The sequence below is a fragment of the Enhydra lutris genome, unplaced genomic scaffold (genome assembly GCF_002288905.1).
Source record: "Enhydra lutris kenyoni isolate GAN:26980312 unplaced genomic scaffold, ASM228890v2 scaffoldscaffold15, whole genome shotgun sequence".
In the NCBI taxonomy this organism is placed as follows: Eukaryota; Metazoa; Chordata; class Mammalia; order Carnivora; family Mustelidae; genus Enhydra; species Enhydra lutris.
Genome location: NW_019154099.1, coordinates 38,194,602 through 38,482,959, shown reverse-complemented (window position 1 = coordinate 38,482,959; position 288,358 = coordinate 38,194,602). Strand labels below are relative to the sequence as shown.

General features: G+C 34.5%; 1 protein-coding gene and 1 pseudogene across 1 annotated transcript; one reads left to right on the top strand and one right to left on the bottom strand.

Moving 5' to 3' along the window:
• Positions 1-116,740: 116,740 nt before the first annotated feature.
• LOC111146878 lies at positions 116,741-116,979 on the bottom strand (annotated as a pseudogene).
• Positions 116,980-240,805: 123,826 nt separating this feature from the next.
• On the top strand, positions 240,806-244,899 carry LOC111147122 (SLIT and NTRK like family member 1). Its single transcript, XM_022503025.1, has one exon. It carries the CDS (start codon positions 241,629-241,631, stop codon positions 243,717-243,719), a length of 2,091 nt encoding a protein of 696 aa, XP_022358733.1. The 5' UTR covers positions 240,806-241,628; the 3' UTR covers positions 243,720-244,899.
• Positions 244,900-288,358: the final 43,459 nt, after the last annotated feature.

Genomic DNA, 288,358 nt, shown 5'->3' with positions numbered 1-288,358 from the left:
TTGGTCACCCCACCAGACTTACGTATAAGAATAATATTAAAATCAACATTTTAACAGATGAAGAAATGGAAGTTAAGTAACTTACCTCAAAATTACATTGGAATAAGTACAAGTCATGGGAAATATACCCAAATAGTTGTATCCTAGAATATCTGTCTTTAACCACTATCCAGCTTCCAGAGGATGCTTTGACATCCGCCTGTGATTATAGTACATGTGAACAACCTGTTAGTTCATTCCTGGAACTCATTGTCCAATGTGAGTTCTACATTTGGATTAAAAAAACCCTTTATGTCAGTTCTAGTTAAAAAAAAAAAAAAATACAGCCAAAACAAACGAACAAACAAACAACAAAACAACTGCCTTAAATGTTCTAAAAGCTGGACAATTCCTAACAGTTAATGTCTTCCTGGATATGCAATCATGGGCTTTTCACTGACTAACCTATTTGACAACCAACTGAACTTCTATCATGGCCCAGGGGATGTTAGCAATCTAATTTTCACTCTGAAAGGAAAACAGATTCCACCAAAGACAATAGGAAATGAACCATAATGATCCTGCCTATATGAGAATTTCCCTATGATTAGTATGCACATATTTTAGGAAAATATCACTAGATGGAATAGGTTTTCTGAACAATAGAAACATACTATTTCTCCAGGAGTAAATTGTATCCATGAAGATTATATTTCTATAATAAGAATAGGGTACATAAAGACTGGAATATCAGTTTATCTGAGTGCTATCTATACCAAGGTTTCCAGAGTGCCTGGAGGCCCAGTTTTGCCATGTATCAAACTTGAGAAGATAATCTAATGCACTTTGGGTAGAAAGCTTTACTAAAAGATGGTCAGAATTCTCAGAAGGCATAGACCCGGGCATGCAGGGCACACTCTTGTAAGCAATAAAGACTCATTGCCAATGAAACCAGATGTCCCAGCATCTGTGTGTGCTTCCACTGAATGACAAAGATGAGGAAATGACAGTGTTGAACTCTCAGATTCCATGATTCTGCAGCAAACAATGCTAGAATTATGACATTAGGCCTCTTCCCTTTGAATCCTGCTTTTTAATGCCTATTACCAGAGAGCTCAGGGAAGACGGGGATGTTTAGGAAATTCTTTAAATTCCCTGTGACCCAATTTATGAGACTTTTCCTACAGTAGGAGAGGTGGTCTAAAGCCTAGAATAGACTAATTTAATCCTTTTTGTATCAATCTACCTATCTATCCTTCCTATCTATCTATCTATCTATCTATCTATCTATCTATCTATGTATCTATTTATCACAGAAATGCTCAATCCAATTAATGCATCACAGTTCTAATCTTCTGGTTCACCAGGCCTGGAGAGATCCAGGGGCTCTACAGAAGAACCCTTGAATAAGTCCTCAGTGCTCAGAAGCATAGCAGAATACCAGGGAAACTCTGAAAACTCTGTCTTTAACCAGCCTCCCGTGTTGTTCTTGCCCAATGCACAGGCTGTCTCAAAATAAGCAAAGTCAATGGAGATCATAGAGTTTCCCACTTGAAATCAGTGATCAATGATGAGTCGTTCTTGACAGTCCAGAAATTCATACCATAGCATTCTGGTATCGTTCACAAAATAGGATATGGCCTTTGGAATGGGGTTCAGAGGCTGGGATCTGGAGCTTAGAATTTCAGGTTAGAACAAAATGTTGACTAGAACACAAAAGAATGGCAAACATTCATTTGAAGGAATAAGGTAATTAATTTAGAATTAGACTAGCAAAAAGATTATTTTATGCTAAAACCTAGTGAAATTCATAGAACTTCTAAATAGCTTCCCCACTGAGGCTAGAATCTAGTATGTCCTAGTAAGCCAAGATATGACTAAATTTTTTTTTTAAGATTTTATTTATTTATTTGACAGAGAGAGATCACAAATAGAGAAGCAGGCAGAGAGAGAGGGAAGCAGGCTCCCCGCTGAGCAGAGAGTCTGATGCGGGACTCGATCCCAGGACCGTGAGATCATGACCTGAGCCGAAGGCAGCGGTTTAACCCACTGAGCCACCCAGGCGCCCCCTAAATTTGTTTTTTTATCATCAGTTGGCACCGTCTTAGAAGAAATAGAATGTAGAAATCAGACAAAAATAACCCAAAACAAAAGTAACAGGACTTGGCAAAGTCCTAACCCATTTTGCACTTTCTCCTCAGTACTCATTTGAAGAGTCCCATCTTTTCATTGCTTTTATTTCCTTAAAACCAGTCTTACAGATTCTAAATGAAGTCCTTGAGATAAGTTATAAAAATATATCTGACCTAGCAACATTCATAGGGTCAGTGGTTTTCAACAGCCATTATTCCAGGTAGTGACTTTGGCCCTGGACTGTGGGGCAGATGAGGATGACGAACAGTCACAGTGGTGGCAAAACACTAAAACCCCAGATCCTTGAGAAAAAGATGGAAAGCCCCACTTCATTCAGATAACCCACAATGGCATAATTTGTTTGTGCAGTAATTATTGTGTTAATTTTTAGTTGGGTTGTGTTGGAAAGGTCTGTTTTAACATTGACATAACAGTTAACAGCCATTCAATAAACATGCATTGAGCCCAAGTTTTTCAGTAGAAGACAAGTGAGACAACAAAGTAGTAGGAGGTATAATTAGTGCGCATATTTTATACTCCTCTGCATTTTTTTTCGTTTGTTTTATCTTCTCTGCATCAGGCTAAAATGTCATTGAGTTAGTATGACATTCAATTTTGCATCCTTCAAATGGTAGGACAGTATTTTTGTCTATGGTCTATGTATTTGTGTGGATAAATGCATGAATAGTTGTACAGATGATTAGAAAAATGGATGGATGGCTAGATATATGATAGATAGATAGATACCACAAGTAAAAATAATAACTTGTGTCACTGGAAAAAAACTTAATTAAAACAAGATGATTAATACAGACACTACCTAAAAACCATATGTTAAAGAACTTGGCCAAGATAACAGCTGCATTTATTTCTCAAGAGTTTTTCACAGTTACCAGGATTACACTAATATTCTATTAAGAACAATGTTTCATTTCTCTTAAGCCACCTGGAATGTTATTAAAAATTAGATGTATGGATTAGTGCTCCATGGACACTATGTTGTCATGTAATTATTCTACTCACATAACAACAATGTGTCAGTTTATATCAGTCTAGATTTTCATTATACATACACACACACATACACACTTAAAAAAATCAGTGTACTTACTACTGGGACTTAAAAAATATCTCCAGTTTTACAAATGCTCATTTAAATTGTCAATTAATGTCATGTTACTACATTTTTCAAAACCATCCATGCAGAGTAGCTTCCTGATTTTTGTTGGTACTCCCGAATGATTTAGCTATTAAAGTAAATTATGAATGATTTATTTATTTTCTACCCAAAACTGGTACTATCCATTTTGAAAGAAAAGCATAAGAAAATCACTAACTTTTTCAGTGAAAGATTTTTAGGGGCAACCTGGGTAGCTCAGTTAGTTAAGCGTCCAGCTCTTGTTTTCAGTTCAAGTCATGATCTCAGGGTCATGAGAGGAAGCCCCAGGTGGGGCTTAGGGCAGAGTCCTTCCTCCTCTTCTCCTTCTGTCCCTCCTTGTGCTTATGCACTCTCTCTGTCTCTCAGACTAGTGCTTACTTGTCATTTAATAAATTTTGAATTATATAGGAAGAGAACTACTTAAGAATCTTTGATACATTAATACTATGGTTGCTTTTGTAGATCAATAAAATTATTTTATTATTCTTTATTACTGATTTTATTATATTTATTATTGATATATTAATATATTTATATGTTTTATATATTATATTTTATATATTTATATATACTAAAATATATCAATATATTTTTAAGTTAAATATTATTTTAAAAAGTAAGTCTGTTAGGAACTGATATAATGGGATTTTATTTCTCAAGTCAGGCATATTAAAGGTGAAACACAATGATAATCATTAAAGCAAGAACTCTGGAGATTATCTATCTGACTTAAAGTCCTAGATGGATCACTTTCTAGCCATGTGACATTGAATAGAGCACTTATCATCTTAGTGCCTCAGTTTTCATATCTGTAAAATCTGAATACTAGTTAGGTTGTTTTGAGGATTAGAGGAATTAATATGTATGTAGCATGGCATTAGGAAGTTTTGGATTATTCTGACTGTTATAGGACAGAAGGACTCTAAACTCTTCTTAGATAAGCATTCGTTTAAGTAACACAAAATCTCATACTAGTGTCATTAAATGTAGTAAGTGCATAGTTGGTGCTCAGTATATGTCAGACTTGACACATATTCAGATTATTTTCTTTTCCATAAATGTTGGTTTAAAGTGTCAAAAAGGAAAATAAAATAAAATGCTAATAAAGAAGATTTTTTAAAATAAAAAGCCAACTTCAATATTAGTATACGCTGTATTACTTTGATTTTCTTAACCATTCTAAGTCTTGATTTCTTTACCTGTGAACAGGAATAATAATGCACCTTCCCATGTAGGACTTCTGTGGGAAGTAAATAATAGACTTAAAGACCTGAGCAGAGAGCCTGATACATGTAAAGTTTCCAAATAAAACCTGTTTTTATTATAAGCATAACATTGCATAACATGCTACTTTCCTAAACACAGCATAAAACTATTATGAGATATCAGTTATGTGACTTTTGAGAGCTCAGAATAATCTCAAAGTACTAATACCCTGATTATTGCTCTTAGCTCTAAATGAGGTATGTTTTTCCCTGTGACTATTACAGATGTTCAGCCAAAGGCCTTGATTATCCACAAGGCCAGCATATTGGTATACCTACAGTCTTTAGGGAAAGAGAGTGAGTTTCTATTGGTAATGTAAAGAATGCCTCTGTGGCAAAATCTGTTCAGTACAAGAATATATACGCTTATGTACATTAGCACACATGTATGTTTCTATTTACTAAATGTGCATATCTATTTTTATATTGACTATTTAAAACACAAGGAACATTATATACTTTATATAATTATATTGTAGCTTTATATGTGTCTTTATGATTTAAATAGTTAATATAAGAATAAAAATGATTTACCCCTACTTCCTCTTCTTAAAATAAGACCATGTTAAAAGAGAAAATTTCGGGGCGCCTGGGTGGCTCAGTGGGTTAAAGCCTCTGCCTTCAGCTCAGGTCATGATCTCAGGGTCCTGGGATCGAGCCCCGCATCAGGCTCTCTGCTCAGCAAGGAGCCTGCTTCTCTCTCTCCTGCCTACTTGTGATCTCTGTCTGTCAAATAAATAAATAAAATCTTAAAAAAAAAAGAGAGAAAATTTCAATTAAAGGTATTGAATATTGTGCATGTATTTGGCAACATTTAGATATCTGATTATTTCTATTCCATATTATTTCCATTCCATATTTTTTATACTCTTATGTAACCTTTTTATTTTTCCCCTAGAGAAATTTGCATCATAAAATGAAGGAAAATCAAATATGTCACTTTTAACTGAATAATGAAGGAGAGATGCAGCATACAGAAATTTGTTTTTGTCATTAAATGATTTGTACAATAATATTCTGCTTGTTTTTCTGTAATTGGCAATCAGGATCATACACTTTTTCATCACACATGACCAAAACACGGGAATTTATTCAGCTTTCCATTCTAAATACAGATCTTTATAATTAATAAAATAAATTTTAATGTAATAAGCTATACTATAATATTTAACACTTTATATTTTTTAAAGATTTTATTTATTTGAGAGAGAGCATGAGAGAGAGAGAATGAGTGGGGTTGGTGAGGGAGAAGCTGACTCCCCATGGAGTGGGGAGCTTGGAGTGGGGCTCAATCCCATGACCTGAGCTGAAGGCAGATGCCTAACTGACTGAGCCAGCCAGGCACCCCAGTATTTGACACTTTTTAAAGATAACACAAAGTTCTTCTAATGCTCTAGCCTTTTTACATGTAGCTTGTTTAAGGTATTAGTCAAAGTGACTAATATATATTTAGATCATGCTCAAAAAACCTTCTGCCAAAGGACACAGAATATACCATTCTTATTCTTGAGAAGATATTAATAATATTTCAATCTGTCTCCGTATTCTTATAAGATTTTACTGATCCTCTTAGCTTCTTCATAAGGTGGATAGAATATAGACTAAACCAATAAAGACATTGTTGATCAAAGAGATAAAATAACATAGGTGCCCAAGTTCACACAGGAGTCAGGAAGCAGTCTAAAGATATGAACTTATTTGGGTCCACAATCCCAGAACTCTGTTCATTATAGCAAATGCTATCTGTTTATTGGTGATAAACTGACTGGATTGTGGAGGCCTGTACTGATAGCCAAAGTTCATGTATAATAACTTATAATGTAATTTATTTCCTAAATATTTTACTCATTTAAAGAAAAAACATCTTGCTAAGAATATGACAGTTGTGCTAATAGTGAGGAATCCTACCATTTCAACCAAATGTGTTCTGTAAACAAAAACAAAAAAAGAAATGATTTAAAGTTGGTTAAGAGATTTAGATTAAGAGAAATAACATTTTAAACATAAAGGAAATTCTAAAATGTTTTATTAAACAAGGCTGGGGGAATGAAAAAGAGTTTTGGTTGAGTTCTCTTGTACTAGAGACAAAGACTCCAGAGAAACTTCATTCTGTTTTTTAAAATCTTTCATGTTGCTCTTGGGTATACAAATAGTCTTGTGTGAAACGAATGTGTTTCTTCTGCATAGAAAGAAATGAGTAGGGTAAGATAATTACTTTTTCATTTGGATATAAATTCAGTAGTGGTATCACTTACCAGGTAAAAGAAAATAAAGCTACAGGTGTTTGCCCAAAAATCTGATCTCTGGGCCTAAGCAATGAAATCATAAGAACACAAGAATATAGTGAAACCAAACCAAAGCAGCCTTCCTCATAAAGCAGAGTGGTAACTCAGAAAGGAAGTATAAACCTTTAGAAGCTCAAATATGAAGCAAAGCATGATGGGGAAGCTCTGAGACCTGTGCTCAACATTCACATAAACCATATTTGCAAGCTTGGATATTCAAGTACAATCACAAGTATATCAGATAGGATTCTTTATGTGGCCATTTAACTTTTTTTTTAATTTAATGGGGAAGTCTGACATTCCAGGGAAAGGCCAGCCACAGCCAGAGTACCTGAGAAGTCACTGAAGCCAGAACATAAAGTAGATTGGAAAGACTACTTTCCATTACAATGACTTAGTCAGAAAGCCAACAGTGATTTTATTCTGCACACAGCCTCTTTTCTACTCTGTAGGCTGCTGGGTCATTAAATATTGTTTCAAAAGTATAACAAACAACATGCAAGAAAGAGAAAATTTCCGTTTTCTTCTATATTAAAAATAAAGGAATGAAGCAAAACTATTTTCTAAAAACTAAAATATCAGTCTTAATCATTTATTTTAAAATGTTAAGTATGAATCTATAAAAATTTTACATAATAAAGAATAGTATGGAGAGAGGTTTTATTTTTGAATGTAAGGGAAAACAAAGCAATATTTAGCTAGAATTTTAAAGAACAAAATAAACATAAACCAAAAAATTTTATAAAGCAAACTTGAACAGTTCAATACCTTCCAAGGAAAGACCATGAGGACACACACAAAGTCATACAAATTTAGGGCATTTACTTATTGAATAAGGAGAGACAACACAACATGGAGAACCCTGGAGTAAGAAAGTGTTAGGAGGGAATTGTAGTTTGATTTGGCTTGCATAGGTGATTTGGAAGAGGATTCAAGGAAGCAGGGATTTGGTCTTGTCTGTGTGGAAATAATTCAGTGATTAAATATGTTATTTTTTTTTTTTAATTTAGGAGGCAGGAAAATTTGAACATGTTAATCTGTAAGTGGTAGAGAAGCAGCAGTCACATTTCCTGGCAAAAAGGAGGGAATTTGGTCCTTTTTGTGATGTGCACAATGTTCTTATTTTAGTAGGTTTATAGCTATGGTTATGGAGTGCCCTTCTCATGTACTTGATCTTGGGCACATAATGACCTTACAGAGAAACAACAGACCCTAGCTGTGAGCGCCATGCCAACTCCTCCCAGGGGAAAGCTGCATGGGCTGCTTTTTTTCTGTCTTAAGAACTACTCCAGAATGTGAAACTACAGAGAAAAAGTACAAAAAAGATGAAAACAATGAGAAGGAATTATGACTATTGAGGGCTCAGAACAGAGATTTATCTTCTAGTAAAGAAAACTGGAGTGAAAACAATTATCAAACTTATATTAAGGCAAAATTTATGAAAGAATAATAAAATCAGAATAATAAAATCAGCATTAAAACGGTTATACTTAAAAACAAAAATTGTTTGAAAGATACAACATGAAGTTTTACTTAAGTAGGTATTAGAATTGCAGAAACAAAAACCTCTTTATAGCTACAAAAGAAAAGATATAAATAGCTTTCATTATCTGCTCTGCAAAATAGCAATCAGAAAAATGAACCTCATCACAGAAGATTAGGAACATGGTCAATATATGGCTCAAAAAGTGAAAAATATTGATAGAATATTTGAAATGTCATATTAACTAGGTCAGTACATATTTATGCCAACATTGCCAGATTAATGGAATAAAATAGGAAGACTACCTTCAAAATTGAGAATAAATTTTATTTACCATACAAATTTACCATAGAATATAGGTGACCTTTTAATGAATGGTAACAGGAGAAATATATAATAATGACAGATTAGTTAAATATTTGGGGAAATTGTAATGCATATGGTTCCTGTATATTATTTACGACAAAGTAAAATTCAGTTGAATTAAAAAGTTAAATGTGAAGAAATAAATTGAGAAAAAGTAAGTATTAGTAAATGTATATCTGATTATGGTACACAGATCTTTTTAAGCATTAAAAAGCATTAAATGAATAGTGGGAACTAGGAAAACATAAAAAACTTGATTAAAATATTTGTGTAAAACTTTTATACATCTGCTTCTTTTTTTATTTAAATTTAAGTAGCCAACATACAGTACATTATTAATTTCATATGTAATGTTCAATAATTAATCAGTTGCATATAACACTCAGTGCTCATTACATCACAAGCCCTCCTAATGCCCATCATCCAGTTACCCCATCCCTCTGCCCATCTCCCCTCTAGCAAGCCTCAGTTTGTTTCCTATAATTAAGAGTCTCTCATGGTAGTTTTGTCTCCCTCTCTGGTTTCTTTCCATTCAGTTTTCCCTCCCATCCTCTGTGATACTCTATGCTGTTTCTTATACTCCACATATGAGTGAACCCATATAATTGTCTTTCTCTAATTGATTTACTTTGTTCAGCATAATACCTTCCAGTTCCATCCATATCAGTATAAACGGTAAGTATTCATCCTTTCTGATTATACATCTGTGTTTCAAAGAGCATAGTCAAGGAAATATTTTAAAAGTCAATATAATTTGATAAACATTCACAAAATATAAAAAAACAAAAGATATTAACTTTTACATTTAATGTAAATGATTTTTTAAATTATTTGTACTATAAAATTATAAAAAGACAAAACAAGTAGTACTCTCTAGCAGTAATACAAATATCATCTAAACCCATAAAAAAAGTCAACATCATTAGATGTAAAAAACACAAATTAAATCATCATGAAGAGATAATCTAGGATCAGGGTGCTTGACTGGCTCAGTTGGTAAAGTATGTGATCCCTAATCTCTCAGGGTCATGAGTTCAAGCTCTGTGCTGTGTGTAGAGCTTACTTTAAAAAAAAAATTAAAAAAATATATCCAGGATATATTTGGTTGTAGTTAAATAGGCACTCACAAATAGATTAAATGTACTTGGGAATAAACTTCTAGATGAGTATAGCAACAAGTATCAAATCATTAAACATAGTCTTCCTCTTTCATCCCATATTTCCATTTCTCAAGATTTAGTCTCAGGAAATAATCAGATGTGTCTACAGACATAAATGTAGAAGAAACTGGATAGCAGAACTGTGTATAGTAGCCAAATGATATAAATTACTGAAATTGCCAAAAATAGGTGATTATGGAAATAAACCAGCACACATTGGCATGATACAAAAAATTTAAATTATGTCATACAAAAATATAATGAAATCAGAGACAAAAGTATTATAGTTAAGTTTTTTTAGAAATAGCAAGGTGCAGGGGCACCTGCACGGGTGGCTTAGTCGATAAAGCAACCAACTCTTCGTTTCTGCTCGGGTGATGATCTCAGTGTCATGAGATCAAGCCCTGTGTTGGGCTCCATGCTCAGTATGGAGTCTACTTGGGATACTCTCTCTTGCTCTCCATCTGCCCCTCCCCCTGCTCATGTTCTCTCCCAGCTCCTCTGAATAAATAGATAAAATCTTTTTTAAAAATTGCAAGGTGCAAAAGAATGTAATGTTAATGTACAGAAACAACCCATGCATAATATATTTGAATTACAGATATACTTACCCAGTCATAGAAAAATACTTGAGATCAAATGAAATGTTCTTAGTAGTTTTCACCATGGCAGAATTTTAGATCATTTAAATTATTTTTGTTAATTAAATGTGCTTTCTTCATTTTAAACATTTGAATTATAACAAGTATTTTTGTAATTAGAAAAGACTCAGGCTGCTACAACAAAATAACAGACAGAGTAGCTTATAAAAGACAAAAATTTATTTCTTAAGTGTTCTGGAGGCTGGAAATCTGAGATCAGCATGACTGAATAATCATATTCTATGTCCAGTGACGACCTGTTCCTGGTTCATAAATAGTGGTCTTCTTGCTGTTACTTCATGGGGCCATAGTAGCTCGGGAGCTTTTTGGGACTACTTCTTTTAAGGGCACTGATCCCATTCATGAGGGATCCACCCTCATGACCTAATCACCTCCTAAAGGCCGCAACTCCTAATACCACCACACTGGGCAAGAGAATTCAAACATAGAATTTTGAGAGGACATGAATATTGAGCCCATAGCAAGCTGCTACTCATTTTTCGAGGCTGGTTGGGGAAAAGAGCTGTCGATTGTCTCTTAGGACTGAAGATAATATAAGCAGTGCTTTTCTCTATATTTTTATGTATGGTAATAGGGATTTAACACATAATACCATTTCAGTAGGGAATATCACAGGCAGTAGTGTTTATCCCTGCGTTACCCATGTTTATTTGAGAAGAAATGTGTATATTCTATATCAGTTATTTTGTGGACATTAGCAAATTAGTTATCATAAAACAGAAAAACTAAAAAGGCTTTTGTGTTAACTCTATGATAATAAATTCTCATTATTTTCTAAATTTTTTTTTTTCAAACACTGGTCAGAATCAAAGAGTTGGCCTCCAGGTAGTCATTTAAGACTCTCACCACAGACACCACCTCTCCTTTATTCAATAGCATACAAATCCAAGTGGGCAGCCTGTGGGGTGTTTCTTGTATTGGGCTGGTTGGTTATTGGTTTGCTTTTGTTTTTGTTTTGTCATCTGCGTGCTGTTTCTTTACTTACTACACCACTTCTTATTTATCTGCATCTCTCTGGGTTAAAGGAAGGATCTTAATACAGGTTATGGAATGAAGTTCTCTCTCCCCCATCCCACCATCATGCTTCCTCTGGTGCTCTTTCAAAGGAAGGGGCTTTTGTTTAGTGTGGCTGGACGGTTATTCCTTATCTTGCTGCTCTACTACACATTTCTAAAGAGACCACTTGCTATCTACAATACAATTAGGCTTTCTCTGATGTAATCTTTCATTCCCTGCCTATTTTGTGTCTTAGCTTCTGCTAAGTGCTTTATTAACTTCCTGCTGTAAATCTTCTGAAGGCAGAATGAAGATAATCTAAAATCCTCTTATATGGTGGTACAATGGGGAAGGAGGGAGTACAAAATTGTCTATCTACGGTAGCTCTATAGATTTTTTCACCCACTCTCTTTCTCCACAGTAGTCTCCTAACATCTAATTTTCTGGTTTTCTCTGAGGCACTATTGAGCTTTAAAAAAATACATATAATAAAGTAAAATAAATGTAAAATCAATAAAAAGTGCTATATAAAATTTTAAAATACAGCTGAATATAGGTCTGTCCTAGAATTTTGCAAGCCAGATTCCAAGAATTTCTCTTTTGTGTATTTTCACTTTAATCACTCATTATCAAAACAATATAATATGTGCAAATCCACAATAGAATATATAACAATACTATATTAAAAATAAAGAGATTTAATTTCTTTTTCTGGCTCTGTTATAAATTGTTTTGAAGATTTGGCATATATCCTAATGCTATTTGTTTCCTCTTCTCATATACAGATGGGGTTGATGACACACACCTTCAGGAAAGAATAATGTGTATCCTTTGATTTATGAATGATTTTTACTTTTATTTTTGCTTTTTTTCTGCCATGTTCCAATTTTTCCATCTGTTGTTGGAGACAACAAAACCACATTTAGGATATGACAATTTTGTAGAGAAGAAATAAGGTGATAAAAAGCAGTAAATATGAGTACAGAGATCTTAACAACCTAACTTTTGAGCTATGTTTTAAAAGATGATTAGGAGTTTTCTATGTGAAGTAGGTAGGGTATTCCAGACAGAGGAGAGAAAACATACAAAAATAGAGATAACAAAGGGCATGGTATGTTAAGGGAATAATGAGAAGTTCACTGTGGTAGAAGTTTAGAGACAGGTTAAGAGAATCATAAGGTAGAAGTGGATCATTTTGTGACAGCCTCACCTAAAGAATGTTGATTTTATACTGCCAGCAATCCATGTCACGGGAATGAGACTATCAGAAATTTTTTAGAATGTAATTCTGGAAGCAATATTCAAAACACACTGAAATCTTTGGCATGGAATCCAGCAGAAGATTGTTGTAATATCTCAAGCAAAAGATAATGGGGTCTTGAACTGAAGCATTAAAGTAGCTATCAGGAGGCTAAACCAGACTATGTAAATAATTTATTAGATGTGATTAGATTTTTTTTACCAACTCATAAAAGGAAAGAATGATAAGACATTAAGGAACAATACCTTGAAATTTGCTTTTTTAAGACACAAGTTGATGTTAATGAAAGTTAAGAACAGAAGTAGAGTATCTGGCATGATCACTTGCCCTGTGATTGGGCGAACTATGTTACATTAGAGGAACCTAATGAGATTTCCACTGGGATATGTCTAAAGCTAGGGGAGAAGTGTGGTGGAAATTGAAGTGTCAGTGTCATAGTGGAACTGAGGTTGAACCCTGAAAGAAAGTTTTGAGAGAGTGATTATTATGAGATAAAAGAGAGCCAAAGACAGTCTCTTAAGGACCATTAGCAATTAAAGAGGGTAGATGGAAAAGAAGGAAAAAGAAAAAATATATGAAAAATTAAGGAAAGAAAACAGAAAAATATTTTTGTGATTAGAACTAAGAGAGAATGTTTGAGATTTTATTTAAATTCAAATTAGTTAGCATATAGTGTATCATTAGTTTCAGGGGTAGAATTTAGTGATTCATCCATTGCATGGAACACCCATGCTCATTACATCAAAACAAACTATCTGGGGTAACTGGGTTGCTCAGTCAGTTAAGTGTCTGCCTTCAGCTCAAGTCATGATCCCAGAGTCCTGGGATCAAGCCCCACATCGGGCTCCCTGCTCAGTGGAGAGCCTGCTTCTCCCTCTGCCCCCTCTATGACTCCCCCTCTTCATGCCTTCTCTCTAAAATAAATAAAATCTTTAAAAATGAAAAAAAAATACACTGTCTGTGATGGTTGTGAGCAGAAGAGTTACTCAATCATAAGAATATTTTTGAAGGATCCTTCTGACTAGTCTGTGGTTACCTGATGATGAGAAGGAAATTTAAAGACCATCTAAGAAGGTACTTTAATAAAATAATGAGGAGAGATAATGGGAGCTTAGTGCAGATGAAGGTTTCCTAACCTAAGCACTATTGACATTTTGATGGGATACTCTGTTAAGGAGAGCTGCCCTCTGTGTTGTAGGATGTTTAGCAGCATCCTTGACCTTTTCTCGGTAGATGCTAGTACTGCTCTCATTGCTTATGACAACCAAAAATATCTCTAGACAAAAATATCTCCATAATCTTGAGGAGCAGAATCTCCCCCCGTTGAAAACCATTTGTTTCCATAGACACACAGGCCAAGATTGAATGAGTAAATAAGTGTATTTCAGAAATAAAGCTGAATGGATTTTCTTTTGACTTAGATGTGGACTGGGAGAGAAATGATGCCAAGGTCTCTGACTTGAACAGCTGTACTTTCAAATTGACATTCCTGAGATCTGGAAGACTAAAGGTACAGTGGGAATCAGTTTATCAGTTTTGGCCTTATTAAATCTGAAAAGCAGTTGGATATAAAACTGAAGTTCAGGGAGAGCTCAGGTTGGGTATATAAATTTGCTTGCCATATGTCTATATGAAGTATTTAAAACCAGAGGAATGGATAACCTTGCCTAAGGAAATGAGTAAAGACAGCAAAGAAGAGATCCAGAGCTAATTCTGGGGCCTCCAGAGTCAAGAGTTGGGAAACAATAGGAGAATGGGCAATGGACACTGAGAGGTCTGACGTGTGCGTATGTGTCTGTACTGTGTTTCCCCCTCTTCTCATCCTCCTTTCATGAGTACAAGAGAATGAAGGTAGAAAACACATTCACTCTATAGCTGTTGGCATAAGAACACTGTTATTTTACACAAATTTTTAGTGACACAATACCAAATCAATTATGTCTACAGAACATTTTTCTTCCCATAATAGCAGCTCTTTTCTTTGGGGCATTGCCATTCCCATCTCACCAAACCATGTAATTTGGTGCTGGCAGCAAGCTCTAGTTCCCCATTCTGGCTATAACAAGGAGAAGGTGACCCAAAGCTTTCTGTGTTCTGGAGTTGCTGACAGCCATAATAACAGACTTGTGGCAAAATTCAGTGCATTAAAAACTAAAACCAATATTCATAGAAAAGAAAAGAAACACGGTAAAGCTCTTAATGGCACCTGATGCCCTGATCTAGGAACCCTGGTGCCAAATGTACCTTTGACCTTCACAAATTTTATTCTTTGACTAAATATTTATTCCCTCCTTCCTAAACTGATTGAAGCTAAAATTCTGTCACTTGCAGCCAAAGTAGTGCAAAAATGAGTAAGGGTGCTAAATACCAATCAGATATACTTTTTAGTATTATATTTCATGGACAAAGAAAAGACAAAACTTTCATTGAATTGTTATGGCATGATGATTACATAGGAATTATTTGCCTGTTTTTATTCCTGACTCCAGGTTGAGGTTATCCCAGAAAACTCTTAAATTAACAAAGGCAAATTTCCTTAAAATCACTTGAAGTAGTCCCCAGATGTTGAGGCTACAAATGCTTAGGTAGGAGGTGACTAGAATTACTGTTCTCGTTTCATAAATTCATATGCAAACACATTACATAACATATGTGGATATTTAAAATGTCTTTATACTAACAAGGGATCCTACCATTTGAAAATTGGGAAACCTTTATATTTGCCTTCACTTTAAAATGAGTGCTAGGCTCTGTTGCTACTTTTCAGCATTATAGTATAGAGTTGGTCATTAACTGAATTTAGGGAGAAAAGTGAATTTTCCAAAAAGGAACAAATGTACTGTGATTTTTACACTACAGAGAAAGGAATCCCTATTTTGAATGCAGCCAATTTTGTATTTATATTACTGGTTGCTTTTCTGCCTGACCTCTTTCCATTATTGGTTACAATATATAACTCATCAAAATAATTCTCTGATTACTGCTTTCATATTGAGTTCTTTGGTGATATTTACTAAATGATAGTTCATAATTATTACTTTTCATAAACTTATAGTATTAGTATTCTTTACTAATGCTAGCATTTCCTTTCCTACTCATCGTTTTTTATTCTTCTGTTGAAATTGCAGCATATATAGCAAACTGATTAATTCTACCTCTAACGCTTATTTAAACTTCCAGTACCATAGTCTGTCATCTCTACAGTAAGGATGGATAATAACACCAGATTTACACCTAACAATCTATAAGGATTAAGTGAGTTCTTACTTGTAAAGCACTAAACTCAGGCCAGCTAGGGAAATGTTAGGCCTCTAAAAGTGGCTCAGGACATAGGAGGTATTCAGTAAATATTTGCTCTTATATAAAACACTGGTTTTACTCCAGAAATATAGCTATGTTTTACATAGTCAATAATTCCTAGATAATACATGCTATTTTTGAAGACTGAATCTTAGTCCTTTTGTCTATTGCTGTTTGACAAAGTATCTTAGATATAACGTATGTTGGAAGTCACTACACACACTTGGTTCAGTTTTTTCATCCCAGGATGCACCTTTGGAGATGTTATGGTGAGATTGTGACTGTGGAATTTATTGAGAAAATTAAATGTGACCTAAATAAATGTGACTTTTTAAATTAAACTTTTTAACTTTTAAACAATTACAACTCCATGTGCAGTTGTTAGAAATAATAGAACTCTTGCATACTGTTAACATTTCCCACAGAAGTAATGTCTTACAAATTTATAGTACAATATTAAAATCAGGATATTGGCATTGATACAATCTACCAATCTTACAAGTACTTACAAGTTACAAGTAGTGTGTGTGTGTGTGTGTGTGTGTGTGTGTGTGTGTGGTTTAGTTCTTTGCAATTTTATCACCTGTATAGGTTAGATAAATGGAAGTTTTACAGATGTCTGTGGTCATTGGTATGCCTTTCTGTGTGCCACTTTTATTCATTGTTTTCTTTAGCGGTTATGTTTATCATTCAGGAAACACTTTGAATTGATAAATGATAAATTTGATAAATTATTTGATACTTAGCTAAAGAGAAATTCTGAATGGCTCGAGGTAAGAACTTTATGGTAAAGGTGGAGAGTGTTCAACATGTGCAGATAAGAAAATGGGACAAGAGACAGAAAATAAAACAATGCATAGACTTAAATTTGCCAAAGAAGAAATTATTAGAAATTAAATAGTAAACTTTATCATTATATGAGAAAAAATGAAATCACAGATATATTTTTTAAAAGGTGAGTAAAGCAATACTATTACAAAAATGTACTAAATGGATATATATTAAATGAAATGTACGTGTCTGTTATTGTATAATAATGATGTAATTCAATTAATTCCAATATATACCTAGTGTCTATTATATAAATCCATTATAGACAATGCAAATATGTAAAATCCAGTATTATTTTCAAGGTGCTTATAGTGTAAAAGGAAAAAAAGAAATGCTTATGTGGGGACAAGAATCAGAATGAATAATCTAGATAATATGTAGACAAGAAATCTAGAGGCATCAGAGAGCAATAAAGGTAAATGATATTCCACAAAAGAGATAGGAATTAACTATACTTTGGTGGTGGCAGATTGCTGGAGAAAAAGTAAAAGACAAGATGAAAACAATGAATGCCAGGTATGGAGGAGAGAAAGAAGCTGACACGGGACTTTGGAGTGACCATGAGGTTTTATATTATAGAATATGATGAGATAATATCCAACTGATAAGTCAGGGGCCATATTATAGTAAGCCTTGGAAACAAGTGTAAGATGCTGATAGGGAAACACAGTCCCAAGATCAACACATCAAACTGAGTGAAATGGCAGGCATACGCTTATTTTATTTCTTCCATTTTATAAGACACTATGAAGTTGATAAGCACCAGCCATAAATGAGTCTGTTTTTAATCTACAAAATATTTTATCAAAATTTAACTAGAGATTTTTTTTTTCATTTTTACAGTTTTGTTTGAACCAGTATCCCAAACAATCTCTGAAGACAGGGAATATGGGTGTAACGGATAAAACCACTTGCACAGATACTGCTAAATTGATGTGTAATCAAGGTCTGATTGGTTCTGATTATGAAAGCTCTCTTTAATGAATACAAATGCTTGCTAGACTGTTAAAATTCCTTCTTGTATTCTTATGTATTCACTATAAAATATTCCTTTGTGAGGCACTGAAGAACTTGATCTGTTCTCTTTTGAGCTTCCTATACATGAAGTTTTAGTTAAAAAAGGTTAAAAATAAATTATATTAGTGGAATTTTAAAGTTAATTTTAAAAATAATTAACCAGTAAGCTGGGGTATCAGTATACAAACAATTGATCATAATTATGTAGTATCAAGTGTCCTCTTACCAAATAGCTTATGCAGTTTATTTATGCATAAGTAGGTCAAATAATGCCCCACAAACAAATGGTGGGAGTTAATGATGCTGATGAGTTTCCTCTTCATTTGGAGAGGAGTATATTAGCTAGTATCATCTTTCTAGCCCATGAACTATGTTTTATGACACAGAGTGTATAGTAGTAAATCAAATAAGATACGTATGTGTCTATGGTCATTAGGGTTATAATCCTGGGGGTTCAACTTGGTATTGCTCTAAAGAAAAAAAAAAGCTCAAAAAGCTAGACTCTTTTTAAAAAGCATAAAGAAAGGTAATTCATAATAGACCTTTACTCTTCCTGACCTCAAATTTACCAATTTAATGTACTGACTTTTCTGTAAAGCTTACCCATTCCATTACTCTAGGATTCCCATCTCCTCTGGCCTTTTGAAGAATTTTGTCTCTGATTTTATACTCTCATTTAATAGAAACTCCTCTCTAGGGTAGATCATCCTTGCATTCAAATGTGCAAACATCTCCCACGTCTTGATTCTACAACCAGAATTGATCCTGATTTGTAATCTGTGCCCTAATGCTTATCTTCCACAGTGCGGTGAACCACTGCTCTGAATTAGAGCTGTTTTTCTAAAATTGGAGATGAATTTCCTCCTTTCTAAAACCCCATTTCCTTCACTTCCACATTACAACACTCTTCTATTCTACTTTTTACTTCCTTGAACCCTGGCTTCAGTCTCCATTTCTAGCTTCTTCTCTTGTATGAAACCATTTAATGTCAGAACTTCTTGGAGCTCTGTACCCTTCCTCTATTGGGTTCTGTCATTCACTCCTGTGGCTTTAGTCATCATCTGTATTTCAGTGCCTTTTATTTTTTTTATTTATTTATTTTTTTTTTTTTAAGATTTTATTTATTTATTTGACAGACAGAGATCACAAGCAGCAGAGAGGCAGGCAGAGAGAGAGGAGGAAGCAGGCTCCCCGCTGAGCAGAGAGCCCGATGTGGGGCTCGATCCCAGGACCCTGAGATCATGACCTGAGCTGAAGGCAGCGGCTTAACCCACTGAGCCACCCAGGCGCCCCTGCCTTTTATTTTTTTTAAGAGATTACAAATTCTATATCCAACTTCCTGCTCCACTGAATGTTTTATAAGTAACACAAATTAAACAGTCTTAAATTTTAACTTTTTATCTCCTTTTCCCCCAAATACTTCAACATTCTCTGTCTCCTTTCTTAGGAAACATGATTATGTTTCATCCTGCTTCCTAAATCTGAACCTAGATGATAATTCTTCATATTTTCATCCCTCCTTCTCTCATTTAGCATGTTCTGTCCATTCTAAATGGTTTCAAACTCATCATCTTCTGTCAGTCTCAGTGTGCCATGCCAGAATAAAGGTGTTAACCTGATGATGTCTTTTAAAAAATTCATATCCAAGCCACTGAATTCCTATCCAGTTGTTACTTATTCTCTGTCCTCATCTTGGGACAGCTTTTCCCTCATTTACCTGGGCTGGTTTTGTTGTTACTCAAGAAATCATTATTTCTATTTACCAGTCCATTCTTGTGTGCTGTTTTCTCTGATTATAACCAGTCATCCTCCTATTTCAACCCATGCCTGAACCTCACCCTCATCTTACATATTCCCTTGCAACAGGATACCCAGTTAAATTTGAATTTCAGAGAGACAGTGAAGAATTTTTAATAAAATATGTCCCTGATGTTTCATGAAACGTATTTAAACTAAGCAACTTCTTATTGTGTATTTGAAATTAAAATTTAGGTTTAACTGTATCTTCTTTTCCTTCCCTCCAAATCTGGCATCCCTACATCACAATACATCTCTTATTTTCTAGTAGAGTTTATACTCTCTGAAGACAGGGACTGTGCATGATTTTGTTTGAGCTGCTATTCCAGTCTCTACCAAATAGGTGAACAACCAGAAAGCATTTAATGTACATTGGCTGAAGTTACTATTTATATGATGCTCAAGTTCTCTGAAAATTTATGCTAATTTGCCTGCACAAACTTCCCCCTTGCTATTATTACATTTTTGCTACTCACCTTAGGCATTCTTACTCAGATGAATTCATTCAAACCTATGAACTTTACTCCACTGCTGCCTCTTGGAAAATCCCACAATTCCTCATAGTACAAATTTAAGACATAAAGTTCTGCTAAAGTCACAAATGAGACCCATCTTTTCTATGAAACCTTTTTTTAAAAACTTTTGATCTTCAAGATTATTATATCCAGCTATTATATTCAACAAAACTTAAAATTCACAGAAAAACTGTTTCACTTTTTAGGAAAAACCACTGTTTAGAAATTGAAAACATGAATTCCTGTTTTAAGTTACTGCCAGGGTAACTATGAGCCTCTATGGAGTCTGCATTTCTTTACTGTAGGTCCAAATTTGTTCTGGGCTGGTGTGTGTGTATGTGTGTGTGTATGTGTGTGTGTATGTGTGTGTTGTGTTTTGGAAGGAGAGAAAGTGGACTGATAATAGAAAACATTGGTTCTCAGTTGGACATTTTACTGGATACCAGACATTATGTGGTCAGAATATAACTTGATATTTCATGTATGTCCCCATAACTTGGGGAGACAACTTTAACTTTTCAGTGTGGTGCTGTGTTCAGATCACTGTATTCCACATTTGTATATCTCTCCTTCTGAAGTTTTTCTGAGGTTATTTGCCTGATTTCCTCATGACAATAAGCATTTCTTCTATAACCCCAGTATGTCTACAAATAAAGTATAACAGTGCATAACAAACTCTTTAACTCTTACCTTTGCCATCTTTAAATATCAGAAGAGTATCCAAGACAGAATAAGTCAGCAGTCTGGCATTTGTCATGCTGGATTGGTTGCCTGAGTATTCCATTGAGGGCAGGACCTTGAAGAACAGCCCCTGCCATTTGCCAATATTAGAGATTTACATATATGAGATTGAGAACATCACTTAATCATTCAGTTATACATATATAAATCCCAGACACCATTTACTAGTTAATACTCTTTGGTTGAATATTTTGTATTTATATTTGATAATTTTGTAACTTCTCCTGGAGATAGTGTGTATCCTAGCATATAATCATATATGTAGCATATAGTTACAAATACCAAATTTATATAACTTACCATATTCTAAAACACTTACATTGTGAAACCATTAAGTTAAAGTTCTAAGTACATAGAGTCCTCCACAATTACTAGTTTAATGTATTTCCCTAAAACACTGCTCTTTTATTTTTCTCCAACTGATCTCTAAAATCAGTCTTCATTATAAAAATATGTATTATATAAGAAGTGGTGTGTATGAATGTGTATATGTGTATGTATACATACACACACATATATGTATGATGGAATATATATATGATGGAATATTACTTAGCTCTAAAAAAGATCTTGCCATTTGCAGCAACATAGATGGATCTAGAGGGTACAATGCTAAGTGAAATAAATCAGTGGGATTTAAGAAACAAAAAAAATGAACAAACAATGAAAAAAGAAACAGAAAACAGACTTTCAAATAGAACAAACTGGTGGTTGCCAGAGGGGAGGTAGGTGGGGGATGAGTGAAATACATAAGGGGGATTAGGAGTACACTTATCTTGATGAGTATGGAGCAATGTATATAATTGTAGAATTATTTTACTGTATACCTGAAACTAATACAACACTGTATATTATTTATACTTCAATAAAAATGTATTATATAGTTGTATGTTAGTCAAATCTTATCAATTTGGCAGTGTTTTAATTTCCATAAAATCAGTAATGATATTTGACTGTGTATTCAAATTACAGTCAGAATATTAAAGAAATTTATTTTCCCTCTGGTAAGACCATCTATTAAATTATATTAAGATTGGGAAAAAAATGGAGTGTGTTTTTCTTACCTAGCTAATTAGAACAACAGTTAATGATTGCACTTTATTTTTTTCATCCATTTAATTTATTTTTTAATTTACATTAAAATTTATTAACATATAGTGTATCATTAGTTTCAGGGGTAGAATTTAGTGGTTCATCAGTTGCATATAACACCCAGTGCTCATTACATCAAGTGCCCTCTTTAATACCCATCACCCAATTACCCTATCCCCCCACCACCTCCCCTCCAGCAGCCCTCAGTTTGTTCCCTACAGTTAAGAGTCTCTTATGGTTTCCCTCCCTCTCTGTTTGTATCTTATTTTATTTTTCCTTCCTGTCCCTGATGTTCAGTTTTGTTTCTTAAATTCCACATTTGAGTGAAATCTTATAGTATTTGTCTCTCTCTGGCTGACTTATTTCACTTGGCATAATACCCTCTAGTTCCACCCATGTCATTACAAATGGCAAAATTTCATTCTTTTTGATGCCTGGGTAATAATCCATTGTATATATGTATATATATACGACATCTTTTTTAACCGTTCATCAGTTGATGGACATCTGTTCTCTTTCCACAGTTTGACTGTTGTGGACATTGCTGCTGTAAACATTGGGGTGCATGTACCCTTTCAAATCACTGTTTTTGTATCCCTTGCATAAATACCTAGTAGTGCAATTGCTGGGTTGAAGGGTAGTTCTATTTTTTACTTTTTGAGGAATCTCCATACTGTTTTCCGAGTGGCTGTACCAGTTTGCATTCCCATCAATAGTGTAAAAGGGTTCCTCTTTCTCCCAACACCAATATATACTGTTGAAGAGACTTTTTTTTCAGTTGGATATTCTTTCCTGCCGTGTTAAAGATTGGTTGACCATAGAGTTTAGAGTCCATTTTTGGGCTCTATTCTGCTCCATTGATTTTTGTGCCAGTACCTTACTGCTTTGATGATTATAGCTTTGTAATACAACTTCAAGTATTGGAATTGTGATGCCTCCAGCTTTGGTTTTCTTTTTCAACATCACTTTGGCTCTTTGGGGTCTTTCCTGGTTCCAGAATTTTTTCTTTGTTTGTTTGTTTGTTTCAATTCAGTGAAAAATGCTGGTGTTATTTTAATAGAGATTACACTGAATGTGTAGATTGCTTTGGATAGTATAGACAATGTAACAATATTTGTTTTGCCGGTTCTTGACCTTGGACTTTCAAAGACCAGTCTATTTATGTGGGTATATTTCTTAAAAACAAATCTTTATGTAAGTTTTTTATTGTGTGAATTTTAGGAAATCAATAAATAAAAGTTGAACTGGTAAGATTATCCTATGGATTATATGTTGCTGCAAATAATCTTCAAATTTTATGATTTAAATGGATTTAGATCATCTGTTTCAATTACCTTATAAATTATTTCATCAAATATGTATTTCAGAACATTTTTTATATACATGAGAACTGGAGTCCTGAGTAGAAATGTGTTTTGTTATCCAAGGTCAAAGAATAAGTCTATCACAGAACCAGCAGAGCAAACTAGTAATAGTGAAAAATTGCTATGTACTAGGACCTGTACTGATAGCCATCCTATTCTTTAATCTTTTCAACAAACCAATGAAGTAATTAAGATTATCCCCATTTTACAAATGTAATTACACCAGTACTGAGGAGATGAGGAACTTGAATCCAGCTTGTCTGGATTATACAATGGAATTTGGTATTCAGCTATGTCTGAATGCAAAGCCTGTGATCATATACACTATGACACAACACATAGGTGATATACCTTAAAAGAATTTGATTAGGAAACAAAAGGAAAGAGCAGAAAAGTCACATGTATGTGCTTTACTTTTAACTTATATTCACTTCTAGTACCTAAGGGAATTCCCAATACAGAAGAGCCAATGAACATCATGTCATCGTCCCTCACCTCCTCCTCCTCCTGTTACTGCTGCTGCTAGTAATACTACTACCACTGCTGTTGAAATAATACTATTTAAATAGTTTAAATATAATAATAGTAGTTTAAAAATGTTGAGCAAAATATTTTTCAGACAGGTTTCTAAGTTTTCAACTAAAACTTACAAGCATCATATGGTTGTTATCTCTCTTTTTATGGACAAGTCAAGAAGCACCTAGAGGTTAAATAAATGCTTGAGTATATTGTAGATGGCTATAATAGGCACAGGGCAAATACAGGCAGAATGACTGTAGAGTGTGCAGTAAAAATGACTATAATGTCAAAATTATCCTCAGGCACATATATATGGAAATATAGCATTATTTCCTTGGGTTAAATTGGACTTTTGCTGTGCATTAATTCTGTGGATTTAGTCAAATTGTACTTGAACTTTTTCAGGATTCTTTGTCTTGTTTATAATAAACTAGAGATAATACTGATTTCAAAGAATTACGCTTAAGATTAAATTAAATTGGATATTAAGATTTTAAATCATACTTTGTCTATGGCACACATTAAGAAACACTTTGTATGACAAAAATCAAAATTTATAAGAATGTGAAGATTGGTAACACAAGTAGGATGTGTGTGGGGGGGGTATAATAACCCTAGCTTATATGTATAAGAAATCAATACTTCTAGGAAAACTTTGGAATAGTATCTTGTTATATTCATTTTATATTTTAGAGAGGTATACTAGGATCTGACAAAAGAAATGGAATGAGAATGAATAACATAAATAAATGCAATAAATTATCATTACCGTAATAATACATCAGGGAAAAAAAATATCTGTGCCAGGCACTACAGGGCATGCCACCCAGACTGCTGCCTCTAAAATGAGGTCTGTAAGTTCTGAGTACAGTTCAAAGACCAGATTACAGACACAAATGAACAGCTTTCCTATCATGAAACCAGGCCTCTTTGGAACTGTAAAATTATTCATGAGAAATTTTTAAATCCTTTTAGATATACTTCCCAAAACTTCATGTCATTTCAAGAAAGTTATAAAAAAAAAAAAAAGTCAACCAGCTGCTTCATCCTACCATATTTTTGTTTAGCAAATTTTTTTTTTACTTGAAGTGCCTTGTGTAGAATAACCAGATACATAGCAATTTATAAGTCAATTTATTGTAACAGCCAGGAAACCAAGATGATTAATGTGTATCTCTTAATATATTCAAAGTGCTGTGTCTACATGCAAAATATTCTTTCTCAATTCTACATATAATACATGCCACAACACCTTGCCAAGCACAAAGACTGAATCCTAATAAAGTACAGAATTTATCAGAGTAATATAAAGCAGCACAGCTTTTCATAACAAGGACCTTCAAAAAGATAGGAACTTTAACCATGAAATATTGTTTCTTTTCTTACATTCAAACAGATGTCACAAAAGCTTGTAGAACAGTGTGATTTTTTCTTATTAAATATAATTTTTCAGAACTGAAGTATAATTTCTTTAGAGTTTATGTATACTTGCTGTAGATGCCTTATTTTCTAATATTTTATACATTTCCTTTTTTTTGCAGATTTTATTTATTTATTTGACAGAGACACAGTGAGAGAGGGAGCATAAGGGGGGAGTGGGAGAGAGAGAAGCAGGCTTCCCGCTGAGCAGGCAGCCCGATGTGGGGCTCGATCCCAGGACTCTGGGATTATGACCTGAGCCGAAGGCAGACGCTTAACTGACTGAGCCACCCAGGCACCCCATTCTATACAATTTCAATAAAATATTATAAAAGGCCCTAAATTTGAAGAAAAAAAAAGGGAAACAGGAAGGCACATTTAATGACCACCATCCAATATAGAGAAAAAGTTTCAGTTCGTGTTTATGTGTATCAGAATCCCTTCATGGAACTCAAGTGAAAATAATTACAGTAAGTTTAATAAATAAATTATTATTATAGTATAAATCAATAGTATGTTGATACATCAATTATGTGTAGAATTTTTATTAAATGCAAAACATACTCTCTTATTATTGCTATCCAGTACTGTTCTTTTTCCCATAGCATACACTAAAGCCCAATTTATTACCAAATTTGGGGTAGGGAGAGGAACTAAAAAACTAATTGAATACTTGTGAAAAATTTAAATGTTCAGATTCAAAGAAACTACAACTTCTTCCCTAGGTTCTTCTAAAAATGTGGCCTAATTCTTTATTCTTTTTGCTTCTGAGGGTGTAAATTAAGATTATAGATTATAGTTCAATTAGTCAATAGACATATATCCTTGATGTAAAGCAGAGATAAGTAGATTCTGTTTGAATAAAGTTAATTTTTGTTTAACAGAAATCAGACCAGTTATTGCCTTGGGCAGTGGGTGGGGAATACTGACTAGGAAGGGGCATAATGTTTTTGGGGTGATGAAACCATTCTTTATTTCAATTGGAGTGGAGAGTATACATGCATATAAATTTCTTAAAACTCCTCAAACTGTACACATAAAATGTGTACAGTTTGCATTTTATTGTATGCAAATTACACATCCAAAAAATGGTAATTTAAGAAACTCCACAACTATCTGAGCATATGCTATGTGCCAAACTGGCTAATAGCTCCTGAGTTCTAAATTAGATATAGTTTGGAAAATGGCTTAAAAGAAGCAATTGTTTCTCTGTACTTTAGAGTATTTCAGAGCATGTGCCTCTTTCTTCATAAGAGCATCACTTCAGTGTAAAGCTGACTCTGTCCCAGGCTACCTTCATTTGGTTCTTCAGTGCTCATATGAGCAGAACACTACTAAGTTTTGAGAGGGCATAAAAGAAATAAGATCCAGGGCACCTGGGTGGCTCAGTGGGTTAAGCCGCTGCCTTCGGCTCAGATCATGATCTCGGGTCCTGGGATCGAGTCCCGCATCGGGTTCTCTGCTCAGCAGGGAGCCTGCTTCCCTCTCTCTCTCTGCCTGCCTCTCTGCCTCCTTGTGATCTCTGCCTTTCAAATAAATAAATAAATAAATAAAATCTTTTAAAAAAAAAGAAAGAAAGAAAGAAGATCCATGGTACCTGCCTTCAAAGAGTTGACAGTTTAGTGGGAGATTAAAAAGATTTAACAAGCTTTAAAAAACAGCAAATAAATGAGAGCAAATTAACATAGCACAACCAACACGCAAGTTGTGAAGTGAAGTAAACACAACAAGCAATCAGAGTGAGTCGGGGTTAATCAGGAGTGGGGCCACAGTGATTCATGTCCTCAGCACCGTCATAAAGAAGAGAGACAGATTGGGGGAGAAAAGGAGGAAGGTTGTTTTTGGACAGATGAGCATATTGAGAAACAGTTTCCAGCGTAGTAAAGAAAGAGCTGCCCTTGCATTATGCATTTTGGCTCCATCAAGGACCTTCACTTCAGTATCCTCTCCAGCCCCATTAGGATTCCACCCACACAGGACAGAAGGAGGTTTGTGGCCTGGAGGGGGTTCTGCCTCCTCTTGCTACTCCGAAGCAAAGCACTTCCATTCTTGTTACAGATGGATACAATGACGTTTAGCAAAACTGGTTAATTATTATTACTATTACTATTATTATTATTATTATTATTATTATTGTAATCCATGGGAAATAAAGTAACAGTGAAAATTCCAAAAGAAAAAGTTTTTTTCTGGGTAAGATTATCTCAATCTAATTATAGGACCGTTTATTGGTATAATGCTTTAAATAATCATTTAATAATGATTATTTAAATAATATTGCCTTGTTTTCTTCCTCATCCTGTCTGGAAAACTGCCAACCTGAATTCATTTCAGATTTGCCTGGCAATTCAGATGAATTCACTAGGATTCATAATTCTTCTAAATATTAAGAGCCTAGTCCTCCCCCTGGTTACAATCTGCAGGTGTGTCCTGCAGTCTATGGCTGCTTTCTTCCCAGTATTGCTTTTCTCCTTATCCTTTTAGCTAGATCTTGTTGGGTGCAAGAAATAGAGAGCTATTCATGCTTTCCAGGGAGAGGGGTGTTTATTGTACTGATTTGTAAGGATACAAAAGGTGTGTTTTAACTATTCTGCACACCGAACACATGCATTTGTGTATATGTATGAATTTATTATACATACACATAAGTAACATTTCATCAGTAATCTGAAATCAGGAAAATGGTTCTGCTTCTCAGCTAAATGCTGTGCTAGAGGGAACTCAAAAAGGGGTATACTGGATTGTGTTAGATGTCAGAGAATCCACAGTGAGCAAGATAGACATGGTCTTTGAATTCACTCGATGCCATGTTCAAAAGGAAAGCTAGACATTATCCAGAGAAGTGCAAGTAACATAAAAGTGTGTGACAGCAAATCTTATGAGGTTAAAAAAGGCTTTCTGTGGGAAATCAAGTTTAAACTGTAGACTAAATGAATGATAGTTAGCTAGTTTAAAAGTGATTGGGGAGAGCACCTAGGTGGCTCAGTCAGTAGGAAGTCCACCTCTTGATTTCTGCTCAGGTAATGATCTCAGGGTCATGAGATAAAGCCCCACATGGAGCTCTGGATAGGCACGGAGTCTGCTTAAGATTCTCTCTCTGTCTCTCTCTCTCTGGTTACCACCTGCCTCTCCACACGCTTAGGCTTACACATGTGCTCTCCCCACCCCCGCCCCTCCAGAAAAGAGTAAGTGATTAGGGATTGTTTTAATGGCACTGCAACTAGGTTAATGTATTTCCATAAAATGCTGTTTTTTAATTTTTCTCCCACTGATCCCTAAAATGAGTCTTCATCATATATATATATATATATATATATATATATATATATATATAATGATGTGTGTATATATATGTGTGTGTGTGTGTGTAGTATGATGTAGCTAAGAAAGAATTATGGGAGGCAGATGTTTTCTTTAAAAAGTTACTTGATCCCTAATCTAGACTATGAAATCAAAATCTTTAGAGAAGGGACCTGGGAATATCTCTTTTTAACAAGTTTTCAAATGATTCTCATTGTACAAGTTTGGGAAACACTGGGGTAGAGAAAATAAATGTTTCAGGCACAGTTTTTTAAAATTGTTGTTTGTTTGTTTATTTTAAGATTTTATTTATTTATTTATTTGTCAGTAAGAGAGAGAAGAGCGAGGACGAGCAGGGGGAGCAGCAGGCAGAGGGAGAAGCAGTCTCCCCACTGAGCAAGGAGCCTGATTCAGGCCTCGATTCCAGGGCCCTGGGATCATTACCTGAGCTGAAGGCAGATGCTTAACCTACTGAGCCACCCAGCCATCCCTTTACTTTTTTATAGCAGTTTTATTAAGGTATAATTCACATGCCATATTTCAGGTACAATTTTAAGCTTAAATTTAGCTACCTTGTTGTTGAGTTGTTTTCCTTTATTTTCAGTTTTCCTGATTTGGGGCCCAAAATAATTCTGTACATCTATCTGAAAACAGATGTAATGTTCTTTTTAAACATGCTTTTCTAAAAAATAAGTATTCTAGTCTCTTTAGCCTTTCATCATAGATTAGTCTCCAACCCTAAACCACCATTTCAGTTAAAAAAATTTTTTTTCATTTATATACTTCAAATTCACTCTTGTTGGTGTACACATCTATGAGTTTTGACAGATGGAAAGAATCATGTTATCACCACTGCAGTCAAAATACAGAACAGTACCATCACCCAAAAACCTTCCTTCATTTTGCCCTTTTGCAGTCATACCTTTCCTCCATCCCTAACCTCTGGCAACCACAGATCTCTTCTCTGTCCCAATAGTTTTCCCTTTTCAGAACATCATATAAATGGAATCATGTAGCCTTTGGGGTCTGGCTGCTTTTGCTTATTAGCATAATGCATATGAGAACCATCCTATTGTTCTGTGTATCGCTGGTTTATATCTTTTTTTATTTCTGAGTCACATTCCATTGCTTGGGTGAACCATAGTTTATTCCTTCACCAGTTTAAAGACGTATTGGTTATTTCTAGTTTGAGCGATTATGAATAAAGTCACTATAAACATTTCATACAAAAAAAAAGAGAGAATTTTCAAACATCCGAAACAAAAGTTAACACCAAAAATGTAGCTCCATTCTCCATTGTTATAAACTTAATAAACTGTTTAAGAATAATTCTTGAATTTGAAGTTAAGTAAGGTGAACTCATGGGTTCATTCATTCATTCAATAGTTATTAAGCATCCACTCTGTGTCTATCATTATTCCAGGTGAAAGGAAAGTAAGAGTAAACAACTAAGGTGATCAAACATCCTTGTTTTCCAGGAACCTTGTGGGAGACATTATAGCACTGAAAGTCCTACATCCTAAGAAACCCTTAGTCTCTCACAAACCAGAATATTTGGTCACCCTATCAGAGACAACCCACTTTCTTGCCTTCATAGAACTTAAATTCCAGCTGAAGAGACAGAACATCGACATATGCTTTCCATGTGTGGGAGGCGTTAATAAATGCAGTGCAGGAATGTAAAGCCAGGCAGTGGAAAAGAAAATTAACAGGGACTGGAATTTTTGATATATTATTCAGAAAAGGCCTCTCTAAGGAAGTGATATTTAAGCAGAAACTCAAATAAAATTCGGAATCTAGCCAAGAAAACATCTGAGGAAATTTCAGAAAAAGAACAGAAAGGGCAAACTTTCTAAAGAAACAGAAGGCTCACTAAGCTTGAGAGTTCAATGAGGTTAAGAGTCAGAGGGTGACCAGCCTAGGCCAGGCCTTGATTGGATATTGATTATACCCCCGTGTCATAGGAAACCACTGAAAGAGCTGAACATGGACTCAGTTATGACCTAATAATATGCTACCTTTAAAAGCTTTTTTTTTTTCCCCAAAAATAATGCATGGGAGTCTAATGACTTATTTTGGCTCATCTTTATAATTATAAAATTCTTATTGTGATATTTACAGCTTCTAGTTGGAGTTTTTAATCTTTTATTTTTGGCATAATAGAGTAAGTTTCTTATTGTCTGCCCTTGTGATAAATATGCCATATATATTAGAAAAAGTACCCATTCTAAAAAGTGTACGTCAAAAAACCATCTGTGTGCTTACATATAGTGAATAAGTTATAAAAAATCAATATTAAGCAATAAGTAGTGATTTCTCAAAGTAAGAAGAGTGAAGATAATAGTGACTATTATAATAAGATAATATTGATTTTGTAAAACTAAGGATATAATTTTATATTCTACATATTAATGTTTTATTCGTATTTCTCTTTTTTTTGATACAAAACATTTTAAATGTGTTATCATGATTTTTCTCCCCATTTTACCTTCTCATATCATAACAGATATCCAAGACAAAAAACAAAATGAAAAACCAAAAAGAAGAATTTTTTAAAAATCTATAGCTGCCCAGGACAAAAATCACTTAATAAAATTCATGTTTTAAAAATTGCCCATTACAGATAGTCAGTTTCTATATAATTAGAAATGTGACATTCTATGTTTTTATTTCATGTTATAATATGCATTTTTCAAACCTTATATATGATTTTAAAATATATATGTTATTGTTATGAGCAACACTGATTTTGGGAGTGATTTGGGTTTTTTTGTTGTTTTTGTTTTGTTTTGTTTTGTTTTTAAGATTTTATTTATTTATCTGACAGAGAGAGAAAGATCACAAGTAGGCAGAGCAGCAGGCAGAGAGAGAGGGGGGAAGCAGGCTTCCTGCCGAGCAGAGAGCCTGATGCAGGGCTGGATCACAGGACTCTGGGATCATGACCTGAGCCGAAGGCAGAGGCTTAACCCACTGAGCCACCCAGGTACCCGGTGATTTTGTTTTGAATACCGTTATTTTGCAATAATCAGAAAAACTTTGAACAGTGGGTTTTTTTCTCTTGAGACATAATGTGAATAAATAAATGTCAACTTTATATTTAATATAACATTCTTACATTCATCTTTATGAGTAGTGTCTGAGCCAGTATCAGCATCATCTGTCTGAAAATGTGTCTCCCCAATTATTTGTTGAATGAATCAGTGAATGAAGAGTTTACTTATGTACATTTTTCAGTAAAATGCCGTTTGAATCATCTCTTGACAACTAAACAATTTCTTTTATCTGTGATGTTCTCACCTAGGAAGTCAGCTTTATGGAGCATTGTCTTAAGAATATTGCAATATATAATTATTTTGATACTTTATGCTTCTATGTCAATATTACTCAATGGCAGTATCTATAATTGTATTATTATTTCATTGATGATAGCATGAGAATTGTTTGTCAGCAAATCTTAAAAAATATTTATTACATAATATCACTAGCCTGTGATAAAGAAAATAATTTAATAAAATATGTCTTCTTGGGACCTTTTCCATGCAGAAATAGAATACTTTAATTTGCAATGCAAGAAATGCCTTTGATTGGATTATAATTTGTATTCAGTAGTTCCAGTAAAGACTTGGGTGATAAGCATGGCAGTTCCTAAAGGGTTTGGTGGTTACAGAAATAAGTTCAATAAGGGAAAGCTTATGAAAGTACATTTTTCTATCATTGTTTTAACAATGTTAAACAATGTTAACAACTAGAAGCCCAAGGTAAACTTATTATAGCCTTCAATATATATTGAAGAATGTTTTCCTTATGAAAGTGAATAGCTTTATCCTTAAAAAAAAAAAAAAAGCAGAATACAAAAAAAGTGTGTATTTAGATTACAGAATGATGAATTCAGGTTTTCCATTAATTCTGAGTTGTGGAACATTTGATTTTGTTGAGCCCCCCCAACCTTGGAAAATTTTAATATGAAAGGGTAAATCCCAAAATAGTTTTTATCTCCAGTGAATTAAGTATAAACAAAAAGGTGAATAAAATTGATTATAAGGTCCTCTTCCATTTCAATATTCTGTGTTCCCTAAGCAGATTAAAATATCATGGTTATAAATATGTTCCTTTCCTAAAGATTTTAAGAGATTCTTTCATTACTTTTCTAAAATGTCACAAGCACCAAATCAAACCCCTTTGTGTATGCAATAGCATAGCATGTTAGCAGGTACTTATATTTATTTGTGATGCTGCATTCTTTAATTTTAAGGAATATCCAAAAGCTACCTTTGAATAAGTATTTTTCACACACATACATAGACACACACATTTAAATATTATGTGGTCTTCATTACGAACGTATATTGTCTTAGACAGAAATGACCTCCAGAAATCAGTAATAAGAAATAACTGTCCGTTTTTATACAATAAGAAAGCCCCATATAATATAGAATTTTATTTTTCCTTTTAATGTATCCTAAAAAAATTAAATGCTTCGACACAGCAAATGAAATCATCTACAAAATGACAAAGCAACCTATTGAATGCAAGAAAATATTTGCAAATTATATATTTGAAAAGGGGCTAATTCCAAAATACCTAAAGAACTTACACAACTCGATAGCAAAAAACAAATCAAATGGACAAAGGAACTGAATAGACATTTTTTCCCAAAAAGATATTTAAATGCCCAAACAGGTAGATAAAAATGGGTTCAACATCATTGTTTGTCAAAGAAATGAAAATCAAAACCACAATGGGATATTCACACCTGTTAGGGTGGCTACCATCAAAAAGACCAGGACAAGTGTTGGCAAGGATGTGGAACAAAGGGAACCCTTTAACGCTGATGGGAAGAATGTAAATTGGAGCATGCTTTAAGGAAAACAGCATGCAGGTCAAAAATTAAAAATAGAACAAACATATAATCTAGCAATCCCTTTTCTAGGTTTGTATCCAAAGAAAATAAAATAGGATATCAATGAGATATTTGCACTCTCATGTTTATTGCAGCATTATTCACAGTAGGCAAAATATGGAAACAACCTAAGTGTCAATCAGTGGTTGAATGGATAAAGGTGTGGTATATATACCTACAGTGGGATATTATTCAGCCATGATATAGAAGGACATCCTTCTGTTTGCCATACATAGGTGAAACTTGAGGACATTTTGCTAAGTCAGGTTATCAGAGAAGACAAATGCTGCATGATATCACTTATATGTGGAATGTAAAAAAGCCAAACACGTAGAAACATATAGTAAAATGGTAGTTACCAGGGGCTAAAAGCTGACAGTAAAGAGGAAATGGTCAAAAAGTAAAAATTTCCAGTTATGAGTAAGTTCTGGGGATTTAATGTACAATGCAGTGATTATAGCTAATAATACTATATTATAGACTCAAAAGTTACCAAGAGAATAAATCTTAAATGCTCTCACAGAAAAAGAAAGAAAGAAAGGGTAATTATGTGACCTAATGGAGGTGTTAGCTAAGTCTATATTGGTAATCATTTTGCAGTATATAAGTATATCAAATCAACAAGTTATAGACCTTTAACTTACATAATGTTGGTTATATCTCTATAAAAGTGGAAAAAAACCCCACTTTAAGTGATTATGTTGAAGATTAAATGAATTAATACATGAAAATATGCTTCATAAAATATAAAGTGATACAGACATAAAAATATCTTAATATCATAATGGCTCTCAAGTTCCCATGAAACTTTCACAGTTCTCTAAAAACAGTATTTGGACTGCTTTTCGTGGAAACAAAATACCTATTAATAGACATTAGAAATAGCCTGTTGCTCTCATTATGAAGAAAGTTAGATTTATGTAGTTTCAAAAAGGAGAAATGAATAACAAACTAGCTGCCAAATATTTGGCATGTATTTGAAAATTGTAGTTGTGGGTCTGAGTAAAATAAACAAACCCCATTTTCAATTTCATTGACTATGAGGAAGGATGCTGGGTATAGTTTATTAGAAGTCTAAAAGTAAATGGATTCCTTTGCTGAAGGAGCCATAGGCCCTATAAAAATAAAAGCCAGAGTGAACCAGGTTTTAAACCCCCTGTATATGCTGTTCTTTCTCCAGCTCCTTTAGGTGTAGGGTTAGGCTGTATATTTGAGACCTTTCTTGTTTCTTGAAAAAGGCTTGTGTTGCTATATACTTTCCTCTCAGGATTAACTTTGCTGTATCCCAAATATTTTGAACAGTTGTGTTTTCATTTTCATTTGTTTCCATGAATTTTTAAAATTCTTGTTTAATTTCCTGGTTGACACGTTCATTCTTTAGTAGGATGCTCTTTAGCCTCCATGTATTTGAGTTCTTTCCAACTTTCCTCTTGTGGTTGAGTTCTAGTTTTGAAGCACTGTGGTCTCAAAATATTCAGGGAATGATCCCAGTCTTTTGGTACCAGTTGAGACCTGATTTGTAACCCAGGATGTGATCTGTTCTGGAGAATGTTCCATGTGCACTAGAGAAGAATGTGTGTTCTGTTGCTTTGGGATGGAATGTTCTGAACATATCTGTGATGTTCATCTGGTCCAGTGTGTCATTTAAAGCCTTTATTTCCCTGTTGATCTTTTGTTTAGATGATCTGTCCATTTCAGGGGGGGGGTGGTTAAAGTCCTCTACTATTATTGTTAATGTGTTTCTTTGATTTTGTTATTAATTAGTTTATGTAATTGGCTGCTCCCATGTTAGGGGCATAGATACTTAAAATTGTTGGATCTTCTTGTTGGACAGACACTTTAAGTATGATGTAGTGTCCTTCCTCATCTCTTATTATAGTGTTCGGCTTAAAATCTAATTTATCTGATATAAGGATTGCCACCCCAGCTTTCTTTTGATGTCCATTAGCATGGTAAATTGTTTCCCACCTCCTCACTTCAGGAGAAGAGAAATAATAAAGAATAGAGCAGAAATCAATGAGACAGAAACAAAAAGAACAGTAGAACTGATCAATGAAACTAGGAGCTGGTTCTTTTTTTTTTTAATATTTTATTTATTTATGTGACAGAGAGAGAGAAATCACAAGTAGGCAGAGAGGCAGGCAGAGAGAGGGAGGGAAGCAGGCTCCCTGCTGAACAGAGAGCCCGACGCGAGGCTCAATCCCAGGACCCTGAGATCATGACCCAAGCTGAAGGCAGAGGCTTTAACCCACTGAGCCACCCAGGCGCCCCTGGTTCTTTGAAATAAGATTGATAAGATTGAAATAAGATAGTTCTTATTTCAAAGATGGTTCTTTGAAATAAGGTTAATAAGATTGATAAACCCCTGACCAGGCTTATCAAAAGAGAGAGAGAGAGAGAGAGAGAGAGAGAAAGGATCCAAATTAATAAAATCATGAATGAAAGAGGAGAGATAACAACCAACAGCAAAGAAATGCAATTATAAGATCATATTATGAGCAACTATACACCAGCAAATTTGACAATCTGGAAGAAATGGATGCATTCCTAGAGGCGTATAAACTACCAAAACTGATCTAGGAAGAAATAGAAAACCTGAACAGACCCATAACCAGCAAGGAAATTGAAAGAGTAACCAAAAATCTCCCAACAAGCAAGAGCCCAGGGCCAGATGGCTTCCCAGGGGAATTCTACCAAACCTTTAAAGAAGAATTGATACCTATTCTCCAGAAAACAGAAATGAAAGGAAAACTTCCAAACTCATTTTATGAGACCAACATTACCTTGATTCCAATACCAGACAAAGACCCCATCAAAAAGGAGAATTACAGACCAATATCCTTGATGAACACAGATGCAAAAATTCTCACCAAAATACTAGCCAGTAGGATCCAACAGTACATTAAAAGGATCATTCACCACGACCAAGTGGGATTTATTCCAGGGCTGCAAGTTTGATTCAATATCCATGAATCAATCAATGTGATACAATACATTAATAAAGAACCATATGATACTCTCAATAGATGCTGGAAAAGCATTTGACAAAGTACAGCATCCTTTCCTGATCAAAACTCTTCATAGTGTAGGGATAGAGGGTATGTACCTCAATATCATAAAAGCAAACTATGGAAAACCCACAGGGAATATCATTCTCACTGGGGGAAAACTGAGAGCTTTTCCCCTAAGGTCAGGAACACGGCAGGGCTGTCAACTATCACCACTGTTATTCAGCATAGTACTAGAAGTCCTAGCCTCAGCAATCAGACAACAAGAAGAAATAAAAAGCATCTCAATTGGCAAAGAAGAAGTCAAACTCTTACTCTTTGCGGAAGATATGATACTGTATGTGGAAAACCCAAAAGACTCCACCCCAAAGCTACTATATCTCATATAGGAATTCAGTAAAGTGTCAGGATATAAAATCAGTGCACAGAAATCAGTTGCATTTCTATACACCAACAACAAGACAGAGAAAGAGAAATTAAGGAGTTGATCCCATTTACAATGGGATACCTAGTAATAAACCTAACCAAAGAGGCAAAGAATCTGTACTCCAAAAACTATAAAGTACTCATGAAAGAAATTGAGGAAGACACAAAGAAATGGAAAAATTTTGTTCCATCCTCATGGATTGGAAGAAAAAATATTGTGAAAATTTCTATGCTGCCTAGAGCAATCTACATATTTATTGCAATCCCTATCAAAATACCATCCACTTTTTTCAAAGAAATGGAACATATAATCCTAAAATTTATCTGGATCCAAAAAAGACCCTGAGTATCCAGAGGAATGTTGAAAAAGAAAACCAAAGTTGGCGGCATCACAATTCCAGACCTCAAGCTCTATTACAAAGCTGTCATCATCAAGACGGTATGGTACTGGCACAAAAACAGACACATAGATCAGTGGAACAGAATAGAGAGCCCAGAAATGGACCCTCAACTCTATGGTCAACTAATCTTCTACAAAGCAGGAAAGAATGCCCAATGGAAAAGAAGACAACAAATGGTGTTGGCAGAATTGGACAGACACATGCAGAAGAATGAAACTGGACAATTTCCTTATACCACACACAAAAATAGACTCAAAGACCTCAAAAGACAAAGACCTCAGTGTGAGTCAGGAATCCCTGCAAGTCCGTGAGGAGAATACAGGCAGCAACCTCTTTGACCTCAGCTGCTGCAATTCCTTCCTAGAAACATCATCAAAGGTAAGGGAAGCAAGAGAAAAATGAACTGTTGGGACTTCATCAAGATCAAAAGTTTTTGCACAGCAAAGGAAACAGTCAACAAAAGCAAAAGACAACTGACAGAATGGGAGAAAATATTTGTAAATGACATATCAGATAAAGGGCTAGTATCCAAAATCTACAGAGAACTTATCAAACTCAATACCTGAAGGACAAATATTGTAATTAAGAAATGGGCAGAAGACAGGAACAGATATTTCTGCAAAGAAGACATCCAAATGGCCAACAGACACATGAAAATGTGTTCAACATCACTTGGCATCAAGGAAGTACAAATCAAAACCACAGTGAGACAGCACCTCACACCAGTAAGAATGGCTAAAATCAACCAGTCAGGAAATGACAGGTGTTAGTGAGGATGCAGAGAAAGGGGAACTCTCCTACATTGTTGGTGGGAATGCAAGCTGGTGCATCCACTCTGGAAAACAGTATGGAGGTTCCTCAAAAAGTTGGAAATAGGGGTGCCTGGGTGGTTCAGTGGGTTAAAGCCTCTGCCTTTGGCTCAGGTCATGATCCCAGGATCCTGGGATTGAGCCCAACATCATGCTCTCTGCTCAGCGGGGAGCCTGCTTCCTCTCTCTGCCTGTCTCTCTACCTACTTGTAATCTCTGTCTGTCAAATAAATAAATAAAATCTTTACAAAAAAAAAATTGAAAATAGAGCTACCCTACGACCCAGCAATTGCACTACTGGGTATTTACCCTAAAGATAAAAATATAGTGATCCAAACGGGCATGTGCACCCAAATATTTATAGAAACAATGTCCGCAATGGACAAATAGCCAAACTATGGAAAGAACCTAGATGTCCATCAACAGATGAATGGATAAAGAAGAAGTGGTATATATATGCAATGGAATACTGTGCAGCCATCAAAAAACAAAATCTTGCCATTTGCAATGACATGGACAGAACTAGAGGGTACTATGCTAAGCAAAATAAGTCAATCAGAGAAAGACAATTATCATATGATTTCTCTGATATGAGGAATTTGAGAGGCAGGGTGGAGGGTCACTGGGGGGAGGGAGGGAAAAGTGAAACCAGATGGGACCAGCGAGGGAGACAAGCCATAAAAGACTCTTAATCTCAGGAAACAATCTGAGGGGTTGCTGGAGGGGAAGGGTGTTCAAGGGATAGGGTGGCCAGGTGATGGACATTGGGGAAGGTATGTGCTATGGTGAGTGCTGAGAATTGTGTAACCCTGATGATTCACAGACCTGTACCCCTGAAACAAGTAAAACGTTTTATGTATAACAAATGTTTGATTATAGCAAGATATATAAAACACATATGCATGCAACCTAAAAGGTAGTTGATGGATATTAATTTTTAGAGTGATATTTCTGTTCAGTAACAGGAAAAAATTCTGTTTGGAAGAAGATCCTACAAGGATAAATTTAGCTCATTAGACTCAAATACAAGGCATTTAAAAATCTGATCCTAATTTGCTCCTTCAAGCCTGTCTCCCATGTCTGAATCCTATATATGAGTGAAAATTCTACCTTTCTATAATTTTAAATGTATTTTTGTGAGTTATTCTATTTAGAAAATAATTCCTTTTTTTAAGTTAACGTCTCTGCATCAGACACAAAACCTAGGATGGCTTTTTTTTTTTTTTCCCGTAAAATAGTTGAAAATATAGAACACATTTTAGGAGAAGAAACATTGAAAGATCCCTAGTCAAATGAATTAATAGAAAGTTACTTAACTTTTCTATAAACATAGGGAAATGAAAGATATGAGCAAAAAGCATTTTTAGTGTGAAAATTATGCCAGACATGTCATATTTATATTTTTATTTTCACAGTTCTTGTGAAGTATATATTTTATTGGAAACAAATTATTTCCTTATTGATAGATGAAATCTGCAAAGAACTCCGACATCTTGCAAACAGTATATATACTTCTAAGTTGGCTGAAATTGGTTAGTTTGACACAAATTGAGCTCTAATTTGGTGTTATTAACTATGGGACCTAGGTTCAAAATCAGAGCCTCTTTCTAAACAAAAATATTCTAACATCTTATATCTTAGTTCACCTAAGAATTCACAAAAGGCAAGAAAGAGAAGGAAGGAAGGAAAGGGAAGGAAAGAAGGAAGGAAGGAAGGGGAAAAGTCCTCAGCAATGGAAAATAACTTCACATAAAGCCTTATGGTTTTTGCTAGTGAGAGTCACAGTGCAAAAAAATGCATTCCTTTTCAACTGATGGCAACCTTCAGGCCTTCATAGGCAGAAAATCAGGACCAGACACAAGTGGGTATGGATGAATACTTTTGGAATATTTTGGAATAACAGCATTGTGGATCTCTCCATTCCACTCTTGTAATTCAGTAATGTAATTGAACAGGTAATATTGGATTACTCAGCTACCTCAGGTCTTCCTGAATAGAACTTGACTCCAGTCCTCATATAGAATTATTCTATGAATATGCAACTTAGAAAAACATCCACTTATATAAATTTGACAAGGTACAATTTTAATGGAACCTCCTTAGCCTAATGTGTTCACAAGTGGTTGGATTTATGCCAGGCACAATGACTACAAAGCATATAACAACAACAAATACCAGGTTTCATCTCTTGGGTCCTGAGAACTTACTGCTGACTTGAGCAGTAAGTGGTAGTGGACTTAGAGCTTTCAGTTATTAGTACCTGGTGAATACAGGTATGTGTGTTATTCATTTAGAACTGTTTTTGGTATAATGACACCACATTCTGAATGTTTATGAAATGAGTAATTGAAAGTATGTTTGAATAAATAAATGGATCTTTGAATGAATGAAATGGACAAAGCGAAGTACTTCTAATTAGTACTTTGTTTTTGAGAATGAGCAAATGTCCTGTCGATCCTATAAAAAAAGAGAGAGAGAATGCTATAGGATAAAAAAAAAGGAAAGAAAAAAAGGAAACAAATGATTGTGTTTTATGTGAATGGTGACACTTCTGAAGAGCATACTAGAGGGGTTTAATAATGTAAAACAGTTGAGATAGGAACCATAATGCTAAATAATGAAATTGAAATTTCTGATAACTTTTAGGCATATCTCCCTATTTTTCAAAGTCTAAGCTAGCTTCCAACTGTACTAGTTAGTGAATGAACAAATGATTATATAATATTAAATATCTTGTTTTAGTAGAACAGTTTGGTTACAGATCGATGAATTAAAGTCTTGAGTTCTTACTTTAATATACAAGTTAAAAAAATTAAATTACTGACCATTTAGATTTTAGTTGAGGTAGTGATTTGGTTATTGTACAGAATTCACTTGCCATATCAGTCTATTTAATTAAAAATATCTTTAACTTATTCTTTGTTATCTTAAAGAGTCTAAATGAACTTCAAGGTAGTCAATGTATTTGTATTTGAACAAATAAAATATTATTTGGATTTTTTTAAATCAGCAGTTTCTTAACCATAATGTCTGTTAGCTATTTTAGATACACACATACACACATATCTGGATTTATATCATTTGGGCAGCAGCTTAGGAGAGGAGAAAATCATTTATATTTTGCAAATTATTTATTTTGATATTTCCTGGAGAAAACAGCAACAGCAGAAATCCTAAACTGACTTAAGAAGCACAGATGGGATTTTCTGAGAATTCTAGGTTCATATATAAAACAAATCCTTTTCTTTCACTCATTACTATCATCAAACATTTTCAATATAGACAAATACACTAATTGTTTTCAGAGGGGACATATGTTTTAAATGCAATGAATGTTTTTTAGGATGCTGTTAACTGTTACGAATATAAGAGTATTTCAGATATAATGCCAGATTGAGTCCACATCATTGCAATAAAATGAATATCTCAATAAAGTGAGCCAAATGAATTTCTTGGTTTCCCAGTGCATATGAAAGTTATCTTTATATGATATTGTGATCTATTAAATGTGCAATAGTATTATATCTAAAAAATGTACATACCTTAATTAAAAAGTACTTTGTTGCTGAAAAATGCTAACCATCATCTGAGCTTTCAGCTGATTGTAATCTCTTTGCTGTGGAGGGCCTTGCCTCAGTCTTCATGGCTGCTGCCTGATCAGGATGGTGTTTGCTGAAAGCTGGGTTGGTCGTGGCAATTTCTTAAAATAAGACAACAGTGACATTTGCTGCATCAGTTGAGTCCTCTTTCACCAGCAATTTCTCTGTAGCACGTGGTGCTGTTTAATAACATTGTACCCACAGTAGGATATCTTTTAAAATTGGAGTAAATCCTCTCAAACCCTGCCACTACTGTATCAATTAAGTTATATAATATTCCAAATCCCTTTTTTTTTTTTTCGTTTCAACAATCCTCAAAAGCATCTTCATCAGGAGTAGATTCTATCTCATAAAGCCACTTTCTATACTGATCTGTAAAAAGCAACTCTTCAATCAAGTTTTATAATTGAAGCAATTTAGTCACAGGCTCAGGTTTCACTTCTAGTTCTCTTACTATTTCCACCACATCTGCAGCTACTTTCTCCATTGAAGTCTTGAGTCCCTCAAAGTCCTCCATGAGGGCTGAAATCAATTTTTTCCAAATTCTTGTGAATGCTGATATTTTTACCTCTTCCCATGAATCACAACTGTTCTTCCTGGCAACTAGAATGGTGAGTCCTTTCCACAAGGTTTTCAGTTTGCTTTGCCCAGATGCATCAGACAAATCCCTATCTATGGTAGCTATCCCATTACAAAATTTATTTCTTCAAAAAGAAGACTTGAAAGTCAAAATTATTCCTTCCTTAATCTATGGGCAACAGACTGGATGTTGTGTTAGCAGGCATGAAAACAACATTAATTCATTGTACCTCTCCATCAGAGCTCTCAAATGACCAGGTACATTGCTGATGAGCAGTAGTATTTTACAAGGAATCTTTTTTTCTGAGTGGTAAGTCTCAACAGTGGGATTCAAAATTCTGTAAACCATGTTGTAAACAGATGGGCTGTTATCTGGGCTTTATTGTTGAGTGTATTTAGCATAATTCTTAAGGGCCCTAGTAGTTTCACCATTGTCAAAGAGCATTGGGTTCAACTTAAAGGCACCGGCTGTTTTAAACCCTAACAAGAGAATCAGCCTTTCCTTAGAGGCTGTCATTGACTCAAGGCAAGCATTGACTTTTCGTCTTTACCTATGAAAGTGGTCATCTTCTTCTAACACAACGCTGTTCTTTTGCATTGCAAATCTGCTGTTTAGTGTAGCCACTTTCAGTAATTATCTTAGATCATCTGGATAACTTGCCACAGCGTCTGTATCCGCACTTGCTGCTTCACCTTGAACTTCTATTACAGAAATGGCTTCTTTCCTTAAACCTCATAAACCTACTTCTCCTAGCCTCGACTTTTCTTCTGCAGCTTCTTCACCCCTCTGCTTTCATAGAATTGAAGAGACTTGGGTCCTTGCTTTGGTTTAGGCTTTAGTTTGAGGGAATGTTATGGTTGGATTGATCTTCTACCCAGATCACTAAAACTTTCTCTATACCAGCAATTGGGCTGTTTTATCTTCTTATCTCTTTTGTGTTCACTACACTAACACTTTCAGTTTCCCTCAAGAACTTTGCGTTCACAACTTGGCTTACTCTTTGGTGCAGGAGGCCTAGCTTTCAGCCTGTCTTCCTCACTAAATTTAATCATTTCTAGCTTTTGATTTAAAATAAGAGTTATATGACTCTTCCTTTCATTTGAACACTTATAGCCCATGGTAGATTTATTAACTGGCCTAGTTTCAATATTGTTGTATCTCAAGGAATAGGGAAGCCCAAGGAGAGGGAGAGATGGGAGACTGGCTGGCTGTTGAAACAGTCAAAACAGATAAAATATTTATTGAATTAGTTGAGAGTCTTATATGGGTGTGGTTTGTGGCATCCCAAAATAATGAAGTGGTAACATCAAAGCTCACAGATCACCACAAGTATAAAAATAATGAAAAAGTTTGAAACATTGAGAGAATTACTAAAATGTGACAGAGAAATGCAAAATGGGCAAATGTTGAAAAAAATGGTACACATAGACTTGATCAATGCAGGTTGCCACAAACCTTCAGTTTGCAATGCGTGTGAAGTGCAATGAAGCCAAGTGCAATTAAATGAAGTATATCTGTATCTTAAGAGGGAGTAAATTTTTCACATCATATAATTGTTGGTTGGTTCAATAACTATTAGAGTTGAAAGCTATACTGAACAATTGATTTAGTTTTATTAGGAAATTAAAGCCAAAAATTTTATACAGATAAACAGTGCCTACAGTGGGATGAGGGCCTATTTTCTGATTCCTGACCTAAGCAAATACTAACCTGCTATAATCATTCCTGATTATTCAGTTGAATGTTATGACAATGTATTAGTTATTGCCTTCTTGAAACAAAAAGAAGTGAATTATGAATGTCTTTTGGAGTAGGAAAATGGATAAAAAGGGAATTCAATAGGACAAAGATGATAAGAGCCACATTAATTAGCTCTTTTTTACTTGGTAAAGAAATATAGAAGTCTCCAAGAGAGGTATAATAATGGGAAATTGCTGCAGATCTTGATAAGAGTGAAGCCCCATGGACCCAAGGAAAGAAACTTAAGCCTTCTTCAGATTCACAACAGTGATGTCAGAAAACACAAAGACCTAATTCTGAACATGAATTTTAGGTGCAATGAAGTAATAAAGCGATTTGTATTTGGCCGAGAGCAATAGACAGTATTATTCTCTCCCACTTGTAAGAAAATAAAGTTTGAAACTCCATATCTGAACATTTTCTGGATTTCAGAATCCAGAAATAATTGTAGGTACATCATACGATTCTGAGATCCACTCTATAAGAATCTTAAAATTTCAGATTCTTTAATACAAAATGATTTTCTGGATCTTTTAAAAATAACTTTATATCCTGAAACATAAACGAACTACATGAAAATAGAAAACTGGTAAGTGCAATCCTATCACTTTACCACTTGTATGCCACCCATATTGAGGCTAAAGGAGCTAAAACTACTTTTGTTCCTTCCTGTTAGAATACTTCTTAATATAAACATCTTTCAAAAGTTAAAAAAAATTTTTGTGTCTTAGTAAAAGTGTATACTTATCTTGAATAGCTGTATTAATAGTTATTCCATCCTCTATATGTAACTCTAAATGACTGCATGAATTGCATTTGATGTGAATATTATGCATATGTATATATCCATAAGAATATATGGACATGTGGGGCATGAAGAAGATGGAGTGATCAAATAATCAGATTTTTTTAGGACCTGAGTAAAATCGCTAAAGTAGCAGATACAACGGATTTGGAAAATTCAAGATTCTGACCTTCAAAATAGCCAGTTTGAGGGGGGTTCTTGAACCATATAGAATTAAGATTAAGAGTAAAGTTAGGTGTGGAATATGGTAAGATGTGAGATACCCCCCCGAGAAGTGTATTTGAAAAACACTGTGGTTGCTATTTTCTCATAAAGAAGTGTTGTTTCTTTAGAAATCTTCTTTGTAGGTATTTTGACTTTTATTCCTAGTAGGGCTGTTTTTCTCAGAATGCTAGTGAAATTATAAACCCTTAGTCATTTAGAAATATTTTGATATCCTATAGGAAAACATAAAGGTATTTCTCTTTCATTGCAAATTTATAATCCGCTTTCTAAAACTTATTAATATTTTTTCTTGGAGATTTCATATATATCCACTTAATAATAGAGCATTGTATAGCTTCTAACTTTTATAAAGGTGAGTCCAGTGAGGTAGGTTTTAAAATCAACAGTTTGTCTATAGCTTAAAAATAAATTGGTTCATTGAGTTGATCTCTGTGACAACTACTTGGCTTTAAGCTTTGTCAGCATTGTGCTAGCTATTGAGTTAATGATAACTAGCTAATGTAATGGATTAGTTAATGAGATTCTTAGTCACCCTTATCTGACTTATGGATATATGACTTTGTTATTTGGAATTACAGTTAAGCATCTGATATAATTAACCTTTGACATACAAAATAAACACAATAAAATATATTATGTGCAAATATATATATATATATTTTTTTCAATGACACTATTCAGCCTTGGTAGGCATGTTATCATCATTTATTTTATGAAATACATTTCCTTTGGCACCAAATCACGAAGCATGGAGAAAAGAAAAGCATTTTAGCACACATATTAATGCACTTAGCAACAAAGAGAATGTATGCAAATCAACTATATATTGCCACATTTTCTATGAGGCACCTTTCTTCAGTAATTTAAGCCCATTAAGGATACCCTAAATATAAGACTTTCATCTGATGTCTCTGGCTTATGACAGTTAAAATATATGACAAAGATATATTTTGTACATTCAAATATTTTTGACAAATCTGTTAAAAAAGAAAAATTGTTTCCTACTACAGTCACAGATATTGTTGAACATTAGATATGTATGGAAATATGACCTAATTTACAAATACAGGAGAATTTTCTGTAATATAATCTATATGACATTGATAAATCTTCATATTACAGGTCTTAGTGAGTTAAATACATATTACTAGACGTGTAAGGTTAGGATAAGTGTCAATCTGAGTGATATGATAAAAACTCTTGTAAAATATTAAGTTAACAAACTATTAATGAAAAGGCTATCCTCAGGGAGACTGCTTCTCCCTCTGCCTCCGCCCCTCCTCTGCTTGTATGTGCTCACTCTCTGTCAAATGAATAAGTAAAATGTTTTTTAAAGAGGCTAAATTATTATTATTATTTTCATCTTTAAGTCTTTCTCCATGTGCTATTCAGAAGGAAAATGTAATGGTTTCATCAGAGTCAAATGCTTATTGTTCCTATTACTTACACAGATCATATTCCTGCACATCTTTCCCAGTCTCCCAAGGGCTCAGTCTTGTCTGCTCTAGCACTTGGGGCCTTCAGTTCCATATTTTGAATCTCCTATATTCCTCATGTCCTCTTTGCCTTGAAAGAAAGGGAAAAAAGGAAGGAAGTAGGGAGGGAGGAAGGAGGTCTGCTTCTCTGTATTGAGCTTAACCACTCTCTTGAGACGTTCCTTAGTTGTAGCCAATAGGCACTCTCATCTTGTACCAGCCTCAAACATCCAGTGTGGTCAGTCTAGCTCCATATAACCTCCCCACTAAATAGATAATATGAGGGAAAATAGATAAAAATCTAAAAGGAGATATTATTATATTTTTAGTAAGAAAGGGGAAAAGAAAGAGAAGAGTCAGATAAAAGAAAAGGAATACCCTAGGGGAGATAACGTATGTAATAGGGGAAAGAAAAACTGTCAAGCCATAGCTGGGCAACTCTTCAAAGATTGTACTTCAGTCTCCTCATATCATTATAAACAGGAAGAAGTATCCAGTATTCTTCAGGAGACAATACTGTGTTTGGACACAATCCCACTGCAGTTTACCAATGCCTAGTGACTATTTGGACACATTTGTAAATGTTATCTATGTGGACCACATTAGTCTGGGAATAAAAATGAATAAAAATGATTTATTTGTAATAAGCTTTTCTCTAGTAGTTATCCATTTGCTGTAGAAGAACTCCAGATAAATTTAAAATATGTTCCAATTTTTCCTGTGATCCCCCAGGGGATATTTTTCATTTGCTCATATATGTCTTCTTAGCTGTATTGCCTTCCATTAATTCTACTGATATTACACTTAACTTTTCTTTAGTGATGCTTCATTTTGGTATTGTCTGTTGATTAGTGTATTAGGCTTATTCATCTACATGGGGTTGTGGGTTCTGTTACTACCAAGGCTCCTTTCCTATCCTAAACACTGGCAAGGAGTAAGCACTTCCGTTTGAAGGTCTTGCTGTGCCAATACCGAACTGTTTCAGGATCCTTCTTTACAGGAAAGTCTCTGTAGTTTCAGGAAGTGTTATCTTTTCCATTTTTTGTTGCTTTCCATTAGGAAAGTACCAAACCATGCTCCTTTGTGTCCCAGTGTCTTCAGACAGAGTAAAATTATTAAACATGCTAAGGGAAGTATAACCTAATGATGACAGACATGAGCTTGCATTTTTCCTCTGGAACTCCTCATACTTCCAAGATTAGTATATAAACTTACAAGAAGGAAGGTCAAAGAGGCTATAATTAGATTTTGAGCCTGTATCTTGGTCTTTTTTTTTCATTGTATGACATTGAAAACAACTGAGTAAAAGATACATATTTATAAATTATAGATTTTAATTAGATTACATAGATTATATAGAGAGATAGATTATATAGATTATAGGGGTTTTGGGGTAATTTTCAAAGTGAAAGAGAAATCGTTCTACTATAGGAAGATGTGATAATTAGAAGGAAAACATAAATATGTGAAGTGTGCCTAAGTTTAACAAGTGAATAATACCAATAGAAGTAATCCAAGAAATTACATTTTGAATTTACTAAAGGCAAATGGATCAATGCATTTAATTCCTTTAACTTTGTGTAACTTAAAACAATTTTTCAGCTTAGATAAGCTATACAAACTTCACAGAGAAGAAGGAAGAAAAGCATAATGATGTTCATCTTTTTAAACACCTTTTAAAAAACAATTCATTATACTATGGCTTCTCTTTGTGCAAAAGATCTTAAAGTTTAGCAAACATCAGAATTACCTGTCAGGCTTGTTAAACCGCAAAGTCCTGAGTCCCTTCCCCAGAATTTCTGATTCATTAGGTTTGGTGTGGTACTTGAAGATTTGTCTGAACAAGGTCCTAGGTGCTAGTGATATTACCAGTTCAAAAACAATGCATCTCCACCCCATGCAACATCACAAGCAGCATTCAAAGGAAAGTCTTTTAAAAGATGAATGTCCTGAAAAATCTCTTTTGCACACAGAGTTCAGGATTTCCTAGAAATCATTCCAAAAATATATAGCAAAAGATTTATATCCAGTATAACTTAGTGAATGCTTCCCCTCAAAATACTGTATGGAAGTCTATAAAAAGTAATTACTAACTTTATAGAAAAAGATTTCAGGAATGAACTTGTCAAAGAAAGCTGAGGTCCATTTGAAAGATACAATGATCAATGTTGCTATTATTAGTAAGGAAACCAGCACATTTTTCCTTGTTGCTCTGGTAGATTGGAGATAGGGGAATGACAAAGATTAAAAGTCTATTTCACTCTTTTATGAGGAAAAAATATATTACTAATGAGGCATTCACATCAATAAATTTATATAAAATAATATGCAGATAGAGATTTCTTTATATAAACCAAATTATAAAGAAGTTTTACTTATTTTTCAATTTAAAAGCAATAGCAACCCAACTGTGATAAAATACATGAAATCCATTTACATATATAAATTTCATTGCATTTTTCTCTTAATATACCTAATAAATCCACCTTAAGTTTGCAGCCTCCTTTACTTACTTCCTAAGAATATTTTTTCTAGAATAGAAAACTATAAAAATAATACAAAAAATATTTTACCATACCTCATAATCATAAGGAAATTCTTAACACCTCAAAGGATTATGCAACATGTGCAATAATGCAATTTGTTGTGATCCTGTATTTGAATGATTTATAATAAAATTTCAAATATACTGTATTGTTCAAACTTTTATGATTAGTTGCTTTTCTTCATTTTCTACATTGTCTGCCAAATAATTAAAGGTAACTAAAAATTATAGAGGGTCAACAAAGCAAAGCTCCAAATCAAGATCTTGAAAAACTAATCTCTCTTTATGTGACATTAGTATGAATGATACAAATAATCTTGCATATATACAAAATTCCCTGAAAACAGAATTTTTATTATTTTCATTTTTATGTTTGCTATAGTTATGTGCTATAGCATCTAACAATTTTTAAGAAATTGTCAAAAGTCTTGACCTTATCTAATACTTCAATTATCTTTTCATTTCTCTTGAATCTTTACTGTAAAGCTAAGTGAAAGAATTTTCTATAATTTTCTCCACTTCCTTGTCTTTTTTCATTCCTTCATTTACAATAATCAGCCTTTCATCTCTACTCCTCCATTGAAACTGTTTTACCAAGTTCATAACAATTCCACTAAGCCAAATTCAGTGGCTAATTCTAAGCCACAATTCACTGGCTTTTAATTCTATTTGATTATTCCTTGTCACTTTCATCCTATAATATTTACTTGGCATTTGGGACACCATTATACCCTTGCTTCCATATGCCTTCCCCTGTGCAGGCCCCTTTTCTTCCCTACCTGTAAGTGTAGAAGCTCCAGAGCTTCTTTGGTTCTTATTCTGCAGACCTAGCCATTTCCCTGAACTCAAAACTCATTTATCAAACTGTCTTACTTCCCTCGTGACTTTAATATGTGTTGATATAAAAAAAAAATGGACTTTGTCCAAAATGGAACTTTAGATTTCTCCTTTAAAATTCTAAAAGGTAGATTTTCTTAGAACAGGGTCTTGTTAAATGTCACATATAAAGGACTGACAATGAAATCCACAAGATGATATTCAAGGAATAAGCACATAAAACAAATTTAAAAAATTAAAAATAAATAACAGGGACATGACATTTAATGCAGTAATGGGTGGGATTTGAAATAGTATGAGGTTTCAGTGGGTAACATCATTTGATGCAAAACTAGGATTCAAAAAAAGAAAATGATTGATACAGTCTCAGAGACCTTTTCCAAAGTTAAGTTATACTTGACTGAGTTTCAGGAATTCTGTATGTAGAAACTGACAGAGTATTTAGTGAATCCTTAGTGGAAAAAAAAATCTAAAGAATTTATACATGTATCTATATATAGTAATATGTGTGTACAAATATACATATGCATATTTCTGTATGTAAATTCCAGCATATGATTTCACTCAAACATTTTTAAAGTTTGTAAGGTTTTTGTGGTAGAAAACTTTCAGATATTAAGAATAACTATGGACAGTATGGATCCCATTACAAGTAAAATTATGGTACCCACTTTGGGCACACCAGGAAAGTAGCATCTCTTGCCAGGCTTTGAGAAGATCTAGTTCTGTCTTTTTACACTACACAATAATGAGCAGATGAGTGATGTTAACACAAGCTCACAATAAGCATTCATGTGGGATATTTCTAACTCACATAACAGATCTCTGCATGTAAGAGCCTGCCATTGCTATCTCCTTACATCTTCTAGACTAAATCATAGTAGAAAAAAATGGAAAGCACACAAACATATACCTATACAAACACATAGTATCATGAAACTATAAACAATAAGTAAGATGCGCTTTAATCTAGACTTGATATTGGATCTTCTCCAATTTCAGTTCATCAGAGATTTAATCAGACAGAGGTGTGTTATTGTGAATATTCCGAAGAGTGTTTTAATTTGCTGAGCTATTAAATGGGATGGATGAATGCAGCATAATTTTTTTTAAAAAGATAAAGAATTTCCTTCTATCTTTACTCACCTGTCTTACAAACAAGAAATCATTACTCAATTTGAAACATTGCTCTTTAATAGCATTTTACACTATTCGCCCTTGTTACATTTATAGAAAAAATAATGATATCAAGTCCTGGGCTTGTGGATAAGAAGCAACAGCCATTCCTAACTTCAATTCAGGAAGAAGCAGCTGCCTCCACTCCCTTTAGAATATACAGAGTGCCCTGGAATCCATGGTGGCAGCTGTGCATTGTTATTCTGGCTATTGCATTTTTTATGCTATTACATGGAGCTTAGGATACTAATTTCAGAATATAGAATATTTAGCTCCTGCAGGTTTGAGGACATTAGCCCTCAAGCTGATAGAAATGTATTCTTGGAGTTTGAATATGTCTTTATGCATCAGAATCTCTGGTAAATAATTTCTTGCTATCTATTTTCCAACGACTGTGTGCATTTGATAGAGTAAGTGAGGCTACGGATTATTGCAGTGACACACTGCACATCTTTGTCATTTTCTTGGCAGTTTTCCATTCAGAAATATCAAGCATATTTTGGGTTTATTCTCCCAAACCATTTCAGTTTTGTAATTTTTGTCATCCTCAGCAAATTAATCCCACACATGCCTTTGTCTGTCATTTGAGCCATGCAGAAATTGTGAATTATGTCACCTCTATAAATGGGAATCTTGGAAGAAGGATTAAATGCTAAGGGTGATCAGTCAGAGAAAGTGGCAACTCGTCTGCTTCAATGATTAAAGTCTGGACCTGAAAATAAGAATTACTAGATTCTATTTGTGGCTTTGCTATCAATTTGCTGTATGACTTTTAGTAAGACTTTTCATGAGGAATTAGTTTCCAGATATGGGCTAAAGCAAAAAATTACAGACCTTCAAAACCTAAGGGAAGAAATAATTTTATTTCTTAGAAATATTAGCCTGTTTATTAGGGGGACCTTTTAGAGAGTTTAAGCAAGTATCTACAAAATAAATGTTATATGCCAGTTCACCTGATAATCAAAATATTAGCTGAAGAAATTTTACCCAGTATGTTGAACTCTCTGATACAAACAGTTCAAGCATGCATTCTGTCAGTTTCAGTTTAGATATCATTGTATAAAGTAAGAATCTCTAAAGAACTTTTGTAAATCATTCACAAAATCAAATGATATCTGGAAACCAAGAGAAGACTCAGGGAAAAAGTGATAATTTCAGTATTACATTGGTTTTTCCACTAATTCTCCACTTTCTTGTTTGGGTTTGGACCATGACACCACTTCATCCTTCTTCTTGGTAGCATTTCACTGTCAGGTATGACCCAACTGAAAGTAACCTTGCCTCTAATCTGACATAACAGATTCATCCCAGATGCTCTGTTTATGATTGTTGATTTTGGCTTTCCTGGTTTTTCAATCTTCTTTTTTTTTTAAGATTAAATATTCGATATGGGGAGGGTATGTGTTGTGATGAGAGTTGGATGTTGTGTAAGACTGATGAATCACAGACCTATACCCCTGAACAAATAATTCATTATATGTTAATTTTTAAAAAGATTAAGAATAAATAAATAAAATATTTGATATACATTTTCTTTCAAACTACAAAAACCATGTTTTATGAACCACAGTAGGCCACACAGATGTCTACAAAATAGAAAGTCTGAACCTATGTCTCCTTTACTCAATCCCATATGCATTTTCTACATTTTTCTCTAAAGGAGATAGGTATGTACATAAATATAAACTTTATTATTTAGAAAATGGGATTGTAAAATATTATTTTTGGCAATTTATCTTTCTTTTTAATAATGAAAGCAAACTTTATTAGGGTGTATTATTCTGGGTTCTCCAAAGAAACAACCAATAAGGTGTCTGCATGTAGGTGGGTAGAGAGCGAGAGAGACAGAGAGAGAGGACAAGGAACTTATTTTAAGAAGTGGGCTCACACCCACCTCTATAATGGGAATGAAGCCTGGCAAGTCCAAATTTTACAAGGTTGGCCAGCAGGCTAAAGACCCAGAGAAGGGTCTTTGAGTTCAAAGGCAGTCTGCTGGCAGAATCTCCTCTTTTTCAAGGGACATCAGTCTTCCTTTTATACAGGCCTTCCCCTGATTAGATGAGGCTCACTCACATTATGAATGATAATAGAGTAATCTGCTTTACTCAAATCGTACTGATTTAAATGTTGATATCATCTTTAAAAATACCCTCAGAAAAACATCTAGAATAGTATTTGATGAAATATGTGGAGAATGCGGCCTAGTCAAATTGACACACAAAATTAACGATTACTTGTGGTCCACTATATTACAGTTTGTGCTAACCACTTTACTCAAGCTATTTCTTTCTTTCTTCCTTTTTTTTTTTTAAAGATTTATTTATTTATTTAACAGAGAGCTAGAGAGAGAGCACAAGCAGGCAGAGCGGCAGGCAGAGGGAGAGAGGGAAGCAGGCTCTCCACTGAGCAGGGAGCCCAATGAGGGGCTCAATACCAATGACCCGAGCCAACTTAACCAACTTAACCAACTGAGCCACTCAAGTGCCCCTCAAGCTATTTCACTTAATAATAAAACTAATATATAAAAATAATAAACTAATATATAAAATAATGTTTATAATTATATATAATACATAATATAATAAAATGTAAAATAACTAATATATAAAAATAATTAAAATTCCTACAACTTAGGAATTATTATCCCCATTTCATTGACTAAGAAGGAAACTGAGGAACAGGGAAGTTAATATTTTGCCCATAGATTGAGCCAACATATGTCAGATCTGGATGTAATCTGTGGCTCTGTGGCTCCTGAACACATGATTTTAATTACAAAACTCTACTGCTTCCCAGAATATTAGTCTAAACATCCCTGTATAACAAGACATGCAGAACCCACTTACTCTGCTTAACAGGACTTCATTTTCCAAACGGTGGTTGTAGATTGAGATAATGAATGCAAACAACCACTTTAGGCATGTCACTATCTTTCATGCCTTTGTTTCTTTTTCTAATAGAATGAGAAAATCAATATCTACCAAAGGCACTATATGCCGAGTGCTTAACCAAAACCTAGTATAGAGTAAGCACACTAGCAGTTTTATTATTATTATTTAGAAAATATTCAGGAAGTCTCTTCTAATTTTTTCTTACACTGTTATCAACTGCTTGGCATGACAAGTATCCTGAATTAACCATTTTTATATATTTGTTAATATTTCTAATTCTACAGAATATGTTCATAGACAAAGGTAATTCACCTTCTTAAAATGTTCAATTCAGAAATTATTAACATATTCACAAGATTGTACAGTCATCACCACTATCTAACTCTGGAATTTTTTATCACTTTAAAAATAAGCCCTATATCCATAAGCAGTCACTCTCAATTCTTCCCCACAGGACCTGGCAACCACTAATCTATTTTCTGTCTGTATTCATTTGAGATTTGCCTTCAGAGGACATTTTATAAAAATGAAATCATACAATATGTGGCCTTTGTGTCTGGCTCCTTTCACTTGGCATGAGGTCTCACAGTTCATCCCTGGTGTAGCATGTATCAGCATTTCCATCTTTTATATGGCTGAATAATATTCCACTGTGTAGATGCAGTACTTTCAGTTATCTCTCCATCACCTAATGGGCATTTGAGTTGCTTGCACTTACTATGCATACTACTCTTATGAACATTTATGTGCAAGATTTTGTGTGAATATGTTTTAAATTCTCTTGAGTTTGTGCAAAGAAATGAAATTATCATATTGTTTCCCCATTATTCAAAAAATAATGCTCCCTTGGAGTCCCTGGATGGCTCAGTTGGTTAAACAGCTGCCTTCAGCTCAGGTCATGATCTCAGGGTCCTAGGAATGAGCCCCCTGTATCAGGTTCCCTGCTCAGCACGGAGCCTGCTTCTCTCTCTCCCTCTACTGCTCCCCCACTTGTGCTCTCTCTCTCTGTCAAAAAAATAAATAAAATCTTTTTTCAAAAGTCATGTTCCCATCAACAATATGCAAGAATACTTGTTTTTTGTTTTGTTTTATGACATCATCATCACAAAGGAGCAATTTAATATTTTCTGAAACTTTTTCCTCTTGGATATCTTCAAAATAGCTATGAAGGGGAAGTTCTGAAATAATACAGTTTAAATGTAGTAATTTAATTTCAACAGCATTTAAACTATTGAACATAATGGTCTTAGTTATCATATGCTCTATAGTTTAAGCTGGAATGTGGTATTTTCTTCTGAAGTGGTTGAAAACATTACTGAACCACAGTTCTGTTTCAATTGTTAAAAAAAAAAAAAGCAGAAACGATTGACATTTTCCTATGTTTTATTTGTGTGTTTATTTTTAATTAAAATAGAAAGCCATGAAAAATCTGATTTGCCATTCCTAGTTCTAAAGACAATGTCAACATCCATCTTTTTCCTTATACCCAGTGCTTCCTGTGGGGTAAAGAGTAATTGGCCAGTTCTCTGGATGCAATACCTATTGGACCACAGTCCCACTTAATTTGGGGGCAAAAGTACTGACTCACAAAGTAGTCAGCAGTCTCCATTCAGACTCTCAGCTCCCTGCAGGCCTTCTGTGGATGAACATATGTAGATGTAGGCATGGTAAATGAAACTTAGGTGGGGGTGACCTTCTGAGGGTCTGTTCAGTTCTGTGCCCTTTGCCCATATTTTCCATTTGTAGTTGGGACTGATGGAGAGGTAAGGCTAGTCCCTATTTGTCCACATTCAAGGAGAAAGATTTGAATCTCATGATGGTCTGAAGTTCCTGTTTCACTCTCTCAAATTCATTTTAGCAGGGAATTCTACATAATATGGAATGAAACCCTATCTCTTATAAACTCCCTAGTAAATCTACTTTGACCACTAATCCATGAAAATTAGGAGAGAAATAAACAAAAATTGGGAATTTTTAATTATTCATGTTTCTGCTTTCTTTTACTGTGCTAAATAATCACATCAGTATTAAGCTAGATAAACCACAATGTAGTTTTCTTGTTCAATATTATTTTACTTAAGCAATATCCAAAAAATTAGCAATACAAAACTGTGTCCAAGAAATTAACATTACTAATTAAAAAATGTGTATCTAAGGAAACTAGAATTTGGGCAAGAATCTAATACAAATCTGTGCCAGCATCTTTAATTGACATTTTGGATGTATCTTTTTCAAAAACTAAATATGAAGTAGCTCATCCCAGAGCAAAATTTTAATTCCAGTTTAATAAAGAAAGTAATGAATTGCATTTTATTAGATATGTTTAAGTAAGGAATTGCTGTTTACTGTTTCCTATGTTAAAGCATTATTCCAAGAAGAAAATCTTGAGAGGTCAGTTGGTAGAGCATGCAGCCCTTGATCTCAGGTTCAAGAGTTTTAGCTCCATGTTAGTGTAGAATTTACTTAAAAAAAAGAAGGAAGTCTTGAGAACTTGTTAGCTGCTTAGCTTGCCATTCTCCCTCCTCAGAGACTTGATTTGCAATCAACAGTTATGTAAATTTTTTATCAGATTAGACTTTCAGAACTAAATTTTCTATAATATATGCAACCGTTACCTCAGTAAAACTGACAAAATGTCAGAGAAAGGGACAAGGTACAGTAATTAGCAAAATGGTAGGGATCTGAAGGAAATTTAAATTGAGAAATCTTTTTTTTTTTTTTGGAAGGTTGTAATATCCTAGAGGGTAAGCAGAAAAGAAAGTTCCTATGGACCATTTGATGACTCTAGTTAAAATGGAGAGAATGCTGTATGCAATTTACATATCACCTAATTTAAAGTGCCCGATAACTTAAAATTTGTGTTTTATTATATAATAATGATAATTTTAGCTCTACTTTTTTATTAAAATGAAGTCAATACCATTTCTGTGGTATGGTAATTTCCTATAGGTATGGTAATTATATGAAGTTTCTAATCATTTTTTAAAATAAATCATTTATGAGTTTAGAAATGTGAACTTCATTTCATCATGTGTGTTCTAGTGAGGTGACAACATACTGCCACTGATGTTATAATTTACTTACTATGCTAAATCCCTAATACATTATATTTACTAACTCAGAAGCAAAGCTACCAGAACCTGGAATGTATACATTCTATTATAAAATTTTTATCAATTTTAGAGTTCTGTAAATAAGGGTGCCATGTGTGTAAGTATTGTAATCATGCCTACATTTTAACTGTAAAATGTGTGCACAAAATAGTGACTGACTACATGTACTATTTAAGTAAACCCTTTTCCCATATTAAGGATTTTTTTCATATTTGAGAGGATATTACCTAGATCAAATTCATATGCACCACAAAGTGCAGATTCTTAAAAATAGCCATTTCTTCATTTTTTCCCCTTTTGGAAAATTTGAAACTTTTTAGATATAGTTTTTCATGATTTCTGTCATTTTCAGCCTCCTCCTACCTATCCAATAACAGTACATTGCCAGCATTTTCTAAAATACCACATTGCAATTTGCACTGCTTTATTTCGTAAGTTTCTCAACCTTCTAAACTCCAAAATCAAAACATGATCTTCATTATCTTCAATTGGGAAAGCTTTTATGTAAACCTTTCTTACCAAAGTTACAGTGAAGTTGATATCCTGTATTTCCAAGTAGTATTTTTAAAAAGTGATTTAACAAAAAGGAACTAGTTACCCGATGTCATAATTTCCGTCGTCTGCAGATTTGTGGAAAAAAAGAAAGATATTTTGGACAGTAAAACCTCTGCTCAAGTTACATCCTATAATTGTGCACAGTGATATTTAATAATAACTTATTTTAATTAGGCACTTAGTACGGCCTTTATTCTTTGTAAGCATTTACATGAATTATTGCAAATACTCTTCACAACAGTCCTATGAAGTAGATGTTATTATTAGTCCCAACTTACTGATGAGAAACTAGAACACTGAACAGCCATATTAATAGAATATCAGGTATAAAGAGGCCATAGTTTCTGGCACTTTCTGGACCAAATAGTTATAACTCTTCTCCTTTCCCATTTATCTTTACCACATTGTTGTGTCATGATGTTCTACATAAGAAAATGTGAATTTGTCCTAATTACTCACATGGCTAAAAAGTTTTCACTCTAAATAATGTTTAGTATGGTCTAGATCACATTCCAACGGGTTTAGAGTAGATTCTTTATATTCTTGCTCCATATTAACAAACCAGGGTAGTTAATATCTCCCAGCATGTTGGAGTTACTGTAACATAGAACACGTTGGTCTAATAGCATAAAAATTAAATATGTTTCAAAGAGTACAGATAAGCAGTGCTCTCAAAACTTTGACCTTTTGCATCTTTACTTTCCCAGATTATATATCATGAAATAAAAACTCTTTCACGTGCTTTACTGTTACATAATTTTTACAGTCTGGCTTTGCTTGCAAAATAGCAATCCAGTTGATCTGCTGCCATGACCCCAATAATTCTGATCACTTTATTTAAAATTTCTTCTCAGGGTGCTTCTGGGCCATTAGAGAATGAGTATTTTACACACTTAATTTACATTAACTGTTTTTACAGAGAAGACAAAAATACAATGTATTTTTATGGAGTGATAGTCATTCCTTTTTTGTTATTGTATTTAAGCAAAAAGATACAATTATCTTCAAGGTCTTTGATAATATAGATAACATCCATCATAAACTTATTTTTGCGGTCAAGTTATTCACATAACACTGCTAAAAGTTTAAAGAGTTTACCATTGCATAAATACAGATACATAGAAAAACAACACATACAACAACAAATAAGTCAGATCTCCTTAATGTCGACCTTAATAAAAATTAGTAGGACAGAACAAATCAGAATGTGAGAAAGATAAGATAAATTGTATCTAATAGAAGATAGTACCAACCCCACATTAAGTCCAACCCACGCACAAAGACGTGCACCTTTTTCGTCTTGACCATCCATTCACTAATTAATTTTAAAATATTCATTGTGTTTCCATAATGTACTACTATAAATTATCTCCTATAACTGATCCTCTGTTCACTTGCCTATATGGCAATATTAATATCTGTGAAATTAATGAAACAGGCTGAGGTCTTCATTACTAAGCACATTTGTCAATTTGGAGTTTTTGTTTTCCATTTTATAATATGTACAAATTAATTCACCAGCTTTTACACAAGTTAAAACAATTTTCTACAATGTTAATTTACTTAGGGGAAACAGTTTCTAATATGTCTCAGTTCTATAGTAGATTTTCTTGTAAGTAAGTTATCTTTGATGAATAAATAGTGTGTAAAACAAACTGTACAGATTGTCACAAGATTATGAGACATGAACCCTAGAAGTGTAGACACACTGAGGACACAAGGCATGGAAACAATTGTAAAATAACAATTGGCAGTATGTAACCCAGTGTGAAAGGGAAAGAGAAGTTGGGAATGGGGTTAAGAATGTTAAACCTCCTGCAGTGTGTGATAAAATCCCTCAAAATGAAGAAATACCCCAACTAACATGCAGAAAGTGCATGTTAGAAACACCAGTATGGGAGGACTTAATATTAGTGATGAATCATTATGGATAGGTCAGTGACAGTTGGGAATCAGTTTTTGTTGTTTTGATTTCTTTTTTTTTTTTTTAAAGATTTTATTTATTTATTTGACAGACAGAGATCACAAGTTGGCAGAGAGGCAGGCAGAGAGAGAGGAGGAAGCAGGCTCCCCGCTGAGCAGAGAACCTGATGTGGGGCTCGATCCCAGGACCCTGAGATCATGACCTGAGCCGAAGGCAGAGGATTTAACCCACTGAGCCACCCAGGCGCCCCTATTGTTTTGATTTCTTAATAGTTTCCTCATATTAAGTCTGAAATGATATTCAGAACCATTTGAAAGGCTGGACACTTGTGAAGTCTTTTGAATACAAAAGACCAAACAGGTAAGTTAGAAAAAAAAAAAAAAAAAACTATAATAATTTTCCACTTCCTTAAGTGTATCGTAAAACAAAGTGCATCATCTCCAAAAGTCCTTCCAAATAAGACTTGTTCCAAGGGATGTTGCTGGGTCTTGTGAAAAAGAAAATTCAAAGACCAACTAAATTTCTGATGTTCTGTAGTTCATAAAAATGAACAGTTTTAATATATTAATGTTTTTTGTAATTCTCAAAATAGGAATTATACAAATAATTACATAGCATTTCTCAATATTGTGGAAATAATTTTCTGCAAAATGCAGTTTCAGAAATGGGCTATAGAGGGTGTTTGTACAAATTTATGAAAGTCACATCTGCAAACCATTGGTTAGAAAAATCAAGCTTGATATGATTTTCCTTTTAATTTTTGCTCTATAACCTTTGCTGGCAAAGAGTGTATTTGATTATCTATATGCAATTAAGCACTTAAGGGACTAATTAATTAGTTGGCATTTGTAACACTCTTAAAGATGAAAATCACTGTTTAAGAATTATCATTATTAATATGAACAGATGCAAAGGATGAAAGCATCATTTATGCATGCATATGGCACACCCATCAACTCTTAGCTTATTCAGAGACATAATTGCTCTTTGAGCCAGCATAAGCACCAATTTCCAAATATTAATCCAGTGCATCTTCAAATATATTATGCCAAGTCATATTCAGTAATATTTATTCTCAATTATAAAAAGAAAGACATATTTAAGTGATGTGAGTAAATTATGAACACTGTTTTCAAAAAAATGTTTAGTTGTCTGCTAATACTGAGCAAAATTAGAACTATAAAATTAACTCTCAAACAATAAGTAATGTTAAGCAAAAGAAGTAAGAATGTAACTTCAGTCATTCTTTTATACAACATCTAATAGTACACGATATACCATATACCATAATGCAAAGTCAACACTTAATTTAAACCTTGTAATGTTAAATGTGGGTATTCACTATCAATCTTATGATACCTTTATCCACTTTATTTTTTAAGTTAAAAGATGTTTATTTAATGGAAGGGAAAATTATATGAAAGTTTATTTTCATCTTTAGCATGTTGATTTAATAAAATACAGATTTTTTTTTACTATATTGATGTAAAGGCAAAACTCACTGATGGCAATAAAATCCATATAAGCTTTTGACTAAGGCTTTCATTTTAACCTGAGATAACACACTGAAACTTACAATTTGATAAATGATGTACCCACACAATATCATACCAAGTAATAAAGGAATAATATAGAGTTTACAGAGCCATTTATATCAACTTCTTAAATGACAGAAGCCTGTTATCTTAGCTCTGCAGGCTATCAATTCAAATATAGAATACTAAGATGTGTTTTTGTTTAGAGCATTTTTGATGCTTGGTAAAGCTTTATACTGGCATTTGTCATTAAAACAATATGTAGGATGCCATAGTTATAAGGAAATGGTATTTCAATTTAAAACCCCTTTTTATGAACTTATAATATGAGAATGAACACTGTTCAGAATAAAGCTTTTGGTACTTATTTTCATGAGAGCACTTAATTGTGTTTCTAAATTCAATGCATAAATGTTAAGTTAATACAAAAGTGAAAGCTTAAGCATGCAAAGAATAATGTAAAGGAGCTGAAAATTTTTTATAATCTAAAATGGAAAAATTTTCTTAATACACTCAGGGTCTCAATAAAACAGATTTTCTCAAAACAATTCTATCAAGATTTATATATTTAAATTCTAGTTCTCCTAAGATTTATAGTTAGAGATGATAGATAGATCCCTTTGTAAAAACAACAAAAAAGTCTTATTTCTCTTTCTTGGAGTTTTTAAAAATTATTACAATCTTATAATTTGTTGAAGTATATCATGATTTATTTTCTTTTTTATAATTTTTATTATAAATTTTTATAATTTTTAATAAGATTAATTTTTCATTTCAACCTACAATAGCAGTGATGATCCTTTCTCTAAACTACAGCATATCTACTTGATGTTTTCTTAGAAAACACAGTCATTAAATGAAAAGGTTTTTATGCATTAAACTAAACAAAATCTATGCTAAAAAATATCTAGAGTTTAAAAAATCTACATTTTTGTTGTTATAAATCACTCATCTAAGTATCTTTCCAAAATTGTGCTTAAGAAATCTCATTTAAGATTTAAAGATTAGTTATTATATTTTGGGAAAGAACACTTCACATAATTGAAAACAGGTTTAAAATCAGCCTTCAGTTTTCTTTTTATCCCAAGTGTTGTGTGTTGAAATCTGGGCTGTAGAAGTGGAACAGTTATTAACAGTGACAAGGATGAGGGATATGGTCATGGCTCAAGTGGCATGGAAGGCAAGACCACTGAAAATATGGAGGACAGAGATATTTAAACCAAGGATGATAATAAGAAGTTTAAAGGTTGGGCGCCTGGGTGGCTCAGTTGGTTGAGCGACTGCCTTCGGCTCTGGTCATGATCCCTGACTTCCAGGATCGAGTCCCGCATCGGGCTCCCAGCTCCTTGGGGAGTCTGCTTCTCCCTCTGACCTTCTTCTCTCTCATGCTCTCTCTCACTCATTCTCCCTCAAATAAATAAATAAAATCTTAAAAAAAAAAGTTTAAAGGTTAAAAAATAGTGAGCCCGCTGTTAAAATATTTAATTGACTTGGAATATTGGCCGGGAAGGTGCAAGTCAAGGAGAAGGAACTGGAGTAATAATGTGTGTCAAAGTTTCTGGATTTTTCAGAGAGAAGGGTGAAACAATGACATACCAATTGGTAATGAAAAAATTAGTTAAGGGTACAGTCTCCCTTCTCTTTAGTACACATATGGTAGGAGAGAGAAAATAGTACCTTCATCTGACATCCAGGCTTTAGTTTTCTCAGAAAGCTTAGAACAGTTCTGAAAAGAAGATGAGTGTTTAATAGATTTTGGTGATGACAGATTTTTATTTCAGCCAAACATCAAAGCAAAGTTTGTGTTGACAGGGTTAGGAAGTGTTAGAAACTGGATTCATATTAAGAGACATACTGAACAGAATGTAGATGAGACTAAATGCTGGCAGATTACCTGGGAAGCTGGGCATTGTCTTGCATATCAAGTAAACAAGGAAAGGGACACAGTTGGGATTATTTGGATAGCTTCGAAGAAAGAACTAACCCTCCTTCCTGGGACTGCTCTCTTACGCAGTTTATGTTGTTAAGGTCCAAACTGCTGAAGAAATGGTGGTAGGGAGTGTTTTGGGGGCCCTTCAGTCCTGCTATGGGCCATGTCTTAAGCAAGGGAGAACATTTTAAATTGAGTCACTTTGTTAATCCCAGTGGTTTAGAAATTCTAAATGTGCTTCCTGTGGGTTAATTCTCACTAAAAGTCATAAAAATTAGATCCTCTATTTGAATGAAAAAATAAAAACCTTCCCCTTTCATCCTGGGAATCAACTTGTACATTTTCCCCGATAACTAACTCCCATTCTCCCTTTCCTAGTTTTCTATATCTACAAATTTGGGGGATTAAATCTAGACTGATTGCATAAATTTCTCATATCGTTCATCTTTTATTTTTGTCTTTTCATTCCACTCACTGGAGAACTCATCATCTTTATCTTCAAATGAATGTCCTATGGTTATTATATTTTTTTACTTCCAAATGCATTTCTTATTTATAGAATATCCCTGTTATAAAGCATCTTCTACTTATTTTATGGATTTAATAAACTTTCCAATATTTCTGAGGATATTAACCATATTGATTGGTTTTTATCTGGTCTTTCTTTATTGCCTATTTTTCCTAAGTTCCTTTTTAAAGTTTCTTGGTTTTGGTTTCTCTCATTCATGCAAAAATCTTTCCTCAAAGCTGCCTGAGCACAGTTGTCCATTCATAATTAAGAATGAGGCATTAAAAACAGCTGGAATCTTGAAGGTCTTACTGTTCAGCATTTTAAGTTTCTGTAATGGCTTTTGTTTTCAGAATGAGGCCTCTGTCTGTTGGTCTGAAAGCCTTTTATTTTTTTTTCCTCACAGAATAAATTTTCTACTTACTCCTTAGGGAGATGTAACTACTTGATTACCTTGGTTCTTTAGTATAAGGATGGTATATGGGTTCTAACCTTTTCTTACTCATATTTTTAATGTTCTTGTGTTTTTGGTCCCTCTGGCCAGTTATGGACCTGTCCGCGGTGCTGAAAATTAATCACCTCCTTACTCAATAGGCAGATTCAGCTTTCTTCAAAAAAAAAAAAAAAATTATTTGAGAGAGAGAGAGAGAGAACACAAGCAGGGGGAGTGGCAGAAGGAGAGTGAGAAGCAGGCTTCCTGCTAAGCAGGGGAGCCCAAAGCAGGGCTCGATCCCAAGACACCGGGATCATGACCTGAACAGAAGGCAGACACTTAATTAACCTCCTGGGCCACCCAGGCACCCTAGATTTCAGCTTTCTATTAGAATTATCTCCGAACAGGGGCACCTGGGTGGCTCAGTGGGTTGGAGCCTCTGCCTTCGGCTCAGGTCATGGTCCCAGGTCCTGGGATCAAGCCCCGCATCAGGCTTTCTGCTCGGCAGGGAGTCTGCTTCCCTCTCTCTCTCTCTCTGCCTGCCTTTCTGCCTACTTGTGATCTCTGTCTGTCAAATAAATAAATAAGCTCTTTAAAAAAAAAAATTATCTCCAAACATCTGACTATCCACTTTCCACACTCCATAAACTTGTTTATAGTGCTCATCTCTCCTCTCTTTGATATTCTTTTTCTTTTATGACCAATTTAATATTGTCAGAAATAGCAAAAATAAATATCTTCATGCAATATACTATGTTTAGTTTATAAGTCTTATATTTTATTCTTCTGATCGTCTTCACTAATGTGATTTTTTATTTTTTGAAATTTTTTGAATTTTTTTGAAAATGTTGAAATTTTTTAAAATTTTAAGCTAAAAATCTAGTAATATGTTTTAGTCAAAAATTCTTTTAAGTAAACTGAATTCAAGTAAAATCAGAATTGAAATATAACATCCATATGGCATATTATTTATGCATCATTATTTCAATGCAAAGATCTGTATAATGGGCCAATTACAAATACGTAATATGTCTTCCCTGTGTATCATAGTTGAAATTTTCTTAGTTATTGACATTTAGGGTTAACACTGATATGGAAAATATACAGTGAGATCTCTGTTATAGAAAACAATCTTATGCCAAACATTTATCTTTTCCATAAATATAGCTATAAATTTTTATCACACATAGATTTTTTAAAAATCATTTGAAATATAAAATAATTTCATTTTCAATTTCTTATGTGCAGATGGAGGATCACATTTAACAAATTTAACAAATAATGAGCAAAAGTGGCATCTAAACATTTTTAGATTTTTTTTTAGATCCTTTGTTATAACTTATATCAGCTTCTGTATTATAGTAAGAGAATGCTCTCATGTGAAAGTATTGTGGCTTTGTTAAAGCCCCTTTGGTTCATCTTAAACCACCATCAAACCACCATTACAGTAAATTTGCAAGACCTAGTAAAAATCTTAGGCAATGAATGCTGAGTAGAAGTTATGATTTTATAGTATATTGATACAATATTCTGTGGCCTTGTAAAAGTGAGCTGTAAACATCTAAAAAGCTAGCCATTCTTACCGCAATACATTTGAGAAATTAGGCAATATTCTGCTATATAATAGCCAGACAATAAGAATTGGTTGCTCAAAAAACATGAACAATGCAAAAGTGATATTGCTCCTAAGAAAACATTGCAAATAGAATTATCCAATAAAATTCATTTGCTTAGGATATAAATAATAAGAGAATGAAGTTTTCTACAAATATATTTAAAATAGTTGACAAGTCATGATACACATATAAAGAACAACTTGTGTGGTCCAATTGTTGTCCTAATATAGGTAGGACAGTATTGTTACTTAGAGTTTTAAAAATAGAGGAACTTCATTACAAAAAGATTTTAAGACACTATTTTCATTTCTCTTTAAATTAGTGTATTTTTTCCTATGGAACATTTATTCGAAAGATGCAAAATATAGAAAGACCATTGAAATTTAAAAGAAAAATACAAGTAAAGGTATGTTTTCCTTTTAGGGAAAGTCTTCTAGAATAATAACACATTTAAGACAACTTAGAAAACTCATAATTCATAAAGAAAGCTTTTCATTGGGGCATGTGGGTGGCTCAGTGGGTTAAGCGTCTGCCTTTGGCTCAGGTCATGATCTCAGGGTCCTAGGATCAAGCCCCACATCGGGCTCTCTGCTCAACAGGGAGCCTGCTTCCCCCTCAGTCTCTGCCTGCTGCTCTGCCTACTTGTGATCACTCTCTGTCAAATAAATAAATAAAATCTTTAAAAAAAAAAAGAAAAGGAAGAAAGCCTTTCACTCAGAGGTCTCCAGTTTGAAGATTTGATTGTATATCTTACATATTTATCTTTTTTTAAATTGTGTTATGTTAGTGACCAATAAAATACATCATTAGTTTTTGATGCAGTATTCCAAGATTCATTGTTTATGTACAAAACCAAGTGCTCCATGCAATATGTGCCCTCCCTAATACCTACTAACAGGCTTACCCATTCCCCGGCACCCCTCCCCTCTAAAACCCTCAGTCTGTTTCTCAGAGTCCACAGTCTCTCATGCTTCGTCTCCCCCTCCGATTTCCCCCAGTTCACTTTTCCTTTCCTTCTCATAATGTCCTCCATGTTATTCCTTATGCTCCGTGAGTGATACCATATGATAATTGACTTTCTTTCCTTGACTTATTTCACTCAGCATAATCTTCTCCAGTCCCATCCATGTTGATTGGAAAATAGTATGGAGATTCCTCAAAAAATTAAAAATAGAGCTACCCTATGGCCTGGCAATTGTATCTTGATGGCTGCTTTACTTGGGAGATTTTAATTAAGGTGCTAGGAAATCTATACTTAATTCACTCAAAAAACTTTTACTAAGCATCTACATTGCCAAGCACTGACCTAGATTTTGTGGGTTCTACTGAATGACTTAGAGATTACATCCTCCAGAGTTTTACAATGAAGATGAGAGTGTCAGTTACATACCTTAGGAGCAAATAAACAAGGAAATTGGATAAAAAAATAATGAGAGGCGTCTGATGATACATATGTCTCTGACTTGGGGTTCCATATCAATACACTGGAGCTATGTTAAAATAGTTCATAAAGTACTGCTCCAGATGCATATTTAATGCCAAAACACTTAGGCAGAGAGCAAATCAGTAAAGAATTCATTTAAAAAGTTCCATCCGAGCATTATTATCCGTGTGAAGGTGTTTACCTTTTATATGATTTATTTTATAGAAGTATTATTAATTTAGAAAGTAAGTATAAGGTGTTGCCTCAAAAAAATTTATCATTTGAGAGCCAAGGAATACATTCAGAATTCTGTTATAACTAGACTTACTGTGGTGAGCATTTAGCAATGTATACAAATATGGAAACATTACATTGTATATCTGAAACTAATATAAAGTTATATGTCAGTTTACCTCAATAAAAAAGAAAATGATAATAAAAAGAAAAATAAATTAGTTTTATGCCAAAAAAAACAAAACAAAACAAAAAAGAAGGTTAGGCTACCCTTTCTCCTACCAAATGTTTTTTTTTTTTTTTTTTCATGTCTTTGGTTTGAATGATAGAGCAGATCTATCTTATTTTTATAGGGTTACATTGACAGTTTTTCTAATATTTAAAAATATATTTAGGGGCACCTGGGTGGCTCAGTGGGTTAAAGCCTCTGCCTTCGGCTCAGGTCATGATCCTGGGATCCTGGGATCAAGCCCCACATCAGGTTCTCTGCTTGGCGGGGAGCCTGCTTCCTCCTCTCTCTCTCTCTCTGCCTGCCTGTCTGCCTACTTGTGATCTCTGTCTGTCAAATAAATAAATAAAATCTTTTATATATATATATATGTATATATATATATATATTTATTTAAAGTGTATGCTCTTTGTTGCAAAAACAATTATATGCATAACCTCCTACCATCTTACAAATCAAGAGCTCCAAAAAACTTATTTTCCTTGCCTATTCTTTTATATTTTGTTAAACGTGTATCAAATTCTAACTCCCTTTGAGTAATTTTATTGCCTATTCTTCCGCACATATTTGAGGAATTCATTCTTAATGATCCTTTTAAATTTCATAGCTATATTATCAGAACTATCTAATTTTAATTAGAAGTTTTACTGGATATATCTCTTAGCATTGCTCCTTACATCCAATGTCTTCCCCTTGATTCATTTTTTTTGTTTTGTTGGAGCATTACCATAAATAACATTTTTTTTCAGCTACCTGCTGCCTATGTAACATATTGGTTTTATTTTGTAGTTATATATTGGTATAGAATTCTGTGATTAAATCCTTTTATTAAATTGTAGACATTGCTCCATACTCCTTTATCATCCAGTTTCACAACTAAGAATTCATTTCTAAGGATCCTCTTTTTTCTCTTGGATTTTATTTGCAGTTTGGAATTTGGGAGGAAATTTAATTAATATTATGACTATTACCAAAATAAAAGTGGATAAAAGTAATAATAGCAAGTACTTAATGGGTAATACTAAAACTTCTGTCAGTCACTGTTTTACAAGTTTTATATTGCATTAATTCAAGTAATCTTGATAATAACATAATGAAGTAAGTTCTATCTTTATTAACATTTTCAAATAAAGAAGCTGAGCAAAAGAACTTCTTACTTGTTTAAGGGTACATGCCAGATAGTGGGGAAGGATATCAACATTCAATTCCCTAATCATATGTGATATTAATTCAGTAATGTCCTTTTTAGAAATTCATTGTAAGTATGTGTCTGTGGTGACTAGAATGTCCAGGTAAGATTGAATGAGGAGATGGTTCTTAATATGAAGGTATAAGTAGGGATGGATTTAAGAGTATATTATATAAATCAATAAAGATAAATTCACTGATACAGTGGAATGGTTTTTATACTTGAGTGTACTAAAATCACCTGGAATTACTGTTTTAAAAAATACAGATTTCTCTTGAAATTTTGTTTTGCTTTGTTTCAAGATCTTAGGTATAATAGGGAATTCTCTTTTTTAACAAGTTTTCTAAATTTTTTTGATACCTATAGTCCATGGAGGACACTATGAGAAATAATATGCTAGTATTTGAACTCTGATTGAATTCTTAGTCCAAGGAAATGAGGTAGAGGGGATCAAACAAACATAATTTATCTTACTGGCAGATCACATCTACATAGAAAAGAATGATAAACACAGTAGAAATAGGTTCTCATTTCATACATTTTGCATTTACTTGAATGTGAGCTCACAGTAATATTTATGGCATTGCCATACACTTAGTATCTAATATTATCTTACCAGATTTTTTTTTCCCATTTCTTTTTTTTCTTAAGATTTTATTTATTTATTTGACAGAGAGAGAGAAAGATAGCCAGAGAAGGAACAAAAACTGGGGGAGTGAGAGGAGGGAAGAAGCAGACTTCCCACAGAGCAGGTAGCCTGATGCAAGGCTCAATCCCAGAACCCTGGGATTATGACCTGAGCCAAAGGCAGATGCTTAACAACTGATCCACCCAGGAGCCCTGATTTTTCCCATTTCTAACCCATGATTTACCTATTTATTCCAACTTTCTAAAAACAGTCTCAGTTCTTATCATAGACCTATATTCCAGCATTATAGTCAAGGGTTTTTTTTGTTTGTTTGTTTTGTTTTGTTTTTCCCTAAGTGCAAGGATACAGTTTTGTGAATAATGCTGATTCTCTTTTGTTATGGAAAGAGCATTTATTCTCTCTTACTGTTTTCAGAGTTCTCTTAGTAACACCCTGAATCATTCAGTGAGATCACATGGGCCAATGAAATCCTGAACCGATTATTTCTACTTTATAATATAATTTAAGAGTTTGATTTAAGTATAATTTTCAAGGAAGAATATAGTCAGGTCAAAAAAGGCAACAGTGTGATATTGCTTTCAAAATTTAAGATCATTTTTTGATTAACAATGGTAATATGTGCAGACTGAAAGAAAAGAAGTTCCAGTTTGTTGAAGTCATTGTGTTCTGCCCTGATTCCCTTGGCAGGATTAGTTTTGATCTTCTGCCTGGGAACTTGGTAATTATGTCTGTGATGGCAGTTATCTTATTGCACTATGATATTTTTGCTTAGTGACTGTTCTATACTAGACTATATGCTTCCTCAGGGCAAGGCACATGTCTTATTCATTTATTTATTCATTCATTCATTTGTTCAGTCAGTCACTCATTCACTCATCCATTCAATTAAAATGTGTTTGAGAATATTCACCAGAAACATACAAAATATATAATAAAATCGTGACACAAAATGAGGGCACATTTTTTAAAAAGTAATGTTGCATGCTCTAAATATGTAAACTGTAGGAATTAGAAGAGCTAATCTTTTCTTCCATTTGCTGTGATGATTAGCACTTTGGTACCTACTAAAATCTCAATAAATATTTGTTTAATTAATTAGGTATTCTACTATATCCCCAGAATAAATAATTTTTAAAACACACCTTTCAAGAATATTCTTCAAATTAATACAAATATAAAGTTACATCTGTGGTATGAAATTAAAAATATTACCTAAAATATATTCCATATTTTATTTGTGGTTTTGGATACAAAAAAAAGAGGTGGTCATTTCCAAACCTGACTTTGCATAAAACCTGACTTTGCATAAAATAAACTAGAGAATGTTTTAATAATGCCCCAACTATAAACACTGCATCAGATTCTCAGGTCATATAACAGACAATACAGGAAACAACAGCAGCTCCAGATGAATAAGCAATTATCTACATTACAAAATTTTTTTCAGATATTTTCCTCAAAGCATGGAATATTTTGGTTGCTTAATATTTCAAATTGTGAAATAGATTGCAATAAATTGCTATAGATTCAATGTAGTATAGATTTCAAGACTCTGGTTTTTGAAAACAGGCTAATGATAAAGTTTATTCTTAAAAGTTTACATTCTCAAAGACCCACAAAATATAGTGTAAATAAACAAATTTGCATAAGGAATGCCAATTGGCAAAAAGCAGTCAGTAGCATTTTTATATTATCTTCACTTACTCTTCAGCTATCCCTACCTACATTCAGAAATGAGTTTCCAGGACACTTATATTATAAATGTCCTATGGTCTCAAGTTATGCACTCTTATTTACTTTGTTCTTCTCTGTCTTCTCATGGTAAAGTTCAAATAGAAATTCACCTGAAGCTATGAATTGTCAGAATAAAGCACCTCACAGTTGTGATGCATTCTTCATTTTTACATCATAGAATTTAGAACATAATTTGTGTTAAAAAGAAAAAAACTACAATATCAGTACAGATAGATCAAGTTAATCTGCTATAACAAACAATCCTAACATTTCAGCAGCTTTAGAATAAAACATTTGTTTCTTCATATTCTAAACCCATGGAATATGGACAACCAGGGACTCAGCTCTTAGTCATCCTCATGGTTATACCAGGCAAAGGCTACTAGAGCAGCCACAATGTGGAAACTGGCCAGACACTCTGCTGGTGGGAAAAGAAAACATGAAAAAAAGCACATTTATCCTCAGAACGTCTGCCTTAAAGTGACAGTTATCACACTTGAGTTCAGTTGGGATCAGGGAACTATGTATTCCTACCATCCACTGGAAGAAGAAACAAAATAATTGTGAACAATCAAAAATGACCACTGCAGGTAGATTTCAACATTTATCATGATTTAGTTAGAGTTGACTATTCTCAGAAACCCTTTGCTTTAATTTAACTCACATTATTTTTAGCTGGTGAAACCTGTCTTAAAACCATTTAAAGAAATCTTTACAGCTGTAAAATAAACTTCTTTAAAAATCTACACTTTAACTGAATTCTATGTCCAATTTGTATTCAGAAAGTAAAGGGTCCAAACTGATGGAACCACATGGAGCTCATATTTTATCGTAAGAATAAGTCACATCGATAACTTATGTGTAAATAATACTGAACATTTTTTACTTATATTTATTACATGTTATTATTCCTTACTTATAAGTGGTAAACTGAGTGAGGGGCACCTTCCTTGAAAATTATCCTTCTAAGAACAATACATCAATTTTAAACATTCCTGAAGAAGAGCATTAGAGGAGATCGGTCGCGTTCAGGGTGGTATGGCCGTAGACAAGAGCATTAGAATAAGAAAAAAAATACTTTGTGCCTTTTAAATGTGTAAGACGTAGACAAACAAGAAGGTAACAAGAAGGTTGTCATTATTGGTCTTGTAATTAAAGAACTATTTATTGTGACCTTCTATAGTCCAGTGGGTCTAATTTATAACATTCTGAATCAGAAATTTCAAAAAAAAAAAATTGCACTCTTCCTAATCTTAGGAATGAAATATTATATCTGAAGAGAAAAAGTGTATTATTAGGAATTATAATGCCTGTGACTGTCATTTGAATATTAGTTCATTTGTCCATGAAATAATTTCCTTTAGGTATCTGATAGGGTGATCACAAATTCAATTTCCACAGGACAATATAATTGTTTAATTTTAAGAGTTTATTTCATTAATTTTTAAATATTCTTTGTATGCTTGTTTCTTAATGGGAAATTAGAAATAACATTTTGTAAGATAACATCCATTCTCAGACATACAGGATTATGAACTCTCTTTTATTAAATAATATCTTTTTGAAAAAATTGACATAATTTGATGTACCTTTGTATCACAGACTGATGTGTTTGTTTGGTTATAAATATTCAGAAACTAAAATTGGGTTAATGAGACTTAATAAAGGACTATATCCATTAGAGTCCTAATTTCAGTTCCTTATAAGTAGAATCATTTAATAACCTTAAGGAGGGTCTTGAGTATATTTTATATTTAAATATTTGTGATAAGAATATCTGATAAAAATATGTGCAAATAATCCATGTGTTTGTAGAAAGTAAAGACATTATTTATTTATAAAGGACTGTCAGTACTGGCTGCATTAAAAAAAAGGAGATCCTACTACAAACAGCAATAGCTTAAAAATGGCAGTTGGTAATAGACATTCTACTGTATTTGTCAAAGGGTTGTATCTAGTTTAAAGATACCATCCTTTCTCTCTATCTTTCATTTAAACAAAAGCACATAGAGGTTTTAGACATAAAATTTATTTTAGAGTACTGGAAAACTAGGGGAGAAGGGGGTCATTTTGTTTTATATTAGAAAATATTAACTTTCCTATAATAATTTATGTAAAAAAAATTCTGTGGAATACTTTTAATACCTGGCAAAATGCATCAACCCCTAGAAGTAAAACAGAAAATGCCTTTATAATTGAATGGAACAAAGGCTCCTATAAATGACTTTTACCAGGAACAACCTAAAGCTATGCATCAATTTGCACTAAATTAATTCAGTCCAGATGAGAAATCATGTAAAAACTTTCGCATTTACTTCATGGCCCATTACATCTCAGAGGTGAAGATGGATCTGTATTATTGTGTAACAGTATGAAATATCTGAAACTCCAAAACCTGCATTTTATTTCAATTTTGATGAACTGATAATAATATTTACAGGTATAAATTGATAGAGTCTATTTTCTTCTCATTTTCATTTGATAAAACAGTATTTCCCAGGTTAACTTTAAAATGCACAGTCTCTCTTCAGTGTTCCAGCTTATGTGTCAACCAAGGCAGATACATCAGTATTAATTTTTTTTTCAGTGTTAAATGTTATCTGTAGGCAGCGCACTAAGAAGAGATGGAAGGCACATTTCCTGAGCACTCAGTGTGCTCTGTCTATGTTGGACACTTGGCATATTCCATTTTCAGACTGATCTTTGGTGGTAGGTGTGATTATTGCAGTTTTACCGATGAGAAAACAAACTCTAGACTGTTAAATAATTTACTCAGGATAACATGACTGATTAAGTGCCAAGGATGCTTTGAATATGTGTGTGATTCTGTGTAAGTCCCTATAGACTGAAACAAAATGAGAATTTTAGTTTAGTTTATTTTTATTGTTTAGAAGAAACGCCATGTCTTCTTGGATGGTGCCTTATTGTTCTTATTTCATATGGTTTACCTTTTCCCTAACCCCCATTAAACTCTTCTTTCATGGCGATCCCATAGTTTATGTAGATTACACATATTGACACTTGAGTGTACTTAAGGGCTTTTTTATGCCCTTGTGTCAGTTCCTCATCTTTTCATATGAGTAACTTTTGGCCCTCCAGCAAACTGTAAACACCTCAAGGGCAGATGCAGAGAGTATTTTTTTTTTAAGATTTTATTTATTTCTTTAACAGAGAGAGATTGGGAGAGAGAGAGCACAAGTAGGGGGAGTGACAGGCAGACGGAAAAGCAGACTCTCCCCTGAGCAGGGAAAGTAAAGGATCCAAATTGATGGAGCCACATGGAGCTCATATTGCATTGTAAGAATGAGTCACATAGATAACTTATGTGTAAATAATCTTGAACATTTTAAATTTATGTTTATTATATGTTATTGTTTATTTAAAAGTGATAAACTGCAGTATACATGTGGTTGACTGATGTATTCCGATTAATTCTTAGTTCTCATATTCACAAAAAGGTGTGGCCTCAAGTTGTGTAATATATTGACAAATATGTTGAATGTGCATTCAGAAATGATTGTCATATCCAAAATTATCTTCTTTCAGTCCCTAACATAATATTATCAGTCCCACTTCAGAAACCATAATGACATTGTTTCCTATCATTATATTACTAGCAAAAAAAAAAAAAAAATCCTCTTTTAGGCAAATATTCTTTGGTAAAGCATGTCAGAAGAAAATTACACTGTGCTTCCATCTCTAATTTCATATACGTGAGCATTGTGACCTATAGAAAATATGTAATGATATTGGAATTAGCCTATCTCTCTGGAAAGTTCAAGCAAAAAGTACAGATTTAGCTTAATCATAGAAGCGGCTTTAAAGATTAACAGTTGAATTCATGGGAATGGCATCCACTAGCTTTGAATATAACTATCAGTTGATAGAGACTTTAGTGGATTTTATTTTTCAAAATCATACTAAAAGAATTTCAACAGAGTTACTCATTTTCAAAGCGATTTTTTACATCCAGTTTATCTGCTCTCCGATTCCAAGTCATACTCCTTAGTTCTTACCTTTATAATAGAGAGGAGGGCTGTGCACAGAGTAGTTTGAAGTTAGGAGTTTAGAATTAAGCAGACTTAGATTGAATCCTAATTTCAATGGAATGCTTAGATTTTTGTAAAAATTGAATTCTCTTTTCTATACATGAGGATATTAATAGTTACCTCATAGGGTTGCTGGCACTATCAAAGGAAATGATTGATGTAAAGCACTGAGCAGTACTTGGTGCGTGGTAAAATTTTTTAAAAATAACTTTATTTTTTCCCCCTGCTTTAAGATATATATATTCTAGGTCCAATTTTTTCCATAAGGAGATAGCATCTCCCTTAAAGCTTTTCCTATATGTCTGGTAAAAATGTCATTTTCAAAGAGTTCTCTCAATACTGGATTTTAAGTTTTCTCTCTGAATGACCTCTCTGAATTGTAGTTTGCTCTTTGTATAATCAGGATATCAACAACACCCTCATATGGTTATTGTGGAAATTAGAGGGAATAAGGAATGCAAAATGTATTATAATATTTGCCAAATATAAAGTACATAGAGACATTTTTATTTTATATTATTAAGACAGCAACAACCTATGGTCTCTTCTTTTTTCCATCTGTGCTCCTTCCTCCCCCGCCCTCCCTCTACATATACAGCTTACTAATGAGGAGACAGAAGGCAGGCTGAGGATAAAGCAGAAGCTGACACCCCACAACCCACCCCGCATGGGATATATATGACATTCCTCATGCACTCCTGGCTTCCCTAAAGCTAAGGAAAGGGGGGCACCTGGGTGGCTCAGTGGGTTAAGCCTCTGCCTTCGGCTCAGGTCATGATCTCAGGGTCCTGCGATCGAGCCCCGCAACGGGCTCTCTGCTCAGCGGTGAGCCTGCTTCCCTCTCTCTCTGCCTGCCTCTCTGCCTACCTGTGATCTCTCTCTCTCTCTCTGTCAAATGAATAAAAATTAAAAAAAAAAAAAAAAAAAAAGCTAAGGAAAGGAAAAACAAATAGTTAAACTTACAGAGATCACAATCCTGCAAGACCAGAGTCTCCCACAGTTTACATATGTTTTAGCAATCCACAAGAACAAAGCATTTCTGTCAATAACCTTAGCTTCCAGAAGGAAATGTAGATACAGTTAAATATCCTTATAACCAACAGCCCATTGACAGATAAATGAAGACAGCAGAGTGTAATATTCCTCTAGGAAGTTCCCAACTATCGTAATGTTAATGCCTTACTAGAGTGGTAAACAACCTTAACTTGACATTGGCAAGGCCTTGGGTATCTAGTAGGTCCTCTTTAGCATGTGAAAGTTCTTTCAAAACTCCTCCTTTCAAAAACTCTCCCCCAACCCCGTAGTACATAATCAGCCACCCCTCACAACCCTGTTGCAGCCACTCTTCATGGCCATGGGTCCTGTCCCCTTGCTTTAATAAACCACCATTTCACCATTTTGCACCAAAGACGTCTCAAGAATTCTTTCTTGGCTGTCAGCTCTGGACTCCACCCCACTGAACCTCACTTATATTCCAAAACCACATCATTACCAGCCCAGCTTTCCTGACAAAGGGTCACAAATACTGCTGTGTATTTTGTTTCAGGTTTGAAGGTGAGTGTGAACATACCTGTATTTTTTTTTTTTCAGTTCCTAAAAATTGTTTCTCTTAAGCAAAAAATACCTTTTGCTACTAATATATAAATTTTCCACCATATCTGAATTTGGCCAACTCATTTTGTCTGATGGGGTAAAGATGATGAACTTTTGGATATAGGTGAGGTCTGGAGCTGACAACCAAGGAAGAATTCTTGAGATGTCTCTGGTGCAAAAAGGTGATTTTATTAAAGGGTGGGGACAGGACCCATGGGCAGTAAGAGTGGCTGCCGGGGGGTTGTGAGGAATGGTCCATTATATATTTGCAAGTTGGGAGGGGGTCAGGGATAGCAGGTAAGTCTGTAAGGAATTTTGGAAGCAAGGTTTCCTGGGGCTAGCTGTTGTTGGGAAAAGGTCATTTATTACCGTCTAATAAAACCTTAGTTATGAGACCCTTCAGATGTATATCAGTGAACCATGTGCTTGGGGATGACTGCCAGCACGTATATTGGAAGGTTTAGAAATAAAGGAAGTTTCCAAGGAATTTTTATATGTTAAAGTAGACTTACAGAATTCTGTTGGGGTGGGAGGCAGTCAGTCTAGGATTGCCTTTTGCCATTGGCAAAGTATTAAGGTGGAGGCAGTTGAGTCCCTGGAGGAATGTCACTCTGCCTTTCCAAGGACTTGTCAGTGGGCTCTAGATAATAAGGACATTTAATGACTTTTCTTCTGCCTGTTTCCCACATCAAAGAGGACATAACACTTGATCATCCTAATTCCTTTGGTAAATCATTTATACCTCAAACATGTGTTTAAATCACAACATACGTTTTTTGCAAGTCAAATGTGATTGACTTTAACTCTCACGTTTAATGACATATATTGAGTTCAGGGCCTACACTAGATTTCTAATAATTTCTGCGGTGGTTGGGATACATTTACTGTCTTGTCTTGATTAATACATCTATAAGTTTGTACTACCCTGAATTAACTTAGGGTGTGAATCATCTCATGATCCTGCGCATGAAGCTGACCCAGTCATGAAACTACACAGCTTCCCCTGATTATCTACATATCTGCCAACTTTCCAGTTGCCAAACTTGATCCTGTTTCCAGCTACCCTGAAGGGTGAGAAGACAGGAAGACGAGGTGGGGAAAAGATAGGAGTAGAGCTGTGATACTGCTAAATCACTTAGCAAATAACTTTACAAAGTGAATGTTCAGCAACTTACCATTTTAATGTTGTTGTTTTTCTTTGTCTCTCTGGAACTGGATTCTCATTCTGGAGTGCAGGGGAATTTAGCTCTCTGCTACTCTGCTCCCAATTGCAGCTTCAGGCCCATTTCTGTGTGAATTAAATTAAGGGGCTTAGTTAACAAAATCCACATTTATTTTTTCAGAGATCCTGCTTGCATAGAAGGCTGCTTTGCTTTTAAATAGAACTCTCTTTTATTTATTATTTCATTGAGTAGTGTCATTATTCTTGTTGTTTTCCCTTATTTTGAATCCCACTGTTAGGTACCCTATATTTTAATAATAACGTATGGAATATGTTATAGTGGTATATATTATCACAAAGACCTTTATTTTGGATGAAAGGGTTTCTTTTAAATTAGAATACATTAATAAATTGGTCTCTCAAAGAGTGAACACAGAGTAATTCCCTCACTGATCCCTTCCTTTAATTTGTTTCTAAGGGTTTGAAAGATAGTTCAGAATGATAAATGGTGATAAAGCGGAGTCTGAGCAAACTGATGAAGAAAATATAAAAAATTTCAGTCTTGGCAATAGGCATTAAAATAAGATACAGACCTTTTATGTTGAATTGAGTTAAAGCCAAAATCTTTTTATAAGTCTACAGGATGCTAGGTATTGAATGAAGACAGGAAGTCAAAGTACATCACATTATAGTTATAAGCTAAAACAAACAAACAGAATTTTTATTCTTTTCTGAATAGGAAATATATACTCTAGTGTGTGTTACCAGTTATCATATTTTGTCATGAGAATTTGAGATGTATATTTGGATATAGAAAGGACTTAATTGCTCTAAGTATGAGGATCTCTCACTCAATAAGCTTTTATATTTCTTTTTATATATTTTTCTATATTCTATAAGGTCTTGCTAGTAACTTCAGAGACAAGTCAATGTGTATGAGTGTATGAGAAAAGAGAAACGTCAATAAGGACTCCATAAATTTTTGTCCTCCACAACTGAAATTTTGGAATTCCAATTAACTGACATGGAAAAAACTGGAGAGGGATTAATTTCAGGAGGAATTTCAGTTTCATTTGAAATTTGGTTTTGGCAGCATTCATTTAACATTTATGAGACATTTAGGTGGCAATAACTAATAGCTGACTGTAAGTAACTATATTTTGATTCCACAAGATGTATAAATTCAAATTTGGGGTGTTGATCAATTATCTTAAAAGACAGGAAACTAAGATCATCAAGGGAGCGAGTGTAACTAGAGAAGAGGAAGAACTGCATCTGATAAGGAAGAACTAGTTAATCTGGGTAAAATTTATGGCTGTGGGCAACTAAAAAATCTGGTCAAATTATTTAAGAAATCTGCTTGAAAGTTCTAAAAAGGAAACAGTGTAGTGAAATATTGCCAGACAAACATATCAGGGATAATAGGAACCTAGAAAGGTAAGACTGAAAACAATCTTCTTTTAGGGCTATCTACCAATTCAGAAAGATATACTAAAAAGCAAAGAAAGTAGCAGCATTTTGGACAACCTTTCAGGATTAGAGAAACAAGGTCCAAGTTCTGCCATGGAGAAACAGCTACTAATTCCCTACATTTTGAGTTAAGATCCAAAAACTATATCTTATCTTCAGGCAATTAGGGTAAATGAGCAGTAAATCTCCCCTCATAGAGTCTGAAGCCCAATTTTCAGGATTACTCATCTCAAAGGACAATGAGATGCCAGATTGTGGGCACCCCTCTTTTATTTCCGGAAGCCAGAGTAAATCTCTTTGGAAGAAAATAACCTTATCTCAGACCTCAAATACCATTGAATGTCATTTACAACTCCTGTCACTCAATACAAAATAACTACACACTCAAACAAGCTAAAAGACAATAGAAAAACAAAAGAAAAAATATATAATAAAAATAAGCCAAAGTAATACTGAATAAGCGATCCAACAAAGATTTTGAAATTACTTTGGTTGGTATATATACTGAGATGTAAAAATATGTTCGAATTTTTGAAAGGGAAATTAAAATTATATAAAGGAACCAAATGGTAATTTTAGAACTGAAAAATAAAATAGCCTAAATTAAGAAGTCAACAGAAAAGTTTTACAGATGATTGACTCATCTAATTATGTACTTCAGCAAATGAAGACTAAAGGAAACAAAACAAATTTTTTAAGTAGCAAGAAAAGGAAGTGACCCAGAGTTACTTCTTTCTTTTAAAACAGTAACATAGAGGGGCACCTGGATGGCTCAGTGGGTTAAGCCTCTGCCTTCAGCTCAGGTCATGAACTCAGGGTCCTGGGATTGAGTCCCACATCGGGCTCTTTGCTTGGCAGGGAGACTGCTTCCTTCTCTCTCTCGCTCTCTCTGCTTGCCTCTCTGCCTACTTGTGATCTCTCTCTGTCAAATAAATAAAATCTTAAAAAAAAAAAAAGTAACATAGAGATTTATGTCTGTTTTCTCAACCACTATGAAACCCAAAAAAGCAATGGTAATATCTTTAAAATACTGAAAGACAATACCTCAACCTAGAGTCTTCTCACCAGCAAGAATATTTTTTAAGATAGAGAAATCAATATATTTTCAGAAAGCCAAACCTGAGAGAATTTATTACTAACATTTTTTAATAGGATATAATTAGGTGGTTTTCAGGCCAAAAGAAAATTAACCTAAAGGAACCTAGGAGATGCAGGAAAACAAAAACAAAAACAAAAACCAATGGAATGGTAAATATGAAGGTAAGTATAAACACATAGTGGTTGCATAAAACAATTCTGGCAGTATTATATTTAACATATATCTAATGTATATTTATCTATATCCATATGTCTATATATGCAAATATATGTTACATTATAAAACTAGCATATAACTAAGGAGGCAGGAGTTTTCCAAGATTCTTGCACTGCACACAAAGAGGTAAAATATCAGTTGCTTCTTGTAACCTAATCATTTAAGAATGCTAAAAGATTGCATTAAAAGACTTTAGGCTTACAAAAGGGAATTTTTTTTTTTTAATAATAAAGATTAATTAAAAGGGAAGTAGAAAAGAGGAGAAAAAGGAACTTGCTAGGCAGGAAAAATAGAAAACAAATGTTTTAAGGGTAGAATTAATCCCTGATATATTAGTACTTACATTCAATATAACTGAACTAAATGGTGCAATTACTGGACCAAACATGTCAAGTTGGATAAAAAGCCCATTGTGTACTCCTTATAAATGGGAGATTTAAGAAGGATCTAGAAGGTAAATAATATTAAAGATAGAGCACACCAAAGAGGAATTGCCTGTGGCCAAGTTCTAGTTAAAATCTTTACTGTTGCAACTATATCTTAATGTCACTCAGCATGGAAATCAAAGTGCTTGAAAGGCTTCTGGTTAATCTTAATCACCACTAGAAAGAGTTACAACACTGTACAAGGGGACATGAGCTTTGCTTGGATTTGAAGATCATTGACTAACAGTACATGTTATTTGTTCTCATCTCCTTCCTCAGGGTGGGTAACATTGCATTTCAGCTTTGATGCCGTCCGTTTTCACAGGATTTTATGGTCTCGCAATTATAACAATCCTGCCTGAAGTTTTAAAATGTTCGTATTACATTATTTTTAGTCTCAGTTTTTTGTTGTTGTTGTTGTTGTTGTTTTTGTAGAAAGAGTTTAATGTGAAAAGAGGGAGTAAAGGACAAAGACAAAGTAAGGGATGGAGCATTCAGTGAGAAAAGCAGAAGGAGAAGGAAGCAGAACAAGTAGGAAAGAAGTACAAGGAAATTGAGTAAAATTATTCAGTTGTAAAGAATATATGTTTTTAAATAAAAGTAAAGTGGGTTGTATATGGGTTTACTTTAATGAGGGAATTATTTCTTGACATAATGGGTAAATATATGTTCTTTTGGTTTTTTGAATACCTAATTTCAAGAAAAATTAGGAGACCAAGAATAATTATAATTTTTCTGGTATAATAAAGTCATTTGTGATTCAGAAAAATTCAATAACTTCAAGTGAGGAGCAAGATCAGGAAATGCTGACATGTAATAGCAAAGGGCTAGGTTGACATTTCTATGACCCAGGACAGGAGAATCTGGATGAGAAAGTGCCCTTCATTTACTACAACTGTAGCCAGGTGTGTTTGGGACTAGAGCAGCACTTTCTTGAAAATAAAATAAATATTACTAAGCTATCATATGTGATATACTTCATACAGATCCTGTAAGTGGTGTCCCTTGATGCTTTGCAAAATTTAGTACCCAAATAAAGTCCTTAACTTGGCAAATCTGACTGATGTAGCTATGAGTACCATTAATCTGACTAGGAGATACAAATGCTACATATATAAATACTGTCCAATAATGTTTGCTGGCATTTTCCACCATAAGAATATTCATAATAGGCTATAGTTCTTTGTCAATATTATCAAACTTAATATTTTATGTTTAATTTTAAAGGTATTCATAATGAATATGAAGATTGACTCAAGCATTTAAGAAAAAACTTATGAATTAAGGAATTACACTTTTGTGTGCGTGTGAATCCTGAAGATTCCTTTCTGTCAGGATTTTGAAAACATTCAATGTAGTATCAAAAACTCCTGTAGGAAAAGAAAACAAGGGAGTAGGGTGAAATGTACCAAAACAAGCCTATCTGTATTGCCTAGGTTTTGAAGTGACAAAAATAAAAGAGAGGTAAATATTTATTATCTAACATGGATATATTGGATTTAAGATGCCCAGTGAGCATGAAAGTATTCTGAGAAAAGTATAGGAATGTAAGAACCCAGAGTATGAAATGAAACATAAACATCAATTGCATATATTTTCAGTCAACCAAACAAGCCAATTGTTCATCTTTATAGCAAAATAAAAAGGTACAAACACACTTTATTGAGCTCTTATTCTTATTTTCAATAAGGACAGTGATAGAAAATTAGAACAATAAATCACTGATGTTAGAGAGTGCAATATGTGTGTTTTGTGCCAAATAGGAGGAACCACTGTGGGGATGATATATTCTCACTTGTCTGCAATAACTGTCTGAGTCAGGGTAATGTGACTAACTCCCCCTCCCTTTCCTTGATGGTGCTCTGGTCATCCTCAGGAGTACATTTTGGACATTACTGATTCTTTCAAGGTGATAATTTATTCTAGTCTGAAGTGATCTTAAAGAACCAGGTTCTTGGGGGACTTTTTTTCTTGTACAACAGAAGATTTGGCATTCTTCTAGAACAATGGAGAGAATTCTGAGATCTGCACCAAGTATTCCAGACATGAGAAGTTAATATATTTCCCTTTCCTAGGGAACAGTTGTACAGAATGGTAAATTTGACCATCTATCATTTTTTACCTGATTCCACATTTTTTAAATCATTCAACAAGCATTAATTGTGCATCCATAATACAGCAGGCATTGCACAAGATAATTAAAATATAATCCTAGCCTCCAAGAAATTCAGTCAGTGAACTTCCAACAAATGTTTCACTCAAGTCATCATTAACATTTTCATCACCTGTTGTTGGCTACTATCTAATATTTATTGAGCAGTGCATATGTGTTAAATATTCAGGTAAATATATCACATTGTTATCTCAACTAAAACCTCTGCAGCAACTACTGTAGCATATCTTGGAGCTAAAAGTATTGAACTTGGAGTAATTAGGCAATTTTCTCACATTGATGAATCAAAGGCTTAGTACAGAGCTAACTAGTTACATTGTCTGAACTGTTAAGTATATATGGTAGACCCACTATATACCTAAGTGATCTAATAGCTGTTTGGGAAACAATTAGAGTAATATACTATGCATAAAATAGGAGGACCTAGAAAGGCAATATAAAGTTATATGATGTTTAATCTTGACGAAAATATAGCACATAGGAATTCCCCCAGTGAACAAGTTGGGGTCATACAATCAAAACATACGGATCTATTCAACCAAAAAAATCAGGCCTCATTATTTCTTATGGTAAATTTCCAATATGAGAACATGTATTAACCTGATTACCTAGGAAAAATTTTATAGCTCATGGGATATGAAGAATGTGTGCTGTATCGTGAAATTTATTGGCTAAGTTGAGTCTTACACATTTCATTTTACCTCAGTGGTGATTAACAAATATTAGTTTACTTGTTTGATTTTATAATATTGCAGTGGTGTTTATCATTCCATCCAAAATAATCTCATACATTTATTGCTTTTTTAGAAAGAATTATTATTATAGATCAACACATTTTGGTTAATAGCACTGATATTGCAGATGAAGTTATTTTATTACAGGAACCAGACACGTAAGAACAAGCCAAATAAATTCTGAGTAGCCGTCAGTGTAATCAAACTAATGGCAATTCTCATCTTCTTTGATCTATTTTAGTACCAACTCCTTTAACATTGATGGACAATAACACAGAGTAATGATGACAAGACAGTTAATAAGTTGCCGACTCTTATTTTACTGCATTTTTTCTATTAACTTCCTTTGATCTTAGATGGGAAGACTATTTTAAAACTGTCATATCTACTGTAGATTAACCTATGTATTTAATGCAAATTCAATGAACATCTCAATGTGATTTTTTCTGTATGAGAAGAAATTGATTTTGAATTTTATCTAGAGAAAATATGCAATAGGTAATAAAATATGATTTGTAAAAGAAAAGCAGTGAGGAAGAACGAGGTTGCTTTGCCATATGTATAAATATACCATAAATGCTAATAATTTAAAAAATACCCTACTGTGGAGCCATAGATAAAAAAAGAAGTAAAATAGAATAAAATTTCCAAAATTAGATAGGAATATATGGAGACTAAGAATACTTCTAATTGGGCGCTTGGGTGGCTCAGTGGGTTAAGCCTCTGCCTTTGGCTCAGGTCATGATCCTGGGGTCCTGGGATCGAGCCCCACATCGGGCTCTCTGCTCAGCAGGGAGCCTGCTTCCCCCTCTCTCTCTGCCTGCCTCTCTGCCTACTTGTAATCTCTGTCTGTCAAATAAATAAATAAAATCTTTAAAAAAAATACTTCTAATTAGTTGCACTACTATTTATTATCTACTATGTTTCCATCATTTTCAGGATTACTAAGTGGGGAGCAAAACAAGTCAATGACCTATATGGTAATATTAGAAATTCAAATTAGTAGGGAGGTTGATTATTATTAATGAAAAAGTTGTAGGAAAAATAAACTTAGATCATCATGGAACGTACACATATACAAACTCAATTCAGCTGTATTATATAATCTACAAGACATAGTCTTAAAAATCACATCATTCCTACCATATTTTGTTGGTCAGTGAAGACAGAAGGTCTCACTCAGATTTAAGGGTAGAAAATATGAGATCTACCTCTTAATGGGAGGAGTTGAGCCACATGGAAAGAAGAATATCTGGAAAATACATTTCTTCCACAAGAGTAACTTATAAGTGATGAAAAAAATATGCAAAAATGTGCATGCAGTAATCCCATACTTAATGTTCTAGAATATTTGTTGCATTAATGATTGTCATTTAAAAATAGGAAATAGGGGCACCTGAGTGGCCCTAGTGGCTAGGTGTCCAATTCATGACTTTGGTTCAGGTCATGATCTCAGGGTCTTGAGATAGAGCCCTGCCTCCGGCTTCAGGGTTGGTGGAGAATTTGCTTGAGATTCTATACCTCCTTCTCCCTCGGCTCCTCCCCCTGTTCGCTCGCTCACTCTGTCTCTCTCTCTCTCTCTAAAATAAATATTTTTAAAAGTAGGAAATAACATTTTTTATTTGTTATTAGGAGATGGACTAATCAATTAGAGTATATCCATATTGAATATCATAGAATCTCATAGAATCTCATGCTATTAAAATACAGTATAAATTACTATTTAGAACAATAGAGAATACATGATCTGTTGGTGGAAGAAATGTAGGTTACAAAACAGAATTACGGTAAGTAGTCTCTCTACACAAACATTTCTGTAAGTGAACACCCCAACAGATTAATATAAACTGTTGTATTTTTTTAACTTTGTATTTACATTTTGAGGGGAAAAGCATTACTATAAAAAGGCAATGATCAAAATAATGATTCACATTTTATTTAGTAATAATTTAGGGAATGCGGAGGGGAAAGTTAACATTGATAATGATAGTGCCAAATTCTAAAGAATGTTTGGTGTTTTCTCTCTTAATGAAAAATAAGAAAATTGAATTGCAAAATATTTGTTAAGTGTACAGTTCTGAGATTCACAACTAAACCTACCTAGTTTTATTTAGCGTTCCATTGTTGTATTGGACTCTGAAATTGGATTCCAGTTCAGAAATCGAAATTTTCTGTTTATTTGCAAACACTGAGAAGTTTCATGTAAAGACATGCAGTGTCTTCTCTCTGGCCCAGACTGATTGGGAATATGTTAAGAGAAACGTTATTTCTAAAACTGTGTTTTTGCGCATGAATGTATGGCATTTCAGTTCTTGCTAGGGAACATGTTCAATGACAATAAATCTTGTTTTTTCTCAGAAAATTGAAAGATAAATGTGTTATATCTCACACAATGAGTGAAGAGACCACTGCGCAAAGTGACCCATATGCTATCCTGCTTCTCTTAACTGTATATTGTCGAGCATGTTATAACATCACTTGGACCAGTCACCTCATCTAAGAAACAAATATTTCACATAATGTGTAGTCTTTTTGGTTCTAAAACAATTCCATTTTCCCCTATCTACTTTATAATGGATTTATTAATTAGTCCATGCCATGTGATGTTGCTTTAAAGCTTTTTATTTATTGTTTTTGGTATACTTTCTAATGTTACTATCATACATTCACATTGAACCTTGTCAATGAAAAACTGATTTACTAATGAAAATGAAAAAATGAGTGAAATACTGAAGCTTAAATTTTGGAACACATGCAGTGTTATTATCTAAGAAAATTATAAGAATTTATAGAAATTTAGTCCTATATGCATTTGATGTGTGGTAAAATCTGCAAATGGAGGTAAAGGTTCCCTCAGTCAGGTGCACAGTTAGATCTTCCTGCTCTGGAACAAAGCGATAGCATAAAGAGATTTAGAGTTTAGAGGGTGGAAGAAAATACGAGGGCAGATGAAATTTGGGTAGAGGCTTCCACACCCCTTATCCCATCCATTATCCTGTGACGTTGTTAACAAAAATTGAACAAAAATAGTCACGAGGCAGAAGGAGAGACTTAAAGTCTCCTCAGGATATTACCTCTCCATTCCAGTTGCTCTGGCAGGAATCCTCAAATTTCTTGAATCCTAGAATGTCAAGTGATACATTCACATGGATACATTTAGTAATGAAGGGCTGTATAACTAGGGTTGAATGTATTCCATGGCCATAAACAGTTCAGGCTGCTATAACAAAGTGCTATAGACTGAGTGGTTTATAAAAAACAGATACATATTTCTCACAGTTCTGCAGTCTGGGAAGTCCAAAATCAGGGTGCCAGCACAGTCAGGTTCTGGTGAGAAACCTTTTCTGGGTTGCAGATTGCCCAGCTACTGGTTATATCTGGCTATATCTTTACATGGTAGAAGGCAAGCAAGAGAACACTCTGGAGTTCTTCTGTAGGGCATGAATCCTGTTCCGGAGGGCTCTCCTGCAATGGCCTAATTACCTCCTAAAAGCTCCACCTCCTAATACCATCACATTGGGGGTTAGGATTTCAATGTGCACATTTTGGATAGACACAAACATTCAGTCCATTAACTGCATAAAAGAAGTAATGGAACTGTGACCCTTCATCATTTTTTTTCTTTATTATACATGGAGACAGAGGATCTCAGATGTAAAAACATATCAAAGTGCAATTCATTTATAGAAAACACCCAAGACCAGGAAGAACTAGATGTGTGACAGTCTTGGAAGTTTCCCCATGGATACTCAAAAAATCAGATTCCTCATCTGTGGCACTAATTTTTCAGTAGCCAGAATTGTCTAGAAAAAATGACAGCCTTTAAAGCAATAATGACACATCTAAGTTACCTAGCAGAGTTCCTCTGCAACATAGAGATTTCTGCATAAGTGGATACAATTTTTAGTTTATATTGCATCAACTTGTAATTATTTGGAAAAAGACTGAAGATTTCCAATAATGGTAAAAAGAGTGATTTAAGAATAAAAGTCACTCACTTAGAAAAACAAACTTTTGAGACACTTTGGTGGTATACATTTCTATGCAATTTGCATTACACCGGTATAATTAAACTGAATGTGGAAGTAGTAAAAAGCTAGAATTAAAAGCAAAAAAAAAAATCATTGAGTCAAAATGTAATGAAACAACTGATATTGATTATGTATTTAGAAACTGAGGGGTAGGAGAAAATATGCCTCTTTGTCATAAGGATTATTTTGAGCTGATTATTTTGAGGTAGACACAGAAAAAGATCTAGAAACAGAAGTCGCCATTTTGCAAGGAAAATTTACATTTCTAGAATAAATCTCCATTGTAAGGGTGCCTCCCTCTATGTATCTTGACCTATTTTAAGTTCTGTGCCTAAGTTCTCACAAGAGAATCTTACCAAAGAAGGTGGCCCTGGCTTAAATAAAGGGTCACAAATCTGACCCTAGTTTACCATGCTTTTCCTGGTAACCACCTCAAAACTGGCCCTCCCCTGCCTTCTTTTTTCTTCAGCTGAAGATGGTTCTTAGTGTTCTAAATCACCTCAAAGAGAGACTTATTCTTCCCTTCACTCTTCCATGTGTACATAAGGTACATGTTAATAAAGTTGGCTTTTTTCATCCTAATCTGACTTTTACTACAGAGGCCTCAGCCTAGAACTCAAAAGGGTAGAGGGGAAATTCTTATTTCTCCCCCTATAAAGCCATACATGGATTAATAATAATGCACCTTTTTTCTAACTTCTCATGTTGTCCTGTTGATTTCATCTTTTCTCATTCATTATTTTCCTGAGATTCCTCTTATGAAGTTACTAAATGCATCCAGTCATCAAATACTACTATTGGTTCCCCTCCTATTTTTTTAATTATTTATATTTCTTCCTTTGCTTTCCAAGTCACTGGTCTGCTACCTTCTGTGGTAATGATAATTCTTACATTTTAGTAATTTTCATGATGCTCATTCTTAGAAATATGTGCAGTGTGCATTATGGTTGGTATTAATTAAATGAATGAAAGTTTGTGCTGAGGAGGAAGGAATATGTTTAACAGGAAATGTTATGGCATCTTAATTTTATTTCTGTTTTCATCTTATATGCCAATTGGAAAATTACTGTTCTTTTGTTAAAAAAAAGCGAAATCAAATGTTCCATGATCACACCATAGGAAGAACATGAAGTAAAACTCTAATTCATGTGTAACAGAAAAAGTGGAGAGGGTGAACAAAAAATACAGAAAATGCTTTAGGGGACAAGAAATGAGGCAGAAGCTATTCATAGGTATTAAGTAACTAGTAGCTGACATTTTATAGATATTACTGGAAGTAATGAAAATATCTTAGGGATACTATTAATAAGAAAAAGTCCCTGCTACTTAATACTTAGCATATGTAAACACACAAAGTCTGAGAATTTTTTCTTTTTTTTCCAAAATAGTCTACTTCAGGACAAACATGTCAGAAAATATCAGCAAAATTTTGTCAAGGAGAACTCAGAATAGAAGAAGTTCTCTTTATTATATCTTCTTAAAAGCATTCACCATTATATTTATGAGTAAAATACTAATTATTAATTCAAGAATCTCCCTTTATATATAATTTGTGGTTTGCTATTTGTGCGATTATATGGTATCTAAATTTAGGTTGACTGTACACTTGTATTTGTTTTTTTCATCCTGCAATGTGAGGTTAAGTCATTCTCATCAAAAGTCTTGTCTACATAAACCCTAAGATAAAGAATTTTTTTAAAGTGCATAATATCTGACAATATCGAGTGGTCATCACCAAGCAAGCCAGCTGTCTTCCAAAGCAATGGTCTAAAGAGGCTTATTTCATTCAGTTTTGTGTTTTGTTTTGTTTTTACATTGTAGATTGTCATTCAAAATTCATTTATCCTTAGACACCTCTGTATATTTCTTTTTTGAAAAGTCTATCCAATTCCAGAACTTTACATTTACTATGCAAATGCTTTCCAAATGTCTAGTTGAAACCTGCCTAACAAACTTTAGATTTCATACTTTGGGTTACTTGATCAGCATCATCACCTGGATTTCCTGCTGGTACTTCAAATTCCATAAACATAGAACATCATCTTTCCCAGGAGATCTGTCACTTTACTATTCTGAATTTCTCTTGATAGAAAACTATTCTCACAGTTACATGAGTGCAGTCATCAAGACCTAGCACAGAAGGCATATTTTCCCTGTAGACTTCTCTGGTACCTACAGTCAAAAACAAACAAATAAAAGCTCTTCCTCATCTTATGGAAATGTTTCTGGCAGTTACCATAACCTTTTAATTTTTTAATTTTTTAAAAAAAATGTATGCATTAGAGGTATTTGTGTATTTGTCTCATGACTGAAGTTAAAGGCTTGTTTTTTTATAGTATTATGAAACTCAAGGGATTTTACATTTGAAATTTATTCTGAATATATTCTGAATATATTTAATGAGTAGTAAGTGAACGAACTGCATGTTGTACAAAAAAATATTGCTGATATTCGTAAGTCAGTTTTATATTTTGTATTCATACATATTTTAAACCCTTTCTAGTCCATGTATATTTCTAATTTTTTATGTCTTAAAGTACTTAAGTCTTGACCGATTTTAAGTTCTGTGCCTAGAATTTAGGATTGGGTGCGGATACACTTATTTAGCCAATGTATGTCTCCACAATTTTAGAGATTCTGGTCACGTCATATTGCTTCTATCTTTCTAGATCAGAGTGCCAGTTTTTAAAGTATCCTGATACAGACAGAATGTCTCCAAGGACCCAGAGGAGGGTCCTGCAGGACCAGCCAAGAGGTCCTTGGCTTCTTGCAGAATAGAAATCAAATGTGAAGTAAACGCAGAGTTTATTGAGTAGCATAATTGACAGAGTATAGCAGATAGAGTGTCTGGGAGACTTGGAAAAGAGAAGAGGATGAGTCCCTTCCTTGCTTGGGGTTAGACATTTATATTGGAAAGGGGTCCAGGGTAGGGTTCAAAGGCGAGTGACAGGTGAATAATAGGTGTTATTTTATAAGTCACTGAAGATAGGGGGTATTGATGTCAGTGTCAGCTGGGGTTTGTTCAAATTAATGTCCTGGAACAGGTTTGGGATCTGGCCCTTGTTAGACATCATCAGGTGTTTGGGGGCCCAGGAAAAACTCAGAGAACAATTAACTTTCTTGTTTCCTGCCCCTCCCTCACCCTGGAAGGGAAAGATAGCTTCTTGGTTTTATTCAGTTGCAAAATAAAGAGCAGGAGTAAATAGGGCCAAGCAGAAAAGCAGCCAAGATGGAGCCTTTCTAAAGTTGGAGACCCTTCAGCCTCCCTATCCCCATACTTTACACATATTTATGCCACTTTTTTATTTTTAATTGTTTAGTGTGTCTTCCTGAGATCTTTTCTAATTACCTAATCTATTTAAATAATTTGATATAATGATTTGCACTGAACTAAGCATTATCATTTTACTCACAGTGATTTTATATATAGCAAAATTTGTGTGATTTTCCTTCCAAAGATTTTCATATGATAGCCAAGATAACATTGATTTATTAGAATATAATTACAGTTTAGGATTATGTCTTCAAAGAAGAGAATACAGTGTCTTTAAACTCCCACCATGGATCAGATATATTCATACATATCTACTGAAATATGTATACATCGTACATAAATGTGTGCATGTGTCAAATAGGAATAATAATATGATATTACTATTGTAAATAAATACAAAGCATTTGGAACAGTGGCTGAAACATAATTACATATTAAATCTCAACTTTGATTATTATATATAAATCTTCTAGTCTTTTATGGTGACAGACAATAAGTATTGAATTGAACTTTCATATCTATGAAAATCATTCTTCTGAGTTATGAAATAGAATCTCTCAAACGTTTAAAACTGTGTGGAAATTTAGATATGAACTAATTCAGCCCTCTGGTACATGTTATAATTAGATAGTAGAATAAGAAATACGTAGTGACTTGCCCAAGATGTCACACTTAGTTTGATTTGCAAAATTGGTACCAGAGTATGAATCTTATGAGTCTCTTCACCTTCTAACTCATCATGTTACTAGCAGTTCTAATGTGTTGTAACTTTTATTTGTGGAATTGCATCAAATAAATTTTTAAAATAAAAATGTGTTTACTTTTAGTTCCCTTTGCCACATAATTTATCATAAAATCTTAAGACTATGATTAGTTCTTATAAAACCCACAGTGCTTATACTGTCACAACTCCAGGCATTTATGATCACATATGGTCTATTCAAAGCCTTTGTTACACATACCTGTGGCAGGAAGAACTGTCAAGAGAGAAGTTTTGGAGACCAGTGGTTCACCAAAACTTGTGCTTTGCTTTCCATAGTGTAGTACTTTCTCTCTGACTGGGAGGTCAGGGCCCAGCCAGGAACAACATTTCCCAGAGACAACACTCCACGTGGCCTCCAGCTTTGGCCATATGCCTAGTGTCACCAACAGCATGTGAGTAGGAACAGGGATGGCACTTTCTACTGTAATAGTGTGTGTCTTTCCATTTTTTCTCTTCCTTTCTCCAGTTACAAAACTTTCAAATACTAGGGGATAACAACACCTCAGATCAAAGAGTCTGTAACCCTGATTCAACCTATTGAACAAAATTGTCTTGCAACCAGGAACACCAGTTTGGACCGCTTCAGGAGTGAATAATAAATGTCTATTGTCTTATACCACTTAGATTTTGAATTTCTTTTGTTTCAGCCACAAATTACAGCACAATTCAAAAGAGTGGTCATCTCCTTAGGGTTTCTGAAAAGAACTCAATATTTGAAATTAATAAAATTATCCTCTTATAAAATAAAAATTTTAAAATATTGTGAACTTTCTACCAATTCAGAGAGGCACCTCACAAAAACAGTCTGATTTAATATCATTAACATATTCATCTCATCTATGTGTAGCAAATGAGCTTATGGAGATTTACAAACTATCTAATAACATTTGAAGCACCAAGATTCACTTTTACTTCCACATCGATCACTCTAAATATTCTCTTAGAAAGGGTCTAAATATTATCAGGTGCATTAAAAAGTAGAGAGTGGGGAATACACATTTGAATGAGAAATAAATAAATAACATAAAATAGTTTTTCTCAGCATGAATACAACAGTGGAAAAATGAAAGCAGGTTATTTGTGAGTTTTGTCACTTAAAGGTAATGTAGATAAAGTTTTTGACAATAATACAGATCAATCATTCTTTTATATTTGTTGAAAGATTTTCTGAGACTGAGTTTTTGTCTGATCTTGATTTTTCCCCCTTTTGTTTCTACTTCCTGCAGCTGTAGCTTCCCTGTGACATAGTTAAGCGGTATCCTGCCCACCTTCTTTAAAAATGTCTCTTCTGTGACTTACTGGAAATAGGCTCCCAGTCGTTTTTTAATTGCCGTGCATGGGAAATGTTTTTCAACAGCACAGCTGGCTCCAGGATATATATCTGGTGTTGGAGTAACTATTTTCTAATTGCTTCCCTACCTTTCCAATTAAATTGCAAAGAACCCGGCTGGGGGCATACTCTTCAAATGGATAACCAGCCCTACTATGTCAGCCTCTAGTTGCTCTGATGTGATAATCAGGGAAAAGAAAGTGTTCTTTTTGATAACTGAACATCAGTAGTATTGTGAACAAAAGGGCTTCAGTAGGAAGGAAGTAGGAGTTTATCTAGTTCCAGTATTTTAGCCTCATGGGAAAAATCAAACACAGATTCTGCCTGTTATTCAATAGATGCCTGAATCCCCTGCACTCTCTGTACTAATTCTTGGTTACATACTTCTCATCCATCTTAGTGAAAAATCTCTTCTTAGAGGCTTGATGTCATATATATCTATATGAACATATAGATATATATGTAAACCTAGGGGCAGGAATATACAAAATATATTCCTGCCCCTAGGTTTACTGTATCCTAATAATGAAAATTCATTTTATTTTTTTAAGTAGTGTCAGAGAAAATTGTATATGACCATGGAATCTCAGAAGTTATATTTTTCTCACTAGGTGGGCCGACATTATTTTCTAATTCTAACTAAAAGATACTGTATCCATTCTAATAAGAACTCCTTTAGGCTCCATTCTTTAAGCTTTCTTACTGAAAAATATGTAGAAGGCAATACTTAGGCACTCTTGCTGCTTTCATTTTGGTCTGGTAGAGTAGATTTTGATGGAAACTCAGGCGATCTCCAAAATGATAAATTATGCACAAGCAGCATCTCAAACTTAGATGATGAAAAATTTTGAATATATATTTAATATTGGTTTTATTCAAATAATTTTAAAGATGATTTTGTTATAACATAGTACATGGTACTGTGTAAACCAACCTAGACAGTGTGTAGGAGACATCACTCCAACACCACAACCAAGAAAAGGCAAATTTGGGGGAAGTTGATGACTTCCTCACTGTAAAATAAAGAGGTTGAGCCCCACGATCAGCATTTTGTGATTAGTTGAGTATTTAGTAATAAGAGCTTTGGTTTGTCTTTGTAGTTTCCAAAGTATTATTTCAGTTAACAACAAAGATATTTTATTATAGCTATGGTTTTAAACAAATTTTTGCTTCAAAGCTTCCTCAAGGCCACAAGTTCTTTAATATCCTTTTATAGGAAAACCAAACCAATTAAACCAACAACCCCACAATTATTTAAAGGGTTGAAATCAAAGTGTAGATCAGAGTCTCAGGAGAGGTTGCCTTAAAATGATATCTTCACATGTATGAGTGCTAGAGAGGTAAAAGGTATGCCTTATGATTTTGATTCAGTTCTTCAGTGCTTTGATGAGAATATTCTGATTGATCTGTATTTCTTTAAACTTTATAGAATTATTAAATAGCAGTGATATTTCATTTTGGGGATAATGATTATAAGTATATATCCCTTAAGGGGAAAAGTAAGTATAACAATGGTAGCTTAGAGTAGTCCACCGTCCAAATTTAGTAAATGCTGATTTCATTACTGGAAGAACAATTATCAAAAAAAAAAAAAAAAAAAAAGAAAAAAAAAAACTTGTTTTATAATTAAAAAAAAAAAAAAAAAAAAAAAAAAAAAAAAAAAAGGAAAAGCAATACCTGTTTTAATATTAAGAGTATAAGAACAAATTCAGTAAATTCTCCTGCAAAAATTATAGTCTGAGTCACAGTTTCTTAAAGAATTCATTTCACAATAATGCACACAAACACAAATATATGTATTATAATGCCTAAATTATATGTTAACATCTTATTCCCTTTTAATTTTTTTTACCTCATAAATATGCAGGCAATGAACTTGTCTAATTATGCTTATATGAAAGCATATTGGTGCATTAATTTTATTTTTTTTTACTTAAATGTAGCAATAAACACAAACAATGTTGAACTCATAAGTAAATTTTAAAAATATGTAGAAACCAATTAAGAACATCAAATAAATTAGTATTTTGAAGAAACATAATTATGCTTACATAATTATTTTTATAAAATATTACTACTTGAAGACTGTACTCTCAGAAAACCATTTTCAATTGTCGCTTTCTTAAGCACAGATTTTAAATATATAGTTTTTTTCCAAAATAAGCTATTGCTTGAAGATATTTTTCATATCTCTTCATAATATATCATAAATTGCTGTGACACATAGTTATAAAATTATATACCAAAAGAAATCAAAAGAGTTTTAAAGTAGGAAGTGTTTGATTTAATTTTTTCTTAAGTTGAATTTGACAAATTTATCATTATGAGCATCATTAAAATATTAATGATAGTGTGTAATCCTTTTTTAGATTAATTGTTATGAAATAACACAGCATGTTTTACAGATGTAAATAATATCTTAGGAGAACTATATTCACTCTTAGATAAATTCAGCTGCCCTAGTTTTTTGTCACAGCATGCACAATATTTAAGTCCATAGAACTAACTATCTTTACTTAACTATTTCATTATTAGTAAACCATATATCATATGAAATGAAAAAGGAAATATACCTATTAAACCTTCAAGAGAATTTCACCTGGTTAAGAAAAAAAAAAGAAAGATAATAAAATTTAAGATTCAGTTAAAACACAAAATACAAGATTTTGCCCAGTAAGGGTGAAGTATATTTATGAGGCTATGGGGCAGGAAAAATAAGTTTCGCTCTACCCTACGTTTTTGGCTGAGACACCCTTGCAATAAGAGAAATTAACAGGAGAAAAACAAATCTGATTACATACTTACATGACACCCCTAAGACATGAGAGGCTTTTGGGCAACTGAGATTTATATGCTATCCTGAGCTAAGGAAAAGGCTTAGGAGTCCTAGGACATCAAAGGAGAGAAAGAAAAGTCACAGGAAGAAAGGAAGAGCAGATGTTTGATAAACAAATGTTGCCATGCCTATTTTTGGTAAAGGCTATTTCCTGGTATAGGCCCCATTTGAAATTCTTTTAGACAATTAAAGGAGAGGTTAAAAAAAAAAAAAATCCCTGAGTCTATTGGACCTTGATAGTTCTCCATTCAAAATAACTTGCATGCCAAAGTGGCACTTTCTGGGGCAGCCTGCCCTGAACCATTGTAATTAGCTGGGATGGGCCGGTTATCTCTGGTTCCTGCTATGGTGTCATCTCATAGTGTGCTTTGATGCACTTAACACCTGCTAAAACCTGTTTCTCTGTCCTCCATCCTTCTAAAGCACTGTTATTAACACTTTCCTTTCAAGAATAAAATGTGAGTTCTCTCCTTAAAAGTGTGGTTTAGTATAGGAGTTTGTTTCTTTTCTTTCTTTCTTTCTTTCTTTTCTTTTTTTTTTTTTTTTTTTTGGATTTTATTTATTTATTTGACAGAGGGAGGGAGAGAGAGAGAGAGCACAAGCAGGGGAGCAGCCGGCTCTCTGGGGAGCAGAAAGCCCAATGTGGGGCTCGAACTCAGGATCCTGGGATCATGACCTAAGCCAAAGGCAGATGCTTAACCGACCAAGCTACCCAAGTGCTCCAGTATGGGAGTTTCTAAGGACATTATTGCTTGCTGGCTGCCAGCCAGTTGTACCATGATTTGTGCTAAAGACTTTGAAGTATAAGCTATCAGTTGAGGAGGTCAGTAGGAAGCATGGGAAACATGTTTAAATATATGTAAAGTTTATGTAGAAAATAGAGGCAGAACAGAACTGCCTTGGAGAGTTTACAAAGTAATACAAATTCTTTTATCATAGTATTTTGTCATTTTTTAAATGATTTGAACCTATTTACATTTTGTTGGAAAATGTTTTTATAATTTTATAATGAGTCCTTTTAACAATGATAGCTTTAAAAAATAACACAAAAAGAATGCTAAGTTAAAAAAGAAAGAAAGAAAGAAAGAAAAGGTAATAAAAAATTCATCAGGGGCGCCTGGGTGGCTCAGTGGGTTGAGCCTCTGCTTTTGGCTCAGGTCATGATCTCAGGGTCCTGGGATCGGGCCCTGCATCGGGCTCTCACTTGGCAAGGAGCTTGTTTCCCCCTCTTTCTCTGCCTGCCTCTCTGCCTACGTGTGATGTCTCTCTCTCTCTCTCTCTCTCTCTCTGTCAAATAAATAAAATGTTAAAAAAAATTAAAATTCATCAACTAGGTTGCTTTATTTACTTATTTGGACTTGTTCTCTTTACTTGCCGTGCACTGTGGAAGTTGTGTTTCAATAACCTAGAATTGAATACATTTATCTTTATCAATATTAGGTGATATTAATTTACCCACAATACAGAGGAATGTTAAGAATGACCCAAAGTCACATAAATTCTTAGAGATAAGAATTACACAATCAGATATATCTTCTTTTTGAACCTAACACTTTTAATCTTTACTACTCTAGACAAGGTAATAGGAAAGACCTGCAGAGAGAATTAGAAAAACACAGGCTGAATAAAATGCTAAGTACCACTCAACTAGATCTAACTGTGTCTTGAAGTAAGTTACTCTAAGACTCTTTCCCACTGCTGCACACAGTTACTTCAGTGTGCTATGCTAAGAAAACCACAAGTCCCTGAGAAGCCAGGATATTGTCTGACCTTGTGATTTTGCCTGTGCTCTGTCCAATTACTAGTACACTGGATCCTCACAACCTCACCTTGAAATCTCATACAAGTCTTTTAAGGCCCTGTTCAAAGCCTCCTCATCAGTAGCACTTTCCCTGGCAGAGTTCACTGCACCTATCCTTAGCACACCAACTTCAAGTACTCTTTAACATAGGATAATCTGCAGGCAACAGAAAATGTTAGTTGAGAATGGTTAAACCCACAAGAGGAACAATGAATCTCTAATCATAGGGTCAGAAATTAGAGGGCTTCTGGAATGAAATTTTACAAAAGAATAAAAAATGCTAATGAAAACATTGCATATAGTTAGTACCGCAGTGGATCTGTGGAGATAACGGGCTGGGTTAGAATCCCATCTCTACAACTCCGTGTCTATGGGTAGACTATACCACTTCAATATATTTCAGTATCTTTCTCCGAAGAAAAGAAAAAAGAAAGGACAACCTCAAGGTTATTGTGAGAAATAAATAGGTTAATACATTGCAAGAACTGGAAACAGTCTTGCATATAATAAGTGCTCTGCAGTGACAAAAGATGAGAAAAATAAGTAAATGGCTATAAGAATTCTGATGAAAATCTTGGAGAAAATAAAAGTGTCCTTAACAATGCAATCAATACATGCTCTCCACCTAAGATGAATGTTAGTTAGAACAAAAGCAGAAGAGCCAGGATAGACTCCTTCCGATTTAGAATCACTTGGATATGGTCTCATTGGAAGTTAGATTAGCAGAATGAAAAGAAGAAGGAGAAGAAGAAAAGAAAGAAAGAAATATGGATAAGACCAGAAAAGAGTCCAAATAATTCCCCAGCAACTTAGGAAAATATGTATATAAATTATTAGAAACTGAGATTTTATAGATATTTTGTACTAGCTATTAATTTTTAAATAATGGTATGCCTTTAGCTCTCTCCGTGACTTGCTTCAAAACAATCTGATGGATTGTACAGGGAGACATGTTGAGGGCATAAATATAACACATTTTCTTTTGGTATGATAATTCTAGAAGCTGGGTAGCAACAACACTGTTCTCTTTTATTTGTAAGATAAGTTTTGGGTTATGAACCTTTATAGATTTGGTCTGAGACCAGGTGACATTTTTTCATATCTTTTCTGGCAGCAGCATCTCAGCACTGTTACTGTGAACATTTGTGTTAATAAATGAGCTAAAATAGCATTTATATGCTGCCCTTAGCCCAGAATTTCGCAGACTTCAGTGTACATCAGAATCATTCACAGGGCTTACTAAAATACAGATTGTTGGCTTCCTCCCCACAAGAGTTTGTGATTCAGGAGTTCCAGAGAGGGGGCCCCTAAACATAAATCTTTCTTTTTTTTTAAGATGTTTATTTATTTATTTGAGAGAGAGAGAAAGTGAGCGGGAGAGCAAGTGGGGGTGGGGGAAGGGCAAACAGACTCTCGAGGGTCTCGATCTCATGATCCTGAGTTCACAACCTGAGCCAAAATCAAGTCAGATGCTTAACTGACTGAGCCACCTGGGGCCCCCGAATATGGATTTCTAACAAGGTGCTAGTGGATCCTGCTGATCACGAGACTGCACTTTGAGAACCTTTAACCTAGCTTGTATATTCACCACAGTTTCTCCCACATTATTCATCAGTGAACATCATGAAGTTGGAGCTATAATATTGTCTTTGGATTAGCAGGGTATTGAATCATACCTGACAAATTATGTAAGATTAATAATTGAACATAAATGTACATAATATCTCTGAATTTCTCTCTTTGCTCATATTCAAATGAGGTATCAGTTTAAATTATACCCCTCAGAATCTTTTCATTAGATTGAAATGAGAATGTGAGAACAATGGGTACCATTTTAAATTTTACTCAGTCTGATTTTAACTGGGATAGTAACATCTAATCATTCATTCAAAAATAATGAATGGGCAAGTGCATTTTTTGGTGGCAGGCACTATCTTGGGGGAAGGGGCACAGACTTGTAGAAATCCTCAAGGCCCCCGATTTCATTGATTAGGAAGATTAATATTGTAAAAGCATGCAAGAAGAATTAGAGTGATACCCAGGCAGAGAAGTAATTTTCATGGCTCCTACAAAAACACAGATGTAAGATCATACATATCATAGTGCAGGTTATGAATGCAAAAATGTGGGGGGAAGTGGATGTAAACTATATTATAAAAAAAGAGATAGCATGGGCTCAGTGGGTTAAGCCTCTGCTGTTGGCTCAGGTCATGTCAGGGTCCTGTGATTGAGCCCTGCATCGCATCGGGCTCTCTGCTCAGCGGGAAGCCTGCTTCCCCCTCTCTTCCTGCCTGCCTCTCTGCCTACGTGGGATCTCTCTCTCTCTCTGTCGAATAAATAAATAAAGTCCTAAAAAAAAAAAGATAACAAACTATCTTTTTAAATCAAGGAATAGAAAGCTAGATCATGCTTATTGTTTCTACCATAAAAGTGTATTTCTTGCAATGGGTAAAAAATTATATCAACACTATATAAATTAGATATAAACATATAATTGTAAACTAAATATAAATACAATCTTTAAGTTAGGCAAGAACATAATTTTCTATTTTCAAACATTGAAAAAAAACACTTATAATCACAGGGGTTATGACTCAGAATATTGTGATTATCATATAGGTAAAGTTTATACTTCTCAATATTCATGCATCAAAGAATAAACTGAGCCTTAAAGATGTCATTTTTGTTCATGCTATGTTTTTATGATTCCACTTTTTGTTGGTTTTTATTTTGTTTTGTTTCCTCAAGGGCTAACCATTGCTTTTCCCAGCAGGGAGAAGAAAGCCCACCCACCAGTTCCCCTCCAACTTTCACTGATGAGATCTTGAGGCTGTTTACATTAGCCATGCAAATTTGAAAACCCAAACTGTCTCCTGGTGTTTAATCTCACAACCCAGTTTGTTTCTGAGGCTGGCATGCTTAGCAGCTGTGTAGCAATGCTTCGCCTTGTCCCACAGACAAAAGATCAGAAATAAAAAGTAAAAGAATAGGCAAAATCCCCTAATACCTGAGACAGATCACTGCTCTGAAGAAGGTAATTAATGACCCTGAACAGTCACAACCTATTTTCAGTTATAATTGAGAAGAAAATATATGTGTCAGGTATTTTTCTGGAACTGGACCATATGTGTAACAGTCACTCACAAGCACACTTAGAAAGGTTGGTAATGACAAAATGTATGTGAGTAAGCAATTTCCCCCACCACATCAACAATAGCTCTTCCTTACAGTTTATTTTAAAACATCTGTTTCTGGCAGATTTAAGAAAATATGAGTTTGGATTTTTAAAAAGTCCTGCTGCTATTAAAAGAAAAAAAGAAGTATGTATTTGTGTATCTGGGCTGAAAATGTCCCTCAGTGGAGCTGTTTCTGAAGAAATGTGCCTTTAACACAGGTCTCTCAGACTGGGGTGTAAATAAAAACCTCAGAAAATGAGTATTTCTGAGCTTTAAATCTGGAAGTGAGTTGGATCTGACACTGCTATTGTAAGGAAATAAAGGACTTCTGACTTTGGATTCTTATACTCCATTATGCATTTAACACAATATTTTTTTGTATATAGAAAGATTTACTAGCTTAACTATGCAAACACCTTAATATTGTCTGTTAGACCCTTTATAATTTGGCATTGATCTACTTCTCCCTTTCCCAACCAGCTTTTTTAACGGCAACATTTCTCAGTGTTTCCTAAAAAACATACACCCCTTTGTGTTCCTATGCCATTATTCAGGATGATAATGTTGCTTTGACTGCCTTCCTTATTGTTTACCTCTTAATATCCTACTTATAATTCAAGATCCTTCTCCAATTTCATCAACTCTCCAAGCCTTCTTTCACCCTAATAGGCAATATTTATGTCTACCTCTTTGCTGCTTTAGCAATAACACTAATATTAAATTTACCTATTATGATTATTTATATAATAATATATCTACTCGGAACTAAATACTCCAAAAGTCACCCTGTATAAGGAAATCAACAGATTAGTAATCCAAAGGTTTCAGATAGTCTACTTAATAAAGGAGTACCATCAAGAATTATTTGTCAATCATTTGTCTATTTCAAGTTTATAGCGCTGCACTTGAAATTCTTTTAAATAATTTTAAATGAATTTTTTTGGTCATATGAATCATGCAAATCCTTTGTGAGGCTTAAGATGGAAGTAAGTTTCTTTTCCAATGTGGATGACAGTCTTCCATTTCTGGTCCCCTCTTTTCTGTTTTAGGAAATGGTCAATGTTTTCATGATTTCCGGAATGGTGCTTAGTTAGCATAGGGTTGCTTTTGAGAGATAAAGTATGCCTTCAATGGCCTAATTAATTATGTACTTTGCAGCAAGGTTCTCCTAACAATTGTCTCCTACATCATGGCACTTCAGTACTAACTGAAAATTTAATGAGGCAGGAGCAATGTAGTTTAAGCAAGGTAATGTTTTAGATAAGAGTAAATAGAACTTAAAAAGAAGATAAACACATCTTTCTAATTGAAAAATAAGGTGTCTTTATATAGCTAGACGAAAATAAGAAAGTACTCCAGTGAGTTAATGTAGCATTCCTGCACTTTAAGATGAGAAAAAATAAATAAATAAAAGATAAGGTTTAAGAAAGCCTTTTCACATGAGAGTCTCCTCTTACACTTTAAGCATTATCTGTCATGAAATGCTGTGAGGACAAGCTCCTAGAACAACCTCAAATCAACCTCACATGTATTGTTGCTTCCTGAAGATAGATTTTATATGAAGCCCTAGGAAAAAATTGCAAAAGGAGTCATGACTTGCTTTTCCCTCTTGATAAATTATTTAACTTTTTTGAATATGTCCTTTCATTCACAACTGATAAATACTCAGGTAAGCCTAGTTTCACATTACAGTAAGATTTTTTTTATTAGCCACAAAAGGAGGATAATGAGCTCATAAAACTTAGCACAGTTGTAGGTATTAAACTTAGCGTTTAACCTGATGAGTCCCTTAAGTGAAAGGATACACATCTAGGTCTGTGCACCTCTGATCCATCTCCTCAGAAGAGAATGACCCCATAAAATCAATCATATTTGATATATTCCAGCAAAGACCATGAACAAAATTTCACTTATTATTCAAATATATTTATTTATGTCTGTTATAATTTTTCTGTTTAATTTCTATCTATCTACATTCTTTCTGTACTTCATCAGTGTAGCCTTTCCAAGATATAAATTACATTATCTACCTAGCATTTGCATTAAAATCTTAGAAGTAAAAGTCCATTGCTTTTTATGGAATTAGCTCATTATCGTTGAAACACTATTCCTGAAAACTGGAAAATGTATGGTTAATCCATCTCTAAAGGTTTCTATGATATTCTAAATATAGTACCTCTAGAGAACAGCTTCAGGGATCATCCCTAAACTACCCTGGAAAACTAACCTCTAACTCTGGAAACAGTTTATTTGATGAAACTCATCTGGGTTTCCATTAAGTAGCTGAAGACATTAATGAGCCAATATTTTCTCTCCCTCGTAAAAATTCTGCCCCATATCAAGGGTAACAATGGTTCAAAATACTCATTTATTTGGATAAGTGGAGACAAAATTCTGAGGCAAAGGTAAGAGTTCAATCTAGAATCCTCTACTTATTAGCTTTGGGAATTGGGGCAATTTTCTAAACTCTCTGTGACTCAGTTGATATTAGGATTAATTACTTTTTAAAAAATTATTTCTTGGGGTACCTGGGTGGCTCAGTGGGTTAAGCCTCTGCCTTCGGCTCAGGTCATAATGTCAGGGTCCTGGGATCGAGCCCACATTGGGCTCTCTGCTCAGCAAGGGTCCTGCTTCCTCCACCCCCCGCCTTCCTCTTTGCCTACTTGTGATCTGTCTTCCTCTGTGTCAAATAAATAAATAAAATCTTTTTAAAAAGTTGTTTCTTATAAAAAGCACTTGCTAATCATCCTAAAATAATATGATTTTGTAACTTTGGGCCTTCTGCCCTTTTCTTAAATGCCATTAGAAAAATAGTTTTAACTTTAGTCTGGAGGTCTGGATACTCCAGTTTTATAAACTCTGTTCAGCCATTCAATAGAAACTGGGGAGCTAGGGATTTTCCTGCATTTACTTCTCTATTGGCTTGAAAACCATGTTTTTGAGACATTATTCTCAAAATATATTCTATTTATAAAATGGATATCCTGTCTTCCTAGGTCTTTTGTTTACTTTATTGAGGTATTTCTAGATCCCCTAAATGACCATTACTTGGTGAATTTTGAAAGTGCTCTCTAATGCCAGGACATAGACTTGATCAGAAAAAAGTCTTAGTGTCCAGCAGCAGCTTCCAGTTTCTCATGGCCACTTTTTGCTTTTTGTACCTGTTTCTCAAAATTATGATATGACAATAGAATTTCTACCATTTTTGTTTATGAAATCCCAGTAGCTCTGCCCTCTGCTCTCCTTTTCTCTCTCACATTTCTATGTAGGGCTTTTAACCCACAAAACAATCATGTGGTCTGGTCTTGTATTTCTCTGGCAGTTTCCTCCAGTTGCCAAAAATAATCATGGTAAAAACGAACATATAACCACATATATCTACATAAAGAGAGGACTCCTTGAAGAAGATATAGTAGAGCATCCTCTTTCCTTTGCCACCTTGTAACTAATACAATAATAGTGTATCCTCGAGTCAAAATTTCAATCTACAAACATAGAACTTGAGATTTCAATTTCCGAGGGCTTCCCTTGACATAGTCTTCTCATAATATATGAGACACTATAATCCTGGAGGCTCCTTCCATCCCAGACATGGCCCCACTGCACTCAGGTTTGCATCAGAGTCCCCTCCCCACTTGTCTAAAGTTCTCTCTGCCTGATAACTGCACCTTAATTTCAGGTCAGCTCTTTCAACAAGTAGAGATTTCATTCTCTGTCTGTGTAATCCTTAATAGTGCTTTGGCTTTGTTACAAATATTGATGCCAACAAGTGAAATCAATCAGGGAAAGACAAGCACTGCATGATTTCATTTATATGCGGAATCTAAAAAAGTTGAACTACTAGAAACAGAGTAGATTGTTGGCTATCAGGGGGCTGGAAGTTGGGTGGAAATGAAGATGTTGGTCAAAGTATATAAACATTAAATTATAAAGTGAACAAGTTCTGGGGATTAAATATACAGCATAGTGACTACAGTTAACAATACCGTATTGCATACTTAAAACTTGCAAAGAGAGTACATCTTAAATGTTCTCTTTATACACACACACACAATGGTAACCGTTTGAGATAATGGACCCACGTGGTAATCATCTCACAACGTATATGCATACTAAATCATCACATTGTACCACTTAAGTTTGTATAATGTTGATCTGTCAATTATATCTCAGTAAAGCCATAAGAATAAAAAAAAAATAAAGACACATGTCCAAAAAATATTGATGCCCATCACTGCCTTAATATAGATTCAAACCAGTTCTCAGCCCATGGGGGAGAATTGAAAATGCATCTCTGTTTTATTTTTACTTTTATTTTTTTAAAGATTTTTATTTATTTATTTATATGACAAAGAGATAGCAAGAGAGGGAATATGAGCAGGGGGAGTGGAAGAGGAGAAGCAGGCTTCCCACTGAGCAGGGAGCCCGATGCAGAACTCGATCCTAGGACTCTGGGACCATGACCTGAGCCGATGCTTAACAACTGAGCCACCTAGGCACCCCATGTTTCTCTGTTTTAAACAGCTTTCCACCAGTGAGAACTTTGGCCTTAGCTATACACATTTTTCAAAAATACATGTTTCTGTGTAAAAGAAGATTAATTCTAGAACATTGAAGCAACATTAGAAATAGCCCCAAACTGGAAACAGCACAAGTGTCCATCAACATAAGAATATATAAACTAAGTGTGATGTCTCACATAAAATGAAATGCTATTCAGCAATAAAAAAGAGCATTCTCAGCCAAAACATGCAAAAAGGTAGATGACTCTCAAGAACATAATGTTGAGCAAAAGAAGCCAATCTCAGGAGTATACTTGAATGTTTCTGTTTATAGAAAGTTCTAGAACAGGCAAAGCTATTATTCTTGAAAATCAGAATAGTGGTTTCCTGGGGCAGGAGGTTGTGATTGGCTAAACTGGGGCAGAGGGAACCATGTGGGGATGTAGCTGTATACATTATCGTCACCTGGGCTTTAGTTACAGGAACGTATACATGTGTTAAAATTGATAAAGCTGCGCCCTTATATTTGTGCATTTTATTAAATGTAAATTATACTCCAACAAAATACCGATTACTTTATTACCACAGATAATAAGGTAGAATCCAAAACTGGATACAGATTATTGCTATTGGTAGGGCTCTGGCCTTACTCTTTAGGAACAACTGATCGCATTTTTTGCCCTGAGAGGTACTATATATTTTACTATTCTTCCTAAAATATGTACTAATATGAAAGATATATGGGATTAAGACCTTGGGACAATTCTAATAAATGGGACTATGCTTTGCCAGGGTATCTCCTTTTAGTTTCTCCTGCCAAACATTTTTTTCCGCTAACTTCAGAATACATGAACAAAATTATAAGCTAGTGTTTGACAACCTTTCAATAACTAGCAGAAATATTTCAAAATATGTGGAGGTGTGATTGGTAACACTCTCCCCCTCCTTCATACAATTATTTATTCATCCATTCATTTATATGCCTCAGGTTTATGGAACAAGTGTTTGGATATTTGTTCTTGGAGGACAGTCTTTTACCACCTACAGATATCAATAATAATTTTTAAATGGAAACATATAGTAATATACTAGGGAGGGAAAATATTGCTGGTTCCATTTCTTGAGAATAGTTTTTTTATGGCAGTAGACAAAATCTTCAGAAATATTGAGCTGAAATGTCCACAAATTCCAAATTTGGAATTTCCAAAATATGAAAAGAGCCCAGAGGTCCATTGACAGATGAATAGATAAGGAAGATGTGGCATATATATATACACACACACACACACACACATATATAGTTATATATAGTTATATATACACACATGTAGTAACCATTGTGTGTGTGCATGTATATGTACACACACACACACACACACACACACACACACACACACGCACACAATGGAATATTACTCAGCCATCAAAAAGAATGAAATCTTGCCATTTGCAATGATGAGGATAGACATACGTGAAATAAGTCAGTCAAAGAAAGACAAATACCATATGATTTCACTGATATGTAGAATTTAAGAAACAAAAGAGTTGAACATAGGGGAAGGGAAGGAAAAATAAAATAAGATGAAAATAGAGAGGGAAACAAACTCTAGGAACTCTAGGAAACAACCAAGGTTGCTAGAGGGGAGGTGGGTGGGAGGATGTGGGATACAGGGTGATGGTCATTAAGGAGGGCACTGATGTAATGAGCACTGGGTATTATATGCAGCTGATGAATCATGAAATCCTACTCCCGAAACTAGTAATACAGTATATGTTAACTAAATTGAATTTAAATGAAGAAATTTCTTAAAAAGAAAGAAAATATTGAGCTGGAATATGGCCTCACATTCAGATATTTTCTCAAAATTAATTCAGTATTTTTTTATACAGACATAGTAATATATATTCTGTACCTTCCAAAAAAGTCAGTCTGACTCATATTTTATATGTAAACATATAAATTATAAAATGTTATATTCAAGGGCTGGGAATAAACATTTCAAAATTTTTATGTTATTTATTGTTATACTTCTGTTCATGGTTCCTCTATTATCTCTCTATCCATCTTAATCAATTTTAGCCTAAAAATTATCAGAATAAATTTTCCTGGTATTTTGATTATCTTAATATGGTTGGTACAATTTGCAGTTGATGTGTTCAGAGGAAACTCAAAACCTGGAACAGAGTTGAGTCCCTTTTTTAAAATTTCAAATTATTTGGGCTTGTATGTTTGTATAGATGAGACTTTATATACTAAATCTTAAATATTAATGAGCATGATTTAAAAAAACTCAAGGGGAATTAATGTAACTCTTAGTGATGGAAAGGGCTGATGACCAATTTGGATAACAATGGTAAATGCCTTCCACATTTGCAAAAGAAACCTTATGTACTTGACATACTTGATGTTAGTTGTGTTCTTATCTCTTAGTTTGTCTGTGGATAAGCTATTAGTGGGAATAATATATAATACGTATTCATACCATTAATATGGCTTATTGAGATTCAATACTGTGGGATGCTTAGATGTACTCAATAGAGATTGTGCTTTTTCTTATTTTGTAATAGACTCATCACATTTAGAAAAAAAATTAGCATCATCTATAATAATAATAAAGCGGTAGTTATATGTGTGTATGTCTGTGTGAACCCTCACTAAGGGATGTATAAAACACTTCCAAATAAGTATTCAGATTAGAAGCAGTTCAAAGAATGATTGTTTAGCCTGAACTTTGAAGGAAATTAGGTGCAATATTCATGAAAGAGAACAGTTCTCTGCAGTTTCAGAAGGTGAAGAGGATGTATGGAACTGTTGGATCACTGTATCATACACCTGAAACTAATAGATCATTGTATGTTAACTAACTGGAATTAAAATAAAAACTTTTTTGAAAAGGTGAAGAGGAATACCTAAAAAGACATTTAATAAAGATCATTGCAATTACCAAAATAGAGAAAAATAATCACTTCAATCTGTGTATGAGTGTAGTTAAAGAGAGGCAAAAGTCTCACATACATCAGTAGGAATCAAAGCAGGGCTAAGACAGGGATGACTCACACAGGGAAACTTTACTTATTCTTTTCCTCCTTCTATTTAAAACACTTCAGTAACCCCTTTCTGTTTCGTATTATTGCCACTCATGATCTTGCCAAATTCCTCTGTACTCTCCTTCAAAAGTACCATTTCCTCCTGCCACTCTAGTTCTCTAAAAATTCTAGATTATTTTTCTTATCAATCATGACTCATCTTGTGCCTCCTGAAACCTATGTCTTTGTGTAAACCTTCTTTAGCTTATTTTTAAATCTATTAACACACTTAAAACAATTCTAAGTATATATCTATTTCTTCCAGAAGACTCTGAACTTTCAATTTCAGGAAACCTATTCCATTATATTTGTAACCTTAGGATCTACTGTAAAATCTGAGTATAGTAAATGTTTAATACTACATTAATTTAAAAATAACCATTTAAAACTTTCCTTTTTTATAAACATCTATTGGGAGTGTAAGACCTCACTAAAAATAGGAAACGATTCAGGGATATTCATAAATACCTCGTTCTTATTATTGAGAGTAAAAAAAAAACAAACAAACAAACACCTGAATTTATGATCACAAATATGCACTCAGTCTGTGCCTTAAAACTGAACATTACCTTTCAATATTTGGATGTTATTCAAAAAATCAAATGAAACAAAATCTTTATAAGGAAAAACTTCAGATGCCTTCCTTACCCAACTGTGCTCCAAACTAGCATCTCCAAAATCCTTTATTTCTTATTTTATTTTCACATATCCAAATAATGTACCTATACTTCATTTTCTCAGTTTTAGACATTATTAACTTATAATTATGAAGTATATCTCATCATTATACTTGCTTCCTTCTAATAATAAGTCACAGTTTTTTTTTTTTAAATCACCATTAGGACTATAAATACTGTTTACTTCTGAGCCATGTAGTTTTCTCCTTTTCTCTTCATTTGATTTTAAAATTTTGTTATTTCTTGACTTAATATTTGCTTTATTTCTAATTCCTTAGTGCTGTGTATTACATGTGCAGGTGAACAATCTTTGCCATTATTTTGCTCAGCTAGAGGGATGGCTCCAGCTTCAATTTCATACCATTAATATTAAAACGATCACAGTCCTAAATAGGGGTCTCTTCCACATCTTCCAAGTTTTATTGATGGTAGCATTATTCCACATGACCATGTGGCTTAAAATTGATTTTTATATTGCTTGTGTCAGAAGATCTTTCATTGCAAGTAACAGAAACTCATCCCGAATCGGCTTAGCAATAGTGCCCGATTTACCAATCCTCATAGAAGGAAATAGCAGAGCTTGATTGCTTGCTGTGGTGGTAGAGTAGTTCGCATTGTTATCAAAAATGGTTGTCATTCAAAGATGTCTCTGTCACATTAATTACTACTTCCCAACCTTCTAGACTAGTCAGACATGAATTCACAAGTGTCTGGGCTTTGAGATACATCCTAGTGATACTATGCTGTGTTCAAAATTGTCTCTTCCTTACCCATCAAAGCCTTATGAGTTTTGATTACATAATTTTAATTTTATTAAAGTAGGAACTCTCCACATTTCTCACTGAAACACTCTTTTTTTTTTTTTTTTTTTAAAAGTTTTTTTTTTTTTTTTTGACAGAGAGAGATCACAATTAGACGGAGAGGCAGGCAGAGAGAGAGAGAGAGAGAGAGAGAGGGAAGCAGGCTCCCTGCTGAGCAGAGAGCCCGATGCGGGACTCGATCCCAGGATCCTGAGATCATGACCTGAGCCGAAGGCAGCGGCTTAACCCACTGAGCCACCCAGGCGCCCCTGAAACACTCTTTTGATTCATAACACAGTTTCATCAGAAATACTTAAACCTATGTGACTCCCAGGGTAATAAAAAATATCTTTAAAAAACTTCGGTTATGGGGCACCTGGGTGGCTCAGTGCTTAAGCCTCTGCCTTCCGCTCAGGTCATGATCTCAGGGTCTTGGGATCGAGTCCCACATCGGGCTCTCTGCTCTGCAGGGAGCCTGCTTCCTCCTCTCTCTCTCTCTCTCTCTGCCTGCCTCTCTGCCCACTTGTGATCTCTCTCTGTCAAATAAATAAAATCTTTTAAAAAAAAAAAAAAAAACTTCGGTTACATTTGGAATTAACTATACAGGCCTCAGCCATGAACGTCTTTGAGAAGTACTCTTGTTTCTCAGGAGTATGAAGAACATTAATAATGTAACAAATATTTATTTAAACTTGCAATTGAAACAGCTGGCTAATCATTTTCACACGTTTAACACCTCCAATTCATCCTTCACATACCTGCCAGATATTCTATGCACATTGATCATACAGTATCATTGCTTAAACAAAACCTTTTATAACTACCACTGGTTCGACATAACTAGAGTGCCATCTCAAGATCCTAATAGCTCCTCTCAAGATCATTGCTGCTTCCTTAAAAGTCAAGAGAACTTCCCATGTGCCATTTATATTATAATGACATAATGCTTCATGTGATATTTAGGTCTTGGATTTTTTTTTTTTCTTTCAAACTCACTTGTAAATTTCTTGAGTTTGGGCACCACATTTTATAAATCTCTGTATTCTCTATAGAATCCAGCACAGTACCTTGCATGTATTCAATACTTAGTATTTGTTGGGTAAATGAATTTTATGTGTGAAAGAAGACAGGCAATATCTAATAAACGGAGATACTTCTGGGAAATCATTGACTTTTAAAATCTTAAAGGTCATGTTTCCCTGCATTGGCTATTTTTTGTAATTTATCAATGCTTACTGACACCACACGGCTAATGTGGTTTTTGAAAATGTGGACTGAGGTGAACTTCACATGGGAGTTAATTCAAATGTTCTAGGCATTAAGATGTATTGAATGTGAAGTCATTTGCTTAGCTTATTTTAGTGTGAGATAGTTACATGTTTGGCAACACCTCCTGACACTGGAACTATCAATGATAACCTTTTTTCCCCCCATTTTTCTTCTTTTTGGTGATAGTGGGAGGGTTGCAGTCACATCCTGTGCAATGTCCTGTATGGGTTATACACATTCAGAATCATGTACTAAAATTATAGCAGCCAATATAAACATCCTAAGTTTGTGCTTAGGTTGTATTCATTTTTTGTTGATGTTTTTATTTCATGAGGTGTATGAGCCTTTGTTTTAATCAGTATGACATTGTCAATGTCTTTGATTTAAAACTTGAAATGATTCACTTATCTACGCTTAGAAGTGCAACTCTTTCTCTCTCCCCTTCTCCCTTTCTGCTTCCCTCTCTGTAACTTCCCTCTTCTTCCCTTTTCTTCCTTATTATTCCCAGCACTTCAAAAATATAACACTTATTTAAAATTTATGTAAAATTAATCCAAATTAAATTAAAGTAATTCACCAAAAATATGGACAGCCACCATAGCGATTTAGAAATCCTGGGCATAACATTGGGTGACTCAAAGCCATGGGAAAGAAATACTTTTCAGCATAAGACACACCTTTAAATTTTATACCCTGCTCATAAGCATACATGCGTAACTATTTTCCTGCATATAATTTTTTTCTCAAAAGGAATGTGTATATATGCAAAACAAAAATCTAAAACTTAAAAGACTATTAATATAATATTGAAGATGTGGAATTGTCTACATGATAATTTTAATCCCATATCCTGTTCAAAATTCAATTTTCTGTTACCTATTTTTTAAGCATGCAAATAGATTCTGAAACAACACAAAACAAAATGCCTGTCTTGACAGTATGATATGCTTTTTTAGAGCTCAGCAAACTATTGCCTTCTTTCATAATTGCCTGAGAAATACACTGTGTAACCAAAGTTATGAAATTCTTTGCCCCTTGAAGTCGGTCCCTTTGCCCTGACATCTGGGAATTCAGTAAAAGATGAAAAGACTTCTGCCATCGGCATTTGAACACTAGTGCTAATCCCTTCGCTTTGGCTTCGCAGCACTGTGGAGTTTAAGATAATAAAGACATCCTTTCACATTTGATCAGCAATACTGTCAAAGACCTTTAGTGCTTCCATAGGAGGGCTCATACATATACATGCACAGAGAGATTATAGAATTTACAGTGCCACAAAGTCTGCATCTTCCTAATATGGAGTTTATGATATTCATAATAACCAGTCACTACATTTAGACTGCTCTGTCCTTTTGTAATAATAGTAACAATGCCTTATGATGAAGAAAATGTTTGGTGTGACTAAAATATATGATTTGAGGGGCACCTGGGTGGCTTAGTCATTAAGTGTCTGTCTTTGGCTCAGGTCCTGATCCCATGGTCCTGGCATCCAGCAAGGGATCAGGCTCCCTGCTCCACGGGAAGCCTGCTTCTCCCTCTCCAACTTCCCCTGCTTGTGTTCCTTTTCTCACTGTCTCTCTCTCTCTGTTAAATAAATAAATAAAAATCTTAAAAAAATATGCTAAAAAATAAATGCTTTTAAAAAAATATATATATATGATTTGATAGAGAACAATTCTAAGTTATATGACTGGAAAGCCTGAGTTTGACTCTTTTGTTGAGACATGAAAATTAATGATATTCTCATTACATAGCATATTAAATGTTATTTGCATACACCAGCAGGTGACAACTATTTGGAATAAACTGTAATAAGTGTTCATAAGTTTCTAAAGTCTTCATGCATGCTAATTTTAACGAAAATTTCATGAGATGATTGAAAACCTCAAGTTGAAAAAAATTAGTGAAATTGAAGGCATTTTTTTCAAAAATGAGGATTCATTATAATAATAGAAACTCCTTTGGGACGCCTGGTGGCTTAGTAAGTTAAGCATCCGGCTCTTGATTTCTGCTCAGGTCATGATCTCAGGTTCATGAGATCCAGCCCTGTGTCCGGCTCTGTGCTGAGCTGGGAGTCTGAAATTCTCTCCCCATCTTCCTCGGCCTCTCCCACCTCCCTCTCTCACTCTCAAATAAATAAATAAATAAATAAATCGTTTAATGATGATGATGATGATGCTAGAAACCTCTACTTTGGAAGATGATTCTGAAAGTTTATGCTTTCAATAATTTAAAAGGGTACAAAGTTTTTGGTTAAAGGAAATAAAAATATTTCTTTCTCCTTATCACCATCATCATTGATTAGATTTATCTAGTGTTTACTGTGTACCTGGTACGGTTAACCCTTGACCAACAGAGGTTTGAACAGCATGGGCCCACTTACATGCAGATTTTTTTGCTGCAATACAGTACTATAAATGTATCATCACTTCATTATGAATTTCTTAATAACATTTTCTTTTTTCTAGCTTACTTTATTGTAAGAATACAGTACTCAGTACATATGCAAAATATGAGTTAATTGACTATGTTATTGGTAAAGCTTCTGGTCTGTAGTACACTATTATTCGTTAAGTTTTGGGGTCTCCAAAGTTATACGGAATTTTCAGTTATAGGGGCAGTCAAAGCCCCTAACGACTGTGATGTTCAAGGATCTATTGTACTGTTTTACTTGCTTATATGTCTTACATGGATTGTTTGTATTTAATTTTATAACATTTCTAATAACTACCTTAATTCACATGAAAATATTAAAGCTTAAGGAGATTTATTATCTGGTCCCATTTTACATTGCCAGTAGTAAGAGAGACTGAGTGAGATTCAACCTAGAATCTTGGATTTCTTCATAAAGCTTGAGTTTGTGACTACTTCATATGTATATGTTTACCCTAGCAGTCATCAAAATGCCACCCAACTGAGAAAATTCTGTTTAATGTTTTAACTGAACAAATGGTGAAAATGAATTAGTCTGCATCATGTAAGAAATGATGGATAATGTGGGACTGAAGTATAGGGGTACTTTGTGGATGTTTTTAAGCCAGAAAGTTTCTCAAATATTACACAACTGGAAATTAAGTTAACAAGTTCCTTCTAAAAATGTAAGTAAGCCCTTCCTCTCAAGGGTAACAACATGAGGTCAAGTTTCTTAGAGATTTATAAGTATGTCTGATAATTAGATTGCTTAACACTTAGGACAAATTGGGATTCTTATGGAATGAGAAAGTATGTTTTTGGTGGGGGGAGGACAGGAAGTATTAATTGCACAGACTGGTTCAAGTGGGATGCCACCGTGGGGGACTTTAATCAAGTTAATATAATATTCATTTACCCCACCATTCCTTCTACAGATTTAATATACACTTAAATATTCCTACAGCAATACTGCCTATCATAATTTTTCTCTCAATGTAAATAATCCTAATTCATTTTGGTTTGACTAGGTATAATCTTTACATGCTTTTATAAGTAAAACTGGTAAAAAATAATCCCTCTTCAAATGTTATAAGAAAGCATAAAATTAAAAATACTGAAAGTTTTTTAATCCTTTATCATGGAATTGCAAACATTCTTAGATTATCCAAAGCCCTTATTTTTCATAAAAGGAATTCACGAGATTGGATTACACAATTAACAGGACTAATTAAATTGCATTTTTATTTAGTGAGCACTTTTCAGTTTGAAAAAAAGTTCCATAATTTTAATTTTCACATAGCTTTATTGCTTTTCCCCTAATCACAAATCTCCTGCAAAGAGTATTTAATTAGAGTCACTCTTTCAACCACTAGAATATTATTTTTCCACTACTGAAGTTACCAGTTACCTTAGTCACCTCTCTGTGACAACATCTTTCTTAACCAGGTACCCCAGTCACCTCTCTATAACAACATCTTTCCTAACCTTTTAACATCATTTGGACATACTGTTCACTGACTTCTGCTTGAAAAACTGCTTGCCTTTTCTACCACAACAGTATCTGCTTTCCTCTTCTCATTCATTCTCATCATCTCTTCCCACTACCTCTTCTGCCTGCCATTTAAGTAATGCCTGATTTTTTTTCTACAGTCTTTCTCCCTAAATGCATATTAGCCAAGGTTTAATTACTATCAACACATGAGTAATTTCCAAATTTTTTTCCTCAGCTTTTATTTGTCCTGGTAGATAAAGATATCTACATCCAACCACTTAGTCCATATTTCAACTTTATAACTTTATTGATTTATATATAGTTACAGAGTTATATATATAGTTATACACATATATATAGTTATATATAAATCAATAAAGTTTTATAGTTATATTAAAAATCTTTACTTTCCTCCAGCTCCTGGAAATCATTGCTATGTGTTCTGTCTATATCAATTTGCTATTCTGGGTATTACCTGTAAAAAGAGTCACACAACATGTGACTTTTTGTATCTGGCTTCAATCACATAACATTGTTTTTCAGGATCACCTGTGTGGTTGCTTGTGATTGCAAAGAATCAAAACATGATTTCTTTTAATGGATGAATAATGTCTGTCTCACGGATTTAGAACATTTTGCTTTTCTATTCATCAGTTGATAGATTGAGATGTTTTCCCTTTTTATGTATTGTGAATAATGCTATTAACACTCTTGTACAAATTTTGGTGTGTTTTTGCTTCTCTTGGGCATATACCTAGAGAGTGGAAGTGCTGGATCGTATGGTAACACTATGTTTAATGTTTTGAGGAACAGCAAAACTAATTTATAAAGTAGCCCCATCATTATATATTCCCAGTAGCATTGTCTGATGATTCCAATTTCTTCACAATTTCATTAATGCTTGTTATTGTCTGTCTTACCATATTCATGCTATGGTTGTGATGTACTCACTCATTAAGGTTTTAATTTGTATTTTATAATGACTGGTGATTTTCAGCATCTTTTCATGTGCTTAGTCTCCATTTGTATGTCATCTTTGGAGAAATGTATGTTCAAAATCTTTGCCCATTTTTAAATTGTATTGTTTGTCTTTATATGGTTGAGTTATACAAGTGTTTTTATATATTCTTGATATTAGACTCTTATCAGATATATAATTTACAAATATTTCCTTTTTGGGGTAGGGGGGGTTGCTATTTATTTATGACAAATATCCAGATTTGTGGTCCTCTGCAGTCAGAAGTTCTTCGAAATGGCGCCATGGGCCTTGGCCAGTTGGAGGATGGAGTCATCCTGCGAATGGCCCCACAAATAGCATTGGTTTTAAACTTGCTGTTCATCCTGCCTGTCACCTTGTCAACCTCCATCATGTTCATCTGGCTGGATGCATGGTCCATAGCCTGGATGATGTGGTTGTTGGCAGAGTATTTCTACCACATGTACAGGTCCAAGAACTCCTGGGCATTGTTTGGCATGAAGCACGAGTGCAGAACGATTTGTAAATATTTTCTATTCTCTGTTATCTTTTATTTCTTTTTCTTAATTTTGTTCACTAGACTCTTGGTACAATGTTTAATAGAAATGGCCTGAACAGGGGTGCATGAGTGAGTCAGTAGGTTAAGCGTCAACTCTTGATTTCAGTTCAGGTCATGGTCTCAGAGTCCATGAGATCCAGCCTCGCCTTGGGCTCTGCGCTCAGAGCAGAGTTGGCTTGAGATTTTTTTTCTCCCTCTGCCCTTGCCCCTGCTTGCACATGCTCAATAAATAAGTTAATAGATAAATAAATAAATAAAATGTTTAAAAAGAAAAAAAGGAAGAAAGAAATGGCCTGAACAGATATTTTATTTTTTCCCTGATCTTTTCAGGTGAAATCCTTCAGTCTTTCTTATTTAAGTACAATGTTAACTATGGGTTTTTCTTAGGTGCCTGTTATCAGGTTGAGGAAGATATCTGATTTCCCTAGTTTCTTGAATATTTTTATCATGGAAGCATGTTTTATTTTCTGAAAGATTTTTTTTCTGCATCTATTGAAATGACATAGTAGCTTTTGTCTTTTATTTTATGATATAATACATTTGTTTTTGTATTTTGAACAACTTACATTCCTGAGGTTATGAGATTTATTCTTCTTTATGTTTTGGTGGGTTTAGTTTGCTGGTAAATTGTCGAGTATCTTTTTATTTATATTCATAAGTTGTACTGGCCCATAATTTTCTTTTCTTGTAGTACCTTGGTCTAATACTGGCATCAGGGTAATACTGGCTGCATAAAATGAGTTAAGAAATCTTTCCTTCTTTTCTTTTTTGGGAGAAGAGGTCAGGAAAGATTGATGTTATTTTTTCTTTACTCAGTAGAATTCACAAATGAAGTCATTTAGTTCTGGGATTTGATTTGTGGGATATTTTATAATTACTAACTTATTACTTCTTTTTTTTTTTTTTAAAGATTTTATTTATTTATTTGACAGAGAGAGATCACAAGTAGGCAGAGAGGCAGGCAGAGAGAGAGGAAGGGAAGCAGGCTCCCTGCTGAGCAGAGAGCCCGATGCGGGACTCGATCCCAGGACCCCGAGATCATGACCTGAGCCGAAGGCAGCGGCTTAACCCACTGAGCCACCCAGGCGCCCCTAACTTATTACTTCTTATAATTTATTAAATTTTTCTGTTACTCTGTAAATCATTTCCAGTAGATTGACTCTTTCCAGGATTTTGCCCCTTTCAGCGAGATTATCTAATTTGTTGTTATAACAACTGTTTAGTATATCCCTTTTTGACTGGTTTTATCTCTGTAAGGCAGGTCATATGTTCTCTCTTTCCTAATTTTAGTAATTTGAGTTTTTTTTAATTTTCTTGGCCAGTCTAGCTGTGGGCTTGTCATTTTTATCTTTTTAAGATACAACCTTTGTTTTTTTTTTTTTATTTTCTCTATTGTTTTACTACTCTTTATCTCATTTATTTCTGCTCAAGTCTTTCATTATTTCTTTCCTTTTGAGTTTAGTTTACTTTTCTTTTTTAAATGTGCTAAGGTAGCCATTTGCTATATTTTAAGTTGCTTGTTTAGTTTTCTGAGCTACCTCTGTGAAGTCTGTATTGCTTTTCGTATGTGACCACTGAGTCTGTGATGTGTAGCTTAGTGATTAACTAATGTTTAGACAGAATTTTTTTCAAATTCCTGGAACCAGTAAGTCTCTAGTCTTTGCCAAAGGTCTCTACGTGCACATTATGGCATACCTTCAACACTCAGCCAGTCGGTTTAAAACTCTGCTTTAATCTACACTTCCTGCTGGTGCAAAGTCTCAAGGTTTACCAAAATTGAGATCTCAGGGCCTTTTTCAGATTTCGCTGAGTATCTGCACAGTCCTACACATGCATATAGTCTAGAGTCTGAGGGAGTTTTTTAAAGATACCTATGGCATCTCATTCCCCAGCTGTTCTTCTAAAATTTTTGGTTTGTTCCACTCCATTATTATCCACCCCTTCAGAGAGTGGTGATATTAACTGATTATCTCTAACTGTTTTCTCCTCCAGGGGAAAAGACTGCTCACATTGGGGGAGCTCTGAGTCAGGTCAGTGTTACACAGCCTAACAATCTGCAATTTCTTGGTACAAATAGACAAATCAAATAGTGTGGAATCTCTAGGAATTGGGCTCAAAAAGGAGCTTCAACAGTATTCTGCCTTCTCCCAACTCTGCAGCCTTCTACTTTTCATCATGATTGCAAGTGGATGATTTTAGAGAACACTATAGAGCTGGAAATAGATGGAAATGAGGCAAGAAAAAATGTCACAAGCTCACTGTTCTTACTAAGTTTCAGCTATTTTTCTTAAAGAAATTCTCCCTAGATTTTTGCAAGACTTTGGCTAATTTCCAGATTTATAAAAAACTGAATTCTCACAATTTTTTGTTAGTGTTCTCGTTATTTTTATGAAGATATTTTATAGAAGTCCTTACTTTGCCATTTTCACTTTTTTTAAAAGATTTATTTATCTATTTGGGGGGGGCAGAGGGAGAGAGAGTATCTCTAGGAGACACCTCGCTAAGCATGGAGCCCAATACGGGGCTTGATCTCACAATCCTGAGATCATGACCCGAGCTGAAATCAGGAGTTGGACACTTAAGGCAGCCCCATTTTCACTTTTTTTAACTGTTAAAATAAGTTAATATGGCTTTCTTAAGAAAATCGTTCCCACCCCTTGAGTCTAAAATAAGTCCTCAAAACATATTCTTTTAGAATGCATAGTAATTACTGTGTTCATAATATTTGTAATTAATTGTGAGGTTAGGGCCTAAAATCTGTATTCTCCATGGTTATAAGCTAGATGAAGACATTGCCTTTCTTACCCATTGATGTGTTACCAGTACAAGTACAGTGTCATTCACATAATAGAACTGTTGTAAATATTTTTGAATGAATAAGTAAATGAGTGAATAAATGAAATAGAATTTCACTTAAAAGTATATTCATATACTCTATTTGAATGACTATGGTACTTCAGGAATTAAAACAACTCAAAATCAATTTAATAAAAATTTATAAGACCAAAATGAAAGTTTTAAAGATAACAGTCAGCATAGGCATAGGCTGTATCTTGCAGTAGTAACTAACAACCTCAAAACTGTAGTCGGAACACAACAATAAGGGCTTTTCTCATGCATATCAAATGTCGATTGATGTTTACATGTTTACCTGTTGTTTTAATCCATATTATCTTCATTTTAGAACTCAGGCTGAAAAAGGAGCTTTTATCTTCAATATTGTTACTTTCTGTGGAGGAGGAAAAGGACATTGCCAGCCACATGTCCTTCTTAAAGCTATACTAAGAAATGCTATATGCCATTTCTGTTTACATTTAATTGGCAAAGGTAAATCATATAGGTGATCCTAATTCAAGAGAACATACATACACAATCCTCCAATAAACTGAGGTACAAAAGTTGCATGGGAAAGCCATGTGGAGAAGAAAAAATAATCTTATGAGAAGAAGAACAAATATGTGTAAACAATAATATAACCTACCACAGTATTGGCCCCGAGTCTAATATTAATTTTACCAAACCATACTAGGCCTGATGATGCTATTTTTGCAAGCAGATTAAAAACAAAAACGAAAACAAAACAAAAACCTTCACTTGAGTATTTTTTTTAGTGAGGGCAACATGTTAAAAATTGGCCTACATAATGCAAGTTCCATTTCTAGTAATGTTTGGTAACTGAACTTTAAGGTGCTTGTATAGAAAGTGATTCTACTATATATAAAAACAATTTACTGCAAAGATTTGTTCACAGTTCATTAAATAGCTGTTCAAATGCCTGAAACTTTCCAGAACATGTTTAAGATTTGTAGAAATGACACCTTGGATATAAAAGTAAAATAAAACATTACTTTGACTCCTGACATATCTGGAATGGAAACACATCAATCTTCCAAAGCCTGAAGTACAACATGATGCTCAGTGCTGAGAAAGTCTCCTTAAAAATATTGTCTGACAGGCATATTCCTGTTCTTCAATTTTTGTTCAAAAATTAGAAGTTCAGAGAGACCTTAATGAACAACACTTAAAAAACATCTATACCATATATTCCTTAGAGTGCATGTTTTACTGCAGTCAAATAGAAAACAAAACAAAACTAAACTAAAGTAGAACACACTCTGATCAACAACTTGAATGTTTCATCTATAAATAACATTTTTTTGTATAAGCATTTTCTAAACCTAATTTTTCATGTTCTTAGAAAACGGAAACAGATCAATCAAAAATTTCTCTTGGGTCTTACATTGTGCTAGGTGATTTGAAGGATACAATTGAAATGTATAAAGAAATTCCTGCCCTGAGGTAGCTTACAGTAAGATGATAATTTAAGGCAAAATTAAACAGTTAAGAATAAAAAGTATAAAAACTATAGTACAAAATTCTGGTTGGAGACAAGAGCTTCAATTTAATATCAGAAGCTTTTTAATACAATCCTAAGGGAAACAAACAAAGAGGTTAGGTTAAAAATAATTTTATATATTTATATATACATATATATATACACACACACATATATATAAACACATACACACGTATATAATTAATGCCTACATATTATATATAGTATATATTATCATGTCTATATGTTATAGATAAAACATATTATTATATACATATATACAACTATAATATACATATTTATTTTATTATTTTTTCCCTAACCTCCTTGTTTTATATACAATAAAATTATGTTTTATATAAAATACTAACATCAACAACACACAGGAATGAAGAAGATTTTAGTATATACTTTCTGACATTTAGGGAATTTTCATCCTTAGAAGAATCCTAGCAAGGAAGCAATTTGGGACAGGAAGCCAAAAGAAGAGGATGACTTGAAACTAAATAAAATAGTACATAACAAATTGGATGGTAGATGTACCAAAAGCAGTGCTTAGGGCGAATTTATGTTTCACAAGGAAAAAAATCTGAAAAGTAATGAGCTAAAGATCAAATTCAGGAAGTTACAAAAAATACAAGAGAATAAAATCATAGAAAGAAAAAAGAGAACAACAAAGAACAGAGCAGATCATAATATCATAGAAAAGGGAGATACTGAAAAAAAAACCAAAGTTGATATTTATAAAACATCAAGAAATTTGACTAACTTTAGATAGATTGTTAAGAAAAAATGAGAAGGCACACATGAAAGATATTAGTAACTCAAATCTACATCTGAAACTGATGATATACTCTATGTTGGCTAATTGCAATTAAATTTAAAAAAAGAAAAATATTAGTAATAAAGACATAGATATATAATATAGATTTTAGTGGTGGTAAAAGAGTATAATATAGATATAATGTAGACCATGTATAATACAGATATATAAGATAGATTTTAGTGGTGTTAAAATTAGTAAGAAGATATGGTATGTACATTTAGGCCAAAATTTTAAATTAGGAACAATTTTTCAGAGATTAGAGAAAATAAGTAATTCTAGAATATTAATGGAAAGGAATGAGTAGTTTTCTTTTTTCCTAAAATAGAAAACTCAAGGCCTAAAGTCCTTAATTAACCAAACATTCAAATAATAAGTAATTTCAGTTGTATAAAATTTCTTCCAGTGTGTGATAAGAGGGAACACTATTCAACTTATTTAAGTAAGCTACTATAATATTGATACTAACACATGACAGGAACCACATATAAGAGGATAAAATTATATAAGTAGATTAAAGGATTAAAATTATACCATGATTAATATACAAATATATTAATATACAATTAATATACAATATTAATATACAATTATTTATATTTATATTATATTTATAATTAATATACAATTAAACAAATACAGGAAGTTGTTGATATATTTCTACATCCATTAACAAGAATTCTTAATAAACCAGAAATAGATTTTTTAACTTGATAAACAGAATTCTCAGAAATCTATTGAGAATAACAAGATTAATTATGAAACACTAAAAAACAAGCTCTTTCTTTTTTTCCTTTTGAACATCCTGTTTCAAAAGAGTGATGGGTGCCGACTGTATTCAATGCTATTCAATGTGTATGAAAGTATTGTATATAAGTATTAGCTAGAGCAATAGGAGAAAGAAAGAAAGAAAGGGAGGGAGGGAGGGAGGGAGAACAAAAAGGAGGGAAGGAGGAAGGAAGGAAACAAAAGGAAGGAAAAAAGAATTGAGAAGGAAGAAAAATTCTGTCGTTTTTCCAAATGACATGATTTCCTACTTTAAAAAGCAAAAACTCCATTGATAATTTAAAGTTAACAAGACAAATTTTCAAAATAGTTGAAAAGAAATTAAATAGATAAAATTTAGTTGAATGTCTGCATACCTGCAACAGTTAAAAAAATACATTATAGGGGCGCCTGGGTGGCTCAGTGGGTTGAAGCCTCTGCCTTCGGCTCAGGTCATGATCCCAGGGTTCTGGGATCGAGCTCCGTGTCGTAGGGCTCTCTGCTCGGCAGGGAGCCTGCTTCCCCCTCTCTCTCTCTCTGCCTGCCTCTCTGCCTACTTGTGATCTCTGTCTGTCAAATAAATAAATAAAATCTTAAAAAAAAATACATTATACAAAACATATAAAATAAAAACATGAAACACTAATAATTATAAGACAAAATATAGAAGCCATCTATGAAATAAGCTATGAAACTTTATCAAAAGACATTTAAAAAGTCTGAAATAAATATGTAAATATATGATGGTCAGGGATTGGAATACAGTGTGAAAATATTCAGTCTTTCCAAGTGAATCTTTAGTGTTGATGAAATTCCAATCATGACACAAAAATTATCTAAAAAGAAAAATAAAAAATTCTCAATATACTAAAAAATAGAATTCTTCTCAACTGCTAAGCAATGTCTATAAAAACCTAAGTCTAACATCATACTTTATGGTGAAAAATGTGAAACTTTCTTATTAAAATCAGGTACCAGGCAAAGATGTCCCTTCTCACCACTCTTTTTCAACATTATGCTGGAAGTTCTTGCTAATGCGTTAATGTATGAAAATGAATAAAAGCTATACGGATTGGAAAGAAAGAAAGAAAAACATCTTTGATCATGGATAACATGCTTGTCCATGTAGAAAATCTGAAAGGATCAACAACAACAACAAATTCCTAGAACTAATAAATGATTAGTTATTAATAATTAATAAATAAAAGTTAGCTTACAGGATTCAAGGTTAAAATTTAAAACTCAATCACTTGCTTATAATACCAGCAAGGAAAAAGCGGAACTTAAATTTAAAATCACAATACTATTTCCTCTGGGATCTAAAAAAAGAAATATTTATATATATATTTAATAAAAAAGTACAAGATCTATATGAGGAAACTAGATAACTGATGGGAGAAATCAAAGAAAATCTAAATACATAAAGAGAGACTCCATGTTCATGGACAGGGATACTCAATATTATCAAGATTTTGGTTCTTTCCAAATTGATCTATAGATTTAATGTTATCTCAGTCAAAATCCCAAAAAGTTATTTCATATATTCCACAAACTGATTCTAAAGTTTATATGAAGAGGCAGAAGATGCAGAATAATTAACAGAAGACTGAAGTAGAACAAAACTGGAGAACTGACACTACACAATGTCTAGATCTACTAAAAAGCTACAATTATCAAGACAATGTGGCAGTGGCTATAGAGAGACAAATAGAATGATGAAACAGAACAGAGAGCCCAGAATTAGACTCAAATAAATATAGTGAACTGATTTTTGACAAAGAAGTAAAAACAATACAATAGAGCAAAGATAGTCTTTTCAACAAATGATGTAAGAAAATCTGGACATTCACATACATAAAAATAAATCTATACATAGACTTTACATCTTTCATGAAAATTAACTCAAAATGGATCACACCCTAAATGTAAAATGTAAAAGTATAAAATTCCTAGAAGATGAGATGGGAGAAAACCTAGATGTCCTTGGGTGTGGCAATAATATTTCTGATACAATATCAAAGGCATGAATCATGACAGAAATAATTGATAAACTGAACTTCATTAAAATTAAAAACTTCTGCTCTTCCAAAGACATTGACGGTAATGAGAAGACAAGCCATAAACTTTTTGCAAAAAATATTTGCAAAAGGAACACCTGATAAATATGCAAAGAACTCTTAAAACTCAACAATAAAACAGATGACTCAATTAAAAAGTAAGCCAAGGACCTTAACACACACCTCACAAAAAAGATATATGGATGGCAAATAACCATATGAAAAGATGCTCCATATCATTTCCTCAGGGAAATAAGAAAGTGAGATATCACCACAGACCTATTAGAATGGTCAAAATCCAGAACACTCACAACACCTAATGTTAGCAAGGATATATAGCTACAGGAACTTTCACTCCTTGCCGGTGGGAATGCAAATTGATAGACACTTTGGAAGATACTTTGGTGGTTTCTTACAAAATTAAACCTACTCTGACCATATGATCCAGCAATTGTACTCGTTGGTATTTACTCAAGGTGATGGAAACGTATGTCCACAAAAAACCTACACCTAGATGATTATAGCAAACTTATTCATAATTGCCAAAATTTGAAAACAACAAAGATGTAAATGGATAGGTAAATAAATTGTGGTACATCAGACAATGCAGAATTGTTCATTCCTGGGGGAAAAAATGAGCTACTGGGGCATGAGAAGACATGGAATAACTTAACTGCATTTTTATTAAGTGAAAGAAGACAACATGAAAAGTCTACATACTATGATCCCAACTATATGACATTTTAGAAGAGGCAAACCATAGAGAGGTAGTAGAGAAATTAATGATTCCCAAAGGTGCTGGTCAGGGAGGAATACAGCACAGAGGCTTTTTAGGGCAATAAAATGACTCTATAATGGATACATTCTGTATATTTGTCCAAACTCATGGAATGTTCAGCAGCGAGAGTGAACTTTCAAGTAAACTGTGTACTTTGCATGATATTGATAGATCAGTGTAGGTTTATCGGTTGTAACAAATGTACCACTCTGGTGGGGCATATTGATAATAGGTTAGGCTACACATACAGACATTGGGGCCAGGGTATATGAGAAATCTCAGTACGTTCCTCTCAATTTTGCTGTGAACCTTAAACTACCCTAAAAAAGCAAATTGTTTTAAGACAATGGACTAAGTGAACATTCATATTTAATTTTTAGAAGTTGAATAGGAATATATGTACCTATATCTCTAGTACATTATATACATGTGTGTAAATAGCCATTAATTTGACTAATAGGAATAGCTAATCTATTATATGTATATGTATACATATGCTTAAAGAAAAACACAGGAAGGCTTATTACTAAAGTCATAAAATAGACAAATCAATTTTTCTGACTATAACCAATATCATTTTACTTATTTTAGCAGTTCTACCCAGTATAATTAGAGTTAAAATATCAGTTTAAATGATAGGCCAGGAAGAAAAACTTAGAGACAGTTTAATAACTTGCCTGCAAAATGCATAGGAATCATCCAAAACAAAACAAAAACCACTTTTTATAAAAATAAAAAAAATTCATTACAATGGCATGTTTTAAAATTAATATATAAAAATAAATCATTTTCTTTTATTGTAAATAAAACTGGTTGATATGACAACAAAAAATCCGTTTATAGTACTAACCAAAGTATATATAATATTTGTAATAATTGTTTAGCATCTGTATGTCTCTATCTGTATTTATATCTATAGAGAGATGAGAGAAAGGAAGAGAAGGAGAGAGAGAGCAAAAAAAAGTAGAAATATCTACTTAAAGACATAGAAAAGATTAAAATAAATGGAAAAACCACAATTTGTTTCTGCATAAGAAACCTCAAATTGTAAAAATATAAAATTCCCTTAATCTATAAATTTAATTGAAATCTAATTAAAATAGCAGCAGGACAGAGTTCATTTCACTTAATAAAATGAAATACAAATTTAACTGAAGAATAAATATTGTAAACTATTCAGAAAAAGTATTTTTAAAAGTATAATGAGGTAGAATATAGTCTTAAGAGGTATTAAAAGATGGAAGCTAGAGTAACACTTTTTTATTGTGATCAAAACATAGAGATCAACTATGAGTACAGACAGGAGTTCAGAAATAGGGGTTCCCTGCTCAGCAGGGAGTCTGTTTCTCCCTCTCCTTCTGCCTCTGCACCCACTTGTGCTCACTTGCTCTTTCTCTCAAATAAATAAAATCTAAAAAAAAAAGGAGTTCCGAAATAACAGCAAAATATACATGATATTTAGTCTACAATAAAAGTGGCACTTTTTACAATCAGTGAGGAAATAAAAGTGAATTGTACTGGAAACAAATTATGTGTGTGTGTCAAGCTATATTTGCCCTTTATTACAAAAATCATTTCCTCATAGATCAAGTTTTAATGGTGAGGAGAACATAAAAATTAGAATATTGTGTTTATTAGGACACTATTTATTAGGAATCTTTTCCCTTCTTTTATCCAGTTCCCATTTAAAGTTTGGCTTAATTATAGAGTGAGACAACACTTAAAACTTACAAGTACAAATATTAGGGGAATTTCAACAAAGAGATTTTTTTTTTAAAGATTTTATTTATTTATTTGACAGACAGAGATCACAAGTTGGCAGAGAGGCAGGCAGAGAGAGAGGAGGAAGCAGGCTCCCTGCTGAGCAGAGAGCCCGATGTGGGGATCGATCCCAGGACCCTGAGATCACGACCCGAGCTGAAGGCGGAGGATTTAACCCACTGAGCCACCCAGGCGCCCCAAGAGATTTTTATTTTTAAACAGAATAATGGTATACACATTACTTACTAATATGTTTTTTACACTTTCTAGTGAAAGTGAAACTTTTTGTATAAAGTACCTAAGCAGTTTTCTACCGTTCTGCCCCCATCTTGAGAAGTTTGCCCTTTTGTTAATGATCGGATTATGAGACAAATAAGACCATTTACACCACTTTTCTCTTTAAGTATTGTCTGTAAGGATAACTTTTTCTAACCTCTAATAGCTTACACACATGTAGTATTTTTGAAGAGAGAAAAAGATATATTTCTGCAGAATATGACATGCTTTTTGCTGTATTATGCATAAACACCTCTTAGGATTTGAATATCAAGGCTCAGAGTACCCAGCTATAAGGAAAAAAGCTATAGCTTATTAACTTAAGTTTCCTTTGGGTTTTGTTTTGTTTTGTTTTTTCTTTAAATAAGCAATAACTGTAACCCTGGAAACAAATCTGAGCCTCAGGATGGGACTCTGCGAGGTTCTCCTGGCTCACTTAGTTCAAAAGACTCCTCTAAGTAGGATATTTACCACACTTCATAAGTTATAAATGAAATGCAGACATATTTAACTATATAAAATGTTAGTTAAATACTACATAAAATAATTTGTCAGAATATAACAAACTGAGAAAATAAGGCAATGAGAATCCTCATATTTTAACCTAATATAGAGCTGCTATAAATTAAGAAATATACCACAGTCAACTCCTTTGGAAAAAAAGACAAAATATATAAATATTTAAAAGACAAAATATTTTTAAAAAGTTAAAAATAGCAAGACATTTTGGATATTAAATTTTAAAGATGAAAATTGTCTTAGTAAATTTGGACTGCTATAACAAATTACCATAGGCTGGGTGGTTTAAACAACATTTATGTCACATTGTTCTGGAGCCCAAAAGTCCCAGAGTAGGGTGTCAGTATAATCTGTTTCTTGGTTAGGCTTTATTACTGGTCTACAGACAGACAAATGTCTTCTGACTGTGTCCTCTCATGGCTGAAAGAGAGCTAGCTAGCTCTCTGGCCTCTGCTTATAAGGGCAGTAATTCCATTCATGAAGGTCTGCTCTTATGACCTGATTACCTACAAAAGGCCCCATCTTCAAATACCATCATGTTGTGATTAGAGCTTCAACATATGAATTTTGGGAGCACTCAAACATTCAATAACAGAAATTTTAAAATAATTTTTTTTCACTTACTATATTATTAAAACTCTTAAGCTGGAAAACCTAGAGCAATTGAGTATATATGTCTCTACAAGCTAAATTGCTTGATTCAAGTTAATTGTGGTGAGTTATAATTAACAGTGGACAAAACCTGGAGTCAACCAAAGTGACGATCAACAAAAGACTACTAAAATAAATTATGGTGGGGCGCCTGGGTGGCTCAGTGGGTTAAACCTCTGCCTTCGGCTCAGGTCATGATCTCAGGGTCCTGGGATCAAGTCCCGCACCGGGTTCTCTGCTCGGCAGGGAGCCTGCTTCCTCCTCTCTCTCTCTGTCTGCCTCTCTGCCTACTTGTGATCTCTGTCTGTCAAATAAATAAATTATGGTATATTCATTTGATGAAGAGCTATTATAAAGAATAACTATGCTGTGGAGGTTAGCAAGATATTTAAACAAACAAATTAAAAAGCAAGATACCAAAGAGTGTATCAATATATTATTCACCCATTATGTACAAATCAAACAAGTGGATAGATAGGCTGTTGTATAGATATTATATCGATGGCTGGATAAGTAGATATATAGATGGGTAAGAGACAGATGAAGTGTCTTTTGTAGAGGAAAGCCCACCGATTTTTAAAATAAGTCATATTGGAGAGAAATACTAGGGTAGGACAGGGTTATAAGGCAGAAAGAGGAGGCTTTCACTCTTCATTTTGTCTTTTTTTTTTTTTTAAGATTTTATTTATTTATTTGACAGATATCACAAGTAGGCAGACAGGCAGGCAGAGAGAGAGGAGGAAGCAGGCTCTCCGCTGAGCAGAGAGCCCGATGCAGGGCTCGATCCCGGGACCCCGGGATCATGACCTGAGCCGAAGGCAGAGGCTTTAACCCACTGAGCCACCCAGTTGCCCCTCATTTTGTCTTTTTATATTTAAAAAAATTAATCATGTTGCATAGAGCAAAGCATATGAATTACTCATGGAACATTTTATTTAATACAGTATACAAAGAGAAAAGTGCGTAACTCATAAGGGAACAGCATAATGAACTCCCTTCTGTGATATACACATTTAACTAGTACTCAGATTAAGAAACAGATTATACCCCAGAAATATCCTTCATGCATTCAGGTCCGGTCTTGGTTTTAACATGACTGATATTTTGGTTTAATATGACTGATATTTTTTAATGCTAGCCTAGAATTCCAAAACCAGTTTTTGTTTGTTAAAGAAGTCTAGATTTATTTTATGAGGAACAACATTTTTATGAAGTAACTCTTTTAAAAGTCATTAATTAGCATTTTATTATTTCAATAGAGGCAGATAGTCACCAATGGTTCCCCAGAAACCAGAAAAGTAAAAATGAGAGTTCTTGGTTTTTGTTTTTGTTTTGTTTTGTTTTGTCTTCAGATTCTTTTCCTCTAGAAAAAGAAGGAATGGTGCGTGTCTGCTTCATGATGTTTGACACCTCAGCTAAAGTAGCTTGGATGACTGCAATTGGCTGGTCCAGCTCGGCTTGGTCTTACAGCTAGGGGTTTAGTTCTTTACATATCAGATACCAGGGCTGGAATGTCCATGATGACATTTTCAACTCTGAGAATTTAGATCCATATATCTAAAACCTACTGGATATTTTCTTATGAAATATCCATAGATTTTTCTCAATAAATCTAAAAATATCCACATATCAATTTTAGAAGTGCCACAGAATTATGGTAGAAATACAATGCATGCACAATACAGTACATGTAATTATTGTAGAAGTAACAATATACAAATGCTCACACACATATACATACCAGTATCCCCTTGTTTTGACAGCATAATGTTATATTTTTCTCACTGGAAATGTGATTGTTTAAAGTTTTTCTTTTTATTACCCACATGCAAAATCCTGTAACTACTGATGCATAGGCTTCAAACCAAGTAAATTTAGACAATTTTGCACAAGAATCTACTTCTTTGACTGTCACATGCACTTGGTTGCGTTTAAATTACAAAGAGGAATGTGGAGCAAGATAGAGATTTTTCAGGTTCAAAGCCAGCACAACATTACCCTTGAGTTACTGGATATGATTTTCCATAAATATATTTTCCTTCTGGGAACCAATATACGCATTCTAGAGAAAAGGCAGAGAGCTGTACTGTGACATTTAGTGAAAATTCATTTTTGAAATGGACCTGTGGCTTCAAACTATTATCTCACTTCCATGCATCTTAGATCAAGACCACTGAAAAACTGTTTATTCAAAAGTCCAAATGTCAGCATGAAGTGTTCAGGAATTAATGTTATTCTGAGGGTGTGTTGTGTGTGTATGTGTGTATGTATTGGTATTCTCAAAGAAAGTTAAATACGAAAAGGCGAAATATTCTTTCAGCTATGAAGTAGGCATTTTTACTACTTCTAAATTCTGGCTTAGTAGAAAATTTGAGTTTCAATATAAATCATCTCAATGTAATAGATGATTTCTAAAAACAAAAAATTAAAGTATAAACTTGAGATATAAGATAAATCCTAAAAGAATCACCTAAATGAAATGCAGATCATTGAAAAGGGAAGGCATTCTGGAGAACATTGTTTTAAAAACCTTTGCAGAAGGTGGGTGCTTCTTTATAGTATATGTGTGAATAACTCTGATTTAAAAATTAGCTCTTTGCCATCTTGCAGGATGGCCGGTGAGAACTCTGAGAAGCTGGATACTGAGGAAAGAGAAACTTGAAGCCAAGAAGTCTGATGCTGGTGGCAAGAATGGTAATCTTGGGACGCCTGGGTGGTTCAGGAGGTTAAGCATCTGCTTTCAGCTCAGGTCATGATCCCAGGGTCCCAGGATCAAGCCCCACATAAGACTCCCTGCTCTGTGGGGAACCTGCTTCTCCCTCTCTCCCTCTGCTTGCTTTTCCCCACAACACACACTTGTGCCCTCTCTCGCTCTCTCCGTAGAGTGAAAATTCTGAAATATCTCACTCATGCTTTCAGGAAGAAGCTGAGTAAAACCACACACCAGAGAGGTGAGATCTTCAACACAGAGAAAGAGATATATTAGATTGTAGAGCAGCACAGGTTGATCAGAAAGTTCGGGACACACAAATTCTGCCAAATATCAAAGCTATGCCTCAGCTTCAGACCTACTTCTGCTCTGTGTCTTTTTTCACAAATTGAGTTTATCCTGACAAATTCGATGTTCTAAATTTCCCTTTTTTTCCTAAATTTCTTACAAAGAACCTAATTAAGTGATTCATTAAATAAATAAATTGATAATAATAATTAACATCACCCTTTAAATAGTGGAACATGTTAAACAGGGAACATTTCTATCAGATAATTTCTATATCTACTACCTAATTCAGTACAAAAATTGTTTTTTGCATGCTTCCAGAGAGCAGGCAAGATGCAAAGCAGAGAGATAAATATGCCTGGTCATGTCGTAAAGGAATTCTATACTCTGGAGATGAGACACTGGTAAGACAAACATAGCAAGAGAGAGAATGGGATAAGTGACAAGAAAGCAAGAAGAACTTCTCTTCTGCCACACAGCTCCATATTGCCTGAAAATCAGCCACCTCTGGTGAATTTTGGTTATATAACTCTCCTGGATGTTACTCATAATCAATCGTTAGCACCCATGGAAACAGAGCCAACCACCCAGCTTCAGTATAAACTAGGAATGATACCTTGATGTTGCATTTTCCTTCTCTATGCCTCAGGACATCCATAATGTTATGTACTAGCCCTTAAAGAAACTTGAGTATGCCCTGAAGTCTCCACTTCTTGTGTGGCCATCTCAATTTCATGGTGCTTACCTTATTTTCTTTTGCACCACAATTCCATAGGAATCAAATAGCTTTTATCCTATTGTAACTATCACATCTTCCAAGCTAAAAAGTATTTCCATTTCTTTAAGATATTTATCAGTCAGATGAACCACTTTACTCATCTTCCTTGTTTCTGTGATGTACCAACCTCTTGCCAACTCCCATTTATCCACTGAAAATGTACTTCTTAACTCAAAAGTTTTACTTTCCCACAATTGCATAATTCTTGGCAACATCAATATCCACATAGATAGTTACTTTAGACAGCACATCATTTTTCGGTTTCTTATCTCTAGTAAAATTTTCCCCAAATTTTCTTCACCTACTCTCTCTTATAACAATACTCAGGATATTTCTAACCATCAAAACTTGACTTCATTATCAAAAATTTCAATGCAAGAACCCTAGTTTTCCAAAAATAAATCTTTCCTTTTAGTTTGCTTTATCATGGACTTTCAGGTCAACTCTTCTGTGACTTCTGCAACATTATATCCTCCCATCCATTAATCATACAATTTGCTCATAATCTGTCCATTATCCATTTCCCTCACTTCACTTGCTTTATTGAGCAGCATAGAGTCTATGGTGCATTATGTAATTTACTCCTCCACATACCTCCATAAGTATTTTTGAATCCATCCTCTGCTCCTTTCTCATCTCAGTCACCATACTTTCCTTCTGAAATTCCAAATCTGAATGAACTTAAAGAAAAACTGAACATGTCATTCCAAAATATGCCACTTTGATATATTGATTATTTTGAATTAGAAACACTTAAAGGGGCCCCTGGGTGGCTCAGTCGATTAAGCATTTGCCTTCAACTCAGGTCATCATCTCTGGGTCCTCGTCCGTAGGGCTCCCTGCTTACCCGGGAGTCAGCTTCTCTCTCTTCCTCTGCCCCTCCTCCCTGCTCATGCTCTCTCTCTGTCAAATAAATAAAATCATTATAAAGAAAGAAACAAATAAAAAAATAAAAGCACTTAAAAAACCACAGATGCAAGAAAGACATTTTGACCCTCCTTTTTCTTCCATAAAACAGAAGATGAAACTCATGTGAAAGTTACTTCCCTGTACCAGGAGGAAGGAAGACATTCTTATCACTAGAAATGGGGAATTTAGGGCCAACAAATCTATACCAAAAACCTTGTTAACCTAACTTTATCTTCCTGTTATTTCTTCCCCATTTACTGTCCGTAATCCAAATCCCTTTGAGTTGTCAATTCTTGATGAATGTATTGTTTCTTTGTCTAACAGGTTTAAGAGCTTCTTGCTCTGGACAAGTCTTCATTCTTCTGTGAAGTTTCGATGTAAGTGTAAAAAGTTAATAAAATTTATATGCTCTTCATCTGCTAATCTGCCATCTGTTAGTTTAATTCCTAGGCCCAGCTGCATACCTAAAAGTAGAGAAGAATTTTTTTTCCCCAACAAACAAAAACATGTATGTCTTCCATGGGCCTGTGACCAAGCAGCTAAATCACACATCCAAGCAAATACAGCAGTTGTACTTCACATTCAATATCTAAAGATTAAAATGGGCTGCAACACTGTCTGATCATTCTACTATTCCAGCAGTTTACTCACTTTCTCATTCCCAGGAAGATTTTGTCATATCTTCTTCTTTTTCCAAATGCGTGTTATCTTACCCCCCTTCTGCCAGCTCAGATGATGAGCTTGCCTCACACATTACTGAGAAAAGAGAAATCATTAAATAGATGATAAATCTTTTATCTTTCACCTACAAAAACCAATCCAGGCAAGGCCATCAGTGACCTCAAAGTTACCAAATTCAATGTTCTTTTTACTTACATAACACTGCACAAGCACTGTATTCAATACTGTTGACATGCCACTTCTGAAAACATTTATCCTCTCCTGAATTTTGTACCATCAGACTTTCCTTGTTCTTCTCTTTCTCCCACCTCTTTTTCCAAGCTCCATATATGAAATTCCCTAGGGTTCTGACCTAATATTACTGCATACTTTTTATTTTCTTTTGGAACATAGTTTATAAAAATTTTTGTGTAATTTTGCCAGCTTAATGTCTGTCCCCATAATGTCAGACACTAATGTTGCATATACTTTTCTTAGATGATTCTCATTGTCTTTTATATTCTAGTCACTTTGTCTCTATTTATCTTACTCAGGGCAATACACACAGAATATATACTTGTTTGTTAAATGAATGAATAAACAGAGCTACTGTGATCTTAATACAACAGTAATATTTGTATCTAAATGGATAAAAGCTTAGAGAAGAGGTCAATGCTTTGATATTTCCTCTGTGTTTTCACAATTTTTAGAAACAGCAGGTTTTCACTGTTCCTTTCTCTCACTGAAAGTAATCATATCCTGCTATTACAGTCTTTTTCTTACTTGATAGCTGTCACTGGCAGCTTTATCTTTTCTTGCGAGACTGTGTCTATGCTCAGGCTAAGGAGGTCTTTACCTGCTTGTAGCCAGAATGGAAGACTCTGCTCCAAGGGAGAACCTGCTTTTACTTTGGTGCCTACAGGGCATTTGACATCATTCATTTTGATCAGGCTACTTCCTGCCTTATTAGTGATGCTACATGCTTCATGGTGCAGGTTAATTTCCTCTTACAGATCTGCATAAATTGTCAACATTATCCTATATCTCAGCTACATATTCCTTCAGGGAATTGATCAGCATACCTTCTCTCACTTGAATACTATATTTAAACTCCCTACATATCTATATTGGAATATGCCTGGAAAAAAAAAAAAAAGAGTATCTGGAGAATGTCTGGTTATAAACGTTATCTGAAGTATAGTTCAATAATATCATTTTATATATGAACAGTTGAAATACTGGCTTAGTTTACCTGCTATTTTTGAACAGCTTCTTAGCAGCTTTCTGTTTGTTTAAATAGGATCTCCCTTTCCTATAACTTTTCTGTAACCATTAAATATACCATGTAGTGTTAGATATGGATTATTAAGAATTAACTTAATTTCTGATTTTGTATTCTGAGGTTTCAAGTTTTATATACCATAAGCTTTATTAATATCAAAATGGAGGTACTTACTATTTGGTGAGTCATGGAGAATCTAGCATAACTGCTCTTTAAGAAAAAAAGAAAATTTAAGGATGGATCAACTAAAATGAAATAATTCACTGCTATAAAGAAGCTCCCAAATACATAGCTTAAGCCAGTTTTGCCTACAGGTAAAAACCACTTTAAATGTGTTTGTTTATCTCTATTACTGATCTTTATTTGCACTGGTGTATGCTAATAGTTTAGTCAAGGAATTGTTTCCTCCATCTTTATTAATGGCAATGAGTAGGGTTGATTTTGTGTAGGAAACAGAAACCACTGTACTATATTTTAAAAAGAGAATATTTTAATATGAAAATTACTGTGCTTTTGAAACTATTGAAAGGGAGGAAATGATAAAATAGGCTTCTCAGAAGGATACACATGACAATCCCTTCTTTCCAGAGAAGGTACAACCTCTATGGACTCAGAGCATGACTTTTTAGAAAGTTGCCATTGGTTTCACTGCATTGCAAAACATATCCCGTCTACTTTTCAGGATGTTAGAACCAGAAAGCTAGTGCCACCCCCACAGGTACAAATGTGTCTTAACACATACCAGTTGGAGATGGACATGGGCACTGATTCTGGCCCACTGACTGACATGATCACCTCTTAACATCCACAACCTAGACGTGGTCTACTGGAAATCTGTTTCAGACAAAACCAACTCCACATCCTTTCTTTCCAAAAGAAAATAACTAAATAACAAGAGGGTTGCTTGTGTTCCATTTTCACCTTCCAAAGCTCAAGAGAAAATGTTGTTTTTAGCTTTATGGCATTCAGAGTAGGAAGTGTGAGTAAATACTACATAACTTTGACCAAATCCACCTTAAATATCTGTGAAGAAAACCAATACTGAAAGTGGGCATCAAAAATCCATTTAAAAAAATTGGTGACAGATATCCCATTTCACAGATACTATGATTTTGAAATAATGCAAAGTATAGAATCTGTTCTCTGTTCCTCAAACTCCTCCTATCCTGAAATATTTGAATTTTCTAATTCTCTAGGCTTTCTCTTGCCTTTTACCTTGCACACTGTTCTGAAACCATACATCATTACCTCCCTACATCCTATTTATTGGCCTATCTGTCTACTTCAGGACGCCTTATTTTATCTCCAGCTTCACTTGCATTTACTTTCTCCTATATGCTCCCAAAGTTCTCAGTGTAAATCTCTATCATAAATTACCTATTAACATGCCAGTATATTCCAATAGGTCATAAAGTTTTCAAAGACAGTCTTTTGCTTCTGTACTCAGTGCACATAGCAGGTGTGCAGAACAAGTTATTTGAATCTATGTTCAAATGCCATTTTCAGGCTTTTTGGTACCATTTAAATATCAGTTAAACAAACTTCCATTATATTCAAAGTGCTATGTTGCTGATTACATATACCAGAGGATTAGATACTTGACAATGGAATGGCAAACGTCTTTATAGTAGAGAATAGAACAAAAAATATACAGCCATTTTATGAGCTTCTTATATCTAAACACAGCTATCGTTAATAATTGAGGGGCATTGGGAAGAAGAATTATCTGTGAGTTATCACTCATTCTGCTACTAATGCCCAAGTAATTAAAACACCAAAAATTCTTGTTCAGGTCCTGAAGATGAAAAGCTTGCCAGGGCTAGGGTGGGAAGGGACAAGCAAAAGGAGAAAGAAAGAGAGAGAGAGAGAGTAGAAGGAAAGGAGGAAGGAAAGAAGGAAGGGAGGGAGGGTGGGAGGAGGGATGGAAGAGGGAGGGAGGAAGGAAGAAAAAAAACATATGAGTTAAAATAGAGTGAGAGTAGGCTTTTTTTTTTGTTTTAGTTAAATCCTAATAATTTCTTAATTCCTTTCCACTTTCTGTAAATACAAATGAGAATTTCTTTGTAAATAAAAGAGTCATTAAATGATCTAAATTATAAAAAGATTGTAAAAATTCCAGAAGTATATTTTTCCTGAAAGAGGCCAGCCTCTAGAAATTTGCCCTTTGGATATACTCACAAAATCTCACCTGAATCTTCTTTGAAATATATAAACATAAAATTTAAAAAAAAAGAAATGTGGAAGTTCACATAATAACGATGAATATTATATGTCATCCATGTTGACAACTGTTGTTTGAAGTCACAAATTTCTTTGATTAAGACAAAAAAAGACATGTGATTCTATGCACCAAAACATTACACAAAAAATTAATGCCTTTTAAGTACAGATAAAATGGACTTTAGTATCTCACTTTTCTTGACTTTTTTTCCTCTTCCTCATTCTCCCTTCCCTTACCTCTTTTTCCTTCCTATATTGAATTTGTGAAAATAAACTGTGGTTTTGAAAAGGTAAATACTGTTGCTACAAATTGTTGATACCATGCTTAGTCTATGTGCATTCTAATTCTGCATATTTCAGGCTTTTGGTATATGTCTCCAATTCCCTTGGTTTCACTGACAAGTCACAGCACAATGTAGTGCCCGACTCATACATGGGTTTCAGTAAAACTTATGTACATCATGAAACAGTGATCCATTTTCCTTGTGAAGCTTTCCCATTGGATTAGAATTCTTCTGCTGCCTTAGTAATTTTGCACAAATTAAGTAGTTTAAAACGGCACAAATATATTAAAGGACTGGAGGCCAGAAGTTCAATTCAGGTCTCACTGGACTAACATCAAGTTTAGTAAGGCTGTATTTATTACTGGAGGTTTGGGGAAAGAATATGCCTCCAGACTCATTCAGATGGTTGGAAGAATCCAGTTCCTTGCATTGTGGGACCTGAGTGAGTCCCTGCTTCCCAGATGGCTGTCAGTTTTCAGCTGTCCTTAGCTCCTAAAGATCTCTCTTCTGTCTTTACACGTGGACCCTTTCAGCTCAAAGCCAGCAACAGTGCATTGAGTCCTTTTGTTCTGCTTTTCTCTTCTGCTTACAAATGGAGAAGGCTATTTGCTTTTAATGAATCATGTGATTATTTGAACCCACATGGATAACCCAGGGTAATGTCCCTATTCTAAGATCTGTGAAGTCCCCTTTCGACATCCAATACAACATATTCACAAATTCCTGAAAATTAGGGCACGGACGTCTTTGGGATGCTATATACCCAAGTTTTCTTTACTACTCATTTGATTATTTAAGTGACTGATGACAAAAGAGTACTCAAAATTTGTGTGTTTCAGAATACTTGGAATGAATTCAAAATGTTCCTTGGAGCCTTGGGAGGAACTTCTTTACTCCTCAAATATTGTACTTGCTGATAGTTATCACTAAATATTTATCTACCCTGGAGTAATAATTGCTTCATAGTCACTGCTTAAAGTCACACGGATGTATCTTTTTGACCATCATTTCCTGAGTGTACTTTGGTAGGAATACTAGGGGAATGAGATTAGCTATGCTTAGGCATCACAGTGGTCCACAACAAGACTTAATATCTATAAGGCATGGCATGAACTTCCTTGTGAAGGTTAGATTTCAAGAAATAGTGAATTAACTTGTAGGCAGTTAGCAAGATCATTTGTAGTTGGTTGATATGTGATTGTTGTAGTCCATGGCTTGTGTTTGCATACGTTAAAGTTGTTAAATACATATTTTAAATATAAGAGATTTAGTATGAAGATTATGATTTCAGGATTTATGTTTACTAAATTCAACTTTAATAACAATGCCTTATATTTTTATAGTACTTTATGGTTCAGAAAGTGTTTTTCTTTATATTAATAAATATAATTCTTACAATCCTGTAAAGTTATTATGAGAAAGTATATAATCTCTATCCAGTGACAGATTGAATATGTGGCCATGATCCTAAACTGAATCTCTCAGTTCCTTGTTTCAGTATTTAGTTTTCTGTGTTTGTGTGTGTGTGTGTTAGTAAAAATATTATTCAAAGATAAGATATAAAACTAGATAAGACTCTCTGTATGATAAAAATGACATAAAATCATCTAAAAGCAAAAGGATGGAGTAAATGGATTCTGGAAGATCTGTCCCTACAGCTTTATTTTTCAAACTTCTGTTAGAGATCGGGAGAGTCTAAGCGTATTATAGATAAGATGTTACTCCCAAACTGTAGTTACTTAACAGTTTTACAACATCTGACAATTTCAAAAGTTTTTTTTTTTCTTGAGATTGTGTTCATTTATTTGATGCCTGTATTTACACAGGTTATATAATTTCACCACAAAAACAGTTAGAATAGTTAAAGTCAATAACACACTCAAGGGCAAACATTTGTCAGTCACTATATGTCACACTCCTATGTATGAGTTATTGCTTATTTATGCACCACAGCCTGAGGTAGAGTTTCCCTGAATTATAGCTACCCAAACTCTAAAAATTCTAATTATTTTTGGTTTTGGATCAACCTAAGCAATAGAAGCACAGTCAGATTATAACAGAAAAGCAAAAAGACCAAGAGCTTCCCAGAACATTCCTCTAACATTGAAGTTGGACATCTATTCCAAATCAAAAGTTTTTAAATAATTTTGTTCAACTGTATGTCCTGTTCTATTTTATAAAAATGAATCTCTTGTGCCAGTGAAATCTTTACTTAATTTATAGTGCATAAATGAACTATCTTAACATTCCACTGAATATTAGAAATTTAATGTGAGAATTATATCCTATTGTGTATTTGTTTAGTGATTCACAGTCTTCAAGGTCTTGATTGATATTGAACCTCTGCTGCATTATAATTTACTAGATCTTTTCAATAGCAATGAATCGTGACAACTCATAAAATACTCTATATTGCCTTGTTTATTTCAAGGACATTTCTCTAATATAGAACAAAATGAAATCAGGTGAAGACAAGCCAAATTTTAAGGAGAATACTATTTAGTATTGTGAACTGCATTCCTTGAGTGGCATAAGCAAAATGACTGTCTAGGGTATGACAAATACAATAAATTAGGAAAGGTGTCTCAGTCTTTAGGATTTCCTACCAAATGGTTTCTTTAATCATTAAATACTGACCTATCTAGGAGAGAAGTTAATGAAATCTGGCTGGAAATCTATTGCACTTGACCAAAATGGCCTTCACGTTCCCCTCAGATTGACTAAAAACTTTAGACATGCTTCTTCTTGATTCTTGTCTTCTGACCTCCCTTTTTTTTGGAACATTTACTTTAGAAAACTTGTAATTGTCAATCCTTTGTCTGCCCTCTTGAGATGTAAATCTTTTTTAAAAACCTCTTGTCAGTTTTACAACCAAGGACTATATTTCTCAAAGACCTGGGAGCCATCCTTTTGAAATATAAACTTCAAGGAAGATAGCACCCTATTCCCAGTTTTCTGTAACAGGACAGCTGCCTAAGAGCATCTTTAATCCATGTTATAAAACTCTCTCCTGTCCTGTCCATATCCCACTCCAATTCTTCTAATCTCTCCCACTTCTGTTTTATGGATGTTGTGCTCACACTCAGTTCTAGCCTTTCTCTGCTGTTGCATAGTCTTGAATAGCCTTCCTTGTCCATTTGACTTTATCCTGTGCAATTTTTCCTTGCCACATGGTAAGAAACAAACTATGAATATCAGAAAATGAGGAAGGAAAACTCTCTTTAACTTATAATATATAGCATTAAAATTAAAAAGTATTTTTGGCTCATGATAAATTAAGCACATTTTAAGCATATGTTTTTGCCTTTCTACTTGCTGAAAATTGCACTGAAATGAAATTATAAGGTACAACAAGAAAGAAAATATTAACAATGTAGATAAGAGAATGACTAAGTCAGAGGTGATGTTAGTCAACAATTTATGAGAGAATTCATCAAATTTAATGAAGTAGATGAGAGAGGAATGTGGAAAATTCCAAAGCTTAGATTCCTAGAATATACTTGGAGCATCTCCAGAGTATATGACAGTCGATGTGCCCGTTACGATATTGATGGGGCTCGGGACTCCTACTAGAACGGCCTACAAAAAACTGAGAGGAGAAGCAGGGCTGCATTTTGAGAACTCATGGAAGCATGTAAAACCAAGCAACTGGATCATTCTGCTCTCATCCCTAGACAGAACTAAGGCTATTAAGTACAGACTAGGCAAAACTGAGTTTTCAGTAAACTGAAAAACAAAACGAACCAACTTGTCCAGCAAACAAACAACAGTACAAGAGGCTTATTTCCATATTGAGGTTCTTAGGAAAGGATTCTTCCCATTCAGATATTTTGAGAATCCACAGATCTCAAGGGAAAACTGCCTTGTTTCACAGAATTCCTGCTCAAAGAAGAAACCTAAAAGGAATTCCTCCTTATAGTTGTAAAGAGAAAAATGCAAAAATCTACTAACCCTTTTTTGGAGTATAAATAGACAACTGAAGGTATACAGATATCCAGAAAGAACTGACAACATAAAAATTAAAACAATGAATAAATAATTATTTCCCTTGAAAACATATATGAAACTCATGGCCCAATTATAAAGCAAAACACCTGATAGAATGTAGGAGAAAAGACTCCATTACCTATAATTTCTTGTTTAGTTCTTTTGTTACCTGTGCTGCCTTTCATGAAAATCTTGTTTACTCGCTGATATTAAATATTTTTGTAATGAGTTCTAGTCTGGATAACTTAATTTTTATGAAGTCCTGTTTGCGCAAAGTGGTCTAAAATTCCTGTTTCTGGGATGAAAAAAGGAAAAGCTTCAAGTGTGCCCTGACTGGATATTGTTTGCCTGGTGAAACTGGAGGCTGGCTAGCAGGCTGCAAGGCATTTTGTCATTTTGAATGATTTGCTTGGGGAACATATTTGGCTTTCTCTAGGTGGTCCTGAGTTATAAGAGAGGGGCAAAAATTAATAAGCTGGTAATTCTTGACCAAATTTAAACAGTTTGGGGATGATTGCTACAGAGGCTGTAATCTAGCTTCCTGGGGTGTTTACTGCAGAGGCTATATGTGAGAGTTCTAATTTTTAATTTGGTCTGGTCATTGTCTTTTTGTATACTCATTCTCTTAAGGGTTTAAATCTCCCACAAGCCTGAGTTTTGCAGCTTTGACACCATTGCCTTCCCTCCACCCCACCCCACCCCACCCCCACATACAGGTGCACTCACAGAAGGGGCATTAAAATTCCAGTAGTGGACATGGACTACCTGTTGTGGCATTAGAGTGAGCTGAACAGTTCACGGGTGCTAATGAAGTCTGGCTTTGTGTTTCCTCCCCCTCCTCCTTCTCTTCCTTTCACTTTGATATCTAGGGATTTTCAATTATTTTTTAATTTTATTTTTGAAAACTCAGTGATATAGCTAATTTTCTTGTTATATTGCAAACTGCATTTCCATGAATTAGGGGTGTGAGGACTTTGCATATTAGCTTGTCTTGCCACTTTAACCAGAGTGTTTATTACATTTACCGAAGTAAAAATCAAAAGATGAAGATACTTAGGAAAAAAAAATTTAAAAAGAGGCATAGTCTGACACTCATGTTTAATTTTTTTTGAAAATTGGAAAATTTATCATGAGAACTAATATGGCTTTGAAGGGTAGTATTAAGCTACAAGCTCTAAGCATAAGTTACAAAATTGCAAGGCCTGTAAGGAAAAATATGGTAAAGAACATTCTCTTCAGGGCACTACATACTCAGGTTTCTGTAATTATTCACCATTGTTATGGGGATCTTTTTGCTCTAAAGTTCTCGGTGTTTAGATGCTGTCTTCTATGAAATTGTGGTTCTTTCTTTACATCCAACATCTCACACTGTCTCTTTAAAAAATCAACTATTTGCTACATTTGCCCACACAAAAACACACTCTTATTCAATATTGCTCTACTTTTTCTTTTTTCAAACTTACTTTGAAAGAAGAAATGCAAATTAAAAATAAGAGGCTTAGTTCTCCCTGTTGAAAGTAAAGAAAGAAACTTTCCCCTTTTCTTAGAGCATTACTTTAGGAAACATAATTTTAAGTGCTTTCTCTCTTTGAAATGTATGTAAATATTTTTCATTGCTAAATAAGCCTCTTGCCAGGACCCAGAAATGTATTTTTCAAGAACACAGGAACCATCTCTTTCAAATGTAATTATCAAGGGAGATAGAGTGCCTACCACTCAAATTCTGTGGGAGGCCAGGAGCCTACCTAACATAGATAGGTCTCTCCTTGCAAGTTGTAAAACTATCTCTTGTCATAAGGATAGAAGTTTATTTTTCCTTCAGTTGAAGACAGTTAGCAAACTCAGATGGTCACCTTAATTACCAGGTGAATTTCAGATGAATATGTATGACAAATGGTGCTTTCCGTCCTCTTACTTAAGAACTAATTATTATTGGAGAACATGTGTGTAATAGTTTGTATCTGCTTGGTTATCTAAAAGGGTGAGATTTCTATTTTTTCAGTATTTTAGTAAATTGCCTATGATTTGTATCACATTCTGGTGTATTCAATAATAAAATTGTTTTCTTTCTCTACTACTTTATGAATAGGTTTTCTGGGTTGGCAGAAGTTTTTTATTTTCAGTTCCCCAATAATCTCCTCTGGAATGGTTACGATTCTACTTCTGGACAAAAAAATTTCTGAAAGCTCATTTTATAAAATTCAGAAGATGTAGCAAATCAGTACAAATGGAGAAATCCTTATCTGTGAAGGTTTTCATATAGATTGTCAAACCATTGGTCCAGAAGGAATTGAGAAAACCTCTCCTGCCATAGGGGCATGAGATTACAGCCTGGGGAGTTATGGAATTGCAACCCATTTCTATCATCAGTAGTTTGAAATAGACACATGAACAGCTGAAACAGAATCTCCCTCTTCATATCTGTTGGCACAATTGGGAATGATGCTAGATTCATGCACTTCAAAATCCACGAAACTTCAAAATCCATGAAACTACCAAGGACCAAATGAAATTAAGCAGAGACAAATAGCAGAGCTGAAGTAGAAGTAGCAAGACAGAGACTTAGAGTCCTAATGACATCCTTGGGATATTTAAGTCTAACTTTTTAGATCCAAGCCATTCTAATTTGTGTTTATATCATTTGCAAAATAAAAATTTGAACACATTCACTGACTGTGCCACATATAATGATTTCATATGAAAGGAGTAAGTTTTGAAATATTGAAAGGTTTTATGTATACATTTACTCCTCTTACAAATATTTATTGAACACCTATTACATGACACATACTCCTCTAGTATCAGGGATTCATCAGTGAACATATCAGAGAAAAATCCCTGGATTCAGCTCCTTCTATGCCAATGAGAGTAAAAAAACTAGGTAAAAATCAAAATGCCTAGAAAGAGAGAAAAGAAAACAAAATGCTTTGTGAAATAAAGTAATGAAGTAACAGGGAGGAGGAGTGGAAACTGTGAGATAAGAGGTCCAGGCAGACCTTATAGAGAAGGTGACTTTTTATTCAAAGACCTGAAGGAAATAGAGGGTTTGTCAAGAGTATGTCTGGGCAACACCATCTCAGGCAGCAGGCACAGTGGCAGCACTCTGCAATGGGAATGTGTTTGACATGTTCAAGAGCACTGACTAGACCAGTACAACTGGACTGAGGAAATGAATGAGAGAGGAGATAAGGTGGGAGGGTCGTTTGAGTGAGGTTGGATGCTCCTCAGAAGGATTTCAACTTTTTTATATATATATATTTTTTATTTTTTTATAAACATATAATGTATTATTAGCCCCAGGGGTATAGGTCTGTGAATTGCCAGGTTTACACACTTCATAGCACTCACCATAGCACATACCTTCCCCAATGTCCATAACCCCACCACCCTCTCCCTACCCCCTCCCCCCAGCAACCCTCAGTTTGTTTTCTGAGATGGTTTGTCTCCCTCCCGATCCCATCTTATTTCATTTATTCTTTTTCTACCCCCCAAACACCCCACGTTGCATCTCCAGTTCCTCATATCAGGGAGATCATATGATAGTTGTCTTTCTCCGATTGACTTATTTCGCTAAGCATAATACCCTCTAGTTCCATCCATGTCGTCGCAAATGGCAAGATTTCATTTCTTTTGATGGCTGCATAGTATTCCATTGTGTATATATACCACCTCTTCTTTATCCATTCATCTGTTGATGGACATCTAGGTTCTTTCCATAGTTTGGCTATTGTAGACATTGCTGCTATTAACATTGGGGTGCACATGCCCCTTCGGATCACTATGTTTGTATCTTTAGGGTAAATACCCAGTGGGTCATAGGGTAGCTCTATTTTCAACGTTTTGAGGAACCTCCATGCTGTTTTCCAGAGTGGTTGCACCAACTAGCATTCCCACCAACAGTGTAGGAGGATTTCCCTTTCTCTGCATCCTCGCCAGCATCTGTCATTTTCTGACTTGTTAATTCTAGCCATTGTGACTGGTGTGAGGTGATACCTCATTGTGGTTTTGATTTGTATTTCCCTGATGCTGAGTGATGTGGAGCACTTTTTCATGTGTCTGTTGGCCATCTGGATGTCTTCTTTGCAGAAATGTCTATTCATGTCCTCTGCCCATTTCTTGATTCGATTATTTGTTCTTTGGGTGTTGAGTTTGCTAAGCTCTTTATAGATTTTGGATACTAGCCCTTTATCTGATGGATTTCAACTTTTGATCTGAATCAAATGGGAAGCCCCTTGACAAATCTATCAGAGGATTGCCATCCAACTTATATATTAAAATATATTTTTTTCCGATTTTTCATTATATACTTTTTTAATAATAATATATGTGGTTATAGCAAGTAACATATTTCCCATACTTACTTTGCACTAATTGTTTCCTCATTCTGATAGTTTAGGACTCAGCTCTTTAGACTTAGAGATTAGATGGTACAAGGGTTAGGACTGGTAGACACAACTTCCTTTAGCCTTACTGACTTTTTACAAGGAGAAAATACTATGAGTTAATTTTAAAGACTACAATTCATTTTAAATGTTATAGAAAAAATACATTTGTGACTAGAATAAACTTTGGAAACCACCCCCCTTCCTTTTGCTTATCTATCTTATCTTTGTGACACAGTTAAAGCACAGAACTCTGAAACACGTAGGATAGGATTAACCTAGCAAACCCCTAGCTCCTATTCCTAGTAGAAAGAAAGAGAGAGAAAAGAAAGAGAGAAAGAAAGAAGGAAGGAAGGAAGGAAGGAAGATATGTGAGATTATTTTGAAGAAATGTTTATTATAATGAAAAACCAGAAAGTTGATTTTAGTTTGCTTGTTTTTTTTATTTTTAAATCTTTTAAGAGTCAATTACTTTGATTATAATTTTTATAGTGTTATTTTAAAATTTGTATGTATAAGTGTTGAAAATCTCAAATATGCTGCTTAGTAGGGTTATCAAGAGACATGTTATCTGTTACCTAGAACAGTCAAATTTTCCTTCAATGATATAGCCTTGTCTTTGGGGTTAAACAGTGAATGTTTAACTGCAATTTAGAAAGTCACCTTTAGTTAAAAATATTTGAGCCATGTTTCCTTCTTTCTCTTCCTAAATGTATTGCTCATATTTTAAATCCTCATTTTTTCCAGCTTATAACCTAAACCAGAGTGCCTATTTTTTTTTTAAATTTGTAAAATCAATTAAGAAACAGTTCTCATCATTTTAGATTTGCTCTGTAGCCTCAGAAACAGTAATCTAGAGATTGTGTTTGATTGCTGAAAGGCTGTTATAGAAAAATTAGTCAATTATTAATTCCTACAGTGTATATTTTTATCCTCCCAAAGCTATTCATTTTGAAGAAAATATCTGGGGAAAAGGAAAAAAGCCCCACAGACTAAAAAAATTCTCACAATTGTTTGCTGATTTTTAACAATGAAACCTGATGAATGAAACAATGAAACAACTTAAAAACTGATATCAATCAGAATTGGTGTCAGTCATAAACTGATATAGGATCAAATCTCATTGTGATGATACAGTATCCTATCTTCCCCAAAGTATTTTTTTCTTTATATTATTGAATGAAAAAAAATAGGGCAAATTTTTTTATAGGCAGGTCAAAAATAATGGCTATTATAATATGGATATATAAAATTCATATAATGGGGGCACCTGGGTGGCTCGATGGGTTGAGCCTCTGCCTTCAGCTCAGGTCATGATCTCAGGGTCCTGGGATCGAGCCCCGCATCGGGCTCTCCGCTCAGCAGGGAGCCTGCTTCTCCCTCTCCCTCTGCCTGCCTCTCTGCCTACTTGTGATCTCTCTCTCTCTCTCTGTCAAATAAATAAATAAATAAAATTCATATAATGTATTACAAATAATAAATTATAAAGTTAATTCACATATATATTACTCTCTTTAACCGTCTGTCCCAGTGAAAGTTCTGCCTAAGAAGCATAATGGTTAACTTTCCTCAATCTAGTGTATCTACAACCCCAACTAACTGTAGTTTCAAGAACTGTATCAAGTTTTAGGGTGGGTCTGATTGGGTTGAGCCAGAGGCTAGAAAATATTTTCTGTAAAGGGCCAATTAGTAAATATTTTAAACTTTCATAGCCAGGTGATAAAATGAAGGCTATTACATAAGTGTTTATGTAACAAGGGAGAAAACAAATTTCCACATATTTTATATAGCCAAAATTGAGAACTTTATATATGAACGCTAAAATTTGAATTTCCTGCACTTCTCATGTGTCAAAAATATTTTTCTTTTGAATTTTTTGATATGTTTCAAAATGCAAAAAATAAGTTTTGATTTCCTAGGGAATACAAAAACAGGCTGTAGACCAGCTTTGGCCTAGGGATGGAGTTAAAGGAAATTTAACCTCTCTCTGCCCCCCTTGTTTATTGGTTGCTGAGTGGCTCAGAATCCAGGCTTAACTATTTTTTTTTAAGATTTTATTTATTTATTTGTCAGAGAGAAAGAGAGCAAGACAGTGAGCACAAGCAGGGAGAACAGCAGGCAGAGGCAGAAGCAGGCTCCCTGCTGAGCAAGGAACCAGATATGGGACTCGATTCCAGGACCCTGGGATCATGACCTGAGCTAAAGGCAGGCATTTAACCAACTCAGCTACCCAGCCAGCCTCAGGCTTAACTATTTTAAATTCCATTCAAATATATAGACCTCCTGTTCACTTCCCATTTTAATCATAGTAGTCTCTCCTCTTTTTTTTCACTGTTTGGGTACTTTGTCCATTTTATTTTATTTTATTTTTTTAAAAAGATTTTATTTATTTATTTATTTGACAGAGAGAGAGATCACAAATAGGTAGAGAGACAGGTGGGGGGTGGGGGAGGGAGCAGGCTCGCTGCTGAGCAGAGAGCCTGATGTGGGGCTGGATCCCAGGACTTTGGGATCATGACCTGAGCCGAAGGCAGAGGCTTTAACCCACTGAGCCACCCAGGCACCCCACTTTGTCCATTCTAAATTACCATGGCCAAAATACTAATTCTCAGTACATGTATAAAGATTAAATTTTCTGTTATGAACACATGATACACCATGGTTTATCTTAGTAACACTACATATGAATCTTCTGCTTGTTCTTTTCACTCTAGACGAACATGCAATTCCCCCCTCCTTCTGTCTCTCTCTCAAGGGACTTCCTTTACTTCTTTCACATACTATGTATTTATCTTTACACCTATTTGAAAAAGAAAATCCCTCCCTTTGAAGTAGAACTTATAATTATATGAGGCAAATTAAAGGGTAAGATTATATGGCCACAGAACACAGAACAGATGATGAAATGACTTCATGTTGAAATTACAGCCATAGCTTCCTCTCTGACCTCCTGCCTGCTAATACACCAACTATAACTAGACAGAATGGCGAAAGGGAATTAAGACTTAAATGCAGAGGAGTAAAAGGTGAGTCAGGGGGATCTGATAACAGAAAGAAATAGGATAACAGATTTTTTATATACTAATTTGCTGAAGATAGCTTCATAAGGTAATTGTTTTGGAAGAAGAGCTATTTTTACCAGTAAGTTTTAAATGGAGAAGCAATGCTCTTATAGGTGTCTATATATAAAAAAGGCTGATTGTTCATAATTTTTTCTGAGTTCATTATCAAAATTACTACCTTTGTTTTATACCCAAGGTGGATGTTAAATACAGAAACTCAGATTAATAGCCAGTCATGATTAGAACCATGAAGAGAGACATACCGCTGGAATAGAACTAAAAAAAAACCTTGAACATCGGAGCAGTCTCATTCAGAGATGAACCTGAAAGCCCTCAAATAAGGTAACTTAGGTTGGAAATCTGGCTCAAAGTTGAATGTGCTATGTGACCTTGGGAAAGTTAGCAACCTTTCATAGGACTTAGTTTATGCATCTCTGAAATAATGGACCTGTTTAGAGAATAATTGAGATAATTTATGTGTATACAGTTCCCACATACCACCTAGTTTTATTCAATAAGTGGTCATTGTATACTTAGAGATGTCCTAACTACTGAGTGCTCACAGCTTCTGAATTTTAGAAAGAGCAAAACTGTATCAAGGAAAATAGACACTCATAATAACCAATCCATTTTTTTTTAAGAACTGTGTTTGGTATTTAGCATACAGGTTAAGCATTTGTAAAAGTCCGTCCCCTTTAATAACACAGGAGTTTTACAAAATGATTACAAATAAAGTCACTTATTTTTATTTAACTTGAGATAAACTCTGATTTTAAATCTCAACAAATGGGTAACACAAGGAGAAATCCAAATGAGGAAAGTGATTATTAACTAACTGTGTGTTTTTTGTTGTTGTTGCCTTTTTTTTTTTTTTTTTTTTTTTAAGATCAGACAGCAACAGTTATTTCTACTTGATTAGAATGTGCCATAGGCAGGGACAAAATGTCCACTAATTAAGGAAATTAAATGACCTTCATACATTTTAATAATCAAAATATTTTTAGTTCTTCATTTGAAAATTAGCTTCTAGTCAATAATACAATTATCAAATTGTTACAGTCAAAATATTTGTGTTCACTCAATGGATGGGTCTCCATGACACCCTGTTGTACAATAATTCTTCTCATGTGTATGGCAGATTTTCTCAATAATTTTCCATTATTGTCATCTGCACTTTTCAGTTGTCATCACCACCATGATAAATTGACCTGCTTCTTAGGTTATTCCTCAATATCCACTTCTAAAATTTAAGGTTCATTAATTCATAATACATTTTATACTTTCACCTACAGAAAGTTGTATTTTCAAGTACAAGGTATTTTGATGAAGTATTTTGACAAACTTAATCTTTTGGACAACAAATTTAGATAGACAACTTTTACCAAGAGAGACAAATCAGTATAATGCTTTGTTATACAATTCATCACTACATTTGGGACAGGTTTAGAAAATATAAAGACCTAAGTGCAACATTTTGTTTCTATTACAAACCTAGTTTAATAGAAAAAAACGCATGTGTAAAATATAAGAATGAATAATATTTTATCATTTGTATGTTTTTGTCTATGTTTATGTGAAAGCAACTTGTGACAGTGTGATTTTACAAAGTCCAAAGTAGCCAGTATAGCTTTTTCAACATTACGTAAGAGTGTTCAATAAGGTAAGGCAAATTCTAAGAAACCCTGGCAGTTGTGATTCCTAGTGTGGGCATCTACAAATGTTAACTCTGTTCTTGAAGGTTGAATTACTTCGGCAGTTAGGTGTATTTTCTCTGATTTTGATGGTTTTTCCAAAACACATTAATTTTTAGAAAGATTTCATTAAAAATAAATTTTAATATTCTATCTGCAAAAGCTATTAAAAATGTAGAAAGGTCTTTATGTTAAAATGAAAGAAACATTTGATGTTGATCTTTGAAAGGACAATAAGGTAAATTTGCATTTTATTTGAAAGAATTTTCTAAAATAATTCCAAGATTTTCACATGATATTGAAACATACAAACTCCAAGTTTTCTTGAAATACATACTCTGATTATACAGCACAAAAGACAATATATAACAAAATTATTTATATTTAATAATGGATTTTTTTATCCTGCGTATTTATGGTTAAAAACTATTTGAAATTATCCTATTATTCTTAGGTCATATTTGGCACTGGTTTTAAATTGTGATATAAGAGATTCTGGGTCACTAGAGCAGGAACAGCCACTTTAAGAGAAAAGAAAAAATTGATTGAAGGGGCAGGGGTAATGGAGGCATGTCTTTGGCAGAAAATCCTGACATTAATAGAAACTGGGTTATGTACTTAAAAATATAGCATTCAGTAAGAAAAGCTTAGTGTTAGCTCAAAGTAGTTAGAAATATTAGAAATATTGGTAGGACAGCTGTGTAAAAAAGACATGTTACCTTTTAAAGAAGACCTAAATTAACTAAGTAAAATTTTGTATAAATTGGGACAAAATGCTAAGCATAATGAAAAGAAAATCAACAAGAAGGTTATCCTTATTTCAAAGGTATATAAGTCTCTAGTTATTAATTCGGTGTCATACCAGTAGTAGCAAATTTAGCTGTTTAAAGTAGGATATTAGCTGATGCCTACGACCCATGTGACCTTGAGCTACTTGGTTAACCTTGCTGCCTTCTGCTTCCTCTCAAGTCAAATGAGGGTTATATGAGATTATATAAACCTATAGCCTCAAACAGCATGTACTCAATGAATTAAAACCATTATTCTTATTGGAGAATGGAGTAGTTTATTCAAATATTCTGGCTAATGGGGAAATATAACATATGCCATATGCAGGATTCGTTTTTAATACAGTACAGATTTGAGAGAAGTCACAAAAATAAATTAGAAGAGAAACACATTAAATTAGAAGAGAAACACATTTAAAAATTCAATGTTGCACTCACAGACCTGTACCCCTGGGGATAAAAAATATATTATATGTTTAAAAATTCAATGTTTCAATACAAAGGTTCAATTCAAAATAATCATTATTAATGTAAATTACCCTTTTACTCTAAAGATTTAGATGTCTCATTTAATCATCTTTATGCTTTATTTGAGATTTAGTAGTCTCTGTCCATGTTTAATAAATTATTAAATTATTCCATGACATAATCTCTTTAAAAACATGCCAATTTGATCAATATATGCCCTGAATTTTTGTATATGTTATTTCGCAATCTAGTTAATAAGTAGGACTTAAAGATGCATTTTCTTATTTCCTATATTTATTAGAATCCCTACTGGAATGTTAGCTCCTTGTAGTCAGGCACTGCGTCTGCATATTTTTGTACTTTCAATGACATGACACATTTTTGAAATATAAATGTTTAATAATCAATGACAACTATTATTGCTTGAAATATACATGCACATGTTCATATATATGTGCGTGCATGTATATACACAGATATTTTCAAATTGTGATCAAATGGGGGTTAATGTAAATCTTGCCCTTTTATGCCATTTTTTAATTGGTACCAGACTAACTTTCCTATCTGCTATTTTAAAGTATGAAATTGCTAGGGATGTTACTAGGAGGTAATACATGTAGAAAATCAAGGAATTAGGGATCTGGAGCTTGTCCTAGGTTTATTAAATATTGGATATGGATCTTTGCTACAAACCTCTGGAAGGGCATTTTTAAAAGAACATAAAATTTCAGTGTATTAATTTGTATCTTGTGACTGTACTGGTCATTTATCAGTTCTAATAGTTTTTTGAGGGAGTCTTTAGGGATTTCTATACAGTATCATGTAATTTGCAAATAGTGACAGTGTTTCTTCTTCATTATCAATTTGGATACATTTTATTTCTTTTTCCTGTCTGATTGCTGCAGCTAGGACGTGTTGAGAGCGGATATCCTTGTCTGGTTCCTGACTTCAGAGGAAAAGCTCTCAGCTTTTCACCATTCAGTATGATGTTAGCTGTGAGGTTTTCATATATGGCCTTTATTATACTGAGGTATATTCCCTTCAAACCTAGTGTGTTGAGAGTTTTTTTTCCTATCATGAATGGATGTTGTACTTTGTCAAATGCATTTTCTGCATCTGTTGAGATGATCACATGGCTTTTATCCTTTCTCTTATTAATGTAATGTATTACATGGATTGATGTGCAAATCTTGAACCACCATTGCATCCTCAGAATCAATACCACTGGATGGTGGTGAATGATTTTTTTTAATGTATTGTTGAATTTGGTTTACTAATATTTTGTTGAGGATTTTTGCATCTGTGTTCATCAGAGATCTTGGCCTATTGTGTGTACCCCTGTGTTTTTGAAACATTATTTATAATGCCAAAGATATGGAATCAACCCAAGTGTCTTATCAATAGATGAATGGTTAAAAAAAGAGTGGTATATACATATATAAGGGAATATTACTCAGCCATGAAAAAGAATGAGAGCTTGCTGTTTGCAACAACATGGCTATACCTAGAGGGTGTAATGCTAAGTGAAATAAGTCAGAAAAAGACAATACCATATGATTTCACTCAAATGTGTAGTTTAAGAAATAAACACACAAAGAATAAAAAGAAAAAAAAACAGATTCTTACATACAGTGAACAAACTGGGGGCTGTCAGAGAGAGTTGGGTAAGAAGATGGGTGAAACAGATAAAGAGGACTGAAAGATATAAGCTTTCAGTTACAAAATAAATAAATCATGATTGTAAAACAAGATTATAACAGTGTCGTTTGGCAGCAGATGGGGGCTACACTTATCATGGTGAGCACTAAGTAATGTATAGAATTGTTGAATCATTATGTTCTAAACTAATATAATACTGTATGTTTATTATACTTTGGAATATAATACAACTAATATAACACTGTATGTTTATTATCCTTCAGAATATGAGAATGTATTCTGAGCCAAGAAAGAGTACAGCAGAAGGGCAAGAACAAAATGACACCCAGGAAGAATGGGAAGAGTATTGATAATTCTCACTAAAAAAAGAGAATAAAATATCATGGTTGGGGAACCAACCAAAGTGAATGACCTAATAACTGAGGGTGAGAGCAGGAGACAGATACATATAGCCCTTTAATCAGAATTTATTTTCTGATTTCAGTAAAGGAAATTATAATAAAGGAAAATATGAGTCTTGCCTAAGAACTCAAGAAGAGAAATCAGTTGAAGAGATGAAAACCCAGTGCTCTGCATACATAGGTGGCCTATCACAATTAATAACCAAAGGCCTTAGAAACAGATCATTTGGGGCGCCTGGGTGGCTCAGTGGGTTAAAGCCTCTGCCTTCGGCTCAGGTTGTGACCCCGGGGTCCTGGGATAAAGCCCCGCATCGGGCTCTCTGCTCGGCGGGGAGCCTGTTTCCCCCTCTCTCTCTGCCTGCCTCTCTGCCTGCTTGTGATCTCTCTCTCTCTGTCAAATAATGAATAAAATCTTAAAAAAAAAAAAAGATCATTTTATCAGGAGTTACAAAATTAATATCTCAGTGATTTTTTATACCAAAATAATTGTTTCCTAATGTTCCCATAGTCATAATTTGAAATTTGTCTTTATTCCCTGCAAAAGTTCCTAATTATATTCTTTTCTAGTGAAATTATGCTGCATGTATCTTAAAAAAGTCAAAGAAAACACCTTACTTATGAAATTGGCTGATAGGTCTGTCTGTATGCTCTGCTTAGCCAGATGCTCTAGAATAAAGATTTTTTTCTTCATATACTTTCTACTAGTTTAATACAGAAATAATACATGCTGTTGGATATATCTTCAGTTATAATTCAAACTTCTCATAACTCCAGGCGGCCTACTTAGGAACTCTGCTGCATTTTTAATTACTATAACAGCATTACTTATCATTTAAATATGTATTTTTTCACTTTTATGCAGATTGAAAATAAAATTCTTCCTTTTCAATGATAGCATTTGGTTGGAGTTTGTCATCTTTTTTTTTTTTTTTTTTAGATTAATCCACCACTTGGAGTTACTTTGTTGGTTCTTTGATATCTTCTCTTCTTTAGCTCTTCAATAAAGAATGGTGGGAGTTTCTGCTGTATTAATAGTGATTAGCTGGGACTAGCTATAATTTGTATTTTTTCTTTTCATGTTTCTAATCAGTGGGTTAAATATTATTGGCTTTAAACATGAATTCAAAGTTGGTTATTATTATTATTTTTCTCTCTAGTTTAAAGCATTTATTTTGAAATGAGCTTTTTTCAATGATCTTTTTTCTTTAACCATTAAAGTCCTTAGACTGAAATGGTTCATTAAATTTTTCCCCCAATATTGTATTGAATAATGATTATTATCCTAGATGGTTAGGAACCCAGTAGATAAATTTTCAGGTAAATTTTTTAATGAAAAACTAGCAAACTCACACACTTAGCTTAAGCAAGACATTTCTCTAAAATAAGTGCTTATCATTATAGTTAATTTTAGAGATACTTAACTAGGAAACACATCACTAAATGTCTATGAGGATTACTTTGTTGTCAATTTTCTGGAATACTTGAACTCAACCAGTGTTTGATTTAAATCATGACAAATCCAAAATATTTGGATATCACATGCTGTAATAGGTCATATTAAACCAGTGATTTCTGGACAGCAAATCACTTGTAAATCGTTTGAGTGGACTTCTTAATATATCAGTATATATAGTCTGTCTACAGCTTATAATAAAAGTGTAACAGCTCATCTAGATTTATATGGCCAGGAGAATGAGAATTTTTCCAAACCTAATCAGTGAATGTAATTAGTTGGTAGCCCAGCTAACATTTTTCAGTGTTATCCACATTTATCTATTTCTAAAGGGACTGAAAAACGTTCATTTAAATTAGTGATATTAGTATGTCCATCCTTTTATAATTCAATTCTAAAATTAGACCAGAAATTTCACACTTGAGTAGATGTATGCATTCTCTATTTTATTTAATCAATATTTTTGAGGGTCTACTGTGCCTTAGAAACTTTTATAGGTATTAAGGACCATGCAAATAAGATGTTTTTAAATGGTTCCATCACTGCCTTAGAAGAATTCACAGCCTAGTACAGCACTCTTCAAACTTGATATTGATGTTATCAGACTATTGATGCCTGAGTTCCATGACAGTGCCCAAGATTCTGATACAATTGAAGTGGATATGGTCTAGAAAAGCTTTTTAAAATCTCCAGGTGATTCTAAGGTGTAGGTAGGATTGAGAACCACTGATAATGAAAGCTATGTAGCCAATACAGAGCTCTAACAGAAGTAACTACAATTGAAGAACTTGACAATTCCTCCTAGGAGTATTGAAAAGGTCTTCACCAAATAGGTTGAATTGAATCTTGGAGGAGAAGCAATCATCACTAGGCAGCTTGCAGAAGAATACTGAAAGGATAGTCCATGAAAGGCAGTAGTAAGGGTATTAAAGAGTATGCAGTGCCAAGTGTGCTTGAACAGACTGTGTATACATAAGCAGAGGGAAAACATGAAGCTGGAAAATGAGGTTGAAACCAGATAATGGAGTTATAGCGGAGTATTCTGTAAGCAAAAGGCTTGTCCTATTTTTTAGATTTTCTTTTTATAGTTAGTCATATTAAAAGTAGCTTATCATATTTATATATTTTCTTTTAAAAATGGAAAATATGACAGCAGGTGGAATGGGAGGAGACTGGAACAAAAACAATGATCTTACCTAAAGGAGGTGTTAATTGCCTGAATATGGTCAGTAACAGAAATGTTTCCGAAAACATAATGTTCATTGGTTTAGTAACAAAACATTCATTGAAGAATGTTGTTCACTGAGTAATGTGACGCCTGGAGATAAGCCAGTGAATAAAACTAGTATTTACTAATAAGGAACTTAATGTGTACAGGATAGATTCCTTTAGTGGTGCATGAAGAATTCTATGTGAGTTCTGAATAGGTGCATGACTTCTTAAACTCTCTAAAATGATTCAGAGCTACTGGTTAAAATAAAGGGCAGTGGGAATCCAATAGCCAATATTGATTCAGTATTTGTTACATTCTTAACCTCTTATATGTTATGCTGACCATTTTGTTTGTTCTGAGATATATTCCCTGTCCTTTCTTGCTCTGCTCTGTATTAAGGAGAAAATCATTTTAACCAGACTCTTTTGCCAACTGGTTTCTAGTTAGATTCAGGCAAGGGAAGTTGGGGAAGATTAAAGAGCTACAAGTAGAGCAAAATCAGTGCCTCTCTCCTCTTTTCTCTTGCTGATCTGGCAGGGTCTCTGTCAGGGCAGGGCCAGCATTAGATTTCCAAGTTTCTGCCTGCAAGCTCCTCCCTTTGTGCTCTAAACTTCTGATAGGTAGTTTGAGATCCTGAGGGAACACAGGGGCTCTTTGTCCTTTAGCCTTAGGAGAAATATTTTCTTCTCTCTGTTAATCTCTGCATTATCTTACCATCTTGTTTATCCCTTCCACTCTTAACAACACTTTTGTAATCAGTGCCCCATCTTAAATTCCTCTACTGTTCTACTTCGGTTAGTTTTTATTTTCTCTCTAGAACTTCAGCCAATACACATGACTTGTGTTAAGGGATTTGATTCTCAAAACAACCTTAAAATGTAGGTGCTATTCTATTCCCACTAACAGATGAGTTAAATGAGGTATGGAATGGTTAAGTAACTTGCGCAAGGTCACACCACTAGTAACAGGTCTAATAATAAAACCCAGGTTGTCTGGTTTAAAATTCTGTGATTTTTTCACTGTGACTCTGATAGCTTCTAAACTTTGCTTACTGAGATCCACAAAAGAAATCGATTTTATGTCATACACCAGAACCACTGAACCCACCCCCATATGAATACTTTTGAAATACAAGTTTTACTAAAGAATATATTTTCTTTTGTGTAAGTCATTGTAAGTAATACTAAGATGCTATAAAAACAACTAGATTCTATAGCCCAAGAAAGGCTTGTTTTGTTTTGTTCACTTTCATTTTTCTGCTCTGAGTGGTCAGTTAGGAACCTAATGATGAGGGATAGTTGGAAGGAAGGCAGGCAGGGACAAGGGGCCTCCACCCTAAGAGAAAACCACCCTTAAGAGTAGTTTATACCACCCTGGAAGGAGTCCTCCATCTTTTCACATGTGATAGATGACAAAAACCTGATTGGATGACAGCGTCATGGAGGGTTTATCAGATAAAAACAGCCTGCCAACCAGCCCATAAAAACCCCTAGAGTTAGAAACTCCGTCTTGGGTCCCCTCCCTCTTCGGGAGCTTTGTACTATTCCTCAATAACTTTACTATCACTCTAGAAACTTGGCCTTGCTGCCCACCACTCTCCCTCTAGTCTACCCCTTCATTCTTCAAAGCAGCATGACCAAGAACTATGGGCACCAAAGGAGAAGGAATCCTGCAACACTAGTAGTTGAACATTTCATATGACCTCCAGGTTCTTCACTCAAACCTTCTCGTCAACTCACGATCAAACAAAAACTCAGTGTTAAGGGCATACATATTTTCTTCAACTTTAGCTTATAGAAACAAACATTTCGGCTCACATTCCAGTGGCTGGAAGTAGTTGTCATCCCACCTACATGCAAAGGGATTTGGATTTATAGTCTATCTTAGGTACCCAGGGTGAAAATGAAAGCAGTCTGGGGAACTTATATATTGTCCCTGATAAAGTGGGCCATGTTGATGACCTGTGTGGATTAAAGAGTGCCACAAGTTCTTTGCCACTCCTCTAATGAAGAAATGGAGTATATTTCCCCCCGTTTTTGCATCTAGACTGGCCTCACTGTTTGCTTTGTCTAATAGAGAATGGGAGAAATGATTCTTTGCTGTGCAGTCATTAAGAAACTGTCACGATATCTTGCTTATTCTTCTGGAGGGAGAGGCCACATAGAGAACCCATGGAAAATGAAATATCGCAAGGAAACAGAGAACATGTGAAGTCCCAGCCTACAGTCCCAAGAACCCCACATATGAGAAGCCACCTGAATACAATTGAGTTGATGACTCTAGCTGACACCATCTAGGACAGAGGAACAACCTGTTCAACCCATAGAATGATAATAAGTAGTAAGTTGTTATTAAGCCATAAGATTTAGAGATAGTTTTCTGGAAAACTGAGACACCACCAAATATGGTTTTTACTTTTTCTAACACACACAGAGAACACCTTACAGCCTCCTCAAGAGTTAAAAAAAATCCATCCAAACTGCCTTCTGCTAAAGGTCTGTGATCCCCAGATAATACAGAATACTTTCCATCTTGTCTATGTGTGACTATTTGTGGTTCACCGTTGTTCTCCAAGGCCCTATATCTGCTATGAGTTTAGTGATTGTATGCACTATATTATTTTCTATTCTATTCTATCATAGTCTATTAAATTTTATTTTATTAAAACTGTGGGTCACATGACCCACTAAATTGATTTCATGACCCCCCTAATATTAGATCATAAAGCACAGCTTGAAAAACACTGCATAACACTACACTGCCTCTCATAAAACTGATTAGTTAAGTTTTGTATGTGTCGGGGAAGGACAAGTAAAGAGCAAGGTTACGGAATGATTTTAAGTAGGGGAATGACATGAAAAGATTTTCCTTTCATAATAATCACTTCAGCAGCAATATGGAGCATTGATTGGAAAGAAGCAAGAAAGGAGCAACAAAGGTATTTAGGTGATAATTTCATGAGACTGAGGGAAAAGACATAGGTGAAGATGATTTCATAATCTTGATGTCTTTTTTGAATGTATGCTATTAACCAGGGAGAGGAAGACAAGTGTATGCCTGCTCTTACCAAAGGGAACGAAGTGATTCCTAAGACATACAGCACACTCTATTTAGATGTCTTTTTATGAGAGAACACGGACTATTTCTTGTAATTTTGGGGAGCACCTCAATAGGCAATGGAGGACTATAAAGATAATTGATAAAGGAATGAAGGTGACAAATATGAAATAAAAATAAGCAAAACTGGTAAACTATCAAGTATATTTTGAGGTTCTAAATGAAGCATCAAACAAATGTGGTGTGTGTATATGTTGTATAAAAACTGTGTATGCCTCTGTAGTAGACTTTCAGTTAAAAAAAAAACTAAACATCAAAACCTTCAGGGAATTTTTTTTTTTTTTTCTGGGCTATCCTTTTAGAAGAAAGGAAAAAAAATGAAATATCTTGGGTTCTAAGGGATTTGGATAGACTTGGTACAGTCTCCTTTATTTCCACCGAATACTCTTCTATTCAGTGAGAGTTAGTTTTCCTAATGGTGACTTGGGGGAGGGGGACCACATGGTCACTAAAGAGCTATGAGATATTCCATTCATTTTATAATTTTTTAAATAAAGTATGACACACATATATATTTTTTAAAGATTCTTAACAAGGATTCATTTCCTTAAATCTCCTTTAATCAAATAATCATGCCATTGGAATTTCATTTAATCAAGATTCTATGGGAGTATCGTGAGGAGAGAAGGATTTTATGAAGGGAAATGACCTAGACAATAATAATATTTTTGTAAAAGAATGCATCATTTAAGGTAACATAAAAATGGTATGATTAATCCATTCAAATGCTCTGCACACTACACTGAGCCATCTACCAGGACTTTTTGCATAAGATAGTCAACATTATCACACCCCCTTGTTATTGCTATCATGATGATTTATGTACTGGAAACTGCAAGGCTTAGCCTGCTATTTTTGCTTTTCAAAAAAGAGGTCTGCTATGAATCATTTAAAATACTTGGAAATGTATTTTATAATAAATGGTTGCCTTATTTTTTCTCATATACTGAAAAGGAAAGATGATAGAAATTTTAAACTTTGTACTAAGTATTCATGACATTTCAGGTGAGTTGATGGGACTCAGGAGTAGACTACATTTCTTTAAGAAATTCACTTGATAAGAATGGAGATTTATTTTTGTTATGATTCCTCAAACTGACTTCTCTTTTCAGTTTGGTTCCTTTTTCTTATTAAGCTCTTCGTATTTGTATGAGTCCTATGTAACACTTTTAAAATACTATTATTATTATGTGATTTAATTTAATATTCATATAAAACATAAAAAGCAATGCGTATTTAATTTACTTACTTAATTTTGAATAGTTAGATTTTATTCTTTTGCAGATTTCTTGACAGATGTGATCTGTAATTCTTGCTGGTCCCGAACTCAGTCTGATGCTATGAGTGAAGGTTTAGTAACAATTTCTTCTACGTAGACAAAAAACCAAAAACCAAAAACACCTCACTAAATTATCTCAAAATAGACATCTGTTGTGATTTATAAGGAAATTCAGCTAAAGGACTTTTTTTTTTTAAGATTTATTTGTCTTAGAAAAAGTGGGGTGGCCAGGGGGAGGCAGAGGGAGAATCTTAAGCAGGCTCCACAGCCCAGAGCAGAGCCCAGTATCATGACCCTGAGATCATGATCCTGAGATCATGACCTGAGCTGAAACCAAGGCTCAACTGACTGAGCTACCCAGATGCCCCAAGACCTGTTTCTTAATTTAGATACTATATGGAAAATAGAAATTATAGACGTCATACTCATCATTATTATGCATCAGAAAATTGTGTGGAGGTGTTTGATTTGAAAATGAAGTGTACAATCCAAAATGCTGTCTTTTACCAAACAAGTTGGATATGAAATAATAGAACCACAAAGATTGACAGAATCTAGAGATGTTGTATTAATTTGGGTTGGAACTAAAACTGACTCAAAAGATAGGGGTGCCTGGGTGGCTCAGTGGGTTAAAGCCTCTGCCTTCAGTTCAGGTCATGCTCCCGGGGTCCTGGGATCGAGCCCTGTGTCGGGCTCTCTGCTCAGCGGGGAGCCTGCTTCCTCCTCTCTCTCTCTCTGCCTGCCTCTCTGCCTACTTGTGATTTCCTTCTGTCAAATAAACAAATAAAATCTTTTAAAAAAATGATGAAAGCTAGAAAAACTTATACCAAGTCTAATTAAAACTTTTGATGCTATTAGATTTGTAATAATATTCTGGGGATGATATATACAGTATCTATTAAGAAGGATCATACCAGTTAACGTTTATTGAGTACTGACTATATTCCTCATAGTGTTGTAAGTTCTTTTGATGTAGTAAACTATCTAATCTTCATAAATACTACCTGAGATAAAGACTATTAGGGTGCCTGTTTTACAAAAGAAGAAATGGAAGATCAGAGAAGTTACCCAGCATTCCCAGATACGACAAGGAAAGAAGCTGAACTAGAAAACAAATCCAGGTGTTTTGTCCCATCCAGAATACCTCTCATTAGTCAATTGCAGTTGGTTTACAATAGGTATATAATAAGTCCCATGGCCCTACTACTGAAATAGAAGCATAGCTTGATAATTGTCTTTAATGATTAACAATCTAAGAAAGAATTAACAAAGAAAAAAATCATCGTGTGTGTGTGTGTGGAGTGTGTATTTCAAAAGAAAAATAGAACTAGATCCCTCAATGCAAAAGCTATAAGAAATTACAAGGAAGGAATAAAGCAGTGGTCATCAAGCTTGGCTATGTAAACACAAAAATGCATGACATTTTTCCTATGTGTGGAGAGAAACAATGTCCAGAACTCATTTCCAAATCTATTCATTCTTAAAGGCATCTGTCTGAAATTAAGCCTGATGTTGGAGATGCATGTTGATCTTTTTTTTTTTTTTCAGCCTCTTCTGTACAATGCAGGCTCCCAATTGACATGCTATAAAACTTCCCAAACACCAAACAAAAGAGCAATTTGGACTGTTGGCATCTGCATTAAGAACGTGAATGATGCTAATAACTGGGTCATAAATCCTTTCAAAAATCAGATTATTTCTAATTTTTTGACTCAAAAAGATTGAAGGGGGACCTAATGATAATAACTGATTAAGAAAAATTTTTGAGAATATTGTTCACTTCATGATCTTTGGTGTTAAAATTGGAAGAAATTCCAAGAACTTAATGATTCCAATAAAAATAAAACATTTTCCTTTCCTATATATTTCTTTATAAAATAAAAGGCATTTTCAGGTTTTATTTCAACAAAAATAAAAAAATAAATTACATGTAAATAGTTTAACGAAATTAAATTCTGTATGTTCTAACATGTACTAGTCATATGGATACCTAAAACAATTGGGGGAAAGTCTCATGTATCTCATTTAATTAGGCAAGTTTTTTAAAAGATTTTATTTATTTGAGAGAGAGAGACAGAGATAGCAGAGATATTGCTAACAGAGATAGGGAGAAAGAGCAGGAATGGGGAGGAGAGAGAGAAGCAGGCTCCCTGCTGAGCAGGGAGCCCAATGTGGAACTCCATACTAGGACTCTGGGATCATGACCAAAGGCAGATGCTTAACCAAACAATCCATCCAGGCACCCCTAATTAGGCATTTCTAATAAAATCTTACTTACTATATTTAATTATTCATCAAAATCTGTAATGTTTTTATAAATGGTTTTGATCAGTGCTGCACTTAACATCTGGGGTCTTAGAGTCTAAATAAGTAAAAAAATAACCTCAATATATACGCACATATTTTCCTGCAGACAGAACTATTTTTACCTCAATGAGGTAGTTGTCTCACTAGAAAACATTCAGATGCCCACTATCCACATTGCCCCCAGGCTGATCTCAGAGTCTGGTCTCAGACGAGTCTTAGGGAAATACAGTTCCTGCTCTGTGAGGAAATAATATACACCAAAGAAATCACAGGATTTGGCTAACGATGACCTTAAAAACCAAGGGAACATCTTTGTGAAGCTCGCTGGGGCTCATATTCTCTTGTTTGCAGTTAACAGTGGAGATGCTGCCATGCAGCTGGGCTTCGTACTATCTGTAGGAATCACAGTATATGAAGGGAACAAAGGGCAGCCATTTAACTCACAGAGGGAAACTAGAGTGATTGTGGAAATGGGAAGCAATGTTAAACCAGCAACTAGGATTCTTTGGTAAAATAGACTGTAGAGGTCAGACTGTTTGGGGGTTTCAGGGTTTTTTGTTGTGTTGAGTTTGTTTTGTTTTTCTGAGGTCAAATTTTGATAGAACAGGTCAGAAAAATACAGAGAGTGGAATGTGGAGTGTAGGTGGGGAGTAAATAAGGAATGACCAGCTGAGGATGCCACTCAGCTTTCTAGTGTCTTATCATGTCCTTTGTGAAGAAACTCACACCTCAAACACAGGAGAAACAAATTCCTGCCAGTCATTATTTTGCCGTGGCATGATCTCAGTTACTTTACATAACACCTGGAAACTAACCTGTTATTAGCTGCCATCATGACTCCTCATGGAAGGTAGCACCACAAAGAGGGGAAGAATAAAGTGTTAATTAATCTGAAGACTAACCTAGTCTCCACTGTGGTAAAGAATTACACATCTATTTTGGATAATATTTGCTTTTTTTTTCCATAACACATTCCATATTCCCTCATCTTATACTAGCACCCAAGTGGGTCTTTCCTATTTTTTGTATCATCTTGAGATTATTTAAATTCCGACTGTCAAAGGATCTGTTTCATCTCTATAGGGTTGTTGCCATTTTTTATTGTTTTCTAGTGCTGAATATGGTGTACTAAGCACCACCCCATGAATCCCTAAACTTCCAGACTCAGTCCTTCTAATCTCCACTGTGCAGCAGCAATCCCCATGGATTTCATAACAACTTCAGAACCTGTGTCATATTGATAAGTTTATGGGAATAATCAAAGGAAGGCAGCAGGGCTTCTTATAGCACTGAGAACTAGAAATACTTAATTCATCTGTAGGTGTTCTCATAGCTTGGCAATCCAGTGTAAAAATATCCGTCATAGCTTGGAAGGGAAAAGGTAAAGGGAAAAAAATCATGCTGGTCATTAGGCAATATGTATTCTTTGCTTTTTTATCAAATCTTCTTTTCAAATCAAAACCCTTTTCTTTGAATAATTTGCTAAGGGTTGAATAAAAAATGAGCAGGATAGAGGCAGTAGGGGTAAAAGAAAGGGAAGCGAGAAAGTGCTCAGAGGATGAAGATTTTTTTTAGGTAAAAGGCCATATATTCAACTGTTTATGAAAAGGACAGAAAAATAAGTCTAGGGCCATAAACCTAGAAAACTTTCTAACCCATTTGTTCCTTGCAAAAGTATAGAGACATCCATATCACATATACACAAGCAGCCAGAAAGGATTGCTGTCAAATTCTATGCAAAGCTTATAAGAGGAAAGAGAATAAGAAATAGAATATCATCCCTACAGGCAATAAAATCACACCAAAAATATACAGAAGAGAAGAAAACTGTCACCTAATATTTCAAAACAAGCTAAAATAACTTTTAAAATAAAAAGATATGAAAGAACAGCATAAATATGTTTTGGAACACTTGAGAAGAAATAAATTAGAAGAAAATTAAATTTTGAATGAAAGAGATGAAGAATTCAATTAAAAAAAAGATTTTTATAAATCCCAACTGAAGAAAAAACTGGAAGGAACACAAATGTGTAACACAGTGGGTATCACCTCAAGAAAAAAAGGAATTGGGCAGGTGGAGAATTATTTTTTAATCAAAGGCAATAAAGATTTTTTTTTTTTTTCAGAGAAAGAATGGATGTGGAGAGAGACAAAAATCCAACATATCATTGGACTTCACAAAAAAGAAGAGCCAAAAGTAATTGAGCAACACACATTCTAAAAACTAACCAAGAATACTTTTGGAAAAGAAAAAAAAAAAGGAAATACATATTGTAAAGGCACATTGATTCCTGGGAAAATAAACCAGGTAAATATATTAGTTTATGTATAAATATTAAACATAAACATATAAACTAAATATAAATATTAAACTAGTAATAAGTACACTAGAATGACCAACAAAAGAATATATTTTAGTAATATTACTAGATTTCAAAAAATATAAAATATCTTTTGGTCAAAAGATATTTGACAGATATATTTTGTCAAATAGAAATGTAAATGCAGCTTACTATTACAAATAGTCAAGAACTCAGGAAATGTTATTCCTGAACCATTCTTGAGGAATTGACTCAAGAATGAGGTATGGGAATAAAAGTAATTAGACAGTAAATAAGAACTGGAGTGATAATTAGGTACATATTTATCAGGAGAACTAAAAATAAATGATAGCCATAAAACAGAATGTATCATATACAATGGCAGTAAGACTTCCCAATGTAGATGCAGTATAAAAATAAAAAATGTGCAAGAAGTTACGGGGAATATGTGAAATACATTTTAATAGAGAGGATATTGTCCCCAAGGGACAAAAATTTGTTCTTGGTGAACAAAAATATTTTAGATATTACAATATTGTTTGGCCCTGTAAAGGGCCACAGTACATAAACAGATTTATATAGTATGTTGGTAGTGATAAAATTTCATGGAGAGGGGAGGCAATGGGGAAAAGTAATGTGTAAAAATGTTCCTTCAGGAAGAGAAAATGCAAAAAGTTTGAGATACACCACCTCACAGATATCAGCTGAGAAGAAAAAACTATTCGTTCAAGTTAAGTGCCAGGAGAAAGCAAAGAAAGGGAAAAGGAGAACCTGACTATGGACTGGATATTTGATGATATTAGGAATTATAGTTAATTATTTTAGTGTGAAATAATATTTTGGTTATACTTATTTTAAAAATGAGAAGTTTTTATGGATGAAATTAAATGATGTTTGGGATGTTTTTAACTTAAACATAATCCAGTACAAGGGAAGGGTTGTGTTATAGACATCAAATACCATTTGCCATAATTTGGTAATTGCTGAAGTTATTTCATGGATCCATGGGGGATTATTATGCTATCCTTCGTAAATGTTTGAAATGTTCTGTGAAAAATATTTTTAAAAAACTTACTAAAAGTTAAACACACATAAGTGCTTCAAAATGCCAGAAATAGGGCCCACCAGGTATGCATGTTCTGAACACTGAAACAGCAATGTAAGGCCTGTTTATTGTTTACTTCTACATACATATGTAATACAAAATTAATTTTTAATATTTGTATCTAGCCTTATTTTTAAAAATCTATTGCTTCAAAATGATTAATCAATAATGACAATGTAAGGAGGATACTTTGATTCATTGGCAAAACCCTTATATATAACATCTGCTGTGCATGTGTCTTGAGATAAACAATTTGTCATTAATAGTTAATACGTTGAAAAAACATTGCTTTCCAGAATTTATTAATAGTGAAATTTTTTCTTGACACAAAATCTTATATGGAAGTTCAAATTGTAAATGATAAGTAAGTGGCATTAATATGGATGGAATCATCATGGAGGACTAAGACCTGTTAGCACAATTAAGTCTTTGACACCCATTATTAGAATCTCTAATAATGAGATTCAGTAAAATCAATTTATACTCCTCAATCCCTATTATGCCTTCTAGGCTGTGAGTAAAAAGAGATTTTTATCTGTACATTTTGGGGTAATATATTGAAATTTATGGTAGACGATTCATTTTAAAAACATTTTATGTCGAACATAAAAGTAAATATAGCAAGTTGTTAAGAAAATAGGCTTAGAAGACAATTTGATTCCTAACTATAATTATGATCAGCATGTCTCTTCAATTAATCAAGCCTTTGTTTATGTTATGAACTATAGTCTTTATATAACCTGAAATTTTTCTTAAATTTATTCCTAGATACTTTAATTTTTTTATGGTAACCATTATTATTGTATTACTGATTTTCAGGATATTGCAAAGTGTTCTGCATACATCTTTCCATTTAATTGCCAAAATATCTCTATGTTCGCCTATTATTTTCTAATTCTAATTCTCAGCCTGCTTCTGTTTTTAAGATGAGTTAGATAGCTACCTTTTAGTTAAAATAAAATCATTTGTTCAGCTATTTAAACTTTTTAATCTTGTAACCACTTGAAGAAAACTACTCTGGGCTGTTGACTTGATAAATTGTGTATGTAGTGGTAGCTTTTAGGCAAACAGGCTTGAGCAATGGGATGCAGAAAGGGCCATAGCAACCACCTGGCTGAATAAAGGCATGCCCGTCAGGGGACCCACCCCGAAATACTGACCAGTGGGCTACTTAAACCTAGGCATAGTTTCCTAAAAAAGGGAAGATTCCACATATGCCATACTTTTCCTCCTTTAAAAACAACCCCCACCCACTGCATCTTTGCGGACAGCCTCTCCTTTTCTATCCTGCTCAAGCTCCTGGGGTGTATTCAATAAACTTATCTCCTGTGTTCTGCCTCAGGTGAATTCTTTCACTGCTGGCGAGGGACTTCCACCTGATTCTCACCCCACATTCCAGGGCCCTCATTCCATCCATCCAGAGACACCCCATTTAGGTGCCACATTTAGTGCCTGTATGTGGATAATTTTGGGGCCCCCCACATTTGGGAGAACCCCACATGAGGAGCCTTTGCCAGTCCGGACTCTCCTGGGATTCTCTGGGAATTTCTTGGGACTTTATCTTGTTAGACCCACGCTAGTACTCCTTGGGGAACTGATTATCTTCCCCCTGAGGTTACTCCTGAGTGAGGATGTGAAGCCCCACGAGGGAACCAGCCAGATCACCCATGCCCTAAAGAGAGAGGTATTTGATTTCCCCTTTTGCCTCTTGGAGGGACCCTTCCCTTCCTCTCCTTTTCCTTTTTTGGCCCTCCTACAGTCTAATCCTAGTGCTGCTCAGACAACTGACGGCCTCTGGCCAGGGCAGCTCCCAGGTGTAGCCTGAAGTTCTGAGGGCAAACAGGTCACTGTTCTTGGACTAAACGTGCCTATGAGAGTGAAGGACCCCTTTCCTCTGCTTTCTCATTCCACCCTAGAGATCTGCTCCCAAAGTCTGATTCAATTGTTAGCTCACACAGATCAAATCATACACCAGATGGACTCGGTTGGGACCCTTTCCTAAGGCTGGCTGACTCTCAGCCACCTTGCTTCTTTCATCTCTGCCCTTTTCCTCTGTTCCTGGGGATCCAGCCGCCATCTTCATCTGTGGGTAAACGTGTTCCTATGCATCTGAGTGGTAAGTCCTCCTTCATCCTTTTTCCTACCTGGTCTGGCTAAATTGGTGTCCGGCTGTTCCTGTTGCCAGGGGAATGCCCCAAGAGGAAGTGCCATGCCATTTGCCCCGACCCTCTTGGTGGGACATCTTATTGTGGTGGGACACCCCAAAGTGTCCGTAGCCCCACATTTGCTGCAACTCCTCTCCATGGTGGGACGCCACCAGAAGAATCCATCACCTCTTATAGGTCCGGTCATTTTCTCAGATCAGTAGGACCCCCTGACTGCAATCATGACCTAGAGTCAGAACTCCATTCTCTTTGGCAGGACACCCCCCTGGGGATCAGCAGCTGTCTTTCCCACCCCCTCTCTTCCTTCAGATTCACCTTCGGGCTATGTTCCTAAAAGCTGGAACAAACTGACCCCCAAGGCCTCTATTTCATGGCCTCAGTACAAACTCTCAGATCAAGAGGTAAGACCCTCCTACAGAACTCTCTTCTCATACTATTCTCTAGCTGGACCTCCTTTGCTAGAACTCCTCTAAGTGGTCGTACTTCCCATAGTGCCTTGCTTAGTCTCATGACCCTAAATTAGGAGCCTGACCTAAGAGCTTCTTGTAGAACATGTTGGGTGGTAATCAGCTGCCTCCTGATATATTGAATGCTGATTTTCTGTTACTCCTCCTAATAGATGTGGGGCTTCTCTCATTCATTTCCCTGGTTAATGGACATGGTCATTGGAGCCAACCATGGTTAGTCTACCTCAGGTAGGGGATTTTAAGGAATATTCTGAAGGAGCTGCCAAAACTCCTTTTGTTCCTAGAAAGTTCCCATCTTCTCTGTCCCAGCAGAGACTGCCTATTTTCACTTTGATGAAAAAACATGGTGTCAGCGCCTCTGCCTGAGCTGACAAGGTTTAGAACCAGGAACCCTCTTTCTCAGCCTTCTGGTGGAACCTCACCTCTTCTCTGTCCTTCACTCCCTCCTCCTATTTCTGCACCACCTTGGATGCAGCCTGCATAACTAGTTCCTATACCATCCTGGGTGCTTCTGACACCATTGGCTCCTCCCCCTACCCCTGCTGTCAAGGAGTGAAGAGCCCTGGTTTGGACCTATCCCCACCTGTTTCAGATTTTTGCACCTGTGCCCCCAGGTAAAACTTGACAATAGGGAACAAATTGATTGACTTTTAAGTGGACCCAGGTGGAACATACTTCAGTATGTTGGTTTAAAATAGACATGTCTTTAGAATTATCAGCATTAAATATGAAACTTTTATTCTACCAAACTTTACTAAAGGTCAGATAATCTCATAAAATACTAAAGTATAGATTACTAAACATAAGGTTTGTGCTTTTCACTTCCTACTACAAAGAAACTAAGGCTATTTGGGTCTGTTGGAAAACATGTTTTGTGCTTAATTGATTCATAAATTTGCCGGCTAAAGAATTCTGGTGTGACAGTTCACCTACCTAGTTTTCACTGGAGAGTAAAGTTTCTAAGAGTTAAAATTCTGCTAAGTGTGATTAAGACTGGTGGAAATAAGGGAAGCAACTCTGCATGTAAGGACGGTATAAGAAATGGAAATACATTTTTGTTGAAGGTAAGAGAAAGTAATTTTATCCTAAATGTGACTGGTTGGAGAGAAATGGCTTGGGACAAAAATCTGAAAGCAAGGGAAAGTTATAGAAGGTTTGTGAAGGGAAATCTTTGTAAAGGGGTTTTATGTGTGGTCAGGACAGGCTAAGGTTGAAATGAATGGATTTTAAAAGTACACTAGTGGAGTGCCTAGGTGGCTCAGTCAGTTAAGTGTCTGACCCCTGATTTTGGTTCAGGTCATGATCCCAAAGCCCTGCTTTGGGCTCTGCAGTCAGCAAGGGGTCTGCTTGTCCTTCTCCCTCTTCTCCTCCCCCGTTTGCTCATTCTCAGTCACTCATTCTAGGTTTCTCTTTCAAATAAATAAAATCTTAAAAAAAAATAAAAAATAGAAGTACAGAGGTATAAGGTTGAAAGTCCACTTTCTCTCTGTTAAAAAGACAAAAGTTTTCTTGAACTGTTGGTTTGCTCTTTAAGAAAATGAGAATAAAGTTGTTGGGTCCATTATCAAAGGAACGAGACTGAGACAAAGTGAAAGTTATGTAAAGCTTTATTCTATGCCAAGCATTAGAAGTCAGACTGACCGGCCGGGGCTGCCTCTGAAGAGAGCGACCCCCCTTGGTCTTACAGGCTAGTTTTTATAGGGCACAACCGCAGACCTCTATCTATGTGGCTTTGGCTGATTGGATGTCTTTTACCTGTCTGGCCTTATTTTAGGTGTGTGTTTTAGCAACGGTTACTGGGAACCAATATCACTAACTGCTGAGGCGTTTATTAAACAACAAAATGGCTACTTAGGCAACATGGTAACAACAAAATGTCTACCTAGGCAACGAAATGGCTATCTAGGCAACATGGAGTCACTCCGGCTAAGCAGGCCCAGACAGGCCCTAGGGGTTTAGCAGGTTTTAACGTGGAATCGGCCCCAACACAGTTACTTCTGCTTTGCCCAGAAAAAAGCAGTTTCTGTGCGTTGTCTTCATTAGGTCTTTGATGATCTGTCATCCTATTTAGGCATGTGCTTTAAAACTTTCCAAGGTTTTAACAAACATTTAGATTTAAATTGTAAATGAAGTCTTTTTGACTAATTAGTCATGTTTGTTTGGTATGTCGCATTCTGGGATAAGTTCATCACTTGATATTCTGATTACTGAAATGTTTTGTGTCACAGAAATAACTGAATTTCCTTGTCAATTACATCATAATGAACTCTCCTATTAGATCATTAACAATGTCCATTTCTGAGTTTTTTGTCATTTATAATTGTTCTTACTCTCTTGTGAAATGTGTTTCATCTTCAAGGGGATTTATAAAAAGGACTTTTAGGACAACTGTAGGTACTTGATGTCTTTAAGATTAGAAAACTGAAATGGGTAAGAATTTCCAGAACTAAAAAACTGCATTCAAACTGAGTAAGAATTAGTAAAATGGGACTAGATGAATTAAGAAAGATGATTGTAGTCTTTGTAACTCTTAACTCTTTTTTGAAACATTGCTGGTTCTCTAATGTTTATTCTTCCAGATAAAGGAAACTTTCTCTTAAGATATCTATGAGTTACAAAAATGTGATGAAGTATTCACTTGTAAACAAATTCAAACATTTAACTTTTCTCTCTACCTGAATCATCTGAAATTCAAAAGGTCTCTGAGTATTCTTTCTTTCATGGCAATCATAATCATTTGCATAAGTTCAATAAGAATCCATTCTCCTTGTAACAGGACACCATTGAAAACTGGTTATTTTACCAAGGCTTTGACTGGAATGTCATATTTGAGAGAGACATGCATAGACTCAGAATGACTGAACAGCTTTAAGGAACTTACACCAACTTTACGAAGCATGCATAAAGTCCCATAGAAATGTTGGTCTGAAACCTTGCTTGCAGAGTTCCCAGCAACCTTACCAGGTGAGTAAAGAATGTCACTCCCTGGCATGTAGAGGAGATTCAGGATACTTGGGGGAACTCATGAAGAGGAATTTGCCCAAATCTATAGGTATTGCAGGCATGTCTGATGGCAAGTGTTTGGCTTGGCTTCTGTTCTAGGAATGCTACTAAAAGGTCAATCAAGATTCCTTATAGTAAGTTCCAGCAAGGCAGATTTTGAAAGAACTATATGGCTAATAACTCTTCTTGCTGAGCTTATGTAAATAATTAGGCCAAGATTATTAAAAAGGGACTTGTTTTGCAAATGAATTAGTCTCATTTTGGCTATCTCTGGAAATAGGGGTGATTCTAGGGAGAAAAATTATGTTTCATAACATACCTTTGCAGATGTTAAATTCTGGTTCTGATTATCTTTGAATGTTGTTTGCCTAGGCTAGACAACTTGAGATAAACTTCAGAGAAATTGCCACAATAGCTCATGCATAGACCATCTTCATGCGTGTTGTTCTGTGGGGATAATAGCGGGACCTGATTGGCATATGATTATTTGAACAACTGGAAAATGGGATTGATTCCCCAACAATTGTATAACTCAACTAGCACCTTGACCATTTCTGTGTGGCTGGAATGACAGAATTATTCCCTAAAAGCCAAAGTGTACCCCACTCCATGGAGTTAACTGTGGGGTTGTGGAAATAATGGGTGGCCCTACTTTCCCTATAATTGGATTGTTGATATACTTGGGAATACCCTTATCTACTGAGACAAGTCTTCTCCCATTTACCAGTGACTCCTCTTAATTAGGATATCGTTACAGCTACACATCAAATAAAGAGGGCTTCTCGATGGTTTTACCCTTTAGCCATATTGGTCCTAGGATCAACCTCTATTGCTGAAAGTTGCTGATAGAGGCTTTAGCCAAGCATACAGCAGTCACCTTTAACTGAGCTCAACATGCAGTCCCCCATGAGTTCAAAAGATGGCTCTCCAAAACTTAATGGCCCTTGACATCCTGACCACAGCTCAGGGAGGAACCTATTCTTTATTAAACCAGTGTTATGTATATACTAAAGATTACCACAAAAATGTGAAAGGGTTCCTAGAAGACATGAGTATTCAGATTGGTGCTTTAACCAATCTCTCTTTCCTTTAATGATTGGTTCAACTCCTGGACTAGAGGAAGATTTTTGTCAACTATCAGAGGATATCTCTGGGCAAACTGTCTCCGCTGTTAATAACCATTAAAACTAGTACAATCCAAAACCTGACCCCTCTTTCTCAGGTAACATACATTCAAAACTTATACCTGGGGATTGGATATACCTTAAGACTCTTTCACAGGATAAAAAAGCCACTTGAACCTGGCTGAACTGTCTCCTATAAGGTTCTCTTGAAGTTTTAACTACTCCTACAGTGGTAAAACTTAAGGGCTTCTCCCCACTGATCCATCCTTCCAAAATTAAGACCCCTCCAGCCCCAGATGAGGAGCCCTTCACCAAGTATAGCTGTGAGCTGGTTGTAGATCTACGCCTGTTATTCAAAGGAGACACAGGAGCTACAGACCCAGAGACTAGAGGCCCAGGAATTTGGCCCATTTCAATCTCTACTCTCTCACATTCAATCATTCTGTGATACTATTTTAGAAAAACTCCCTGAATACTTTCCTCCAAAAACTCTCACAATTTTTCCTTCACAGTCACAAGTCTTCATTTTCAACCTTTTCCTTCAGGGTGACCTCTCTGAATTTACTTGGTCAGAAATCATAACTTACCTAGAATGCCCCCCACGCCTTGCTGTCCTGTTCTTACAATACAATCATCACCCCTTTTGGAGCTAAGCTTTGTCTTTCTCATCATAACCTTCTTTTGGTTTCCTCCTTCCGGGACTGTGCAACACAAGGATGGTTTTCTGGAATGAAACCTGTTCATGGTTCTTCCAGTTTCTTCCCTTTTTAGAACCGCTGGCCTCAATACTCCTATTCCTAATTATTGGTCCCCCTCTCTTCAATCTCTTTGTTAAATTTGTCTCTTTTAGAACCCAACAATTCCATATAGGGATGATGGTTCAACAGGGATTCCAGGCCATCCCATTGGAGGGTTCCCTTCCCCAAATCCCATGGACCTGACCACCAAGGAATTTCACTCAAATTGTCTATCAGCACGTTAATATAATACCATACTCTGCTGATGTATAACTGTGCAGAACCCCTGATGAAATGACAAGTTTAGGTAGGGACATCTCTATGTCCCTTATTCAGCAGGAAGAAGCTACTGAAGTTGAGACCTCCACCCAAATGCCAAAGATTTGTCATTGTCCGTCTGTCAAGGGAATTTTAGAGGCTGCTTCTAGGCAAACAGGCTTGAGTAATGGAATGCAGAAGGTGCCACAGAGATTACCTGTCTGAATACAGACAGCCCATCAGGCAACCCACCCCCAAATACCCATAGGCGTTAACTGACCACTGGACTACTTACAGCTAGGCACAATTCCCGAAAAAGGAAGATACCATGTGTCACCATACCTCCTCATCTTCCACCTTTAAAAATAGTCCCCCTCCCACTGCCTCATTGCAGACAGACTCTCCTCTACTGTCCTGCCAGCCTCTCTCTTATGGTGTATTCAGTAAACTTCTATCTCCTTTGCTTCACCTCAGTTCTTTCACTGCCCATGCTACCAGCTTCCACCCTATAGCGCCCCACATTTGGGGGCCCCCATCTGATCAAAAGATCCCATTTATGCACCATATTGTAGTTACAGTGTAAGTCCCAGCAGTTTGGCTTTTTAAATACAGTAATGTTACCCTGTATCACAATAGGCGTAATACTCAAAATTATTAAGTCATCAGTCATTTTATTAATGCTTATAGTTAGACCTAATTTTTTTTCTATCTACTTCTCAAAATGAGGCTTTTAATCATTTAAATTAAAAAAATATTATTTTCTGCATAGGGAAATTCACTATTATGACTATAATTCTTTACCAATGTTTTTGTAAGACTAGTGTCATGGGATGTGTGGAACCATGGGAACATGCATAAGTTATTTTGATAGAACATCTCTTATTAAAATAAAATACATATTCTTAAATGTTCTTAAAAATACATGTTCTTAAGAATACATACTTATTTTTTATATTTTAAAAAAAATTTTACAAAAAGATGGCTAATGACTCTGCACTTACAGTGTGATATCTTTAACTTTGGAATTTTCTGTTACTTGTGTAATCACATATTAGCAGAGGTATCTTTCAATAGCTTGTATAAAGTGCTTTTGTTTAGGGTTGACATAGTTTCATTCTCTTTCTAATTTCAGAAAAGAATATATGTATCTTCTAAGATTTTCCAGATTAAATGAAAAGATCAAAAAAATCAGTTAATGAAAGGAGTGGTTTTCTCTGACTTACATTTTTTGTAAAACCTGTCAGCATAGTTATTTGACTTTAATCCAGCAAATCCTAGTATTACTTACCCCAAATAACCCCAGAGCTTTTATCTCCTCCACTTATTTTTGAATACATTTCCACATTAATCCTTAAAAGATAAGAAAACATAGTTGGTTATAAATTAGGAACAATACCTTTATTCAGTTCTATTAATTACATAGTGTATGCATTAGCTATTTTTACCCTGAAACCAGGGGAAGAGGGGACCTGTTTCGTGAACAAAATAACAGTATTATAAATTAGAGTTCTAAAAACTACACTGTTTTGTTCAGGCTCAATGGTCTTTTAAGGCAGTGATGGCTCCCTAAGGAATGCCTGTGTTTGTGAGCACCTGACATTACCTTTGAAGAGAAAATACCTCTTGTAGTGTGATGAAAATACTGTTAGCCTGTACCTAAGGCAGCTCTTGACCACCTTTAAATAGTTTCTTCACTGAGTCTCATTCCATCTGGATGAAGGACAGACAGTTGGCAGTTCTGTGCAATGTGTGTTGTGTTGTCAGTGACTCTGAGATGTCCCAAAACTTTATCCATATCTTCCTCTTCATGGATGCATATGGCAAATTATAGAGGTATATATATTTATTTTGAACAAGTAAAAGATTTCTGTAAATATTAATGATTTGTTTAGATAACAAATCAAAAACACTTAGGCTCTTTTTTCATCTTTGCATAAGGTGAAATTTAACTTTCATTTTAGAACTTCTAATATATATTATATAATTACATTCCAATCTGTTATTTCACTTTTTCAAATATTTGTTTTAAAAATGGTCACTGAAATCATTTTATTTCTGTGTATGTTTTACAATAGAAACAATATATATACTATTAACTTTCTCTGAATTTTTAATCCAGCATGCCCTTATTTAACCTGATTTATAATGAGAACACACCAAAATACCACAATGCAATCAATGAATTAAAGTCCATTGCTATGTAATACTGGATTACTATAGCTGTAGTGATCGAATAATGAAAACTGTAATAACAACAACAATAATAAATTGAAGAAAAATTTGAACTTTAAGTTTTTTAAAATAAGACTTGCCACAATCCTCATCCTTCCCGACTATATTTCAAGGGTCCCATTTTACTTATTTCATTGCTTACCTTACCTATACTGGCTTATGCTCTTCAGCATGACCCTACTAAGCAACAACCTATAATGAAAATAATATAAGTAAAGCCAGTTTTATAAATAAATACAGGATACTTCCAGAAGCTAAGAACATTGTTCAGTTCAAGATCATATACTTCAAGTGTGAAGACTCGAGATTAGAATTTAGAAGCAGCATTTCTAAGCACTTTTCATTATTGCCCCAATTTTGATGAATTTTGATGCCTGTTTGAATAATTTTTTGTTGGCTTTAAAGTGTAAACAGGAAAATGTGTTTTTGTAGCTGTAGATTATAGTTTCCACTAAAAGTATAAGAAAAATTGTTTTGAATGAAAGCAAAATAAGAAAAATATGGTCTTTTATAATTTAAGAATATTTTATTCATGCAAAGTATGTTTTTGTGCTACAAGACAAGCCAACTGAAAGCATTTTTAAATTTAGATTTCCTTATGCAGCATACCCTTTTGATATGCAGTAATTCCCTTTATGGTGCAATGAATGTTAATAATTACATACATAACAATCTGGCCAGATGTTTATAGTACAGGCAAGGTAATATAAAATAACAAAAATGTGATAATAACACATTCATACAAAAATAACTTAAAATAAACCATGTGAGTTATTTTATGAATGAAAATATTTCTTTATAAAGTTGAGAAAGGGAGGATTATCTATCTCTCCCTACCAGTTTTTTAAAGGATGTAAATTTTGCAGTCTAAATGATTAAGTTTTAGTCATAGAGAAGTTCTGAAAAGAGCAAGGATGAAAGTACGAAATGATTACTAACATGTATGTATATCTCTTCATGTCCTTGTAAGTAAGTTTATTTACCGCATTCTTTTCCTTCCAAACAATTGCTAGGCATATGATAAAAAGTAATAATGACGGACAATGAATAACAAGAGGAAAAAGCTATGTTGGAAAAGTCGAAAGGGCATAAAACAAAGAATGCACAAGTGTAACAATACTACTCTTATAAAGAAATATTTGGCTAAGGAGAGTGCTTATATCAAAACTTCATCATTTTTCAAGAAACAGTACAATTTCGTTTTGTACAATCAGCTAGTGTTTATTGACATGAACCATGTGCCAGATTCTATGCTTACTGTTGAAGAGACAAAGCTGAAAAAAAATGGCACTGTCTGAGAGAGCCCACAATAAAATGAGAGGCAGGTGTGAACAAATTATTGTAAATAAAATATGGAGAGTAGAGGTATAAACCAAGTACTATGAAAACACTGAGCAAAGATATTCACAGAAAGATTCAGCAAGGAATACGCATTTGAGCTGACTTTTGAATTTGAGGAGTTTATCATGTGGGTCTGGGGAGAGAGTAATTTCCAGGGAGAGAAAGCAGCTTATACACTGAGGGAAATATGTCAGAGAGGGTGAGAAATAATAAGATGGCATTAAGCAGAGCACATTGTGCTTGGAGGAGGATGGGGGGATGGACACAAGGACAAAACTAGACCTGGGATGGGCTGGAAAGTACTATGAGCATGAGTTTTCTTTTTAAGCAACGAAAGGCCAATTGAGGTGCTAAAAATGGAAGCAGTATTACCAGATTTGCTTAATTAGGAAGATACTTCTGGAAGCCATGGTGAAATTCCTGCTTTACTGCTTTCATGCAAAAATTGTTTCTTAGCTCACACTTTGTATCCTTCGACAGATGTAGCTGGCTCAATTGCACCATTTCCAGAAGCAGCAGTAGAAAAACAGAAGAGAGTTTGTGAAGTGTAGGCATGGGAGGGACAGTAATATGAATGGAGAACCCATTGACCCCATCCTTTCAACCTCTGCTAACTTCCGCATCATACTTTCCCAATCACTGAGGCAGGCTACAGGCTCTCAATCTCCGTCTTCCTCTTGCCCTTAAATAATCCTGGCATCTGGGGTAACTTCAGTATCCTCACGAATGACTAAGTAACATAGCCTGACAGCACTTGGCCTAATGGAAACCTGCATTCATACCCTTTTTCAGGAACTATTTTTATTACCATAACAGACACTGACAACCCAGGGATCAAAATTCCAGCAGCCTTTTCACCAGCCAACCCTTGATATGACATTTACTTCTCCTTAAGGCATAATCTTACCAACCCCACTGATTATTGTCACTTTGATATTTTTCAAGTACCTTGCCTTCAAGAAGATTAGTCTCAATGTGGAATAGTTATATAAATGACAATTAAAATGTCACAAAAAATCTAATGGAAATGATAGAAAACTCAATGGAGGCATTGATGAAAGAAGAACTAAATCTTTAAACTTAGGGAAGTCTTCATTAAAAAGACTTTGAATTGAAATTTTAGGGATGAACAGGTATTTGTTAGGTTCACAACTAGAGGAAGATGATTCCGTGAAGAAGAATTGGCATGTGCAAATCAGAGCAGTGTAAGAATGCATGACCTGATCAAGAGAGCACAGGTATTCCACGTGACTATCTATATAGTTATAAAAATGTCTGCAGCTGGAAATGTGCCTAATATTCCAAATGCCAGAGTATGAACTGCATCAGTGCCATACGTGCCATGCAAAGAAGCTAAACTATGACTCCTATAGGCTATTTGGATCCATAGAATCAATTTGAGTATGAAATAACTCTGTTGTTTTTGCAGATGGCAAAATATTCTTCTGGTTCCTAATATACTTCTTAGACATTTCCATTTTATGGGTTATTTAAATGTTAATGCTGTTGGACATTTTTGCCAAACACTAATGTCTGAAATCTGGATGTCCTGTTTTAAACTTTATCCGCGATTCCAAGCTTATCTATCTTGTTAACCTTCAGAGTGTTTCCATTAGGATGCTGCATAGAGACCTCTCCCTGTGTGTCTCTGAAACTTCCAACACTTTCTTCACTTTTGTGATCCTCCATCTTTATTGGTGACAAACCATCTCCTGATGACACTCACGTTATGGGGCTAAGGTTCATAATTAGCTCTTTTAGTTACCACCTTTACTTAATTACTTAATGAAATTCTATCATTTTACCTTTTAAATATCTCTTGTTACCAATCTTTCTTCTACAGCTTTACAGCTTCAACACACTTCTTTAGTTTAGGCTTTCATTCTATCTTTCTTGACCAATATCCACTTTAAATACTTCTCATTGTTACTAATAGACCCTTCATTGGTATTGTGAGATGAATAACAAGCTAAAGATATGAGTAGAACTTGAATTAGTATTATGTGACATTGTAGATTCAAACCCTTTCTTTCTGGTGTGGACTAATTGTAAATAAATGCCTAAAGTAAATAAGTAAGTTGACTGAATTTAGAATGGATGCCAGTAGTTGAGTAGAAAGAGACACACCATTTATGGTATTCTTGGTTTTAGTAGTATATGATGCTTTTAAATTGTAATTCTTATTCTAATATCCATCAACTAATTATGACGATCTTAAATGCAAGTGATTATGTATAGTACATATATATAACTATATATAAATGTACTTAATGTATTTCTATGTAGTAATATGAATATATGAAAATGCATAAAACTGAAATGTGATTAAGTTATTGTGAAAAACTAAAATAAAAACTCCACAATTTCATACTGAACAAACACATAGAATATTCAAAACAAATCTCACCAGCGTGATACATTACTTATGACAAGTAATAATATAAGAATAGATCCTTAGCTTGATTTCCTAAAGTCAATTCTGCCAGATGCAATCCAGAGAAATCTTATATGTGCTTCCAGAATAATCTAGGAATAGAACACCTTTCCTAGCAACTATATTGGATATGTATTTTAGAACTATCTTCTTAAGAAGATTATGTACAATATCCTGATTTTAATCCATGCTAAGGAAATAACATCTATCTAAATTACACAAAGCCTCTCCATATTAAAAGTAGTAGATTAAATAAAACCAAAAATGTTTTAAATTTCGGATTAAAATGCATATTTATTCTTTTATAGCCAAATAATAAAAAATACTAATAGTAACATTATACATAAATGTTATAGTTATATTATACATGTTTTATATATATGTATAATGCTTGTATATATGCATATATCATATTACTTATTCCTTAAAACAACTTTGTGAGGAATTACAACATTTTAGTAGAGGAAAAGGAATTCACACAAGCTAACTGGCTTGTATAAAATCAAGGAGGTAGTAAATGAGGGATCCCAGGTTTAAACTGATTTCTGACTTATTTCATAGATTAAGTTCTTTCCAAGAGACTACACAAAATTGAACAGCACTGATTTCTTAAAGTCTGCTATTATCGATAGTCGTCACTGCAGATAAATTTTTTATTATCTATCATATTTTGCAAATTAATATAGTGAGTGTTACAGGAACAAAATAAAGCAAGAATTGCCAAAATTGTTCTGCAAAAGACTAGATAGTAAATTCTTCTGTCATAGCAGGCCATATGATCTCTATAGCAACTACAATTCTGTTGTGGCATGAAAGCAACCACAAAAATACAAAAACAGAGGAGTGTGGTTGTTTCCAATAAAGCTTCATTTATTGGATACTGACATTTGATTTTCAGATGAGTTTCATGTGTTATATATTTTTCTCCTTTTGTTTTTCTCCAGTCATTTTAAAAATGTAAAAGTCATTCTCAGCTTGCAGGCTATACAAAAACAGGCGGCAGAGGGATTAAGGACTTGGTCTGCCAATGCCTGGAAAAAAAAGACAATTTAGCTATACAACCTGATATATAAAAATATAGAACTAAAATATTTGTCAAAACCTATTCTGACTTTTCATCTGTTAAAATTAAGAAGACTAAAATTTTCTTTATAGTTTAGCTCTCATCCCATGTAGGAAAACAGTCAACAGAAATTATTAGAAAACAATCGACTCCTGAAATCTAAATGTGCTATGCTCAGCGCATTTCTTTGCTAATGTGATTTCCTTTTCTATGCCCACAACCTACACCCATCCATCCCACCAGTCATAACTCACATAAATTTTCACATCTGTGTCTTCTCTTATTGTTATACTCATAAGGAACATTATATTCTTTAAAATCACGTTGAAGTTAATGTCCTATGAAAACAGTAAACATTTTAATGTTTTCTACTTTTTTCATTTTATATTAATTTATTTCTCGGTTCAGTACTCTAATAGTAGAAAAAAACATGCAGTTCTAACTCTCACAGTGTGTTGAGCTTATAGTGGACTTTAAAACAATCTTTTTTTTTTTTTTTAAAGATTGTCAATATAAACGACAAAATTTAGAATCTCAGACCTTAGAACTAGTAGAACAGGCTTCTGAGGAGCTAAACTGACCCAGCCTCCTTTGGCCATATAAAGTTTTGTTATCCCAATTTCTCTAAATAATGAAACTAAAGCCCAAAATTATGTGACTTGCACGTGACTACATGGCAGTGGCAGAACAAAGACTATGTCATTCTGACAGTAGCACATTCATTAACTAATCAGAAAATGTATTATAATGGTTTTATCAGTTTAATTAGAGGTAGCTAATGATACAATCCCAAACCCTCACTGGCATAATGTAACAAAAGTTAATTTTTAGTTTTTCATTCATGCAACTGTCCACTGTAGCCAGATGTCTCTCTGGAGACATGTCTCTACTCTAAACAATGACTCAAGAGACCTTGGCCTTTTCCATGTTATAGCTCCAACATCACTAGGATCCTCTTCAGAATCTTCCACTGGATCTGGCAGGTCAAGTAAAGAAAATGTACATTCTCATGCAGAGTGTTTAATGGCCAACCGTGGAGATGGCATTCATCACTTTTATTTGCTTATCTTGAACCTGAATGTAAATAACTACAGGCTAATGAGAAAGTGATCAAAGAAGAAGATGGAGGAGGAGGAGGAAGAGGAAGGAAACAGGATTGAGAGAATCTTGACAGTGTTTGCTACAAAGGTTAAGAGGCTTCACGAATTAAAGACATCATTGATGTCAGTTGTAAGTCTTCTGTAAAAATTTTGTAATTAAATCTTTTATTATACTGAAATCTCTCAAAAGCCAACCAAAAAAAAAAAAAAAAAGGCATGAATCCTATATTAAGGATAAAAAAAACTCATGTTATTTTAGTTTGAAAAGAAAAAAAATTATTAGCTATCCATAGTAAAGACATTTTTACAGTTGTCTATAACATGTTATTATGTTTAAATCTAGAATGTTTTAAGGCCAAATCAGTAAATGATAGATCTTTGCTTCACTAGCTTTAAGCTTTGACAAAGTGTGAGATTCTAAGTTATATCATCCTTAATGACTATAATTAACATATTAAGACTCCTTGAAAATAAGATCTGAAGCTTTCGGGTTTTTTTTCTCTTTTGAAAGCTTCAGACAGGAAGCCTTTAAAAAAGAACTTGTGTCTTTGACTTTTCTCAGCAAATGATTCCTGCCTTTCTGATTGTTTCTCTTAATTAACACAAAGCAAAGTAAAATAGTTACTAGTATTCCTGAGAAGTGCAAGGTCCTTGATTGATCAAAGTATAAAGCTTTTTAATTTTAAAATATTTATATTATATTAATTAATATATATAATATATAATATAATATATAAAATATAATATAAATATATAATATATATAATTATATATAATATATATAATTATATATGTAATATATTTAAAATTTTATGCCAGGTATTCTTAATAATATTCAACTAAATTTAAACATAGTGTGCTTTTACATTTGCTTAAATATATAACTACTGGTTTTATGAATTTGTATACTCAAGGTATAGAATTGGTCATGAATGTTGTAGTATAATGGAAAGCTTATCTAGGATTTTTGTGGGTACTGATCATTGATTTCACTTTCGAGGTATTCTTTTCTCATGTGACAAGCTTTTAATCCTTTAAGCTATTTTGCACTGCTCTTAGAAAGACAAATATGAATTTCTTTGAGAATGGCTTATAAGAGCTGAGTGGACCCTATTTTCTATGACCACAATTATTCAGTGACTTTCCCCTGCAGCTGAGGGCTGATCACCTTTCTATTATGATTTCCTTAGAGGCCAGAACTCATTGAAACCTTTCACAATGATAGAATTTGGACATTTAACTGTGAGTTAAAACTTTGATGATCTTTCTCCTATCATAGCAGTCACTCAAGCCACTTGCAATTTTTAAAAAGTCTACTGTGGTACTCTAGAAATATGGTGTAGAATTCTTACTAAAATGTGTATCCATGTATTTCAAACTAGATTGTAGAAGATCATAATTTGGATATAAAAATGCTAAAATGTATAATAGATATTCAATATTTAAGATAGAATTTTTCTGTAATTTCCCTCTAGTTTCATCTTTACCTGTCAAAAAAAAATTTTTAGAGGGGGGAAAGGGAAGGGCAGAGGGAAGGGGAGAGAGAAAAAAAATCTTTTTTTTTTTTTTTTTAAAGATTATTTATTTATTTATTTATTTGACAGAGAGAGATCACAAGCAGGCAGAGAGGCAGGCAGAGAGAGAGACAGGAGGAGGAGGCAGGCTCCCCACTGAGCAGAGAGCCCAATGCGGGACTCGATCCCAGGACCCTGAGATCATGACCTGAGCCGAAGGCAGAGGCTTTAACCACTGAGCCACCCAGGCGCCCCCCTGAGAGAGAATCTTAAGCAGGCTCTTGGCCCACTGGGGAGCCTGATGGGGTACTTGATCTCACAACACTGAGATTATGACCCGAGCCTAAATCAAGATTTGGATGCTTAACTGACTGAGCCACCCAGGTGCCAGTACCTGTCAAAATTTTATCTCATCTGCCACAGTAAGCAGCACATTCTTAACTTGTCTGACTTCTTTCAAGATACTATTTGGTTTTTTTTACAGTGTGAATAGGCTAGGCCTTGATGTAATGAAATACTTCACATTCTCTAAGTTTTCTGGATCTGTGTTTTGGTGTGTGTTATTAATTTTCAAAAATTCTCAGACATTATTACTTCAGATGTTTCTGTTGTTCAGTTCTCTTTTTTTTTCCCTCTTCTTATCTTCCAGTTATGGATATGTTATGACTTTTAATTATCTAACAGTTCTTGGATGTTCTTTTTTTATTTTTTTCTTTCATTGTTTTTCTTTTTGTATTTCAGTTTTTTAAGTTTCTATTGACCTATCTTTAAGCTCACTGATTCTGTCATTGGTTATATCTAGTCTGCTGATAAGCCCATTAAAGGCATTATTAACTTTTGTAATTGTTTTTTATTTCTACTATTTCCTTTTGAGTTTTGCTTCTTTCCATCTCTCTGCTTATGTTTCCCATCTGTTCTTGCATATTGTCTGTTTTTCCATTAATGACTTGATGTAGTTATTTTAAATTCCTTGTTTGGTAGTTTCAAATCTGTTGTATATGAGTCTAGTTCTGATGCTTACTTTGTCTCTTCAGTTTGTGTTTCTCTTGCCTTTTAATATTCATTATAAATTTTTTAAAAGATTTTATTTATTTGACAGAGGGAGACAGGGAGAGAGGGAACACAAGCAGGGGGAGTGAGAGAGGGAGAAGCAGGCTTCCCGCTGAGCAGGGAGCCCGATGTGGGACTCATCCCAGAATCCTGGGATCATGACCTGATCATGAACTGAGCTACTGAGACACCCCAATATGCCTTATAATTTTTAATGAAATTCAAACATGATATATCAGGTGGTAGGAACTAAGGTAAAAGGATTTTAGTGTGACATTTTATGTTAATCTGGCTAAAAGTTGAGCTCTTCTTAAACTTTGCTATGGCTGTAGATGCCAGATGCTTCATATTACTCTAATGTTCTATTGGAGACAATAAATTTTATGCCTTCTGGGTTACTTAGGTATAATGTACTGTTAGTTAGACTGGAGTCCTGTTGATAATGGTGGTAGGTGTGTGTATGACAGGGGGAAAGATGCATTCTATAATGTTATGATTAATTCTCAGTATTTTAGTGGACCTATGACCCTTGACTACAAACTTTACAATGTTTCTTAGTGTTCTTTTTCTCATCATTAAGTATGACAGGAAAGCTAGAGGGGCCTGGAATTGATTACCTGTCTCTCTCCCTAGGTGAGATGAGTTTTTTTTCTTCAGAAGAAGGATTTGAACATATTTCAAAATGGCTACTTTCTCTTTCTCCTTCCAGATCCAAGAATGGGTTTTCTCTTGGTTCTTCACCATGAAAACATGGTGGCTTTTTTTTCCCAGAGGTAATACGTACAAAAGTATTGGGCCCCCACTAATATTAAGGCCTCCAGGACTTTCCAAATCTCACATTTGTCCAAAATCAACCTGTAGCAACTTGCCACAATTATCGTATAAGTTTCTAACAATATGGAATCTAGCAGTTTGTGTTTTAAGTAAGCAGATCTTGATTGTGATTTTCTTTATTCTCATGCCTTTCCAGATTTAGGGGTGGTGGTGAGCCCTGAAACCTCAATTCTCTGATGGGTCTAAGAAAAGTCATTGATCTTCAGTTTGTCCAGATGTTTCCTTATGAGGATGGAAATGATCATTTCCAAGCTCTTGTTGGAAATGAAAAAGGAAGTTTTGTATTTTTAATTTGAACAAATTAGAACAAACAACTCTTCTTTTTATGTACTAATTTTATAATTGCATAGCTTTACTTCCACACTTTATGTAGCTAAAATTCACTAAAAATGAATCACCAAACGTTCTAAGATTATAGGAGTAAATTTTATCAATAAGAAATAAACAAATTGTTTAAACTAATTACCCTTGCAATAGCTGCTTTAAATTAAATTCAAAGAGGTACTGAAAACTTATTTGAAATTTGGCTGCCCATAAAAAGAGCATCTAGAAATATGAAAGATGTGAGTAGGATTGGGGTTTGTCTCTGAATACTGAGCTAATTAGAAAAAATTGATATGAAATGTAGATGCATGTGGCTTTATATCCAAAGGTAAATTCTTTTAATAGAATACCTGTAAAATACCTTAAATTGTCACTGTTAGGTGACAAGTAGTTTGATGGTAGACAGTAGGTATCATACAAAAGCAACTGCAATCTATAAAATAGATTTATAATATGGATGACGTTCCTTGGGAAAAATCTAAGGAGGCAAGAACTATCCTATTTCTCATTTTTATTTTTAAATTTTTAAAGTTTTTGTTTAAATTCCAGTTAACATATAGTGTTATATTGTTTCGGGTGTACAATATAATGATTCAACACTTCCATATAACGCCCAGTACTCATCACAAGTGCATTCTTTAATCCCCATCACCTATTTAACCCATCACCCACTGCCCCTCTGGTAGCCATCAGTTTGTTCTCTGAGTCTTGTTTCTTGGTTTGTCTGTCCGTCTGTCTGTCTGTCTCTCTCTTTTAACCCTATGCTTGTTTGTCTTGTTTCTTAAATTCTACATACTAGTGAAATTATACGGTATTTGTCTTTCTCTGACTGACTTATTTCACTTAGCATAATACTCTCTAGTTCATTGATGCTGTTGCAAATCACAAGATTTCATTCCATTCTTTTTTATGGCTAAGGAATATTCCATTGTGTATATATACAACATCTTCATTCATTCATCAAAGGGCACTTGGGCTGTTTCTATAATTTTGCTATTACAGATAATGCTTCCAGAAACATCAGGGTCCATGTATCCCTTTCAATTAGTATTTTTGTATCCTTTGGGTAAATATCCAGTATTATAATTGCTGGACCATTTGTAAAAATAAATCCAAAATGGACTAAAAACCAAAATTTGAGACATGATACCATAAAAATACTACAAAAGACATGCAGTAACCTTTTTGACATCAGCCATTAGCAATTTATTTCTAGATAGGTCTCCAAGGCAAGAGAAACAAAAGCAAAAATAAACTAATGGGACTCAATTAAACTAAAAAGCTTCCAGAGGTGCCTGAGTGGCTCAGTCAGTTAAGTGTCTGGCTGTTGCTTTCAGCTCAGGGCATGATATTAAGCTCATGAGTTCAAGCCCTGAATCCAGTTCCATGCTAGCTGAGATTCTGTTTCTCTCCCTCCCCCACTGCTTGTGCACTCTTGTGCATGCTCTCCCTCTCTCAAATAAATAAATCCATCCTAAAATTGAAAAAAAAAAAAAAACTTTTGTAAAGCAAAGAAAAGAATCGACAAAACTAAAAGGCAACCTGTGGAATGGGAGAAGATATTTGCAAATGACATATCTGATAAAGGGTTAGTATCTAAAATATTTAGAAAACTTACAAAGCTCAATACCTAAAAAATGGACAGAAGCCATAATTTTTTTAAAGAAGACATACGGATGGCAAATAGACACATGAAAAAATGTTCAACATCACTAATCATCAGGATAATATATACCTCAAAACTACAATGATATATCACCTCACACCTATCAGAATGGTTCTTTCTCATTTTTAAATATTAAACTAGAAAATCCATAAAGAAAAAAATTTTTGTACCTTGCAGACCTTTCTTTGGCTCATTTGGAAGTCCAGAATCCTCCTTGGGAATTCAGTTTGGGAACTTTCTGCTAATAGAAATGTTTTGGCTCAGTAATATCTTCTATATTTAATTGATCTAATTAAGTCTCTGAAAAGTGTATTGTCATTAACCACAAGTTAAAATGCAAAATGGAGGAAGAAAAATCAAGAACAATGTTCAATATAATGTAGAAACTGGTGGCCAAAAAGTTTAAATATATGTGACTATTTTTTATTTGCTGGTATTTATTTTTAGATCCTCAGTGAAATTAAGTTAATGATGTGCTTTTTATAAGTCCACTGTATTATAACATTGTACATCTTTTCTTTAATTTAAAAAAAAGCAACCAAAATAAATAGAGAATTTTTTAAAGATGTCTTCCTTTTTTAAAAGCTCAAGATATGGAGGAGGGGCAAGATGGCAGAGAAGTAGGAGACCCTGTTTTAACCAGTCCTCTAAAGTGAGCTAATTATCTACCAGAACACTCTTAATACCCATGAAATCAGCCTGAGATGTAGGATTATACACTTCTGGATCTCTACGGGGGCAGAAGACACCAGTCAAGAGGTAAAGCATACTGGGAACGATCAGACTGATATCGGAGGATAAACAGAAGGGGGAGGGAGCCACCAGAAGCAACCCATTGGAAAGTAATATCGCAATATGAGAGCACACTGTGATTCGGGACCAGAATTATCCTGGAGTCTGGTTAAAGCACTCAAAAGAGTGAAAGATCTTAAGGGACAACTGGTGGAATTGGGTGGTCACGAGCACGGGCCTAAACCCATGGACCCAGGACGGCCACTGCCGGCAACCACCCATGCGTGCCAGAGAGAGTGCAGCTGTGCCCCTGGGGTTTCGTGGATTGCATCACAGCCACTCCCGCTCCCACATGAGGGAGTCTGATGATGGCACCAGCCTGTGTTCCCTAGAACTTTTGTGCACTGGGAGACCAGGGACTGATCCACTCCCCGCCAGCCCTGACAAAGCTCTGTCCTGGAGCTAGCCAGAGGTCTCTAGGACTGGCCGAAGGTCTGGACTCTCCCAGCCACAGTGCAGTCACCTTAGCTGGCAACCAGAAGTCCACAGTCCGGGCAAAGGCAACCACAAGAAGCGGGCTCCCTGGACCAGAATTCCTCGCAGTTTTGGCACGAGGGGTGCAGAGACAAGCAGGTGCTTAAGGCGACCCCTGAGATGGTGGCTGGGGATGTGCTCTGCCTGTGGGAGGTTGCACAACACTGCAGAACTTGGAGAAGGAGAGTCTGTATGCTCTGGACTACACAGAGGGGAGTGGACTGAGGCTTCTCTCTGAGATTTAGGTCTGGGTGCAGTTTACTTTACTCTAATCCTCTGAAAAGTAAAAAGCCACCAAAGGGGTGGGAAAAAAACACCAGAGAACAAAAACCTGAAAAACCGGTTTCCACAGAGCCAGGACCTTGATAGGGGGCAGAAGGACTCGAGCCAAGCAAGACTGCCTGAAAAACAACTGGGCAGGACCCCCCTCCCCAGAAAGCCAGCCAAAATAATGAGAGGACAACAACCCCAGAGTCCCCCATAAAACTGTAAAATCCCAATATCGGGAAAACAATATATTAAGCTCCCAGTATTGCCCTAAAACCTGTATATTTCATAGATACAACTTTTATTTTTAATTCGTTCTCACTATTCTTGTTCTTTTTTTTTTTAAGCTACTTACCATTACAACTAGAGGTTTAATACAACATATTCCATAATAACCTTTTAACTTGAACTTTTTTCATACATATACCTGTGTTTTTCTTTTCTATTTTTCTTAATATACATATAGATACAAGCTTTAAGGTAATACTCTTTCCCTAATCAATACTACCCCTATATATAAACCAGTTTTAATCTCCCTTTATCTCTGGAAAGTTGAGTCCTTTAACAAAGATATCAAAATACACCCAGGAAGAATCAAAATAACCTTCCTTCCCCACATTGAGGATTTATAACCACCCTCCCATCTTTTTCTTCTGTCAGTGTTTCTGTGTATTTGTTTTTGTTCTGATATTAAATAAATCTTCTAGTTGGGGTTCATTTTGGCTGGGTTCTTTCTTTTTCTTGTCATTTACTTTTGTCAGTCTTTTTGTTTGTCTGTTTTTGTTTGTATACCTTATAAATCTTACCTTTGGGGCCCATTCTGGCTGGATCTTCTCTCTCTCTCTTTTTTTATCTCTCTCTCTCTCTCTTTCTCTCTCTCTTTTTTTTTTTTTTTTTTTTTTTTTTTTTTTTTTTTTTTTTTTTTTTTGTTTTGTTTTTCTTTCTTTTTGGTGGTGACTTCCGATTGCTCAGAAGCATTCCAGGGTGCACCTTGCCTGGATCATGGTTGATATATTCAGCTACACATCCCCTCAATCACCTCTCACCAAAATGACTAGGAGGAGGGATAACCAACAGAAGAAAAATCCAGAAATTTTGCCCTCTCCATCAGAGCTATTGGATATGGACATAAACAGTATGTCAAAAAAGGAATTCAGGGTAACAATTATCCAGGCAATGGCTAGGTTGGAGAAAATATTATTGATAGCATGGAATCAATTAGGGCAGAAGTGAAAACTGCACAGGAAGAAGGTAAAAGTGTTGTCAGTGAGATCCAATCTAATCTAAACTCTCTAAAGGAGAGGGTAACAGAGGCAGAAGATAGAATTAGTGATCTAGAGGACAAAATAATAGAGAAAAAGGATCAGGAGGAGGATTGGAAGAAATAACTTAGAAGCCATGAAAACAGAATTAGGGAAATAAATGATGCCATGAAACATTCCAACATCAGAATTATTGGGATACTTGAGGGGGAGGAGAAAGAAAGAAGACTAGAAGATATAGTTGAACAAATTCTCCATGAAAAATTTCCCAGTCTGGGGAATGGAACCAGAGTTCATGTCCTAGAGGCAGAAAGATCACTCCCCAACATGAACAAATCTAGGAAGACCTCAAGACACCTGATTGTGAAACTGTGTAATCATAATTTAAGACAGAAGCTCTTGAGAGTAACTAGGGGGAAGAGATTCCTTATGCACAGAAGAGGGTCCATCAGAAAAACATCAGACCTGTCCACAAACCTAGCAAGCCAGAAGGGCTGGCAAGACATGCTCAGAACACTAAATGAGAAGAACATGCAGCCAAGAATACTTTGTCCAGCAAGGTCAACACTCAAAATGAATGGAGAGATAAAGAGCTTCCAAGACTGGCAAAGTTTAAGAGTATGTGACCACTAAGTCATGACTAAGAAGTACTAAGGTGGGTTCTATAAAAGAAGAAAGAACCCAAGAGAGTCATAGAACAGAAAAGACAATCTATAGAAATAAGGACTTCACAGCCAATATGATGTCAATAAAAACATATCTTTCAATAATCACTCTCAATGTGAATGGCCGAAATGCTCCCATAAAATGGCACAGGTTTGCAGATTGGATAAAACTACAGGGCCTGTCCATATATTGTCTACAAGAGACCTATTTTGAACCTGAGGATACATCCAGACTGAAAGTGAACGGATGGAGAAGCATCTTTCATAGCAATGGGCCTCAAAAGAAAGCTGGGGTATTCTCCTATCAGATAAATTAGATTTTAAACTCAAGACTGTGGTCAGAGATAAAGAAGGACACTACATCATTCTTAAAGGGTCTACCAACCTAGAAAGACCTAACAATTGTAAATATTTATGCCCCCCAATACGGGAGCAGCCAACTACATAAGACAAATATTAATCAGGATAAAGAGTCCTAGTGATATGAATACACTAATAGTAGGGGATCTTAACATGCCATTCTCAGTAATAGGTCATCCAAGCAGAAAATCAATAAAGAAACAAAAGCACTGGATGACACATTGGACCAGATGGACCTCATAGATATATACAGAATATTCCACCCTAAAACAACAGAATACTCACTCGTTCTTCTCGAGTACACATGGAACTTTCTCCAGAACAGACCACATACTGGGTCACAAAACAGGGCTCAACCACTACCATAAGATTGAGATTATTCCCTGCATATTCTCAGACCACAATGCTTTGAAACTAGAACTCAATCACAAGAAAAAGTTTGGAAGGAATTCAAACACTTGGAAGCTAAAGACCACCTTGCTTAGGAATGCTTAGATCAACCAGGAAATCAAAGAACAACTTAAACAATTCATGGAAACCAATGAGAATGAAGACACTTCAGTCCAAAACCTATGGGATACGGCAAAGGCGGTCCTAAGGGAGACATACATAGCCATCCAAGCCTCCCTCAAAAAAACTGAAAAATCCATAATACACCAGTTGTCTTTACACCTTAAAGAACTGAAAAAACAACAACAAATTAAGCCAACCCCACACACAAGAAGGGAAATAATCAAGATTAGAGCAGATATCAATGAGATAGAAACTGGAGATACCGTACAACACATCAATGAAACCAGAAGCTGGTTCTTTGAAAGAATCAATAAGATCAATAAACCATTGGTCAAACTAATCCAAAAGAAAAGAGAGAGGACCCAAAGTAATAAAAGTATGAATGAAAAGGGAGAGATCACGACTAACACCAAGGAAATAGAAACAATCATCAGAAATTATTATCAACAGGGGCGCCTGGGTGGCTCAGTGGGTTAAAGCCTCTGCCTTCGGCTCAGGTCATGATTCCAGAGTCCTGGGATCGAGTCCCGCATCGGGCTCTCTGCTTGGCAGGGAGCCTGCTTCCTCCTCTCTCTCTCTGCCTGACTCTCTGCCTACTTGTGATCTCTGTCAAATAAATAAGTAAAATCTTAAAAAAAAAAAAAAGAAATTATTATCAACAGTTATATGCCAATAAATTAAGCAACCAAGATGAAATGGATACATTCCTGGAAACCTATAAACTTCCAAAACTGAATCAGGAAGAAATTGACAACCCAAATAGGCCAATATCTAGTAACGAGATTGAGGCAGTGATCAAAACCCTCCCAAAAAATGAGAGCCCAGGACCTGACAGATACCTTGGAGAATTCTATAAAACATTCAAAGAAGAAATAGTAACTATTCTCCTAAAGTTGTTTAAAAAAATAGAAACAGAAGAGAAAGTTCCAGACTCTTTTTATGAAGCCAGCATTATCCTGATACCCAAACCAGGCAAAGACCCCACCAAAAAGGAGAAATTCATCCCTGATGAATATGAATGCCAAGATTCTCAACACGATCCTAGCTAATAGGATCCAACAGTACATTAAAAAGGTTATCTACCATGACCAGGTGGGATTTATCCATGGGACGCAAGGGTGGTTCAACATTCACAAATCAATCAGTGTGATAGAAGAAATCAATAAGAGAAGAGAGAAGAACCACATGGTCCTCTCAATTGATTCAGAAAAAGCATTTGACAAGATACAGCATCCGTTCCTGATTAAAACAATTCAGAGTATAGGGATAGAGGGAACATTCCTCAACTTCTTAAAATCTATCTATGAAAAACTGACAGTGAATATCCTACTCAATGGGGAAAAGTTGCCAGGCTTCCCTTTGAGATCAGAAACACGACAAGGATGCCCACTCTTGCCACTCTTGTTCAACATAGTACTAGAAGTCCTAGCAACAGCAATCAGACAACAAAAAGAAATAAAAGGTATCCAAATTGACAATGAAGAAGTCAAATTCTCTCTTGGCAGATGATGTGATACTTCATATGGAAAACCCAAAAGACTCCACCCCCAAACTACTAGAATTCATACAGCAATTCAGTAATGTGGCAGGATACAAAGTCAATGTACAGAAATCAGTTGCTTTATGGAACTGATTCCATTTACTATATCACCAAGAAACATAAGATACCTGGGGATAAACCACACCAAAGAGGTAAAGATCTGTACTTGAGCAACTACAGAACACTCATGAAAGAAATTGAAGAAGACACAAAATGATGGAAGAGCATTCCGTGTTCATGGATCAGAAGAATAAACGTTGTTAAAATATCTATACTGCCTGGAGCAATCTATATTTTCAATGCCATCCTGATCAAAATTCCACCACCATTTTTCAAAGAGCTGGAACAAACAATCCTAAAATTTGTATGGAACCAGAAGAGACTCTGAATTGCTAAGGAAATGTTGAAAAAGAAAAACAAAACTAGGGTCATCACTTTGCCTGATTTCAAGCTTTACCACAAAGCTGTGATCACGAAGACAGCATGGTACTGCCACAAAAACAGACACAAAGACCAGTGGAACAGAGTAGAGAGCCCAGATATGGACCCTCAACTCTATGGTCAAATAATCTTTGACAAAGCAGGGAAAAAATACATAGTGGAAAAAAGACAGTCTCTTTAATAGATGGTCCTGGGAAAATTGGATATCTCTGTGTAGTAGAAGGAAACTCAACCATTCTCTCACACCATACACAAAGATAAACTCAAAATGGATAAAAGACCTCAACGTGAGGCAGGAATCTATCAAAATCCTAGAGGAGAACATAGGCAGTAACCTCTTTGACATTGGCCACAGCAACTTCTTTCAAGATATGTCTCCAAAGGCAAAGGAAACAAAAGCGAAAAGAACTTTTGGGACTTCATCAGGATCAAAAGCTTCTGTACAGCAAAGGAAACAGTCAAGAAAACAAAGAGGCAACCCACAGAATGGGAGAAGATACTGGAAATGACACTACAGACAAAGGGCTGATACCCAAGATCTATAAAGAACTCTTCAAAGTCAACATACACAAAATAGATAATCATGTCAAAAAAATGTGCAGAAGACATGAACAGATACTTCTCCAAAGAAGACATACAAATGGATAACAGGCACATGAAAAAATGTTCATCATTATTAGCCATCAGGGAGATTCAAATCAAAACCACACTGACATACCACCTTATACCAGTTAGAATGGCCAAAATTAACAAGACAGTAAACAACAAGTGTTAAAGAGGATGTGGAGAAAGGGGAACTCTCCTACACTGTTGGTTAGAATGCAAGGTGGTGCAGCCACTTTGGAAAACAGTGTGGAGGTTCCTTAAAAAATTAAAAATAGAGCTATCCTATGACCCTGCAATTGCACTGCTGGGTATTTACCCCAAAGATACAGATGTAGAGAAAAGAAGGGCCACCTGTACTCCTATGTTCATAGCAGCAATGGCCAGAGTTGCCAAACTGTGGAAAGAACCAAGATGCCCTTCAACAGACGAATGGATAAAGAAGATATGGTCCATATATACAATGGAATATTACATCTCCATCAAAAAGGATGAATACCCAACTTTTGTATCAATATGGACAGGACTAGAAGAGATTATGCTGGGTGAAATAAGTCAAGCAGAGAGAGTCAAGTATCATATGGTTTCACTTACTTGTGGAGCATAAGGAATAACATAGAGGACATGGGGAGATGGAAAAGAGAAGTGAGTTGGGGGAAATTAGAGGGGGAGACAAACCATGAGAGACCATGGACTCTGAGAAACAAACTCTGAGGTTTTGGAGGGGAGGGGGTGAGAGGTTGGGTGAGTCTGGTGGTGGGTATTATGGAGTGCACGTATTGCATGGAGCACTGGGTGTGGTGCATAAACAGTGAATTTTGGAACACTGAAAAGAAATAAAACAAAATAAAATAAAGACTCAAGATACAATGTCTCAGTGTTGGTAAATAAAGAGTTGGTTTTCACTCACAAAAATTAACTCAAAATGGATTTAAGACTTAAATAGAAGAAATAAAACTATAAAATTCCTAAAAGAAAGCATAAGGAAAATTTTCCTTGACATTGATCTTAGTAATGATTATATGGATATGACGCCAAAAGCACAAGCAACAAAAGCAAAAATAAATAAAAGAGACTACATCAAATTAAAAATTTTCTACAAAGCAAAAGAGACAAAAAGTGAAAAGTCAACCTACAGAATAGGAGAAAATATTTGCAAACCACATATCTGATGAGGATTAGTATCTAAATCTATAAGGAACTAATGACTCAATAGCAAAAAATAAAATAAAAATAATCTAAGTAAAAAGTGGGCAAAGGACCTAAATAGGCATTTTTCCAAAGAAGGTTATCAAATGGCCAACAGATACATGAGAAGATGTACAACACTACTAATAATCATGGAAATGCAAAGCAAAACCATAAGATTACCTTATGATGATTAGGATGGCTGTTATCAAAAAGGCAGAAGATAGAAAATGATGGGGAAAATGTGAGGAAAAGGGAACTTTGTACATTCTTGATGGGAATATAAATTGGTATAGCCACCACACAAAATAGTAAGAAATGTCCTGAAAATTTTAAAATAGAGCTACAATATGATCCAGCAATCCCCCTTCTGGGAATATATCCAAAGGAAATGAAATCACTACCTAGAAGAAAAATACCCCTGTATTCACCGTAGCATTATTTACAGCAACCAAGTCATGGAAATAACCTAAGTGTCCAACAATGGATGAACGGATGGAGAAAGTGCAGTGTGTACACACACACACACACACACACACACAGAAATATTATTCAGCCTTAGAAAAGAAGGAAATTCTGCCATTTGCATCAGTGTAGATGAAACTTGAGGGCAGTATGCTATGTAAAATATGTCAGGAAAAGACAAATACTATATGATTTCACCTTTTATGTGTAATAAAATCAATCAATAAATAAAAACACAGGAATGGAGAGTGGACTGATGGTGGCCAGGAGAAGGGGGTGGGGAGTAGGGAAAATGGATGAAAATAGTAAAGGATACAAACTTCTAGTGATAAAATTAGTAAGTTCTGGGGCTGTAATGTACAGCATAATGACTGTTTAATGATACCGTATTGTATATTTGGAAGTTGCTGAAAAATAGATTTTAAAAATTCTTACTATATGTAAACAAAATGTAATTATATGAGGTGATGGATGTCTCAACTAACCTTATTTTGGTAATTATTTTAAAAGATATACACATACAAAATCACTACATTATACACTTTAAACTTACACAATGTTATACATCAATTACATCTCAATAAAACTAGAAAAAATTAAAGATATAATTTACAGAGGTATGATTTATACAGCAAAAAGGAAAAGAATAGGAATTATATATTAGAGAAATATTCTAGATGAAAACTAGAGAGGAGATTGAGCACATGCATTTAGTGCTCCATATAATAGAATGTTAAATAAACAAGAAACAGTTCATCACTTAATAATTAAGAACCTTACAGATGTGATTATCTGCAAAACTCTTCATAAGAGAAAAAAATGTTTAAATCAGATTTGAAGATAATAATGAACTTGAGTTGGTAGAGCTAGGTATATAGAAAGAGTGAGATCAGAATTTGATTTGGGAGAATTACTTGAAAATAGACACAGGCAATTAGGACTGAGCAGTAACATGTTGGAAAGGACTATTGAGCATACTAGAATAGGATACATTAGTGAGTAAAGAGAGATTAGTTAGGGTGGATTTATACGACAGAAGGAACAAGGATGGATGTTTAGATATTAACAAAGCATACTCAATGAATAACTAGAAAAAATTATATTTGTTAGACAAAATAAATGGTTTACCAAAGAAATAGTCACCAAATAATTCTAATTATTTGCCTAGTACTTTATAATACATATATAAAGATTTCCAAAATTGAATTCCTCAACATCATTAGATATTCCTCAACATCATTAGAATGGAATACAGGGCTCAAAAAACATTCAACAGGATAGAGAACCCAGAAATAAACCCATGATTATATGGTCAATTAATTTATGACAAAGAAGTCAAGAATATACCAGGGAGAAAGACAGTCTCTTGAATAAAGGTGCTGGATAAACTGTACAGTTTTATGTAAAAGAAGGAAACTGGATCAGTTTCTTATACCATACACAAAAATAAACTCAAAATGGATTAAAGACCTACTGTGAGACCTGAAACCACAAAAATCCTAGAAGAGAACACAGGTAGTAATTTCTCTAACCTTGGTCATATCAACATTTGTCTAGATATGTCTTCTAAGGCAAGGGAAACAAAAAAAATAAGCTTTGCACAGCAAAGGAAATCATCAACAAAACAAAAAGACAACCTACTGAATGGGAAATATGCTTGCAAATGATATGTCAGATAATAACCAAAATATATAAAGAACTTATACAACTCAACAGCCAAAAAAACCCAATAATACTGAAAAATGAGCAGAGGACCTAAATAGACATTTTTCTGAAGTAGACACGAAGATGATCAACAGACACATAAAAAGGTGCTGAATACCACTAAACATCAGGGAAATGAAAATCAAAACCACAATGTAATATTCCCTTACACCTGTTGGACAAGGGCTAAAATCAAAAAGACAACAACTATTGGTGACAATTTGGAAAAAAAAAGAACCCCTGTGCACTGTTGGTGGAAATGTAAATTGGTACAACCAATGTGGAAAACAGTATGGAAGTTCCTCAAAAGTTGATATAGAAATGCATGATCCAATAATTCTACCATTGGGTATTAAAGGAAACAAAACACTGATGTGGAAAGATATGTGCACCCTAATGTTTATTGCAACATTATTTACAATAGCCAAGATATGGAAGCAACCTAAGTGTCCATCAGTACACGAATGGATAAGAAAGATGTGATATATATACAATGGTATCTTATACAGCCATAAAAAGGATGAGATTGTGCCATTTGAGACAATATGGATGGACCTAGAGAGTATTATGCTAAATGAAATAAATCTAAATAAGCCTAAAAAGATTGAAAAAAAGACAAATACCATACAATTTCACTTATAAGTGGCATCTAAAACAAACAGCAAAAGAGTAAGTAAGCAAAAACCAGAATCAGACAAACAAACTGATGGTTGCCAGAGGGAAGAAGGGTGAGGGTTGGACAAAATGGGTGAAGGAGAGTAGGAGATATAGGCTTCCAGTTATGGGATGAATAAGTAATGGAAATAAAAGACACAGCATAAGGAAAATGGTTGGTGGTATTACAATACAATAATATTGTATGGAGACAAATGGGAACTACACTTGTAGTGAACATAGCATAATGTATAAACCAGTAGAATCACTATGTTGTACATATGAAACTAAGGTAACATGGTGTGTTACCTCTGCTAAAAAAAAAATCACAAATTTGCAACAAAATAACCTATGAAAAAGTTGATATTGCAGTACAGTGGAAAAATGTATTTTCAACCAATGAGGCTGTCAACTGGCTATCCATTTTCTAAATATGAATTTTTATCTCTCTGCAGACAAAAAACTACTTCAGATGGATTATAGATTTATATACAAAAAGTTACATAATGAAGTTTCCAGAAAGTACCAGATAAGAATATCTTTATAATTTTGGAGCAGGCAGAATTTTTTAAAGTGATACAAAATCTGTAATCAAATAAAAATTATTATTATTATTAAAATTATTATTACCATTAGTGGTAAGAACATCTTTTCATCAAAAGTTACAAAGTGAAGTAACAAAGTGAAAGGGCAATCCATATTGTAGGAGAAGACAATTTGCAGCACATAAATCTGATGAAGAGTTCACAAATATAAAGATCTCTTCTGAATAAAGAAGAATTCACCCAAGAAAAGAGAAAAATGGGGAAAAAACTTAAGCACTTCAAACAACAGAAGAGAATCTGAATGCCCAATAAAAGAAAGTGTGCTCAACTTTTTAGTCCTCAGGGGAAATAAAGACCTAAAATTAAAACCCTAAAATTGATACTGCTGTATACACAATGGAATGCATAAGAAAGACAAAAATGTTAAATACCTGTAGGTATATGGGGCAATTCAAACTCTCATAGGCTGTTTGTAGGGGAATAAATTGGTACAGGAGCTCCCCACTCCCCACCCCCATCAGCAGCTTTACTTTCCATAGTTTCAGTTTTCTGTAGCCCATCAAGATCAGGAAGCAGATGATCCGTTTCTTAACACATCACCAGAAAGTCAATACTAATCATTTACCTCACTTTATCTCATCAGGTAAGCTTTTTATCATCTCACATCATCACAAGAAAGGTGAGAACGGTACAGTAAGATATTTTCAGACAGAGAGAAACCACATTCACATAAATTAATATATTGTTATAACTTATTATTTATTGTTATTAATTTCTTACTGTGCTAATTTATAAATTAAATTTTATCATAGGTCTGTATAAGAAGAAAACAGTATATACAGGGTTTGGTACTATCCATGATTTCAGGCATCCACTGAGGTTCTTGCAATGTCCCCTACAAATAAGGGGGGACTATTGTATAAGCACTTTTGCAAACTGTTTCGCAGATTCTACCAAAACTGTATGTACTTACAACATTACTCAGCAATTTGGTGCCTAATATTACCAAATGGAAACGTGTTCCAAACTCAACTAAATATAGGTATGAGACTTTTACAGAGCTATTAAAAATAGCCAAATATTGAAAAAAAAAATTGAAATAGTCTTCAATATTATAAAGCATAATTATGCTATGGCATATTCATTCAATGAATATTTAATGAATGAATACACAGTAGTAAGGGTGAACTTTAATTACATGTAACAACATAGGTGAATTTCGTTAAGTAAAATTTTGAGCGAATAAGACAGTCACAAAGGAGCAATGCTGTATAGTTCTATTTTTACCTAAGTAAAAATAGAGAAAGCAAAACAAATGTGAACATACGTTTGTGGCAGAAGTTAGGTTAGAGGTTCTCTAGTGCACTGTAGTCTTGGAGGGGGAAAGAAAGGGCTTCTGGTTGCTGTCAGTGTTTTGTTTCTTTATCTGATTCTTGTTTACATGTGTTTACAAAGGCAAATTCATCAGATTCCATAGTTATGATTTGTGCACTTTTCTATATGGGGTGTTTTATTTGAATAAAAATTTTAATTAAAAATATTCTCATTGGACAGGACCACAGACATAAATCTCCAGGATTGTTGATATAAACTCTTGTTTTAAAGTTCTGAAATTATGGGGTGCCTGAGTGGCTCAGTCAGTTAAGTGTCTGCCTTCAGCTCAGGTCATAATCCCAGGGTCCTCAGTTCAAGCCCCACATCGGACTCTCTGCTGAGCAGAGAGCCTGCTTCTCCCTCTCCTGCTGCCTGCCACTCCCCTTGCTTGTGCTCTTTCTCTGACAAATAAATAAAATCTTAAAATTAATAAATAAAAGTTCTGAAATTCACCTGCCTCCTTAGGGCTATAGGTAGTGCATTAGTCTCATGAAAGTTCTGACATCCATGATTTCGTTTTTTTTTTTTTTAAACTTAAGTCAATCAAAAATTTTGCTTGGTATTTTGTTATTAAAATAAATAAATTTGAGGTCATATCTGTCCAAGATGAAAAAGAGGCACAGTAGATGGGTAATTTGTGTATATGTATATTTGAAGGGCATATTTGAAGAGTAGTGAGTAGCCTGGTGTGATTTAATTCATGAGTTTCTGAAAGAAATGATGCAAGTGATGAGGTCGTGAAAAGGGGAAAATAGTTTGGTTTTAAATGATGAAAATGGAAAGGTAATTTAGCATCAAGTAATTGAGATCTTTGAATGCTATGTTAGAATTTGAACTAATTCCGTAGAAAATGAGGCACCACAGAAAGTTTTTGAAAGGAAAGTGACAGAATTTTACCTGTTTCTATGAAGATAACTCAGGTGGCAATGTGAAGAACAGGTTAAAAAGATAAGAATCCAGAAACCTGGAGATTAGTTGGATAGATTTTTGGAACAGATAAAGCAGACGATGAAGACCTGAACCAAGATATTAACAAGAGGAAGCATTAGAAGAGAAAGGCAGAGAATTTTGAAAAATGTAGTAGTAAGAGAATGGACAGAATTCAACAGGTGAGTGGATATGGGAAATGGGAAAAAATGAATGAAGTAAGAGTAACTTTAATATTTCTAAATATTGTGAGAAAAGTGATGAAAGTGAGCATCGAATTTCAACAGAAATAATAAACAGAACCACCTTTAGGGAGAAACTAATGAACTCAGCCTAGCATATTAGCATTTGATACGGGAGTTTGGTACAACATTAGTATGAACTGGCAGTGGAGAGTGAGGTCTAGAAGCAGGATTGGATGAAGGTTTATATTTGGTAGTTTTGGCACAAATGTCATCTTTGAAACCATAGAAATGATTTCCCAGGATCTTCCTGTCATACTGAATCTTTATCATCATAGTTTTTCATTGTGTTGATACGTAACTTCATTTTAGCCCACTTTACAAATACATTTCTGAATTTTCTAATGTTAAATGCAACATTTCACATTTATTTATACGGTATCCCATAGGACCCAACATGGTGTTAGGACCCAAAGTGATCATTTACTACTAAATTTTTGGCGATGTGACCTCTCAGGTATCTGACAGTCTCATGATTTTGTATTCATTATGAATTTTACAACTTTCAAATATTAATACTATATGTCACTCAACTTCTCAAAGCATGTGTAACAGAATAATCTACATTATATAATTTATTTTTATAATAGCAAATATGTTTCAACAATAGCATTGAAAAACCTTGATTAGATCCTATAGCCAAAATTTGGTTACCACCAATACTAGGGATACTGAGTTAATTTATGCCTTCATTATTTCCCATATGAATTATTGCATTAACCTCCAGCTATGTCTCTGGTTCTATATTTCCCTATTCACTCTGTAGTCAATAATCTCCATGTCTATAATTCTATAATTTGTACTCCTGCTTTAAGGTAGCTTTTAAGAATTTTCTTCTTGTGATTATTCCATATCAGTGCAGTTTCTATGAAATTCTACTATTAGGATTAAATGAACTGTATCAGGATTCTCCAGAAAAACAGAATCAATTGGAGATCTATCTATTTATCTGTCTATCAATAATGGGAAGAGATTTATTAAAGGAATTAGTTCACACAATTATGGAGGCTGAAAAGTCCCCTAATTGCCCTCTGTAAACCAGATACCCAAGAAAGCTGGTGGTGTAATTCAGTCTGAGTCCAAAGGCCTGAGAACTGGGAGCAATGAGGGCAGAAGATTGATGTCCCAGCTCAAGCAATCAAGCAGAAAAAGCCAAGTTCTTCCTACCTCTGCCTTTTTGTTCTATTCAGGTCCTCGACTGCATGATGTCCACCCACATTGGGGAGCATAAACTGCTTTACTGAGTCCACTTATTCAAATGCTAATTTCACCCAGAAACACCCTCACAGACACACTCAGAAATAACGTTTAGCCAAATATCTGGGTACCCTGTGATCCAGGGAGGTTGACACATAAAATTAACCACCACAGTAGCTGTGTTCCAGAATTTCATTAGTAGGGATGTTGTTTTATTATCTAGAAATCTTTTCCCCAGATTGTCAGATTATATGCTTACCTATGTAAGTGATTTTTCCCGGAATAGAAACCTACCCTTTAAAATTAAACATTTAATGTAATCTTGGTTTAACCATTTTAATGGTAATTTTTCCAAAATTGATTATACATGTTCTTGCCTTTTAAATAACATGTACTAAATATAATTTAACTTTTATGTAATGATTTAGGACCTTTGTTATCTACATCAACTGACTCTAACTTCAAGATTATCTGTATCTCCCTCTTTATATCACCCTTAACCAATACTAGTTTGGTCCAGAAAAATATCATGTTTCATCTGGATTGCATTAAAGCCTGCTTTCTGATTTCTTAACTTTTTCCCATACCCACTTCAGCCTATTGTCACAGAAACTGGAATGATCTTTTTAGCATTTAAGTCAAATCATGGCATTCTTCAACTCAACACACTCCGATAAGTCCTATTGATTCTTACAATAGCCTGAAAACCCTTAAATGACTTGGTTCCTCATTACTGCTCTTATCTTACTTTCTGCTACTCTCTCAAGATAGGAGTCATGTTCCCACTTTAGGGTCTTTGCCCTAGCTGTATTTACTTGTAATTTCTTCTACCCTTACCAGTATTTTAATATATCTCCTAACCTTTGACACACTCACAACTACACACACACACACATACACCCACACACACACACACACACACACAGGCTTTTAATTTATTGCTTCTAATGTGCTACAAACTCAAATAGCAACTGAATAGTCTCGTCGAAATGATGTCTAAAATTAGCATGTATAGGCTCTAAATGGCAACCTGAAGAACTTTTCTTTAAGGAAACTGTATAGTTTTTGCACATGATTCAGTGGCATGAGTTTACTGCTTTCATATTTTTGACTGTTGTAAATATTTGACATTACTGAAAAAGTCATCTCAACATAATAGGGTACTATTTTCTACAGCATATAAGTGACACTGATGAAAGCCATCAATAGAAGATAAGAAAAACAGCTTCATGTGTGATTGATTTAAAGTTCTAATTACTTTTTTCCCATTTTTATTTTAAAAGGGATAAGTTTATTGAACCACTGAAGAATGGATTTGAGGTGCAATCCAAGGCATTTAGCAGATTCCCATTTATTTAAAAAATGAAATTGAGAAAACAACAAAAGAAACACAATGAAAATGTTTACCTTTGTCTAAAGTATCAGAATCGATACTATTTAGAAAGATTAAAACTGAATTTTAAGGCATATAGAGATATTTAAGATATAAGACCAAGGAAAAGATGGCTGTTTTCATAATGAACATTCTCACCTCATTCCCATATTACAGTGCTAAATATCAAAATTAAATTAGTTATCTTCTCTTCATTGGAACTCTAATGAAGTGTTAACAGTGCCAAATGAATACCATGATAATTTGTTGCATGGTTTAGCGTAAGCAACATTTTATTATCCTAACTTACAATAATAATGGTGATTCGTTATATTTACATAACTCTAATATCCAGAAGAAAATCTATAAGCATAAGTGATATATGTATTCAGAAGCTTATCAATAGTTGCAGAAACCAAGATATATGGTAACTGAACGTGATATTGATTGCACAGAGATTGACAATATTTTGTGTTCATTGTTTGAATCTTACTTAACTATCTTCATTTCCTGCATAGGGAAACCCAGATAATAGATAATAACTTGAGTCCCCTCAAAAACAAACAAACAAAAAACCCAAAAGTGAAAAACAAACATTGTGTTATATTGGATTCTATGATAGAAATATAGTCTTAGATCAAAAGACTAGCTGGTGGGAAATTTTCATATTGGTACCGAATGACCAAGTGTCAAATATACTCCGTAAGGAAATGTCAGGTCTCTGCAATAGGCATATGTTATCAGTCCATTGAGCTATTATATAGGAACCTCATTTATGTATCATTCACGCTTGAGAGTAATTTATGTTAAGATGAAATGAAACTCATCTTCAGCTCATCTGAAGAGATTGAGTAACTGGAAAGCGGAGAGAATCTCATTTTGTCAGCGTATACCTATATGGGAGGAGAATGCATCCCTGGAGATAGGCTCCCATACTTAGAGATTATGGCATGAGTGAAGTCCACAACACAAAAATTGAATGCTACTCTTTGCTGTTATTTTTGTACTGAAGCATAAATATTAGGAAACAACAAGAGCCATTTTTTCTATAGAGAAGATGATGGGAGTTCTAAAATAGAAACAAGTACACAACCTCTAGTTGTTTCCTTCCTCATTCCCTGTCAATCAGTATAGTGTTGAAATAATGGAAACTCTATGGAATCCTCATCAAAATGGTCCTGGGTTAAGAATGTGTGCACAAGGGGCAGCTAGGTGGCTCTCCTTAAACATCTGCCTTCGGCTCAAGTCATGATCCCAGGGTCCTGGGATAGAGCCCCACATTGGGCTTCCTGCTCAACGGGAAGCCTGCTTTTCCCTCTCCCACTCCCCCGCTTGTGTTCCCTCTCTTGCTGTGTCTCTCTCTGTCAAATTTAAAAAAAAAAAAAAAATCTAAAAAAAAAAAGAATATGTGCAGAAACCCCTTTCCCTTCTGGGTAGACCTTTAGGAATATGACTTTGCAGGATGAAGGAAAATGCTGTGAGGTTCTGATAAGGCCAGATGATATTAGATACTTCATTGACTATCTGTACTCAATGCTGGTTTAGTAAAGATTTCTTCTATTGTGACTATTAAAATCAAAGCTCAAACCATTCTTGTATCACCCCACCATCATCATCTTCATCATCATAGGTAACATTTAATTTGTGTATATGTCAGGCTCTGTTTTATATACTTAATAGCTTAATATTATTAATTCCACGACTCTTCAAAATAACCCTACAAAATAAATACTATTGTTATCCTCACTTATGATAAAGATTTTGAAGCATACAGAGGTTAAGTAATATGTCTAATATTACACAGCTAATAAATGGCAGAGGTGAATTTTCAACATAGGCAAGATATGGAACAAGATATAGACAGCAGTTTAGTATATTGTGTAAATGAGGAAGAATCATTAGGAAACTTCTAATTTATAGATTTTAAGCAATTTACTAACATGGTTAGTGTTCAATAGTTATTTTAAAAAGTATACATCATATACATGTTATAAATATAATAAATATATATAAATATAAATATAATAAATTGTTTATTAGATAATACCATTATTTGTATTATATCCTGTGTCTTTTCTTTTTACTAATCATTTCAAATTTAACTCCAGTGGTATATTTTTATTGTGTTGTCACATTTTTTCCCCCCTCACTTAACTCAGTCTATGGCCCTGATAGCATATTACTATCATTTCTACTTGTCTACCCAAAGTCTTTTACCAGGACCAAAAAAAAAAAAAAATTTAGTGCTTTTATTTTATTATTTCACTTTATATATTTTTTTAAATTTGGCTTAGACTTATTAGGTATATGTGGTGTTCAGTCTAGGTTTACAATGTTATTTCTTCCCACCGATGTTTCCTACAACACATTTTTTTTCTTATTTTTTTAAGAAAGGCTTAATTTTTACAGCAATTTTAGGTTCAGAACATAATTGAGAGGAAGATACAGAGATTTTTCATAAACCCCCTACCTCCACAAATGCATGGCCTCGTTCATTATCAACATCTGTCACCAGAGGGTATCTTTGTTATAATTCATTAATTAGCATTGACATATCAAAGTCCATAGTATACCTTAGGATTCACTCTTGGTGTTATGCATTCTATAGGTTTGGACAAATGCATAATGATATATATCCATTATTATGGTATTAAACAAAATATTTTCACTATCCTAAAAACCTTTGTGCTCCACCTGTTTGTCCATCCTCTCTCCCCATTTCTCCCAACCACTGATCTTTTCAGTGTCTCCATAGTTTTACCTTCTCCAGACTGTCATATGGTGAAATGGTATAGTATGTACTTGTTCAGATTGCCTTCTTTTACTTATATTATGAAGTTAAGGTTCCTTCATGCCTTTTCATTTCTGTGTCTGGATATACCAAAGTTTATCCATTTACCTACTGTAGGACATCTTGGTGCTTCCAAGTTTGGGCAATTATGAATGAAGTTGTTTTACACGTCTGTATGAAGGTTTTTGTGTGGACATAAATTTTCCACTTCTTCACATGTGATTGGTGGGTCATATGGTAAGAGTACTTTTATCTTCTGAAAGAAATTGTAGAGAATTGGTATAATTTTCCCTTCTGTGTTCAGTGCAGTTCATCAGTGAACACACTTAAGCTCAGTGCTTTCTATTTGGGGAGGTTCTTAATTATTGAATAATATGGTCGTATTCAGATTATCTGTTTCTTCTTGTATAAGTCTTGGTAGTTGGTATCTTTCAAGGAACTGGTCCATTTACCTAGGTTATCAAATGTGTCCAGCATAGAGGTTTTTTATAGAATATTTTTTATCCTTTTAATGGCCATGGATCTTTAGTGGTATACCATCTTTCACTTCTAATATTAGTGATTTGTATCTTTTCTCTTTTTGTCTTAGACTGGCTACATAGAAGCTTATTGATTTTATTGATCTTGTGAAAAAATCAGTTTTGGCTTTCTCGATTTTCTCCATTGATTTCCTATATGTGATTTAATTGATTTCTGTTCTAAATTTATTATTTTTGTTGTTGTTCTTTCTTTGGGTTTAATTTTCTCTTCTTTTTCAAACTTTCTAATATGGAAACTTAAAACATGATTTTAAGCCTTTTTCTTTATAACTATCCAATGCTGTAAATGTCCTTCTGAACATTGTTTTTGCTACATCTCACATATTTTAATAAGTGTGTTTTCATTTTCATTTAGTTCCAAATGTTTTTTCATTTCTCTTGCGGTGTCTTCTTTGACCCATGTGTTAGAGGTATATTGTTTAATCTCTGTCTTTTGGCACTTTTGAGTTATCTTTCTGATATTGATTTCTGGTTTAATTGCATTATGGTATGAAAACAGATTATTATGACTTCTATTATTTTAAATTTTTTAAAGTGTGTTTTATGACCCAGAATATGGTCTATCTTGGTGAATATTCCATGTGAGTATGAAAGAATGTGCATTCTGCTGTTGTTGGATGAAGTAATTTCAATACATTTTTAAAACTTTTAATGAAAAAAATTCAAGAATTTACAAAAGCAGGAAGTAGAATATAATAATTTCCTATTTACCCACTACTCAGCTTCAGTGAGTATCATCCCATGGCTGGTCTTGTTTTTTTCTATATGCCACTCACTTCCCTCCACCATAACGTATTTTGAATCCCTCCTTAGGCATCATTCCATCCTCTCCATAACTTACAAAATAATCTTAGCAAGGTAACATTTTTCAAGGACTTTGTTCAGAGATTAGGCAAAAATTTATTTCAGACACCATTATCATTAGCTCTTACGGAAGTATAAATAAAATTACACATGTTTGGGAATTATCAACTAAGTGAATTTTACAATGTTACTTATATTCTCTATTCCCCGGTTTACTTATCTCTAAGATGAGAAAAGATTTGTAAACCTCACAATTTCTTGTGAAGATAAAATGGTAAAAGATGCATGAATGTCATATAAGTAGTTGACTCAATGCAGGCTGAATTTGAAGTATAACTGTAATTAAGAAACAGAGAACAATATATTATACTTATGCCTCTACTGTGTATATTTTGGAAATACAGTCAGAGTATGTAGATATTGAAGTGCTGGTCATGGATGTCTTAATGCATGAAGTTAAAAAGCTACTAAAGAATTACCCAAATCAAATTTTCCAAGAAGATAATATAGATTATTATACTGCTAGGTTTATATTTGAAGTTTTTATAACCATCATTTTGCTACCATATAGATTTTGAAGTGATTGTTTGGCTTTTCATTTTTCCTTCTGTATATTATAATAACTTTTAGAGACAGAAAAAACAATATGGTTTGTATGCTGTAATTTTCAATATCTTAGTAAAATTTTAGTGCCTACAAACAGCATGAACTAATCATGATTCATCTATTATGTGTAATAATAGCTTTACCATTTAAAAATTAATTTATTACAAAGAAATTAATTAAAACTAGAGTGTTCAATATATAAAATAAAACTCACATGAAAAGAGCCACAAGGATAAATTAGAAATAAATTTTATTCCTGAGAAAATGATTACAACTATTTAGATTTTTGTTGTTTTGGAGCCATTAATTTTTGAGCATTAATAACACATTCAGATATTTTGGCATAGCAGAAAAATCCATCTGTAATTCTCAATATATTTATTTTATATATATATATATATATATATATATATATCCTCATAATATATATATATATATATATATCTCTCATAATTTTTCTATATCTCTTTAAAACATAAAAATCATATATAGGTACACCAGTAATAGAGAACAGCTTTTTAAGATCAAAATGCTTTTTTAAATATAAATACTATATTGGTGTTAGCCAAATAGGCATGGGATAATGATGTAAGGAGTGAGAGTTTGCTGGTAGTATTTTGTAGTTAAAGAATCAAAGAAAGAAGTATACTAAATAATGTATGGAGAGCAAATATGTTTAGTAGGACATCTATAATGAGAGAAACAAACTATATAGAAATTAAAATTTTTATTTTAATATCTAAAAATAAAAATACGGATCTTGGGAGTTTTTGTTGCACAACGAGCATTCCATCTTTAAATTGTTAAAACTTTTTATCCAAATTCTTCCTTTTACTGAGCAAAGCTATCATCATTTTAGAGAATAAATATTTAAGTAATCTCTACCCAACTTCTTTTTTCACTGACTTACTTTCCATAAATAATGCCATGAAAGTTCTTTGGTGGGTATATTAATTATATTTGTGTATTGAAGGGAGAAAAAGACATAGGAAGCTCTTAACCAAATATCACTAATATTCAACTTATATGATCATGAATATATTCATTTATTTCACACATGAAATATTTTATAATTTGACATTAAAGTAGCATTTTCCACAGGGTATTATATTATTTCACAGGTTATGCAATAGTATTTTGCTTTAGATTATGACCACAATTTAAAGCAATGTGTGAATGAAGTACAGACATACATATATACACAGCAAAACATTATATATATAAACATTAAAAGATAACATTTGCCAATAAAGTGTTTTTCTAAACCTTTTTTATAGTTTGTATGGTTAGTCACTATAATTCTGTGTAGATATTGATTTGAATTTGTTGTATATAAAATTAAAAATGAATATATTTCAAAAATATCCTTTTATATTTGTACCAGTTGGATTTGTATCAATTTGTACCAATTTAATTTGCCCAAACTAAATAAATGCATAAACCTAAAAAACATGATCAAAAAATAATTTGTAGAGGTGCTTGGGTGGCTCAGTGAATTAAGCCTCTGCCTTTGGCTCAGGTCATCATCTCAGGGTCCTGGGATCGAGCCCCATATTAGGCTCTCTGATCAGAAGGGAGCCTGCTTCCCTTCCTCTCTCTCTGCCTGCCTCTTTGCCTACTTATGATCTCTCTCTGTCAAACAAGTAAATAAAATCTTTAAAAAAATTTGTAATATTTTGAGAATCATTTTTGATATTTTGATTCTGTTTAAACATTAAACTTTATAAATAACTATAAATGATGTGCTGTTGGAAGAAAGTTTCTTAGACATCAATGTTTTAGCACTGTGAAAGTTTTACATTCTAAATATATTAGTAATATTATAAGATGATATTAGCTGTTTCCAGTAAGTGAAATGACCCTTTTTCCCATCTTTGCAGTGACCATTCAGTAAATAAATACTGGTTTCACAAAGTGTAAATTTTTACCTGAAATAGCCATTTTCAAATGTAAATATATTCACTGCCTGTGATATTAGGTAGTTACCTATACCACATGCTAATGAGAGTGACCTATAGCTGTCTTGTCAGAAAATTCAACATTCCTTTCAGATTCTATCATAGTATTCATTAACTCAAAATAACTACTGAACCAAAGTTAAATTCTATAAAAGACAGTATTAAGATCTATCAGGGTCTAAATTATATGTATGATTTATGTGATTTAAATAAAACCTAAGTGGAAAACAAAATCATAAACAAAGAGGTGGCTAGAGCTTCTTGGATAGGAGTAGAATGATGTTGCCTCACAAAATAGAGTTTTGCTATGCAAGAGGAATGCATAGGATTAATAACTTCAAAACACATCCAATAAATTTAAATGACATATTAATTATAAGTGGATTTTATTGAAGAGTAAAGCTTTAAAAAGTTCCCTATCATAGTAAAACTGAAAGGAAATACAGAAATCACCATATCTACCAGATCTGTTAATATGATTTAATATTTGTGTTCAAAGTTTTCTTGCAGATGATGTTGGAAACAACAGAAATTTATAGTGGTTTTATTTATCACTGCCATCTGAAAGTTCCTATTTATCAATTAAACATATACTTTCAAACTAATGGAGGAGAACAACTAAACTGTTCTTTCTTGGATCACGTAGAAGGTATTCAGTGCCATATTCAAGAAGCCTTTTTGTTCTAACTCAGTATTATACTATGGACTTTGTATATACAAAGAAGTAGAAAATTCACTATTTACTCTTAGAGAGCGCATTTATAGGTGATCTTGATGTGGTAAGTCATTTTAAGAGTTAAAAATAAATTCACAAGAAATTTTATTCCTTTGACTTGCATCCAATAAATCTAATAATGACAATGTTTTTTAATTTGTTGCCACACAAAGCATAAAGCATTACTGTGTTGGGAAATTGCTTGATTTTGACTTAAAAGGGAGAGTTCCTTTTTTTTTTAATTGATTTGAGTCATTATAAATGATGCCTGCATAATTAGTCAATCAATCAAAAATCATGTAACTAAATTAGTTTATGGTGCAAATAAATACACTGAGCCCCAAATTTTTTTTACGTAATCTCTACACCCAATGTGGGGCTCAAACTCAAGACCCCAAGATCAAGAGTCTCATACTCTAGTGACTGACACAGCTAAGCACCCCTTTAGCCAAAAATTTTTAACAGATGTTTTTATCAGCAATTTATTACAGTACATGTATGAACTTAAGCAAGAAAAGAAATTTAAGAAAAATAAATTTAAGATTTTGACTGTCATTTTAGAAGAAGGTAAATGGTTATATATTTTTAAAATATACCTGTTAAGCATAAATCTAGTCATAGAAATGATATTATTATAGTCATTCATTGAATTAACAGATACTTATTGAGTAAAATTTTATTCCACTCCTGTGCTTGACACTGAACTGTTGTTGGGGGAAGGCCATCAATAATGACAAGATCCCTTTTCTCATAATGCTTACCTTCCAACTGTGTTCTTGGTAACTCATCCTGGCTCTGGGCCAATTCCAAATGACAGTGATCTCGTATATTTCTCTTGAGCATGAGGAGAAAGAGGGGAAAAAAAAAACAAAAAAAAAAAACTCCATCATTGCCCTGAGATAAAGTCATTATGATTACGGGACACAAATCAGATTTTTATTCAACATTTGACATAAAAGACAAAATTTTACATTTTGTATACATAGAGAAAGAGAGAAAGACAGAGACAGACAGACCACCAGAATCAGAAGCTATGGACTATATTGAAAAATCTATTCTTGTGTAATATTTCAATTTGATTTGTCTCCCATATGAGCATATGAACTGTATGGTATTACTACCTACAACTCTGAATTGCAGCTTATTATCTTCTTACCCCAAATTTTGGTCCAGCAATATTTTATTTTATTTAATATAATATGACATTTTAATGTATTATGTATTTGAAGCAGATACTTTTTCTTTCACTTATGTGAAGATGTTAAGACTCCAAGGTAATCAGCATCGGTAAAATATATCATAAATTAAGAATATAGCCTTCAGTTTAAGCATGTGGATTTTACAGTTAGATAAACTTAGTTTAGATCAGGTGTCCACCAATGACAACTGTGTGGATTAGACCAGTGTCTTAGGTAGTAATTACCTTACAGATGTAAAGAAGTGCTAACAAGAATGCCACGTATCCACAAAGCTCCAAAAATTTTTACTTACACATGCACATAAGTAAACACAGAATTCAGCACTTTGGAATTGATTAAAGATTGGACAGTAGTGAAATGCTTAAACAAAAAAAAATTGAATAAAATTACTTGCCTTTGAGGCAAGGCAGGCCTAATTTTTCAACATGATACTCTTTTCTCAATACAGACATGTATTGAAAAGTCAAAAGGCATATGCAATTGCAGAGGGATAGAACATTGATGTAATCATAAAGTTACATTTTTATGATTATAATGAAGTAATTTAGTGGAGAGGCAAAGGACATTTGGAGAAACTATTCTGATGTGAATATTACTACAGCTCTTTATACAGTTCTATTTCTCCATTATCTAGATATAAAACATCTATCTATTTACTGATAGAGGTTAATGAGGACTTTGGTAAAGTGCTTATTTGTGGCTTTAAAACCCAATGGAAATTTACTATATCAAGTAATACCCCATAGTTCTTTTAAAAAATATGCAGTTTGGGGTTTATATGACAAACACAAATCTGCCCATGAGTTTTATTATTAAGTGATGAAAATTCTATATCAAATGTAAAATATAGAAAATTTTTTCTTAATATTTCTAAAAAAACAATAGTATGTATGTTTAATTACTGAACTCATGGAATTTATGATCTAATAGTGTTTCAAGACCATAATGCTGAGGCATTTTTGTTCATTATAGTGTATACCAGGGATATAAATGCCATGTCACCCAGTGAAGTTAACACCATGAGAAAGAAAGCAGGATCACATAACTGTGTATATGGCAGAAGGGGAAAGAGAGATTGAAAACCCAAGAGAAATTATAACCTAGTTTGACCTCTAAGATGTTGGTTAAAATAAAAAATATGAGGACTTTTGGTTGCTTCAAGATTAAAAGAAAATACACACAGACACGCACACACATATGCATACACAAGTTACAAGATATTCCCCATTTTCATGATACATAGTAATCTTCTATTCATTCAGTGATTAAACTTTAAGTAACTGAAGTTTATTTATTTTTTGAATTTTTAAAATTTTATTAACATATATTATTTGCTTTAGGGGTACAGGTTTGTGAATCATCAGTCTTACACAATTCACAGCACTTGCCATAGCATATACCCCACCCAATGTCCATAACCCAGCCACCCCATTCCTCCCACCCTTCTCCCATCCAGACACCCTCAGTTTGTTTCCTGAGATTAAGAGTTTCTTATGGTTTGTCTCCCTCCCTTGTCCCTTCTTGTTTCATTTTTTCTCTCTCTAACCCTCACAACTCCCCACCCTGCCTCTCAAATTCCTCATATCAGAGAGAACATATGATAATTGTCTTTCTCTGATTGACTTATTTTGCTTAGCCTAATACCCTCTAGTTCCATCTACGTCATTGCAAATGGCAAGATTTTTGTTTTGTGATGGCTGCATAGTATTCCATTATATATATATACCACTTCTTCCTTATCCATTCATCTGTTGATGGACATCTAGGTTCTTTCCATAGTTTAGCTATTGTGGACATTGATGCTATAAACATTGGGGTGCGTGTGCCCCTTTGGATCACTACATTTGTATCTTTAGGGTAAATACCCAGTAGTGTGATTGCTGGGTCATAGGGTAGCTCTATTTTCAACTTTTTTTTTTAAGATTTTATTTATTTATTTGACAGAGAGAGAGATCACAAGTAGGCAGAGAGGCAGGCAGAGAGAGAGGGGGAAGCAGCTCCCCGCTGAGCAGAGAGCTCTATGCAGGGCTCGATCCCAGGACCCCGAGATCACGACCCGAGTCAAAAGCAGAGGCTTAACCCACTGAGCCACCCAGGCGCCCCTATTTTCAACTTTTTGAGGAACCTCCATACTGTTTTCCAGAGTGGCTGCACCAGCTTGCATTCCCACTAACAGTGTAGGAGGATTCTCCTTTCTCTGCATCCTTGCCGCATCCTGTTGTTTCCTGACTTGTTATTTTTGGCCATTCTGACTGGTGTGAGGTGGTATCTTGGCATCAGGGAAATATAAATGAAGCTTATCTATTAATAAGAGAGTCATCACAGGGTGCTGGGTGGCTCATTCAGTTAAGCATCTGCCTTCAATTCAGGTCATGATCCCAGGGACCTGGGATCAAGCCCCACGTCTGACTCTCTGCTCAGTGGGGAGCCTGCTTCCCCCTCTCTCTCTGCCTGCCTCTCTGCCTACTTGTGATCTCTGTCAAATAAATAAATATTTTTTAAAAATAATAAAATTAAACAATTAAAAAGAGTCATCACAATTCTTGACAACATCAAAAATACAAATAGCATTTGTAGTGTTGCTGACTCATTTATAATTATGTAATTGCTGCCTAATCTGTGTTAGACACTGTCATAAGTATTGTGTTCAATTAAAAGATGTGGCCCATTCCCTCATAAAACTTTAATACTTTGTAGAAGGGAAAAGTATTTACAATAGTCACATAGAGTGACTATATAATAGTTACAAGATGTAAAAGTGCTTTGAAAGAAAAATATGGAGCAAAATAGGAAATTATTACAATCAGACATCAAGACATGGAATGGGTAGTAGTCTGAGAAGGTCTCTTGGTGGAAGCAATACTTCAGTTAGAAAAATTTTCCCAGGCAAAAGAAACAGCATATATAATATCTCTAAGCCTGGAGAGAAGTTAATTCTTTGGAAGAATAATATAAACGTGGTTGCCCTGGAGAGATCACAGGATTGGTATTACAGAGGTAGACAGGGGCCATCCTCAAACACTTTTGAGTAGGATATCATGATAAGGATTTTATTTTTTAGCTAAAATACGATTGGGAACTATGAAAAGATTCTGAGTGGGACAATTATCTTTTTTGATAAGCATATTAAAAAAATCACCTCAACTATGATGAAAAAGAGATTACTGCTTTTAGTATTTTCTGATGATTCCGTAAGTCCAAAAGTGAAAAAAGCAAATATTCTTCATTGACCACCACCACGTGGTCAGTACATTCTGCATGTGTATCTTCTTTACATCCAAAACGTCAGTAAGGTGGAATGTTACAATCCTAAAATTATAAGCTCACAGTATTCAAGAGGATAAGTAAAGTATGTTCTTCAGAGAAGAGATTTCAATAAAATTCTGAATGCTGAGAGCAAATGAAGTAACAAGTGGTGAACTAGGACAGCAATAGCTGGAGCTTCTAGTACAAATGGAAGGACTGAAATAGCAAAGACTTGTCATAGGAGAACCCTAGGGAAAGTAGAAACTCGAGAGTCCTGTATACAAAAAAGTGTGAGATCGATGTATGGTTCTAAGCAAGAGGATTCAATATATGGCTTCTGTATATGAGCACAATATTCTATTACCTCTTCTTTTGCACCATCTCATTAAGGCCTGGAAGCTAGGCACACAGTCACAGATTTAAAGGATTCTTTTCTAAAGCAATTGAATGCCAGGTATAAATTGTTGTTTTGTTGTACTCATCCTGTGACAAAGCTTACCATTGACAAAATCCTACAAGTTCCAAACCAACTTTTTATTGTCTCATTTTTTAAATATGAAAGAACAGGGGCACCTGGGTGGCTCAGTTGGTTAAGCATCCAGCTCTTGGTTTCAGCTAAGGTCATGATCTCAGGGCCATGATATTTAAATATTAATAAATATTAATATCAATATTAATAAAATAGAAATAAATGTAAATGTTTATTTCTAAAGATTTTATTTGACAGAGAGTGAGATAGTGAGTGCAGGAACACAAGCAGGGGGAGTGGGAGAGGGAGAAGCAGGCTTCCCACCGAGCAGAGAGCCCGATGTGGGACTCCATCCCAGGACCCTGGGATCATGACCTGAGCCGAAGGCAGATGCTTAATGACTGAGCCACCCAGGCCCCCCAATAAATAAATCTTTAATATGAAAGGACATCCTAGGAACAGTAGAACAATGAAAGATTGAGATTTTAAAAGTGAATCTAAAGCAGTTTCTCAGTCATGGCACTATTGACATCTTGAAAATACTATACAGTAAAAACCAATAGTGTCCATCCTACTTGTGATAGTTAAAAATGTCTTCACACGTTACCAATGTCCCGAGGGGACTAAATCATTTCCAGTTGAGAACCACCACTCTATAGGAAACAGATTGAAGAAAAGAAGATAATTTTAAATAATTGTATTTCCCTTAAACACTGCATTCACAATATAAGAAAAATATAACATAAAAAGCAAATAGGAAGAAGGAAGCCCTTAAAAATCAATATTTCTAAATTAAATAAAAAATAATTGACAACTTAGAAAAGTCAAGTAATACACCAAAGATATGGAACCAAAGGATAAAATGAGGGAAGATATACTCATGAAAGACCCAAAATACAACTAAATATGAACTCTAGATAAAGAGAACAAAGAAAATAAAAGCTAATAGAAATTTCTCAGAAAGTATCTAGGCTGCATAGACTTGACAAGTGCTCAAAGAGTAAGTGACTAAAGACTTTGAAAGGTAAAGAATGGATTCTACAGAGAAAGAGAATTATCATATGATCTCCCTGATACGAGGAAGTAGAGAGGCAACGTGGGAGGTATGGGGGTAAGAAGGGAATAAATGAAACAAGACAGGATCAGGAGGGAGACAAACCGTAAGAGACTCAATCTCACAAAACAAATTGAGGGTTGCAGGGGGTGGGGGGGGGAAGAGTGGTTGGATTATGGACAATGGGGAAGGGATGCGCTATGGTGAGTCCTGTGAAGTGTGTAAACCTGGCGATTCACAGACCTGTACCCCTGGGGCTAATAATATATTATATGTTAATAAAAAACATAAAAACTTAAAAAAAAAAAGACTGGATTCTAAACCTTCCCTGGAGAAGTAGTATCCATACAAATTAATGAGAATTACATTTGAGTCACATTATCATGAACAGCGAAGCAGCTTGAGATCAAAGAAGTTATAACTTTATAAATCTAACAGAAAATGATCTCAGAAGAAAGGACTGAGGTAAAAGAAAGAATATAAGCAAAATAACTGCATTTATATGAGTAAATCAAAGAAAGTCAAACAAAAATTATCTTATTAAACTGAACTATAGCAGCATGTGATCTGTGGAGAGTGGTTAGAGTTAATGTCTTCCAAAGCTTTTGCTTTGTTGAGGATGAAGATAATTAAATAACTTCAGATTTTTAGCCTCATTGACTTAAGTAGCACAGTAAAGTTCCTAGCATAACCACTAACATAAAGAATGTATAAATTCTAAAATAGTAGGTGGAAAAGTTGGAATAAGAGAAAAAAGTCCTATCAGAGTAAGGCAAGAAAAGATAAAAACAATGTAAAATGGCAGGGGGAGGGGGGCAAATGGAAGAGACAAAATATGTAGGTAGAAATAAATCCAAATATATCAGGAAAGCTTTTCCTTACCTTCAGCTAAGGTGTTTGGTCCTTCCGAGGAAGCAAAGGCTGCGTTGGGGTAAGGCCCTCTCCTCGTCTGGTGATTAGTGCCATTCCCAGGCAGCCCCCGCTCAGTCTTCTCCTGCACCTTGAGCTCTCCTGCATCTGCTCATGGCCCTCATCCTGCATTGTGATGAGGTGACAATACTGAAGGATAAGATCAATGCCCTCATTAAAGCAGCAGGTGTAAATGTCAAACATTTATGGCCAGGCCCTTTGCAAAGACCCTGGCCAAAGTCTGTCTATATGGGGAGCCTCATGTGCAATGTAGGAGCTGGTGGACCCGTCCCAGCAGCTGGTGCTATACCAGCAGGAGTCCTGCTCCTTCCACCACTGCGGCCCCAGCTGAGAAGAAAATGGAAGCAAAGAAAGTAGAATCAGAGGAGTCTGATGATGACATGGGCTTTGATCTTTTTGACTAAACCTCTTCGGTAACCTGTCCAATAAAAAGCTGAACTCTTTAAAAAAATTAAAAACAAATCTATCAGGCATGATGATGAATGAAAATAAGTTTGCCAGTTAGTATCTAAAGATTGGCTGCTATGCCCTGTTTCTAAAAGCCATAACTAATATATAGGGAAACAGAGGAGATGAGAGGAAGGATGACACCAAATATATACTAAATACCTAGGAAAAGGATTATTCATATTAATATCAAACAAAACAGATTAATGTCTCATAAAATAACAAATATATGAGCAAAAAGTAATCTAATTTTGATGAGATTTTGGAAAAAAATCCATTGCATTATAGGACAAAAACATGCCTGAATCAAATATTTGATATTCAAGTAAACAAAATTATAGAATATAAAATATCTGAACATGAGTATGCAACATCCAGTGTTTAAGAAAATGAATTCTTAAAGTATAGTTAATATGTATTACAACTGGTCGGGTTTGACATTTGTAAAGTATGGTAGTGAGACTGATGATATGCTTGGAATACATATCATCATGCATTCCAATGCACAATGCAATTTAACTTAGAAATCAGTATCACAATACAAAGTATAGAAATCTTAAAATGCACTTTTAAATAGCACCAAATAAACTTATATATAACATAAAAATGGAAGTCAGTGGAAATATGTATTAAAATAATGGATAATGATATATTAAAGAAAAATGATAGATTTAGTATTTCTGTTAGAAAAGAATAAAAAGATGAAAATAGTAAGCAAAATAGCTAACTTAATTCTGAGAAGGAACATTAAATAAATCCAAAGAAGGCAGGAACCACTTAAGAAATTAATGGACTAAAGAATAAAGATTCAAAGGAGAAGATAAACAAAAACAAAAAGTTGACAATAAAAAAAAGCACCATTTGAAAAGAGTAATAATAGAGATACATTTTCATCAAGAAGAAATGAAGATAGATACATATTAAAGTGAAGAATGAAATAAACACTCATATACCCATTATGCACAGTTTATCAAATATAATCATTAATCTGTTTCAACAATATGTCTATTTTTCAAAAACTGTTTCATTTCTTATATTCTTCAAAATTCTTCAAATTTTGCACATAAAACTATTGTTTTATCTTTTTCCCTAGCTTTATTGAGCTAAAATTGACAAATAAAAATTATATATATTTAGAGTATACAATGTGATGTTTTAATATACATATACATTGTGAAATGATTACTGTCATCAAGCCAATATGTATTTATCACCTCACATAGTTACCAGCATATGTGTGTGTGTGTGTGTGTGTGTGTGTGGTGAGAACACTTAAGATCTACTCTCAGCAAATTTCAAGAATATAGTATATGTATATTAAACATAGTTACCAAATATATGTATATGCATGTATGTACATTTTTTTTTTTCAGAACAAACTCTTAGGTAAAGGACAAATGTTTTCATTATTTATCTCTATACTCTGGACTATGGGATATTATATAGCATCCAGAGCTCTACCAGGGTAATCACAGAATATCTCTGATTTCACCGATCTGTACTCATCAAAGTTTAAAAGCATGGATGATAGCTATTGTCCTTTGTTACCATAAAGATCTGAAGTAGTTTTTCTTTCCTTTTTGTACCTTATACTTACCACATTTTTATTTTTTATTTTTTTAAAGATTTTTATTTATTTATTTGACAGACAGAGATCACAAGCAGGCAGAGAGGCAGGCAGAGAGAGAGGAAGGGAAGTAGGCTTCTCCCTGAGCAGAGAGCCGGACAAGGGGCTCAATCCCAGGACCCTGGGATCATGACCTGAGGTGAAGGCAGAGGCTTTAACTCCCTGAGCCACCCAGGTGCCCCTACTTACCACATTTTTTAAAAAGATTTATTTATTTGAGAAAGAGCATGGGGGCGGGCAGAGGGAGAGAAAGTCTTAGGCAGACTCTGCACTGAGCACAGAGCCTAATGCAGGGCTGCATCTCTCCACCCGAGCCTAAACCAAGAGTCAGACATTTAACCAACTGTGCCATCTCGGTGCCCCACCACATTTTTTTTTTTAAAGATTTTATTTATTTATTTGACAGAGAGAGATCACAAGTAGGCAGAGAGGCAGGCAGAGAGAGGAGGAAGCAGGCTCCCTGCTAAGCAGAGAGCCCGATGCGGGGCTCGATCCCAGGACCCTGAGATCATGACCTGAGCCGAAGGCAGAGGCTTTAACCCACTGAGCCACCCAGGCGCCCCGCCGCACCACATTTTTTATTGAGATAGACTTGTGTAAGTTTAAGGAGTACTGCCTGTTGTTTTGATACACTTAAAAATATTGAACTGTGATTACCACCGTAGCATTATTTAACACTTCTAATAGATCACATAATTATTCTTTTTTGTGGTGAGAACATTTAAGATCTCATGGCAACTTTGAAGTATGGTATTAATGTCTGTTATCACTAAGCTGTGCATTAGATCTCCCAAATTAATACATCTTCTAAACTGAAAGTATATGTACACTTTTACAACATCTCCCCACTTCCCCCACCCCACAGCCCCTGGTAACCCAGCATTCTACTCTGTTTCTATACGATCTACTTACTTAGATTCTGCATATAAATGATATTGTACACTATTTGTCTTTCTCTGTCTGACTTATGTTACTTAGCATACTACCCTCAAGGTCCGGAAGTGTTTTTCTTCAAAAATTATAGCTAATGAGAACTCATAAATATAGATCTTTCTATGATAATAAAACTAACCTTCTAAATATTAAGGAGCTCAGAAAATAGTATAATTTTCTCATAAAAAAGAAATGTAGTGTAAAAAGGTAAGGAATTATCAGTGATCATGACCTTGAAAGAAAAAAAAAAAAAGAGGCCTTTGAGGAAAAGTGTGTGGATAATAGTATATCCCATTATATTTTGAAGGCCTCCAGAAAAGTGAAAGTGCTCTGTGGGTTTCTCTGATTGCCTTAGCCATTCTCCCTGGATGTTATCAGAGGCATGCTTTTGCCATCGAATGGGTATTTTTTTTTTTTTTTCACCAGACAAGGGGATGTTTTTCCTTGTAGTTAAATAATTATCATTTGACATAAACTGTGAATCTATTGTTATTATGTAGCTGCTGAAATAAATGCGTGCCTTAGATTCTACAATTTAATTGTACATGATAACATAATTGTACTCATCTACACAAAATAAGCTTGTTATTTTAACTTTCAAAATTATAAATTACTATAAAACAAGTATTTCCTTTATCAGCATGCTTTATTGCTAGTAACTACTGCTAGTTTTCAGTTGGCTTTCTTTGATATTGCTAGTGCCTTAGTTTTAAAGTTGAATGAATGAGTGAATGAACAAATGAATGAACAAAACAATTAGATGTATGATAAGGCTTCCAGTAAGATTTTGTGTATATGCACAGAAGTATATGAATATCTTTAAGCAAATATTCAAAATTCTTCTCAATGAAATTAAGAGTTGCAGATGCTGTGGTATCCTGGTGAGGGCAGCAAAACATTCAGCCTAATTTTAAAAGGAACTAGTTCTGTGCAAACTACAAGTTATTACAAAATCCAAAATGTAGCTCTTCAATCCAAGAGGAAGTATTCAAAGACAAAACAACTATACTTCTCATCAAAACAATCACTATGTCATCACTATTTTCTAAATCACAGTAGCTCTTGTATTTATTCATCTGTTCATTCATTCGTACTATCATCTATGTATCTATATCTCAAAGTCATGGACTTGTATGATCTTAGGACCTACCTCCTATAACCTCAAAAGATAATAACATTCCTGTAATTGAGAACTAAAAGGACACACATTCCTATTAGTTATGACTAAATTTCAATTGTATATGCAGCATATATTTTTTCTATTTTCTATTTTAGTGATTTATTTAAAGCATCCCACACCTTAAAATGTGTTTTGTGGTATATTCAAGTGGGTAATTGTAATAGCATGTTCTGATATCTAATATGAAGGTAGGTGGAAGACAGTCTATAAAATCATTGGATTTTTATTTCAATGTACTAAAGCTAAATATAAATATTATATTTTGATGGACTATAAACATGTTAGCAGCTGAATCAGTAACATTTATTGTACAAATACTGCATGGTTTTAGCAAATATTTACTTGGTACTGATCATAGTAAAGAAGAAATTGTATAAATATAAGAAATCTTAGAAATGCATTATTTTATTGACTGGACAATTGTTTAGGAATTCATTGCACAAGTGAGTGGATTTTTTTTTCTTTCTTTTACCCTTTTTCCTTTTCTGTCTTTCTTTTTCTTTCTTTCTCTTTCTTTCTTACTTTCTTTCTTTCTTCCTTTCTTTCCTTTCTTCTCTCTTTCTTTTTAGGTATATGCTTTAACTGAAAACATACAAATAATAGCAGTGAAGCTAGGGCAAGTAGAATGAGGAGGGAGGCATAGAGAAACTTGTATGAGTTTGAATGTGCTTTCAGAGTTTTTATTCTGAAAAAATAGAAATGGCTTTAGAAATCTTAAATGGAATCTTAAAATTTTCAGCCTTTTCAGTGAGATATACTATGCTTCTAGTTACTTCAGTGGTAATAATCATTTTGTGGAAAACACTTTTTTTTTTTTTTAAGTAGGCTCCATGATCCAATGTGGAGCCCAATTCAGGGCTTGAACTCAAGACCCTGAGATTAAGACATGAGCTGAGATCGAGAGTCAATGCTTAAACACCTGAGCCACCCAGGAACCCTTGGAAAACACTCTTTTGACTGCCAGTATTCCATTGTACACACATGTGTCTTGCATGATATCCTGTTAGTTTTTATTTTAAAAAGTGATTTCCATATATGTTTAACTGATACTATAATTTGAAATTTAAACACATACTTCCAGATGCTAAGGTTCAGAAATTACAAATTTCTTCTATATTCTGAGCCACTAAAGGAAAAATAAATTAGCAATGTTATCGTCTCTTATTTGACACATAGAATTACAAATTGGATGTTGTTTTTATTTTTATCATGAGAAACCGAAGAATAAATGTGTACTGTGAACTTACTAGGGATGAGTGTAAAGCACAGTTCTATTTCAAAGTATCTTTAGCTTCGGCAAGAAAATCAGGCATAGATATTTTATAACTAACGAAAAATGAGATGTAAAGTAATTCTAATAAAAGGAAATTTATAATTTGTAGACCCATAAGTAGCAAAGATATAAAGTGAAAAAGTTCAGAGGAGTTAATCCAGAATTGTAATGGTCATCCATTTTTTTGTTTAAAAATTTATCTTGGGTATCCACTCTGTTTACTCCTGTTTCCCATGGGAGGGGAATAGGACTCTATGTCCTGGTGAGGACATATAGTAGTCAGAAGGTCTTTTGATGAGCATAAAATCAGAATTAAAGCATGTAAGTGGATGCGCTTCCCAGGACTCACTTTTCCCCTAACATTCTTGGATGTGAAGAATTTTGCCAATACATTTTTCCCTGTGAGTCTCCTTTTATTTTGCTCCATTTCTAATGCTTTTCTTTTGTTTTTAAGTTTCTTGCCACGATACTACTCTAATGGTATCTGTACATGTCTTTACCTAATAAGCTGGTCTTTAAGGTGGCGTGACATGTTTATCATAATTTGTGTACCTATAAAAGTATAAATTTCAGGGAATGATTAGTGAACAAACCTTGTTATTGCCACTCATACCATTGTATCCATCATATCATTATTCTGAGTACTGGACTATGTACATATGCATACACATACATATATACATGTGTACATAAATTCTGTTTATAATTTATAATGGAACATTGGGCATACCTATGTTGATAACTATCATGAGACAGAAATGGAAATTTGTTCTATGGATTCTAGTAGTTTACACTTAGATTTATTGGGGAGTAAGCACTAAAAAAAAAGGAGTTATTGTTTTGCAAACTTTTCTCTGAGTCTCATGTTTGACTTTTGATACTATTTTAACAGGTCCCGTCCTCCCCAAATTTATTGAAATTCAATCAGTACACAAAAAGTGACATATAATTAATGTATACAATTTGATGAGTTTGGACATATTTATACACTCATGTTACCATCACCACAATCAGATATACAGGGTAATAAATATATCCATTACTTCCAAAAGCTTCCTTGTGTCCCTTTTTTCTGTTTATGTTGGAGGGGATAGGCTAAGAACACTTAACATGAAATCTACCCTCAACAAATTTTTTAAAAATATTTAATTAATTTATTTGTCAGAGAGAGAGTACAAGCAAGGGGAACGGCAGGCAGAGAGAGAAGCAGGCTCCCCACTGAGCAGGAAGCCTGAGGCTGGGCTGGATCCCAGGACCCTAGAATCATGACCCGAGTCAAAGGCAGACACTGAACCAACTGAGCCACCTTGGTGTCCTACCCCAAACAAATTTTTAAATGCATGATACCTATTGTTAACTATAGTCACTGTATTTTCACCATAATCCTAGCAATCATAAATACTCCATGATATAAGAATACATAGTCATACATTTTTAAAAATATTTTACAAACAGTAACAAACAAGTAAAATAATGGCCACTTAGATAACGAAGACAGTGATTCACAGTTTACAACATTCTTTTGTGTCCATCACTTCCCTTAATCTTCAGAGTATAGACATGAAATGGACAGGGCAGAGATTGTACAACTGATAAATTGTTCCTCTTCTATTTTTTGAGCTGCAAAATGTAGTGATTAAATTTATCTTTAAGCATTAATTAGTATTCTTTGAGATCTCAATTCTCTTCTATCTCTTTTGATTGGTTTTGGCACTTTTTAAATATTTTTAAAAAATTTTTAATTTGATAGTGTTTTATACTTTACATTTCAATAGTTGGCTAAGATTGAAAACTACTCCTTTGGTCTTCTATTCGTATCATCTTTTCAGTTCTTAACACAGACAGATATTTTGAAATCTATGTGAAGAAAAGAAATAATGGTGGTGAGTACTCGACTAATATTAAAAAAACTTCCCTTTCTGAGGCACCTGGGTGGCTCTGTCAGTTAAGTATCTGACTCTTGATTTCACCTCAGGTCATAATCTTAGGGTATTGAGATCCAGCCCAGATTTAGGCTCTGTGCTGTGTGTGGACCCTGCCTGGGATTCTCTCTTCCCCGTCCTTCCCATCCCTCTCTCCCTCTCTTTCTCTCTCTTTTCCTCTTAAAAAAAAAAAAGCGCCTTTCTCCTTTTCTTTTTGTTCTCACTCATTTATTAATGCAAACTTCAACATATACAATGATAAAAAATTTAAATGGTCCACATCAAAACATTGTTTCATATAAGTAAGAAGATAAATATTGCTTCTAAAGTATTATTTCTAAAGGCATTGGCATTTGTGTTTTTCACCCAGCTCTCGAAATAATTCAAATTTATCATCATTCATGGCACAAACAGTTATGAGCATTTTTTAAGCTTCTTAACCTTTTATAAAAAGCAGACTGACAGATACTATAATGTTACTTGGAAGGAGTTTATGAAGCATACAGAGTCCATTTATCTTTGCAGACAATTAAGGATTTAAACATGGATTAAGCCATGCAATCAAGTAGTTTGTATATAGATTATTTGGTCTTGGAACCCTATCAAATTATTTGAGTGCAGTAGTGTTATTTCACCAAAAGCTATTACAGGAACAGCCTTAAAAACTCATTCCTGTATTTTCTCTAAGGAGTTATTAAGTCATCCACAATATCACCATTTTTCAGTGTCTTCCATACAAAAACTTACACTGAAAATATCCACTTAAATTCAGTACTTCTCAAAAAATGAGGTTTTCTTAAGGGAACCACAGTTTGTCCCCATATTACAAAGTAACTCTCCATATAGTATTTACTTTCAGAATTTGGCCACCCACTAAATGATATTGAAAAATACCTTGCACCAAGTGCACATATTTATAAATGGAAATAGACTATTGGAAAGTAAGAAATGCTTGGTTAAAAGAACAGAGCATGAGCTGTGGTGATTAATAACATACAAGTATAACTTTTTTTTATTATGCTATCTGTACTGGTTATGTGTGGAAAGAGAAAAAAAAATTCACAGCAATTCTATGAGTTTGACATCCCATAAGTAATTTTGCAGATGTGAATGCACTTTACCTATAAGCATGCCCTTATAAACTAGCAAAAGTGTTATTGTCTTTTCTTTTGGACACCATAATACTCAGGAACAAATGCATAATCAAAATGCTTCTTAGGACCTACAGTCTTCAGGTTCAGTCCTGATGGCCTTTTCCAATTTGTTTTCTCCCTACAGATATGTCTGTATTTTGCTATTTTATTGTATATATTTCCTATAAACTACCACAAATCCTTTGTGGCACCAGGCATGCCATTAATTAATTGCTTAACTCTGTACAGATGCACTGTGCCAGGCCCTCTGCCAGATGCTGGAAATACAAAGATAAACATGACACAATCCCTTTTTTCAAGGAGTTGAAAATCTAGCCAAAGTGGATCCCATTTTTATGGTACTTTGGAATATAGCAAGCTCTCCCACATTATCATATTTGATATACACACATGGGAAATTTAAAAAGTGCATTAGAAGTATGTTTACTCTTCCTGGGCACTGAACTGCAACAATTATTTTGTTCAATAATTGATCCACTGGGAGGATGTAGCTAATGTGTGAAAACTCAAATCTGAATAGATGTGTTATCCTGGGAGCATAATTTTGGTGAAACTCCCTTCAATTCTGCACTGTGTTATTGGATTTTGATTTTGCTTCCATCATTATCAAATCTGAAGATCTAGTATTTATCTTATAGATAATACCAATTGTGTACCACTTCTGCATTGCTTCAGAAAAGGTAATTGCATTACCTCCAATCCAATGAAACAGAATGAGAAGAATCCAGAGCCAAAGATCAGAGTGAAATGATACCATATTAAGAAAAACCTCTAATTTATTTATATTTTTATGCCTTTAAATATTTTAAATATGTAAAACAAAATGATGTGATGACATTTACCAAATAATAGTTTATATATATATGATTATTATATATTATATATATAATATGATTATTTGATTCTTATATGAAGAATATGATTATATTGATATATGATTATTTGATTCTTATCATGCAAAAATACAAACTACAGCTATTTACAGGTCCTACTGCTTCCCATGGTTTTGTGTTGTAATTGATGGCATTTTAAAAATAGATTTTAAAACAAGACCATTTATTCTGCCATTGATTTGCTCCCCTCCTCTTCATGCCATTGGTGAGGGAATTGGGTTCTAGGGTAGTGGCTTTTCCATCCTCTAGCCTGGCCAAACCACAAGACCTGACATGGTCGATAATTGACATTGACAGCAGGGGAGCTAGTGCAGCAAACCATTTGCCAGAGACATGTGTGCTGGTACTAGTTGTAATAAGACTAAAATGAAAAAAGGAAAAAATCTCCTTTTGCATAGATTGGGAGAGCAATTTCAACATGTCTTTTGATTGACATGCTTGCAGATGTTTAAGAACTGTGAAGCAAACTATAATTTATGGAAAGCGGATTTTGCATCCGGTTGATTTCCCTTAGAAACATTTCACTGAAATATGACATTTGATTTTGATTTTTCAAGACCACCTCAGAGACAAAATGTTATGTGCTATCTCCTAATGCTATTAACGTATTCTGTGTGCTGGTAGTGACTATCAGCAAGTCTTCCATCAGCAACACCAAGAATTGTAAATATGTTACTAAACAAGTGGCAAATCTAGGAATAGACCATACATTTTCAGTGAGAGTGATTTCACCCAAAAGGGGAAAAATAGACTCCAAAAAATTGGAGTGACAGAATATTAGATATTACAATGGTTTTTGAACCTCTATAGGGCCACAGGACAAATAGGATATACAGAATAATCTCTGTTATGAAAATTTCATGGATGCAGGATTAAGAGAAAAAGATGTCTGAAAAGGCTTTAGGGTTGGAAATAATAATGGTAAAGAAAAAAAAAAAAGTTAAGAAACAATAGTATAGGGGCACCTGGGTGGCTCAGCCAAATGAGAATCTGCTTCAGTTCAGGTCATGATCCCAGAGTCCTAGGATGGAGTCCCACATCAGGCTCCCTGCTCAACAGGGAGTCTGCTTCTCCCTCTGCCCTTCACTAGGCTTGTGCTCTCTCTCATTTGTATTCTCTCTCTGTCTCTCAAGTAAAAAAATAAAATGTTTTTTTTTTTAAAGAAACAATACAATAAACCCAGTCATTTAGGGTTTAAAGCTATATACTTAGTTTAACTAGAACTAATTTATCAAGCAAAGGACAAAATTTTGCTGAACTGGTAAAACTATAAATAAAACAGATACAATACTGTGCTAAATAATCATCTTCTAGAGAGTTTCTTAAAGGTGTTCTTTTAAAATAAGAACTAAAAACAAGTACAGCTATGAAAATTTCAAATGTTATTACCACTACTTATTTTTAGATGTAAATAAAGGATTAAAAGCATGAGCAAAATTATATGTTTTTAATGTATTATGCTTTAATTAATATATTTATTTCCAATTTCAAAAGGGGTAAAATATTTGATAATTATCAGTAAGATATTTTCCTTTCAAATTAGTAACATTTATTACAGTTCCAAAGACGAGAGGCATTAAAATGTAAGAAATTTTTATTGTGTATTTATTTAAATTATTATTTCCACTTAGATCCTAAATCAAAGAGACAATATTTACAATTTATTATAGCCATATTCTTCAAAGACAGTTATTTTGATGCAGATTGTATGCTCACAAATAAACAACTGAAAGTAGTTAAATTCAAAAAGATTACAAATAAGCTAACAAATTAAGCTAAATCCAACTAGATTCAAGCACTTTGAGGTCAATTATAGTGATATGTAAAAATCAATGGGTGTGTACAAAGGCATTTTAGAAAGTTACTGTAAAACAAACTTTTGCTAAATCTACCTTTAGTTAGAACCTATTCTACAAAAAAAATCTTTTTCAAGAAAACAAGTTACTGTATGAGTTTTAAAATGCAAATCTAGTATCTAATATAATAATTTCTAACATAGCTATTAAATTTACTTTCTTTATTTAAAGGTTTTCATTATATTTGAGATAATCTATGCACATATATTTTCCAAGCCAGTCAATGAAATTTTTTTAGCATGATAATTTCAAGTTGTGCCATGCTGAAAAGAGGAGTAAGTAAAAAAAAGTAAGGCAGGAAGAGAATATTATAAAGATTATAGACAAAGGATAGAAACTGTCCATTTTTTATACAGAATCTTATGTTCTCAAAAATAAGTTATTCCAATTTAATTGGAATAAAATAATAAACCAATAATGATAAATAAAATTAGGCACATTTCCAAAATTCATACTAGTTGGAAACAACCAACTAGAGACAAAAAACCACACTTCAGAAAACATATAAACACACACAAACATATGCATGTATACTTATATCTGTGTGTATGTATGTATATGTACATATATTTGTTTATATTAACTTATATTATTAGGTGCTAAATATGACATCACATCCTAAGCTAAGTGATAGCCTTAGAGGACAAAGGCTTTGAACAAAGCAACATATTCCGGGAAAGGGATACCTCACTGCAATTTAGATATGAATTTAAGCTTGAAGTAATTGGAAATTTATAAGTATGTTTAATGAATGGCTGTAAGTATGTTTAATAAATGGCTTGTTCAAGAAGAAACAGAAATGTAGCTAGTTAGCCTAGCTGCAGGGACACAAGTAGAATGAGAAATAACAAAATTCTCTCAAGGGAATTATGCCAGCCATGCGGCGTCATATGCCAACATCAGCTTACCTTCTGTTATCTTCAATGTAACAATTGAATATATGACTGAAAGGCCACAAAGTTAAAACAACCTACCTACTAGGCATAGACCCTTATTTCTCAATGTCACTTTCGCAGTGCCACTGTGGGTTTTCAAACGTGATTACGAAGTTTAAATTCCTGTTCTGCATGCCTGTCCCATCATAGCCTGAAACCCTGAACCATCTTTGGGTCAAAATAGCCCCAAATTACCTACTTTTTTGTACAATTTTCTTTGATAAATGAGCGTTAGAGAAAGGATTGGTAGAATTTGGGGGTAATAACCAACACAAACCAGGACTTCCCTAGAAGAATAAGAAGGTATAGTTAATCAGTTTATCCCACTTCAGATCAGTCTGATTTCCTGATTTACTCAGGCAGAAAAACCATGTAGAGAAAGGTAAAGGAGTAGCTCCCAGAATTTCTGGAAAAATCAGAGAACCAGGTTGGGTACATGGGCAGGAAGGAAAGTGGCCCCATAATCAAAATTGGTTGGAATTCTGCTGTAGCACTCCTCTGCTGAGGATGGTGTTGCCAGTGCTCTAACCAGCAGCAAAAAGCTTGCAACAACTCCTTCCCCAGCCCTGGACCCTGAGATGTTCCCTGCCGCAGCTGTGGAGGATATTCTCATTACTGCCATTGCTACTGCAGCCAGAGGTAATTCTTTCATTAATTTTCCAACGTGTCAACAGGTCTAATTTCAAAATCCAGACACGTGAGTCTGATTGGCCAGACCGAGTCATATGATCTGCCCTAGCTACCTGGAGATCTGGGAAAATGGGTGCCTAATGTTTTTATCACTTATGATAATATATGTGGTTTATCTCTAAATAAGACTTAAATGGTGGGAATTTGACTAGTAGCAGGAATGGAGTAAGAGATTCCCCCATAAGCACAGTATACAGCAAAGTATGCTTTCCTGAGTTTTATGCCAAAGCACATGACCTTTTCACTGCTCTAGGCAACTGCTCATGTGAGATAATGCTTTTTCACAGCCTAATAGTTACCATAAATGCAAGAACTGCCAATTCCAACTGATTAGAAAATAACATGTTTTCTAATTTAATAAATAATATTTAATCCCTTTTCCTTGGGCAATTTAATGTCCTATAAGATTTCCATTTTTCATAATATTGAAATCAAAATTAGTTACTAATACATAGTGCTTGTGTAGAAATCTAAAAAATATGGCATTGACCTTTTTTATCTATCCCTTTAATTAAACACTAGCCATCTGATTAGACACTAGCCATCTACGTGATGTAATTTTAATGGCCATCATAAAAAGGCCTCGCCTCTCTTAAATGCATTTCTTTACCTGGTTTGCAATAGTGCATGTGATTTTGCTTTTAGACATTTATTTCTCTGGATCAAGATATTGTATATCAAGAATCAAGACTGAGAATGTAAGTTGTGGTATTGTCCATCTTACAGTTTTGTATTCTGGTGTTTTGTATGCAGTAGTATAAAATAATACATTATGCTTGCAGTGTATACGTGTTTGTGTGTGGTGAGTGTGCATATGTGTGTGTGTGTGTGTGTGTGTGTAAAAATAATTAGTGATTTTAACACTTTTTTTAAACTGATGAAACTGAATATGGGTATAATATATTTTTTAAATGGTGTATCATCTTGACATCACATAAACACTTACAAGACAGATGGTCAAATTTTGTCTTGAAATAAGTCCCAAGGAAGACATAGTAATGTATATGACAAAATAATAACACAACTAGTGGGACAAGGAGAAAGATAAAGAAAGAAAAGATTTTATAAAAGAAAACAAGAGGAAAAGAAAACAGCTTCTTTAAGATTTTGCTATAACTCTGAAAAAACTAACAGAATAGCAAATAATACTTTGTTTTTATATATTTTTAAAATCTGATCAATAATCTGAGAAGTTAAACTCATTGGGTCTACAGACTTTCATGATTTTTTAATCTTTTATATTCACAACAGCTAATTTCACAAGCCACTTACTCTCACAAAAGCAGCAGTGCATCCCTATCATTAGCATCATCACACATTTATCGTCATCCAGGTGCATGGTACTTTACTAACTCTTATGGGATACACAAAATGTAGGCTAAAAACTCATTTTCTAGAGAATAAAAGAATTTCATAAATGTATGCATGATAATACAGGAAAAAATATATAAAGTGCACATAATGCATGGAAAACATGAAACCTAAAAATGTACCTAAATAATTCACAGATTGTATCACTTTCCCAGGTAACTAGTTTGTGAATTAATCCTGTCTCTGAGCTTTCTGACTCTTACGATCTGGCCTATTCAGTTCATCACTAACTCACATACTGCTTTATTTCACTGATAGAGTGTACATACCATATGTATTAGGCACCCAGTACTCTTGCTAGGTGACAGATATAAAAATATAAAAGGGTTTGAGCTGTGTCTTCAAGAATAGTCCATCTTAGTGAGGAATCATTGCTACAAACAATTTTTAAAAGAATATACAACTTACTAGTTACTATACTTAATCCAGTAAGGTGAAAGGGACTCAGATACATAGGTGGCTTGGTCTGGGAAGGACTCACAGAAGTAATTTTAAGCTAAAATATATCTTAAAATTTGAAAAGGAATGAGAAAGCAAACAATATACTCAATAAGTAATCATAAATTGAAAACTATTTGCTCAAGTAAATGGGTCAGCATTGGTTTCATTTTAAAGGTACTGACTAATTCGAAAATATTTTAAATAATGATAAATAGTGTTGGCAGGGGTTTAAGAAAATAGCAAATCTCATCTACTGCTGGTAGAATATAAACTGGCAAAATTTTTGAGTAGGCAGCTTGTCAGTTTGCATCAAAAGTCTTAATATTTTTCCTACACTTTGACCTGGCAATTCTACTTCTAGGAATCTGTAATAAAATAAATAATAATGTTCACAGTGATCTATGCGCAAGGTTGTTCTTTGCAGCATTACTTATGAAAGCAAATATTTTGGTAAGAACTCAACAATGTGAAAGTAGTTCAAAGAATTATTCTAGGTCATTCATAGGAATTCAGCCTCTAATATATAATAGTGGTGATTTAATAACAATGAAATTTATTTATTTGTTAGCAAATAAATGTTAAGTGCAAAAAATATATTGCAAAATATGTGTGTTTATACTAATTTCTAACAGAATTCTGTTAGAATTCTGTATATTTTATTTTACTTTTTTGCTGTTGTTTTCAGTGTTTTCTAAAATCTATACAAGTAACATGTATTGCTTTATCTCAAAATGGAATACATTCTTTGTAGGAAACAAAAACAGAATTCTTTATCTGTGAGTATCTGCAGGGTCTTGTTAGACAAATTTTAAAAAGTAGAATAGGTTCTGTTAAAAACAAAACAACTGACCCAAAATGGAGTTGCTTATGCTAAGCCCTGCATCACCAAACTAAGACTTAATTAGTTTTGGCTCTCCCAAAAGTGGAATCTTAAATCACCACTAGTGAGGTAATCCACCCTAGAGACACCTGCCATGTTCTGAAGAAAACTTACCTTGCCACAACCAATCTGATTTTTGCTAGTATAATTTCCTTGTTCCTGCTCCCTTCTGCCTATAAAAGTCTTTCATTTTGTACAGCTCCTCATATCACTTCACTATCTGCTAGAGAGAATGCTGCCCAGTTCATGAATCATTGAGTAAAGCCAGTAAGATCGTTAAAATTTACTCAGTTGAATTTTTTTAAACAATTATTAACCAATTTTATTAAAGCACCAATTAATATAAATAATTGTGCATATATGTGTTTTTATTTCATTGTAGTATAATGCATAGTTTGATACAGTCGACTCTTGAAAAACCTGGATATGAACTGCATATCCAACCATTAAACAGATTTCTTATGTTAGATACACTATATTACTATAAATGTATTTTCTCTTCTTTATGATTTTCTTAATAACATTTTCTTTTCTCTAGCTTACTTTACAGTAAGATACAGTATAAAATACATGTACATGTATTAATCAACATGTATTAATCAACTATTTATTGATAAGATGTCTGGTCAACAGTAGGCTATTAGTAGCTAAATTTTGAGGGAGTTAAAAGTTATACGAGGATTTTCAACTGTGCAAGGAAGGGGTTGTTCAAGAGTCAACTGTATATACCTAAGTGTGTTACCCTTTTCAGGCAGATCTTTGCTTGATTTATGTTAAATTTAACAAAAGAAATAAATTAGAATTTCCCTATATGCAAATTTATATTTTTGATCAGTATTCTCCTCAATATGTTCAAAATAGTGATTCATATCAGGTTTATTAGACAATGAGACTTAATGAGAAAAATCAGTTCCAATCAAAGATAACCAAACATAGGGCACCTGGGTGGCTCAGTGGGTTAAGCCTCTGCCTTCAGCTCAGGTCATGATCCCAGGGTCCAGGGGTTGAGTCCCGCATCTGGCTCTCTGCTCAGCAGGGAACCTGCTTCCTCCTCTGCCTGCTTCTCTGCCTACTTGTGATCTCTGTCTGTCAAATAAATAAATAAAACCTTAAAAAAAAAAAAGATAACCAAACATATGACCCAAAGCAATATAAATTTAAAGTAATATAAACATGAAAAAATAATACTTCAGGACACAAGTAAAAATGTGAAAGTTTTTTTTTTGTTTAGTTTTTTGGCTTTTGGGTTTTTTTTTTTTTTTTTTTTTTTGAGAGCGAGTGCTCGTGTGGGGAGGGACAAAGGGAGAATAAAACAGAGAATCTTAAGCAGGCTTCATGCCCAATGTGGAGCCCGGGGTAGGGCTCTTACCACCCTGAGATCTTGGTCTGAGCCAAAAATCAAGAGTTAACTGCTTAACCAACTGAGCCAGTCATGTGCCCCTGTAAGAGTATTTTTATATGTTCTACTTAGTTTGCTCTTTATTTCCTTATAAATAAAAGCTACATTTTGACAAGTAACTAAGAAAATATTTTCAACATATATCTTATGCCTTTGCCTTCAGAAGTGACATAATGTGTTAATTGTCTTGGCACTCCACTCCCAGAAAATTATTTACAATCATACAAGAAGAAAATAAAAAGAAATAGGTGGAAATCTTGCATTCTAAGCATGTTAGTTTCCAGGTATAATTGTTTTATATTCTCATCTCTTAATTTACAGTTGTTATCACAGAAGGAAGAATTCCAGCAACCCCTTTATATTGTGAAACATAGGAAAGGATAGTAGTAGATTAAACTCAGCACTAGTGAATTCTATTCTATAGTGCTTATTACATTTATTCTTGGTTTCAAACCCTAGTGACTATGCAAATACCTTAATAAAACATTCCAAGTCCAAATGTGAAAAGTCTAAGGAAGCAAGAGACACTGGTACTTTTCTGAAATTTTTAAAGATTTTGGATTTAGAAAACAGAGCCTGAAGGGACCAAAAACTTCAATGAATTAATCTACTAGTAAGGAAACTAATGCATGAACAGATTAACTAAAGTAACAACATTTAGAGCAAATAAGGACTTAGGAGTGAGAATAAAAGTTTAGCTCATTGGTGTGTAGCTGTCACTTTTGGCAAAGTCAACTAGTATTATTCAGTCTTGGTAAATTACTCAGTACTCCTCAGTTTCAGTCTCCACATCTATAAAATAGAGTAATACTATCAAAATGACTATACACAAGTTTTCAGTAGTTCTTTCTGGAATAAAAAGCATGGAGGAAGGCTAAAGATGGACTTTCTATATATAATTTTGTGTTTCTTAAAAAGTATTTTAAAATTAAAAATTAAGACTGAACACTTTTAAAATTGTGCAGAATAAATAATGAAAATAAATTAATGTTGGTTATGTTTTCTAGTCTTCCATCTTAAATATGTAGTACACATATGGAAACACTGGGAAATTTGATCCCACTTGGGGGAAATAGATAATAAACTGGTAATCCTATTTTTAATTGTAATGATTCTGTGCGATATGTACAGCTAACTTTTGTCACTTGAGGGATGAACCTGTTTGAGGAAGAATAAGAAAATATGAACATTTAATGATACAGTTGAAATCCTTCTGGCCACAGCCCAGAAACAAAACTACAGCTCTGAGCAAATATTATCAATTCTCATCGTCATCTGGAGTATCCTTTATCTCAGGCTCCTGAGATCATCTGTTATGAGAGGCAAAGCAATTGAAGTAGCTCACGTAAGCTCAAATAGATATAGTAGAACCCTTTTAAAAAGAGTTCATGCCTAAGAAATGTTTCCCTAAGGCATTAGAAATGTTTAGATCGCATACACATTGCCATATTTTTTTTTATTTCCTATCAAGAAATTTACTGTTATACTTGAGGAGTTAGCCTTTGGAGGGATGGATATGCTATTCCAGACAGGTGTACTTCTCTGAAATACATTTATTACAAAAATAATTTTTTAAAGAAAAATTTTGTGGGCTCATTAATGGGGGTGCATTTTCAGCTGAGGTACATGTGTGTCTATGTTCTTGTAATTTTGTATTGAATATCTTCATATGGGTAATATTACCTTAATATTCTTCTGAGATTTGGTTGCTCATCTGGCTGTACCACAGACCTTTTCTTAGAGTGCAGAGATGATAAACTATTTGAGGAGGGTAAAATTGAAAAAAAAAAAATTGTAACACATTGAAATAGGAAAATCCTGATTGTAAATTTTCTAATGTGATGGGTGCTTTGAGAGGCAAGAATCAGTCAGGGGACAGAGATATAAAGTTTAATGGGTGGGGCCAGGGATGAAATCTGAGTATCAGTTGCTTGTTACCTCAATTCTGTTCATTTAAAATCAACTGAAATATGTTCTTTGGGTCTCTTCATACAAACTATTTATTCAGCAAGCTGAATAAATGAGTAACCAATTAAGTTTAAAGGTGGGATTTTAGATGATTACCATCAATATTTTTCTTTCTAAACAGGGAGCATTTGTCTCTCCTTTAGAGCCTTGCCTACCCCTATCAATCACAGACACTGCATGAGGCTGCCTTCTTTCATAGGGTGGTTTCTGGAGCCAAGAAGTTTCAGACCTGAGTCCTATTAAAAAGATACAGGAATATCCTTCCCTTCAGGTTAACTCCTCTTGCACATCTGCACTTCTCAACTGCATAGCAGTTTTCCTGTGAAATGGTTTCAGATTAAGCTCTTTCTCTTTCTGCATGTAGTAATGGGTTAAATGAAATAAGAACCGAACTGTTTTAGAAGAGTAACAGGTTGTCTGTAAAAGGCCTCTCTCTCTCTCTTTCTCTCTCTCTCTCTCTCTCACACACACACACACACACACACACACACACAACCAAACTGAATGTTCATCCATGCCCTCCTACTGAATTTCACCAGAAGACAACACATTTCATTATATGAAAATATTATATACAGATATGAAAACTGCCTACCCCTAAGAATTAGCTTCTGGACTCAGGGAAAAAAATTTCCTCTACACTTCCCTGAATTTCCTCATCCTTGGTCCTTCCTGGAATTTTTTAACTCCCCAGCCTTTTCAAAATGCACACATCTTTGAATATTGGATCTCTTACTCAGATTATTAGTAGGCATATTAACAGCTGTCCAACTGTGTAAGACCTAATTAAAAGGGAAACTGATGTAAACATATTTCTGCTTCTACTGAAGAAAGGAAATAATAATAATATCCTATAAATTCAAACCCTAAAATCATGCACACAAGTTTTAGAATATATTGATGGAAAAGGTGTCAACTCTGTCAAAAAAAAGTCAGCAGAACAGCTGACTTTTCCAACAAGCAGCATTCTCACATTCTCTCCCTTCTCAGATGTTTTTAGAACTTGGTGTTTATAAGCTCCATTTAAGTTTGAGGAAGCAGATGATTCCTTCTCTAGCTGGGTGTTCCACCAGCACCAGTGACCCAGAGAAGAGAAACTGCCCACTACCTGCAGATAACATTCACACTGGGCCTTAGAAATTAGTGGTTTCTTTCTGTCTCTCTTTTTACCTCTCTCTCTCTTTTTCTCTCTCTCTCTCTCTCAAAATGCAACTGGTTATTTACTTGTAAGCATTTTAAATTCGTCCTTATGGATTCGGAAACTTTGTGAGTGTGTATGAGAGAGAGACAGTGTGTATGTGTGTGTATGTGTGTGTGTGTGGTGTGCGTGCCAGTCTGCCAGTGGGTATTTAAGAGCACTCACGAATCATACTGGGATTTTTTTTTTCCTGCTCCCTCCCTCCTTTTCCGGTTCTCAGTGAAAGCTTTAGGGTCTGGATTCAAAGACATTGCATTGTATTTTCACTTTGCAGACTTAAATAACATCCAAGAAATATCATCAGAGAAACCTAACTCTCAACGACCAAATTGACTAAAATTCTATACCAAGTTTAAAAAAGAAAAAGTATGTGTCTAAATTATATACCATGCAACAAAAAATTCATACCCAGTTATATTGTTTAAAAAATATATATGGTATGACTATATGTTCCAAATAACCACTTTCAACATGCCAAAAAAATTTCAAAGACATCAAATAGCATAAAACATTGTACTGCAGAGACGGAAGAAATGCATTTAAAGCACCGATGAAAATGGCGTGCAGTATAATTACCTCAAATTGCTGTTCGCTTGACACCCTGACACTAATTTTATTCAAGCCATTGGGAAATAAATGTTTTAAAAGCACTCCTTTCCAAACGCTGGAGGTAGTGGGGGCTGTGAGGTCGTTAAGGAAAGGAAAGGGTAAAGTTTTCAGCACGCAAAAAGAATTAAATAATCCATTTAAAATAAGCGTCTATGTGGATCGACAGCCTTTAATGCCCACATTTTTAACGCTTGCCCTGTACGTGGATTGATTTTTTTTTCCTTCAGCATTCCCTCACCAGATGGATTTTTGCTACTGCAGATCAGCAGAGGGTGTCAGATCTTTCAGAGTGCACCAGGCTGGAACAAGCAGAGCTTCTTAGCAACTCTCTTCTACCCCCTCCCCATTCTCGCGCTCTCTCCCTCCCTCAGAAAACTCGCCCCCCGCCCTCCACCCCCTTCACGTAATTCTGAAAGAGCAGAATAAAGAGGAGAAAAAGAAAAGAGCTAGTGACCGAGAGCCGGAGCCCAGAAAAAAAGCTGAAGAAGACCGAAGGGAAGGAAAGGAAAAGGATGGACAGCTACAAAACGCAGCGATTGCGGAAATTTTCCAGCGCCATTGGCTCGGCGGCGTGAGTTCCTCGGTCGGGCGTGATTTCAGCACCGGGGGGACTGGACAGCACCTCGGGGGGACTTCTGGGCAACCTGCAGCCACAGCAAGAACTCCATCAGCCGCCTCAGCTACAGAAGCCGCCGAAAACCCTGCTTTGTATCAGAGAGGCAAGGTCAGTCCGACGCACAGCCATGCACAGGCAGTGCGCCTGTACTACGCTGCAAACCCTCTGCTTGTTTCTCTAACATGCACTTGCTTCTAATTACTAGCATTGTTTCTTTCCTGATTAGTGAGGACCACTAGACCAGGTTCTGTAAGGGTGTATTTTTAATATATGTATATATTTAACTTCTTTCGGTAATTTTTAAAGCGTTGAGGGAGAGTGGGGTTATTTTTTCTACTTTTTTCTTTTCTTTCTCTTCTTCCTGTCTTTTTCTTTCTTTCTTTCTTTTTTTTTTTTTCTCCTTTTTATTTTTCCTTTTTGCTTGCCTTGCACTACGTGCCTGGATAGTCTGTGGATATAATTATTGACTGGCGCCTGGGTTGTTGCAGTGCGGGGGGGTTAGGGAGGAAGGAATCCGCCCCCACCCCCCCAAACCCTTTTCTTCTCCTTCCCTGGTTTCGGACATTGGAGCACTAAATGAACTTGAATTGTGTCTGTGGCGAGCAGGATGGTCGCTGTTACTTTGTGATGAGATCGGGGATGAATTGCTCGCTTTAAAAATGCTGCTTTGGATTCTGTTGCTGGAGACGTCTCTTTGTTTTGCCGCTGGAAACGTTACAGGGGACGTTTGTAAAGAGAAGATCTGTTCCTGCAATGAGATAGAAGGGGACCTACACGTAGACTGTGAAAAAAAGGGCTTTACAAGTCTGCAGCGTTTCACCGCCCCGACTTCCCAGTTTTACCATCTATTTCTGCATGGTAATTCCCTCACTCGACTTTTCCCTAATGAGTTTGCTAACTTTTATAATGCGGTTAGTTTGCACATGGAAAACAATGGCTTGCATGAAATCGTTCCTGGGGCTTTTCTGGGGCTGCAGCTGGTGAAAAGGCTGCACATCAACAACAACAAGATAAAGTCTTTTCGAAAGCAGACTTTTCTGGGGCTGGACGATCTGGAATACCTCCAGGCCGATTTTAATTTATTACGGGATATAGACCCTGGGGCCTTCCAGGACTTGAACAAGCTGGAGGTACTCATTTTAAATGACAATCTCATCAGCACCCTACCTGCCAACGTGTTCCAGTATGTGCCCATCACCCACCTCGACCTCCGGGGAAACAGGCTGAAAACGCTGCCCTATGAGGAAGTCTTGGAGCAAATCCCTGGCATTGCCGAGATTCTGCTAGAGGATAACCCGTGGGACTGCACCTGTGATCTCCTCTCCCTGAAAGAATGGCTGGAAAATATTCCCAAAAATGCTCTGATCGGCCGAGTTGTCTGTGAAGCCCCCACCAGACTACAGGGGAAAGACCTCAATGAAACCACAGAACAGGACTTGTGTCCTTTGAAAAACCGAGTGGATTCAAGTCTCCCAGCGCCCCCTGCCCAAGAAGAGACCTTCGCTCCTGGCCCCCTGCCAACCCCTTTCAAGACAAATGGGCAGGAGGATCATGCCACCCCAGGGTCTGCTCCAAACGGAGGTACAAAGATCCCAGGCAACTGGCAGATCAAAATAAGACCCACTGCTGCGATAGCGACCGGCAGTGCCAGAAACAAACCCCCAGCCAATGGCTTGCCCTGCCCTGGGGGCTGCAGCTGCGACCACATCCCGGGGTCGGGTTTAAAGATGAACTGCAACAACCGGAACGTGAGCAGTTTGGCTGATTTGAAGCCCAAACTCTCCAACGTGCAGGAGCTTTTCCTTCGAGATAATAAGATCCATAGCATCCGAAAATCGCACTTTGTGGATTACAAGAATCTCATTCTGTTAGATCTGGGCAACAATAACATTGCTACTGTAGAGAACAACACTTTTAAGAACCTTTTGGACCTCAGGTGGCTGTATATGGATAGCAACTACCTGGACACGCTGTCCCGGGAGAAATTTGCTGGGCTGCAAAACCTTGAGTACCTGAACGTGGAGTACAATGCAATCCAGCTCATCCTTCCTGGCACCTTCAATGCCATGCCCAAACTGAGGATCCTCATTCTCAATAACAACTTACTGAGGTCCCTACCAGTGGACGTGTTCTCTGGGGTCTCGCTCTCTAAGCTCAGCCTGCACAACAATTACTTCATGTACCTTCCGGTGGCAGGGGTGCTGGACCAGTTAACCTCCATCATCCAGATAGACCTGCACGGAAACCCTTGGGAGTGCTCCTGCACCATTGTGCCTTTTAAGCAATGGGCAGAACGCCTGGGTTCTGAAGTGCTGATGAGCGACCTCAAGTGTGAGACGCCGGTGAACTTCTTTAGGAAGGATTTCATGCTCCTCTCCAATGACGAGATCTGCCCCCAGCTGTACGCGAGGATCTCGCCCACGTTAACTTCGCACAGTAAAAACAGCACTGGGTTGGCGGAGACCGGGACGCACTCCAACTCCTATCTAGACACCAGCAGGGTGTCCATCTCGGTGTTGGTCCCGGGACTGCTGCTGGTGTTTGTCACCTCCGCCTTCACTGTAGTGGGCATGCTCGTGTTTATCCTGAGGAATAGAAAACGATCTAAGAGAAGGGACGCCAACTCCTCGGCGTCCGAAATTAATTCCCTACAGACAGTCTGTGACTCTTCCTACTGGCACAATGGGCCTTACAACGCAGATGGGGCCCACAGAGTATATGACTGTGGCTCCCACTCGCTCTCAGACTAAGACCCCAAACGGGGTAGAGCGGGGGTGGGGAGGGAGGCGATGCCCCCCCCACCAACCTGTCCCCACCCCGCTGTCATCCCAGGGGTCAGAGGAGCCCAGACCCAAGTCCAGCGCGCCCCAAGGCTTTATGGACATAAGTAAATAAATAACTATGAACTCGCTCCAGTGAGAGGGTTTGACCCCTTAGCTCCCTCCTGGAAACAAAGAGCAGACTGTGGCGAGCTGGGAGAGCGCTGCCAAATCGCTCTTTGCTGGGAGCTCCTTTTGATAAAACCCAGCAGGGGCCCTGCTCAAAGAACTAGCCCTCTGCGGTGGAGCTGATGGGGGTGGCTGCCGCGGTCCTATACATATATACATATACCCACATCTATATAGAGAGATAGATATCTATTTTTCCCCTGTGGATTAGCCCCGTGAGGAGGGGGGCGTGATGGCTCCCTGTTGGCTATGCAGGGACGGGCAGTTGCACGAAGGCATGAATGTATTGTAAATAAATAACTTTGACTTCTGACAAAAACAAAAAGTGCTGCATGGCTCGCATGGAAACCACGCGCTCCAGGGACGCTGCCCTCCTTGGCGACTGGAGACGGCGTCACGTTCACAGCACCCACCCTCTTACCTGATAAGTCCCATCGTATCAAACTTTCTATAAACAAAACAGTATAATCAGAAAGTGCCATTTCGCCATTATTTGTGATCGGTAGGCAGTTCAGAGCGTACGTACGTTTACTGTGAAAAAAAAAATGTAAAGGTTTTATTTAAGACATTTGCATGGCTAATCATCAGTCCATTTTATGAGTTAAAAATGTATTTTGTTGAGCGAAGTTTTATGGGTTGTTTTGGGGGTTCTTTCCTTTATTCTGATGGTGATGTTTTTTTTTTGAGGGGGAATATTTTTCTATAGATATCCAATAATGCCTTCCATCTGAATGTAAAATAAGTACCCATGATTTCTATTATAGTATCAGTGTAATTATTAAAAAAAAGATTTTGAGGCAGTTAAGCATGACCAATTAATGTCATTCTAGTGCTTAGGCTGCGAACTTATGGTAGCAATTCTGTGCTGGTGTAAATCTTACTTATACAGTAGGAAAAAAGAACCGAGGAAGCACGTGAAACTTACTAATTCTATTCGAGGATTTTATAATGGCATATTTTTTCAGTATTAAAGTGAAAATGTTTTCAACTCTGGGTCCTTAAATTTTTCCAGCTTCATGTTTGCAACTGGTAAATTGGATTTGCCGTGGAAGGGACCTGGGGGGGGGGGTTGGGGGTGGATCCCTTCTAGAGCGATATCAAGGCTTTCTCTCTAATCGTTTTACTTAGCTCTTTATCCTTTACGTAGCTGCCCTCCTCCTCCATCCCCACCTGGGCTTTTCCAGCTTTCCCCTGTCGGTGAAGTAAGGTCTTCCCCAACATATCCTTCCCCACCCGCTTTTCCCCCTCTCCTTATGCGGCAGTGAATCCCTTTATTAATACAGGAAATCCTTTCCTGCTGCTTCTGCTGTTGCTGCACACACTGCAGATATATTAAGGATGTTAGTCGAGATTTGATTTAATTGACTCTGCCTAGATCGGTCTCATTAAACAGAGTGGAGATTTCATTGGTCAGCACTCTTCGATGAAAGACAGCCCTAATGACTGGCATTTGAGATGCTGCTGGCGTTTTGAATTCAACATCTGCTGAAAACGGTAAAACTAATTAGTGCCCACCCACCCTCCCCGCCCCAACAACTGCATACTGAAATTTGTTAAAGCACTTATCTTTATGGAAATCAATCATTATCCTAAAGAAGTGTTTCTTTCCCATCATTTGGATTTCTGGTTGTGGCCTAGTAATTAACAAGAAAAGCATTGAACTGTTGGAATTTTATGAGCCAGTGTAACCTGGCCTCAATCATACTCCTCTGGGATTTCTAAGCAGCCTATTTTATCAGCAGTTAAGGAACAAAAAGCAAACAAAATTACACATGTTGATGGGGGGGGGGTCTGCATTCCACCACATGTCCACCCTGGAGAAGTTTGTTAAAAGACTACAGATTGAAGGTTTTATATATATATATACATATATATATATATATATATATATATATATGTATATATATATATAAAATAATCAGCTAGTGAAAGCCCCCAGAGCAGTAGTAGTAAGATTTGCCTTCTAGAATTCATAGAACTCATATTTTAAAGAGAAGTAATTTCCCAGAACACTGATATTCTGGAGTATGTATTATTTATTTTAATGATCTTTAAATAAAATCTTTATTATAAACTATGACTATCCTTAAGGCCATTCATCATTTTTCTCTCTTGATTCTTTTGTTTGTGGAGTGCATTTCATAGTGATAAAATTGGAACTTACTATCCTCTGACAAATATTATGGGCTGTTTATTTATTTTTCTTACGAAGGCCTTAATTTTTTGTTTGTTTGTTTTTTGAAAGTACAGCTGGGTTCCCTGTAATAAGCAATCTACAGATTCACTTGTAATGGAAAAGTTGGAGGAGGGAAAAAGTTTTATTCAACAATATTATAACCTTAGGAAGGAAAAGAAAAGATGGTAGATATTCTACATCTTTGGTGAGAGTTGATACTTAAAAAATATCTAGTGAGGCATAATAGTAATTTTAAAACTAATACATGATTAAGTCAGGAAACTGGAACTTCTCCTAGAAGATGTTCACTGGGGCAATAAGTTTTCTTCATACAAATTAAAAATAAATTATCATATAGAGGACAAAGTTTAATGAGTAAACCTGTTTCTCAAATGTTAGCTTTAAAGCTTTTAGTGGTTATTATGTGTCAGGCATGGGCTAAATGGTTTACATAATTATTTAATTTAACCCTTATAAATACAGAATAATTTAAAACAATATTGCTATTTCCATTATACGGATGAGAAAATTGAGGCTTAAGGAGAGTAAGCAATAACTCAGATCATAGCTGGTAGATACTGGAACAATATTTAAATCCAATTTCCCTCATACTACAAAACCTCATTATTTGAATGGCACGGTCATATATATGGTCATATATATTAACAGGAAAAACTCTTAAAGAAGAGTATCCTTAAATACATACAGCTATAAAAATACTTTATAACAAATCAAAAACCCAAGTTGTATCTTCTTAAGTATGTATTGGTAGCCCTTTATATTTCCAGCATGTCTTCAGCAAAAGAAAATTGCCTTACATTTAGAGGGTATAGCTTTAGTGTGTTCTCCAAGAATGTATAAAAAGGGAACATGTAAGAAAAAAGATGAATTGCTATATGCTTTTGTGAATTATAGGTATTCAAATCATTAAATTATCTATTTATTGATTCTAAAAATTAGAATTATCAAATATTTTAATAAACACCAATATATGGTTAAAGCTCCATGTAGAAAACATAAGCAATGACTTAATGTAAAAGAAAATTCATTATTTAGAGAATGCTTTTTCATTTTGATAAAGAATCTCTGTGACAATTATATATATATAAACTAATATATAGCATATATATATATATATATTGGTTTGCTTTAAAGTAATATATATTATGTATTAGTTTGGTTGACAAGATATATGGTCTTAGCACATAACTTTCATTTAGAAGTACCTAGCTTATTCTTGTTGTCTCTGTGTGAAATCTTCATATACCTGTACCTGCCAGTGCACTAGTTGAGATACCTTGTTTCTAGTTAAATCATATTTAATTCATCAAAGTAAAAGAGATTTTAGTTGTACCAGATGGAAAAGGAGGAAAAAAGGAAATATCTTGTTTAGTTCTGCTGCTTTGAAGAAAGTAGTAGCTTCTGTGGTTGCTGCTGTGACTAAGAATATCCTAAAATTTAAGTTGTTGCCATAGAAATTTATTGTTTAACCATTTTTACATGTTTACCCAGGAGGAAGCTGGAATGGTTGATCTAACATTAATGTAACAGGATTCTTTTTCTTAACAGTATTTATATCAGATGTAATTAAAATTGTCAGGCATTTTAACAAGTGTTAAAAATTACATTGGTGATTCCAAGGACAGTTTGCTAGTTTAGTTTTTTCCAGGTTGCTAATAAATGTCATTTGGTGTGTATAAAGAGGTGGATAAATGTGCAAGGGTGGGTACCGGAAGGATGCATTTTTAACGTGTTGGTAGAATATTAAGTAGATTGGTTTCTAATTCAGTTCTTATGCTAGCTAATTTATAAATATTATTTTTTAATCTGTAAGCTTACTTGAAGTAAAATGGAAATATAAAATGTGCTAAAGATTTACTCTTAGCACACATTATTCAGGTGAAACATATTATTTAATTTTTAAAAGGTGAACTAACTCTGTATGGTATCAGTAGATACAATAAATGCATGCTCAAGATTTTTAACTTATCTGATTTGCTTCAGTGTGACGCTGAACCATAAAAAAAAGAAGGCTAAAATTAAATTTTTCATATAATTCCCTGGCATTTCTTTTATCTCTTTCTTTTATTTATTTCTTTTATCACCAAAAATATTATTATTATGAAAAGGAATATGCAGGACATGCAAGACTTTCTTCTTAGTATCAAAACTTAAAGATAGGCCAATAAATGTTTCTGTGAAAACACATGTTACAAACAGAGCAATCCTGAAAGCTGAACCAATATTGACTCTACTGTAACCCATCAAAATTTGATGGGGTTTCAGAAAAAATTGAATAGCTAAGATAATTACAGATTAAGTATTTAAGAACTACAATTGTATAATGAAATGAACCACTCAAAAAAATCATCTTAGATTATTGAAGTTCAGTATAACCCTTTGGACTCAATTGGCAATTTCAGTATATTGGCTTAGACTTCAGTTATCTAATTAGTTACTCTCTTCCTTCCATTTATTTGTTAAATTATGCTATATTACATACTTGAAATATAATTTTATTTCCAACTTGAACTTTGCACAAGTGTACAAGGGGAAAATTATCTAATAGTTTAAAGAATTTTGAATGAGTTTGAACTTAAATATTCAATAGACAAGATTAATTGGGCACTTGCTATGGGAAAAATACTGTAGAAGTTCTTTTGGAAAAAGAGAATAAGGCATTTCTAACCTCAAGGAGTTTACAACCCACAAAACTGAGATGTATCCATCCTAGTAATTATAGGATAGTACATCATTTGCAATTATTAAAGAATACCACTAGAAACTTTTTTGTTTCTTTGGAGTAGTTTAGGTTTTTAGCCATTTGGAAAAGTGCAATGGTCACATCAGTTTTATCACTTACTTCAGTTTTATGAGTTGTTATATGAATAGTTTAAAATCTTAAAACAATATTTTTAAATAAAAGAAGAACTTTATTACTTTGCTAGATTTATTTCTTTTTCTGTAAAATGGGAATAATGTCTGCAATTTTGTAACTTCAGTCAAGTTTTTTAACTAGTCATTTCAAAAAGAGACGATCAAGCCAATTTTTACCTTACGTGAATGATAATTTTTCAATTTTAATTATTTGAGAAGTCAAATAAGTTTAGGAAATTGAATAAAATATTTTATGATATCATAAGAATTTCAGGATAGTTGTCTTTGGTTACTTAGCTTTGATTTGTGTTTAGATACATAAAATACATCACAGTAACTTTAGTATAATATATAAACATGCTTTTATAATTTTACAATTTTACTGTAAAAATTTTACTATAGCCATTTGTAGTTTAGTGAAACCTGATATTCAGTTACTTAGTAGTATGGTCCAAATGTTTAACATGCAGAAAGCAATAAGCAAAAGCATACATATATTCATTTCTATGCCTTATTCCCTTTGCCTCTACTTCAATTTCTTTTCTTGGCAGAAGAATACAGGAAGGAAACATGTTCAGCTGCAGCATATCAATAGAAAAAGTCAATATATAGTGAAAAATGAGAGGTGCTTCAAATATAGATGATAAATGGCTAATCCATACTGCTATCAGAGAAGCAGTTCTTCTCAGGAAAGGGAGATGAGTGTAAAGGACCACTGTTACCATAAACGGTAATGGCTTTTACCAGATTCTGTGGTATTTATTGTATTTTCTCTTTTTTTAAATCAAATCTTTTTTTAAGATTTTACTTATTTATTTGAGGGAGAGAGACAGAACATGAGCAGGAGGAGAGGCAGAGGGAGAGGGAGAAGCAGACTCCCTGCTGAGCTAGGAGCCCAACATGGGGCTCACATGGGGCTCCATCCCAGGACCCTGGGATCACGTGACTGGAGTTGAAGGCAGATGCTCAACCATCTGAGCCATCCAGGCACCTGTAAATCAAGATCTTTTTAACATTTCCAAACTGTACATGAGGTGAGAAAGTAATGCTCATTATTATGATAGCAGTATGATTTGGATAAATTTTATATATATATATATATATATATATATATATATATATATACACACAAAGAACTTCTTACCACCATAAAATACTTATACTACTGAAAATTTTTTGCCACAAAATAATAGGATAACAAAATAGTGAATGAATTTGAAAATGTCATTACCTATACACTATAGTAGAATCCACATGTTTTAGGCTATGCATTTTTGTTTATTAAAATAATTATTTTTATCAATTATAATTAGCCCTACATGATTAAACCCATTTTATCTAAAATATATGTTGTGTAATATATGAAATGGTATCATATATTAATTATGCACTAGTTTCTGTTCAGTTACATAATTTCTATAGCTAATCTGATTCAGTTGTGAGTCCTGTTAAGTTTATTTAATTGGATTTATTTAGCACCAGTTTGTGTTTTGGTAGCTTATACAGAAAATGGTTAAGTATGAGTTTGTCATCATGGAGTTGTAAATTAGTGTTAGTGAACTTTTCAAGGATTCTAAATAATGAATCTAAATTGGTTTAATTCATTATCAAATGAATCTAAAGGAAATGAAAGTACTATAGCAGAGAGCTTAATGCTGTTAATTCCTCTGTTTCCTGAATGACTAAATGTTTTCTGGTGTTTCAATACATGCTTTAATGAAATCTAATATTATGATGATGATGATGATGATGATGATGATTGGAGTCAGGGAACATTATATTTTGTTATTTTTCAGCAAAACTTTGATTTTATGACATTTGTGTTTTTCACTAGAATGGTCATCTAACAATCAAATTTCATGTTACAGATGGTATTTGGTATAATTAGACATTAAGACATAGCAAGCAGAGTATTTCAGGAGGGTATTACATCTTATGGTGAAATATTATGAGAAATAAGACTTGAAGCCAAGAAACTAACAGCTGGATGCAGCAATAATCCCCAAGAAGTGAATTACATGGAATGTCATGTTACTATTATAACTCAAAATTTATAACCTCAAATTAAGAAGAAAGTCAGATCAGAGCACTTTTGAACATTATTTGCGTAAGTGTGACATCACTATTAACCAGCCCAAAATTATTTATCCCACAAGCTTTTTATTAATATAGAACATTTTTTCAGCATTTTTGCATGAATAGCTAATATGGTGCCTATTAAATCTCTATCCCTGCAAACCCAGTTTATACACTTGGTGAATAATCAAATACATAAATTGGAAACAGAGTTACTTTCTTTTATAAACTCAGTTTTTTTTTTTAGTTCATAATATCTTACACTAGTATGACATACATAAAGAAGAGAAATTTCAGCCCATATTTATGTTGACTTTTAAACCATGACTGAGAAATGTTTTGACTACCGTCTTTATAATGCTGTATTCTTCAAAACTAACACAGTTCTTTAAGGAGGCATTATAGCATTGGTGTCAGGGAGATGCATCTTAATCATGCCAAGTTTAGAAAACAAAAGGCCAAAAAAGAAAGAAAAACTATGGATGATGGAAATTTTACTTTGTTTGATTCAATATGTATTTATCAATTATCAACTATGTGACAAGCACTTATCCACAGGCTCTAAAACTAAATGGAACAGACTAGATTTCTGCTTATCTGAATTTACATTCTATGGGGGGGGTTACAGAAACAAAACAAAAATAATAGTTAAGATAAACTGGAATAATGAAGAACCATGAATGAAATGAAATGGGGGAGGGGCTGATAGCCTCTTTAGAATGATCATGAAAGTCCTATCTGAGATCATGCATGAACTGATTGCAAATGGTAACAGACAACCATTTGAAAATTTGGAGCAAGACAGATCCTGACAAATAAAACATCAACTATAAAACATCCTGTTTTTAAAATGTGCCTAGAATGTTTGAGGACTAGAAAGAAGGCTAGAGTGGCTGGTATCTGACCATGGGAAGGGTTGAAGTTGAAGAGACAGAGAGAAGCTGGATAATGCCTATTAAGCCATACCAAAGAATTTAGATTTTAAGTATAACAGAGAGTTTTAAGCAGTCAAGTGCTGTGGTCCAAGCAGTATATTTAAATATCCATTTTGACTTGTGTTGTGAGAATGAATTACAGGAAGGCAAGGAACCGAAGGAGCTGCTGTTGGTTTGGGAGAGACATGATGGTTATCTTGTACAATAGAGGCACTAATGGAGATGGACAGAAGTGTGGAGAGCTGGTGGGCATATTTTTGGTGTCAACAGAAGTCCATATTGCAGCAGATATGAGTGAAAGATAGAAAAAATAGTTGTATGTGAGTGTGTTTTCTTTATCAAACAATTTGATGGTGGTGTCTTTTATTGAGAAGGGAAATCTGAAAGAAGCAAGTGGTAGGTTTGGAAGCTGGATTTTGAACATGGTAACTCTGAGATGCCTATCTACATATTCTAGGTAGGCTGTTGGACATGGACATATGGAGATCAGGCGCAGTTTAGAGAGGAAAGTATACACTTGTCATTTATCATTAGCCTTTTATTTTTGACTCCATTTGGTAGAATTAAAAACTAAGCCTGTGGTTGCATTTAACTGGTATACTCTATCTTCAGGGCAGATTTACTCAAAATTTAATATAAAGTTGATTTTAGAGGAAAACGAGGTAGAAAAGTTATAAAACATGTGTAATATCTTTAGTATCTATACATTTCCCTGAAAACACAAAACTATATATAAAAACTTGCAAACTATTGATTTATGAAAATCAATTGTAGACAGAAAAAATCATATGGGAGAGGATAAAAAACAGCTTGTGACATAATCATACACTGTAAATTTTAAATTGAAATGCTTAAGCTCTTTGCTTTAATAAGCATAATTCTGAATGAGAAAGAAGCAATAAATCTTACCCACCACAAGTGATAAAAGACTTCTTTTCATCCAAGAGGAAAGATTTCTGACAAAGGAAGATGAACTTTAGTAATCAATAATAAGAAAAGAATGAAGATCAGGTCATTCTTAGTTGGTACTCAAAGGTTGGACTCCATTATGGATGCTTTAATTTTACCCTTGCCTATGGTCAACTCCGTAGTCTGATTATTTTTTAAAAACCCTATGATACATTTGGCTTTTAGTCCAACACTTGCATAGACAGCAAAATGACATGCATTTCATGTTTTCTTCATAAAACCATTTATTCACATGTACCATTCAGCTCACGATCAGTAACTGTCCCTAATCCTTTATAATGTAAGTGTAATTGAACTAATTTTCTAAGTAAATTGTGATAACCTTTCATTTATTGTAGTCCTGCTGTAACTTAGATTTTCATTTCAGACATTGTATAAGGATAGTTTTCCATCATCATAAGATTCTGAGTGGCTTCAGTTTTTTCTGTATAGGTGTGATGCCAAGTTGTAAATACTCAGTTTATTTATTTTTTTAAATATTTTGTTTATTTATTTGACAGAGAGAGAGAGAGAGAGATCACAAGTAGGCAGAGAGGCAGGCAGAGAGAGAGGAGGAAGCAGGCTCCCCGCTGAGCAGAGAGCCCGATGCGGGGCTCGATCCCAGGACCCTGAGATCATGACCTGAGCCGAAGGCAGAGGCTTAACCCACTGAGCCACCCAGGCACCCCAATACTCAGTTTATTTTTAAAAAGAAAGTTAACTGACTGAGTTAACTGACTGAGAACTTTGCTTAGATTTTCACAACACAGCCTTATGGTGAGAAAGTTCAAAGTCTTCAGGATCATTTATGGGGTCCACAACAATGAACCTGCAATCAGAAGGCCTGGATTTTGGATTAAGTCATTCTCTAACTAGCTCTGTGATCTTAGACAAGGTTCTTAATTCATACCTGAAATGAGACTGTTGGACTGGAATAAGAAATCAAAAAACTTTTTCTGTAATGGTCCTGATGTAAGTATTTACTCTTTGTAGACTAAGAAGCACAATCTAGGACATTATACATATTACATACATAACATATATACATATATATATGAGAGAAAACGAATTTCCAAAATTATGTATTGACAAAATTTAAAACTTTATTCATACATACTGAAATTTGATTTTATATAATTTTTACATGTCACAAAATGTTATTTTTATTTTTCTCAATTATTTAAAAATGTAAATACCCTTCTTAGCTCACAGGTGGCATAAAAACAGGCAGCAGGACTGATGTGGCCTGTGGAAGGTAGTTTGTGAATTCTTGGACCAGATAAACTCTAAATTCATCTAATAAAGCTCAAATAAAGTCTTTATTATATAGTCATTATAATATCTCCAATTATTTTGCTCTATGCAAGTTATGTAAAATTTTCAAAATTATACAGGATGTTTGTCTAAATTTTTTCCATTCAGTGTTTTATATTTTAAATTATGTCAGGGAATTGCATCAGATTATAATTATAAATGTGTATAAAGTAGCCCAGGGATAAAATAATGATTGAAGAGAACTGACAATAAATTAATCATGTTTGATCAAGAATTATTAGAGTGGTTAAGAGTCCCATCTCTAGAATTAGACTGTATCAATTCTTATCCTAGCTCTGGCTAGCAATGTGAAATTGACCAAGTTATTAACCTTATTGCTTCTAGATTTTCTCACTTGTAAAATGTAAATGACAACGTAGTGCCTACTTCATAGCTGTGCCGTAAATAGTAAATGTGTTAATACAGTTAAAGTGCTTATAAGAGGTTTTGATACATTATGAACTTTCAGAAAGCATTAGCCATTAATTGTGGCTCTCTGTTGCATAAATAATTTTACATAACCCTCAAAACAATTATAATTAGTAGGTCATTTTTTAAAATCACTATTTTTCAAATAAAGAATCTGAGGATTAGAAAGCAACTTGCCTGGGAGAATGCTGCTCAATGCAGAGCCAAAATACAAAGCCAGATCAGAGGGACTGTAAAACAAGTACATTTTAACTACGCAACCATGTATTTGATGAGAGATTATCAATGTCTATCCACTCCAACCTTCTGTGACATTTTGCTGACATCCATGTTGTTTTCCCTAGGATTGCAGGTCTATAATGTTATTTTACTATAGTCCCCATCCATACTTACCTGAAAATAAACACATATATTTTTTTAAATCTGATACAATTAAATTTACCCCCCTTCTCCAACTTGTTCAATTACTGGACAGTAACTGACATTCTAAAATTTTGTTTCTCTTCCTTTTGTACCTCCACTTCCTAAGCTTCTTTTAAATTTCTGCATTGTAGCTGATGTTAGCCAATGCACAGAAGGAAAAGAAAAATAAAAAACAAAACAAAACCCCTCAAGCTAAATGGCACTTGGATATGTCAAAATTACTTAATACAACAATTCTCTGTAAGAGGTGGGATACTTAAAAATATTTAATAACAGTATGTAACAAATAAATGCATTTTTATTTTTTTATTTTTATTTTGGGACCATGACCTGAGCTGAAGGCAGAGGCTTTAACCCACTGAGCCACCCAGGCCCCCTAAATGCATTTTTAATGCTAGCATTTCGACGGGACCCTTGGTAGGAAGAGTGTTTCTTAGGGATTCTGATTACAGATAAATAAGATATGCCAGCTAACAGGTTTTTTTGCATTTTATTTTATTATTATTATTATTTAAAGTAATCTCTACACCTAATGTGGGGCTTGAACTCAGAACTTTGACATCAAGAGCTCCATGTTCCAATGATGGCACCAGTCAGGCACCCATTTTATCATTATTTTTTAATTGAAGTATGGTTGACACAAAATGTTACATTAGTTTCAGTCGTACAACACAGTGATTCAACAAGTTTATGTGTTATGCTATGCTCACCAGAATTATAGCTCACTTCTAAAAAAAAGCTTTAAGTAAAAAAATCAGAGAGGTTGCTTCTGATCATATCAGAAAATGAAAATGGGGAATTTTGCCTTTTTGCTGCTTCCAAAGCGTCCAATAGAACTGGAAAGGGAATTTAGACTAGTGTTTGTATAAGGCAAATTCTCCACCAAAATCAATTACAGAATTAGAGCAATTATTATATTTGGTTTTGAAAATTCTGTATTAGTTATATATCAGGGACCACAGTGCTTTTTGCTTGATTACCTGTCTTCGAATGACTGTATGATATAATATTGTTGCTACTGTGAGAGCACTAATAATCTATGACATCATTTTGGAAGGCAGTTCATTTCACCTTCCAATACCAAAAGTGAAGCAGGCTAAGATGTCAGGATACATTGGCTTGGGATAGGAAACTTGCTTTTTCTCCCATGAAGTGCTTGTAATATAATCTGTGTTGATTCTGTCATTTATAATACCATGTTCCATGATTCCAAAGGTCCAGGAGATAACAAAAAATCTGTAGCCTCTAAAAATGACTTCTTGACTTCAAAATTTGGAGAAATACTGCATTGTGTAACTTAAGTAAAAGTCTTTACTCTAGGACTTCTCTGATGTCAAGAAATACTCTGAAGCTCTGTCAGAAACGTATGTGATATTTCCCATTTATTGACCTCAGAAACTCTACCCTCCTGTCACCTACCACCATTTATTTATTTGTTTCTTTTTTCAGAACCCTTATTTATAGAGACTTGAGGGGTGAGAGAGAGAATTGTCTGATGTACCTAATCTAGGAGGGAAAAAAAAAAACAAAACAAGCTCAGATCTTAACTAAATTTATAAGGGGCCTAAAATAATAGGCTTAGAGCTGGTTACTTCTGACAGGAAATTAATAATCCAGAGAAATAATAATGATAATAAAACAAAAAGAGAAGCCATTATATTTACTTCCTATGGCTTTCAGGCATTTCTGAGTCCAAATTGTGTTCCATTTACCATGAAGAGCTTGGACTTTCTTCAATTGTGCCATCTGTTGAAGCACAGGATAGATCACTACTTCATGACCTAGTGGTTCAAAATAGATTGTGTTTCAATAAATATAGAACACTCCATTAAACAGATTTTCTCTATTAATCTGATTTTCAAAGATTCACCATTTAGTCCCATTTCTTGGGAATAAGATTAATTGATCACAGTAGAGCTTCTTAGAAAACAGTGTACAATTCCAAATTATCCCAGTCCCACTTGTCTATGAGTTGTCTTTTTCCTATATGGACTTAATTAGCCTTACAAAAAACATAACTAATAATAAACTAATTGTCTATGCTGATGAATAGACTAATTAATCTAATTAATTAACTAACTAATTAATAAATGCAGGTCCTTAAATCTGTAACTGGGTTACTTTCTTACCCAACTTTATAAGCAAGTTTATTTCCTCTAATTTGGTGTGTTAAAATGCTGATTGATTTTCCATCTAAACTTATCAATTAGCACCATACTTAATGAAACAAAAGGTCAATTTGTTCTAATTTGCTACTGTTTTGTTAAATCAGTAAGCACATTCTACTTATTGAAGAATTCACCTTTCTTCTAAATTCACCTTCTTTTAAAATAGTTCATAATTATGCTAACGGTGATAAATAGATATTATTATTCATTAGCAAATCTGTACCCTCTAAATTCCACTGACTTTTGTAAGTTCTTGAGCAAAGCTCATGTCATGTATTTTTTATCCTCCCTGCTTATTTGGAGAATGATAGTTGACTAATATTAGATGATTGAATGAGTACTTATGAAAATACATACCATTATGCTTTAAATATGGTTATAGAGTGGCAAGGCAAAATCATTATTTTCAGAACCCATACTCTTCCTACAACAAATATTTTCCAAACCAGAAAGCATGATATTTATAAGTAAATATTTCCATTCCTAGGTTTGTTGTGGAGATAAAGGTGGCTAGATTTCAAAGAGTGTATCAAGCTTTATCTTCTTGTTTAGTTAATCATAATATATTTGCTAGGTAGAGCTAGGAATAGATTTATATAAAATCAGATTTATACAAAAGGTAAACAAGTCACAGGCTTGTGGCTACTAAGAGATTTTTTAAAAATCCACTGGAGTCTTTCAGGAAATATTTTCTTCTACCATGTGCACACATACCCCTATAGTGTAAGCATGAGAGCAGTTGTAGGCCACAGCCTCTGGGGCATTAACTCATGAAGGATGGAATGGGACAGAGCAACACTGAATATAGGTCTATATTGAAAACAGAGAAATACTGTCTTTTTTTTTTTTAATGTACAAGTCCAAAAGAATGATGAGAATAAAAATGGTTCATTTACATAGTTTATTGAATAAAGGAAAGCTTTGTTACAGATTTATTAAAACTACTTAGTTAAATAAAACTGGCATAATGTTTTACCTATGTGAAATTTGCCAAATACTTATCACACAGCTCTGAAATAAGTGTCAAATACACTTGCAAATAAGACGAGTTCTTGAGATAATTTGAAATTTAAGCTTTCATTAAAAATATGTACTAAGAATTGTCAGTTTCTATTAAACTCAATCACATCATAACCCAAATTGCTTTAGGCCAAAGCAAATTAGTTATTCAACATTGATTTTCTTTTCTTAGTAATACTTTATAATTCTTGTAATCTTTTTTTATATTTCAAAAATAGTTTTATTCATAGGCAATGATTAATTATCATCCTTAAGAAATTACAAAGTTTATTGTCAAACAGAAAGCTTTCAATTTTTAGAAAATTTTAAGGACATTTATTGTTTTGTAACTGAATTTGGAAGTTCATTTCCTAATTTACGGCTATAAAATAAACTATGTCTATGAATGTTAGAGCAGAAACAACTGTATTACAAACTATGTATTCCATATTATAAACTTTAATTAAACTATATACTGAAATCCTAAATTCCTTTGGGTTCTACAAGGGATCCTGCTTTATCTGATTTTATTAGTGACTTTAAAACATTTTGATAGATTCACATCAGCAGCTAAAATTAAGATTGGGTTTTTTTTTTTCATGATCACAGAACAGAAAATTTTTCTCTTTTGACAGAAAAAAAATAAGCTCTGTGACTCAGAATCTTCTTAAAAATTTCTTAAAAGCAGATACATTCTAAGAATGTTTACTTCTGTTGCTGAAGTATTTAATCCATGTTTAGAGACATCAAAAATTTTGTTGATTTACTGAAAGAAAGCTCCTACTTAATCCATGAGTGTTTGGGAGGAAAATAAAAAACTCAAATTTAAAGGAAAAGTATATGTACTGTTTGCTCATTACTGCTCTGGGTAAGAGGAGAGAAACTCTCCAAAGTGTGCTGTAGGCATCAAAGGAGTTGATAGGAAACAAATAATGGACTTATGTTGCCTTTGTGTTGTAAACACAGTTTGAGTCTTTCCCCTTCTGTAACGCATTATGGTTGACACCACTTTGAGATAAAATTAAATGTGATTTTGACCCAAGCTGTGTAGCATGAATGCTGCTGCAGAGATAATTTCTCCCCTTCCACATGTATGTTTCAGAGGGCTAGGAAGGTAGGACAAAAATGCCAGGAGAGCATAGTCATTTTGGCCTTCTAAACAAAGGAAGCCTTAAGACCTTTATCCTACTGATCATGAAGAGGAGAAGTGAATCTGTTATTCAGATATAAAAAGACATTTTTTAAATTGGGCTGTTTGATTCTATGGGACCATAGATAATTATGAATCACATTATTTCAGCAGCCTAATATTATGGCATAAGTACTTTACCATTAGAGTTTTTCTGTATAATGAAAGTGCAACTCATTTGCAAAGGTTATTTATTCTATTGAATTTGTTTACTCAGTAAAATGTATGTTTGAGCTGTGTTTCATTTATTATTAAGGAAGACTTTGTTTTGTGTTATATTTCTGAGTTATGAGATTGCTTGAAGAACATTTCCTATGCATTTTCACGTTTATCTATTATTTACAATTAACCTAAGGCCTAAACGACTCAGAATATGGCTCTGCATATTCTCTCATATTAAGAGTAATTGTATAATTAATTACAATTCTTCTTTTAAGCCAACCCTAAAATCTTTAAATTTGTGTGAACAGGTAAACAAGTTCTAATATATCTCTAGCTGATACTGAAAACCAGCTCAGAGAATGAAAAAGTTACTGTTTAAAGAGACAGTGCCAAATTGAAGATACTTACTGGTACTCTAAAAACGTGGCTAGGGTTAAAATATATCACCCCGAGACATTAGTCGGGAAACCTGCACAGTTAATGGGATCCCTCAGTTTGACTAATTGTTGGCATTAAGAAGGAAATTTCAAGGTCTATTAAGAAGGAAAATGAAAACCCAAGTGCATATGTGGTTTAGAGTATTTAGTGGATTCTGGCAAGGACATGGACAAAAAGTGATGAACAAAAATAATAGAAAAAGTTACAAAGAGGCCTTATGAAAGACAAGTGCTATAAGAGGGACAAGAAGTAGCCAGGGGTGATCCTGAGAGTAGCTTGATCTATGGTTGAAAGAATGATTATTCCTCACATTGGTAGTATATACCCTAACTCTAGGTATGTGTCTTTTAACTCAAGCTGATTTTGATTTTTAAGATTTTATTTATTTGTTTGAGAGAAAGAGAGAGAGAGAGAGCACACAGAGTATGGGTGAGGGACAGAGGAAGAAGGAGAAACAGACTCCCTGCTGAGCACAGAACCCAGAGTGGGGCTCCATTCAAGACTTGAGCCAAAGGCAGACGCTTAACCGACTGAGCCACCCAGGCACCCTTGTACTTATTTAGATTTAATTTTTAAAATGTTCCTATAATATTCCCAAACCTTTGGTTTATACCTGAAGTCAAATTATTTCCTATGTGATTTTCAAGGAATTAGACCAATGAGAAAAACATCTAGGGTAACAAGGCATCTGAAATTAGGGGTATTAAAATAGCCACTTACCTTTTTATTAGTTAAACCTCAGTTAAGTCAGAACATGTTCCGTTACTAAATTGAAAAACACAATAGTTTTACTCTTGGTAATCCAAATCAAAATGAAACATACACATTATTTTGAAAATTAAGCATATGATCAGTCACTAGAATTATTGAGTGGCCAGTACATATGGAGTGCTGCATTGACATTCACAGATATTTATAGATATTTAGTTCCCATTATAAGGAAGTAAATACCACCTTTGAGTAAACATCTTTGTGCTACTGGTCTAGTTGGAGCTTTGTGTCTAGGAGTTAGAAACCTAGATAAAACTCTAAACACTCATATTTTTGCTTAGTACAGATGATGCTAACCAAATTCTAACTGATAGCTTGTCAGGCTGAGCCAAGGAACAGAGGTGATGCCTGTATGTACCTTTTTATTAAATTGACCTCATGACCTGCAAGGATTCCTGCTTCTCCCAAGTGCTAGAAGACACTTGTGTTAACAAGCATTTATTGAGCAAAAGGCAGTGAGCTAGGTGTTGCATATAATATGATAAATAAAACAGCCCAATTTCTCTGAAAACATTTCTTGTCAAAATGAAGTTGTTGCCTTGCCTGTGCAAAAATTATCAGAGGTGCTTGTTTCAAGTGCGGGTTCCTGGGCATGGTCTTAAGTTTACTGCTTCACAATCTCTGGAATTCTGGTAACCCGAATTTAAAAAATAACACCCTACATATTACTTATGCTTTTTTACCTACAATACTTTTTTTTTAAGATTTTATTTATTTATTTGACATAGAGAGAGAGATCACAAGTAGGCAGAGGCAGACAGAGAGAGAGAGGAGGAAGCAGGCTCCCTGCCGAGCAGAGAGCATGATGTGGGGCTCAATCCCAGGACCCTGGGATCATGACCTGAGCCGAAGGCAGAGGCTTTAGCCCACTGAGCCACCCAGGCGCCCCTACTTACAATATTTTTGAGTCATAGATTCTTTTGCAGAAATTTATTTTTAAAACAATATAGTAATAGATAGGCTCAGGGCATTGCAACCGTGGAAAGGGGACATGTAAACCATCCTGGAGGAGTGGGAAGGCATCCTGTAAGAAGGAACATCTCAGGTCAACTATCACAGTGGGCCCCCTACAGCTCATGTGCTGTTTGGAATGGGAAGCATTCTAGGCCCTTTCTGGCAGCAGAAAATTTCTAAATCAAGGAAGAGATGATTTGTCAGAGACTGGTAGAGATAAGGAAATGCAAGGAGTTTGTTTAGGGGGAGAATAAAGGACAAAAAGGGGTATTAAGAAAATGTTTAGACACCAAATCATCACAGGCCTTGAATGTTACATTAAGGAAATTTGGATTGTATCTTGTATTTCAGTGGTTTTGATATTCAAATGCAAATAAAATTAATTATTAAAGAAACAAGTCCAGAGAGGGAGACAATGCAGAATTTTTAACACGAAAGCTGTTCTTCCCCAGCCAGTCGTTGCCATGGGGAAATGTGGCATAGAATTGCCAGATTGTCCACTCCTTCAAAAATAGCCAAAAATCTGGTGTATTCATTAGAATTAGGTTCAGCTGCAAATAACAGGATATCCTAAAATAAGTGTTTCAGCAACAATGAAATTATTTATTGCTCACAAATTAGTCTTGAAAAGTGCAATCTGAGGCTAGAATGTCAGTTCTGTTCTACCAAAACTTTATGGAGCCAGATTACGTCTAGCTCATTCCTCCACCATCACTGGGGTCTAACTCTCACTGTTGTGATTTGTGTGTCTAGGTACCAGAAGAAATGAATGAGATGATGTAGGAGGATAGTGTTCTCATCTAGATAATGTTGCTGGAAACTACTATACAGTTGAATTCTATGTTCACCTGGCTAGGTACAAGGAAGACTATAAAATGGATTTTTTATTCTGAGGAACCACTGCTCATTAAACATTTCATTAAAATGCAGAATGGTTATTGGGGGACCAGAAGCATTTTTTAACTACATTCAATTACACATGAAATATTAAGTATCTATCTACTGATCACTTTGTATAATCAACACTAGTAAGTCATACATACTAGTGAGTTATACATGACCTCCAAGCTACCAGTTTATTAATGGGGGGTCTTTGGCTTATAGGAGTCTCTGGAGATTATGAAATAGCAGATTAAGCTATTCAATATGTAGAGGAGGGATGTGTTCCTAAGCTATTGAATGGTCAAATTGTCTAAACTTGTCTAAACTATATCGTTGGATAAAAGGGAGAAAGAAAATTAAGGAATTATTTCCAGAGTCCCAGTTTGATTTATTTGACAGACTAAGATACCACTAATTGGGACCAAAAAAATACCAAAAGAATCATTAGTTTTTAGGGGAAGATAAGTCCATTTTTACCCATTCTAACTGATAACTCTGCATTGGCATACTGCATGCATTTTGATATCAAGACCAAAGAAAGGGGAGAGATTTGAATTATAGATTTAGAACTTACAGATATGGCAAATGAAGCCATCATCATAGCAGAAATCACCAAGACACACAGAGTGGGTATAGAGTTAAAAGAGCAGTGATAATGGTACAGAATACTGGCAAAATGGTTATTCAAGAGTTCATCAAAGAAGTGTTAAGACCACACTCTTCATGAAAGTAAGTGAGTGAGAATGGATGGAAGTTTGATTATTAGCTCAGCAGATATGCTGTAGGTAATGTCCACTGAATTTATTAGTTGGCAGTATGCTAATTAGTGAAAGAAGGTTTCACTCAGTAAAAGGAGATGTCTTGGGAAGGAAGACAAATTTTAGGTGTGGATGAGTGAATGGTAGGTGTGGAAGTGGATATAAATAATTATTATAAATACATATCTTTTGTAAGCATTGGGTAGGAAAGTATTGGACACAGCTAGGGGGTAAAATAAGATCAAGGGAAAATCATTGGTTTGTTTAGAAGGGAATAAATATGAGTTTATTTATCGGATTAGAAAAAGAGACAATATAGAGGAAGACTTTGAAGGTGTCTAAGTTGGATATGATGATGACTTGCCCAGGATCTGAGGAAGAAATGACATAAGACATAGTAGCATGGCTTACTATTTAAGGAGGTTATTGGTGATGTGGCTGTACATAAGCTTTAGTTTGGAGTTTGAGAATTTATGGACAACTATTCCTCATCAATACAGTGTTCATAATTAATTTATCTTCTGTGAATAAAGGTGGCAAGTGCCAATGAAAAGAATTCAGAGATAGATCAGAGGCTCCAGCTGAATTAGGAAACAATGATTTTGTAATGAGGCCAATTAGCAGAGGGATTTCTCTCTCTCTCTCTCTTTCTCTCTCTCTCTCTCTCTCTCTCTGTGTGTGTGTGTGTGTGTGTGTGTGTGTGTTAAGCCTTGGCAATGGGATGAAAGGACACACATGACATTAACGCAGATATGAATTTGCTGAGCCTATTTAGTGAAAACATAATGGTACAAATGTGCTAGATGATCTCAATAGAGAATTATTTAATGGATAAATAATTGGGTCCAAACTACAGAGGAAAGAGAAAGAATAGTTCCAGTAGACAGTGACAAGTTGGAAGAATGGACAATGGTGGTCTTTAAGAATCTGAAGAGCAGATTTAGCAGAAAGAAGCTTTAGAAAGAACTGAAGAAAATGGAGTTTGTAGTCAAAAAGGAGGATACTGTGAATTAGATTCTGAGCTGGACTACTCTGGGATAATAAACTGAAATAAAGGCAAAGTCTTAGGTACTATATTTTCCAGGCATTTCAAAGGCTATTAGTTGTTGGCTGGGTATATATCAGTACTTTATAGACATGTATTATGCACTTTACAAAGATCAGGTTAAGATTTTGATACATAGGCCTAAGAGTAAAAATAAATCCTCTATTTCCAACACCTAGTTGATTTTTAACTACTAAAAGTTCACCTAACTTTTCTCCATTTTAAATACTGTAATGGTAAAATGGAAGTAGCAAATTAATTACCTTTGATAGTGAGTAATGAAAAAAAATAAGCTTTTCAAAATCAGAAATCAGCTGTATCATTTCACAGAGAACATCATAAACAAAAAGATAAAGAGAGAAGTCTGTTCTCCCTTGCCTGTTTGTAGCTCACTGAATAAACAGCCCTCTGCAGCCACTCTCCTTCCTTGGCTTACTATGCAGGACAATTGATCATCACTAAGACACACAGAAGGAGGAGTTGCGGATGTTCACATTGATTTCACTGAGAGGTCATAGTGATTTTTCTGAAGTTCCTAATGCACTAAAATCTGACGAGAATTTCAGAGAGATTACAAATAGGACATGAGCCATCAACATAGTCCCTCAACTGCAATTGGGGAATTTCTTGAACACTGGGGGAAACAGGAGATTCCTTTATTGTTTTTAAGAAAGAAGTTGTTTCAACACTGAAATTGACAGTATTTCTCAAAATAGTTCCCAAGAAACTTGTGTGTATGTATATGCATATATATACATATTTTTATATTTAGATAAACACCAAATCCATTTCAAGATGAAGATAGCCTAATATTTTTACACTTCCAAAAGTAATGGGGATCATAAAAGTAGAATTCAGGAATTTTGGAAAGCATGTGAATTCAAGCAAATGTCTTACCCTAAAGGAGTAATAAAAATTTCTTATGTATCAGCCGGTGGTAGGGGTTTATTTCTATCATCAGTTAGTTTTGATAAGGGTATGGAAAACTAAATCTATGATGAGGTCAGGAATTTTAGATCATGAGGTGAGTTAAAAACAAAAGCAAAAACAAACACCACCAATTAGGTCATGGTCTAAAAATATTTTGGAGCCAATCATACATGGAAAACATGGTTGTGATTTCAAAGCTAAATATTTCAAAAAAAAAAAAAAAAAACATCTAGGGGTTCCAGGGTGGCGTAGTTGTTTAAGTGACCAACACCTGGTTTTGGCTCAGGTGGTGATGTCAGGGTCATGGGACTGAACCCTGTTTTGGGCTCCTCTCTCAGCATAGAGTCTGCTTGGGATTCTCTCTCCTGTCTCCTCTGCCCTTCCCCGCCGTGCCCTATCTTTCTCCTTCCCTTTCTCCCTCTCTTTCTCTCTCTCAATCTCTCTAAAATGAATAAATAAATCTTTAAAAAGCAAAAAAGGGGGATTGCCTGGGTGGCTCAGTGGGTTAGGCCTCTGCCTTCAGCTCAGGTCCTGATCTCAGGGTTCTGAGATCGAGTCCCACATCGGGCTCTCTGCTGGGCAGGGAGCCTGCTTCCTCCTCTCTGTCTCTCTCTCTCTCTCTGCTTGTGATCTCTCTCTCTGTCAAATAAATAAAATCTTTAAAAAAAAAAGGGGGGGATAAACATCAAATAAACAAAGACTATATGCAATAATATTATTTTAAAGATTATTGGATTTTTCTGATATTTTCAACTCTGAAACAAGATAAACTTGTTTTAATTTTCCTTCACATCGACAATTATTTTACTAAATCAACTTGGATTTTTCATTGAACTGTTCAGTATTTTGTAGTATGCATTGTGCTTCCTTGTGGACCACAGATGATACCAAGTGGAAATTTGCCTAATAACCATTCTATTGTTTTGTAGGATTCAATTATAATCATAGATTTGGAAGATACCTTAGAGATCAGTCTAAACCAACTTCCTCATCTTTAAATTTTAAATACAAAAATTGTTTGTAAAACACTTCTTTCCTAGCTTCTAGTTTGAAATTCTTATTATAGCCAAAGCCTGTTTCCTTGAAATGGAGGTGAATAACTAATAAGAGAGATGGGAGAATAAATGAAGGAGCTTGTTCACTCTCTGTTTTTCCAAAGTGCTATTTACGGTTAAGGAACTTCATTGGTTTAGCTGAAAATTCTTTGCATTTCTTGTGTAGCTAATAAGGTTGTAAGATGACATTTTGAGCCTTTGCAGAACAGAGAGGAGACTTTAGTCAGATTTAAGAGGTGTTGAAAATGGAAGGTGACTAGGCAGGATTACTTCTAATGTTGGCAGATGGAGAAAGAGGAATTGGGATTTTCATTCTTGGAGGAAGGGGGTTGCCTTGGCAGATGGCTGTAGTTTATGCTGCTTTTTGCTCCTGTAGTCTACAGCCCTTATTCTTGCCGTATTCTCACATTCTACTAGACCCAGGAGTCAATACCGGTGGTTTACAGTTTGATAATCTGTGTTCTCATTTTGTAGCAGGTAGAAAGGTCAAGTATACAGAAAACCCCATTTTTACCAAAGTGGCAAAAATATGCTTCTGAAATACTATAATTCTGATTTAATTTGCCCATAATAATAATTTCTTAACTGAAATATGTAAGTGGGTCAATTATTCTAAGGTGTTATGTTTTGGGAGGACAGCAGGTTAAGACATAATGATAATAAAATGCAAAGATACATAGAACTGCACATATTGATCAGTGACTATAGAATTACTAGTACAGACGACTCATAAATTATATTAAGGTGTTTTGTAGATTTTTGTGAATGGACCTAAATCCCTACCATCCTTAAACTTTATTGATTCTTTGTAAAAATTAACCTTGTGTGCTAAACAATATGAATTTACAAATTGTTTTTTGAAGCAATATTCATATGTGAGTTATTTTTTTTTAATTCATTTATTTCTCTGTTCAACAGAAACTGTTCTACAAATTAGAGATAATACCATGGTCCTGTGCTCAAGGGATCTTATGGTCCAGTAAATAAACCTGCTCTTATATTCTCTATTGTTTATGACATAAAATTTATATCATTAAATATAATTTACAGATTGATTCCTACAACCATAACTGCATATAATTGTATAATTTATAAATATATTTTTAAAAGTCAACCTATTAGTTTTCCTACCTGTAATTGAGTTGGAGTGTTTTTATTATTGGAGAAGGTGGTAGGGATGATAGTATTGTGACTTTGCTTTGAAACTGATATTAATTGGGATGTTTTTGGAGTTTCATTCATTCATCAACTATTAATGAAAGCCTGAGATGTAACTAGCATGGAACATGTTTGTAAGTTGTGCATGGAATTATCTCCTTGCAAACATAAAGCCATCAGCATAGTCTTTGTATTACATTTAACATAATTGGAAAAGATGAATGATATATTTGGTAGTAGATGAGAGAAGGATCCAAGAGTCATTCTATTCCTGGGGCAGCACAGATAAGTGGGAATCAGTTTCCCATTCTCTCCAAGGCTCATTCTGGGTCCGACATGTAACATTTTCCTGTGATGTAAGGTAACACGTTCCAAGCTCCCTTGATGTTTTCCAGGAAATACAACTTTTTAAAATAATTCAAATATTTATATTTTCAGTGATAATTACATTATTTTCAGAAAATGTATGAGGATCTTGAGATGATGTTTATGAGCCAAAAATATTACTCCAAAAACAGCCTGACAGATACATTTTCCTATATGCTTTCCCAAATAAAATAAGGCCAAAGTTAAATATTTGCTCCAAAGCAATCGATGTTGTGTTAAGGTATGGGTCTATTCCTTAAAGGATTTATTCTTCATAGAGAGTATTATTTAGCTTTTCTTCTTTAAACACCAGTGTTTTTCTCTTCATATTTCTCTGTGCTCTGTCATGGAACAATTTAATTGCCTTCATATAATCCACAGTGATTGGCTTTACCTGTGGTGTTTACCATTATTCCAGGTTATTATCCAGTGTTCTAGGATAATTTGTATTTGTCCTTTACAAATCATCTCATTACATTTCTTACTGTCACTGTAATAACAAAATAAGTCAAATGAATTTTCAATGATGCTCTGATTAATTTTAAGGATAGTAATATTTTTTAAGACTTTCCAACGGTGCACATCACATGGTGACAAAATGTTTCAGTTAGTAAACGTGGATAAAATACAACTTATTTTTACTAGTACAATACACGTTTCTATTTTCCCAAAATCTGTCAAGAGGAAAATCCAGACACTTCAGTTTAATTTATTTGCTAATAAGGTTAAATAAGCACATTTTTAAATACAAGTCAAATAATCATGAATTTAAATTGAACTTAAAAACTAAAATGACCTGTGTAATAATAGTTGTCACAGTCACAAAGACTGAGTGCCTAGGTAAGTTTATCACAGAGCAGATCTAACAGTTCATATTTTGTAAAGTAACCTGACCTACTCTCACTTTTTCTACGATTTTTTAGGTAAAGGAGCCACAGAAAAATCCTGCCATTCAGAGTATTTCCCACTAGTGTTGGAAAACATTAGATCAGTCCCTGTCTGGGAAAAAATATTTTGTTGATTCTGTATTTTATGAAAATTTGCCCCTTTATCACAGACAAATACGAACAAACATTTTAAAATGCCAAATACAATGTTAGTCCTTTTCTAAATAGATTAACACAGGGACAGTCCAAATGATTGCAAGTCAAAGGGAATTGTGAGATTGCTAAAGAAAAACTGGCAACCAAAACTGGTTATTCTTCATACCAATATACAATGTACTAGAATATACTATCCCAAATATGTACGTATGTATCATAATAATGTGGTTCTGTCCTTACAGGCAACTTTCAGTCTTCACATTCTAACCATGGTTTGCTACACTCAACTAGAAAACAAAGATATTCTCCAACAACCTCTTACAAATGATAACCATGATGGCAATTGAAGCCACTTTCAAAAATACAAGCTTCAGACACAGATTTCTATAATAATAATACATTTTTCATATAAAGTACTATGTACAGAATAATGCTGAATAAAATGTTAGTGCTCTTTTAAAGCCTTTCTTGTAGATTTTACTTGATCTTTAAGAAATAAGAGTAGATATTCCAGCAACGTTACTCTTGTAGATAGTTGCTTTTTACTTGGTATTTACTGCTGTAAATATACAATCCTATATATTTGTTTTAAACTTTTTAAGTATTTAAGTGACTCCTCAGATGGCCTAGTTACCAAAATGTTTTGAAAGAAGGAAGATGTTACTTTTATTAGTATGTGTTAGTGTTTGTGAGGTTCTATTTATAATTTTTAAAATTTTAAATTTTAAAATTTTAAAGTGCAACTTACTTTAACTTGGGTGGTCAAATTTTTTGTGTGATTTTGGAAAGGAACTCATTTATGGTTTTGAGAACTTATTGGTACTTTATAATTTAATTATTCTACACTAAAATTAAACATTATGCAGAGAAATAAAGATAGTTTTACATGTTTCAAATACAAGGACAAATAAGGAATCAATTTTCATATTTTAGTAAGGTGTTAGCATTCGCCTCAGTACCATCACTGAGGAGAAAAATACATAAATATTAGGTAAAATAAATGTACATCTAAAATTTTATTGTAAGAAATTTAGAGTCTTTAAAATTTACCATGGGCTAGTAGAGATATTCAAAAGAGCACCCAATTAGGTTAATCAAATCTTAAATATGTATCAGATAGAACTTGAACTTGAAGAGACTTAAGGTAGCCATCAGGCTACCCTTACCTTATTTTTTTTTAAAGATTTATTTATTAATTTGAGGGACAGAGAGAGAGAGTGCATGCACACATGCAATTAAGGAGAGCGGCAGAGGGAGAGAATCTCAAGCAGACTCCCTGCTCTGCATAGAGCCTGACGTGGGGTCCATCTCAGGACCCTGAGATCATGAACTGAGCTAAAACCAGGAGTTGGATGCTTAACCAACTGAGCCACCCAGGTCCCCCCCCTACCTTCTTATTAACTTAAAAATTTCCATTGTCACTTAACTGTCACTGTTTTATTTTTTATATATTCCTTTCAAATTATCACTAAGTTTCAGAAAACTTAAAAAGCAACTTTTTAGGCACCTGGGTGGCTCAGATGGTTAAGTGTCTACCTTCGGCTCAGGTCGTGATGTCTAGGTCCTGGGCTCCTGGCTCAGTGGGGAGTCTGCTTCTCTCTCTCCCTATGCCTCTCCCCCTGCTTGTGCTCTCTCTCTCTCTCTCAAATGAATAAATAAAATCTTTTTTAAAAAAGCAACTTTTCCTTGGAAAACAGCTTGTTACCTTGCCATAATTAATAAAGAATGGAGTGGCTATTGTTGAAGGGGTGGTTATGAATGGTCTAGGCATTTCTAATATATAAATTGATCTTTAAAGACTCTTTTGAGTCAGATAATATAATTTGGAGAAGGTACCAATTGCAGAGCACAGAAATATAATTATTACAGTAACAGTCGGAGGAAATAAGAAGCTAGCGGGGGTCAGGAAGTCACATCCCTAATCAGTACTTTTGTGTACAACTGAAGTTAAAACAAACTAGACAAAAGGATGGAAAGTTCTAGAAAGCATCACATGCTTTGACTATTTATCAAAATGTGATCACTCTAACATTTTTATAAATAAAGTATATGATAAACTCAAAAGTTGTGAAAATTGTTCTTAACTAGTAGAATAAATAGAGAAAAGGCAGGAAGTAAGGAAGCTGCTATGGAGACTTATGCCAAATTTGACTTAGTTTTGAACTATAGTACTACTGGGGATATAGCAAAAAAAATGAGTATGTGTAGGTAAGAAGATTAACTTCATAAGCCTCCCTAAAGTTGGCATTTTTGTTATTTTACTAAACAAACAAACAAACAAGCAAAAAAACAGAAAAATCCAGAAAGTTTAGGATTTGAAGTTATCAAACAGAAATCCAAGTAAAATGAGTCAATATCATAAAAAATATATACAGTACGTTATGTTAGGCCAATAAATGTTCAATGCATATTTATTTGAACACCCAGAATTAATCTGATATGGCAAAATTACTTAAAGCGTTTCCCGAGTTTCCTTTATGCATTTAGTCAATAGAATTGCATCATTCCTATCCCAAGCTTCCTATACATTGACTAGTTTAATTTATTTAGTAATTTGACATACATCCTCTCATAGACTGATTTCTTTGGTGCTCAACCTCAGTCACAGGATGAAATAGGAAATAGCAATAAATACCCAGGTTCATAAGTTTACTGAAGCTATAGCTTTCTAGGTCATACACTTGTGATACAAAGGAGTGATTTGTTAGTAACAAGCTTTAACATTTATAGACTATATTTCCTTAGCCACTTCTTGGAACTGAAGAATTCTAACTTAATTGCCCTCTTTAAATCAGATTTACTATAGTTTTTTCCTTAGCAGCATTTCAAGAATAACCATATTATTCTCCAAAGGAATATCTAATGGAGTCTTTTAGCTTGGATCTTTCCTTTAGGCCCCACATGAAGAAATCATCTCAGAAAATATTAGGGGCGCCTGGGTGGCTCATTGGGTTAAAGCCTCTGCCTTTGGCTCAGGTCATGATCCCAGGGTCCTGGGATCCAGCCCCACATCAGGCTCTCTGCTCCGCAGGGAGCCTGCTTTCTCCTCTCTCTCTCTGCCTGCCTCTCTGCCTACTTGTGATCTCTGTCTGTCAAATAAATAAATAAAATCTTTAAAAAAAAAGGAAAAAATAGTATTAGTTCCTCTCCAGAGGTCTTCACGAAAGCCCTTCTTCCAAAACGGTGGGGGGATGGAACACGGGTGGAAGCAAGGCTTACCAAATTACAACTTTTCATGCTTATCTAGTCATCTTTACACTATTTCATTAAGTGGTCGATGTATATTCAATTTGTAGATATGATATAAAGATTTTTGTTTCCTTACCTTATTTAATTTTCATCAGTGACAGAATAACTGGGTACTAATAAGTTAGATAGGCAAAATGAGATTTACTAACACTTAAAGCCTCCTGCAGTAGTATTCTAGAAACCAGGTTTTTGAAAAGATAAATATTCCCCCCAAAATCTCACTTTTTATTACTAGAATGATAACTGGGTATTAGAAATAATGGGAGAAACTATAATTTTTGTTCTCTCCGTTGAAAGTTTTATTTTGAAAATTTATTATTTCTTCTAAATCATATATTATTATGATTTTAACTGATCAGATACAACCCAAATAACCAAAATACTGTAAATTCTCATGAGATTAGAAATTATCTAGTTTTTTTTCACAGCTTCTCTTTGTTATCCAATGATCAATTTACCAAAATATGAGAGACTATAATCTTTAGCTATATATCCTGTAACACATCCTACATTCTCATTGCTTAATTTTGAATTATTACTATATCCTTAAATATGACTTTCTAGAATATTCACTGACCATATAGATAACTGGACAATGATTTATTTTTGCTCAATGGATATTTCAAGATCAAAATTTTTTTGAAGACTTTTAAGAAAAATTTATCTATTGATTTGAGAGAGAGAGCATAAGGTAGGGGGAGAGGCACAGAGGTAGGGGGCAAGTAGACTCCCATCTGAGTGAGAAGCCTGACATGGGGCTTGATCCCAGGACCCTGAGATCATGACCTGTGCCAAAGGCAGATGCTTAACTGACTGAGCCACCCAGGAACCCCTCAAAAACCTTTAGAGTTAAACATGTAATTGTCCTACTATTTCTCTATATTTTTAGTATAGAAATTTGTATGCTTAAGAGAAAATTATCATTACTCAGAATAGTTCTCTATTATTGTTTTCTTATGTATCTTTTGACCTCGTTCTTGTCATGTCTTATTACTACAACATATTGGCCTTCCTGTTGTTCTTTAGAAGTATTAGATACTATTGAGGAGGAAGACCTCCTTCTGCCTGGTGGTCCTTCTAGCTGGACTTAGAGTCAAATTGCCATGAGACAAACTAACAGGAGAAGATCAAATTTAATAGTATATGTATGGGGAAATCCATACAGACATAACATTCCAAAGACAATGCAACATGAAGCTTACATGGACTCAGGTGACAGGTAGGGTCTGAGAATATAAAGGGAAGAAGGGCAATTAGCTGGAAAGTGAAAGGACTTGTTTTGAAAACAAAGGTTGCCTTATTTGCAGATAAGTCTCTTAGGTAAAGGAAGTCTCTGTTAATAGCTCTCTTCTTAATACAGGGTCTCCTTTCCAGTGTAAATTCAGGCAGCTGAGGACCAGAAGAGAGTTTTCCCTGCACTACTAGATTTTGATTACTTTTAACTCAAAATAATATTCATGTGAAGTGATTTAACTTGGGGTAGCCTGCCCTTGGCACCTATGGTATTTAACTGATACTGCCCTAGGGCCTCTATACTTCCTTTGCCCCTGCCTGGAATTATCAATCATATAATATCTATATGGCTGGCTCCTTCACCTCCTCAAGATTTTTGCTCAAATGTAATCTTTTCAGGGAGGTCTGCCATAACTTCATTTAAAGTTGTAGATTCCAATTGCCACAAACCATCTCCCTTTCCCTTGTCTAATTAATTTTTATGCCATAGTACTTATCACCATATTAATACTATATATATATATGTATATATATATATATATAATTTTTTGAACACTTAAATGTTCTTTCTTTTTTGTTGCAATGTAATTGACATATAACATCGTATTGTATTAGTCTTAGGTGTAAGCATAATGATTTGATACATGTATATATTACAAAATGATTAACACAGTAAGGTTAGTTAATGTGATTTTTTTTCTCATGATGAGAACTTTTAGGATCTACCTACTTAGCAATTTCAAATATACAATGTAGTGTTGTTAACTGTAGTCACCATGCTGTATATTACATCCCCATGACTTACTAATCTTATAACTGGAAGTTTGTATTTTTGACCACTTTCACTCATTCCCCCTTCGACCCTCCTTTGTCTATGGCAACTACCAATCTGTTCTCTGCATCTATGAATTGTTTTCCTGTTTATTTTGATTCCACATATACATAAGATTATACAATATTTCATTTAACATGATGCCCTCAGTGTCCATACATGTTGTCACAAATGTCAGAATTTCCTTTTTTTAAAGAATCAAATAATATTCCAGTATGTGTGAGTATGTGTGTGTGTGACATTTTCTTTACATTTTTAAAATTATTTTTGTATATTTCTCCCAGTTATAAGCTAAATTTTATGAAGGCTTTTTTTTTTTTAAACTATTTTGTTTGTTAGTGTATCTCCAGTGTCTAGAATAGTTCCAAGTCAGCAGCAGGCACTTACCTATTGAATGCATTCATTTTTTATTGACATAATTTTATCAAGTCTTCAAAGATTTAAAATTGTCTTTGTCAATTAAAAAAAATGCACATGTTTAATTCACTCAAAAAAGTATTATTTTTAACATACTTTCTATGTATCAAGCCTTTTGTCAGGCATGTTGGTTACAGAGAATAAAGTGCAGGATCTTTGCTGTAAGAGCTTCTTTCTGATTGGAATTCAATGACATTAATACACCCTCAAGGTCAGTCACTGTAATGGAAGTTGTAGAGCAGGGAGAAGCATACCTAAGATGACATGAAAAGAAGAATCGATTTGTAATCATGTGAACCTATTCAAACTGCTTAACATCACTCTATCATTGGTCCTCACCTATAAAATAAGGATAAAACCTTCCTTGTGGTATTTTGTGGGGAATAACTCTGGAAATAAATATAGATCAGCCAGCTCTGGTTGGCGTGTGGTAGACACACATTTAAAATTAATCTATTCCCTCTGTATTGTTGGGTTCTACCTAATAACTTTTCAGCATTCATATATCAAATGGTAAAAATAATAGACACATGGAAGTACAAAAATTCAATGTTGGAGTAATATTATAGATAAGCTAAAATCTGATAGGCAGGGAATCATTTTGAATTAATTAAGATTAATTAATTAAAATTAAATTATATTTTATATTATAATCACATTATAATATATACTTTTATACAATATATAATGTATAACTATAATATGTAAAGCATAATATTTTATATAATTATAAATATAATTAAAATTATATTTTTCTAGTAGTATATATAATAGATTTAGAAATGAGGAAATGGAAGAAGAGATACCAGTTAAGTTATGCTAATATTTCACAGGAATATTAATGCTGATTTTAGGAGATTAAAAAAATGAACTTGGAGGAGAGATATTATAGATGTAGAATCTGCTAAACCTGGAAAATTATTACATATATCGATCAGGATGGAAAAGGAGAAATCAGAAATGAACCCAGGGTCTTGATTATGAGCAGAGGCATCAATGAAAGCAGAGACTGGCTATGGGGTGAATGGTGAAGAGACATGATGTATATAATTTGAATATAATTGTAAATATAATGAATTCGAAATACACAGTAGACTGTTCTTTCACGCAGACAGAGAAAGAAGGTTAGAGGCCACTTGCAGGTCTTTGGGGTGCACTGGAAGACAAAGAAGAAGAGATTTAAAAGAATGAGTAAGAACTTGTCAAGAATAAACACATTTATAGAATTATCAAGAAGGACATAGATAGCAACAAGGGTAATTAGTAATTCAACAGGAACAAATTTAAGAATAAAGGGATTTTCCAAACAGGATTTCCTCAGATGTAGGAAGGAAATAAAGAAGGGAAGGAGGAAGGAAAAGGAAAGATAAAACTGTAAACATTTTGTATAGGAAGGGACCCAAATATAAAGGGAAACATCTTGGAATCTTTGAATGTCTTGATGGTGGAAAATTGGCTGCAGAGAATAGGAGGCCTGGAGAAGTTTGGGAGCTTGTAGAACATGGGTAAGATTATGGATTGCTACTAGAAGAGTGGTTGGCAAGGGTATTGAGAGTTGGGGAAAGGCCCTGTGAAGCCCCGGGAAATTCTTTAACGCACATTCATGGTGGTGTCAGTCAGCTGAGCCTGACTGTTTGGAAGCATAAAAATGTATGGTTGGTAGGTTTTCAGGAACAGAGGACTGGCAAGGAGTGAATTAAATGTCTTTTAGCATGGTAGTATTATTGAGTAGGAGCAAGCCTAGGTTTTTGAGGCTGTGGGGAAGAATTTGAGGACTAAATGAGACTATCATGGAATGCATTGAAATCACAACTTTTCCTCAACACACAAGTAGCCATGCAATTGTCTCTTCCATTTACTTCTCAGACTCCTATAAAAGGCAAACACTCCACCTCAGATAAAGGGATGTGCCCTCCTTATTCAAAGGGAAGCAGAGGAACTAATATCATTAACAATTCTTATGATTGATTCACAGTCATTTGGAGGTACATAGATTATCAAATGATGGCATTCTTATCAAAAACAACATGGTAATATAAAAGCTTGCACAAAAGAAATGAAAGTTAGAAAATTTAAAATAAGCAAAGAGGCAAGATTACACCATTGAGAATGACTAATTTTAATTTATTGACAAATTTTAATTTATCATATGCTAGTTCTTAATTAATTATGACTTTTAGACACCCCACTAACAAATTTTAAAGCAATTCAAATAGCTACAGTTTTATCTATTCCTCACTGAGAATAGAATCTTCTTTTTTATTGTATATTTATATTTTATCTTCCTCAGTTAATTCACATCACTGTTTTGGTATTAGTTGCATTTCCTATATTTAAAAATTCCATTATGTATAAATTTGGAAAAGATTTAAAAATCAAGAGGAATAAAAATGTTTTAAAATACTTACCTAAAGTTACTTACTATATTTTCTAAAATTTTTGTGTAGATAATTTGCATTTTAAAAATTGGGTTGTAATCATACTACATATAGAAACCTAAATACATTTTTCTCTTTGCCAACTTTTAGCTATTTTTTGTTTAGAACACAATAATTACATTATTTGTTAATAATTATATAATTTTTAAAATTAATATTTATTTTTACTGCATAAGAACAACAAGTGGATATAGTGACTTCTTTCTCCCCTTTTATTGCTAGCTTTGGACTACCTTAATTCTCATGGAAGATAAAAATAAACCAAGAGAGAAATGTTAGCAGCAGTCTACTCCAGTTGCTTAAGATGCCAACCAACCTACTTAGGACCCCAGAAAAACAAACATCTATTCCGCCATCATCCTAAATTTCCTCCAGGCAACAATGCAAATAGGTAGAATGGAAAAATATAAATATGCAAATGCAGGATTTATTTGATTACTGCCATCATTACTAATTTAGGCATATCACTTTTATTGCATCTGGTTGCTTATGACTATCTGTTCTTAAGTATATCTCCTTGGTGATCATCTTCCTGTAATTCAAAATTTTAGTTGTTTTCAATGAGTATTTTGACCTTGCTTTAAGAAGTAGAATGCATTGGCCATAAGGCATATAAATTTTAAAAATGATATGGGCTGTTCCAAATGAAGCAAACCTGAATTCTGGGCTTCTTGCGGGGGGAAATAAGTAAACGTTCCTTGAACACCTCCTTCATTTTTTGGACAAAAATCGAATGAACAAAATGGATACTCAGAAAATGCTGGTATTTTCTTTAAATTTGTCTTTAATGGAATTTGTCAAGGAGAATCTATACTAAGAAAGACCTGAAAAGATTAAGAACATAAACAATTCATCAAACATAAGAAAAATAATAACTTTCTTGATTGCTTGTCACAGTCTAAATGTACACTTCCCAAATAGTATCCATATGGCTCTGAATTCTGTAGCAGCTTTTACTAATGCCAGTCAGTCAATAAGCATTTCCTGAAGACATCTTTGGGATGTAGTGCTTTGCTAGGAACCCATATCTTTTCTCCTGATAAATCTGAAAAATAATTTAGTGAGAAATGCAAACTAGCTTCACACTTATCTCCCACTGTATATGGTAGAAAAAGAAGGGAAGAATGACAACCTATATCAGCTTTTAAAATTTTATTTATTTATTTTTTAAAAGATTTTATTTTTTTATTTGACAGAAAGAGACACAGCGAGAGAGGGAACACAAGAGCAGGAGTGGGAGAGGGAGAAGCAATCTTCTTCCCACCGAGCATGGAACCTGAGGCAGGGCTGCGGGGCTTAATCCCAGGACCCTGAAATCATGACCTGAGCCTAAGGCAGACAATTAACAATTGAGCCATCCAGGCACCAAGTTTTTTTAAATCTTTAAATCAGAACAGTTACCACAGACAATTTTGGACCAGAGCTGAACCCTAAACACTTTTGTCTTCCTGGTTCTACTTCTCCATTAAATAAATATTTGAAATTATATGTTAAACCTGTGTTGATATAAAGGCAAATATATTGGGGCACCTGGGTGGCTCAGTGGGTTAAGCCTCTGCCTTCAGCTCAGGTCATGATCTCAGGGTCCTGGGATGGAGCCCCACATCAGGCTCTCTGCTCAGCAGGGAGCCTGCTTCTCCCTCTCTCTCTGCCTGCCTCTCTGCCTACTTGTAATCTCTCTCTCTCTCTCTCTCTGTCAAATAAATAAATAAAGTCTTTTTTTAAAAAAAGACAAATATATGAATGATATATATCAGAAATTTTATACTTATGAGTACAGATTTTCTTCTCAGTTCAAAAGAAATTAAAACAGCTCATAGGCTGTTAAAAATAGTGTGGGCCTTTCCTAAGCACTGTGAGTAATGGGTCTACTTCCTCTACTTTATAACAAGTCACAAACCAATTAACTTTTTACCTCCCTGCTTTGAAATCATTTAATGCTTCTGGATATTAAAGATGTGGGATTTTTGAAGCTGTTACTGTTGGCTGCATTTACTAGATCTCCTTGGATGATTCTGTTGTTTGTTTTTTAATCTTATTTTCTCGGAGTGAAATGGACATGAAATAGGATGTGGAAGTCCCCTCGAGTGTGTAATTTAAAGATGCATATGTAAACCTGAACTTGCTAGTGATTATTCTTTTGTGTCTTCTTTGCAAATGACAACAATTGTTAACTGTGTTGTCAAAGGATTTTTACAGGTATGAGAACCATTGCTTCAGTCTGTGAAATGGGCTCCAAGGACCACTGGATATTCACTTACACCTAGGATGTTATTTGCAATATAGGGTCCAACCATCAAATCAAAGTTTCTCAGAGTGGAGCCTAGGAAATTTATTTTAACAATATCTGTAGGTGATTCTTATGGATTTAAAATGTGAGACCCAAATGTTTAATAGTAAAATCTCTTGAAAGTCTGAGATTTTATGATTTTAAGATCAAAACCTATATAAAAAAATGAAGTATATACTGGGGTAATATATTAGGAGTAAAGTGGCCCAGACTTGTTTTACCTATTGAATATGAAAGGGAAGTAACTTCCTTTGTTTCCACCCCCCCCTTTATTTTCATTGTTGAAGGCAGGAAAATTGCTTCTGAGTCACATGTGGAGCCTAATCGAGTGCTAACAGAGAATTTTCCTCGTGTGTTTGATTGTACACAGGGATGCTACTTCTTAGATGCCTGTGGTGTTTATGGCCTTCATGTTGCCTTGATCTAGGGCCTCTGGGATTCATTCAATGCTTTGATGATGCACTAAATGGCACCTAATGCTTTGTAAGAGTTCAAGAATCTTCCTTGTTTAATTCATTCCCAGTGAGTGACTCTGGAGTAGAGGAGACAAGAGTTTATCCCACTGGTATTCATTTACTTGTGCAAATAGACATTAAAAAAAAAAAATACTATCTCCTGCATGAGAACACACTGAGAAGGCCTTACTGATAGATTTTCATTTTTTACAAAAAGATAGATTTTTGTTTGTTTGTTTCTAAAGAAAGATTCAGTTTTTATGGATTAGCATAATACATGCCTGCAGAAAATTTGGAGACATAAACAGGTAAAGGTGATATTAGACAACTCTAAGATCTTAACACTTAGCTCTCTCCATTGTTAACAGTTTGGTTCTCTCCTTTCTGAAGGTCTGTGATGCATTACAGACCCACACATGTAGTCACATAGTTGAGACACACTGTATTTATGATTTTATCCCTTTTAAAATAATATAAAATTATTTGAAACTATTTGTATCAGTTGCATAATATTCTATCTTATGGATTCACATTATAATTATGCATTGCTGTTACAGGAAATTCAGGGTCTTTCTAACTCTGCTCCATTGTGGATACCTATTAAACTGTATTTTTAATTATACCCTTAGGAAGATGAAGTAATTAACATTACACTTGCTGAAAATAGGGTATTTTTTTTTAAATTACTGATACATGTTATAAGATCAGTTTTCATAAATAATCTTTCATTTTTATTGCAAAACTAACAAACATTAGTCTTGAGAGCAAACACTTGTAAAGTCTCTTGACATTTGAGATATTTGACTCAATGACTGAAAAAAAATTATATGGTGGTGGAATCTATGGCAACGACTAATTGGAATACTGAGTAAGAGAAAGTAGTATTTCAAAATGTCCACCATCTTGTTAATATGACATTATGGCTTTAGAAACCCTATAGTAAAGAAAATCATTAGGTTACCAAAAATTAAGGAGCTGGGGTAAGCATACTGGAAGAACTTTACAGAAATAGGAAAGACTGAAGAGTATAAGAGAAAATTAAAAAAGAAAAAAAAAGATTTGAAAAGAAAGAGATTTATAAATCTTAGGCCTGTGGAAAGATTTGAATTTATCACCTATTGCTGAGGTAGATACGTAGTGTGTTGTGGCAGAATAATAATGCCTCTTGGATAACTACCATTTACATATAGTTTAATCATGAAAGACTTCAAAGATAAAACTGAAAAAGGAATTTAAGTCTTCACCCTTAGCCTCATCACAAAAGGGAAAAAATTTTTTTTCTAAGATTTTATTTATTTATTTGAGAGACAAAGAGTGAGAGCAGGAGTGAAGGGAGGGGCAGAGGGAGAGGGAGAAGCAGACTCCCCACTGAGCAGGGAGCCCTAAGGCAACATGGGACTCAATCCCAGGGCCCTGAGATCATGACCTGAGCTCAAGGCAGATGCTTAACTGACTGAGCAACCCAGACATCCCAAGGAAAAGAAAAAGTTTTAATTAGGTGTTTATGCATTCCAACATAGAGAAAAGAAAGAGGGAAATTATAGGAAGGGAAGAAGTTCACTTAAAAAACAAAGGTCAATATTAGGAATTTAGCTACGACTAAATCTTTCTAAGACTCCATTTTCTGAGAGACTGAATAAAGAGAATAGACATAATTTAACATTACCCAGAGGAGGTAATTTTGCAGCTCTGTTTGTATTAAGTACCAGTTTATACTATCAGGAGAATGACTCATTAATTGCATCACCATGATCCCAAGGATTTTGGTCCCTGAACCCAATTAGTTTAGTAAACTGGACAATTTCAACACAGGACCTAGGATCTCTGTTGGAACTATAGGGGAGGAAAAATGTTTCATCTACCTTTCTAGGTTATTTTGGCTGGTCTATTCATCATACTGACACAAGACAGATTAACAGGAGAAAAACAAGTTTAATTACATATGTTCAGGAGCCCCATAAAAAAATATGGGACCTAAGGACTAGTCAGTCAGTTGAAGCTTGTATACCATCTTGAGCTAAGAAATGAGGGAGGGGCCTGGGGACTCAAAGGGGTGGAGGATAATTCACATGACTTTAAGGAGAGCAGATGTCTGGTAATTAAATGTTTGCCCTGCCGTATAGGTAGGTCTTTCAGATAAAAAGTTATCTCGGTTAATAGGTCTCTTTTTGGGTGAGCCCCTCCTTCCCCCCATCTAAATTCTTTTAGGCAGTTAAGGGAGAGAGAAAAGTTTTTCTTGAGTCTGCTGGGTCTTGATTGCCTTTAGCTCAAAATAATTCATACGCCAAAGTGGCATATTACAGGGTCATCTGTTTTGCTTCCTTTCAGTCCCACTTTTGAAACTTTCTCAAGAAGTTTCACAGCCCAGAAGTTGAGTTGATAGATTGCTTTATCTCATTGAAATAATCTCTCAGTCCTTAGCCCGAAGAATAGATCAGTTTAGTTAAACAGTTGTGTCTCATTTTAGGAGGCAGTGATGCAGGTGGGCTCCCAAAGTTAGGCCTATGGTGCAAGCAATCAAGTATTTAATAAGAAGTATTTCTATGGAAACAAGAGGAAAACAAAGGGTATGAAGTGGAGCGGGCTGTAATCTCAGTTTCTGAGTTATGAATGCAACCAGTCAAGGTCTAGCTTGGAGGGTTTTTAGAGGAAGGACAGGGAGAGGCAATCTGATAGATTTCCCTGACTTGTAGTTTGACTGTCTCTGATAATCTTTTGAGGGGTCCATATAGCAATAGGCATAAAGATTTCCCGTATATGGGCTATTGTGGTGATTTCCCTGAAATTTGTATCAAGTTGCCCAACTTCAGCTTGCATGGTTTTGGGAAAGGGGCTGCTTTAGTTCTCAATGACTCCCAAATCTGAAGGGTGGAAAAAAATTGAAAATGTTAGTTTGAAGCGTTTTAGCCAAATATCAAGGATATTAAAAGATTATAGGATCCAGTCCAGTGTAGAGATGGAACCTCAAGGACAGTTTATGGCACTAGGATCTGATACCTACAAAGGTATATTATGGAAGCATAATTTTTCTCTCTACCATCACCTGCATATTTATCAAGGATAACCACAGTGAGATCAATTCATTTGCAATTTAAGTCTAGTTTTAAAACATTTGGCCTGTTTATTTACATAAGAAGCAAGACTAGTAATTGACCACGTATCTTTCAGTCTCCTTCGCTGGAACTTTTCAGAAGGAATCTCAGATTGGACTTTTAAAAGCCTCTTCAGACTAAGAAATCAAGCCAACAATTCCCCATCAGACTTTGGCTGCAGCATCTATATATTTGGGTGAATTCCTCCTCTCTTCTTGAGTCCCCTGAATATCCTGAGTTTTCTGTCCCTGCTAGGAAATGTCCTTCCTTTCTCACCTGGTAAATTCACTGGGAACCCTGTAAACAGGGTACCCACACAGTATTTCCAAGGAGTTTTATTGGCTCCATAAAGTCAACCTTGGTTCCTTAAAGCTGTCTGGTTATATCTGAGTATGCATGTGTCTCTCAGACATTTCAGTCAAAGCCTTAGTAATATAACCAATATTTCTAATTGTGTCCTTTTACAAGGAAAACAGAGTCTCACTGAACTTCTGCAAATAACTAACTGTATTGCCATAAAAAGAATACTCAGGAGTTTTCCAACTCTGAAGGGATCAGGTAGAAAAAGTAAGTGTTTCATCTTTGTTTACAAAGATACATTTTACCAGTTTGTTGTAAGCCATAGTTAAGAGAAAAAAAAACTCTCATTAAATCTGTTAAAACAAAAACATTAAAGAAAAAGCAAGATCATTAAAAGAATCATAATCATCTTTCTCAGTTCATGCAATCCCATGTAATTAATACTTGTTCTTCTTGAATCCAGTTTTCCATTAGCTTTGGAAATTCAGTTTTATGATCTTAAAATTATCAGGAACCTGTATTCTAGAGTGCTTTCCTTGAGTTCCTTGAAGATGAAGCACTTTTGCAAACACTTTTGCAAAATCTCACGGTAAAACAATAAGCATCTCTTAATGACAAGACTTCAAAATGACCATGAATAAAGGCCTGATGAGAGTTTACTACAATGCAGTTGATGTGAAAATTTGCTTATTTCTACAACACAAAACATTTTAGGGTAATGACTGGAATTATGACTGATAACATTATACCAGGACATACTAGATTTTTAGGGGATTCATATAGTTTGTAGAACAATACAACATGAAGAAGGAGAACACTTGGTCAAATTGGATCATAGGTCACTGTGAAATAATTATCCATTTAACCATAGTGACAAAGACTTCAAAGACCAACACAGAAAATTAAATAGTTATAAAAAACAAACTAAAAAAAAAAAACTTTAACTCTTCTAATAAAGACTCAACTTTCTTAAGTAATCAAAGACCTGACACAGACACAGGAAATTATTTTGATTAATTAAACACAAAATCCTTGTTCTTTTAGGCAGACTACTTTATAATATAAAGGAAAAAAACTTTTATAATTTCTTATAAATAACAGAGCAATAGTCCAAGAAAACTTTGTCCTTTTAAGAGAGAGAAAAAACAAGTTTTAATTTTGTACCACTTTTGATATTAAAATTCATTTAACTTAATTAAGTTTGTTCTAATCATAGCCAGCTTGACCACACATTAATATTCCTTTCTAAAGATTCCTTTTTCATAAACCTTCTGTAACTTTCTTTTTCACATTCAGAATTTGTCTTGTTTTTCTCTTTCTCACTTTAAAATAATGAGCATCTCTTTAGGCAAAATTATTTTCTTTTCCTTCAACAAAAGTGCATTTTTACATCTCATACCCTTTCTTACCAAAACATATTTAACTTAGCTTATATACAGAATTGTTTCCCTTGTCTTTTTTAGTTGTTTTGACTACACTTGTTAATTAGAATTCTCAACCTTTAGAAACTTTAACTAAAAAGTAAGCAATTGTAAACTAACTGTTACACCAGAATTCTTCACACTGGCACATTTATGTATGTATTTCATATTTTCTAGACATACATGCTTCCTAATAGTATATGTTTTATTTTCAGTGTGGCATGTGTGTTTACTAATAGACCCAAAGATCCTTTAGTTCTTCTGTAAAAGGAAGCCAAAAGGAGATAAATTTGTGTTCAGAAATTAATGCTTCAGCATTTTATATTATTTGTAAATGATCTGAATAATTGACAAACATCAATTAGCTTAACTTAGCAAAACTTGAAGGTTTCAGGCTACCAAAAAGATTTGAGGAAACTATTTGAAAAAGTCACCTAAAGACTTTGTATTCTATTTATATCTATGTAAATCATTTGCTCTTAAAATTACGTTTAGATTACTCGTGAAAACTTCATGAGACATTAGACAAAGTCAGCCATCATCCAGCCTATTTTTCTTACAGACAAATTCTTGTAAGATATCTAATATAAATTTACTGGACTAGTAAACCGAGGCAGAAAAATGTCATATGTCTGTATTATATTCAGTGTTGATAACTCTAAAGTCATACCTTTTTAAATTAAACTAGTGAACGTAAACTAGCTTTAATATTGAATATCTTTCCAGCTGATATGAATCTGAAATGCATTTGGGCTACTTTCTGTTATATTTCTGAGAACTTTAAGAATGCAAAATTTATAAGCCCTTAATTTTAAGCCAATTAGATAGAACTCTTTACAAATTAATTTTGGCAATATCATCTGGAGGTAGAAAAATATTATAAGGTATACATATATAGACATACATAAACATATAGACCTCCACAGCAATCTCATAGCTTTCATTCCAAAACTTTGGCCATGAATCTGGTAAAACACTCACTAGTTTTAAATACTTGCGTCTCTGGCAGATAAAACAATTTAGAGTTACCTGCTAAAAAACTTTTCGCTAATATTTATGAAGAAGACTTTTAAAATTTGTATTTGTCCCTGACAAGTGATCTTTAAGCAGGCTGTGGTCTAGAGTTTGGGCAAGAGAGCCTTTCTAGCAATTGTATTTTTTTTTTAAAGATTTTGTTTATTTGACAGAGATCACAAGTAGGCAGAGAGGCAGGCAGAGAGAGAGAGAGGAGGAAGCAGGCTCCCCGCTGAGCGGAGAGCCGGACGCAGGGCTCGATCCCAGGACTGATCCCAGCACCCTGGGATCAGGACCTGAGCTGAAGGCAGAGGCTTTAACCCACTGAGCCACCCAGGCGCCCCTCTAGCAATTGTATTTTAGCAATTGCATTTTAAAAGACTCCCTGCCCACCGTTTTGTTTTGTTTTCTTCTTCAATTGTAGGAATTTTCTTCTTCAATTGTCTAATTAAGAGTTAACATTTACATTTCCAAAATACAGGGAAAGACTGCAAGTTCCTCCAAAAAGCAGTCTGGTTTCTTAAAGCCAGTATTGTATGTAAGCCTTTATTTGAGATAAATAGGGAGGTTTTAGGATCGGTAACAAGAAATAAGTGGATGTGGAATTGTCTCTGGAATTGCAGTTTTCATTTTGCAAACATTTATAAGGTAAGGACCATTGCTCCCAATTGCTCAAATAATTGGGTTGTAACTCAAATGACATCATAGGTTAGTCCACCCATAAATCCTTTTAAAAGGAGTTTAAAAGGTTTTTCTTTCCTTCTGGGTACATAGTTTTATTTTAGCTTAGGAAAGGAGGCCAAATTAAAAAAAACACAACAACAAAAAAAAACCCTATCATGTTCTGAATATCAGCTTCCAATCTGGCCAATCTCCAATCACGGAACTATTAAAAAAAAAAAAAAGGCAAAACCAAAAAATTTCATTTAAATATATTGCCAATTTTTGGGACACCTGTATAGCTCACTCGATTAAGTGTCTGATTCTTGGTTTTGGCTCAGATCATGATCTCAACCTCTGGAGATGGACCCCCACTTGGTACCGCGCTCAGCAGCCAGTGGGTTTGAGATTCCCTCGGCCCCTCACCCTGACACACACTCATACTCTCTAAATAAATAAGCAAATTAATAAATAGGGCCTAAAGAAATTCTGGTCATCTATTTTCTACATTAGCTTCTTTCTTTTTTTTTCTTTCTTTTTTTTTTTTTTTTTTTTTGCCAAGGGCCGTCTGGTTTGTCTGAGAACTAAAGTATATAAAGTACAATCATGGGAGGGAATAACACTTGTTAGCAGCCAATCAAGGTCTCTGTGAGTGAGGTTGTAAATGGACACTAATCTTTCTAATTTCTCTCTAAATTTGGTAGGATCTTCTGAAAAGTGGAGGTAAAGGAGCTTAATAATTGAAAAGATCCACTGCTGTCTAAGGGACATGAATTGTTTGGGTGGGGTTCTAGGATATATCTGCAAAAAGACATAGTATAAGAAGGCCAGCTGGAAGGTGTGGGAGCATGCTTAGAGAGCCCAGCAAAATAAGCTTATTCTGAGCCTTATTAGCCATCCTGGGTGCTTCTGTTCAATTTATTTCCTAGCTTTTTAGTATTTACATGAATAAGCTGTATACCCTGGAGTGCTCTCTGGAAATCTTGCAGGGAAAGGGAAACTAAAAGTGGCAGGCGGTTGTTAAAGGGGTTTTCTGGAGAAGGTGGGGGATTTGGGGGAGCTAAGGTAATTTGCTGAAGAGATAGGGCCAGATTTTACAAATGAGAATTTACACTGGGCGCGGAGCTTAATTTTTGTTCTAAATGTAATTTCTGTCCTTTCATCTTGTTAAAGGTTATAAGTATACTTATTAATATCTGTTTTTTAATTTGGCCTTTCTGATGCCTACTGGCCAGGTCCAGGGACACAGAGGTGGTCCTGTAGGACCAACCAAGGGGGTCCTTGGCTTTATGTAGGATGGAAATCAAATGTAAACCAGCAGGGGGTAAGAGCAGAATTTGTTGAAGACATAGAGAGGGCGGATACATACAGAGCATCTGGGAGACATGGAAAGGAAAAGGAGCAGGAGTCTCATCTTTGTTTGGGTCTTGGGGGGGGCAGGGGTTATTGAGGATTGTGGTCTGGTCTTCATGTCCCCTCAGGCATCCAGGAACAGCATAAAATAAAGACAAGGCCCCAGGTATTATTTCTTGGATCCAGGGAGATCTTGGCAAGTTGACATGTCTAGCTTTAGTGGTCTGGAATCCGCCTATGATAGCTTCTTCAGGTCTTTCTCACCTGGCCCTTCCTTAGATGGTATCCATTCTAAAGAAATCACTAACTCCTTGTCCTTTACAAGGAGGACATACGCTATTTGCACGACAAGTCATGTGTAAAGTGGGGTGGCCATGCAGGTGCTAGCATGAATAGAAGCAGGAAAAGGAACAAAACCGGATTTTTATGGAATCCTTCAGTTTCCCAATCTCATTTCCGTAACTACCGATAGAAAATTGTTTAAACTAAGATCTCTCTAAAACAAAACAAAAAAGTTAATATTGAAGTTTGTCCAATTCAAAGAACCCATCATCTGGCCATCAACAAATAAGATCTTATTTTAATCTCAAC

Excerpts from the sequence above, each read along its gene's own strand:
- LOC111147122 (XM_022503025.1), top strand. The coding sequence starts at position 241,629 with ATGCTGCTTTGGATTCTGTTGCTGGAGACGTCTCTTTGTTTTGCCGCT.